This window comes from Neopsephotus bourkii, unplaced genomic scaffold, assembly GCF_033783945.1.
Source record: "Neopsephotus bourkii isolate Nb327-2 ecotype Australia unplaced genomic scaffold, CSIRO-AGI_Nbou_v1 NB_318, whole genome shotgun sequence".
In the NCBI taxonomy this organism is placed as follows: domain Eukaryota; kingdom Metazoa; phylum Chordata; class Aves; order Psittaciformes; family Psittacidae; genus Neopsephotus; species Neopsephotus bourkii.
The window spans coordinates 1,267,317-1,551,004 of record NW_026900826.1 but is presented as its reverse complement, the minus strand read 5'-3'; the positions used below and the strand labels follow the sequence as shown (position 1 = coordinate 1,551,004).

The following is a 283,688-nucleotide window of genomic DNA, read 5'->3' as shown; positions in this document are numbered from 1 at the left end:
GTTACCAGACAGAAGCTCCTTTGTTAAGAAAAACGGGATCCTGGCAGCAATTTCTCAAAATACAACACTGCTGCAGTACTTACAAAAGAACAGGGTGGCTTCAGTAACACCTTAAAGCTGATTTAAACTCAAGGTAATTGCACAGTTGATCCTTTACAGTTATTAACGTCTCCAAATCATTAATGCAGGTAGTAACTCCTTACTTCTTTGAAATGTCTCCCTGCAGGTTCACATTTACTCTCTCAAAGGCCAGAGAAGAAACACACATGCAGATTTCAGGTTATTCCAAATGTAGGGATAATGTTGATTTACAAATCTAAACATCTGTTTCCAAGTATTTGGTAGGCAAGAAATTTGCTTTGGCATCCACAGCACTAGCTAAAAGAACAGGGAACTGATTTTAAGCAACTTACCTGAAAGGGGCCTATAGGGATGCTGGGGAGGGACTCTTCATTAGGGACTTTAGTGATAGGACAAGGGGTAATGGGTTAAAACTTAAACAGGGCAAGTTTAGATTGGATATAAGGAGGAAATTCTTTCCTGTTAGGGTGGTGAGGCACTGGAATAGGTTGCCCAGGGAGGTTGTGAATGCTCCATCCCTGGCAGTGTTCAAGGCCAGGTTGGACAAGGCCTTGGTTGATATGGTTTAGAGCAAGGCGTCCCTGCCCATGGCAGGGGGGGGTGGAACTTGATCTTAAGGTCCTTTCCAACCCTAACTATTCTATGATTCTATGTACTAAGAACCTGGCAGAGTTGGTACTCTTCTAAAGAGTATTAGCCATTGCTAAATGATGCACTTAAGTATTTGGTTACATCTACTACTGATGCAATATCTACAAATTCAATAATAACTAAGAATATTACAGAAGATGTTACAATAATTATATGTAATACCACATTTTAAGTTTGAAACGTTTATTTTATGCTATAGATGCTGTTTTAAGGGAACAGTTTGAATCATCACCTTATTGCTTAAGGAAATAATAATGGAAATAAACAAGGTGCTTTGTTTACTGCATTCTGTATATAGTACTATATACTTAAAGCTGACAGAACTACAGCACTATGGACACAAATAAGAGAATGCCATTTTAAAGGAAAAGATACCATTTTATTCACAATACTATAATGATATTAATTCACTATGAAAGGAATGAAACCTAGGTTGAATCGAGGTTAGACTGGACTAGATTTGTCTGAGCCCATCCACTGCTACCTTTCAGCTTAAGGTTACAATAAAAGACACTTAAGTACTTGCCCCTACCTTAAAATCAAGTCAAGAGTAGGCTGCCCATGAAATCAAATGATTGCTATTAGACAGGGCTGGCCAAGTTTCTTGAAGGATATTATTAAGTAGCAAAAATTCCTTGTGTGGCTTTCAGAATATCTAAAAGTTCTGTCCCTCATATACTCATTCTAGGTGGCATGAACACCAACTTATAAATGACAGACTCCTGCATTCAGGAAAGAAAAATTGTTAGTGAGTAAAAAAGTGCATCTAAGCAATAAGCAGCTCTAGCCACAAGTGATGTCTAGCTAATCGCTGTATTTTGGAAAACAGACCAGTGCACCTAGACTTTTTATTTATAACTCTGTTTAAGCTGTGCTGTTACCCACAAGTACATGGCCAGCCCTCTCAGTTTTCACAGGAAAATTCTAACTAAGAAAATTGGGAATTTTATTCCTCCAGGTACTGCCAGCTCGCCACTTAATTACAGTTCTACCCTTTTTTCAAACCAATACTGATAGCAGACTGCTTCTAAGCAACCAAGCTTGTGTAAACTGACTTCTGCTAGATGTAATATTTCAAAAAATTCTGTTGTCAAACCCCTGAGGACTATAAAGAAAGAATCAGTACAGCAAACAATAGATGCTTTCATCAAAACAGAGTAACATTAAAGACAAATGTAGTACCCAGCCTGAGAAACCAACCATGACCAATTTCCATTAAGATACTGACAATTTAAGTCAACTTTTAGAAGTGCAGTATATAGGCACTACTTCACCTGGTTCACCTTTTTTCTGCAGAACTCTGTTTGAACACATAAAACAGTATTTTCTTAAGTCTCACCCAGAGAGACTATATAACTATTTGAACATGCTGCATCACGTCCCCAGAGTGGTACATTAAACAGTAGGAAAGTTATAAACCACGATTTTCAATTTTCAGTTTAACACATTTTGTAGATTGTACCCCAGCCAGAGATTCAGCCCCTTGGAGCCCAAACAACCAAAACCATAAAAAGTTTATAACTATTGAGAATATTGATTTATTTTTGAAAAGGAGGAATCCTATTAGACAAGACAACAATGTTGTGACTTCACAGGAGTATTCAGATCCTAACTTTAGACATCAAGATCTGATGCTGGATTTTTCCAAGTTATGTCTTGTTCTGGATCAACTCAAAACTACAGGCAGAATATCCTGATGTTTGGATTATTTAGTTTGGTATCTTACACTTGAAGCCATTTCTGGTATTTGGACAATAATGAATCTGTGCATCTCAGTGAATACCTGGGAATCACCACCATAATGAACCACTTCATACAAGCTCACAGTAGTTGTATTAAGTCAGATTTATTATTTTATTTATTATCTGCCATTATTCAAGCTTTAAAACATTTACAGCAAGTATATTATGATGGAGCAACAATAACACCCACGTGAAACACTAAGGAAACACAGCCAGCAGAGATTCCAACAACTTCAGTAAGAAAAGCAAACGGCAAAGATGAAAACTCTTGCGATTGAGCATCCAACTTGAAAGCAAAAAAGCAAATACTTCTCCTCAAGGAAATGTAAATATATCTTCTCCTACAGAGCTGGATGCAAGTACTAAAACCACAAATGAAGCAAAGACATTGAAGATGGAGCATCACGAGCAATAGTTTAGCCACCTCCCATTCAGGCCCAATCTACTCAACTAACACCCAGAAATCTGGAAATATGACTTATTTTTCTGTGAATCTCGTACCTCATCTTGGTTAAATAAAAAAAAAAAACAACCCACACCAAAAACAATAGATCTCCCAACTTCCATAGTCAGGCTTAGCAGAAGCCAAGCAAACAAGCAAAGTCAGCCATTGAAAATTCTTCCTATAGTCTTCTTTCATTACTTCCATTACAGAACTTGGACGACATTCAAGTGCTGGCAGTTAAGTCAGTGTGTTTTAAAAGAGTATCTAATTCTTTGAAATATTTTGCATTGTACTGATTTCTGAGCTATGGAACCCTTCTGACAATGCTGGAATCATTCCCAGTCCTCTCTAACTGCCTCAAATCAGTAAGCTCAGTAATCTAAGGTTGGAGTGGGAAGCAGAAAAGGTGACTCAACTCATTCCAGAGCATTAAAAAATTTGAAACAGCAGTAAATGGAAATAAAGGAGCTTAAAAAGTACAGACACAGAAGTGAAAATTCATACAAACCTAAGATAATTAACCTAATTTTAAAGGATGATGACAAGGAAAAAAATGTTGATATTTAGGCATGACTATGTTCTAAGATCTTTGTTTTAGCAAAGGGGAATGCTGAAGGCATAAGACTCTTCCTAAAGGCAAAGAGTAAAACTATTATACTACTCAAAGACAATTGCTCCTACCAGCAGCTGGATTGACTGTCTCTCCAAAGAGTTCCAACAATTTTTCTCCAGCTAAAGCACAAGAAATGTGCTTAAATGTAGATAAAACATACACAGTTTTTCTGATATATGCCAACCTGATAATATCTGTAAAATCATCCATGCTCCTGTAAATGCATCACTAAAGACAAATCTGCAGGTTTTTGTTCAAAGAACTCCTTTTTCCCCTCATTCTGTCTTTCCTTATTTATACTACTTATTCCAAGATTCCTGACCTTTCTTTGCTGTCTCGGTTGCTTTCTACTTTGAAAGTTATTTGTTCCTCTTAAGGAAGACAGATGACTTCTATTAATACTGTAGTGTATTCGATGCCTGAAAGACAACTGGTATAGCAAAAAAATAAAAATAAATACATTGTACTCTTCTCAGAACACAATAATTTAAGGGAATTCAAGATTTATCACTGCATGTGCCATATTTGTATCAAATTATTAGTACTAAGTTGAAGTCAGATTTTCCAACATGATCAACATTTCTCGGGCAATGCCAAGACCTCAGTTGCTGAAGGAAGTTGAAGATGTTCATATATCTCCCACATTGGCCTGCCAGGTTGGATTTGGGTTTTTTGTTGTTTTCTTTGGGTTTGGTTTTGGTTTTCCTTTTGGAAGGGTAGTTACTTTATTTCTAAGCAACATGCTTAATTCTCTTCCTGCAGTGAGCAACTGTGGCCTCATTTCCGTGATAAGTATACGGCAGCAATGCCATCTTGGTAAAGTCAAATTTTCAATTCTTTCTATAATAGGCTACCGCAAGCTGTGAATTATTTTTACTACCTTTAATCAGACATGCTTGTAACCAAGCATACTTAATACAAAAATAAACATGTATGAAACTAAATCACAGTATTACCACTTCTAGAAACCTTACCCTCCTTTTACAAGCAAAGTGGAAAGCATATGAAGAAAGTTCTGCTTAATCCTACTCAGTTTAGGACCATCCTAACTAGTGTTTTAATATGTTCCTGTATGAATCACCAAGACAAGAATGAAGGAAGTAATTTTAACTAAATTTCCCGGCAATGAGAGAATAAATATTTTTCCAGCAGTACATTTCTGTGATACAGTGATCATTAAACAATCCACATTAGCATTTTCAGCCAGAATATTGTTTTATAAAAGAAATCATCTTAACCATTTTTAATGCAAATATATATCAGCAGTAAGTTTAACTGCTTAACCATCAAGTAATTGAAAAAGGAGATACGGTATTTGATCTCTTTACGGAAATCACTCATGAGAAAGTACTTACCTAAAAAATTTCTTCTCTACAAGATGCTATTGCATCAAGTTAGTTTTCACAGAAGGAGACCCTGACAACCTGCAGAAGTAAAAAACAGACACTTTAGAAATTTACTGAGTAATGGAATATAGCACCATTCTATTTCAGAATTTCAGACAATGAAATATATTCGTAAAAACACTTCAGACACTAGAAACTATAAATGAAACTGACCTATGTTGTCGGGACATGTAATTATCACTTTAATATTATTAAATTGATGTTCTTATCTTGCTAAAATTTATCAGAAAGTGTAGCAGAAACAATTTTGTAGAACTTCACGTGCAGTCAGATTCAAAAGCTAAAAAACACTGTTACACACGAGCACAGAACTTGCCCCAGTACCAGAACTTGTACAGGCCAAAAGTATAATAAAGCATTTCAAATAAAGAATTTGTAAAGAATAGTTCTATTCAGGGATTATGCCCCTCACACAATAACACTCCCTTCCAAGAAAATAGTTTTTACATTAATGCTTTGTTTCTTGTACTTTTCCTAAACTTTTGTATAAAAGCATAAATAAAATACTGAAGAATTGCCATGACAATATTAAAATGCTTTGCAAGGACACTGTGCATTAGGGAAAGCACACAAGTTTCAGTGCATCTCCTAAAATAGTAATAACAACCTTTAATAACAAGCATTGTTTATAACGCATGTTTCCTTATTAAAAAAAAAATGAATAAAATATTCTGCATCCCATTCTCTAAGATAATTAAGTCAGTTACTTTCAAGCAGAAACTACCACCCCTTTTCTGTCCAAAGTTGTTTCTCTGACAAATACTACAAAAATAATACATACGTAGTATTGAAGAGGCTACCTTTCCCCAAGTATGCAGTCAAAATATTTTAAGAGCTCACTGCTACTAATACAGTTTAAACATATTCGCAGAATGGTTTGGGTTGGAAGGAACCTTAAAGCTCATCCAGTTCTAACCCCATCCCACAGGCAGGGACACCTTCCACTACACCAGGTTGCTCCAAGCCCTGTCCAATTTGGCCTTGCACACTACAAGGGATGAGGCCACCACAGCTTCCCTGGGCAACCTGTGCCAGGACCTCACCACCCTTGCAATAAGAATTTCTTCCTAACATCTAATCTAAATTTAGCCTCTTGCAGGTTAAAGCCATTCCCCCTTACCCTATTACTACATGCCCTTGTAAAAAGTCCCTCTGCTGTGTTGGAAGGAGACTCTACCAACCCCTCTACATACTTCAGGGCTGCTCTAAGGTCTCCCTGGAGCCTTCTCTTCTCCAGGCTAAACAAGCCCAGCTCTCTCTGCTTATCTTTATAGGAGAGGTACTCCAGCCCTCTGGCCATATTTGTGGCCCTCCTCTGGAAGACTTACCTTTTCTGAGATGGAATTTTGAATTTAATACTCTTCTGTAAGAAACTTAATTTTATTTTTTTTATTATAAACTTCACAGACCACCACAAAACAGAACTGTTATTCACCTATTCAACATGCTTCAGTCAGTTCTACTTGCTTTCCCTCACTCAGCGAGCTGAGCTATTAGAAAAGGGAATAAATAAAAATTAATAAAAAAAGGGGGGGGGAGGAACATACACATCGAGGCTTTCATGCACTGTCTATGAGTAACTAAAGCCAATCCAACAACTCACTGGTATTAAACAGATCAATTATACTTTCCTCATCAGTAGCCAAACTTGGTATTAAGGCTGGCAAGGCACAGCTCACAAGCCTAAGCCTAAAGAACCTGAACGACTTATCCCAGGAACAACAGCTAAGAGTCCACATCCACAGACAAGTCATAAAACCAGTCCCATACAAGATCTATAGCTATACCACAACTAGCTCTGAAGAGATACACACAGTGTAACAGAAACCATCACTGAGTAAATGCCCAGGCCTGATGTTAAATAGAGTGCCACTCTAATGGGCAGAAGTGTAGATGGAGGCCCCAGGTGAGCCTCCTCAGGGTGATTAAGGCCTGTCAGTGCATTCTGAGCCGTGACAGGTTTTAGGAACAAAAAAAAAAAGAAACAGAAATAAACAAAACCCACCAAAGTCTTTTTAACACCATTAACCACTGAGCTTCCCTTCCTAAAAGCAGATTGTTTCTCATGCCAACGCAACTGGATTCATTGCTAATGCATTTATCTAATCCTACTGTCCCCAAAGAAGAAGGACTTTCATAAACATACTTCAAATAGGACAAAACATTTTTTTCCTTACAGCATGGAACCCGATTATAAAAAACAATTACCAGGAGCCAAAGGTTTACTGACTAGTGGATTCATCAAAGCAAGTATCCTGAGTGCAGGTGATGCAAGCTAGGCTAACACAGGTGTTTCACATGCAACTAAATCTCAATTAAATTAATTGCCTTCTGATTCAGTACCTAGTCTTTGTGCTATCACTATATTACAAACATTTGTTTACAAATTAATGTCTTTTACTGATCTATTAATAAAAATTGTAAATTACATGGTCTTATCTGAAGTTTTCAAGTTAAGACTAAGTGACATATATACTGCTCTAAAATCAGTCTGACTGACATGAATACTCTGAGAATGTGTGAAGAAGTGCTAGAGCTTTTCTGAAGACAGCAATATGACCTATCAGAAAACCTGAAAAGGGAAAAAAGAAAATTTGTCTATCTGAACAAGGAGAAAGGAGAGAAAAAATAACACAGAGCTGCGGCATGGAAGAAGCAAAGTCTAAAAAAAAAAGTGTGAAACATTTTCCAACCTAAGCTGGGTGGGAAAAGAGAGGTACTGAACAACTGGCTTCGTATCCAAGTACTTTAGGTTTTGCTCCTGCTCAACCAGCTCTTTAAAGCAGGCATGGCAAGGGTTCCTAGATGGATTGAGGAGAATCCTTAGGTGATTCTGCATGGATTCCTGGAATGTAGGAATGTTCCTACAAAGCACAGAGAGAATTCCCAGAAATTATTATTCTAAAAAGACTTTCTAGAAAGCACAGAGGGAATGCACCTGAAAAATTCCTAGAAGGCATGGGGAACATGCCAGGTCACCAGGCAAATTCCTAGGATACACTCAGAAAATCCCTAGAAAGCAGAAGAGAAAATAGAACATTCCTAGAAAGCACTGGCAGAAAACCCTAAAAAGCAAGGAAGGAAAACTTGATGGGAAAATTCCTACCAAGCCTAAGGAGAATTCTTTAAAATTCTCTAAAAGGGCAAGGGAAATTCCTAGAAACCACAGTGGGAATTCCTTGAATGCATTTGGGAAAATTCCTAGAAAGCTGCAAGACCATTCTATGTAAACTCTAATCGTATAACTGCTATGCTGGATTTCCTAACAGGGAAATGTGAACACAAAGCAGGTACCTAACATTTTGTATGCCTGAAACCAATCATTTTTATAAAACTCTGTATCATTCAAAAAATGAGCAGTGATGTTTTAAGAATGTGCTTTTAAAATGACAAAACTGAGAACAGGGGTCACAGAGAGAATTAAGTGTGTGGGACACTTCCTCTCTCAGTCCTGGTATCCAACGATTTCAGCTTGCAGAAGTTCCTGACACCAATGGAAATTGCTCTTCAGCAATCCCTTCTGCGCTCTCTTCACACAGACATCCTCAATCCTGAGCACTCTCATGACCAGCATCCTTTTCTAAGTACCTGACCAGTCTTCCCTCACACACACATACACTGTCACATCCACAGCATCCTTCAGTGAAGTTCTACAGATGCAGTACTCATCATGTGACGGATTATCTCTTTGTTTTGAAGGGAGGTCTGACTAGCATCACTAGTTCTGGCATTGAAATAGACCCTTAGAACAGGCCTTTCTCATCCAAATTACCACTTCATAAATCCCTTCCATAGCCACCTCGAAGTTTTCTTTTTTGTTGAGGAGACAGAGTCTACTTTTAGTCATTTCTTGCTCTGAAGCAGTTTCAGACCTTTGATTATTCTTGCTGCTCTCTCTGAACCTCTCCCAGTTCTACTACAGATTTCTGTACCCAAAATATCTAATGTACATGTGAGTCCCAAGTTTACACAGTGGGACTGAGATGGTTTTTGTTCTGCTCTCTGCTCCTTTTTCAGTTAATGCTAACATTTTGGTTTTTGCACATCAAGCACTGAGCTGACGTTTTCAGGGAATCATTTATCTTGATGCTATAAAAGGGACCCTTCCCTCTGATTGCTCTTCTCTTTGTGCATCAGTCCACGTTTATGTATAATGAATTTCAGCTGCCATTTTATTGCTATGTCCCTCAGTCTTGCATGGTCCTTCTGTAATTTTCCAATCTCCTCTAATTCCTATATTGGATACCACACAAAGATCTTACTATTCCATATCCAAAATAAGATCTAGTGATCTACTGGATTATGTATTATGTTGAAACAGATAACCAAGCATCCCTAAAGCAGTAATGAAAAGGTGCTGCTAAACACAAATACTGACAAATTGATAAATGTGTCTTGTTAAACTACCTGATGCTGTTTATTTCTCCCCTCTTGGAAAGGCTACCACCCTGAAGAACTGTCAAGAGTGTGCAATGTGCAGTGGGACCTCAAGTCACTCCCAAGTAAATGTAGTGTCTTAGCATAAAATCATTTCCTTGACAACCTATGCAAACACAACTGACTTTCATTGGAAGACTTCAGGTGCAGGCACACGTTGCTTTTTCTGGTGCTTCTTGAGTGACAGCAGTAACTTCCTGCAGAGACGTAACAATAATGTTACCGAAGGTGCAGTAACTTCACAATAGCTTTCTGGCAGCAGACAGAGATTTTCCACACTCTTCTTTGACAAATGCAGAGCCTAACCTCACATGCCTCACACATCCAAATTTCCTGCTAACTACAATGGGAACTTTTTCCGTACAAAGATACAAGACTGGATATTCACTAGAAAATTAAGTAAACACATTGAGGGTGGCCCTCCCATAAAGACATGCAGACATACAAAAGTTCTTTCCACTCCTTTTCTAAGCATGTCTTTACAATTTATTTATGAAGTTCTGTTGTAACAGAGCCTGGTGTCTGAAATGTATAATATTTAGCATACATATAATCCAGCATTTAGACTTAGTCACACAAGTTCCACAAATACTAAGATTCTGCCTTAAAGTACATACATGGAATCTACTCACTTTAAGCTATCTTTATCTGATTCACAATCACAGCACATTTTCAAATATATTTACCATTAAAAAGAGTGTGCTAAAGACTGAGAATTTGTCAGTTTAAAACAGAAATTTCAGTTCTGATAGTCAAACTTATCTAAATATAATCAGCTTAATATCTTCTTCATTTTGTATAAGGGGAATTATTGTAACAAGACACTGTTGTTTTGATTTTGTAAACTGCAATAATTGGGAATTTTGCACATTATTTTATTCTACAAAAAAACCAGTATGTATATATAAAACAGAAATATTATTCTTTATTTTTAGATTATTATTATTGTACATCCTCCTTAAAAAGAAGTTAATCTGTCCCACTAAATATGAAAGCAACGAATAAAGGAACATTCTTCCCAGAAATAAACAGCAACAAACCCAACATGAAACAGTAATGAAGCAGAGAATTATCTGAACATTCACTGTGCAGGTTTTTCAGTTTCATATTAGAAAGGAAGACAATGCTGGACAATATTTTATTTCTCCAAAGCCTGATGACTACTCCCTTCAAATTATCAGATCTGAAAGGAGAAATATAACCATTCTTGAAGATCAGCTGCCATCTAGTGAATAGTAAGAAAACTGTTTAAAACATTCTTATTTTTTGACAGTTTAAACTAGATTGTTGGTGGAATACCTTTTTGCTATTTTGTTGCTGTTATTTTGGGATCTGTAAATTATTCAGGAGCATGATTATGAAAAGCTATGCATTCCAAAGCAGAGCAATGTCACTCAGCGAAGTTTTCTATTAAAATATACAAATAAGGTCTTCATTCCACAGTTTGCTCCAAAAAAGTCAATCCTGCACACTTTCAAAATGTCGCTTTAGTGGGATTTGGGCCCCACTTCATTATACAAAAAAAACTGAACTATCACTGTCTTAAAGTAAAATATTCAGTATTACAACAATATACTACAGTTACAAATCAAAGAAGTTTAAGTTAAAAAATTCACTGAGATGTGTTCAGCAAGGAACAATATAGTAATTTTTACGTTGGACACCAAGAGTGTTATTTTTAGATGTATATTTTAGACTCAGTAACTCACAGGTAACTAGAATAAAACCAAAAATATTAGCATTATACATCAACACTGTCAAATCAGCTGTTCTTATGTAAGACTACTGTGAATCATGAATTATTACTTCATTCCCATTTAATATTTTTAGGAAACAAGTATCCATTCATATTTCAAAAATTATTATTGGTATATACTTGACAAGCAGGCTGGTGGCTTTGTCAAGTTTTTCTCCTAACCCATCATCTGCATTTCCACAGTCAATGCAACAACACAAGCTGGAACCATGACCTCTTTAGGCTGTGACACTCCCCTCCCAACCACCCATTTCAAGCCATTCTTTGCACTAACGCAAACATTTGCATGGCAGTGCAATGCACAAAATCACAATTTAATGCCAGTTAACTAGCTCATCATCTTTGCCATAATGATGTTTTTCTCATTATAAAGAAGGGCAAGGATTACATAATGATGATAAGGCAGAAAGGAAAACTGGATAGGTTGCTGTACTTACCCAATTGCATTTATGCAAATCAGTATCAAAGTAAATTTTTAATTGGAAAAATAACTGAATTACTGCAAAGCACCTCTTCCACGCATTTGTCATTAAAAAAAAGATTAGGAAGATCTAAACTTGTCCTTACTAAAGTCAACAGAATCAATAATTTTAACAGCTATTATCTTGAATTCTTTGTCACTCAAGATTAGACTTGTTTTCCTTCTCATGAGAAATCAGATTTTCCAGATGTTACAGTAAGTCTGTTACAAAGAACAACTACACAGAGCATAAACCATGGAGCTCCTTTCACATATGCACTTTTCCATACTTTTCTTTCCTAAATACAACTTTTTAATACCAAGCAGGGGGTCTACCACTTCCAGTTTCAAACTCTGAAACACAGATCTACCATTTTAAACAGAGCATGTGTTTTGTTTAATCGAGTACATACTCGAGGGCACTCGTGTTTATGAGAACCTTTGACAGAAAGAAATAAAACAAGAGAATGTTTTTGTAAGACATTGGCTTGAAAATACATTCTCCTTCTTGGAAAGAAATCTCCTCATAATCTTTTATCTCTACTTTCTCTGGACAAACATTAGTCTGTCCCATACAAAATACTTAATAAGTTTGCATATTCCAAATGAGTATTTGCATATATGCACAGTATAAACATGTGCTATGAAAAGAAACAGTAAGTAGATATCCAGGAGAAAAGGAACAGAAAATGAACACTGAAAGGAGAAAATCTGGCCATGAACTGAAAGGAAATGTATCATAGACCCTTTTGTACATAATTAGGCATAAAGAGGCAGCTTTCTGGGTTTCACACTGCTCAGCCCTACTTTTCTTATGAGTTCCGACTCATAATTTCATTTTTTTTAGCCGAGCCAGCTATCTTACCACAGCCTGCTTTTGTTCCTATGGCATATTAAAATATTTTGTGTACAGCCCTTGATTCAGTCAGAAATGTGATTAAGGACACCGTCAGTAAGATTTTGTTATGCCTCCCCTCCAGGGGCCTTCAAAACACAAGCTGGAGAGTTGGTAGCCATTGCTTTAAACCGCCCTCTGTTTTCTGTGAACATACCTGCATCTGACCAGTATCATGTACCTGAGATCGCAACTCTTGTATGTACATGGTCTCAAATAAAGGACGTGTAACTTAACCTACAATGAAGCCACTTGCTAGGATAAAACCATTCACGTGCTAAATTTTATAGATCACAATTTTCTCTTGTATCCCACAATGCTGGCAGATCTCCAGGAAGGATTTTATTAGAAGTATTGCACAACTCATGGCACAGTTTAAGAAGGTGGTGGACCAAAAAGTTATACCATTAATTTTTCTTAAACTCTGACTAAGCATTTGTAAGAAGAGCACCATATTACAGTTTTACCAATTGCTGAATATGTATGTGTACTAATTAATTCTATTAGCAGCTTTTCAAGTCAGCTGCATGGCTCCACACTATTTTTCTTAACAGGTATCTACAACTGATGCAACCCCAAACGGTGGTGAAAATGGGACTGCCCAGCGCCAAGAGAAGCACTACCCTGGGACATGGGAAAGGCAAGGTCAACCCAACACGAGGAAGGCGAAATGAGGGAGACGAGTGATCCCCACCACGGGCAGCTGCGGAGAACAAGCGGAGTGGCAATGAGAAGGGGGTCAATCATTTCGTCTATGGCAAGAGGCTACAAGAAGCCGAGAGCAGACCTGCAGCTGGCAGCCCATCACCGGAAAACAGCATTTACCTCACGGGCAGCCTCTCCACAGACCATCAACCACGCCTACCCTCCACAGCGCCTGCGGGGGCAGCCTAACTGGAGGCACCGCCCCGCCGCGCGCACACCCTCGCAGTGCGCGTGCTCCGGTGCTGCGCATGCGCGGGCTGCGCCGTGGCTTCCTGTCAGCGCAGCACAGAGCGGTGTGGTTGTTGCGCGGGAGCGGTTTCGACTCGGGCGGCGAGTGGCGGGTGGCGGGTGGCGGGTGGCGGGTTGGGGTGAGAAGGAGGTCGCGGCTGTCTGGTGTTGGCGGAGCGTGAGGCCCGCGGCAACGCGAGGCAGGGTGAGAAAGGAGCCGGACGGGCTCGCGCAGAGCAGGGGTTGCCCTCTCGCCCCCGATGGAGAAGGCAGCCTTAAAGCTGCTCCTCCTGGACCCGAGAGACGAAGGCACCCAGAGATGTAGGGTAGGACCTTCCACACTGTCCTTCCTGGGAGCCAGGATCGGCGCCCCGCTGAGGATCTCCCTTCCTACGGGCTGCTGCTTGTGCACTTTGTGGCCTAGGCACGACTTGGCGGACGGGTACCTGCAGGTTGATCTGACTTGCAGCACCGCCGGTGTAACGGCAAGGGACGTGACGGGCCTTAAGCTGAGTGTGGGCCAGCTGCAGCTCCTGGCGTACCGCCGGCTAACAAAGGCAGCGGTGAGAGTGGTCCTTAAGAGTGCTGCGCTGAAAAAGTCGACTTCCAGAGCAGTGTTGCAGGAGACAATCAGAGAACTGCTAAGAAATATTTATGTTTCACTTCATTATGTTGTTACTGTTGCCCCAAATCTCGAAAATCCTGTCATGTATATTGAAATACTGTCTGTAGACCCTTTGGTGGATGAAGCTGGATTGATAACCCCCCAGACAAGTGTAAAGATTAAGGAGGTGATCACTTATGAATGGTACAGACATTTATCAGAAGACACTGCAAAAACTTCAGTTGCAGGACTAGATGATGTGGGAAAGTCTTTGAAAGAAATTATTGATCTGCCTTTCCGCTTTCCAAAGACATTTAAGAAGCTAGGGCTTTCTGTCCCTAATGGAGTGCTATTAATAGGGCCCCCCGGTGTAGGGAAGACTCTTATAGTAAAGGCAGTAGCCAAAGAACTGGGTGCATATCTGTTGTGCACCAGTGGCCTAGCCATCTATGGTTCAAGACCAGGAGAAAGCGAAGAGAATTTACGAAGAGTCTTTGAAAAGGCCAGAGAAATGGCATACGAAGGCCCAACCATCCTCTTTATTGATGAAATTGATTCTTTATGCCCAAAGCGAGGAAGGTCAAACAATGCTCCTGAAGATCGTATTGTTGCGCAGTTACTAACACTGCTGGATGGTGTTGGTAGTAAGGGTAAAATAGTCATTATGGCAGCAACAAACAGACCTGATGCCTTAGACCCTGCACTGAGAAGACCTGGGAGATTTGACAGAGAGGTGAGTAAGCCCTGTAATTCATATGCTCCTTCTTTCCTTTTTGAGGTTGTGCAGGGGCAAGTTAATAAGGTAATTTTTTTAAATTTTTTAGTGTCTGCTGGTCAGGTTTCATAGTGAGATTCTACAGGCTTGAGATAAGCCCTGTTTGTTTAGTTTGCTGCAGCTTGGGTAAGGTAGAAGGCACATTTTACTGAGGCTGGGAGTTCCAAATACTTGGAAATGGACAAGGGGAGCCTTTATGCTTCTTCCTGATGAAGTCATGAACCCCTTTTTGAGGGTTTCCTTTTGCTTACAGATGCTTAGCATTACAGACTTGGATTTTTCTCATTTAAATCCCAGATTAAAGATTTATACATCTCTCCTTAAAAGTTTATCATGACAGAAAACTAGTAACCCATTGTGTCAAAAAGTCTATTCAGATTTCAGTAACAGAGGCTAGGTCTACTCTGGAAAACTTCTAGCCTGTAAAGAACGCTTGCAGTTACACAGTGCACGATGCTTTTGCTTGTGTTATTTTGCTCGCACTCCTGTGTCATCCACTTTAGTGGAGTTCTTTAATACTTTCAAAGGTATAACTTTCATTCTTGAGTTCTTAAGACATATTTTATGGTGGTATTTTACCAGGGTTTTAATGTATGCATGTTTATCTAATTGGGTTTTTTTATTATTCTAATTCAGTTTTTGTGTTGCAAGGAAAATTATTTTGGTGTTATGTTTTACAATAAAATTGCCTTAAATTAGGACTTGATATACACTAGCTGACAGTGTCTTCTGAACAACTGCTTATGCAAACACTGTTCACCTGGAAAGTAAGTGTAAATGAAGAGTATTTTAAGTATTTGTCATTTGTATAGTGCTGGTAATGTTTCCTATAAAACTCTTCTAATTGCAGTGTAAGTATGTATAAATCTTAAGTAAGCAGTGTAGAACAGAGACCAAGCTGCTTGCCTATGTCTAGAAAATAAGAGGAATAGAGCAAAATACCTACTCAAAATTTGTGTTCACCATATTTGATTTAGGTTATTATTGGGACCTCAACACTTACACAAAGAAGATCCATCCTGCAGTTGCTTACATCTGATATGCCAATTTCTACAGATGTTGATTTGGTTAAACTGGCAGAAATGACAACTGGGTATGTTGGAGCTGACCTTACAGCACTCTGCAGAGAAGCTGCTATGCAGGCTGTGTTCCACAGCTCTTTGGTATGGTTGCATATTAGTCAAGAAGAATGTCATTAATATCTGTAGTAGCCTTTCGCCATTAATACTCTGCCTTACTTGGAAAGCTCAGCAAGTTGAAGAACTCACAAATTAAAATACTGAAAATACCAGCTGTCTTATAAACGTAAATATGTTGGTCCTTTCAGCTCTCACCTGAAAATACTGCTTTCTCCTTTCTGGTTGAAAAGCTTTGCTGGATTTTTTTATCCTTTTTAAGATTGTGCAGAGATTTTAGTCTTTGGCAAACTGAATTATAATGTCCACCAAAGCTCTCTTTTGAAACTGTCGGTGATTTAGAGTTCTATTTAATAGTAACTGCAAATTAATGTTAGGTTGACACATAAATATAACTGCTAGTGATAATATATGTTATCATTTGTGTTGTGGAGCCAGGTATAACCTTGTTGTAGACACAAGGTACAGCTGCCCAGCACGCAGAAATTTAATTTCTTAGCAATTCTCTAATTCCGTATCTATATAAAGTTCTTAATACTCTTTTTATTTAATCTGACTTTTACAAGAACTGAAATATATCACAGATATGTAGGTTTTAATCTGGAATGGCTTGGTGGAAATTTAACATGATATTTGCAAAACTACCAGAGTCAGAACATCTACAGAGAATCTGTACAGAGGATTTTCCTATCCCTGTCTTCACTCAGAGCATCATATCTCTAAAAGTTCCACCTCCTCCAAATACTGAAAATAATAAAACAATTTGAGCCTGCTATCCCAAAAAAAGATGTAGATGAACAAATGAAAATAATAAGTAGATGGCCTATTTGCCTTGAGAACTGCAAGCATTTTTGTAAAATGCTTCTTAGTTCTGTTACTGCATCTGTTGTTTCATAATGGTATTTTATAGCCTGCTCGAGATAATGCCTTACTTTCTGTGGTAAAAATGGATGTTAGAACATTTTTGTTTGTATTCAAGACAGTCTAGGATTTGGTGTATAGTAACTCTGAAACTAGCAACCACTTGACTTAGCAGATCACCGTCTAATGGAGCTATAATTCAGGGAACAGTATTTTTTTTCTAAAACATTAATTTCTGTTAATTTATTCTTTTTTCATGTGTAAAAACTTGCCACTAAAGAGACCATTTCATGTTACGGCTTTGTGTCTGCAGTGCTTAAGCTTGTTAGGGCGAGAATTTGTTGTTTTATTAGTTGCATTTGGCCTTTTGTGAAGTATTTTGCATATTAATGCAGCATTGTAAGTTACTGTGTAAAAATATTGTTAATATGCTTTATCTGTATTTTTTCAGGATTCAGCAAAAACAGTGATTAACATGGCAGATTTCCAAGAAGCTTTTAAAAAAACTCAGCCATCCTCTTTTCGAAGTGCAATTGGACTAACAGAGTGTAAACCTGTCACTTGGGAGCAAATTGGTGGTCTTGAAGATGTGAAATTAAAGTTAAAACAGGTAATGGATAAGACAAATCCAACTAGTTTCTAATAGCCATGTCCTCCAAGGTGCTATGTATGCTACATGATGGAAATTAATTGACTTTCAAATTACCTTATTACATATTGTATTTCATAGAACCACATAATTATTTAGGTTGGAAGGGACCTTAAATATCATCTAGTTTCAATCCCCTGCTATGGGCAGGGACACCATGCACTAGACGGTTGCTCAAAGCCCTGTCCAAACTGGCCTTGAACACATCTGGGGTTGAGGCAGCCACAACTTCCCTGGGCAACCTGTTCCAGTGCCTCACCACCCTCACAGTGAAGAATATCTTCCTAATATCTAAACTAAATCTTTTAGTTTAAAACCGTTACCCCTTGTCCTATCCCTGCATGCCTTTGTAAGAAGTCCCTCACCAGACTCCTTGCAGGCCCCCTTTAGGTATTGGAAGGCTGTTATAAGATCTCCCTGGAGCCTTCTCATCCTTAGGCTGAACAAGTCCAACTCTCTCAGCCTGTTTTCATAGGAGAGGTGCTTCATCTCTCAGAGCACCTCAAGGCCTCCTCTGGACTCTCTCAAGCAGATCCATGTCCCTCTTTGTGCTGGGGGCCCCAGAGCTGAACACAGTACTCCATGAGACTGAAGACCAGGAGAGGTCTCACAAGAGTGAAGTAGAGAGGGAGAATCCTCTCCCTTGACCTGTTGGTCACACTCCTTTTGATGCAACCCAGTTGGCTTCTGGGCTGCGAGCACGCACTCATGTTGAGCTTGTCAACCAACACCCCCAGCTCCTCCTCAAGACTGCTCTCAGTCCATTCTCCGCTTAGCCTGTGTTTGTGCTTCAGATTGCCCTGACCCATTTATTTTAAAACATTTTTTTATACTTTATTAAGGTATTGCAGTGTTTGTTAGAACTCTTCTAACAAGGTGTCACCCCCCAACTGTAGTATCATGGGGAAATAAGCATGGGTTTGAGTAGCTGAAAAACACTTGACTTGCCTCCAGAGAACTTGTCCATTCCTGAATGTGTACTCAGAGACAGCTTTTATCTGTCATCTCTCAAGAATTGCTGTTTGTTCTGTTTGAGAGGACACTTTAAGAAGGGAGCACTATATGAAGAAAGACCAAGCTAGTATTCTTTGATTTCAAATTAATGTTTCTACCAAGGAAAGGAAATAATATGCTCCGCAGTGTTATTGATTGCCTATGAATTCTAGTTCTGTTACTAAGAATGTCATCACTTTTTATGTATTGACAGAGCATTGAGTGGCCTATGAAATTTCCTCAGGCATTTGCTAGGATGGGCCTGTCTCATCCAAAGGGTATTCTTCTCTATGGGCCATCAGGGTGTGCCAAAACCACATTGGTGAAGGCTCTGGCCACAAGTTGTCACTGTTCCTTTCTCTCTGTAAGTGGTGCTGACCTCTTCTCACCTTACGTTGGAGATTCAGAGAAGATTTTGTCTCAGGTACAATTTTTTTATTTGTATAAGGCCTGTAGGTTATTTTTCGCTTGATTTTTTTTGTGATGGTCTGAATTTTGTTACTGAAAAGATGATAGTTAAAGCTCTCATCTGATTATTAAATAAAATAGCTTTCAGATTCAGATGTTTGTAAACTGAGAATCTAGCCCTAAAATTATGCAAGTTTTAAACTTCGAATGTATTTCTACCCTTTTGTTTTCAGTTCATTTAAGAATCTAAGTAAGACCCTCCCTATTGTAAATGTAACCCAGAACAGCCCCTGTGAATCTTTGAGTGTATCTTTAAAGTTAAGTGAAATATAGAGTATGTGTAAATAGGTGTTTTCTCCTTACCTGACAGAACGTATGCACTGGTGTTTATTAATATTTTTTAAAAAGGTTTTTCGCCAAGCAAGAGCAAATGCTCCAGCAGTAATATTCCTAGATGAGATTGACTCTATCTTGGGATCTCGGTCACACTGCAAAACTAGCCATGGTGTCTCAGAGCGGATTCTTTCTGTTCTTCTCAATGAGTTGGATGGTATTGGGCTGAAAGTCACAGAAAGAAGAGGAAGAAAACTGCAGCTTGAGGGTCAATGTCAAGAACAAAGTGAAGAGGAAAGAAAGGTATTTATGTTCCCTTTTCCATATAGGAAGGATGATAAATGCTGTCCAGTTGTTTCAAAAATTTTAGCTGTTGAATCATATTTTTTTCGCCTTAAACCTCAAGGTTAAAAATATTCAAGATGCTCTTTTATTCTGTCATAACTTCTAAAACATACTGTATATAGACTGCTGACTTTTTACATACACTGTTTTTCAATGAGACTTTGCATAAAATACACAGGCTAAAGGGCATTACTAGTTGGTCTTCATCTTCTATCAAAATCCTCTTGATTGACAGTAAGGTAATTTTTTAGATTGTGTTATTTTTACTATTACACAGGTTCCTTCCTGGACTTACTTTTTACCCCTACTTTATTTGCAGTGCTTTCTCATATAGTTTATACAACAGCAATACATAAATTTCCTTGTCACTTAATCTGTTATGCACCAAGGCAAATTTTTACCTGAAGAAAAATAAAATACTAATATTGAAAGGAAAGTAACTACATGTAAAGATACATCATCTTTTTGTGCTTCCCCTTTCCTCATTAGTAGCTAGATACTACCTAAAGATAACTAGTATCTTAACCATTTTGCACTAATGTGTTTATATAATCTCTTAGCTAGAGTTTCATGAAAGTTTGAACAAGGATTTCATGGTAGTTGCTGCAACAAATAGACCAGATATGTTGGATGATGCCTTACTGCGTCCTGGAAGGCTAGACAAGGTCATCTATATTCCACCTCCGGATCTGAAGGTGATGTATTGCAAAGCCATACTTGGATTTAAAAGGGGAAGTATTGATTGCCAGCACACTGTCAGAGCAAATGGGGACATATTCCTGTAATAAGTGTATTTAACAACTGATGGATGATTCACTAAACTTCAGGTACAATGAAGAATGTTAAAGAGGAATAATTGCATTTATGATTTAATCACCAGTAATATTTGACCTGGTGTATGTAGCTATACTATCACATATAGAAAACAGACAAAATCTGGTAGAATTCTATATTTACAAAATCAAGCTGCAGTTTATAAAGTACCATAACAAGTTGTCTGTCCTTGCTTCAAATCATTCTTTTGCCCTGTTCCCAAAAGTAGTGTAGCTACTTGTTGTGAGCTTCCAAAAAAAACAAATGTTGAGCCAAAGCAGACCAAATATGGACTCCTTCGTCTAGAATACTGTGTATTCATGAAGTACTGGATAATTGCGAATAACAGACTTTAATATGTGAGATAATATTCTTATGGTTATAGTTACCTCTATTAATAGCATTTTATTCACTCTTCCACCAAAACTGAAGTAGTTTTGGTACTCTTCTCAATTTTCATTAGCTCTAATTTCTAATTTGGTACTGCTTTGGAGAGCAATTAATTCTTGGTTTGGTTTTGTTGTATAAAATGCACCATCCTACAGGGAAGGCTTTCCATTTTGAAAATCTGCACAGAAAAAATTCCGTTAGATACTGATGTGTCGTTACAAGATGTGGCAGTTCTGACAGACCTCTTCTCTGGAGCTGATATTGAAAATCTGTGCAAGGAGGTAAGAAATATTCATGGTTGAATGAATCTATTGACATAAACTGTAAATTAAACACTTTAATGAAAAAAGAGCTAGCTCATAGATGTTACCAAGCCTTCTGTATATGGATTCTTTCACAGTTCGTAATGAAAATACAGAGAGAAGGGATAAAGCTGAAGTACCTAATAAGGGTTAATTCTTTAAATAAAAAGCCAAATAAGAATAAAGGCTTTCTGTCACAATTTACTCGAAGTTAAGGACCTGTACTACCCTTTGTGTCACATGGCCCATTGTAATCCAGACTCGCATCTAGATGAATTGTCATCTGTGTACTGCAAGTAACTTTAGCATTTTTAACTGAAATTAGTACATGCTGTCAAGGCTAGAGAGAAAAAAAAAAAGAGAAGGTAAATCTTACAAGTATTTGAGATGAGTTGCATAAAAAACAAAAGACTGGGAGGAAAATCCAGCAACTTAAGTTATCAAAGATATTGTTTAATCCAGACAAAAAAAGTGAATGAAAGAGTTTGCAGTATTTGATGTTGTATCTATTGTTCAGTAACCATAAACTATATGATACTGCTTTTAGATGCTTTACCTGAAATTTTGCTTGATGTAAAATATTTTAGACTACTTACAGTAATTTCTTTGACAGTTAAAACATGATAAGCATTTTAAATTGTTCCTTTTTTTTTCTTTTAAAGGCTGCTTTGTTGGCATTGCAAGAGAGTGGACTTGAAGTGACTGCTGTAAAACACAAGCATTTTGTAAAATCATTGAGGACTGTAAAACCATCCTTAAACAAGAAAGACTTGGAATTTTATGAAAATATCTATACTCGAGAATTAGCCTCCTGAAACAAAAAGGAGTGATTGTAGCATAGGTATTCTTAAATACATCACAAAAATTTTGCAATGGCTTACATCTTTTCTGCTTTTTAATACTGTGCGCTTTTTTTTATACTGTAGTTTTCAGTGTGTAAAATTTCACTTGAAAAAAATCTGTGATTTTGGTAATGGAGAATAAATGAAAATCTTGTTTCCTTTGGCTAGGTTTCCACCTAGAAACAAGTAATTGAGATTATTAGATAAAGCACTGTGGAACAGCTTACTGCTACTGTAGATTTCCTAATTCTCAGTACAAACACTGGTATAATATTTAATTTAAAATATGTTGTGAAGTTCCTAAGGGAGAATGAGAAAAGCTTTCTGACTGTTAAATAGGAAGAAGTAAGTCCCATACTGTGGAAATTGTCAGGTGTTTTATATGTGCATATCTACAGACTTGCTTTCTGACAAGCAGATTCCAAAACACAGTGATGGTGAAAAGGCTGTCAGTGCTTAATACCTTGTTGTAGGTTTAGAGTCTGGGTTTTAGCTGGTTTACAGGAGTTGTCTGCAGGCACCACGCACCTCCAGCCTGCCCCTGGCGGGAGTTCTCAGCCAGGGCTATTGGGAAGGTAGGAGCTGTGTAACACAATAGAGTGGTTGTGCCCTGGGTTTGGCTTAAGCTGCCCTTGCAGGAAGAGGGACATCAGTCTCCTGTTCCGGTCACTGAACACACCGTGCCATGGCCTTGCTTGTGCCTTTGCCTCGATGCGTTGTTCTTTAGGCAGCTACCTGGATCAAGGGACAAACAAGAAGATGAAGGGCGAATGGAGAAGCGAAGTTGAGTAATGCCACAGCAGGGAGCGGAAGAGCTGCGGAAGAAAACGGGGAGTCCACGCCGCAGCTCCCTGGGGAGGACTGGAACGCCGCGGGGCGGCGCTGCTCGCGAGCGGGAGGCTGCTCGCGCCGGCCGTTGGGAGGCGCCCTTCCTGCGCGGGCTGCGGGGCGCTGCGCGGCGGGCGTTGTCCCGCCTACGTGACCTGGGGTACGGCCCGCGCCCAGCGGCGGGGCTGCCCGTATATAATGCGGAGCGCAGGGCTCGGCAGTATTGAGCCTTTCGGCAGCGCTGTTGCGCTTTCTCTACCTGCCGGGTAACGGAGGCGTCGTGCCTTCTTCCTCGCGTACCGCAAGCGGGGGGTCCCGGCCCGGGGCGCCCTAACGGAGAACCGTTTGTTACAGGTCCGCGGCCGCCGCGATCATGAAAACGAGCTTCTTCCACATAATCAAAAACAAAACAGAAGTAAGTTTGTCATAGACGTTGGTTTTGAGATAACCCTCTTGGCTGGGGGGATGCAGCTGGATCCAGTAGGCACACAGGTGTTGGCATTTAATGGTTAGCGGTTTACAGAGGAGCTGGGGATAGCAGGGGAGGTACACGGGTTGAGAGAGTCATGCCCTGGAGTTGGGGTGTGCGAGCGGGAATGTGCAGCTCGCACACCTGAACAGCTAATCACATCTCACTGCTTGGAGCCCTCACTCCCCTTACTCACGGCTCTATAGCCAGGACACTAGTTCAACTTTTGTCTCTGTTTTTTGTGTCTTACAGCTCATTCCCCTGGTTGGAATAATATCCTTCGCAGCTATTGGAGCATTCTCTTTTTCCATCTATTCCTTATTCTGCAAATCTGATGTGATGTAAGCAAAAACTTTCTGCTTGGAGTTCACCCTAACCTCCTTTTGTTCAACAGAGGTGTTTGCACCAAAAAAGTGCCATATGGATGTTCCAGACTCCTAGTAACAATTAAGATACTGCAGATTGTAAATACTGAAGAAATTCATTAATTTGAAGTATATTCCGAATTATTTCATAACTTTCAATTTAATAATTTTATTCTTTGCTTTAGTTGTAATAGCTTTTAAATGTGTTTACAAAGAATTTCCACTAATCAGATAGGAGGATGGCATGCAGATATGTTGCAACCAGGTTGTTGGCTTGTATATGAAGAACATTTGACAATACAAACTTAGAATAACTTATATTTTAATGACTTGGCTAATAATTGGAGCTAACGCCTATACGCTAAGCTTTTGGGAACTTTTATATTCAAAGTGATAGGAATAGGTATTTTGCCTGCCAGGGTAAGGATCCCCTTTGTCTTTTGTGTCCTTGTTCAGTTTTGATTTTTCAGCTTGCTTCCCTTTTAGTATAATACCTACTTCAATAATGTTGGCTTGTTTGGTGATTTGGAAGCCGCAAATAAAGCAAGACATTCTTTATATTAAAATAAAAATGCCCAAACCTGTAAACTTGTGTTTCAGAGAACTACTTACTTAGAGTTCTACTGACAATAGACAGCTCTTATAAGAAACTTATATGCAAGATTGCACCCTAAAACATAATACCTGTTTTGCTTTATTTTCTCTTAAAGCATTAACAAGAGTAGCAATCCAGAACCATGGGAAACTGTTGATGCTACCAAGCCTCAGAAGGTAATTTCTACAAATAATATAGTCAATGCAAATAACATGCATTTTCAACATGATGAATATTTTTTAAATGTGGAAAATCTAGCAAAATATAATAATATATAAAATGTAAAAAGTATAAATTAAAAACCCTGAAGAACAATACAAATGCTAAGCTGATGTGTGTCTATTTAAAAGTAGCACTAACTGCTTAATTTGTTATTTCGCATAAATTATCTTCCCTGTGTTACTTAATAAAGGGGATTCAGCTGTTACATTGTAGGTCTGATCATGAATTTATGGTGTACTTCTGGTTCGTATCCTGCACCCACTCCCTGGAATATCCATCTACTCAATTCCATTGATAACAATGGAAATCCAGAATATAGAGGAAATGCTCAGTAATGCCTTGTTACTGAATTACACAATTGCCTAAGAATGTTGTGAGTACTGCAGCCTGAAGGAAAAAATCTTATTTTAGAAGAACATCTGGGAAAAAGAAAAATAGAACTGTTTAAATTATTAGTTATTTAATATCCAAGCGATTTTGTTCAACAGATTATTAAACAGGTCATTAGGTGCCATTTTTGTTTGCTTCTGAAGTGAAAATGTAAAGCTACTAGAAATCCTTCATGGATAAGTTGATGCATGATATGAAGGGATTTTGCTAATTTCTTTGATATTTTCCTGTTAATTTCTTGCAGCTATTAACAATTCGTCAGAAATGGAAACCTATAGAAGAGCTGGAAAATGTCAAAAAGCTTACGAAGTAACAAGTTTCTGTTGCCTCAAAAAGGTACCCTATGAATCTAGTGGAACCACTTCTGCACAAACTTGACTACTGAAATCAGTGTGCGGAAGTGCTTCTGCTACATTTTTAGGGTCTCCCTACATTTTTTTGGAATCTGGATGAGGAGTTCCATATTGCTTTAGAAGCTGGCATGCAACATACAGTCCAAAAATCGGTCTCAAATAATTGGTTTTCTGTGTGCATTTGATGTCAAATGTTGACTATTCAGATGTTAATTATAGATGGAAAAGCCTTCACACTTTGTGTGGAATATTGGTTTTCTCAAAAACATTAATGTTGTATATAGTTTTAATAAAATATATTTTAAAATTGCATCTTTACAACATTCCATGAAAATTTGATAAATGGAGATTACCCAAAAGCCCTTCTAAATTGGGATTCCTGATCTGCTCCCACTCTACGCTGTATTTCAATGCTCTATACTGACCAAATAGTCATCATAGCCTGAGGATGTCTTTGTATGGCAACATATGTGGTTATAAAGTATATTAGCATTTGTTTTTTGTGTTAGATGTGATGACTGTTTAAGTCAAAACTGATGATCGACTGCTAATATTAAAACTTATACATACACTCACTTTAATTCATGGAGGAGTCCACTAGGTTATTTTAGGGTGTATTTGAGATTAGAGGATTAGAACATCAGAATTAAGCATGGGTAAAAGGGAATTGGAAATGAGATCATTTCTGTTGTATTTAAATACTGTTCATGTTTCAATTTAGAAAAAGTTACTGAAGTTTGGAACAGTCCATTATCCAGAACTAATTACATAATGTTAATTCTTTTTGTGCAAGGTGGTTCATGTGGAAGCTTAAATGAACTGTGCCATTAACAATACTTTTAAGCATTTCTAGATATAGGCTACTGGGGACATCTGCTTTAACAAAGAGAAAATAACAGATTTAAGTTCGGAATGGCTCTATGAAGAGCCAGTTCTGCTTTAAGCCTCTCCGTGTTTTCTTAAGGGTTGGCCAGGGTAGGAACGTCATGGAGCAGACCCCCAGTACATTAATGAGGCAATACATATATCCAATGGCAACAGTCCTTTTGTGGATATTTTCTGTACGTGTCCCCTTCCAAGCAGTTTCATAATATATTAAGAGTTTCTTTAACAACAGGTGGTCAGAATGCATATTCCTTTCTGTAAGGAAGAAAGCAAAAGTGAAACAACTGCTAACTGGAAAAAGTCCCTGTAAGTGAGTAATAGGGAAGTGTTTTAGGTTACTCTGGTGCAGCATAGACAGCTTAGGTTAGCAAAGCTGTCTCCTGAATTTTAAGGTAGTTTGGCTTCAGGAGCTTTAAGTTTAGTTAAGATTTACTGATGCTGAGGAATAAAAAAAAAATGTTATCCCATACTTGTGTGCAGAAGCAGCGTAAGTATTTATCAAGTAAGGATGACTCAGCAGTGTCTATGTTTTAGAGTAAGAGGAACTACACGACTTCAGAATACATTCATAGCTTTCGTTTTAAGGAATGACGTTACAAGATAATTGGATAGCATATAACCACAGAAATCCAGTGCTCAGAAGAATACGAGTTCAAGTATTTTAATAGAAATATTTTTAAATATTTTCTGTAAGTTATTCTGTATTTCTGTTGGATTGTATAAAAAAAAAGTGCTGTGTTCTGAATTGATTCATGAATTAAAATAGTTTGTTCTTCAGTAAATTACTTGTATGGTCTGTAAGTACTGTGACCAAGTATCTGTCAGCATTAGGGAAGTAAGTGTGTTAGGTTTTGATTTTTTTTTTTTTTTACTTAAGTACTTTTCAGTGGTGTTCTCCATTAGAGCATTAAGCAGCGTGATTGCTATGGGTCATGGGTGTTGCTTTCCTCATCTGTCCTGTTAAGGTAGTAGAATGTTTTGTGTTGCTAGTTGCTTTCTTTGTTAGCATAGATTTGTGGGGAGGGTTTTCACATAATGTGAGAAATCAAAACATTTTCATGCTCTTTGAAAGGATCATAAAATGCTGAAAAAATGAATTGTTCTTGGGACAATTTTGTGTGTTCTCAAACTCCTACAAATAGTCTTGCTCCTGCATAGATGAGTGTTTTTTAAGTAGAACAAGCTAAGAACAATTACTGTATCTCCTCCCTCAACTACTCAACATAAATCTATAAAGCAATATACAAATTATTTCCTTGTTCTACTACCATCAGTTAAGACATTAAAGACTTAATTGGCTGAATTTTATGAGCTTTTATGAGAACAATAAGACTTCCATGGCATGAGTTACTCAAACCCATGGCTTTTTATTCCATGGACAATTTAGAGGCCACTGAAATTGACAACTTTTTTACTTCTCTCTATTCTGTCTCTTGCTCCATTTTGTTCTTCATTTTGTTTTGGTTTTTAAACAGTCACTATCTTTGCTCACCCTCTTTAGTACTTTTCCATGGAACTATACAACTTCCAACTTTATATTAATTACAAAGTTGAAGTGCTCACTGGCTTGTTACATTTTTCAAATACAGATTAGAAGCTATTAAAAGTGTTTGTTCAGTGATTCTAATCACCATTAGAAATGTATCATTAGAATCTGGGGTCATGCTTTTCAAAAGCCACCTGCATTAAAGCAGTATACTTGTAAATAGCTTTCTGGAAGAATAGACGGTTGCTTTCTGCAGTATACATGTAATTATTAATAAATTACTATTTTATTTTTTTTTATTACAATAGTACTTAAAGGCCTGAACCACAGAACTTGTGTTGTCACAGCCAAGAGCTGTGCTGTTTCCCATTTGGTTTTCTTTACATACACTAGCCCTGGTGTCAGCATTTCTCTGCCTGATGTCCCCTACCCACTGCATTTTGCTGCTGCAAGTTGCTATTAGTATAGTACTCAACTGGCTAGCTATTTCATTGGGGCATGTGGTTTCTGTTGAAAATAGTAACTTACAGAGGGGCCTGATGCAGTCATTGAAGGAAATTTTGCATCCTGTGGTTGTCATCTGTCTCAGTGCAGAGAGTTGTTGTCTTAGGACTAGCTGTAGAAAACAAACACAAGTAATGGGAATGATTCATTGCATCTGACCAATATTTGGTGTTGGACATCTCCCAAAAAAGCTTTCAGATTAAACAAACATGGCCATGCTATTCAACACAGTTTTAGTTCTCTGTCCATAGTCCTTGCTGTACAACACATCCCTGCCATACAGGGAGCACACAAGGTAATGAGATCACTTAAAGCTGTAACTAAAATGGAAATAGAAAGGTGTTAGCAATGAAGTGGACTCTGGGCACTGCAGTTGGACTGACCTTCAGGTCCTGATGTGAATAGAGAGGGGGCAAGGCATTTGCTGAAAGCTATTTCCAATAGTAAAACATCCACTACTGCTAACTGCACCATGCAAAGGACATCCACAGTGAGTGGACACCCAGTCCACACAGCTGGTCTCCTATGGGCCTCACCCTGATTGAAGATCACACACCTTTACCACACACTTTATGGAGGCTTTACTAAACCTATGTATGCTGTATGTTGACTTAATGACTGAAGTATTTGGGTGTAATTAGCTTTTACTTTTAGATAACCTTGTTACCTGGGTGTTCTGCCCAGAACTGCCCTGCAAGGGTCCCTAGGGCCCCTCATGCAACACGGGCCCACTTGGGCCTGTGGCTATTGAGCTATGATGAGTGAAACGTGAGTGACGAGTGGCCCGGTGCCCTCACCGCGGCTGTGAGGGAGCGCGAGGCGGCCGGGCCGCCGCGGGGCAGGAGAGGGCTTCCTTTGGCGCCAAGTTTCCATTTCCCCCCGGGCCGCCACAGAGGAGGGCGGTGAAGCGGTTCCTTCAAGTCCCGGCAGCCGAGAGGGGCGAGCCAGACCCGCAGGCATTGCTGTCGGGTCACCCGTGGGATCCACCTGAAGCCTGAGCCTGCAGCGGGGAGAAGGGCTCTCGCCAAAACATCAGGTACAAGCAAAGCACGCCTCCCACTCCGGGTTTTGTGTTAATGTCCTGTTTCCAGGTGTGTGGTTGAGGGAGTTGAGCTCCCTTTCTGTGGTGGTGTGCTGCCTAGATACTCAGCACTGTGCCAGGTGAGGATTTGTCTGTGTGGCAAATGAGGGCGTTGTAAGGAAACTGTAACTCAGGTGTTAGGGGATGGCACAGCTTTAGTTGTTGTGGAGCTGTATTGCAAAGGTGAGTCCTAGAAATACTTTGAATGTCAGGATATAGGCCATGTATTGGCTGATGTTGCTAGTCTAGAACATTAATTTTGAAAAACCCTCATCAGTTGGTAATGGGAGTGTGCACAGGAGGTTTGGTTTGGTTTTGGTTTTCTCTGCCTCTTAAGACTTGAAAGGCTTGTCCCAGTGCATTGTATGGGTGCTGTGGGCTGTGGTGCATCTTACATGTGTGGTGCTGTGCCTTGGAGGTGGGCTGGTGGGTGTGCAGCCCTCCTGGTGATAGCACCATTCAGCTGTTCTTGGCCAAGGTCTGACCATGGATAACACGGCATTGTGCACAAATATGAACTTCATGATGCAACGCTTCTCAGATGAAGCTAGTCATCTTTGTGACCTTGTTTTTGTAAGGTTTAAGAAGTGTTTATGCATGTCTGTTAAACTTCAGATAAATGTGCTTCCAGTTTTACCAGCTGTCAAGCAGCAGAAAAATCACACTCTTCAACTTGAAACATCTGATCTGGACTATACTACACTCTGGTATTACTTGTTTTCCACCTCTCTCACCCTTCTCCCTGTTTTCTACTGACACTCCTTCCTTCTTTCATTTGCTGACACATCTTTTTTTGCCAAGTATCTCTGTCTTGCCCACTTAAACTAATACATCAGCAAACCTTAAAATTTTCTTGACCTAATTTATTTCTACTCTTATTTATTAGCACACCTGCACTGTCTTCTAGAAAATTACATATGTAAAGTGAGTAGATCAGAATAAAGTTAGGCTGGTGGTTTAAATTCAGAGTTAAGCAAAGAAGGTCCTGCTTGTAATGTTTCCTTCCTTCTCTCTCTCCTGTTTTGCTTTGCTTTTTTGTATGCTGATAATATTGTAATAAATGCACCATAGTCCTGTCTTTTATTGAAAGAGGAGCCTTACTAATAACAGTATGGTTGTGTAGTAAGGCTGTGAACTCTTCAAGCAGAAGTCTGTAGTTTTTCAGTATATTCATAAATAACAGTAAATATTTAAGAATTGTCTTTCAATTTTGACAAAAATAGAAATTCAGGTCATCTAGATAAGCATGCATTGGCTTTCAGTAGACTCGCATAAAAACATTTGCAGTTTTTCTTAAGAATTGTTAACAGGGTCCATTCCACTGAAAGCTATTGCTTAATTTATACTACTGCAGAAAAATAAAGGTCATGTCAATGATAATAATATTAGGGGATACTGTTCTTTACCCACTTCTTTCAAAATACATCATGTTTTCCATAAGGGCTGTTCTGTTACTTAAAGTTGATTCATCTGGTTGTTTCCTTACAAGAAAATGGCAAAATAACTTGTTCGTGTTTTGTAACTTCAAGCTTGAAGTGGCCTGGCAGTTTTTAATCCTAAACACTGAAGATCTCTGGGATTCCTGTAGCCTTGCAGACCATGCTAGTGGCTGTGAAACAGTTTTTTCGTCTGTGTATTTTATTTTTCTTTTTGAGTGAATTGGAAAATGTAATTTCTTTAAGCTCAGACTCAGCCCTCACTTAGCTGGACTTGCTGACCTCACTGACCCCAAGTGTTGCTGACGCAGGGGCAGGAGATGATAGCTCTTAAGCTTTATCACAGCAATTGATTTTAAAAGCAGAATTCTTTGCTGCAGTGAGTGGGAATTCTGCACAGACACTGTTGTTACCAGATGGTGTCAAATTGAGGATCTAAGGACTCGGGTGGAAAAGTCCGTGAGATACAGTGTCGAAAACAGACTCTTGGGACCAGGCAGGGTTCTGTAGCAATCCAGTCAGCATTGCCTAAAGGAACATACATTAGATGATGTATTCGCAAAGCAGAGGTGCCTGCCATCCCCCTTCATGGTTACAGCTGTTCTCTAGAACACTGGTTCAAGACACCTATCTCATGCCAGTCTGTTCTGGTAGACCAGATGTGCACTGCTAGTGACTTGTGGGCTCATTGGCCTTTTGCACAGAGCTGTGTTTGATCTTCACAAAGGACTGATGCGCGTTGTGAGGTGTAAGAGGGATGCACACCTCAGCCCTGATAGATAGTTACATGGATTGTTAACAGCACAATGTCTGTGAAAAGCTAGGCTGCTTTGTGTTGCTGCTTCAGCCTTGTAGAATATGTGGATTTTTAATTGCCTAATTTATGTGGAGTGAACATGATGCATTAACTGATGCAGTTTATTTCAACAGTGTTACGTTGTATGATATATAGAGGGCAAATGGGAGTACCTATGGATGCAAACATATGAGTTGAGAGGTCAGAAAGCCACACAAGTTTAAAAAACTTCTTACGTGTAAATAAATGTGTTTAAGCTTTAAACTTCAGCAAAACTTTTTCACCCTTGATTTCCTGTTGTGTGTCATTTCTTTAATTGAAATGGAATTGCACTAGGCAGGTAACTAATTAGCACCATCCTTTATGAGATTTCATGCTGCTGAACAAACAAGGAAGTGAATGCAGAAAATCCAGATTAGTTGTAGTTCCTGGTAGTAACAGAAATATCAGTTTGCCAAAGAAAAGTGGAGTCATCTACTTGTAATAAGTCACTGATTTACTACATCAATACAAAGAGAAAGCTATTTTTTCCACTAAAGCTAATGTTTCATTTAATGAAGCATCTCTCTCTCTTGCCATATGAATTCTTTTATAATTCAGTAAAGCCAGAATATTTTTAATTGACTGTTAGCATTATGCTGCCAATGCTGTTAGCAGTATTAAATACATTAGCTTTATGCCATCTTTGCTGTGTTTTTTTGCTCTTGCAAAGTGCTTTGAATGAAACATGCTATGGTCAGAAGACAGAATCTGGCTTAAGGACTTGTTCCCAAAAGCAGAACTATACAGCAAGATCCTAGTCATAATGCCCCTGCAGTTCTGTTCATAGCCTCATTGCCAAACTTAGCTGTAATTTTAATGTTATATGTCATACAAAGTAGATGTAAAAGAAAATGAGTTTGAAGTTATGGGAATGTTTTTAGACTGATTTCATGGAGGCATGGAATTAATGTAATAAAACTTGCAGTGGTTGTGTACCACTACATACTAGTGGTATGTACTAGTACATGGTTTTTGAGAATTCTTTCTCTTGAGAGAAATACAAGCATTCAGGAATCAGGCACGTCTTTGCTCAAGTTCCTGTATGTATATTAGTTCAAAAAGGAAGCTTTTGTAGTATGCAAAGTAGGGTAATACATGGAAGTTTCTGTTTGAGGTACGTGCTGAGTATATCACTTCTTGATAGGTGTAAAGGACAAAGGTATCCATCCTCTGCGGATATGTGCTTTAGATAAACAAAATTGCCACCAAAGTTATGGTTGGATTCACTTGGTAGAGAACCAATTTGACCTTCCTATCTGTTTTTAGAAATCCTCACAGTTGTGTGTTTGGCTGTACCCCAGGTGTAGTGTACCTATTTTTACCTCCTGGACATTTTACTTCTTCACTAAATAGATAAAAGAAAATATGGCAACCCAACAAAGAAGGCAGATGGGGCAATGCTCCAATCTTTTTTTTTTTTTTTTTCTTTTTTTGTTTGTGGTGATGTTTTTTGTTAGTTGTTTGGTTGTGGTTTTTTTCCTGAACATCAGCAGGGAATGTATGTGGCATGGGCAAGGTGGGTAAAACATACCTTGCTTAAGAGTAAAATTATTGTGAAACCAGTCATCAGACATCCTAGCTGAACTGTACAACAGTCTTTAAATGAAACTGGTTTTGACTTCATTTGTGACCACCACAATCTGGCCCAGAAATATTAGTATGCTCTGTAGTTGGCTTCATGGTCACGTCTTGGAGTCTGATCTTTCTCAGTTGCTATCTGCAGTACCCATGTGATACGGTTTTATCTGCTTCCCTCCTTCTTTTTGTACACAAACACACCTTGTGTTGTCAAGAAAGTATGAACTCTTACATAAAAAAAAATAGTAATACTGCAGTATGAATTCCCTTATTTAGCCATAGCAGTTGGTGGGCATATTAGTAAGATTTAATTTTGTTATTACTCCTCATCTGTGAGCTGCTTCTTTCTAGCTTTGACAGATAAAAATAGAGACTACCTCTTTTGTCAATCCTTCCTCCAGTGCAACTTTAAATGTAGTAAGTCTGTGTGGAACAATATTCTGCTTTACAAGATCTAACACAATGTAATGCCCTGCACAGCTATCCACAGGTGAGTGTATCTAGAACATATCTTCATTTACAGCTTACTGCACATGGCCCTTTAACTTTTGATATGCAGAGAGTTACTTTCTTCTAAATTTTCTGTTATATGACTTGGCCTTTGTTCCATGGCAAGTCCAACCAGGTTGTTTGAAAACCATCGTAATTGTTCCATCTAGGTTATATTAAAGCAAATACCAAAGCAGAAAGAAACCAGTGTGTGAAACTGGTTGGGCAATTCCCATTTCCAGTTGAAGGTGTGTGTGTCAGCTGCAGAAGCTTAGAAAATACAAAATTGTGTAATAGCTTGAAGAAATGAAAGAAGTCTTTACTGGAAGGAAGTTGTGGTTCTGAGCTCTTCAGCCTATGTCATATGCATTTTGTCTCTGTGAAGCCTGTTAAACTAGATCCAAAGACAACATTATACTAGCAGTTGTAGCAATTGCTCCTGGGTCGGAGCAATCCCAAGCACAGCTACAGGCTGGGCAGAGAAGAGATTCAGAGCAGCTCTGTGGAGAAGGACTTGGGGGTGCTGGTCGATGAGAAAATGAACATGAGCCAGCTTCAGTGTGCGCTTGCAGCCCAGAAAGCCAACCGTATCCTGGGCTGCATCAAAAGGAGTGTGACCAGCAATTTGAAGGAGGTGATCTTGCCCCTTTACTCTGCTCTCGTGAGACCTCACTTGGAGTATTGTGTACAGTTCTGGTGTCCTCAACATAAAAAGGACATGGAACTGTTGGAACAAGTCCAGAGGAGGGCCACGAGGATGATCAGGGGACTGGAGCACCTCCCGTATGAAGACAGGTGGAGAAAGTTGGGACTGTTCAGCCTGGAGAAGAGAAGGCTGCGTGGAGACCTCATAGCAGCCTTCCAGTATCTGAAGGGGGCCTATAGGGATGCTGGGGATAGACTATATTCATTAGGGACTGTAGTGATAGGACAAGGGGTAATGGGTTAAAACTTAAACAGGGGAAGTTTAGACTGGATATAAGGAAGAAATTCTTTCCTGTTAGGGTGGTGAGGCACTGGAATGGGTTGCCCTAGGAGGTTGTGAGTGCTCCATCCCTGGCAGTGTTCAAGGCCAGGTTGGACGAGGCCTTGGATGATATGGTTTAGAGCGAGGTGTTCGTGCCCATGGCAGGGGGGTTGGAACTTGATAATCTTAAGGTCCTTTCCAACCCTAACTATTCTGTGATTCTATGATTCTGATTCTAATTGCGGGAGTGTAGACACAATTAGATTCTACATTTATAATTTTGCCTATTTTGAAACAAAATAGTTTCCCTCAGTTTATGTTTTTGATTGAAAGTGTCATCAGATCCTTTATAAAAAAGTAGACATCAAAGATGTTTCAGATGGAAGTATAAGTAAGTATGAATTTAGCACCTAAAAAAACAATTCTTACTTTCATAGAAACAAAGGGCTTACATGATGCTGTACATTGTTTACATGAGTGAATAGAATGTGTTTAAATTGCATTTCAGATACCCATAGTCACAGCTGATTTCCACTCGTTTTTTGTTACACACTTAGAACTGGAGTAGGCTTTTGAGCATATATTCCATAGTTACCTGTATATGCCTTTAAGAAGTATCTTAAGCCCTTCCCAGTAATTGATTAGCAACTCTTGTGCCGTTCCTTATTGTATTGATGATTAAGATAAATCACCTATGTTATGTTCAGGGAAAATTCAGAGGTTGGGACTTGAGGCTTGTTGGCTCAAGTTACACTCGAGGCAAAACTCCTTATTAAAGCTGGGGCTAGACCGCCATCTTCTGGTAAATGCGGGAATGGCCTCGGAGGTTGACGGGAGGGAGTATTTGTGCTGTTCTGTGTCAGATTTGTTCTTAACAGCGGGCTTGGAAAAAGGAACACGTGAAATCTATAAAAACTCAAGAATACTTGTGTGCTAGGCTCAAGTATGCAGCAGCATATGAACTCTGAAAATGTTTGTTTATGGTGGTGGTCTCAAAAATTCATTTGAATGTAAAAGGCACATGGTTACAAGATTTGACATGTAAATGTATAAAAATGGTTATTCATCAATTTCTTTAGGGATTTATTAGATAATTTGCCTGTGTGTGTTTTGGGAAAAAGAAATAGAATGAGTGCAGGGACTTGGGTGCTCTTAATGCACCTGAGACAAAAGCAGATGTTTTGCCTACCATCTGGCTGCTTTCATGTATTCATCAGCTGAGATAAAAATCATGTATATATCAGCACCAAGTTTAATGTGAAACACACTCGGGACAGATGGCATTAACTGGTTTCATGTACCCTTGTGTACTGGCTAGTCACATTCTTGGAAAAACAACTTATCCTTTCACCAGGTGTCACAGTAAGGAAATCATACAGCAGTCATCATATGTATAAAATTGTGCTTGTGTTTATGAAATGGTGCTTTTTTCCCGAGAGAATTGATTCCATAGATGGTTTAAATGCTTCATAACTGTGATAAAAGCAATTAAGTTATTTTGTTCTTTACGTTTGGCACTGGTAGTTTTCGAACTGTGTGATACTGAGAGAAAAAGCAAGCAGAACACAATGGAGAAAAGGAAAATAGAGATAAAAGAGCAAAACCAGTGGTTTGGATATTGTTATTTTGCAGCTATACATGTAGATGGCAGTTACACATGCACTGTAAGAGCAGTTGCTCTGGTGGCTGAGTAGCAGTAAATGGAAAGTATTTGTTCTAGTAGCTTCCAGAGTTACAGTGCGTATTTAACAAATCAAAGAACATTGCTGGTCCTTCCTAGAGCATTCAGCCATGGAAAACAGAATGAGAAAAGAACAGAAGAGGATTTGCCAGGTCCAGAGCACACAGGCTGTCAGGGCCCAGCACAGTTTTTACAAAGAGGAGAACAGGATGAAGCTGGAAAGGGGATTAAGAGTAGTGAAGGTGGAGGATGTTTGGTTGATTTTTTTATTTTTTTAAGGTAGAAAGAGAATCTAGAGGCTTTCAGATTAGGTCTTCCTTGTGAGTTAGCAACTTAACGGGTAGATTTCATTCAGCTAGTGATCAAAGAGGAAATGGACTGTGGACAAGCATGTATTTGACTAGAGCAGGACTTAAAAGTGGTTTGGGGGGCTGATGAAGCACGAGCTAAGTGTGTTAACTCCTGGAACTGAATGTCCTTGGAGCAACCAGCAAGACAGGAGATCTTGGCAATGCCAGTTTGGATGGATAGAGGAAAATGAGCCTGGTATTTACAGTGGATTGTCTACTCCCTTTGAGATCTCAAGCGAACTTTTCTGGTAATGGACTAGGAAGCTGTTGCAGTATGTATCATGTCTACTTACCCAAAACCCTGTCTTATATTCTTGTATTATCTGTAGAAAAATAATACTTAACAGCCCTGTTCTATGCAGCATCAGTGCAGTGTCCTCAGGAGATTCTGCCAATGTACCTGAACAAAAGACTTATCACTCATTAGTTGGTGTCTTTTAAGTTTTTTTATTTTATGTCAGAAAATTACTTTTAAATGCCAGCCTACTGCTTTCCTTAGTCATTCTGCCAATTGCAAGTAATTATGCAAGAAGTAGCATGTATGTATGGTAGTAAAATAATTGAAGACTTAGATTCAGGTATGACATTTTAAATGGTAATTCTGCTGGTGTAGGAAGAAATGCTGCTGCTATTGAAAAGACTAAGTGTCAACACATTAAAAGAAAAAAAAAATACCCCACAGAATTAAGCAAGGAAAACATTCAGAACAAAATAGGTTTCTGTGAATTTTCTTCTTAGGATAAGGACATTTCAGAATAGAAGAGTGGGATGCAAGGTTTTTTTCAAGTCTACTCAATATAAAAATGCTTTATTGACTCATGTGAGCAGGTTGTCATCAAGGCTGTATCCATGCTTCAGAAAAGGATGGGTGACAATCACAGAGTAAGAAAGCAAGGATCTGTTCCCAGTGTAGACTATTAGAGGTGGCAGAATTTTCATGGAATTTCAGCTGTTCAGTCAGTAAAAGTATTACAGCACAGCTCTGGAAAGCAGGGATACTAGTTGTGGAAACCTGCTGGAATCTTATGAGTCCCTTGGTTAGCAAAAGATCCAGTTAAGTAAATGATTTTTGATTTCAAGCAGAGGATTTTGTAAAAGGAAAATAGTGTAATAGCGTGTAAATTATCTTAGCCGCAGGATAATCTGGATGTGCTTGGATTGCTGCTTGGAAAGACATTAGACCTTATACTAAGACCCCTTTTCTAAGCTGATACTGAAAATGACCTTACAATGTTTATAAAATAACTTGTTACTTTTTTATAGGCACTTAAACTTCCAGAGTACTGTTATTGTGTATTAGATCGTAAATTCCTGGTAGTTCACTTGCAAATCAGTGCTATTTTCTGACTATTTCTCCATACTTTTAAGCAAGTATACTAATTATTTCTACTTTTATAGTCCTGCTGAGCTTATTTATTCCGTCAGTTGGAGTATTATAAGTGATAACATGCATATTCCTTTTGATGTTGATTAATAGCAGATCTGCTACTGGATTCTTATATTAAACACTGCAGTGCCAGACAACCTGTGCTCTGAATAATTCATGAAGAAGAGGATTAGAGGCAGGCCACACAGATACATATTTCCATGTGAGTTTAGTTAGACCTTAAAGCAGGGAATGTACACTTCAGAGTCTCCCTGAGCATTGATTCTTTTATTCTTTATTCTCATTTCATCTTCTTTTGCTTTTTCTCTGAACTCCTTTCAGTCTACCTTGATTACAAGGCCCCTCAAGGGTGAATGTAGGGTTTCAGGAATGTTTTGCCAGTTGCCTTATGGCTAATTCTTCACCATACTTGGTCAGCTTTTATTTTATAAAGTACAGTTACTGCATGGGAAATAAGAAGACGTAAATTGTTCTGACTAAAGAGGGAGACATAATTCATTCTATATATAGCATCTCCAAACTGAGTAAACCTTGAGCATTCCAGCATTTCAAAAGATGATGAGACAGTAATATAAATAAGACAACAATGTGAAGTTTAAGAATTGATTTAATAAAACCCACAATAAAGCAACACTTTTTTATATAATTAAACATGTAGTAAATTATTAAAAAAACTCCAAATACAATACATGTCTACTGTACTTCAACTTCTAATTACATCAACTGTAAACCCCAATTTAATTAAAACCTATTTGAGTATTAGTATGTGCAAAATACCTGTTGTTTGTCTGTGGTATTTTTTTTCCAGTAAGTTTGTAAGGATGGGATGCACATTCTTCATGAACTGTGATATGGCTTAATTAATGATTGTTTTTGTACTGAAGCATTAACTTCCCAAGTACAGTGTTACTTGGCCTCTGAGCTGCGTGTGCTCCCATGCTGTACTCAAATGTTCCCATTTCTTCCCAGAACAGATACAAACATAATCCAGTGTTACATGCACTTTGTCCACATTAATACTGTGCTGTCAGGTTTTTTTACTGTGCTGTCAGTTTTCACCAATGAAAGGTCATCATGTGACCCCTACCTCGCATAAGGAGAGACAAGAAGCCAAGACTGTGACCCCAAACTGCAGGTATAGATCAGCCTGACGAGTATGTGAAACCCTAGCAAGTTTCAGAACAGACAATAGCTTAAGTATTCACAGTTAAATGTCAGAATATCCATTACTGGGCAAAAATTTTCCTTTCTGATCCACACAGAGAACTACTTTTGATGTCAGTGGAAGTTCTGTATAAAGATCAAAGTACAGAATAAGCAAAAAATCTCTGAGCCAAGTTCTCCCATCTTCTGAACTTTGCAGGTCATACTCTTGTTGCCCTTAGCTTCTTCAACATAAATGACTTCAGAAGCAGGCGCGCATCTGCGTTTTAAGGTGTACAATAGCATGGTGTCAGGTTTGGTTATCCGGTGTACATTCGGAGTACAGGGTTTCCACCGCAAGGTGGAGAAACTCATTTTTGTGGATTTTGAGGTGTCCAGATGAATAAATAGTCTTCAAATTGCCTCATCCTTCTGTAAATAAGAAAAGGCCTTTCTACCTCTGTTGGGTGTTATATTTTTGCCCAACATGTTACATTACTAAACTTGCTTGGATTTTGCTTTATGAGTAAAGCCAGGTAGTGGGGACCGTTACTGCAGTGACATTCTTATCAGGATACTGAGAAAGTGTGATCAAAGCAAAGCTGAAAAGGTCAGAGATAGCTGTGACTGAGGGAATAGTACATACCTAAAACTTCCACTTTCCTGTTAGATGTATTTTGCGTGTCTGTTGGTTGTGTTTGAGAGTATCTCCATGTCAAGCATAGTTTCTGTCATTTGACTTTTCTTTCAAAACAATCTTGGAAAAATAATCAATTACAGGACATTTATTAATTATAATAGAAGGCATGCGAATCAACTGGCCTTTTAATGTCAATCAAATGTTGGTTTAGACATTCAAGATCATTAACAACAAACTCATCTTACAAGTCAAAACTTTTTAAATAAATAACCTGTTTCTAATGTATAAACCCTATTCTAAAATACATTAAAGATAACTGATCACCTAAAACACTTTGGGTCCAGTGCTGGGTCTCTAGTTAAATACCAGAAGTCTGGGCAAGGATCTTTCTGTCTGGATCTCTGAATGCCCAGATTAAAGCTAACTTTCTGGTCTGGGTACAGTAAATGCTGTATTTTGCAGTCTCTCCAAAGAGAGAGTTTCCAAAAGTATTCAACTAGCACTGTATGCATTATAGTCTTAAGATACTTTACAAAAATTACTATTGCAAAAATACTGTATAATGATTTCAGGGATCATGACATATTATGACATTCTGGCATGATCAGCATTAGAGACTTGAACTGAAATACTGAATACTTGATGCTCCATTTGGAGTGCAGGTACTTTGTGGTACATAGTTATTCAAGGACAATATGGGACTGTAATTTGTGAGGTATCTGCAGAGTCATGTTGCAGTTTGTAAACAATCTGAAAACAGCTTTGTCTCCAAATCATCATAACTTGAATAAACCAGTAAAAGGGAGAGAGTGAGATACATGTTCTGAAGGGCAACCACTGCACTTTTTGCAGCACCAGTTCTCCCTGCTGCATATTACATGGTACAAATCCACATATTAATGGTTTCTGTTTGACCATTTTCATTTTGCATTTATTGCTCTCAGTCTTTGACTACAAGATAAAGAATAAGGCAGCAGTTCCCAAAACATACGAAATCAGGCACTGGAATTCTGACAACTTGCGCAGGTTTTGCTCATTTCCTGTTTGTAACTCTGAAGCTGCACAGAGCACTTGTACATTCCAAATGTGTTCAGCAGCAGCTGTCGAGCCTTGGACTGAACTTCCTCCCATTTAGATGAACTACCAGGAACTGGAAAATCAAGACAATAATTAATAGAATTCCCTCCTCAAGAAACCTGGACAACCCAGTGTTACCAACTAGAATGTGTTCTCGTTCACTTATCCATACTGTTCTGTGGTCATTATGTGCTCTCTATGTATTTTACATTTAGGTCTAATTCCTTGAACTAGAATCACACTTGATAAAACTGTCTGTGTTAGGTGCCACCCCCCCCCCAAAAAAAAAAAAAAGAGCTTTCTGACTAAGAATTATTATTCATGATAGTTAGGTGTCTAAATCAGCACGTTTTGGCAAAACGTATTTATTTTTCCTGTCAGATTGTTCTACGTTAGAGCTTCACCCTGTCTTTCCCTGGACAAGTAAGGGAATTTCTGAAGAGAAATTCTACACGTACATACATACACCCAGGAATCTGTATTGGATATTTCAGTATGAATGTGTTTCTTCGCACAGTTTTCATTTACATTGACTTTCTGGGCAAATGGGTTTTATAACTTACTCTACAAAGCCACAGTTAGCAAACATCCTCCCTGCAATGATATTTCGGTTCAACTTAAATAACAATTAGAAAAGAAAGTGTTAGATTTTTTGGTTTGGGGTTGTTTTTTTTTCTACACTTACCTTTCATTTAGAATCATTGTGTTTGGAATTACAGTACACAGCAGCTTACCTAGTTGCAAGTGGACTATGGCAGTTGTTTTTCCGGCAGTAAGAGACCAAACATTTAAGTCTTCTATAGAATAAACATCTTCAATTTTCATCAAGTCTTCCTTAATGCGATCCACATTTAAATGCCTTGGAACCCCTGTGATACCAAACATGAGACAAAATTAATTCTGTCTTTTGCAGACTCTCAGTGGCCTTTAAAATGCCATGGCAGATCTCAAGAGTTCATAAATTGTGATCAGTAACTTCCAGGTTATCATTAGAAAATATGCAAATTGGCATATTAAGTCAAATATGGATACAGAAGTTGTACATTAACTACAGTGTTTTCTTAAACATAATTTGTCCTGTGCAGAATCTCTAGCAATAGCCAGTATTAGATCCTTTGGTGCAATGTAGACATTACTGCAGCTTCTAACCCCTTGTGACTGGTTAGACCAGACTCTAAGCTCAGAATCTAAAAAAACAACAATATGGGTAACCCCCATTTTCAAGAAGGGGAAAATGGATGATCCAGGGAATTACAGACCAGTCAGTCTCACCTCTGAGACTGTGAGCTGGGCTGATACCAGCCTTATGAAGTTTAACCATGAGAAGTGCAAGGTCCTACACCTGGGTCGGAGCACTCCCAGGCACAGCTACAGGTTGGGCAGGAAAGAGATTCAGAGCAGCCCTGCGGAGAAAGACCTGGGGGTGCTGGTCAGTGAGAAAATGAACATGAGCCGGCAGTGTGTGCTTGCAGCCCAGAAAGCGAACCGTATCCTGGGCTGCATCAAAAGGAGTGTGACCAGCAGGTCGAAGGAGGTGATCCTGCCCCTCTAATTTTAATCTGCTCTTGTGAGACCTCACCTGGAGTACTGTGTGCAGTTCTGGTGTCCTCAACATAAAAGGACATGGAACTGCTGGGACAAATCCAGAGGAGGGCCACGAGGATGATCAGGGGACTGGAGCACCTCCCACATGAAGATAGGCTGAGAAAGTTGGGGCTGTTCAGCCTGGAGAAGAGAAGGCTGCATGGAGATCTCACAGCAGCCTTCCAGTATCTGAAGGGGGCCTATAGGGATGCTGGGGATGGACTACATTCATTAGGGACTGTAGTGATAGGACAAGGGGTAATGGGTTAAAACTTAAACAGGGGAAGTTTAGATTGGCTAAGGAAGAAATTCTTTCCTGTTAGGCTGGTGAGGCACTGGAATGGGTTGCCCAGGGAAGTTGTGAATGCTCCATCCCTGGCAGTGTTTAAGGCCAGGCTGGACAGAGCCTTGGGTGACATGGTTTAGTGTGAGGTGTCCCTGCCCGTGGCAGGGGGGTTGGAACTAGGTGATCTTAAGGTCATTTCCAACCCTAACTATTCTATGACTCTAGGTAGGCCCTGTGTCCTGAAACTTCTCTCTTCAGGTACCTGGTACCATTTTCAAATGCTCCTAGCAATCCATCTGCAGTGGTTGACACATGACTTTCATCTTACAGATTAGCATCGTTGCACACCAATGACTGCACTGACCAAGACGTTCTAGACATAGTACTTTCAGCAGCTACAGCACTTCTATAGCTTCCCTACTCCACCCTTTAGCTCTACAAAGAGCAGAATCAAATATTTAAATGATCAACATGGGTCAAAAACTAGCATAAAATTACTGAATAAACTGTTTCCAAACAGTTTTGTTTCTATCGTAGCTTTTTACTGCTCATCTTTTGGTTTTATGGAGTTTGATTATTTATGCCATGAGGTGTTCAGCCACTTGCTTCTCAATTTTCTTCAGAATTTCTGAAGTGACTCCTCTCTGAACTTGTTATTTCACTGTCTTTTAAATCATGTTAGTTCCAGTACCATCTCTTTTGAAACTTCAGCATCTTCAGACTTCCATGCTGCCTTTAAATATATTTTAAAAGCTAGAATCTCATTGCTTTTATTAGATAATCATTTAAGTTTTTAATTCAGTATTCCTACTATAATGATGAAACTTAAGTTAAAATTAATACTGAATTCTGATAAAAATTCAAGGACCTTGATGTTGTGATAGTAGTTTCCAATATAAATTGCAAGTTCATTCTCTGGAGATCATGGATCTGAGTTGGAAAAATTCCCTAGCATACATACACCCCACCTACCATCACTTTTAATAACATCATTAATTTGAAGATTTTATAACAACTGGGATACCGATGCAAACAGCTACAACTCAAAACATCTGGAATTTGATGCACCATCTGTTTTCTTCAGCTAAATCTTAGCTATTGCCTTGGAGCTGACTGAGGTTTCTTAAGCAAATGTCACCATTTTTGCCTTCTCAGTGAACTTCCATTTTGTTAGATTGTTGTGTTGGGATTGGTTTTTTTTTTCCCCTAAATGACAGCAAAAGCACTTGACATTGAAGATTTTGAGGCTCCTGGTTAAGCCTTGCGTCAATAACAGCTCACATGAGACAGCTAGGAAGGTGCAACTGAAACTGAGGATTTTTCTCCCACCCCTAACACCTTCACTTTCTTAAGGTAAAAGTACAAGATCAAGCAGTAGTAGTTGGCATGTTAGCTGTGATAATGCAAATAATGCTGCCATCTTTCCTTCTAAGTCGCTACATGAGGTAACATGCTTTAGTTTTTGTTCAGCTTTTCTTTCCTTTTTTCCTTATTCCTATTTACACCGCTCTTTTACATGTAGCTTCACCTATGGTAACAGTAGAAGCATGCAAGTAATACAACAGTACCTGTGAAAAGGAGAAGACGAGACAGACATGAACCACCTGTCCAGCCATTTGTCTTATTCTTGCTTTCTCCTTTTACATGCTTTCATACTCACTTTAACTTTACAAGTGATTAAAGGGCAAGTGTAGAACTGAGACAGGGCAAATATTCACTTAGTTTAGCTGACAGCCACTCAGACACACCAGAAAGTTCCATACGTTTCACTTCACCATCTCCAAATGGGGAAGAGCTATGACTCGTGTGATTCTGACAGAGGTCAAAGGCACCTTAAGACTTCTGTGATCTAAATGAGCCATCAAGAACCAACAGACTAAAGAAGCAAGAGGATAAACAGGTTTCCAGACACAATCCACTTTGTTTGAGATGGTAATTACAATGTCAAAAAAAGTGCCACTGCTCATTGGTATTTGACATGTAAAGTGCTGCAGACTGTGCACAGACCTTACCTTCCAGAATAATAACTCCTGTGTCACACAGAATTCGAACTGTTGTCAAAACCACCAGTATGGAGAATACATATGTACATATAGGATCAGCAATCTTGTATTCTGGCTGCAAGGGAAGTTCCAAAGTGTTAAAGCATATATGAAAATAAGCTCACTTACTTAAAAAGCGTGACTCAGAAAACAGTTACTTCTAGCTCCATCTTTCATGTTTTTTTTTTGTTTGAAGAGTTACAAAATACATAATACAGTTTGCTTATTTTGCATGAATGTATGAAGCTTAAAACAGAATATCACAATATATTTGTTTAATAACTTATAAAACCAAGTCCCTTTTTAATCACCAGACTTGAACTGAAAACAATTCCCCCTGCCTCAAAGGCTGGCCATTCCTTACCTTAAAGCGTATTATGTATGCAGCCACGAGCACACCAATACTTTGTACCAGGTCCCCAAGGGCATGTACAAACGCTGCTCTGACGGCAAGGCTGCTGTGCCCGTGGCTGCTGCTGAGGGCTGTGTTAGGAGAGTTCGACTGAGGTACATGAGAGTGAGGGTGGGAATGGGAGTGGGAGTGAAGGTGGCCAGACTGATTCAGCAAAAAACCCATTCTGAAAGTGAAAGAAGAAAAACAGGCTTTAGGGTTGGGGTTTTTTTTCCCTTTTAAACTAACGAATTGAAAAAATAATACTTAGTATCATTTCTTGTCTTATGAAGATGTCCAGCAAAATTACATTCCACGAGAAAGATACAGGCCATGAATGAATTAGCAGCTTATTCAGAAATACATTTATGAGTGTTAATGAAAAGAAAGGGAGATCTTACATTAAGTTAACTGCAACACCAACGGCTGCTGTTATCAGCATGATATCACCATTTATTTCATAGTCCATATGGATAGTTCTTTGAACGGCTTCATACAAGAGGAATGCCATAAGGATATAGACCAGCAGTACACTAATGATGGCAGACAATACCTCTGCAAACAGAAAGGAAACAACATTACAAAAGTGAGTCTAAGCCTCTTGACATATGTTTACATACACATTATCTACTGCAGATTTCAGCTATGAAGGACTGTTTAATGTGTTTCTGTATAGCTGTAATATGCTGTTTTAACATTATCTTACATTTAGCAAATACTCGTATTTTACAAGAGTAAGAGTGTTATGACCAAGATTTTGATGTAGGAATTATATCCAATCAGCAGGGATTTGCAAAAGGGCACATATACCTAAGTAAAATTAGGGAAAAAACTTCCTATTCTTTCATTGTGCTGTGCCTTCCGCTGCTGTTTACATCTGTGGGAAGTGGTTACAGTTCTCCACAAAGCTCCTGCTGTTCTGATGTGAGGTGAATAGGCCTGAATATTTTATGGGTCAGGACCTTAGTGCTGTCTGCCTCACTACCCAAGTCATGAAAGTGGGCTGGTAATAGCGTACATAAACCTGAGGACAGTGAGTTCACACTACAGTTTTAAGGTCCTACCACAGAGAATATAGGTATTTCCAAATGGGTCATTAGGTTCCTTTTAATATGAACATACTTTTAACTTCTAGCTTCATATTCTGAAAATGACTGCCATGTTGTAGCTGAAATCTAAACAGAAACACACAAATAAAAAAGGAAAAATACCTGACAGAGAAAACATTGGCTCAGTTAAGACTCTTGGTTATAAGCAAGTTAATATAGGGTTTTACAAAAAACACAGGGGAAAACTTTAATGCCAGCTCCATTGTATTGCATGTGAATTCATGGGCATGCCTGAGTAATCTGTAATCATTATGCGTAGCACTCATTACTGTCATTTGCCAGATGGATCACCAGGATCTCAGCTTTCCTCTGTGAATTCAAAGATCAGGGTTGGAATTAATTTACTTGGAATTTTAATAGCTGTTCTTCCCCCTTGTTCACATAAGTTGCCCTGATTTATTCTCCAGTAAGGACAAAATTCTGCTCTTGGCTTTACCACAGTTCTAAGAATACTGATCTGTGAAGTTCCTCACTTCTGCCTCTGCTTTTGATCTGTAGTACAACTTTGGTTACTGCTGAAGGTGTCATTTGTAACACAGAACTGCCTTAACTGTATTTATTGAATATTACAGTAAAAAACATGCTGCTATATAAGCATTTTAATATCGCCCAAATCACTTGATCCACATACGGAATTTTTAACATCGTTATGGGAAAAGAAACTCACCCACACGTTCAGCTGTTCGGCAGTGTGTCAGTGCCTGGACCAGTACCAGCATTACCAGGCCATAACAAGGCTCTGGATGGCAACTGTCACAATCTCAAGATGATTTCAGAACGACATGAAAATCCTGGAAATATCTGTGCAAGTGGCAGTGTTCTGTACAAAGCAGGCAGATTATTCAGGGCAACAGCCTGAAGAAACCTCAGTACATTCCTTAACAGGTTTTCCAGAATGCTTTTAAAAAATTTTGTGAAGCACATTAGCATTTACCAGAGAAATTACATATTGTGGTTTTACAATGGAAAACCATGTTTTCTGAAATGGAAACCAGTGTTTCCCTTGCAGTTTCTTTCACAAGCCCACTGTAATGTCAGCCTTGTAGATTTGTGCAGACATCTTTCACTTCTTGTGAAACGAACTGTATACTGTCTCAGTGGACTGACTGATTCTGTCATTACTAACATTGTGTTTGCAGCAATGGAAAAATGCCAGGTCCCATATCTATGCTTAAATCTGCTCAGTGCCTCACTGAGAAGGAGTTATCTCCACTTCGTGGTGAAACAGAACTATTTTGGCTTCAAGAATATAATCCTTTTTAGACATGACTGCAATTTCCATTATTTTGTCTTCACTTTTCTAATCCATTTCTGAATCTGTCAGCTTCCTTTTCATCACTGAAAATGGAATAAAACTGAAGATGGAGTAAAACTGAACATAAGAGTATACGTATTATATACTCAAGGAGAATTCAAATAAATGAGAACTAGTGTGAATTCCCATCTGGAATTTGATGAGACACCTTAATATGCCTGCTGTCTTTACAATGCAATGTGTATGGGAATAAGTTCGAAAATTCATCGTTCTGCAAACAAAAGTCATAATGAGCACCAGAAACACTGCTCATTAGAATGTTTTCATGCTTACTGTATGTATGGATTATCTTGAAAATTAATGCAGAGCAGGTCAGCAATGAGAGTTCTTACACACATTCCCATGTTCAACAAATGCGCCCTATTTTTATTGTGACAGATGCTCAATCTGTACTGTTTTTCTAACATTGTCATGTTTTAGCATCTTTCATGAAATATAAGCTATTGTTGAGCCTGTATTATTTGTTGACAAGCTTCTTGCATATAGAGTATTTGGAAAGATGAGCTGCAGCGAGGATATACCCGCAAAGCAACTTCCTTCCATTGCCAGCATTTGCTGATGTGTGAAACTGGGCCCTCAGGCCATGGCATTCAGACTCCATGCCTGAAATGAGGCAAATCGATTTCACAGATGTGACTGCAAAAAGAAACCTGTGTATAGTAATTTTGAAACATCTCGTTATTCTGTACTTGTAGAATCTAGGTCAAGGTTTGGGGGTCTCTTGCAGGGCCTTTACTCACTTCCCCTTCCTCACTGCAGACACAGAAGCTCTTCTCCCCACTTCCAGTCTCCTTTACAGAGGGCTGCACTGTTACTATTTACACAGAATGGCTGAAGTAGAAGGGAACCCCTGGAAACTCTACAGTCCTGCTCAAAGCAGGGTCAGCTGCAGCAGGTTGCTCAGGGTTGTGTCCAGTTAGGTTCTGAGTATTTCCAACTGTGGAGACTCAACAACCTGTTCTAGTGTTTGACCACCTCCTGGCACCAGGCAGCACAAAAGGGGGAGTAACTGCTGCAGAACTGAGAAGCTGCTCCCAGGGAGATGGTGGGCAATACAGACTAAATCCTCCAGGCCCCGTCTAGCCCATGGGCCACGCTGGGTTAGTGTGGCCAGGATTTCTCTTGGCAATGGAACGGGGAGAAGGAAAAAAAACCCAAAAGGTGAGGTGACAGGAATCCTCAGGAATTTTTGTTTGCCAACTGCAGGGGAGCCCTCAAACTATTTTAAAACTCAGTGAAATTTTACAGAACTGAGTAAAATTTTAATGGTTAAGTAAGTTTATTTTTCTGAAGATTAACTCCTGTTTTTAAGCTAGGCCATGGCATGTTCAGTGTATGTACTATCTGGTTTTAGAGACGTTACAAAGATACATAAACTACTCATGATTTCTAAATAGGGTTAAAGTATGCATGAATGATAGCAAACATCATTCTGAAGAGTATGAACAATTGCCAGGGGGTACCTTCAAGGTCAGGTTTCAGTATTAAGGCAGCTCCTATCGCAAAATTAAAACTTAGTGAAAGAAAAGGTTGCAGTGGGAAATGCTGGCAGTGTTAATGCTTTCTTGCTAAAGCCCCAAAGATCTTTGCTAGTGTGTAGAGTTATGCATTCATGCACTAGTGACTAACTGATGACAAATGACTAGGAGTGATGGAGCTGTTGAATTCTGCTGCTGTTCTAGCAGCCAAAATATGAATTGCAAATGGTGACTACACAAGACTTTGAAATTCCTTGAAAAATATCCTGTAGAATGTATAGAGCAGAGGTAGCAAATTGTGACACTAGAAATCATCTATTTTATGAAAAATAAAGCTTTGAAGCTTTTGGTTAAATGTCTGCAAGACCTGCAGCTGTTATGAACTATTATATCCAGTTAGCAACCACATGAAGGCACCCTTTATCATCACTACATTTCCAAATGTGAAGTAATGAATCCTGAAAATACGCTTCCAAGGTTTAGCACATAATTCTGTTTATACTTCTTTGTTTATATACCTAAAAGGGGCAGAGGTTAAGTAACTTATTGTATTGCAAACCATGGGACATCTTGATCTCTTCTTTGTGTGGTTTGGGGAGTGCAAGAGGCATACTGATTTATGTGGCTTCTGGCAGAGCAGAGCCCTCTTAATAATATGCTCCACATAACTTTTTAGTTCTGGATTAAGATGTCATTTTTCATATTGAATAGGACCTTATTCCAGTGTCATAATTCTACTGAAGAATGGGAGTTCATAAATCCTGGGCACTGGCAATTATCTGTTGTGAACAACAAATGACATGTACAGCTCCTGAAGCAACAAGCTCCTCGGCGTCTCCCACACGCAGCAACAGGGGTACACCAGCGAGTGAGCAAAGAATGTGTCCTTCTCTTGCTCAACAGCTTCAATGCCAGAGCACAAAGGTGCACATAATGCAACAGCCCAGTAACTATGGATGGGCTATGAAACACAGCTGCATATCCACCCTTGTTCTTGCGGGGACAGCCTCCCTCCTCTGAACCCTTTGTAAAATTTCTAGGCCATGGTTCATTTGTAGGAAGTCATATTTACAATGACGTCCTGTGTCCAGTTCCCCAACCTTCCTCTTTAAATTGGAAGATGAACCAAGCATTCAGAACTTAGCTCTAAATCTGCTAAATCCTAGTTTCACAGAGATGGAGAGGTTCATCCAGATTCCCGTGACTGAAGCTGCCATCAAACTTCACTTCTGGCAGAGATTTACACTTTAAAAACGTATTTTTTTAATTACCTTTTCCCTTGTCACAATACAACCTATGTAGTGGTGCCACAGTGGCTGGTGAAAGGACATTAGTGTCAGGGTGTTAAACATAAAGCAACTTCTGGGTTTATTGCTGCTTTCTTTCTAGTTACTTACACTTCTAGAATTAGGTTATCTTTACAGTTGCTTAAAATGCTCTGTTAATAGCAAAAGTGATACCTACATACCTAAGCGATGAAATCCAAAAGTGAACCTCTTTGTGGGAGATTTTGCAGACAGCCAGAGAGCAAGCAAGGTCAAAATAATACCACTAAGGTCAGTTAACATATGAAGTGCATCAGTCATAATTGCTAGACTGTTAGCAACATATCCACCTGAAAAGAAAGTTGGAAAAGTCAGGCCATACAACATTAATGATTGTAGGTAATATCCTTTTGGCACAGCTTACAGTTATTTATTTTCAGAACAGTACATTAAGTGCATGAGAGCTCTTGTTATAATCACTAAATGGGGTATTTTGCCATTGCAATCAAAATGCCATCCTATAATTTAAAGCTACAATAGTTACAAGTGCAGTGAAGTGTGCTTTCTGTTAAGAGTAACATAGAACAGATTCCCTCCTGTCATTCTCACAGACTACTTTTATTGTAACATTTGCTAGATCAGAACCAAAACAGTTTTGTTTCTTGTCTCTGTGTGTTAATGTGCATGTGTTTAATCAGTTGATCCTTTTATTAAACTACATCTGTTAAATATTTTGACATTATGGAACAGGGACAGAAATCCAGTGACTCAGTGGCAAGTAAATTCACCCTGCTCCCTTATTATCACATTATCTTGTAACCTTCATTATTCCCTGTCCTGGCAGGGCTAAGTTCTGCCAGTACATACTGCAGGCAGTGACTTTCACTTGCACAGCATTTTTCTTTGTTATTTATTACCATAATTTTTCTCGTAATTATGAGCTATATTGAGACAAATAACCTCAGATCAAAGGTTAGTATCTTTGTTCCAATTCAGCTGCTAATGCTACTGTTGTATGGGCAAGAGATTTAAACAATGCACCTCTCTTGAGCACCCCTTATCCAAAGGGGAATCAAGGACAGGCTTCCTTGTCTTCCATATGCATGAAGTTAAGCCCATTTTCTCAGAAAGGATCTCATCTTTAGTGTCAGCTAAGTTATGATTTAGTTTCTCTTTTTACCTTGAGATTGACATTCAGCCTGTAAATTCTCCTGAGCAAAGCATGCAGCTGGCATGCCATTTGGCAGGCTTGAGGCTCCAACTAACATTTCGAGTAAAGGTATCTTCATCTACAATTAAAACTGTCTTAATGAAGAGGCTGACCGTGAGGAAATAGCAAAGGGACATTCATAACTGGCTGACTGCTTTCAAGGCTAAATCGTAAAACCTGTGTGTGTGTGGCTGTGTTAGTATGCACACACCTGCAGCCTGAACTACCCTCTCCAGCCAAACACAAGCAGCATCGCTGATACTGTAGTATTGCTTGTACTGTGGGTAACTACCAAATACACAGTTCAACTAGTTCTTTTCCTCCATCCCCCCCTTCTTCAGTTGTTCCTAAGTTTCTAAGTCAGATTCACCTGAGGCTGAAATTTTTCAAAGGCCATCACAGCTCAGAAGTTTTTAAGATTTAGCAATTCATCAACTTTTTGGGTTATGCCCTCCCATTCTGAGTTAATTTCTGTTCTCGTGTAATTTTAAATAATTACTTAGAAATATGCAACTTGGCCTCTTCTACAGTCAACACAGAAGAAACATGAATTTATATCTAAAGCATTCAAATCAGTAGCTTACATATATGATCATTTAAAGGACGTATGTTAATTCCCAAGTATTAATTTTGAGAACCACTTCGGTCTGAGACAGTTTCATTTCAGCTAGCCTTGCACTTTGACAGAAATAAAATGATAAGGAAGGAATTCAGATACTGAAGCAACTGTAACGCAGCATGTGGACTAAGAAAACGTAATTGAAATTTATGAAATTCTGAAATCAAAGGTTCTCTCTTTCCAAACGTACTGGTTCATCTCTTCGTTAAAGGTACTGACTCCTGAGGGTTGTTAAATACAATCAGCAACTTGGGAAAAAGAGACATCTACAACCTGTACAAATAGACAGCTTGATGGCTCAGCACTGTCTTCAGTGACATGTGAAGGACAGCAGTCCTCCTCATGGAAGATCAATTAGAAATCTCTACACATAGCTGAAAACATCAAAACCCTGCCAGAAAATCTAACTAGGACTTGCAATATGTTTTTCATTTTATGATGCAAAATGATTCCCACGAAGTGTAAGTTGTTATCTGACTTTTACAATGACTGTTCATCAAATTAGACAACACGCACTGAGGTGGCCTGGGGTAATGAGCTTGGCTGTACTCTGGAAAACAATATGCCAATCACGATTTCACAAGAAAGCTGTTGAAACAAGATTTCCTTCATCCTGACATTAGTAACAGACAGCAGGAAGATTTTTACTGAATAACTGAATCACCTGATAGGGTCTTCTGCCTTTTTTTCAAAAGCTAGTAAGAGAAAACTGTCAAAGATCACAAAAAGAAGTCAGTTAAAATGTCCTACAGGATTAAACAAAGTTTCCCAAATACCTGAGCTTCAGATCAATTAAAAAAGTTCCAGAAGTTGAAACCAACCAGACAGAACACAATACAGGGCCGGAATGAAACAGTTAAACAGGTAGCGAGGGCACTGACCCAGGACTCAAGGGCTCCATCTTTAATTACTTGTTCTGCTGCTGATTATTTGCCCTATGACAAGTCATTCAGGTCAAGATCCACCCAAGTACAGAGGTACCCAAGTCCTCTATTCATTGGTTGTGGAAGTTGGACACAAAGTGTTCCAGAGATCTAGCCCTTAGTGCTGTGTGCCTCAGTGCCCAAAACATGAAATAAGGCTGGTGGTACATACATACACCTCAGGGGTATGAGCTCTCATGACACTGGCAGCACTTTGTAAAAATCCACCACCCTGAGCTGAGAAGTCCTAGCTGTACAGGAGAAATGACAGATGATGTGACAGTGATGAGAGAGGATTTTTACTCTAAACATGTATTATTCCTAGATGTCCCCCTGCATTACCTATGGAGAGGTCTACAACAGTGTGCATCAGACCCGAAGTCCCTGACAGATACACCCTAGTGACTTCAGCATCAAGCTGCTGGCAGCTCAGAGATACTATTCAGTAAGGGGCTCTTAGGTTGAACTAAATTCAGTATCAGAACTGTTATGAATACAGTCAGATGAAATCATGGTTATGTTAAAACATACCTATGTCCGAGGTACAACACTATGTTCCTTATGAAATTTGCCTGAGTTTATGCTGAACCAAAATCTCAGCCAGAGAAAAAAAAGAGAGCATAAATGGATAGCACATTTCAGCATATGCCCACAAAAGGTTTAATGGAATTGCCTTACCTATGGATGGGAAAGCTTATCTGTGATAAACTGATGTACTGTGGCACTGTCCTTAATGACTAACCACACGCTGAGATTTTGAAGAACAAACCCACTTCTTTCCACTAACCCACATTCCTGGGCCCCCCAGTAAAACTTGTGCAGATATAGTCAGTATTCTGGTCTGTCTCTGAAAAACAGACTGGATTTTTTCCTACGTATGTGGGACAAACTGTATAATTTATACATTGATAATAATTTATCATTGAGCCATGATTTTTCTCTGTATCATCTTGTAGAAGTTTCTGTCTTAAAGATACAGTTCACAGATGTTGTACAAGAAGTGATCTGTGATCACAAGCTCACTTCACACAAGCAAATGTCAGACCTGTAGACATTACTGACCAAATCTGCATAGGTGTGGAGGAGGATGTAGGTACCAGGCTACTACACCTGAGGCATCTCTGTTCTTTATTTCCAGAAAGATTTTGTGACTTGACTTTTTTCCCCCTAGTGAATTATGGCCAATAATTCATCTGATTAGCTCTGATTTAGACTTGTATGTTAAAATGAAAGCAATTTAAAGGCAATTAATTGTTACAGTTGCTACAGAGACCTGGCTCAGCACACACATCAATGTCCTGGCACTTAGTAATGCTCTCCGTGGCTTCAAATCTGGGGATGAGAAAATTTAAGGAGGCCTCTTCAGGAGGCTGCACAGTACTGAGCAGACACGTGCACTGAAGGGCATGGACATACCCAAAAGGCAGATGGTGACAGCATGCCGATATTGATAAGTGAATGGAGATTGAAAGATAAATACGACCCTTTGTAAAAATGATTAGCTAATGGAAAAGGAGTAACATCTTCTAGCTCGTCTGTGCATCCAGGGCACCCTCAAATTTATTTCAAGCCTATGCTGCTGTAGCCTATGAAATGAAGCACAGTCGTCCTGTACAAGCTGCTGTAGAGTGCACAGGTTCTCTTTTACCTGCATAGCAAATGATAGTGTGACTTTATCAGGGAGCAATAAAAGCTGCATTTGATCACCATATTAATTCTTCTGACCAACAAGCCACCAGATACATACAGGAACAGATTTCCAGATAAAAACCCACCATGCTTCTGCCGAATACTAACCGACAAAACCCACAAATAATTTAATCAAACTACTTGGTATTCTTCCGTGTTGTAATGGGAAGTGTTAAAATACCTATTAGTTTAACTGACTTTGTGCATATGATTTACACCTAGATGGAGAACACACTGGTCCCAAGTGCGGCAGGACACCAGGCAGTTGTCAGGGGGGTGGATTCTCACCACATCCACTTTGATAGCTCAGGGTTTGGCTTTCTGGTTATAAGAAACATTGTTGTTGTTGAATGAGGGTAAACCATCCCCCCAGCATTAGTTTTGATACCAGGGTAAACGTCACGCTTATTTCCCTCATTTGTCCTGTTGCAAACACAGATTTTATGTCATTAGTTAATACTGAGGATGAAATTGTTCATCTTTTTTTTTTTTAACGTCTATGATAAAATGCTGCTTCTCCCTTGCTAGTAACATCTTACAAACTTACAAGAGAAACTTACACAAAGAACTAAAAAGCCATTATACATGCAAAAAAAATAATAATCCCATTTATGCCATCTGGGGGACTGACGATATTCATATAAGTGAAGCTGCAAATTCCTCCTTCTTTTCTTGCATGGAAAATACAGGTGGACTTTGTTCCTCCTCACTCTCTGAACTTGCAGCTAATCTCTGATCTCCCTACATGACAGACCGTTTCTCTTAATAACTACCGAAAGCCAGGACAGTGAAAGCGTGACAGGCTGCGCGGTCCATCCGGCCGACAGAGCCCCCGACTCACCTACGAGCTCCCCGGTCATAAAGAGGAGGTAGAGGAGGGCAGCGAGCGTCAACCGCTTCTTCACCGTCCTCTGCCTGGAGCGCTCCCGCCGGCTGCTGCAGCCGCCGCAGGGGGCCGGCCGGCCGGTGCGGGCTCCGGCCCGCTCCAGCAGGGACTCGTCGTCGGAGGGCAGGCCCAGGGGCGCCCCGGCCACCGGCGTGTCCGGTGCCGCCTCCGAGGCATCGTCCGACACCACCACCCGCAGCTTGTTAAACCGAGGGAAGTCCTCGTCCCCCGCCTCGTCCGAGAAGTCAAAGGCACTGGAGTCGTTCAGGAACAAGGGGTCCTCGCTCCTCCGCAGCAGGGACTTGATGCTCCTCCAGAGCCCGGGCCCAGCCATCGCGGCGGAGCCCGGGGACCTCTCCGGCTGCTGCCGAATCTCCCGCGGGCGGCTCCGCTGGCGCTGCTCCCCCTCGTAGGCGGCACCCGTCCGTTCGCCGTCCCGTCAGGGCATGTCCCCTACATCGCTGTGCTGTACCCTGCGCAGCGCGCACCGGCGCTACCGATCCGCCCCACCGCCTCCGCGCCGGCCACCGCTGACGCTGCCACCTCCGGAGCGCCGAGCCGCCCGCGGAGCCCGTGTCCCCGCCGCGCGGAGCCCGCGCAGCCCCGGTCAGGGCGCAGGGCCGCCTCCCCGCCGGCGCAGGGGGAGCGCCTCAGCCGCGCGCGTCACACCCATCAGCGTCGCGCTCCGGGCACCGCTGCGGGGAGGGACTGCACCCGAACCCCTGCGCGCTCCCGCGACCGGCGCTGCCCCGTGCTGTTCCCGCGGAGAGGCCGGGCCAACAGGCGGGACACGGCGACCCTTGCGCGCCCGCCGACCGCCGCGGCCCCGGCCAGCACTGCGCCTGCGCCGCCCGTGCGGTAGGATCACCGGTTCGAGTCCTGCAGCCACCGCCTCGCCGCGCCCTGCACCGAGCGCGGAGGTGGCGGAGGTGGGGAGAGTGGCAGGCGGTGGGGGGGGTCGCCAGGTGCTGTAGCGGTCAGCCCGAGATTAGCCCGAGAGGCTATTTTAGTCCCTACGTACGCTTGTGCTCGGTGGATATATGTCATGCGAGGTACAGACTTTCAGCCGGAAAAGCCATGAAATCCAAGTACTATCTGTTGGTAGACAAGGAGTTGCTTTCACGTACGCTGGAAGGTGAACTGCAGAGTTCCGTGCTCTGGCTTCAAATTTGAAGAGTCACAAGTTTGCATTGTGTAGCGTAGCTTCTTTCTCTTCCTGTCAAAGGCACAGAACTTCATGCCATTTGCAGCAACTCCCAGCAGTTAGGGCAGTGTGGTGTCACGGGGAGAAACAAACCTCAGAGGCCCTGCTGTCATATAATTCCTTTCATAACCGTGCTCTAACTTAAGAATAATTATATTTTTGCCTTTATTAATTCTGTTATGTGTTTATTCCCCCTCTTTGCTGGTCTCAATACCAGAAGTTTTCTTCTAATTTCCAGCCTACACATACTGAGTGCCAGTTTGTACTGATGGCCAAGTACTACTCCTCTGTCAGCCCCCTAAGTCATAAATACTTCTGGAAAATCATGCCTGCCTGAGGAAAACTACATATCCTGGGTTTTGACCTGGCTGGAGGAACTTACCAAGTGAAGACCAGAGAGTTGTATGGAGCTTCAAGATTTTGGAGAAAGACACCCCCTTTCTGGTCAAGGGCTGTGTCCTGGGTTCAGCAGTAGCAGTCATCTTTCTCCTTGGTAGCTGGTGCACTGCTGTGTTTTGACTTTCGGGCTGGGAACAAAGCTGATAAAAATAATGTTTTGGTTTGGCCAAGGACTTTGTGAGCCTCATGCTCTGCCAGGGAGGAGGGGAAGCCGGGAGGAAGCAGAGACAGGACACCTGACCCGAACACACCAAAGAGGTATTCCATACCACAGCACACGTCATGCCCAGGGTGTAACTGGAAGTTACCCGGAAGGGCTAGGTGGACTGCAGGGTTGGAGGAGATATCGGTCGGTGCTTGGTCGGGCTGGGGGGGCAAGTTATTGGTCGGCTGATGGTGAGATGTTATATTCTTTTCCCTTGTTATTTCTTTTATCATTATTATTGGTGGTAGCGGTGGTGATTTGTGTTATACCTTAGTTACTAAACTGTTCTTATCTCAACCTGTGGGAGTTGCATTCTTTTTGATTCTCCTCTCTGTCCCTCTGGGAGTAGGGGGAGGGCAAGATGGGGAGGGAGTGAGTGAAAAAGCTGTCTGGCTGGCTTTAAACCACAACAGGCTGATAGCAGATTCTGGCACACATCAGGACAGTGTTACAGGACATGGAGCGAGCCCTTTCTTGGAACAGGCCCTGCAGGAGGGGAGTCGAGTGTGGTAAACTTACTGATGTTCTCCATAAAGATGTCCAAAAATAAGCAGTATTGCATTTTATCTGAGCTCCCCTGCTGCTTTACAAGGTGGCAGCTTTCCTGAGCATGTAATCCCAAATTCTTCCTCAGGTTGGATAAAAGTGCCATGCCTGGCCTTTTTGCCCACCTCATAATTCCCCCAGCAGGGTTGCCAGCACAATTGTTTTGGGGCCAGATGATGAACTGTGTCCCTGAAATGGGACAGAACTTTAAAATGCACATTGGAGGGATTTGGGATATATTTGTATGTGTGACTGAGATGGCTTCTGTGATCACAAGTTGCATAGACACCCATATGGCAGCTGAGGGGGCAGCAAGCAGCATGGGAGTCAGCCTCAGCAGTGAGGCTGGGCCCTGTGCAGCCAGGCTTGCTGCCCAGGGAGAGAAACACTCCAACTGTGTTCCAGTTCAGCCATTCTTAATGGTTTTGTTTGCCTCACTGAGTGGTTTAACTCTGTGTTTCCCCACTTATACTGGAACAAGTGCACGAGGATGCACAGGCATGAGAGAACAGCCAGGCAGGAGCTTGCAAAACTACTGCTTGTAAAATTCATTAGGCGGTGGCACAATAGGCTCATGCTCCATCCTGCTGCTGCTTCTGCAGGATCAGAAACTTCTCATACTGAGAAAAGGCAGCATGTTGGGGGGCTTAACACCCTAAACCAGCAAACCAAGGTTTGCCAGCCTGCCTTTTACTGAATAATTAAGACCAGATTTTTCTGAAGCATTGTCAAGAACCAAATCATGCGTTGTCAAGATGAACCTATACTGAACAGTGCCTTTTGTAACAGCCTGTCCATCTCCTCACATTCTGCCCATGGATGGGTAGAATTGCTGTCAGCTGAAGAGTCTGGGTTCTTCAGTCTCCTTGGGATAGCTCTGTTGCTGTGTAGGAACAATAAATCCCTTCAGCTCATTTTTCAGAGCTGTCCTCAGCAAGGTTTTCTTTCTGATTAAAGCTTTTTCATTGTATGGCTCCAAGGGTTATGGAGTTTGTTGTTGTATGGTAACTTATTTTTAGATAGCAATGGTAATGTTAGTACTGATTTTTCACAACTCGTTGAAATTAAGTATTTAGACAAACAGGTAACTGCTTTTTGTTAGTTTGACCAGATAATTCTGTTCCTTATTATAGGGTTCACTTAACTTCTTTTTCAAACATCTTTTTGTCTTAGAATAAAACCTTACCTAATCCTTCACAGGATAATGAACTTGGGAATGCACTTGGGAAATAGTTACTGTGAAACAGAGAGCATTTTGAAGAGGAAAAGGAACGAGAGGCTTTCTATCAATCTCTTTTTTGGAGCATTTGAGTTGATAACTAGTTAAATTTTAACTTGCCTGGAAAAACAGATGCCAATTTTATATTCCAATCCTTAGTCTATTTCTGCAAGATGTGGGAGGGCCTGGAACAGGCACAGCAGGAGCACGAATCTGAAACTCCCACAGCTCAAATGAGACTATTTCAGAGTGATTATCTCACTGGTTCTTACTAGAAATTCCATCTGGAAGATGAGAAGTCTTTCCCAGTGAAACTTTACAAAACTTTTCTGGTTTTCCCCATTGCTAACCAGTTGTAATTGAAAATTTGATTCAAGTCTTAAGTTAGTTGGCAAGTACTTGTTGTTGCAGCCCAGCTTCAGACCAGGCCTTTGATGCTGCTTTTTTGAAGCAAAAGCCAAAAAAGAAAGAAAACCAGGTCAGGTTTTAATCTGATGACAAAACAGTGACATAACTGTGATCAATAATTAAGTAGAATATACATGTGAAGAAAAATATAAATGAAGTTGCAATGATCTTGTTAAAAGTGTCAACTTTAAGGATGATAGATCATCTCCAAGTCTTTTTTTTTTTTGCCTGTTTCTGAAAAGCACTAGTGGGACTACCTGAATTTCATTTAATCTTAAGATTTGGACATTTATGGAAATAATACATTCAAACACTTTGTGAGTGGTGCCTTCACTGGTTTCTTTACATAGATGTGCCTGACTTCCCTGAAAAGACCTCTATAAATGATAGCAAAAAATATATAAATCCTACCATACCAGAAAGTGGTTTCTATCAATAATAAAATACACAAAGTTATTAATTACTCTTACAGACTGATGGGCTAGATGCAGAGACAGGTACATACACGAAAACTAGTTCCAATTCCTTTTTGCTAAGGAACAAAAGCTGAAGTAGTGAACAATCTGCGTGATTACTGGAGAACAGAACGCAGATGTGTGCAGAGCAGGACACAGCATGTCCCCAGGAAGGGCTGCCCTGCAGCGGGGTTGGTTGGGGTTTATCCCTTGGCAGTAGCACTCGCCGACTTGCGCTGTGCGATCCGCCCGGGACCTGTTAGTCCCCAGCACTGGGACTCCACCGGCCGCTGCTGGCCGCCTCCGCTCCCCTCGGCTCGCTGCACCACCACCGCCGGGAGGGGTCTGCGCCGAGACCCCAACCTGTCCCTTTGGCTCTTCCCCTCGGCTGCCCCACCAGTCACGGGCCTGCCCCCTCTGCCCACACCCTTTGCCCCAGGGCAGCTCCGTGTGTGACACCGACGGCTCCGCCCGGCCCGAGACAGCACCGCCCCGCGACCGGGGCTTCGAGCGTCTGTCGAGCTTCATTTCCGCATCCGGCCCATCTAGTCAGCTGCGCCCTGAGGCACGTCTATGGTGAGGCGCCGGGTGGTGGGGAGGCCGGCGCGGGGTCCTCCTGCTCGGTGACTGCGGTTAGAGCCCCGCGGGTCCCTGCGCCACCGGCTCGACTCGGTCTCCTGCCCTGCGGCAGGAGGAGGCAGCGATGAGCCTCGCGGAGCGGTCTGAGGAGAAGGTGTTGGCGGCTGCGGGCACCCCCGTGCGCTCGTTGGGTACGTGAGGGGCGGCTGGGCTGCCCCGGGCGAAGACGGGTGCGGGGGGTCGGAGGAGGGGCTGGGGCCACAGGCGGCCGGCCCCGGGCAGAGCTGAGCGGCTGCTGGCAGTTGGGCACGCCGTGGAGCCCAGTCAGAAGGCTGGGGCCGGGTGCACGGGAGACCTAAAGCCTGCCGGAGCCACTGGCTCCTTTTGTGCTGTGCGGTGTGGCCTGTGGATCGAAGTCCTGTGTCTTCAGTAGGTCTGCACATAATAAATAACCATAGCTTGCCCATAGGAAACTTACAGGAACTATTACCTAATGCTTGCAGACTTTTAAAGTTCAGCGTATGTGGTGTTTTAATGAAGTCTGCGTATGTTTTGAGTGACAGGCTAAGACCTTTATTCAGTAGGCCTGGTTTATTCCCTAACTTCGAAAGCAAAGGGTAGCAGTGTGTTAACATTTAGGTATTCTTGATGCACAGCCAGAACAAGTGATACTGACCCTCTTTTTCCTCTGTAGACTGGATAAGTTTTTTATATATATAAGATGTCTTTGGAACACTCTTACTTCCCTCTTTCTGTTCTGCTCATGTTCAGAGAAAACTGTTCACTGGGATGTTCATGATATGGGACTGAGAACAAGGGTGGGATGAAGAGGGGCAGGGAAGAGGAGGCACAGTTGATAAAGCATCAGGAGGTATAACTTCAGTGTGGAAATGCTTTTAATTTTTAAACAGGAAAATACAGTTGTTTTAGATGAAACATTAGGTGCATGCTGACCTGTCACTATTCTTTGGTGTAGATCCTAGTGATGCATCTCCAGATGAAGGGGTAGTAGAAGATCTGCCTTTGATAGATGAGAAAGCTGTGGAGCAGCTGACTGAAGGACTGCTTTCTCATTATCTGCCTGATCTTCAGCGATCAAAATCAGCACTACAGGAACTTACGTAAGCAGATTTGTAAAACTGACTTGTTATATGTGCATACTTTGTTTGCCACGGGGTTTTTTTTGTATAATGTTCTAGCTACCCCTAAGTCAAATATAGCTTACTGAAGCATTTCTGTGTTCTGGATGTAGATCCTGAATATTTAAGTGATTTGCACAAGTATTGGAGTTGTAAAAGCTGCAGTGTATCCTCTCAGAACTTGTGTAATGTTAGAACACTAAAATCTCCTAAGCTAGGTATAGTAGAAGACACATATATTTCTTAAATACTTCTTCATTCCTGTTGAGGAAAGTCTGCTGAAAGCTGGATTTATTTTACTTTCAGAGATGGAGTTCATATTCAGAGCAGCTGGTAGTATGGTATATTGTTTGTTGTCCTGTTTCTAAACTGTGCTGCAAAAGATGTACTTAGAGAATATATTTTAGGAGCTAAACAGGGAAGAGTTCTCTGTGCGTTGTCATCTCACTGATAGCTGAGAACAGTTTATTTCAAATGCAGACTAGATCTGCTATGGATGCAGAGATGCTAGAAAGGGCTTTAAGCCTATCTCCTTGAGCTTTGCAGGGTACACTGATTTGGGTTTCACAATGCATGATGGGGTTATGCTGCTGCCAGAGATAGCCTGTGTCTGGACCAACTTTAGCTGATTTATTTGGGATGAAGGATCCTCAATAAGCACCGAGGATTAAATGACTTAGTCCTGCAACATGCTGCAGAAGTACTGAGTGCAAAGTCAAGAGCTAATTGTTCTTCCCTTCATTCAACCAAGGGTGTTTACTCACTTTGCAGCCTGCAGAGTGCCTAGTCAGGTTTTTGGGATATCTACCTCGAATATCCATGCTGTACAATGCCAGCTGAATTTGTGTGTACTCAGCTGGGATTTTTCTAGGATCCCTTACTCATGTCTATTGAAATTGCCTAGCAATGCATAAGAGGGATTTGATGTTGGGAAACATGTATTTATATTGTTATGATCAAAAGTTGTATTTATTTAAAGGGATGGTTGAAAAAGAGTATGTGCTGCTTTAGTTTGGTTTTATGCAACTTTTCTTTGTTTCAGACAGAACCAAGTGGTATTGCTAGAAACATTAGAACAGGAGATTTCAAAATTCAAGGAGTGTAACTCCATTCTTGAAATCGATGCTTTGGTAAGTGATATTAATGCTTTCTTAAATCTCTATTAGTGTAGATTTTATTGCTGAAGCTTTAATAGCAACTTGTGTATTTTCCTTCTTCTTAATGACTTGCAGGAAGAGAATCAACCAGTTCAGGTATTCAGGATAAATTGTTGCTGGAGAGGGTGCAGAATCAGCATGTTCCCCTTAAATAGGAAGGGTAATGGGAAGAAAAAGCGGGCTCAGCCAGTGGTAGTAAGTCCAGTTGTCCAAAATTAGTAGCCAAAGCAAAGGTATGCGGTTTTTCAATAGAACTGAGGCTCCCATAAGAGGTCTGTGCACCTTTCCAGACTAGGAGGAACGGGGCATGAAACACTGGTATATGGTGCATAAAATGGTAATTTTTTAATTCTGTTTAACAGGTCTTAGTCCAGCAGATTACTGGGTGTACCTGTTGTTATATGGCAGTTTTCTATAGTGTGTGTAATATGTAAACTATATATAAACGTGAGCATGTTTAATCCATTATCAAACTGTTCTGGTAATTGCTGGTTTTGATTGCGGTTTCGCTATGTAGCTTCACAGAACAACTGTTCCAACTTGACAGTCGCTGCTTTTAACGGTTATGGGTTTTTTTAAGTTTTCAGAAGCTAAACACTATCACAACAAGTTGGTGAATATTAGAAATGAAATGATGATGCTCCATGAGAAGACAACAAAGCTAAAAGTGAGTGGGATAAATATTTTTACTTTCCAACATAGATATCTACTTACTTATGTATTATTGACTCCCAACTTTGATTTTTGGATGCACACTGAAAGTTCTGATTAAAATAGAATCCTCAGTCAACTGAAGTGGAATTTTTCAGTGGTGCTAAACCATGTATGTTTTTAAGCTTTCATTTACTACTACCTGTGCTTGAGCAGTGAATCTGAACATGATCGTCATGTTCAGATAGTATCATGCTTTGTTCTCTTGCTTAATCCACTCTATTCCAACTAGTTCTCTTCATTGTTTCAGTTTTTGTGCCTCTTTAATGAAAACTAGATTGTCATAAATGTAAGATTTTTTCCTATTTAATGTAATGTTAGCAGTGACATAAATTCACTGACTTCATCCTATATAGGCAGTCTCTGGTTACATTATGACAAGATTACTCCTTTGGTACATTCAGCAAAAGGATTTTCTCTGGGAGGCAATAAATTGCACGATATGCCCCTTGTCTGCTGTATGCAAAGGATGACTTCTAGTGAGAGTGAAGGGAATCCAGTTTGTATTTTCCCTGTGTAGATCACAGATGTGCCATTCTTCAGGAGTAAGATAGAAGTGGGAGGGAGGAAGAAAAAATGAAGTTTACGCAGCATTCAAATCATAAGCAGGGTGGATTGGAAAAGATAATGTTAAGAGGCTTTTGTCTGTGGCTCCAACTTAAATACAGCTATAAATTATTATTACAGCTATATTATTTCTTGTCTTTTCTGTTTAGAAAAGAGCACTGAAGCTGCAACAAAAGAGGCAGAAGGAAGAACTAGAAAGAGAACAGCAACGTGAGAAGGAACTTGAAAGAGAGAAGCAGTTAACAGCAAAACCTGCTAGGAGGACTTGAAAGCACAGCATGCAACAATCTGTCTGAATTAATAGCTTCTGGATTTTCTGGAATTAAGGCAGATGCCCCTCAAATGGGGCTATAGCTGTTACTAGCAACAATCTACTCTCTAGTATTATAAAGTCTGGTAATAATAGGGTGGGTAACATTCAGATTTTTTTGTTTCAGCCATTCAAGTTGCCTTCTTTTATAATGCTATGCAGTTTGATATATAATGTAAGTTAAATTTTGTGTATCTATATGTATATAGGGGAACTTGGGCTTCACAGTTCTAAATACCTGTAAATTTTTTTCATCTGTTGTTCTTGTGTTTAGAATTCTGAGATACTCTTGGTGACTAGCACATACACACAACACAATACCAGTTAAAGTTCAGTTCTCATCACCAGACTTCAGTGGCCACCCATTTCACAGTTGAGATCTCTTTGGGTTCATAAGTACTGACTCTGTGCAGTCTCTGTTTGGTCTATGTCTAATGAACTGAAGAAAGTTCAAGTGTATTTGCCTTAAAGCTCACTTTATTGCAGCAGTCTTTCTCTTTTTTCTGCTTTATGTAACTTCTGATTAAATTCTCAGCTGAACTGGTACGGGGGGGAAGCAGACCACTAAAGGTCTCCAAACTGATTTGTGCACAATGCAAAGATGAATTAATTTGTGCTTCCACAAACACTGGAGTCAAACCAGGGGACTGTTACCTCTGTAGTGGTCCAACAGGATGACTGTGTGGCCCATGCAGATTTTTGGAAGATCAGAAGGTGTAGTGTTCTCATTCTGTGTGACAAAATAAAACAACCAAAATGCAACAATCTCCACTTCACATGAGTTTCAGTTACCCACAGAAAAAACTACTGCATTTATATTTTTCCTTAACCCATGGTTCACTTGCACTTCAGGGCTGCATAAGAGAATTTCTGTTACACTGTCCTTGCCCAAGTTGGCGATTAGTAGTGTGTACTGATGATACATGTGGAATAGAGGCTGATAAACTTTTCTCTGAATGTAGTTGCTCTCTTGCAGCGCTTGGTGTGAACTCCCATTCAAATGAAAATACATGTTGTTTAAACTGGTGAAAGAGCTTAAACTATTGGTTCCTACAGTCTAAGAAACTGCTTATTTTATTCTGTGGTGGTTTTTTAGTACTGTACAATTGGTGTGTTTTGAAGTAAGATGAAGGGTAATCTATGTAAACTTTTCCGTAAGATCTCTATGGTGAGGTACCAGAGGGGCTCAGTCAATTTTACTTTTTTACACAGTATGCACCTGCTTGCACTCTTCTGTATTGCAATTTTCTGAACTTATTTCCTGTTCTTGTTTTGTTTTTCTGTGAAAGACACTTTAATGAGTAATCATCCAACATACAAGGTAAACTGGGATAAAGTTTTGGAGCAAGGAGAACAAAGTACTTGAAGTAGTCTGAAGAGACTGAAATGCTGTTACAGGAGCAGTAATAGATTTAAATTTTTCACAGGTATTTTTCCTGTAAGTTGACTGGTGTCCATTGCCTGGGTTGTTGGTGTGTGCTGTGGTTTGTATTTCTAAGAGAAATGTAGAGAATTTCCACAGTCCTTTTTTGGAGTGGAACGTACATAACTAAATGTTATTTCAGTGTTTTATTTTGTAATGTAATTTCAAAACTAGATTCTGGGAATGTAAACAGTTCCTATTAACATATAACATGAAACTAGATGTCTCCGTAGCCAAATTGGGATTAAATTTCTGTGGTATTTGTTTTGTGTTCCCTCATCTAGAACCCAGTGTAGTGTTTCAAGTGGTGGTCTCTTTTTGTGAAGAACTGGGGGGGGTTTGTTTTGTTTCAAAAATTGTGTCTACATTTACTGAAAACAGAGAATTTTAAGCACAAAAATTGATACCTTTGCAACTGTATATTTCAGCTGTTTGAAATAATTTCTGATCAAAGGAATAAAAGTTGACAGTGCCTGCCTGAGGAATCCCATAAGTAAAAATGTAGTAATTTTTCACATTGTAGTCAAATCTGTTTTCTGTATGAATAAGTAACTAATTTTACTAAGGGGGAAATGATTATATGTGGGGGGCAGTGTTTGGTCAGTTCACATAACTTTTTTGTTTTATTAATCATTTCAGTCAAATCTGCAGTTTATTATCTTCATATGGTGTTGTTCTTCAGAATACTCGTGTCATGATGCATAAAATGCAGCATTGGATTAATTTAACAATAGTCATCTAAAATGATATGCCAGCATTAATATGCACAGCTAAGGTAAGTATACATTTAGTCTTTCTGTTACTGTGTATACGTTTAGTCTTGTGTAAAAGTAAGACACTTAACTGTGTGGTAACTCTGAATTTTTATTTTGTAAGATTCTACAAACTTAGGAATTACTGTTGCTAACTGAGGAATCTTCGTTTCCTGTGCTCTTACCTTTGTTATTCTTAAGCTGGATGCTTAAATTGGGTTACCACACCTATAGCTTTACAGCTTTACATGAGCCAATTTTTAATCCAGTGAAATCTGGGTTTTTCACTAATCATGGTACTTTTGCCACGTTCATAAGAGAAAGTTCGTTTCCTTTTGTGAAAAGGCTACTGAAGACTTTATTTGGTTTTATTTGTGTGACCTAAGTGATAATAGCATAAATAATAACATAGAGGTTGTTTTTGTAGCTGTTCAGTTGGGATTCCAGCAGTTGAGTTCTCTGGCCGATTTCTTCTGAATTACCCTTCAGTAGGTGCTTTCTGCCACCTGCTGCTTGCTTTGCAGCACTGCTGCCTCTTCTTAATTCTCACCTCGGTGCTTTAATGCCTCACCTTGCAGGTGTCATTTTTTTGTGTTTTAAACCTCATTAACTCTGTTAAGTTATTTGATCTTTCTTGGAGTAGTTGTACGACTATAACTAAATTACCGGTAAAAACTTCGCAGGTCTTGGAGGTAGTGATGTAAATCTGTATGAATACAATTTACAGGAGCAAAATTACTCAGTATAGCTATTCATGTGAGGCAAAACAGTGTGTAAGGTGCAAAGATTATTAATTTTTAAATCAAAGTGTAAGCTTAAACAGTTTATTTTGGTACAAATATCACTGCTTTCCAGTAATTTGAAGTACACTTCTCCTTACTGTTCGCAGTCTTTCACAGTGATTTGTAGAAAAACAGGCACCGAAACTAGACAGTCACATTACCATCACACCCCCCCCACAGTATGTCTTCAAAACAGACCTTTGTGATACCAGCAGAGCCAAGAACTCTTATGATCTGACAAATGTAGTTTTCTCAAATATTCTTCCTCTAGCTGATAGAACTAAAACTAGAGCTGGGAAGAACAGCTTTATTCTTTCTGCCTGACAGTGTCACAGTAGTGCTGGTGTGAAAATTTTAACTGCTGTCCACCAGGCAGGAGCTGTTGTCAACCATGGTCCCAGAGGGTTATGACTGAAGTCCATGATTCAAGTGGTATTCATGATGTGTAGCTTTAAAGTAGAGATGTTGGCACTGCCTGATAACTCAGTATTTCCTTCTCTTTTACACATATCTGTCTGTTTGTCTCTGTGGTGTCAAGTCATGGGGTTTAGGAGAGGAAACAGAACAACACCCTGTTTGGCAGTCAGAACAGTTGCAACAAATGTATTCAGCTTTTACAAACTTGCAACTTAATAAAGCAAATAATTTAAAGCTTGATAAAGAGTAATTTCAAAATGTGTACATATGCAAATGCAATATTCTCTAAAGAAGTCATTCACAGAAGTAATTAATTTTGCACTGTCATCCATGTTGAGATGCAAGACAAAAGATAAATCTGATCTATTTTGTTTGATATGTTGCAATGAAAATACATCCCAGCACTGCTGTGAAAACGGGACCATCAGTGCATGTACTGGTCAGCAAAACGCTATCTGGAAATCAGTGATAGGAGTTTATTGCTTTGATGAGCAAGTCTTCTGTCATCTGGGATTCAGATAAAAAGTAATATCCCTCTGTATTAAATACAACCTGTCAGAGTAAGAACAGAACAATGAATATGAACTCTTTTCTACCCTACTGCCTGATGTAGAAGCTTTTCAGTGTTCCTACCTCTTCAGTGCTCGGCTGAATTTGCTGTTTTTTCAGTCTTTAAACCAGTGAAAGTCATGTTGATACACCATGTATTTTTTGTTCTGGTTTGCTTCTGCTTCTACTGGGTTGATTTTATTTTACTTCTGCTTCTTTTTGTTGGCCTTACAGATGCTGTTATTTAGTGGTATGCCAGAGGAAGGATATCTCCCAAGAAAAAATACCAAAGATGATGTGAAGCAATTACTGCTTTCCTTCTGCATCACCCAGTGTTACTAGTATTTATTTGAGATTGTGATTACTATCAGGTAGGCACTTTCAGGGAAGAATAATCCCCATTCTGGAGAACTTGCAACCTAAGCCTAGACAGATATGTAGATGATGCCCTGTGGAAGGGTCAGTATTTAATGTGCCAGGAGGTGGATGCTCCAGGCTTCCCAGGAATGACTAATGTTTAGGATTGCTGCTTGCAGGTAAACTGGTAATGTTCATGTGTCGAGTATCAGCTGTCCAGATTTAGGATTGGCGTTAAAGCTCATTTCAAAACATACAGCAGCACATGTGTTAGGATTTTGGTTTCAGAGGCACTCAGAAATGAGACGGCATTAGACTGAGAGGGAGGGTTTATTTCTGTGGCAGTGCTTTCATGTAGAATAATGCTGTATGAATCTTCTGTGGAACTAGTATTGGATGTGCTAAGCCTTATGCAAGCAGTGGAGGGGGGGAAATTTGGCAGCCTTTTGACCTTTGGCTTTCTTACTTTTATGATGTTTACACGTTTTAGCCTGGTGTAGCTATTTCTAAGTAGCTGTGGGAAGCGTTACTGAAACCTCACATACGTGTATGGAGCTACTAAATACTGAGAAGTGCCTCAGAGGGTGATTTGTCTCCTGTCAAGATTAATGGTATCTTTTGGCTAAACCTGCTTCTTGGACTTCATGTATTTTTGTGAGAATAGCCACTGACAGGGAATGAGTGCAGGTTTTTACAAACAGGCAACGTGAATCATTGTAATTCGGTGCTGTGGGCTTATCTCCAGCAACCTCAGTACCTGGCAGGGAAGGGAATGTCTGTGATAAGAGTAAATTGTCAGGCTTGACTTTATGATTCTTGGCCTTCAGCTGTAAGCCGAGAAAAGCAACTGACACTTCTTTTCTACAAATAGAAGCTCAAAGTAACACAGAGCACAAGCAGGCCGAGAGTACTGGCCCGTGCATGACTGGCTGGCCATGAGGAGCAGCAACATGCTTCTGCTGAAGTTAGGAAATGCCAGGTGTGATGCAGCCTGACAGGGTGTGGCAGGGCCTGACAATTAAACTGCTCTTCCAGTGGGCACCCTGCAGAATGTGCAGTTCCCTTCTGCATATTACATTGTGTGCAGACAGGGGAACAGCCTTGTGGTATCTTCCCATTTGACTCAACGTATTTCCCCCATTCTGTATAGTTGTCCACATGGCTGTGTATCTGTTGAGCAGTTTTACGTGTGCAGGCACTTTGTGCCAGGAGGGGAAGATTAAGCCTGAGAAGGAAGTGGCCTGACATGTGATACGGATCTGTTTGCCATTTGGTGCAAACAAGTTGGCAAAAGTAATTTTGTCTGTAAGTTACTCTCAGCACTAATCTTGACATGACTTTTTTTGCCTTGATGAACATGATTTAGTGGATTAACAGCTGTTCTTACTTCACACTGTCACCGTGCCATATATCAAAAGCCCAGTAAAGTTTTCAGGGGAAACATTTTAAAGCTTGGCTCAGCAGTGGGCTGCAGTTGGGTGAACAGACGCAAGAGGTGGCAGCCCTGCTCTCTGCTTGTACTCAACTGAAAGGTTCCTTTCTCCATGCATCCAGGTGAGTTACATCCTAAGTTCAGCTTAGGACTCTAATGCTTTGACTTATTTTTCTTTCTTAGTAGTTCATGTATTTTAATGTGGTGGGAGTCCACACTTCAGACTGATGTTTGAGATAGCAAGCTGGAATGGCAGTTGGGTTAGAGATGCAGGGACATTTAGGGGGGAAAAAGAAAACTAACGTGAGCCCACAGGCAAGGTTGCTGCGGTGCTAAACGTGGCAGCCCTCGGTGCGGGGCGGTAACGGGGGGTCAGGTGCCTCAACGTGAGCGGCACTGCACAGAGTGGCCCGGCCGGGCCCTGCCCTTTGCCCGGCGGCCGGGCGGCACCTGCCGCCGCCGCGCTCCGCCCCGCCGCTCCCGCTGACAGGACCCGCCGCTTATACCGCGCACGGGGCGGCGGCGCGCTCCTTTCCCCCGCTCTGCTTCTCGGCGGCCGGCGCAACAGGCAGGCAAGTGCGGGTGCGGCCGCCGCAGGGCCGCAGCTCGGGGCCGGCTAGCGGGACGAAGAGGACGGCGGCCATCGGCCGCGGGACGGGAGGGCGCTGGGCCGTGCCCGCGGGCAGGCTGCCGGCCTCGGCTCTGCGCCGCCAGCAGCGGCCGGGGCAGCGCCCCTGCTGCGGGGCTCCTGCGGGCCCGGTGCGGCGGGTCGCGGGTGAACGGAGTCCTGTCGCTGTTCCCAACTCTTGCGTTCCCTGGAGCAGCGCGGGCTGCTCCATGCGGGACCTCACCGTGGGTGTAGAGCCTGATTCAGCGAAAGGCAGCGCCCACCGGGGCTGCGCTCGCCGCCCCTTGGGATGTCCGACGCCGGCGCAGCCGCAGCCGCAGGAAGCCCCGGGCGCGGTAGCCGCGGTGAGCTCGGAGGCTGCTGGCGGCTGCGAGTGCGGTGTGAAACGCGTGCGGGGCTTCGGAGCGGGCGGAAAGCTGCTGCGTGCCCCTAGCGCGCTGGGGCTGCCGAGTGTTTGCTCATGGTGGACTATTGAAACTTACCTGCGGCCGACTGCTCAGAGGGGAGTTGTAGTGATCTTTATTCTTGTTAGTAAGACTTCGGTAACTTTGTTCTAACTCCCTGCAATACATCGTTCATAAACTGGCTCAGTGAAGTAGTCAGTCCTGGGAGCTGAGCATACCATAGATACATGAAGTGTTGTGCTTCAATTAAATGTTTGTTCGGGCACTACAACTTGTGCCTCTCAAGGATAATTTGCTGGATATGAATCTACAGACCTGGCAAGAGAATGGCCTGTAATACTTGGGTGTCCTGCATGTGTCCCTTGGATCTGAGGATGTTCTGTGATACCTTGTCTGTAGGTAACACTGCAAAATGAAGTGTGACAAAGTTCCTTCCGTGTTAGGTCAGCTAGTGGACATATTGAGTGCATGCGAGAAGAGATGGAATTTTGGTTCTTGTAATGAGCCACTAGTGTGATTTGTCAGTATTGTATTTCTGACTTGTCTCTGTCTTTATTGTATAGATTTTGATTTTTATTTACTTGTGGCTGTTAATACACAGAGAGCTGTAGCCAAAGATAACCTTTACACTTTGAGCTTGTTTATGGGCTGGATGAGGAACACTTACCCTGTTCTGTTGAATCTGCTGTTTTCTTTGATTGGAATTGGATAAAGTACACAAAAATACGAAATTGTAATGCAGTATGTTTTCAGCAAGGTTCTTCTTGCTGAAAGAAGAAAAGCTTAAAAGGAGTTTCTAAATGATTAATTTCCTCTGTGATGATTGTAGAAATGTCATTAATTTATTTTTAAGAACAGCGTAATGAAGGTAGTTCCTATGGTCTGTTTTCTCAGTCTCGCCAAGGGATTTAAGCTGCTAACACTGGAAAACAGTGTTTTCTATTTTTTTTTAAGTGAAAAGTCACTGTTTTTGTTTGTGCCACCTTAACCCGCTCAATGGCATTCAAACACTAAATAATACTGAGCTCTCCTTGTCAGTCTTAACTGATTCTTTTTCAAGTGCACTTTCTTCAGTATTAAACAGACTTACTGTAAAAGCATGCAAACAAGTAGCCTTGGAGTAAAAGGGATTTATGAATAGAGATGTGACAGTCACTGACTACCTGCAAGCTAAGTCTGATTTTTAAAGAAACCAAAAAAAAAGTTGTTTTTAAAGACGGGAGAGGGGGAAAAGCTTTGACGGGCTGCCTGCCCTGGTAGAGATGACATTTTTTGTCCATTAACTGTGAGTCACATCACCCTGGGTTTTATGTGGTGTGAGGTGAGTTGTGCTGCAGTAGCATTACACAAGCTGCTGATGCTGTAATAAACCACTGTGACTTGAAAGCATTTGTAAACCAGACTTGACCTGATGACAGACCTAGTTTTAAATGGCAGAATTCAGGCGATGCAGAGCCCTCACTGAGGCAGAGGAGTGTATTGTAGGCTTTACCTTTCTAGGCAGTGCTCTAAGACTTGTGTACGGATCTCCATTGTGTGTGTGATTTCGTGTTATATGAGGCTAATATGAATTGTCACATTGTGCATAATTTAAAGGACAGTGAATGTGTGCTCTGTGTTGTCTTCTACAAGCTTAAAATTTCAGCTCAGTTCAGTAGGCTAACTACATATTTTCCCCTTTACCTTAATTTTCGTTCTGTTCCTTTATCTCTCGTGTTCAGAGTGGAGGGTTTATGTGTTGCTGACTGACTTGATATACAGCTGCTGTCTAGCTTAAGAGTTTAATATGAAGGATTTTGATTTTTTTTTTAAGATAGCTGTCTGCAAATGACACTTGGGTTTGTTTCTATATACTCTGAAACAATTTAGAAATGATGTAATACCGTATTCTGACCAATTTGACCGCTGTTAGTTAAGGTACATCTTGTTTGTGCTTACAGTCATGCTTACTTACTTACTTTGACCAAAATATATTTGGTCAGAGAGGATAATTATTCCTTAGTTTCCATTACAAAAATGGAGTCTTCTTCTCTTGGTCTGGATGTGCTGTGTGTTGGGAGCCAGCGGGCTCTGAGCCTGTTTAATTGAATCGGAAGCAAAATCCTGCATTCATGAGCCTCCAGAAACAGGATGTTCTTCTTAAAACTGTCTCACAAATGGAAGTTGCAAAACTTGCTCTTCACAGTTCATCTCTCTCTGACTTGGAGAAAGCAGGACGTGTATCTGTCAGGTAGCTCTTATTTCTAGGGTAGAACAACTTCCTCCCTTGCTTGAGCTGCCTGTCCACATCTTTAAATAACTGCCTGCTCTAGATAGCTGATAAAGAGGCTTCCAAAGGGAAACTAACTTATTCTAGAGCTGGAAGGTTTATTTTGAATGAGGAGGGGTTGAGAAGAATATGTTCATCTTCAGAAGTTCTTGTAAAACAAAATGATTAAAATCGGTTTTAAAATGTACACCTGAGATTTGCCCTTTCTTTCCCAAATTAATTGTACCATGGGGATTTATAATGGGACTTCATAAAGAATTTGGGGTATACAGAGACGAGAAATGTTTGGATAACACGTAACGGTGCAAAATGAATTGCATCAGCATGACTGCATTTAGCACACTGGAGAATCTTTGAAGCTGATTTTGGAAGATTTTCTTGAAAATATTTGAGGTTTCTAGCTTAGTTTTCAAACTCAGTTTGTGAGTAACAGAAGTGAGTTCTCACTTCAGGTAAAAGCTGGAATTCTTGCCTGATGACTCAAGGAATTAAACAAAGGGGAGCAGGTATAGAACACAGGAAAGTCTTGACATAAGTTGCTTTTCAGGTTACAGTGCTTACTCATTCTTTATTGACAATAAGGAACTGTATGAAAATGACTTTATACCTGTTTTATCATTGAAAAGCTAAAAACTGATACTGTGTGCGAACAATGGATTTAGATCAGAAAAAGTTCTTGTCCACTCCGTAGCAGAGGGAGGGAAATGTGGGTTAATCCTGACTGTCCAAGACAACACAAATGCATATCCAGTGTTACAATTGTCAAGATAAATTATGCTTTTAGGGTTCTGGCTCTTACTTTTCAGTATGGGTTTCTGACCTTTGTTTTCAGCTACTTTACTGCTGTAAAAGCTAAGAAGTCATCATGGATAGAGAACTAAGTATTTTGGGTGTATTCAAGGATCCCAGATTTAGGAAGACGTAAACTTTTGTTTCATTGAATTTGTTTTCTTATCAAGCTTAAGGTTCACTGTTTCTCTTGCAAGAATATGTGTGCCCTTGCTTAAAGGACCACAGAACTTGGCTCACACCCCTGAGAGGTCTGTCTGAGGTGTGCATATGCTGGTACACCCTAATATTAAAGTAGGAATGTAGTGGTGTGTTTGCCTGATGCCTTGCAGCTAGTGGAACAGCACTCAGTATGTCCACACAGCTACTTTGTTCACTGTTTTGATGATCTACAACACCTAGCAAAAATCTTGTTCCTTTTTGTGGCACTCGCGTCTTCAGGATTGTAATATTACAGCTGGAGTTATGGCACATGCGTTGCTTCTGATGCAGGATCAGATACGCCTTCCTGCCACAATAACAAGAAGATGTTCTTATGCTTTGTTAGAATTCATTTGCTTTTATGAAATTTCAGTTTCATTGCAGAGGCAATGATTGACCTTTTTTTTCTCTTTTTTTTTCTCCCCCAAATTGATTACAATCCATTTCCAAGTAAGCGGCTTGGCTGCAACAAAGGTTGAGCATTATAACTTTTGCCCTGAAGACTAATCCAAGCATATAAATAAATTCCATCTTCTGTAATTGTTACTGGTGTCTTTCCTTATCTTGTAGCTTCCTGCTTACTGGAAGATGTCAGCAGTTGGAATAGTGTCCTCCTGTTCCTGTCTGCGTCCTAGTGTATGGCTGCTGAAACCAGGAATCCAGAAGGCAAGCTCCTTTGGTTTACATATGGCAGCCAGGTGTGCTGCCAAGGATTACTATGAAGTACTTGTGTTGGGTGGAGGTGCTGGTGGAATCGCCATGAGTGCCCGGATGAAGAGGAAAGTAGGGGCAGAAAACGTGGCTGTTGTTGAGCCAAGTAAGGTGAGTCTTCCTCTGCTGTCTAGCATTAAAAAGATAAGCATGTTACGTATGTGACCAGATTGGTCTGATTCTCATCCTTCTCCAACCTCACATGTTTTTAACTGTGGAGAGGAAGCTAACTGGCCAGCTTTAAAAAGGCTTCATATTATGTTTGTTGTGCCACATTAGAAGTGCATGCATCCTTTCAGCTTTGCAATGCAAAACTTTTGGTCATTTCTTCAGCTTCCTTTGTTAAGTATAATACAATGTGAAGAGCACATTGTTTCCTATTTGGAGTAATGTGCCTTCACCTTGCAGTCCCTTTAAACAGTTCTTACATGTGCATTTGAATATTTCTTTCAGACTCATTACTATCAGCCACTGTGGACCCTGGTTGGTGGTGGTGCAAAGCAGCTGGCAACTTCTGCACGTCCAACAGAAAGTGTAATGCCGGCAGGTGTTGAGTGGATCCAGTCTCGAGTTACAGCATTAGATCCAGATAAGAACTGTGTCTATGTGGAGAATGGCAGCAAGGTAACATGTAAAAAAAATAAGTTAGTCTCTTATCCTATGTCATGAGTTGTCTGTCCACCTCCTGCAGATCCCCTTGGAACTGCCTATTGAATAAGGCCCTCCCCCAGCATCTAGGAGGCCAGGAAATTGTGCTTCGTGTCATGAGAAGTACTTAATCCTAAAATGTGTTTCTAAAAAAAAAGAAAAAATGTTGTAGATAACTGCGTTAGAATCAACATAAAATATTGTTATTGTCTGTCTACAGTGAGCTGAACACAAAAGAGAGAATATTTTGCTCCAAACACTTGGTTTTATGTATAACAGGATCTGTAACTCATAATGCAGTTAGCATTTTAACTATAAAAATAGTTATAGAGCTTAACATTTATGTTACTAATGCTCTTTGTATATCCTTCCCTTATGGCTGTTGCCATCATATAACTCCAACTTGCTTTGAGGTACTTTTGTTTCTTTGTCTAAGATGTGTTTTGGGTTTTTGTTGTTTGTTTTTTTCTTTCTTCTAGATATCTTATAAGTACCTGATAATTGCCCTTGGGATTAGTCTGCATTATGAAAAGGTATTTGTTTTACAGTCCTGTTTTCCCTAGTTCTGATGGCATCACATATCATTATGATTCACTAAAGTAAAGGGATTTTCAATGCACTTTTTTTTTACTGCAATATACTGAATGCTAACATGAATTAGAGAGCCAGGAGACAGCCTAATGACTTTGCTCCTCCCACAGATGTCTCTCTAATAACCTGAACTGCCCTTCCAAAGGTCTTTTAAGACATCTTTGTTGCATCTCTAGCAACATCAGCAGACAGAACAAGTTCAATCTAGAATTTAAAGGCAGCCTGTAATAATGAGTGTGCTGACTGTGGTCCAAAGCATCTATAATGTCAATGGAAGTGAGAAACCCATAGCAGTCAGTAAAATCTGTCCCACAGAATTAATTTGACTCACCCTCATCTTTCTTAAAAGATACACTTCAAAAGGAACTGGCTGAGCTATCATGCTTGTGATTAAATAGGCCTTTGGGCCCTTCCTGTCTATTAGGTTTCCTGTACACTTTATCCAGCGGCACTCAGGAAAATGTTAATACCATTGTATGGCACAAGAATGACCATGGACATAGATAGGAAGAGGAAAACACAAAGGCAAGATGTTTGAGTGATTTAACTCGCATGGTTTTAACCTGAGCTGAGTATGATGTAGTACTGATAATGTATTTGATTATCTCTTTGAAAAGCTCCCAAGGCATATGTAAAGCAAGAGCTAGCCTTAGTTAATCGGATGTGGTGACCTAGAATTTATCTGGTGATTAGGTTAGTGGAGTGAGGAGTTCCATTGTGTTCAGTGATCCTCTCAGTCTTCACAGGTATCTCTTGAGTACAACCTGATAAAACTACATCCAGTATTCAGTAGTAGAAGTAATCACCATTAGTTTGTTGTGAATAAAACTCACAGAAACAGGTTTATGTGGCTTTAAAACGAAAGTGGCCAGTGTAAGAAGAGAGATGGTTTCTCTTCCTTGTCTTCACCAACAGCACACTTCCTGGGGTAGACTGTAACTTCCCAAACACACTGCAGTGCATGTAACATGACTCTGTCTCAGAATTTCTGCAATCCATTATTTTGAAATGGGGATGACTCCCTTTCTAACAAACAGATGCTCCAGTGTAGTAGGAGTTATAGGGAAATAACTAATGGAGACAGTTAAAACAAAACCCTAGGAAATACAGGTATCTGCAACTGAATACTGAAGAGTTTTGTTCAGCTGATAAATTTTCATAATGCCTTTTTTTTTTACACATGATTTTTACTTACAGTGATTTGGCAGTGACTTTATATACTCTGAATTTCATGCAGTAGTCTACAAAAACATGGGTCTTGGTTTGCACTGAACTCTTACACCACAGATGCCGCAGATCAGTATCATTTCACTAAACATTGCATCTACTGAATCATCTACTAAATTCTAATGGAAATACCTGTTTGATTGATTCTTTTCAAAAATGCCAACTAGCAAGTATGTATGGGCTTTCTTTTTGCTAGAGGCTTCTTAAATAGCTATTTCTTAAGCCTGCGTTTAATACTTGATGACGATGACAAAATTCTGCAATCCATAATTTCATTTCCTTAGATCAAAGGCTTGCCTGAAGGTTTTCATCACCCTAAAATAGGTTCCAATTATTCAGTACGTACAGTAGAGAAAACGTGGAAAGCTGTACAAGATTTTAAGGAGGGAAATGCTATCTTCACTTTTCCAAACACTCCAGTGAAGTGTGCAGGGGCTCCTCAGAAGATCATGTATTTATCAGAGGCCTACTGGAGGAAAGTAAGTATTTTGCTCTTTCTGCCATTGCTTGTTCCCACAGTTGGAATCCAGGCTTGTTCTAAGGGGTTCATAGTGTCTTTAAAACAAAGGAAAAACACACAAGGGAAATGTGACACAGCATTATTAAAGTGACTGAGTCGCTTTTTCCATTACTAAGGTATAATAAATGCAGGAAACTGAACTATACATAAATATTAACATATATTTAATACTGGAGAAGCTTCTAGAATTCAGAATCCATAAGCAAAGAACTTCTCGCCCTACTTCCGGTGAGCTGCAGATACAACTGTTCTCAGCCTCATTTATAACTTCAGTTGGTGCTCTAAACGCTGGCTGGGATTAAGTAATTCTTAATACTTTAATACCTGTTGCAGTTTGTCTTTCTGCTAGTCTGAAAATGGCTTTGTTTGCTCCTCATGGTGCACTGTATCCACATCAGGAGGAGTCTTAGCCACGCTGTCAGAGCAAGCTTAGTGTGGATAGAAGACAGCTTCAAGTGCAAGTGTCAGGCTTCAGACGTGTTTAAGTTTCCTGAGCTGTCTACTGGGAGAGTACCTGAATAATGCATAGAAGTGGAGATTTCAGAAAGCTCTGTAGTGCTAAGCAGCGACACATGCTGACCCTGCATACATCAGCTCCTCAGTGAACTGCAGCTGCCTCCTCTCATAGCAATTTGGGAGGGGAGGGTGTCTTCAGTACTTCACTCAGAAAAGGCAAAGATTATCTTGTCTAGCTTCTAACGTGGCATGAAACAGCTGTGTCTGAGAGTTTTAATGTTAGTACTTAATTAATAATTGAACTGTATTAATAGTTCTATCAGCTCTTCAGTAGTGCAGCACAATTCTGTTGTCTCTGCTAGCTTATGTCAGTTTCTTAATCAAAAAGGCTAATTTGATCTCTCTGTGCAGACAGGAAAACGGTCCAAAGCCAACATAATGTTCAACACTTCACTTGGTGCCATTTTTGGTGTTAAGAAGTATGCTGATGCATTGCTTGAAATAATAAAGGAGAGGGATATCACTGTTAACTATAAGCGCAATCTCATAGAAGTTCGAGCAGACAAGCAGGAAGCTGTGTTTGAAAATCTGGACAAGCCTGGAGTGACTGAAGTTCATCAGGTCAGGAGCTTGCAGACCTTTAGTTTGGTCCTGTTTGTTTTCCTTGTATACTGTAAATAACTGCCACACTATGAACACGTGCTGTCTGCTTCCTTCTATACTGCCATTCCCTCCTGACAGTACCATCTATAACTTTAGCAGAGGATTAAACAGTTTGAAATTGAGAAGGAGAGAAGGAAAAAATACTGAATGAAACATGGCTGGAGTCCTGTCACCTTGTTAGTGTAACTCGGTAATGTCTTGGACGCATATAGAGAAAAGAAATTGCTGTTTTAAATGGAGTTGCCTGATAAGGTTCATGTTAAAAAAAAAAAAAAAAAGGTGCACTTCAAATTTGAGGACAAATTTTCATTCTATGTACTAAAAAAACCCCAACCAATAAGGACCCACAAACCAAACAAACCCCCCCAGAAAAGCCCTTTCCACACTGTGCTTATTGCTTCATATGAACCCAGGTACAATGTGCTCTGATAAACTAGCTGTTGAGTGCCTTTTCTTTCTCTCTAGTATGAAATGCTTCATGTCACACCCCCCATGGGGCCACCTGATGTCCTCGTCAACAGTTGTGTCTCGGATGAAATTGGCTGGGTGGATGTAGATAAGGAAACTCTACAACATAAAAAGTACCCTAATGTGTTTGGCATTGGAGACTGCACCAACCTTCCAACTTCCAAAACTGCTGCAGCCGTAGGTGAAGTTGCACATGTGTGTGTTTGTGTGTGTAATGAGAAGTATGGGAGTGACAGAGTTTTTTAGTTTCTTACTCCTGAGGACTTGACTTCAACTATGCCAAGCTTTGTAAAAGACCTGTGTCTCCTGGAATAATGAACTAATGGCATTTTCTGTGTCTGCAGAATGGCATGAAACGAGCACACTGCTCTTGCATTCCATCACCCCTCAGTAACAAAATTTTCTGCTCTATCTTCGCAGCTCATGCGTATGAGTCAGCGAACCGATAAGTCACTATTGAAGAATCACATGTTCTGTAGCCACAGGGTCCAATATAAACCACTTTTGGCATATAGTCTCACAACTAAAAAAACTGAAAGGAAGGTTATCAGTATGTTCCTGGTGTAACTTGAAGAATGGTATAGTCAACTGTTCCAGCAAATGGGTCTAGAGTACCTCCCTTCCAGTACTCAAAATGAAACAAAAGTCTGTGTACTGACCTTAGTGCTGGGGAATATTGACCAAGTATAATTTCATACAGGAGAATGGCCATAGACTAAAAACATACAGCTAAAGTGTTACTGAGCTTTGGCAGGTTGGAAACAGTGAGGCTAAAGCATTATTCCAGTTTTTTGTTTTTTTCTTACCTGGGACTGTGGACTTCCCAAACTGATTTGACACGCACATTCAACTCCAGCTGAACTGCCCAACAAAATGCCTGGCTGACAGTGTTTGCTCTAGTAATGGCAGTAATTGCTGCCTGAAACAAAGCTCTAACACACTTTCATATTCTTTTGTAGCTGCCCAGTCTGGAGTGCTTGAGAGAACTATTTCCCTGGTAATGAAGAACCAGTCACCAACTAAAAAGGTACCTACAGATCCTGTGTTAGAGAAGTTGTCTTAAATGTTTTCTATGTTCTCATGCAGGAAGTCTTGCAAGCAGCTAAGGGTGTGAACCAGAAGGCAGGAAGGGCAGGAAGAGGGTGCTAAATGCTGTGTTACAATAGCAATTGAGTTGCACAATTCATATTCTTGATACTGCCATTAAAAATACTATTAAATTTCCTGGCTTCTCGGTTGAAAGTTTAAACACTGATCAGTCCGGGTTCTTCACCAATGCGGGAGACTTAGAGTAAAACCTGACTGCTATAATGCCTGCTCCAGGAAAACCCTTGCAGATCTGCTGTTTCTGTACAAAGTTGAAACTGGCCTCCCCTGCACAGAACAGGATCTCTTAAGAACTTAAATTGAAGGTTTTGTACTACAGAAGGTGTTAAGCCTATAACTGTGCTCAAATTTCTCTGAGACTTGGGTTTCATTTTACCTATGGCTTCCTTGTGGTACTAACCTGAGGATCATTATCCATAGTCCTGCCATCCTCTGGAAATTCTTGTAGCTGGATTCAAGGTCCTGTTTTTATACACTGCCTGTTAAAACCAGCACCACCTCTCATCCTCATCTACTGCTCACCTGTTCTTCTGCTTACAAAAACCAATTAATACAAAAGCCCTGTTCTAGGTCAGTTCTGATTTTACCAATGCTAAACAAATCCACATTTGAAATAACATGGCTGTGTTATGGTTATTAAACCGCAACTGGCTTTGCAGCCTCCCCAAACTTGCTGATATTAATGCTACACATACAGAAACCTCCTAGCAACTTATTTTGAAACATGAATGTTAACCATCTGGATTGTAATACTTTGGCATTTAGACTTTGCTCAGGGTAATGAACAGAGGTGTTCTTCATTGCAGTATGATGGATATACTTCCTGCCCGCTAGTAACAGGCTACAACAAGGTGATTCTAGCAGAATTTGACTACAACGCTCAGCCACTGGAGACCTTTCCCCTTGACCAGAGTAAGGAGAGAGTAACCATGTACCATATGAAAGCTGATATGATGCCTTTTCTCTATTGGAATGCACTACTCAAGTAAGTATTTGAAAAACGAAAACCTCATTGAAACAAAGGTTCTCCAAAACAAACTCCCAGCACTCCCCTCTTAGCAAGTATAGGATCTTAGGGGAGTAAACCAGAAAACACTCCCCCCCATACCCTACTTTGATAGTACATACATGAACTTGATGAAAGAACTTTCTCCATTTCTAGGGGATACTGGGGAGGACCAGCTCCTATCAGGAAGCTTATGCACCTGGGCTTGAAGTAACTGCTGCCTGGTCAGTCCTTGTTGAAGGGCTGTTCTAACAGTGGATCAGTACACAGCTTCCCTCTTGGGCCACCTAGTAGTGGTTTGTTTTCTTAAATCAAGTGTTTGTCCTAAAGTCACTTCTTCCCTTACTAGGGGTTAAGCCTTCATATCCTTTCACTGCTTTTCTAAATAAACCAAGGCCTTAAACTACTTCTCTACACAGACAGGAGTATGAACTTGCCTCAAGCTACTGAACACTACTGGAATTGTCTGGGGACATCAGTAATTTTAAAGCTGTTGTATATCTTAGATCTTTTCCAACCTTAAAATGTATTGTCTGCATTCAAGATCACTGTGTGCACGGAATTTAACAGAATTCAATGCTAGTAAAATAGCCTGAAAACAGCCTATTGTGGTCTCATGTTTGAAAAGGAAGATCGACCCCAGTTTCTTCAGCAAGATGATCCCTAATCAGACAGATCAGAAATTAATGTAAATTCTTCCCTTCTATTAACCTGCATTAAGTGTATATGAGTAAATATGTGTGTACACACTATGATGTTTTGCTGTCACAAGCTAGTAACATGACTGGGAGAAAACCGAGTTCATTTGAGGCCCCATGAGACTGAAGCACAAATTAAGATGAGAGACAAGGGGGAAGTGCTTTTTAATTATGACCATGTATAACTCGGTTTCAAGGGAAGATTGAACAAAGTCGAATTTAAGAGTCGAGAGTCTTCACAGAAGCTGGAACTTTAGTGGCAGGCAGGTAGGCAGCGCGGAGCAAACAGGAGTCATCTTCACTCACAAGAATCAGAAGCAGCTTATTTCTAAACAGAAAGATACATGTGAACGTGTTACAGCTTTATGCTTTTTGACACAGACTTTAAAAGGATTGACTCTGAGTTGCAATTACAAGCATAAACATGTACCTGCATATTAAGTAATTCTTCAATCTTATTCTGGATCTGTCCATACACCTCATTAAACAGCTCCTCCTTGGATTTTGTTCCATTCAAATGCACTTAAAGTAAGAAAGTAAAAGAAGAGAGCTATAATTGAAACTTTCTGTAAGACCAACAGATCTGAAACAGCATGCATTTGACAGGTATCACAGAAATATCCTCCATCCACCTGCTTCAACTCTTCTTGTACATCTAACCAGCACATATATCCCAGTTTGAAAAGAAGTCTCCTATAGCAATCTTTCCAAAGTGCTTTTGTCATTAAAAGACTTACCCACATCAACTCCAAGATCTTCCATTATCTTCCTGTGCTTTACATACATAGGCCAAACGTGGCCATCAAACAATCCAGGTGGATCTGGTACAGTGTAATTCCTTGAACTATAAATTAAGACATTGTTACTCGAGCGTAGTAACTGCAGTTCAGGGAGATGACAGATAGTTGATTCAGTCTCTCTACACACTAGCTTGAGCCTATTGCCTCCCGTGTAGTTCCTGAGCTTATCAAAAGTTAAGTATTTAGCATAAGCCACAAAGATACCCACAAAAGTTGGAATTTGATGTGTGGGTCCAAAATGTTCCAAATGCAAAAAGGATTCTTAAGACAGACTAATCTTAACATTGATCAATAATCCTCTCTTAAAGTAGAACTTTGGGTAAACACCTGTCTGCTCAGTCCTCTGAAATATATGTTCAAGTTTAATGTTTCATTTGCATTAAGAGCAGTGTATGTGTGCCACAATACATCCTTGGGAGAGAAGGATGAGAGAAGGTTAGAGAACCCCAGGATAGTTTGAAATGTACGCAACAGCTCGGTAGGAAGCTTTTGGGTTGTTTGGGGAAGGAAGCTACAATCTAACACAGCAGCTACATTACTGTTTATCCTTTCTCATTTAAAAGCTTCAGAGAAACAGTCTTGAGGAGAGTAAAATGTTGTTGGGCTAGCAGGGGAACCTAGAAACAACAACTCACCTTCTTCTTCTTTTACACTCTTCATACGGAATGGAAAGGAAGTACCGGTGGTGGAACACATCAATCAGCGGCCTGAAAGACACACGTCTGGTTACAGCTAAGCTGTTTGATTAGTAGCAGGAAAAAGTAAAACTACATCAATTTCCTGCACCTAGAGCTATCTTCAGACTTGTGATACCCACACTCAGGAGTAATCAATACCAGCTGCTAAGTCTTGGTTTAGAAAAGGTCTTTTTTTTCTCTTGGAGGTTTGCCTATCACATAAAAGCAAAATACATGAAGGCACATCTGATTACCTGTAGGTGTAAAGTAGGAAGCCTTCAACAATAAGAATGTGGATTGTTTCATCTTCTCCCTGCTTATCTTCTAAGATCGGGGCATCCAAAGTGTTGTTGATACCATGAGAACGTTCAAACTTGACTGGGTTTTTTATCCAAGCATTTATGGTACTCATCATAGCTTCCATGTCTAATGCACTAATCACTAAGACAAAACAGACAACTATCACTAAGCAGTAATTAATATCATCTAGCAATAAGAGGGTACAAAAACAGTGCACATAAAGCATCAAAAAACCACAAACTTTTAAATTTCATAATGCTGTAGCAAAACCTTACCATCATACTGTTTAAACCCATCTTCAACTTCTATTTCATCTTGGGGCTGAAACAATAAGAAAAGAAACTCTTTGGTCAGAACAGCTACTGGAAAGCTTGTTACTCATTTCACAGTAAGATTCAATATCTGACCCTTGAAGCCACACGGAGAAATCTTAACCCTCCACCAGGTTTCTTTGCATGCAGATAAAAAGCAGTAGTAACGAGTCTAAGATAAAGTCGCCTGCTCCTCTATCTTCCCACCAACACAAGCACGCCGCATAGCAAGGAAAACGTGAAGTCACCGGACGCAGTACAGCACAGGCTTATCCCGCAGCCCAGCTGAACACGGCAGCGGGGGCCGGACAGCCGAGGGGAGGAGAGGGGAGCGGAGGGGAGCGGGGCAGGGCAGCGCGGCAGGCGGGCAGGGCGCCAGGATCCGAGGGCGGAAGCACGCGGGGGTCACCCCTCGGCTTCCCGCGGGCGGGCTGGCGCGGCTCACCTTGAAGAAGTCGTCCTGGTGCACCACGCTGCAGTTGGGCAGGGCCTGCATCAGCCGCCGCGTCAGGGTGGTCTTCCCGCCGTTCGTGACCCTGCGGCGACAGCGACCGCGCGTGGGAAGCGCGCCGGGCACGTGCGCGGGGCCGTTCCCCCTCACCCGCCGCGCTCGCGCCACTGCGGCACGAGGAGCACCGAAGGGGCGGGGGGAGGGAGGAGGGGGGGGGGGAAGGAGAGGGCCCAGCGCCACAGCAGAATCCCCCGCCCGCCCCGCGGCTCCTACCCGCCGATGCCGATGATGATGTTCATGGCGCGTCCGGCAGCCGCCCGGCCCGACTCCTGCAGCCCGGTCCTGAGGGGCGGGGTGGTGAGGGAGAGGGACTGGGGACCCGGTGTCTCCGGTACCGGCCGCCTACGTGCCTGAGCCGGGACCCGGGGAGAAAGGGGCTGAAAAAGGAGAGGAAGGTAGAGAGGGGAAAGGCCAAACGTCAACTGCCGGGCAAGGCCATGGTCGGAGGAGGAGGGAGCAGCAGCAGAGCTAGTCCGCGCCGCGCCGGAGCGCTCCGCAAAGGGAGGCGGGCTCCCGCTGCGTGCGGGTTCCCCTCGCGCTCTTGCGCGCCCATTGGGCGGCTGACACCGCCCTGCAGCCAATGGAAATAACAGAACGCTGACTCCTTATGGTTATTGGGCAGCGCGCCCTCACTCACACCCGACAAGGTTCCGGCGCGGCGGTTCGGCGGCGCTCATTGGCAGCCGCTTTGGGGGGGGTGTCAGCTGCACCAATGGCAGGAGCGTCGCGCCCTGAGGGGCGGCTCTGGCGGCTGCAGCGCGCTGTGGGTGCGTCGCGCTGGGGCGCGCGCGCTCTCCTCAGGCTGCGCCGCCAACTGTCCGGGGGCCGTTACAGCGGCTGCGGCACCGCTCGCGGTAGCGGGCGGACCCTGCGGGCAGCTCCGCCAGGGTGGGTGTTGGCCGTACCGAGCTCCTACCGCTCCTCTCCGCAGGCGGCTCTTGGCAGCCGCTGCAGCACGGGCCGAGTTTTAGACCCATCGCCTCGCCCGCAAAACGGCGCCGTAGTGCTGCGGCTGCCCGGAGCGCCACGGCAGAGAGGGGAAAGGCCCCGGGGTCGGGCCGTGCCGTGCGGTGCGGTGTGGCTGGGAGGGGGGAGGGCACGAGGGGATGGCGTGCGCTGCACCGGCTGCTCTGGGGCAGGGTGACCCCTGCAGCTCTGCGGAACAAAGCGCGGCGGATGCGCTGCATCCCGCGGCCAAGGTCATGGGCGGGCCTTGGGCCGTGAAATGCGGTAGTTGTAACAGGCGTGAGGGAACCGGCCTGAGGAGCTCAGTGCGGGGGGTCTGTCTCCTGCAACCCCCCGGTCTCAAGGGCAGTTGTAGAGCACACGCGTTTCCTTGGAGGGTGTGTTTGTCCCTCAGCTGCCCGTGCAAACCGTGGGACCGGCAGTTGCTGCGCTTGAGGGACGGCACCTCTTGTGAAAGCTTTTTCCCTTGTATGAAGAAGGAAATGTCATGGTCACAGCCTGTTTTTATTGTTACTTGAGTTTATTCTTAGTAACATTAAACTCCATAATTTACAAACTGGTAGCTCAGTTTGTTGACCCCACGGTGTTTACAGCAGCAGTGGGTGGTGTGTTGCCAACCATGCGGCTTCTCGGCTGTTGGTGATTTTTACCAGTTTTCTCCTGCTTAGGCTCCAGTTCATTTCTCTCGCAGTTATTTTTAATTTCCAAATGACACATCATTTGGGCTCTTGGCTTTTTTTTTTTTTTTTTTTTTTGGTGGGAATGGGCAGTTAGTGAAAAATGCAGTTTTTCTTTCATTTTGTGACTAATCTCATTTCCACTTCGCAACAGAGGAGCTGCCTTGGTGGAGTTGTGTGTTTTGTTTGCATGGGGTTTTTTTTATGTGTGTGTCTACTTGGCTTTTGAAAGAAGTTTCAAATCTCTTCAGAGAGTACCAACACTCCTAGACTAATGGAGGTCTCCCCAGGGTAAAACCCTATTCTCAGCTTTCCATGAAGCTTCACAAAGGCAGAAAGCCGATATCTAATCATACTAGATAGTAGTGCAGGTTTAAGGAATGCCTCTCACACTAAATCCAAATTCTGGTAAAATCAGGATGCTCTTTCCAAGCAGTTAAATTCACTCTACCACAGGATTTCTGCTGTTTGGCTCTAAGGTTCTTCCAAAATCTTGGTCACTTACTGTTTTTTACTCCTCACCTTTCACCAAGCAAAATGCATTCTTCAAGCTTGATGCTCAAAACTGATTTTTGATCTAAAAATACAAATTCCCCTGTTTTTACCACACCTTGCCATTGAGATAAATACACAACTGTTCCAGGATTTTAACATGAGATAAATATCAAATAAGCAAAGTAGAGATAATGAACAAACTAGAAGCACAGTGGTTTTTGGAAAGGCAATGAGGCTGAAAAATGCTGTTCGCATCAATTCAGCACTGACAGAGCTGGAATGAAAATGACAACAACCAGACTCAGAAATCCCTGTGATTAAACAGCTCCTCTGGGGAAGGGTGATGGCAGCCTGTGCCTGCCGATGTGATGATTGACATACGCTAACACACTCACTGACAGCCCGGAGTCCAGGATTTGTCATGATCAGACCTTGAGTCTAAAGGCCAGTTGTGAAGAACAGGTAAGTTTAGTGATGTTATTTATCAAGATTACCATGCACCTCTCATGGTCTATGGAAAGGGAGAATTCTGTTTTGATTCAGGCAAACATTTTTCACTCCTACAGAACTGGTATTTTATGGCTAAAATACAGTAAAATTTTGAATACTTTTTAATACACAGCTATGGTAGAACAAATGGAATGTTAGGCTCAGTAAAGTGTATCTGAACATAAAGCTCTCAGGCGCTTTAAGGCTGCAGACCCCAGAATGGCTGTGTATCCTGCCCATCTCATTCCACATCTGTGTCTGTGTGTGCTAGCCATTTCCCTGGCCCTTTGTCTCTCTCTCCTCAATGATACTGCTGCTATGGTGAAAAATAGAGGGAAAGAACAACAGGATATTGTCCAGTTCAACTCTGTGTGCCAACAGTGACCAAATGTTGTTTTCTCCTCGATTTGCAGATTCTGGTTGCCTTTTATTAGTCCTGAGGAAGCCCAAACACATTCAGATGTTTTTAAAACTCTTCCAATTTGTGTGGAAACCTTGAGCCTTGGAGGAGGAAGGTGGTGTCCTGTGCCCCTGCGCAGACATTCCCGTCCTGGAGTATGACACTGACTCATGCAGAGGAAAAGAACAGTTCTGTTGTAAAACACAACAGGAAGACATCCAGCGGTGTTGTGTGCCAGGAGGACACCTGCAGCGCTGCCGCAGGGGTGGAATCGAGCCACAGGCTGCATGGATAGTGCTGGGAAAACTGCACGGCTGCACAGATCTGACGCCAAACCAGGGTGCTATTTTTGGTTTCCGTTCTGCTTTTCTGACACCTATAGGTAAGCGTGAAGTGCACAGCAGGCTTCTGCAGCATCTTGCAGAGAGAAGGATCTGGGATCACAGTGAGGCATTCTTGCTTAGCACTCAGGATAATTATAACCCGGGGATATGAACTGTAGATGCGCTGGAGTTGCCAAGACTCTCCGGAGGTGGCTGCGTGCCAGTGCCTGAATGAGGAGGTACCACCCTGCCAGGACTCCTGGGAGCAGCAGGTAACACCCAGGTACACTCGGAGCCCCACGGAGGTGGATGGCCCGATGCTGGGGGTATGGTGGGAGGACAGCAGGCGTTGAACAGGGGTTTTTTGGGTGGGGATGTTTCTGTATCTCATTTGATGCTCGGCTCAGTCAGTCTGCTTTCAAAACAGGTTATTTGTGTATAGTGACATACTTCATGATTTTTAAGAAAATCTTAGCTTTGATACTGTTTCCTTAGCATGAAATAAACCCCCAAAATCTGCAAGTAATGTGAAGAGTGGGTGAAAGCTTTGGCTTCTCTATGTCCTCATGGTTCTGTGAGCCACTGTCCCTTCTTTCTGCACCCAAACAAGGCATCAATGGTAATAGAGGCCATTGTGAGAGGATGAAGTGAGGTGAAAAATCATAATTGAGCCAGATGAGTTATATTAAGACCATCGAGGATAAATATAGAGTAACTTATGACACATTCTGCAATAATATATCACATAGGCCATCTAAAGCTAAGAGCAAACATAACAAATGCTTTGAAAGATAAATTGCAGAACCTTAAATGATATGCTTGAACTGGGAGAAGTGATGAAGAGTAAGAAAACCACTAAGGTGAAAGAAATAGATCTGCTGATTACATAATTGTGGGCCTATATAAGAAATGTCTGTGATGGGGTAAGTTTACATTGTTTGCTTGTGGAGGCTTCAGTGGGGCGTCAGGAAGATTGAATTGATGAAGCTGTAACTTCTTTTATCAAAACACCCCACACCTTCTTTATAAATTAACACATTATAATATTGTTTGAACGATGCGGGGCATGAAGAAGTTGTTATGATAGGCTACTCTATAGCCCTATGTTTGATTTGAAGGGAGACAGTAGTAGTCTTTAACCACTATAAAGATTTTTATGATGGCTTCAGGGCACTTAAAGTCAGCTTCCTGGTTGTGTTGCCAGTTCAGGAGTGCTGTGTCAATAGTTTTATATGTTCTGGGAAGCTCTAGGCTCTGATGAACGGTTTCTGTTGCTGGTGTACAAAGCTTTTTTTTTTTTTCTCCCTCTTATGGGCATTTTGGAGTTGTAAAATATCCTTTATTTTGAGCTTTTGTGTATCTACGAAGAGTAACTGTATTAGATGTAAGAACAAAACTTTCTTTTGCACTGGTTTGTAAATGTTAAGCATTCGATCTGTTGTGCTTCAAAGCTCTGCTTAAAACCTGACCATAAATTGTTATACAAGACCTAACTTAATTCGAGCATTAGTTTTGCTACTCTTCTGTAAAGAAATCAGACCTCATACTCCTGTCTGCCTGGGAGTGTATGTGTGGAGTTCTTAGCCCTGACTTCTGACATGAACATGCTGATTTAAATTTATGCTACTCTTCTGTCCAGGTATGTTTAAGATTTTTAGAGCTTTGTTTTAGTCTTCTGAAACGTGTATTGCTCAATAACTGTAACAAGACTCTGATATATTTTAGTATAAATTTAACTAATACTTTCTTTGCAGGTATACTCATCAGATGCTTTGGGTGATTTTTACCAGTGAATCTGCACAAGGAACTTAGGAGCTGCGTCTTGGTCCTTTCTACTGCTTTAACTCCTAGAGAGATAATTGTGCTTAACAAGACCTTACTATCTGCTGAAAATACAATGACTGAATTCCTGGTTTGTTTTAACTGGTGCAATGGTGAACAGCCCCAGCCGGTAGGTAGATGCACATCCATTATCAGATTTGAAGTTATCTTTCAGTTATGTGGAAAACACTTTGATTGTCATGTTGTTTTAATTAGTTTGAGCTAAATAACATAAAAGAATAAACCAGACCGTGTTTGGCCATGGGAGTGTTTGCAGTTCTTAGGCCCTGACTTTCCAACATTAAAGAGAGTTTTTTGCTAAAATTCATTTAGCGGTAATAGAGAGCATTTAACCCTGTTTTATGGCAGGAAGGCTGAAACTTCAGCCCAGTTACCATGAGGAGTCATTAGGGGTCAGTATTGGCTGTCTTTTTTTAATCTCAGCTGCTTGTATCTGTCTGAAAGCTGCTCACGTTTGCAGAAGAGACACCTAAGGTACCTTCTTTCTTATAGAAGAGGCGCCGGAGACTGGACCGGAATATGATAGGAGAACCAATGAACTTTGTACACACTGCGCATGTTGGGGCAGGAGAGATGAGTAGTGACTATACATCAGTAAGTGTACACCTCTTGGATAAGCAGAGATCTCCCCTCAGTAGCCTGTAGAGCAGGTAGCTAATAAACCTCTAGATTATTGTGAGCGAGAAATTGACTTTTACTTTTCTTTTTTTTTCCTTAATAGAATAGCATCAGAACAGAACTGCCCTTTAGTTTGTAAACATAAGATACTGTGGAAAATACATACAGCAAGAAGTGCTCATTTCCCCAGTCTTTACGTATCAGAATCTTTTGGATAAGGATGCTCTGGATGCACTTGATAGTCGGTCCAAATAACACATCACCTTGGAGTCAAAGCTCTGCCAGAGTGATGTGAGAATAAGTGGATTTGGGATAACGGGACCCACCTTATGCACTGACTTAAACCAGTACTTAACAGTCCAGTGTTTAGCTGTTATTTTTCCTACCACCACTGGAACCACCACTGTAATCATACGGCTCATCTGCCTCTTCAAATCAATGCTTTTATTAGTTGCTCTGGCAACCATACTTTATAAGTTGTGTATTCTAATAAAGTTTTTTTTCTAGGCTGTATCAATTCAGGACCACATGAAGTCTAAAGGTGGCTACACAAATGGCACTGCTGCAACTGTTGAGATATAGGAAACCCTGAGAAGGCCACAATCTGCTCTGTCTTATGAGGACCCCCTGGACTGTGCTTTCAGATTCTCTAAAACCTCTTCACCATGGAGTAGGCAGAGTTCTCAAGTTTTAAATAGGCCAGTGCAAGCTTTGGTGTTCTTTGCGCCGTAGCTACTGAAGGAGTTACTGTAAGTTATCCTTAAAATGGTCTGTCTTGGTAGTGTTGTAGTCGCAACTGTAACTTGTCACTGTGCATGACTTCCTAGCTGTGTCCCAAAAAACTTGCAAGTTATAAGATGGGATTGGAAGTCAGTATGAATTGCCTGGGGATTTAGTCTGTGTCTTTTTCTCTCCTCAAGGAATGCCAAAGTTAGTTTAATTGGAAAGTACCACGTGCCTGCACTTCTTACATGGGCTAAACTGAATTGCTAAGTGGGATCCTGTAGCCTGTACTATAACTTTAGCGTGGTTTTTAGGTGGCTAACGACCTACTGCATAAATTTACTGAGCTGTACTTTGGTATTTTTTTAATGTTTTTTGATAGGGAGCAAACTCTAACATGTGCAGTTAGCCGAGTCTCCAAAACCTGGTGAAACTCCTGCTTTGCTGTGATAACACTTACGTAGCTAAAAACTGAGGTTTTGCAAACATGCCCACTCTCAGCTGAGGCTTAGAAACCCAGACATTTCTCTCAACTACTGGGCTGTCTCCCTTCCATACATGCACTAGTATGACTGACAGGGCTAATTAATAATAAATTGCCTGTTAATTTCAAGTGGTGCTACAACATGCTCACAACTGTTAGTTTTGCATGACTTCTATTGAATTTTAAACTAAATATATCTAAGATCACTCTCTGTTATCTATCTGTAATGGTAACTACTCAGGACTTTAAGGGATATCTCACTTTTTTTGTGGCTCCTTGATTTTGAGATTCTTATTTTTCAGATGAACTATTTTTTTTCTTGCATATAGTTAAAAAAAAGTATGGATTAAGTGATTCAGTCTTGTGAAGGACAAATTGCAGGAGAGCATTAAACGGAAACAGTGTCTTGCAGAGTTCCAGCACTTCGTAAATATTTAAATAAATAGCCATCAATATTTAGCTGTTCCCAACCTACAGTTTATTACCTGGCTCTTGTTCACCTTTCTATTAAGTGATGTGACCAAAAGCTGAAGAAGAGCTGGGTTTTTCTTTTACCCAATCACTGACAACTGTTCTCCAGCTCAAAATTGAGTGATTGCCAGGGCAGAAACTTACGACATCTGCTTGCTGTCATGGGATTAACTGAATACAAGTGTTTAAATTGCTGCCGTATCAGTTAATGCTGGAAGTCAGCAGAACTCTCTCCTTGCTCTAGGCACAAGATTAGTTATGAACTTTTTTCCATCTAAAACCCCATATAGCTGGCAAATCTTTTAACTTGCATGATTCTGTCTGTGTCTTCTGACACTTCCTAGATCTAGACTGCTGCCTTAGCTGAATTAGTAGGCTGCCTTTTCTGATTATACCAGGGAACCTAAAATAATGAAAGGTAGCTCTGTGTTTCTGTATGCATTCAAAAAACGCCAAAACCCTTCTCAGAGGGCCAAAGAGGGAGAGAGAATGTTGCTTTCTGTAAAAGTCAACAGTTAATCATAACATTCTGCAACAACATAAGAGGAATCTAACATCCATGTTTTCCTAGATCCTTACTCTTGAATTGGAATGCATGCCAAATTTTAATGTATTTTTAAATTAGCATGAGTTAGCTCTTTTAAGGTCTTTCATACTTCTGTCTTCTAACTTCAGATTTATTCCAAGAGCCTAGCTAAGATACAGAGTTTAAAACAGCTAAATCCTGTATACTGTTGAGGAAGCATAAAGTGGCCAAGTTGTTCGTAAAGAGTAGAGTCAAATTCAGCAGCTATTAAACTGAGTTGATGCATTCACTGGTCCATGCCTACCCAGCTGGCACAAAAATGGATGGGTTTTCTTAACACTCTAAGAAACCCCACTGAACAGGAATTAGTATTTCCTAAAGACCCTTTCAGTACGTTTATGATCAGTGGTGTCTGCATAACCAGAAAGAAAGGCATTGGTTATTGTATCAGTTCTTCTCTCTTAAAATAAATCAACAGAATTTTGTTATTAAATCCTTATTCACAAAAAAATCCTAGTTCCTGTTATATAAACCAAGTAACACTATCTGATGTAAAACTCACCTGTTTTCATCAGATTCTATAGTATTATATAGGACCATATTAAAGTGTCACATCATTAAGAGGAAAGGTTTTGCTACTGCACTAACAGTGGCATTACTTTTAAAATCTAACCAAATGTAAAAATATGTCTTAGGACTTGGGGGGTTCCTTTGTTGTGTATTTAGAAACCTTCTCTAGCCGTGACTTGTTACATAATTCAGTATAAACCCATCTTGGTTATAACAACTATGTTGAACTATGCACTCACACTCTTTTCATATTGTAGAAAGTCTTGGTGTTCTCTCTGCACTGCAAACCTGTTGGTTAGTGATGGATCAGCATGGCTTGAGCTTTTATTGCACGAAATAAAATTTCTCCACCAGGGAGCACAATTTTAAATCAAGTCTTTTCTGTCTGCTTTATGCAAGGTTACTCCACTGTGGGATGCATGTGTGAGTTTGGTGGATTTTGAGCTTGACTGGAATAAAATACAGTAAATAAGACCAAAGGATTGAACTTTTTAATCTATGTTTTAGGCTGTGAAGACCTTGTATCAAGACAGTGTCAATGATGCATGGCTGCTCTGGCTTGATGGCATTTTATTGTTCCTTTTGGAAGGAAAATCACTTGCAAGCAGAGCAAGAACAAGTCTTTTATATGCACAGTCTCAGCAATGCATCTGTTTTCTTCATTTAAAGAAAAGAAAAAAAAATCGGGGTTGGGGAGAGTAACTGGTTTTTGGTGTTATTTTAAATATTACCTGTCTTATCCTTGATGTCCCAGCCAGGCTTTACTGACTATCCCATAATGCTGCATAAACGTGCAGACAATATACGGAAAAGGTATTTGGCTCTTTCACAACCTAATACGTTTCTCTACCTCCTGCAGAGCAGCTCTGTAACAATTACATGGGGTCATGCTCTGTTGCAAGTTAGCTTGCAGCCCAAGCATGTAGTACTATTCCTTTGTATGGTCTTGCCATACTGGACTGTCAGGTGCTTCTGTAGTTTCCACTCTGTATAGACAAAAAAAAAAAAATGTGTAAGAGATTAATAAATCCCCTTTATCTTACAGTGCTAGCACGAATAAGCACAATTTTGACAGTGATAAATTCCATGGAGGTATGTTTATGAAATTCATTATATGTTCTAAATATAGTAATATTGAAAACAAAAAATTAAATGTCAGGGAAAGATGATTACGTGGCTGCTTTTCATTGTGCTTGGATTTATTTTGCTATCAGCATTGTGACATGGCCATAAAAACCCGACAGTGGAAGGTAAGAATGATCTTGTCTGCATTTTATAATCGCTGTGGAGATAGACAAGGTGAACTACAGGAGGAAAACAGTGGCTGTGTTACAAAGATACCCTTGGGTGAATGGGTTCTTGTAAGGCTTCCAGATACTTTGTGGTTCTGCAAACTTGGTCAGTCAAGAATCTCAGGCAGTCGTTTTAATTATACTGTACTATGAAATCATCCAGGTAAAGTTTGGCAGCCAGGGAATATGAGCTAGAAGCTAGCTCTTCCTTCCTACCATTTGTATGTTTTCTCAAGAGAACAAACTCTTCACTGGGACTGACTAAAAAGAGTATTTGCAGTACTCTGGTTTACTAGGTTATGCTTCTAGTTTATGGCTCCTGAAGGCAGACTTTGAATTCTAAAATCTGTAAGGTGGGTACATCACACACTAAGGGTTAATGTCAAAGGTGTGGAGTCCTGAAAAACAAAGGCTTTCTGGTCTGTAAGACTGCAGATTGGCTTCAGTGCAGAAAACAAAGATGAACCATAAATAAAATGTTTGTTTTGGTTTTTTTTTTAAACAAGGTTGCTTGGAATATATATTTTTTATTATTTTTCTTAAGTGGAAACTTGCATTTTTAACTCCTTGCTATTGTAGTACCACTCTTACTATGTACCTTTCTGTCTTAATACAGGGGTTGGATCAACAGTATTTAGACCCAAAGTAGTATTCAGTGCTTGAAATTCAGACTTTTAGATGTTCACCTCTACAGCTGAAGTCCCTGTGTGCCTAAAGAGATGCTCTAAGTGGTTGGTCTTTGGGCTTCTGCAGACACTCTGCCCTTTCTTCATCCACAGTAATTTCAGTGGCACACAAGGCCCTAGTTTCTTACATCAGTAGTTTTCCTGCTGATACCCATGTGTTTACAGTGTATACGTAACCCGTTTCCTAGTCCTGTACAGAAAAGGTCCTCTAGGAACTGGCCTGTTGCTTCCTCAATGGAACCTTAAACTGTGGAGTTAAACTTAACCACCATATGCAGCTCTGAGCAAGTTTTGTACTTTGTTATGTGAAAGCAAAGTCTCTGTTATTGTTTAATTCTTCATACTCCAGGAAAGGTGGTCTGAGAGGCTTCATGGATCTGCAGAACTACAGTTGGGAAACTACAGAAAGATCTACAAGTGAGGCAGGTTTAGAAGCTGTGGAGAGGCAATCTGGTATATGCTTAGGAAGAACTAGCAGAGAGCAGAACATGTGCGTGTTGGCGTCTGTTATCTGCAATGCCCAGGAGAGCTTTGTTCATATCAATTAGAAAATACTCATAATATGTGTGTAATTAGTATATTGAGGAAACTGGGCACTTAAACGCATGACTAAGCTGGGACTTTGAGACAAGAGATTGCCAATATAACTTTAATGAATGGTAGTATCCTTGTCCTGTAATGGCTTACAGAACTGTTTCCACTAAATCTGGAGCCACCCAGAAAGCTGGCTTGGGTTGCAGTGGCTGCAGACTGAAGCCGCATCTACATTTGGAAGATGAGATGGCTGCTTTATTTCTATGGAACACAAAACAAATAAAACTTGGAGTTAATACAAAATAGCAGTAGTAAAAGGATATTAGCATTCAGCCTGTTATGCTGCCCAAACTTCAGGGAAGTTAACTAGATCCATCTGACATTCAGCTTCCAGGTGTTGGAGCTGAAAGGCCATGAAGACATCCGTGCACCTGAGAAGGTTTGAGTGACACTCTCCTGGACTCTCTGCAGGCTGAGATGCCAAGAGGTCACCATGGCTACACATTGCCATTAAGACCTTTTCTCCCAATGCTATGTAGAGAAAGGAAATACAAAAGAAAATAGTGAAAGCACTCTGAGTGGGCAGGGACATTACTAGTATGTGTTCTTGTGTCAAAATAGCTCACAACCTGAGGTTCTTGATGCTGAAATAGGACTGCTGCTTTCACCTGGGAACTTACAGATGAGCAAACTCACGTTAAAATAAAATCTGTCCTTTCAGGGAGATTGGGGTGTACAATAACATGGTTTGCTTTGGCCTCTGCACCGCCCAAACCTAGCCCTCACTGGCTCATCAAGCATTTCAGTATGGCTACTGAACTCCTTGTGATTGTCACTTGTTCCATACATCCTGTTTCTGCACATCCTATTAGTATGGCCAAAATCCCAAAATGTTACCCAAAAGCATAGTTCCAGTGGGAGGAAGTTCTCTTAACATAGTTTTAATCCTGTTTAGGCTGTCCCGTTAGTAACAGATGGACAAGAACAACAACTTTGAGGTGTGTGTTGAGACCTGTACAGTAAATTACTCATGAAACCAAGGCCACAAAGGTGTACTGAAACTACTTTACTCAGTGAGTGGTTTTGGTTGTGGGGTTTTTTTTCCCCCCTTTTTGGTTATTAAAACAATGTAAATGGGAAGAATATTCTCTTTGTAACAAATTTTAAGTTTCCTTGGATATTTGCATATACATCCAAACTGAACAAAATCAAAGTCGTTATTACTAAGGGCCTACCCTAATTCAGGAGTGAAAAAAAGAGAGTTGAATTATGTCTTTTACTGGTTTAATATATATGTTTTAATATATATGTATATATTTGGACCTTCATCTTAAGTAACGTGGAAGGAAATAATCCATTCTTTTAAACTGAAATTAGTATGATTGTGCTGGCTTACTGGAAGTGTTTTACAAAAACTTGACTTAAAATCTACATTTAAACTACCAAGAGAGAATTTGGTGTTTTTTTAAGGCTGACATTGGCCTCTAAAGTGGATGACTAATTAATTTTAGATCCTTCATCAAAGAGCTAGAAAAAGTGTTTGGTTACAGGATTAATTTTTTATATATATATATATAAAATAGTGTATTTACATGCATCTGATCTTGCTGGTGCTTAAGACAAACACGTACACTGTACACAACTTACTTGAGCTGAGCCTAAAGGTGAATGAAGACTATACTGATAACCAGTAATTAATCTAATTAATCTCTTCACAGTGAGCTGCCCAAAATGAAGGATTCATAGATTAGGCAAAACAATGGCACTCATTCTAGACAGAAATCTGTTTTTAAAATATCAATCTAATATATGTAAGTTTGAAAGTCCAGTTTCAACATGAGCTGAAGCTGCACGTTAATGGTGAAAGTAACATCCTTTTAAATGCAATTATCCACATTTACCCTGGCAGTCTCTACCACGGGGAAATATTAAAACCTGACTCAATACCTTTGAGGGTGTGATACAAGCTTGAAAACATAATTGAGAAGTAAGGCTTACAGTCCTTCATTAATGCATGCTAATATGACTTTGCTGCTTAATGCCATACGAGGAAGGCTTTCACTAGTTTCTTTCAATTACTTTAAACATCACCTTTGAAAATGTGTTTGACTTGGTTATTCTCTCTGCTGCATAATGTCCAGTGAAGTAGGGTATCTCATGCATAGATTGGTATTTACTGGTTTTCATGTAAGGCTGTTAGTACATGGGGAAAAGTTGCTAGACATGTGCTTATATTAATAAATAATTCTTAAATACCAGTCTTTCTATGTTTTGGATTATTTTCTGGCCAGGAAAGACAGGTTCCATGAGGCTGTTGCACATGTCCTCATCTTTGCCATATGTCTCACAGAGACAGCAGGTTCCAGTAACAGTGTTCCCTGTGTCACTTCAATTAAGAGGTTTCACAGCATTATTTTGCCGTCTTGTTCCAAGCTTCAGCCAAAAAGCTGTGAAATGTGAAGCTCTGAAAGATATGGTTTACGGGATGGGATAAAATTTTCTTTGGTTAAACCACTTCCTTTGCCATCTGCTTTTTTCTTCAACTTATCCACCACCTCCTAAATTTCTTAGAAATAGATTTACATTTAACATTTGGGACAATGCTTTTTCTTAGAAATTAATTAAACATAGTAAGAATTGTTTCATCCTTTTGAAATCTGTGTATTGGTTAATGAACCCCAGATCTCCTCTTTACTGATTTCTGTATGACATTACTGTTCATGACCAGAGTAATCGTCCCTTTTACAATCTTAGTCCTTTAAAAATTATGCAGTATGTTTTCTCTTAAATACTAGTGCTGATAGCCACCCTTCCAAATCTGACTTCCTAACAAGGCAATTATTTTCTGTTATGGTATTTTATGCAAAATTAACAGAACTAGACAGTAATTCATAGTTAAGCTAATGGAAGCGCAAATTTAATTGCATAAGGAGATACAGGGAAAGGAACAGAAAAAGACAGATGGCCTGGGATGAGTTTATTCAAAAGCTAAGCGGCTGATAAATATGATTAGCACTTACTGCAGTGAGAGTCAGGAGAATGGCCTTGGAATGGAAGGCCTTTTGATGTCTTTCCTTCTGTGTCAAATTATTTGTGTTTAGGAGTGTGTTTATGTGGCGATAAACAGGAAGGGGGAAGGAAAGGATAATTTAATTAACCCTTTGAAAAGGATGTTTAGTATTATTCAAGCAGTTTATTTTCTGTGCTAATGGCTATTTAGCTTCAGTTTCCACTCACTAACTAATGTGCTCATTAAACACCTCTGTTTCTTTCTGCTTTAGGAATGCCCGAGTTGAGTTACAGACTTTATTACACTGATTATGGGTAGAAGCTATATTGCTCATTCCAAATTGAAAGTCTTTGGGCTTTGAGACATTCTTCAGGCTCGGAAGGTCTCAAATGAAGGTGCTGAAATTTGAGACTAAATCATCTGATTTTAGTTTTGGTTACACAGTAAAGCTAATGGTAAAAATTAGGGACTACTTAAGTTGGCAATAAAGGTGACCTAAGAAAATTTTACTGATTTCCTGAATATGAGTTGCCCATGTTCTAAACTAACACTAGGGCTCTTCCAATGCAGGTATTTCTAGTGAGCACAGTCCCGCTGGACTGTGGGGAATGTGTTTAATGTGAGAGATGTTTACACAATACCTTTAAACATTCAAAATTCCTTTAAATGAAAGGAAATTGTACCCAGTATTTCATAGAATCATAGAAACACAGAATAGTTAGGGTTGGAAAGGACCTTAAGATCATCAAGTTCTAACCCCCCTGCCATGGGCAGGGACACCTCTCTCTAAACCATATCACCCAAGGCCTCATCCAACCTGGCCTTGAACACTGCCAAAGATGGAGCACTCACAACCTTCCTGGGCAACCCATTCCAGTGCCTCACCACCCTAACAGGAAAGAATTTCCTCCTTATATCCAATCTAAACTTCCCCTGTTTAAGTTTTAACCCATTACCCCTTGTCTTATCACTACAGTCCCTAATGAAGAGTCCCTCCCCAGCATCCCTATAGGTCCCCTTCAGATACTGGAAGGCTGCTATGAGGTCTCCACGCAGCCTTTTCTTCTCCAGGCTTAACAGCCCCAACTTTCTCAGCCTTGAGAAATACCTCTCCTTGGTTTTTTGTTTTTTTTTTTTAATTTTTTTTTTTCTTTCAGTTGCAGACATAATAAACTTGCTGTGCTTTGCTGGGAAACACCACAAGCAGAAGGATTAGTATTTGGTAGGGCAGGACATGGCACTGTGGAATCTAATCCTGTGAGCAGCTCTTGCACTTGCAATTCAGGTTAAATACTTCTTCCATGCCCAAAATACATTGTCATGTACATACCCTCATCTCTTTACGCATCACAGAATTAATAGATTCATTGATGTAATCTGTATTAATCTGTCATCTAGATCTTTTTAGATTCAGAAGAGATAGCAGTTGGCATAAAGTGTCATGGTTACTCTAATAACTGCACCAAAATAGAAACACTCAGATGGACAATGTACTAGCCATTTTTTAAAACACCAGTTCTGCATGGAGTATGAATTACTAGCTGTGTCATGCTGTGCCACTACCTTTCACTATTTAAGTACATAGAATTGTTGGGCATACTTTGGCAACCTAGCAAATCTATAAGATGCATAATGCTGTTCTGTTGTGGACACAAAGATTGTCACTGGGGGAAAAACAACTTGCCTGTTATCAAAATATTGATCACAACACTACTTATTTACAGGTATGTAAATGCTACTCAGATTTTTACAGCAACAGCTTACTGAAAATCTGTCATGGTGCAGTGGGGAATGTTGCCTGTACAAGTTTTACATGGCTTTGTCCTCTAATTCACAAAGAGGGAAAACCATGCATGCAGGAACCTCCTTCCTCAGTAGGAAAAACTACTAACCACTTAGTTTGTGAGCAACTCCAGCAAGCGAGTTACCCACTGAAGGCTTTGATTTACTAAATTTACTTTGATACACTAACGCTGGACTGCAGCTCAGCTCCCACCCTCTTCCATCTCCCTTTTCCCTCGCACCTCCGCCATCTTGTTTGTGGGTACATCACCTCCTTTCTGCAACAACGTTTCTTCACCTCTGCCACTTCCGCTGCACGCTGTTGTTGAGGCAGGCCCAGGCCCTTCTGGAAGGAGCCGGAGGGACAGCATAACCAACGTTTGGGAACCTCCAGTGAAAGATGTTGCACAACTTCCTCAGCTCTGGTAAATCAAGGAGCTCTTTCAGTGCGTCTCCTTCCTGTAAATCATTGCTGACTCTTACATACGGTGCATCACAGCCCTTTCAATGTTCTCAAAGCCTGGAAGACATCTCTGAAATGCTCTTTTTTCAAAATACACAAAGCAATGCCCTCAGCCTTTTGTTTTAAGTCATGTTTTGCTGTTTCTTGTACTTTTTGCTCAGTAGAAGACATACCACTGCCATATCTCCCCTGGCTTTGCGTCTGTGCCTGATCACCCAGAAACACTCAGGTTTGTCTCAGGAGACGTGAGGAAAAACCCACTGTTTCCTATTATGTGTAATGGCTGTGAAAGGTTCCAGGCAGCATAAACCTGAAAACCCATACATCTTGGTGGAAAACCTGACAAGCTGACAAAAAAACCTCAGCGAAAGCACAAGGCAAAAGGAGACTCAGCGGCTGGGCGGGCGGGGCGGTCAGGACAAGGTCCCTACTGTCGGCAGAACTGCTCGTAACACCTTCCTCTCCTCACCCTGAATCGCTGCAACAGAAGAAGGTCGGACAGCTCTTCCCCCGGGCCGTCTCCCCGGGAGCGCCGCCCTGCGGCGGAGGTCAGGAGACCCCGCGCGGAGGCGAAGGGGGAGCCGCTCCGCCGACTGCAGCAGCAGCAACAGCAGGAGCAGCAGCATCGGCCGGCCCCCTGGTCGCGGCGGCCGGAAGAGGAAGTGGCTCCTCTGCGGGAGCCGGCGGCGGTGAAAGGCTCCGTGGCGGGCGCGGGGAGCCTGAGCCCAGCCGAGGCCCTTCCCCGAGCGGGTGGAGGCGGCTGAGGAAGATGAGGGCCGTCGGGCTGCTGTGGGCCATGCTCTGCGGCCTGCTGCTCCCGCCGGTAAGCGGCTGCGCTGCCCGCGCCGGGGCAGGGGCCCGGCTGCCGGCCCGGGCGATGCGGGGCGGCGGGGGGCCCGCGGGGAGCGGTGGAGCCGGAGCCGGCCGGGCCGCCCGTCTGTCACCTTCCTCCGCCGGCCTAGGGTTTCCCTCTCTCCGCCTTACTCCTCTGTAAACGCTCACTAGAGGACCCCCATGGCCGCAGGCATGGTCGGCGTCGCGCTTGTCTCCCCTGACTGGACTGGTGTGCGCTCCCGCCTCAGAGCGGTCGGAACCGTGTCCCTGGGTCGTTCCGGGACTCCCGACCCTGACAAGGGCAAGGCCTCTGTTCTCCCTCAGGTCCCCTAGGCCCCTGCCTTATTCTCTCAGCCCGGGAGTGCAAGCGGGGCTCAGCCTCGGTCGATTGGTGGGTTTGGGTAATGATTCATAGGGGTGCTTGCGTAGATACACGCTGATCTTTATGGAGGTATTCAAATTAGGGTGCTGGGGAAGGAGGAGCTTGTGGTGTGTGTATGTGTCTTGGCTTTTGGCCTGTTCATCTTAAGTGCCATCTTGGTTCCTTTATGGGTTATCTTTGCATCTTCTCCCAGCACACAGGTATATATTGCCATGGAAATCTGGGCCATTCTGCATCACAGAGTAGTGAAATGGGGAAGCCAGAAACCTCTGTAAGCTGCTTAAGCAGTATGAAAGGCATATCTCTATTAAATGCTGCTCCATCAGGTTGTTTTGTTGGTAGGATTTTTGTTCACTTACTTTTAACATAATTTTTACCTTGTTTTTGTAAGGCAGGATGGAGAGTACATTCCTGTGTAGGAAGTCACTCTTGGATATGTTCAGCAGTAGGTGCACAGCACAGTTTGTTGGTACCTTGAGAATCCCTCTGGATGAAGTAGTGTACATCTGTACAGTGACCGTCTCTGAGTCTTACATAGCTGTCATTAGTTGTGTTGGGGTTTTCTGAAGAGCAGCTTAGGTCTTTAACCTAATGCTTCACTGCTGCTGACAAGGGAAGGAGCTTCTCCTGTCCTCCTGGAAGACTGCAGGCCCCCTGAACTGCCTCCTCCTTTGCCCTAGAAATGCAGGTGTAGTGGTGGTGATGAGCATGAGACCAGGTCATTGAGCCTCAAGAACAGTATCCTGAGATGGACACTATGGGGAGTTATCGCTCAGGACAGTAGTAGGTGTGTAGGGAATGACCACTGCTGTTCTCTTGATCATGGATGATGGTTCCCCTGAGTGGCAATGCCCAGAAGGGAGGGAAGGAGGGACAGTGTGTGTGTGTTAAAGGGCTGCTGGCAGAGCTACGGAGTGATGCTTGTTCTGTTCATTGCTAGTTTTCTTCCTACCTTTTTATGTTTCTGTGAGGTTTATATTGTTACTTGCTACATACAAAATATTTTGTCCTTGTTCTGTACCTTTGATTTTCTTGTATGTCTTACCTAGATGCTAACTGTGATGGATATTGTAAATATAAGCTTGATTTGGTCTCGTGTCCACTGGTTCATAAAACTTCCAGTATTCTACATGGTGGAGTTATATATATATATATATATATATATATATAAATTTATATCCCTATGGTAACAGGGATGTGTTGGGAAAAATAAGGATGAAGAGAGAGTACGAGATGTCTTCTTCTCTATCAAATTTAAGGAAATATACAAGAAAAATGTGATGATGGTAAAGTAAGGAAATGTGATGAGGGAACCACCTGTCACAAATAGGAAGAAATCTGTTTGGGCATCATCTGAACCTGAAGTGAGAGATAATGATGCTCCGTTAGGGAAGGACAGCCTCTACTCCACAAGGGAATGTTTTTATGCTGGAGCAAGTCAGCCTATGGAAACAGGTTAACCTCTTTGAGGAGCAGTTTTGTGGACACTCTTGGTCTTCTACTTAAAAACGAAGACTGAAAATGTGCTCAGTAAGAAATGTTTACTTTGCATGTATGCTGAGAGGAGGGTTTGTTTTGTACTGTTCAGTGGCACAGCTGACTGCAAAGCTGTGTACCCAAACTAGTAGCTCTTGTCTGTTGTGAAAGAAGGATACAGAAGCAATTAGAAAATAATAGAAGTTCAGCTGGATACAACAGCTTTTTAGTGGGGATGTTCCAAGTGGGTGTAGCATGTAGCATTTCTCTTCAGTTTTAGCTTCTAAATGCTGTCTTTAAAGCCTAGCAGCAAACCATGAGTGTAAACGTCACACTCTGGTCCTCCATCCCCCACCTCATGAGGAAGAATTGTGTTCCCTGATTCATCCCAGAGCAGGGAAGTGTGCCAAACAAAACATGCATGTCAAATAAGTGAGTAGTCGCTCCTCCTAGGTAGACTTACGCTTGTGTAGCATTAACGCTTGATTTCCTGGAAAATCCAGAAAACCCTTATTCTACTTTGTGAAGCAGAAAGAGCTGTTAATGGATGGAAGCATCTTGGGTTTGCAGCTGCTGGAGTCTTTGTTGCTTTTAATTTACCATTAGTTTGCACTTCTTGGGTGAAAGCACTTAAGAGGGAAGCTTGATAATTTTTGTGCTGATCATAAATCCTGGAGCAACTTACTGGAATTGACAGCTGAAAGAGCTGTTACACGTTAAACAGTTAATGTGCTCAGGCCCTTTGACACAGTTCTCCCAGCAGATGTTCATGCACTGTGGCCAATATAATGGATTCCTCTGAAGAAGGTTTTTTGCTATTCAAGCCAGGCAGACGTAAACCTCTAAAACAATACCATTACATGTTTTTCTTTCGTTTCTGGTTCTCACTTTCTGCAGAATACTGATACACTAGCTGGAGGAGAAATGCCTCTATAGCACTGTTAATGATTAGCATTGTATATCTGACAAATATTTGGGCTTTCCCTCCTTGCCCCTGCTTACTTCAAGCTTTATATCTCAGTGCTCTTTCAGGCAACTTGGAATTTACAAAATCATTTTTAATTAAATATATTGGTACTTCCTGATATGGAGGTCAGTTTCTGTCTCATGAAGAACTGTCAAAATGAAATCATCTCCCAGTTTTCTTAAGGTGACACTGCTTTGAGATACAAATGATGCTTATTTGTTTTTACTACTTAGACGTTTAATCCTTAGTTTGTTAATTTATCCAGTGAGATACCTGACCTTTATTAGCATATTAATACTTGGATACAAGTCTATATCCCTAAAATTATCAGAAATTTTATAATTAATTTGTATTAGTAACAAAAATTATAGTAATGTGAGAGACTCAGAATAATCTTAATAGACACCAGTATTTCCCTAACTACACAAATTCTTCCTAAATTACAGTAGTTGATATCTTTGTGTTTACAGTTGTTTGCTAAAAAATAGTCTAGGAATTGCTAAACAATATCTTTATTGGTAGGGGAATTCTAGAGTCTCCAAGGAGGGAAGAACTTCAGTCCGCTTTTACTGTTTTAATTGCTTTCTGTGTAAAGCTTTGCACTTAGCAAGTAAAGGATACAGAATCTGAAATAATTTGCTTGGGTTTCTTGATGGTATTCTACTTGGTGACATAAGCTATGCATATAAAAAATACAGTGTATTTGAAATGAGGATAAGCAGCATTATACGGTGAATAGATTCTTACTAGTTTTCTATCCTACACCTCTCATGGAATCACTCATTGTGTAAACTTATTAACAGTATAAATTCCTTTTCTCCTAACAGCTTTTTAGAAGAATGCCTGTACACTGATACTCTGAAGTTTGTTTAATGCAAAACACTCTGGTTTATTGCAGGTAACTGCAGATGAGGGGATCCTGCATGCTTCTGGAAGCGGTGTACCTCCAATAACAAAGGATTACTGCGTAATTTACAATTCCAGTTGGGTATCTCTTCCAAACAGCCTGGACAACGCTGTAAGTAGTTTATAATCATACTCCCTGAGAAAATGAAAACACAATGAATTTGGGTCAGCTATAACTGGTCTTCAGAATTCTGAGTTATTTACCTTTTTGAGTTACGTATTCGTGTCCCTATCCTACCCCTAAATTTATAGGGAAATTTTCTATACTTTGAAAAGTCAGCTTCTGAAGTTTACAGAATTGATATTCTCTCTGTGCTTAGAGCAGGTTTTAAATATGTTTACATATTCATCTGATGCTGTTGGTTTGTTTTCAGGCATTATCAGTATGTCTGAGTTTTAGATTTGGGAGTAAAACTTGCGTTTATTTGTTTACAAAAAATAAACTTGTGAAACAGATTTCTTACATTGATTCATCAGTTTGATGTTTTGTTTAATTGTCTTGAAACCATATGGTGGAATGGGAGATTATCTGGAACGTATTATCAGGCCATATTTTCTGAGCATGTTTCTTTGAGCCAAACTAGGGTGTGAGGCAAAAACAAATGTTCTTCAGGCATTCTTCATATAACCAGGAAATATTTTGTGCTTGGAAGTGAATAAGGTGATCTTCTCTGCCTTCTTTCCTGTCATTCATTAGCAGGTTCACTCAATGTAAAACAGAGTAAAAATAACTCTTCTGCTGCCCCAAACATCTTTGCTGTGCTACTTTGGCTGCTGGGAAGTCTTGCCTAACTTAAGAAAACTGACAATAATTTTAAAATAATTGCCACTATGAAACTGAACTTTGAAATAAAAATAGAAATCCTTTTTAGTTATAATAAATAATATGTTACTAGGGTCCCCAGCTGTTTTTGAATAAGTATTACACTTCAGAACTCTGGTTATGTTGTATATGTTAGTGTTCATTTGGCTTGTGAGGCCTGGAAGTAACGGAGTGTACACTGGATTCCCTAAAACTACAAGCAGGGGTAAGAAACCAGTTTCTTATGTTTAAATTGCAGCAACAACTGCTGTGAAATTGTGTTTAGAAACATCCAGGTATTTCAGCTATATGCTGCTCTGAATGTCCCTCAGTATTGCAGGCTGCAGAAACTGTTGCTCTGATTTTATATTCTTGAATTAATGATTTCATTCTGCTGTCTCCTTCAGGCAGGCCTCAAATTAAGGAGCATAGTAACGTAAGTCTTCTACATACCCTGTTTTCATCATGTTCCTTTTCTCCCTTTTCTCTGCAGACTTTCAGGGCTCTAGAAAACCTGACTTCTACAGTACTCTGCAGTTCATCTGAAGTTCCTTCTGGCATAATGAAGGACAAAGCAGTTGTAGTGATGAGAGGAAACTGCACTTTTTTGGAGAAAGCAAGAATTGCACAAAATTTAGGTGCTAAAATGCTGTTGATTGCCAGTAAACCTAGGCTGGTAAGTTGCAACATACAGTTTTCTTCTCTAGTGAAATAGTGTCTTATCTAGTTGGTCCAGGGCAGGGCTAGTTGATAGAAACCCCAAAAGCAGAGGACCCTGGCAATGTATGAGATTCCAGCATGAGTGGTTAACCTTCCTCACAGAGTGCTGTGGTCATGCGGCTGTTGTTCCTGAAACTGAGAGGGTCATTCAAGTTAGCTCTGTGCAATATGAGCACATATTACCTCAAAGTATCTCCAGCTGAACTGTATTTTTAATCTGTTCCTTGGTCTTTAATCATGTTCCTGAATGCTTGTCTTTATCATTCCTTGATTTTAGTTTACTCTGAACTCCCTGTAATTTTGGGTGATGCTGTTTTAGACACGTGAGACAAAAATAAGCTAGGAAAATGTAATCCAAAATTGGAAATGCAAAAAAGCATTTTGAAAGATCTTTATGGATAATTCTGTTGCTTTTTTCTCTTTTACAGCTGCAGCGTGTTTGTACAAATATTTACAATTTATGAATTTGTGTGATTATAATGAAAAGTTAATCTTGTTTCAAAGGCGTAGAGAATAAAACCAGAGTTTTGGTTATCCTTTGTAACACTATAAAAGCACAAGATTTTTGAAGAACTCTTGAGTCCAGGTGTGTTGGTAGTATCACCAGTTTTGATTTAAATACATCAGTCTTATTAACCTTTTGCAAAAGGTGATGAATAAGCTCTTTTTTTTGTTTTGTTTTGTTTTCTTCCTACAAATACACTGAAATTTAAAGGATAATTTGCTTTTAGGGATCTAACCTGCTTTGCAAATAGGCTCAAGATACTTATTGCCGACACTTTCTCTTTTAGTCTCCTCTTTCAGATAACAAGACTGATTTTGAAGATGTGACTCTTCCAGTGGCTCTTATAAGATACAGTGACATAGTAGATATGCAGCTGGTAAGTAGTATACCTTCAGAATGTTATGGTTTGCATAAACTTGTTTATTCAAAAACCTAAAATAATGTCAGGTATGGATGTCTTCCTGATTCGAATGTGCATAGAATCTGCTTTCAGTTCACAGAAGAGAATGGCTATTAAGTCGTGGAAGTGCTAGTCTTCCTAATTCAGGTGAATCTGAGAGAATGGTTAATCAGAGCACTAAGAATGGGAAACATTATACTTAACTGGAGGGTGGGTAAGCTTGGAAGTCTTAGCACAGAAGCCAGAACAGTTGAGCTTGTATCTACTGGCATGGTATCTGTGAGGCAATCATTATCTTATCAAGTTGGATCTTGAGGAAGGTGTGAGGTTTTTTTTTTTCTTTGCCAGATGATGAGCTCGCTCTCTATATAGCATGACAGCATCTGTTATAGAACAGTTAGGCAGTAGAGTGTTTCTGCTGATGAGTTTATGGTGTGATGCCAAAGGTGTCATTAAAATCTGTCAATTGTGGTATCTTCTATGCTTTATAAGAAGGGGAATTTGATTTCATTGACATATAGTATTAGGATACAGAATATTGCAGAGGGTTCTTTTGAAACAAAGTATCCTTTCTTTAGTGTGGCTTTTTCTGTTGTTATTTTGTTGTTTTGTTTTTTATTTGGTGTTAAGTAGCTTTGCTAGGCAAGAGTTGCACTGCATGTGTTTTTCAGTGAATAGCAGAGGCTAGCACTAACCTGTGTAGTCTTAGCTTCTTGGATTGAATTTGCAAGCTTACTTCACCATTTCTGCTCTTAATCTTCAGAGCTGCCATGGAAGGTTGTCTTAGGTAAGTATGCAACCTGAAACCATGCCTAGACATAGAGGAGTTTGGTTGTTTACTGCCTGTTCCCATTGAAGATTTACTCTTGCTAAGCATTGACATGACTGAAGGTTTGTGATAGTTGTCCTCACTCTGACGAAGTCTTGATGCATACTGTGTTTTGGTTCAGGTTGTCTTCTGTCTTCAGATTTGTTCCTTCAAGTAAGACAAGTGTTGTTTGCTTAATTGAGTGGTTTTAAGATATGCCCTACTAACATGAAGGGACCTAGGGCAAGGTTAGATCCCTAATTTGTTCTGAATCTTCTCTACCGTGTTACTGCTTAGTGCTGCTTGGGGTAGTGTCATAGAGAATCACTTATGTATAGCTGGAGTAATTCACCAAAGCAACTTCGCTAGCAGATTAGTGTGCCACATGGTGTCTCATACTGCTGTTCAGTCATAGAATTTGGTTTTGTCTTATAATGAGACTGCCTTTGTAAAAGTAACGAGGAACATAACATAGACCACAAGTGATCCTTTCCTAGTTCTGATGGCGTTTCTTCCAAAGCCTTCTGTCGTGTCACTGGCAGCTGTTGTTTTGAATGATACATCCTGCTGAGAAGCTGGCAGCCATTGTACTCTTTCCACTACAGTTGTATGTCTTTCCAAGGCTTCAAGTTTTCTTTTATTTAGAATGGACAGCACCAGTCTGAGGGTAGCTACTTTGTGTAAGCATTCTTTCTACTTTTTCTTACAAGACTTCATCTCTGTTAGCTTTCAGCATTTGAATCAGGTATATTATGAGTCTTGATAGCAATAGTGTTACCAACCTTCTAGTAAGTGGATAGCTTTCTTTCTTAACTCACCTGATGTACTTGATTCTAGTGCTTCTTGTGGTGAAAGTTGAGACTTTGCAAGTTCTTAGTGAAGAGCAGAGTAATAGGAACAAAAGGAAACAATCACGCTAGATTCTAATGTGAATTATATTTTATAAGGCTTATGAAACTTAAAGGAAAAACCTGTATTAAGACATGTTGGAATCAAATATTAAGAAGGTATAAGCCTTCAGGTTTCTGGGGGAAGGGAGGTTGGTGCTTTTTTGTGTCTGGGCTTTGTTTTGTTTGGGGTTTTGGTTTGTTTCTTTTTTTTACATACAGGATGCTGTAATTTGAATAGGGTTTTTTTCCTTTAATGTTATTTTCCACTTGATACAACTGCAATGTTTCATTAGAATTTAATCTTCTTTCTTGTTTTCTGAACTTCCAGAACTTCAGGCAAAGGAATGATTGTGACTTCTTTAGCCTGCTATAAGGTTAATATATGTAATTAGACAATACGGATACTGAAATCTGCTTTCTTCATATTTGGCCAGTGTACTCCACTACACTACTTGGCTTCCCATTCAGTCTCTCCACTGCCAGTTTGATCTTCCTGTAGTCAAACCTGCCTGGCATGTTCATCTGCTCTCTGCATTTATCCCACATGCAGGCTGTTAACAAATCTGTTCTTCTGCTGCATCTCGAAAGACTATTTTCACTGCACGATTGCTGTAGATGCTTTGATGTACTTTGGCTACAACAGCAAGCCTTTCTTCTCTACCACTTTCCATTTCCTCTCAAATTATCATTCCTTCTTTGTTTTTTATATCTCACTTTTCAGTCAAATGAAAGCATCTTAGTTTTGCTTTCAAGATTTTGGTACAATTTGGTATCGGTTATGTCTCTGCATGCTTTCCCATCTCCAGAGTCCTTCAGCTGACTTTTTAATTAGGTCTTAAATTTTTGGAGCAGTGTGAAATTGCTCTCTTTTCTTTTGAATCCATTTCAAATCATGCTTGTGTAAAGCTGTTAATATGTAACTTTCTGCCACCTTGAGTTTTCACTGTGTCCTGTCTGAAGCATTGTGCCTATATCTGAACTGTGACTTTTGTGGTTTCAAGAGGTAAAGTAAACCTCTGCTGATATCTCAGCAGATCTGTGAGTTTGTGTTTCAAGTTGATTGACTTGGATATGCTTTCCTGCAGAGCAGACATCTTTGATAATATTTGGTATATTTGGGGGATGAGAAACATTAGAGCTAGAGGCACAACTACTCAGAAGTGTCAAAAGAATGAAAAGAAGTACCATTTTGTTGTGTGGTATCCATGTTTCCACAGCAGTAGTAATAAGGTTGTTTTCAAACCTGACCATCCTGAAAGGTAGCATGGAAAGCATTGCTTCTTTACAATGACCATGGCAAATACATGAGCTGTCTTCTGCAGTATGCTGAAAATTTGCTTTCAGCATTTTATAGATTAAGAGGAAGAACTCATGCTGTGCATCTTGTTGAAAATAAGCCATATCATTTCTTTGTTGTCCTTACAAACCAACTTGCATGTTGTTTTTCAGGCACTTGGAAATGAAGTTAATGTGACCCTGTATTCACCACCTTTGCCAGAGTTTGATTACAGTATGGTTGTCATCTTCCTAATTGCCGTGTTTACAGTGGCACTAGGAGGCTACTGGAGTGGAGTAGCAGAACTGTAAGTTTGTTAAATGAAGCTGCTTAAATTATGTGGACTACAAATTTTGTGGAAACTGTCACTATGTTCAGTGAGTAATTATGTTCTTTTAGGTTGGTAGTTAACAAATTAGAAAATCTAGGTCTGATGAGCTGCTTTGTCATGAAATGCTTGAGCACTGCAACATCTGAAAAATCACCAGAGGTCTTTAAGGCACCTTAGTAGTAGATTGTCAAAGTCCCTGAGGGATAATGCAGCTCTTGGGAGGAGGAATGAGTTGACATTTTGACAAATTACCAAATACCCTATAATTAACATCATAATATTGCAATATCCACGATAGAAAGTAGGTATTTTAATGATACCTTTAATTGCATGTAGTGTCTGAATTTTCAGGGATCCTTACAACTGCTTCATCCCAGCTGGCTGTGCAGCACCCTCTGGGATGTCTCGACACCTCACTCCTGTCACTAGGAGCATTGGAGAATGTGGTTTGGTTGTGTTTGAGTGGCTCCAGGTAGTTAAAGTCCAAATGGGCTTATCTGCTTCAGCTTCCTGTTATCTGGTGGAGCAACAGAGCCAGGGACGATAACAGTTCTAGGACTAGGCTGGGTCAGGGAGGCAGCAGCAGTTCCTGTGCAGGGAAGGAGAGGGAGTAGAAGCATGTAATGTGGCAAATGGAGAGAAATGAGGTGTTATGGGGGTTTCTGCACCATGCTTGAGAGGTGTGCAGCTTTGTTCTTTGAAGTGAAGCACACTCCATGCACACAGCTGTTTTTAGTCTGGGGTTTCACTAGTTACAGTTGGCCTTTAAGAGCATGGTGTTACTCTGCAGTATTTCTTGGGTGCCTGCATGCATGTAATGGGCCAGTGTGTGTTGCTACCATGGGCTTCCCATTCTCGGTGGTGTTCTAGTGCTTTGCTCCTCAGAACAACAGGGTGAGAATTGTATGTGATAACTGCATCTTCCTCTTTCCCACTAGTTATGCAAATTTAGTGATTTTAGAGATATTAAAGAAGTAGAAGGAGGGGTGGGTGTGTTTCTCTTTTTAAAGGTTGGATCTGATTATGCTGCTTTTCTTACCCTGCAGTGCTACAGGGTGTGCCTGCACTGAATGCTAAAATAACAAAATGTGATGCTGTCTCCCATACTGAAAAATACCTACATGTAATTATATGAAACTTGTTAGAATGCACTTTCATACATCTAGAGTGAGCTTTTTAAAAAACAAACAAAAAAAGCTTATTCAAAGTGTGTCCTCTGAGAAAATGATTCATCTAACAAAGTACCTTACTGCTGGGGGAGTTTTTCCTTTTGAAGGTAGCTGTTTCAGTGCTGAATTGGGCGTTTTGTAGGTAGGTTCTAGGATTTGTCAGGAACATGCTATCTGATGGGCAAGTTGCACTAGTGTCTGAACTGAAGAGTGGAAGGGCTATCGGCTCAAAGAATAAACACAATTTAAGTCTCCTTATTTTGCATGGTGAGGTATAATTATGGAGTATGTATGCACAAAAATCTTACTCCCAGTGCAAATCCCCAATTACACCCCCTCTCTTTTATGTACTCTGTAATTATTATAAGGTGTAAAGGTAAAAGAACTAGTACTTAACTAGCTTCATTCTGCTGACATAAATGGGTTTTGCAGACACTTAATGCCTATTGTGGAGGTTTTAAAACAGTGTCTAATACCCATGATTTCAATTTATCATAGACGTATTTATCAGATTGACTGTATTTAGCCCAAGAAATTTTGTAGTCAGAGATGATAACGCTGATAAGAGTTGAGTGTGTGCATCCTGAAAAGGAGCTGAAAAGTTTTGGTATCTAACTACTTCTCCTCACTTAGATTCAGGGTTTGGCTGGCTGTACTCCTTAGTTGGCAATCACCACATAAATGGAAAGGAAGGCAGTTAAGAATCTTTTCCTTGTAATCTATGCTAGGTTAGAAGTGCGTATCTCCATTTGAAAAATGGAGTGAAACTCAAACAATAAGCATACCAGTTTTTCGTTCCTTTAGTGAAGTCTAATAATGGTATGAAGGATTAGCCTGAAATGCTGTGTCAACCTAAATGCTTTGTAACAACAATTCTGGTTATAGTAAGACCTTTTCATAACCTGTCACCTAAGGTAAATTTTTGTCATTCTTGTAAAACAGTGAGAATTTGAAAGCAGTAGCAAGTCCTGGAGTGAGAGAAACAAGACAAAAGAAGGAAGAAAATGTTACTTTCACCCCTGTAACAGTTATCTTGTTTGTTGTCATCTGTTGTGTTATGCTGGTCTTGCTGTATTTCTTCTACAAATGGTTAGGTAAGAAACAATGGATGATCTCATTTGACTTGTGTTTCTGCATGATCTTATTAGGTGTCTGAGTCTAAAAAGCTCAATTTCTAAACTAAAATTAATATAATTTTGTAATTTTTCTCACCATGTATGAGTCGAGGGTTGAAAAGATGTAGCTGCTACTTAGAGAGGAGCTTTCTTCTATTCTCTTACAAAGTTTTCCTTGACAGTGCTTATTCTGAATAAAGTAATGTGGAGTAGAGGTGCCAGTGACTAGTAAAGAAAGTATACGATGTATGTTGATGTTCTTGGAAGGGTGGCAATGATAGCTTAGTGGTGTTTAGAGTGAAAACTTGTTTGGTATTGCTACATTGACATTGAGTTTGTGGTTGTGGTGCCCTAATTAAGTACAGGGGAAATGGCATTGCCAAAATAGAATAAACTCAATCATGCTAGTAATAAGCTAAGTTCTTGAATGATGCAATTCTACTAAAATGTAATTTCCAAACTGTTGGTTGATTTTTATTATTTTTTTTCAGTAATCTCTTTATAGGTATCAGAATTGCTTTTAGTCAGACCTTCACTAGCAATAAACCCCCCCAAACCAACAGCAACAAAACCCCAAAGCAACCAGCAGACAACTATCTTGTTTATGAATGTTTCAGGGTGCTTACCATAAGCTAGAATACACAATATACTGTAAGTTAGAACATGAAATACACAGGGTTTTCTCCTAGCCAGATGGTTCCTAACTACATACAAGTTTTTGTAAGGAATGGGGTGTTCAGTATCTTCAAATACCACCTAAATGATCAGTCAGATCTTGGGGATATTGAAATCTTTAGGCATAAACAGACAAAGTACTTAAAGGGAACATCTGAAGTGGAAAGTATTACCAGAAATTGGGAAAGCAGGTAGTTGTAAGATAGCACTTTGGTTTTATTTGGCTAAAACCAATTAAAAGTATGTGAAAGCGGTAACAGGTGACTTTTTCTTAAATAAAAGGGAAGAAAAATAATAAAAAAAAAGGGGGACTGTTAATTAAAAACTTTCAGACCTCAGGTATTTGCTTAATGAGAACTCTTGACATGGCAGAGACAATCAGAATTCAGCATTGTCTGTAATCAGCTGATGTAGTCTCCAGTGACTGTATTGAGCAGTGCTGTAACTGTTAACATAAGTTGCTGTTTATATCAAATGTACATTGTTGTGTTTGATTCTTGTTTGATTTCTTTCCTATTGTATTTTGTCACTGATTTCCATCTTCCATTCTTTTTATTTAGTGTATGTTATAATATCAGTCTTCTGCTTGGCATCTGCAATGAGTCTATACAACTGTCTTGCAGCATTAATAGGAGAAATACCATTTGGGCAGTGCAGGTATTGTACACCTTTCACTTATTATAAATGGAAGATTTCTTTGGGGTATATTGTGATTACTACACAAGAGCAGTTTGACAAATTGTTTCCTAAATGGTTTAGTATGTAGGATTGTTAAAAAAACAAAATTACAAGCTCCTTTAATAGATATTAAAGGTATTTGTATCATAATTAACAGTTAAAATAGTATTGTGGGGCATTCGCTGCATTACTTTTATTTGCAAGCATTGCTGTAAGCAAACTTAAAAGGCTCTGCTTGGCCATCTGAGCTCAGCTTGTGCTCACTTTGGTATGCTTACTCAGGTATGCTCACTTTGTTCATGAGGGAACTCGGTAAGGGAGAATCCTGCACACTTGGCCCTGTTTCAGGCAAGTACTGTGCTATAGGCAATAGAGGTTTTGTTTTCCTTTATGTTGGTCTGTCACAGGTACAGTACAGATTAAGTTTAACTTTCTTGTGAATTGCTCATGTCCTCTGTGTTAGTGGTTGCAGTTGTAACTCAGGTTGTGTGTTATCACTGTGCAGATAGCCTTGCCTTACTACTCCGAGTAGGTATCCTGCAGGTATTAGCAAGTATGGGAATATTTTCCTCCTCTGTATTTTCACATTTAAAAAAAACCCCAAATAGTTCTTTCCCCCAAAAGAGCAATTCTTATAAGCTTGGAAGCCTAAGATTGTGTTTGCATGTTACTTAGTACAGGATATTAGTGCCAGGTGATCCAGTAGCTCATCAAAGACAGAGATAGGTAGAAAAGACATCAGGTTTTGTGTAAGCTGTAGGACAGGCATTTCTCCTGTCAGTTAGTATCAGTTCAAGAGCTACCCCAGAAAATTGAGTAGGTGGTGGAAACAGATACTGGCTCACAATTTTGCAATACATAGTTACTCCATTTTTAATCTTGGATTGTGTGTCCTAAAATTGATTTTCACCACTCCCCCCACCCGCCTTTCTGGAATTATGACGTCTGTCCCTCACTGACATAGTTCTGTTGGCATAGTCGTTAAATGACATAAATTAAATAAATTCATCTGCTTGCCACCTTCCCTGGATGTGTTTGCTAAAATGAGGACTGGCTGTCAAAGCCAAATTTGATTTATCTTTGAGCATGTTTTAAATGCAGCCCAGAGAAGGACTGGTAGTGCAATTGCCAGTATAACGCCACCTGAGTCTGGATAGAACAAATGGGCAAAAGAGAAGCTCTCAAGGTGAGAACACCTTGTCAGCTTAAGGACCCATGATAGCACAGGCATATGTTTTGGCTGTTGCAGGCTTTATTTTTTAATCTGATTATTTTCTTTTAGGATTGCATGTTGCAACAAAAGCATTGAAGTGAGGCTTATTTTTCTTGCTGCATTCTGCATAGCAGCAGCTGTCATCTGGGCAGTGTTTCGAAATGAAGATAGGTAAGTGATGCATTCTGACTTAAAAGAGTAATTTGAATAATTGTCATTAATGAACTTCCCATCATATAACTAATCCTGGAGCATAGCATCTGTCTATACTCAGTCCTGATTTCAAAAAAGTCATAAATGTATATATGAAGCTTAACGAGCATGGGAGTAATAGAGAACAAAGCTATACAAATGAACTGTGTGGTACTTTGGAGTTACAAAAAATTATAAAGATGAGGAAGAACTAACTTGATTCTTAATGAAGAAAAAAAAGTGCAGAAATAGCCTAGGGACTGTAAGACCTGTGCTTCCTGTGGAAGAAGAGGACCATAAATACACAAATATTGTAGTACAATCCTAAGTAGCATCTTGAGTCAGATATTAAGTAGGGCTTCCAATCAAGTGAGCCATCATACAAGTGAACACCAAAGCCCTGTTGTGGCCTCTGTTCAACTCATTTTCTTTGTAGTATGTTGATGAAGTGTCCTGGTTTAATCCCAGCTAGCAACTAAGCGCCAGCCACTCACACAGTCCCCCCTGGGGATGGGGAAGAGAACTGGAATGGTAAAAGTGAGAAAACTCAAGAGTTGAGGTTAAGACAGTTTAATAGGTAAAGCAAAAGCTGCACATGCAGCAAAGCAAAACAAGGAGTTTATTCACCACAACAGGCAAATGTTCAGCTGTCTCTAGGACAGCAGGGTTCCATCACATGTAATGGTTACTTTGGAAGACAAATGCCATTACTCCAAATATCCTTCCTCCTTTAATCAGCTTTATATGCTGAGCACAACATTATATGGTGCAGAATATACAATATAGCAAAACCTGAAACCATTATTGCACTTAGAGTCCAGCAGTAGTTTGAAGAATATGTAAAAATATGTTCTTGGTTTTTAGGTGGGCTTGGATTTTGCAAGACATTTTGGGAGTTGCTTTCTGCCTAAACTTTATTAAAACACTGAAGATGCCGAACTTCAAGGTACTGCAAATTGCTTACCTTAAGGAAGTATTCTAATGCCATGAATCTAAGTCTAGTACCAGGAAGTAGGTTTTCGACACTGAAGAAAGCCTATAAGTTAAGAAAATCTTTAACATTTTTAATAGACATTAATCCTGTTCTATATGTAATGCCAGGATAAAAACAAGGAGAGGTAGGGGTTGGTTCTTCCTTTTTTTTTTTTCTTTTTTTTTTTTAACATAGCAACATAGCACAGTGGTACCAGAATCTAGCTGTGCAGTCCTTGTAAACCTATGGGAATATTTTCTACTTTATTTTTTTTCCAGTCCTGTGTGATCCTTCTGGGCCTTCTCCTTCTGTATGATGTGTTTTTTGTCTTCATAACACCATTTATCACAAAGGTATGTCTGTGAATTTATCTTTAAAATAAAACAAAAACTGTTGTCACTGGGGCAGTATTTTTGTCGAACAGGTTAGTATTTTCAGCATTCTCAGTACGGGAATGCTGGCTTCCTTTTCTTCATTTGAGGCAGCAGTGGCCTAAACTTTCATCTTGTATGGGCTGTTGAGCATAATGCTTGCGTAGGTGCCATAAATTCTGTTAAATTACTTAGTTTTCAGCAATTACATGGCCAAAAATAAGCTGACTCCATTTGTGCGACAGCACAATGATGAGAAATTACTGTCCTACAGTTTTCTTCCTGCTTTTGCTTTCAATACCCATATATTGAAACATGCTCTAGTACTCTGCAGTGCTCCTTTGCAGTGTAGTGTGAACTGTAGCAAGTGTACCTTTTATTTTGGAGCAGAAAGCTCATGGCAGAAAAAACTTACACTTTTTTTTATCTTAACTTCCAGCTACGTCTTGTGGATTTGTTTGTGGGTTTTTTTAGAACAGCTATTTTAGGCTGGAATATGTGTTTTCTGTGCAAAACTGTACTGCATGATACTGTTCAATACTAGTACATTCCTTTGGATGTTCAGGATTTTTCCAGTCCTGGATTCTAAAATGAGGTACACGCAGGGTTTTTTTTAATGTAGTATGAATATTTTGGTATATTAAGCCACTAACTTTTGAAAAATAACCTTAATTTCAGAATGGGGCAAGTATAATGGTTGAAGTTGCAGCGGGGCCTTTTGGAAACAGTGAAAAGGTATGAACAGTTGTTTTAGTATGTGCAGCAAAAATACTGACACTGCATAGCTAATTCTTAGTGTGCTTTTCAGCATAACTTTCTCACAAAATATAGCCAGCTTCTGCTATTTTCTTTTAAGTATTAAATACCTGTTGACTTGGGTTTGATCCTAGAATGATGGAAACTTGGTGGAAGTCCCTACTGAACGCTCAGCTCCCCATGAGAAAGTAAGGATTGTATTTCAGATACTGGATTTTTAAATTATTCCCTCTGAAAAGATTATTCTTTTGGGGAAAATCTGACTGTCCAAATTTCTCTTCAGGGCCTGGATATCATTGATTTTTTAGCTAGGGTAATAATCCAGATTTGTAATTCCCATTATATGGTTTGATACTTTAATTTTATTTGTGTGTGTGCATATTATTTGTAAATCTGAATTTCCAGCTTACCTGCTGCCTTAAGATTTATCTACTCTCTATGTTGGTTTCTGGTTTTACTTCAGGTTCTACCTATTTTGAAGTTCTGCATTAACAATAAATTAATGATGTTTAAACTGTTTATTAAATGAAGCAAACAATCAAAAAAAGCTCCAAAACACCAGGGTGCTTTAGATTAGATTTATGTGGGCTTCTGAAATACTGTTTTACAGTTACCTGTGGTTATTAGAGTGCCTAGACTTGGATACTCTGCATCGACACTGTGTGACATGCCGTTTTCATTGTTGGGTTTTGGAGACATTATTGTACCAGGTGAGCAAATGTTTTTGGCAATTGTAAATTACAATTAAATATTTTGGGTTTGCTTGTCGACTGACTTACATTTCAGTTTACTCAACAGCTAAATCAGATGCAGCAGTTTGGCTTGATCTGTTATGCAGAATACAACAAAAGCTACAATATAAGACAGCTTAGTATGTTACAGAACACTTACATGGTGAAGGGGGCTTGCTTTTCTTTCACACTGTGTTGTGTAAATACAAGTCCCACAGATAAATGCAGTTGTCAGTATTAATTAAATCTCACTGAAATCTCACAGAAAGCAACTCTTCTGTGACTTCATAGTATTTTTGTATCCTAGACTACCTAATTGGAGCTGAGGTAACGGAAAATATATTATCACATTTTTCCATCTTTCTCAGCAGAGCTGAGTTTTGCCATAGTTGGAGTCTTGAGCAAATGAAGTCAGGCACAAAGCATCACCGGGTGAACAGTGTGCAGCCAAAATTGCTGATTGTAAAAAGCGAGCATTAAAATCCTGTTGAAGGTTAGAACTAAGTTGTTACCCTTCTGTATTAACAAAGTGAAAATAGCAGAATGTATTTAGCTTGCTAAAAAAAAAAAAAAACAAAACCTTTTAATACCAGGCTCACTTGGCTCATTGTGGTTTTGATTTTCAAGACTTGCTGTAGAATTTCTTAAACTGGTTCTTGGCTTTCCAGAAATAAACAGGAAGATGATAACATACAGTAATGTGGTGTCTTAACATAAATTCTTCTTGTGCTGCTTTGATCTGGAGGAAGACTAGGGAGGAAAAAAATACCATGGCTAAATATGTCATTAATCTTTTGTTTTTCCCTTCAAGGGCTTCTGGTTGCCTACTGTCGCAGATTTGATGTTCAGACAAGTTCATCTTCTGTATACTACGTTTCCTGTACAATAGGTAACGTGATATTTCAGCAATCTTGAATCTTCATACTAGCTTTTTTTTTTTTTCCATAAATGGCATAACCAGATAGGTTTCTTCAGGTAAAAGGTTCAGTGCTGTCAAGAATCTTTTTATGATGTCTTTAATGTGCCTGCCTGTATTTAAGGTGAGCATTCTTTATGGTAGTCAGTTGCTTAGAGAAAGCTTGCAAAGACAGAGCAACCTGTTGTCCACCTTTTTTTTCAATTATATTAATAAAGAGGTTACTTAAATAATAAATCTGGCTTACTAAATTAATTATTTAATTTTAAAAATCACCTGTTCTTGATAGTGTGCGTATAAATATCTTTTTATAGCTTATGCCATTGGTATGGTGCTGACCTTCATTGTTTTGGCATTAATGAAGATGGGACAACCGGCCCTTCTCTACCTTGTCCCATGTACACTCCTCACTAGCTCATTTGTTGCTTGGAGACGCAAAGAGATGAAGAAGTTCTGGAAAGGAAGCAGTTACCAGGTAGGCTGAATATGTTGTAGTTAATTCTTTTGAGTGTATGCTTCTAGAAGTACTTCATAATGTATTGCAAGTAATCCATTTTTTGCTAGTCTTCATGTTATCTTCTGGAACTAATAAGGAAAAATAGTCTTTATGCTTAGAAAATCTTAGTCTACTGGTTGACAAGGCAGAACAAAGCTTGAGGGAGATAAATAGCTTGTTCAGTACTCACAGAAAAAGTAATTTGTCCTATTTTATTTTCTTTGGAATATTTTTGGGTGGTTTTTTTCATGTTTTAACATTCCTCAACTGTCATCTTGATGTGGTATAACATGAGTCACTGAACGAAGCATGCAGATTCCAATCTGCACTAGTCCTCTATTAAGAGACAGTTAAGTTGGTGATCAGCTACAATTTTAGAAACTTTCTGGCATAATCAGGATTATATGAAGCATTCAGCAACAAAATAGCTGGGTGGTTATAGAACTGTTTTCTGTCACAGTGGTGTGCACATTGCCATGGGTATTCTGCATTACCCCTTTGGTTGTCTCTAACATTACCCAGGAATTGCAGTCCTTGAATCCCACCAGCTGTCTGTCTCTCCATGTTGACATGTGCACATTCCCTCTGATTTGACTTGCTGTGGTAACAGAGTGTGCCAGTAACTCTTGTGAGCTGGCATGCATCACAAGACAGACCAGTCTTGAGGTTACTCTAGATCTTGATTGAGACCTGAAGTCCATTATTGTTTGAATTCAGAAACAATCACCTGTATCTAGGCTGTGTGGAAGTCAGCTCAGAGAATGGATAGTCTGTTGCCAGCGGAGGTGGGTTGGCTCCTGCCTTTTCAAATTCAGTATTGCAAGGTTTAAGTCAAGGTGGTGATAATTCTTGTAAATGTAGAACTGCAGAAATGCAGCTTCTATAGTATTACAATATTATCAAAACTACCTTTTGTCGATCTGACTAGTACTCTAGACCTGCTTCAGCCGGAGGTTGGCTAGGTATAGAATCACTAAGGAGGCCTTCAGCTTTAACTACGTGGCTTCTCTTTTTATCTACAGAGCAAACTCTTCCTTTTTTAGATCCAGCACACAGGAATGTTTCTCTGTAGGTCAGAATGAATTTGACTTACCATGGCTTTGCTGACTGCTATTCTAGAACAGTGTCACATATAGGAAGCCCAGTAACTCTGGGTCTGTTGGGGGATGGAAGAAAGCTTTGCAATTTATTTTTCTCAGTTGAGTTCCAAGTAAGATTGGCCTGAGCAGATTTGGCAGCACCCTTTAGGGAGAAAAATTTCTTGCACTTCTCATAGCAGAACTCATACTTGGAAGAATTATGTTGCCATAGTAGTTATTTCCATGTCCTTTCAACTGGTTTCTTTAAGGATTAAAACTAATCTGAACTTCAGCTTGTTTTGAGGTCAGATGGCTTCATTTCTGGCACAACTAAAATGTGCCAGAGAGAACTCCCACTCTACAACCCCTGAGTTAGACTTGTCTGTGGTTGAACACCTCTGTGTAACTTTACTGACTCCTATTTTTCTGTAACCTTCTGAAGAGCATTTTCTACATTATTTTTTTCCAGAGGGTGTTACTCAAGTTGCACTCTCAAAATGCTGCAGTGTTGATCTTTCTCCTCACATGAAGCTGAATTTTGAACTGTCCTTACCGAACTTACACAAAAACGTGCAAAAAAAACTATCCCCAAACCAACCATGCACACAGCCCTAGGGTTGAAATCTTCAGCTTTCATTACTCATTCTGAGGAGAAAGATATAGAAAGGGGACTGTATTTTTTTTCCTACAAGAGTCATTTGGACTGGAGCAGAGCTGCCCCATTGATAAGGGTGGCCAGACTTCAACAGAGGTTTGCTTTGTCCTCATGGAAACAGAGCAACCTTGCAGACTTCTTAGAGCAAAGCACCCTAAGAATAGGGGTACAAGAGCATAAACAGTGTATCAAGTGACTAAACTTCATGAATACTGCTGTTTGTTTATAGACCATTAGTTAGCTTTTTTGAGTTTTGGGGTTTTCTGATTTTTGTTGTGTACGATTTTAATAATGGAATGAATTTTATTTAGGTATCGGACTCCTCCAGGACGCCTTTGCTACAAGGTGTGCTTATAGCCTTCTTTTAATGAAACTTTATTAATCATCTTATGGTTTCTTTTTTTTTCCCCTCTGCTTCATCTTTTCCTTTGAGTCTGTCTTATCTTTTAAATATAATTTTTTTCTGAGTAATTAAATGGAAAAGGGTAGCAATGAAGACGAGCTATAAATCAGGTTTTGTGCTTAGGTGTTTGGGTGGGGTTTTTTTTCTTGCTTTCTTGAAAGGAATATAGGACAACTAAAGTACCAATGGAACCATGATTCCTAACCCTGAAGGCAGGCTTTGTATTCCTCTCTACTGTATAATTTCCCAAATCCCTAGGAGTGTCTGCGAATACATAGAATTGGATTTAGTTCCTCTGCCTATATGGAAGTCCTTCACCTAATTTTTCTGTGCCGCTGCATTGACATGAAAACCTGCTTTGTGCTCATCACAACTTTCTTGTCCTCTGTTATAATGTTCAGCATTATGAATTGTCTTTAGTGTCATGTCTGCAGTCCCTCTGTCACCTTACTACTCAACAATACACTTGTCCCGTGCTGTCTGTAGTGCTTGCAGTGGGATAGAGAGCAAGGATTCAGACCAGCTTTTGTGGTCCTTCTGCACAGCTTCTACACTGCAAGTGAGAGGTTTAACCTTAGGCTATCGATCATGACTGCTAACACTGATGGTATTCAACGGTCCACTGTCCCAGGTACAGTATGGAGAGAGCAATGCAAGCTTTCAAATGTCATATTCTTGCAGAATTTTGGTGTTTAAATCTAATCTCGAATTATAGTTGGCAGTCTAGTTATCCATCTGCTTATAAAGCATAGCTTGTCTGCCCATTACACTGAAGACAGTTTGAGATGGTGAACTCTGACTGTCTTAAATTCTGAACTAAAAAGTACTTTTCTCATTACCTTATTTCTTCTAATAAAGAGTATTTTAACAATTTAAGTCTCATTAAAAAGCCTTAATAATAAATGAATTAGATACAAACCCAAGAAGAGATTAGGAAGTGGAAGAGGTTGAGTGCAAATTAAAACCATATGGCCAGACCATATTTTTATAGCATCAGATTCTTCTGTCCTGCTCCGTGCACTCAAGTTCTCGGATAGGATTGTTAAAAGCAGTTTTTCAGTTTCAGCTTTATACACATGGGAAATACTTGACTCCCTAAGATAGCTCTGAGGTCCCATAATTCTTAGCTGGGAGCATTTCTGTTCCTGCGTAATGATGCAGTCTTGAATTGTAGTTATGCCACATGTGGCTTTATTATGGAGTAGACTTGAGCTGTAATGAGTTGTTGCACAGAAAAACATTTTAACTATTTACTGAAGCACAGGGATTTCTGGGGAGAGTAATGTACTTACTTTCTTATCACAAATGTAGGAAATGTTACTGCCAAAAAGTGTACAATAAAGGGTTTTTAATGTTTGGGTTTTTTTTTGATTGCTTATACTTCTCATTTAGGCCTGCATGATAAACTAATTTGATACTTACTTCCCAGTTATTTATTTTAGAAATACTGTTTGGTTTTTGTATCAGTACAGTTTATGAAATCGTTTTAGTAATACCATGAAAAACCTAGTGGACTAATGCAACTTTGAAGTCTTGTAGGTAGAATAGTCTAGCAACTTTTCAGAGTCTGTCAATTTGAAGTGTTCAGCAAGCTTTCTTATCTCTTTGAAGTAATAAATCAACAGATTTGTCATTGGCATGTTACACAGCATGCACTTGCTGTTAGTACTGTCATTTAAAATCAAGTTTTTAGATACTTGCAAATTAATCATAGCTATAGGTTGTTAAGAATTAGGTGAATTCAACAACATCAGAGTGCATCTTGCAGGCAAGTATGTGCAGAAGCAGTGTACTCTTCTACAGGTAGGAGTATATATTGCCATTTCTAGTTTAACTCTGTGTGTGGTTTGGCAGGGGTTTGTTTGTGGGTTGTTTGTTTGCTTTTGGTAGTTCACCATGTTAGGAGATAGGGAGATAGCTTTGTAACTAAAAGACATTTATATTTAACCCATCTTGACACACCACATCCCTCCTCCCCTTAAAAATTGTCAGGAATTCGGATGTGAAAGAAAAAGCTTCTAAATCTTCATAAGCTCTCCACAATGTATGGTCTGATTGCTCTGGCTCTTTTGAGGCTTGGAATAACTTTGTCCATCATTTTAGCATGGTGCATTCATCTTGCTGCTTGTCATAAAGAGTCCTGCAGCTTCTGGGCCTTTGAGGATGGGGTCCTCCCAGAAACCTACAACAGAGATACACTTTCAGAAAGGCATCTGTTTATCCCTGCCTTCAAGTTGTTGGTTGTCCTTCTTCTATATGGTGGGGAGATTAGAAATGAGATGGGATGGCCTTTTTTTTTTTTTTTTTAGCGTTGTAATGTTTATGTGTATAAAAAAAACCCCAAACAAACACCCTTTGGTGTTTTTGGTTTTCAATTTAACTTAAAAATCTGCTATATTAAGCAGAGACTTAAAGATTTAACTAGAGGTGGTACCTCCAGTGTAAGTACATTTTCTGCTACTTATTGTAGGATTAAGAGAAGACTCTTTGACTTTGGGATATGCTGAATTGTTGCAAACAGTGGTAGCTCTTCTTCTGGAAGCATCTTGTCAGTTTAATAGGGAAACATTCTGCAAATATGCTTACCAGAACTACCTCCTCTATGCCAGTTGTTAGATGATCCTCCCTAGAAGGAAGCAAGATAACATGACAGTACTTGATGTAATGTGGTGCCATGCAATGGTTTGTTGTGTTTTCCTGGAAACAAATACTTCAATCCTCATTCAAAATGAGGGTTTGACTTCTGTAATTGTAGGGAGTGGTTTGCTTTGGGTGATTTTTGATGTGGGTTTTTGGTCACAGTGCAGGGTTAAAGTTCTAGATACACTGAAGTGAATACAAGGTTGTCATTGGCACAAGAGCTTGGTATTTGCAGCTGGACTGAGTGTGTGCTATTGCTGTATCGTGGTGGTTAGGTGTATTGGCAATACTAGTGCTTGCCTTAATTCTTAATTCTCTTAGTTTTGACATGTGAAAAGAGGGATATGAAAAACCTTTTCTGGGTTTAGCTAGATTGATATTGTGGCCAGTAGGCTCTTCTAAGCCTTACCCAAGTGCCAGTGACTTGCTTCTGCTTTGGAACTGTCATCTCAACTTACTGCATGGCATGTTGGCATGTCTGGACCAGGAAACAGCTTGTTTAAACAAACCTGCTTTTAATAAGGTATGTTTGTACATCTTGCAATGAAACATTTCTGTTGGCATAGAAGTAGGTATGGCACAGAGATGGGTCGCAACTAGAGGAAAAAGAAGTTAAAGAAATTACTCTTTTTGATCTCTATATATGGAATTATATACACACTAAAGTGCGTATAATGTGACAGTGTCAGGAGCCGGGCAAGCAGTGGGTTCTCGTAAGACAAAAAAGCAAGCATGGAAATCTGTCCAGCTTAGAACCCATGCAGTGAACAGTTCTTTTACAGAAAGACGTTTTACTCCTTTTATAGGGAGCCTGTTTACTACTAGGCAGAATGTGCAACTATGGAAGAATATCCATGGGGTTTTCTACTTTTTGATGCTGAAATTATTATGCCCTTGTCCTAATAATCCTGCCATGCTGCATGAGTTTTACTACTGTATCTTCTGTCTCTGGTTGTCAGCTATCAAAACTGTCCAGTCCTTGGCCTCTTGTTGCTTCTGCTTAGTTCTGAAGCCCTCACACTGATGTGTCTCAGTTTGTCACACTAACTAATATGTATATTACTGATAAAATTTATTCAGTGCCTTGTCCCAGGGAGGAAACTAGAGTCTTTGTTGTGCTGTAGCAATACAGCAGTTGGTAGGGAAACAGGCTGCTTTTTAGTCAGGAAAAGTACAATATTGTCGTGTGTTATTCAGGTGACCTAATCAGCTACAGGAATTGGAAAGTATAATGATCTGGTTCAGATTCTCCCGTTGCAGGACTTTTCAGTTCCGTTTCTTTTATCCTTTTTAAAATAAAGGAAAATGTACAAAGAAATGTTGCAAATCAAGTAGGTTTCTACTAACTGTAACATGGCTAGCTTTTATAGTCATGAAAAGAGAAAGCTCATCTTTTCTATGCAAGCTATTGCTTGCTACCTGTACACGTTAGGTAGGATCCTGGGTCTCGTTCCAGATCTGCAAATTATGTCTTTGAAAAATCTGCTTTACCCTAATCATTTTTTAATTTCTTCTCTGTACTTAGTAAGTGAGACAGTTCTGACTTACAAGGTTAATTTCTTGTAGAGAACTTGGATCCTTGGTTGGAGAATGCTTTTGCAATGGAAAGCACTAGCTAAAAGAGCTTTGATTATTTGGCTTGAATACTATCTGATCTACAGAGGACTTCTTATCTGTATGCTGCTAAAAAGCACTCTAACACATGTTTAATTATATTTCTCTTAGCTAACAAATACTTGGGACTGATGGGAAAGCCAGTAGTTCTTTATAAAGGTACCTATCTTCTTTTTTCTTTTTACACTTAGATGATGGAACACCTGGATTATACAGGAAATGAAGAAAACACAGCATCAGCCAGTGAACAGCCTGGAGGACAATAACATGTAGGATCCCGATTTAAAATAGTATTCAAATTTTGTACAAATTAATGACAGCAAATTTGGTGAAGTTTTACAATAGAGTGTTTCCCACTCTGTATAAAAGGGTTTTTATTCCCATACCTATATTTTTATGGAAAATATTGTTAATAACATAAAAGTAATCAAAATAGACTTGCATTTTTACCGCCAGACCATAGCTAGTAAAACCGTGCCTTATTTTGATTTAAATAAAAGGCTATTTTCTATGCAATTTTCCAAATGTGTTTCTATACAGTATATTTTTGTAAAAGTTGCTTACCCATATCAGTTTGAATGAAATTTTTTTCTTAATTTTGATTAAGACTAGTCAAGTTTCATTTAAAAATAAATAAATCACAGTACCCTTAATAGGCTTTCTTTCCAGATTTTGAATACAAAGATCAATAGTAAACTGTAGCAACTATAGAATGAGATGGTAGTTCCATTACTACAAGTAATTGAATAAACAGTGTGAATGTTAATCTGTGTACTTCATAAGCCGTAAAACAGATAACAGGGCAAATTTAGCCTGGGGTTGAGCTCTTCCCCACCTCTGTGCCCCCTGGTATCACTGGCTTATGCCTTATGTGTGAAAATTGTTAAACTCTGATGCAAGTCTTCAGATTATGAACATTACCAGCCATTTAAAAAAAAAAAATTAAAGGGGGAGTTACTTGGTCCTGGAAACTTAGGTGCAGCTTCTGGAATAGTTGACACACAAAATGGTGTGAAAGGCAACAGGGGTTTTGCTCAAGAAGTGCTATTTGGGTGGGTGGGGTGTAATGTTAACTCTGGCCTGGTTCTTCTCCTACCCATTGAAACTAGGTCTATATTTGTGGTCTTCATTTGGCTGTGGATCAGTTCCAAGGGATGGGGGAAGACATGACAGGGTTTTTTAGCTTTTGATTCTACACTGGGTTTTTTTTAACTATTTTTGAAAAGTCTTTGCAATTGATAGACAAAACAACAGGTTTGAATAGTGCTAGTAGTGCCTGTGTTAGTTAAGGCCAATGCATGTGTTTAACTTCTTTAATCTTCATTTGGTTTAGCTTTTAAAGACTTGGAAAAGGAGAAATAGTTCAAATTGTTAGTTTGCATTTAGAAGAATTTTGAATTTGTTTGACACTTTTTCTTTTTTCAGGAAACTGCAAATTGAGGGGGTTTAGGTGTAGAAAAATTGTATAGCTGTAATGCTAACACTTTACACCAAAGAAAATTGGAGAATGCAACAACAGGAGACAGCTGAGTTCACTTAGCGCTCATGTCAGGTCGTCCTTAAAATGTTCTTTCTATTCTTTAATGAATGTCATTCCCATAGTCAGTACAAGTTCAAGAACCTGGAGAAAACAACTGAATAAGCACATGCTGGGCAGTGTCAGTGCAGAATTTCCTGCTTGTCTGAAGGTCACCTCCAAACATTTATAGTTCGTTTGGGGCATGTCAGCTCAGGAAAACTTACCCAGGTTAAATCTAGTGTAGCTAGATTTACTTTGGAAGTATGCTAATGAAGACAATTGTAAATCTGTATTGGCAGTTAACAAAGGCTTACTGCAAATTCCCTGCTTTACATAATTTATATCAAACTTCTGTTCCTGAGAGTCAGGAGCAGACAGTCTTCCAGCCTGAGTGTGAGTTGTTGCCATTCACACAGATTGACCATGGTACCAGTTGATACGGGTAAGATAACCACCTTGTTTGCAGCTTCCGTAAGAAAACAGAAATTATGTACAGTTTTCCTGTGTTAATTGCCTCCCTTGACTTTCTAAGCTTGAGCTGACAGCCTCAGAATCCAATGATCTTGTGCACCATCTTCAGTTTTTTTGACTGGCACTTAATAAATTACAGCATACCTCAGTGTTCCAATAGCAGACTGAAAACTTGTCTCCTGATGTGTTGTCATGCTCTTTGTCAGGCCCAGTATCTGCCAAAGTTAAATAGTTATGAAGAAGTTTCTGAGAATTCCTGAAAGAGAGAAAGAAGTCATAACTCATTCAAAGTCATGCAATACTCGGAGCTCTCAGAAGCTTCACGATCTATGTAATATGACTCCTTTTTCTCTTTGAAATAACCTGAATTGAGGATTTGCTACAATTTCAGCCATAAATGATAATGGAATTAATACAAATAAAGATGTTATAAGGCAGCATCAGCAGCTGGCTGTGGAAACTGTCTTGTTCTGTGCCTAATTGTGCTCTATGCCTGATCATGCCTGAGGTTTCACACACATGTGCTGCAGTTTAATGGGATGTAAACTAACTTTTTTCTTTCAAATGCTTAGGTGCTTTGTTTACAAAAATTAAGAAATTTTATATAAATAATAGGTTAGTATTGACTACTGAAATGAGGGGTTTATAAGTTCAATAGAACTGATTGCAACACTTTGAGCAATTTTGAATGTTTTTAATATTAAATTTGGTTGGGCTAAACACTATGTTAAAGGCTGTTTTAGTCATACACATAAAAATCTTACTACCTTTTCATTGTATGTTTACTGACAACAGCCCCCTCCCTTATGACTCTTTAAGTTATCACTTTAAGAATGTTATTAATAAATGTTTCTTGGAAAAAAACCAGTTGAGTAATTTGTTCTGACTCATCTTTTTCTTACTGTGAATATTCATGACAAAAGTTAATACTTCATAATACCAAGTAAATTAAAAATATTCATGGTACACACTCATAGATACGTAGGTTTTTATCCATCTTCCCTGAACTGATGGTTTTGGTGGCTTTTTTTATTTTGTCTTTTTATTTTTGCAGAGGCAGGGGAAGAACTGAAGTCTGAATTGAGCTACATCAATATTACTGGTTTAACGTAGCACATCCTTGTTGCACAGTTCTAGTCGTGGGGCTCTGTGAAAGTCTGACAAACAGTGAGTTAGAAATTTAGTGTGGGCAAACTTCTTCATCGTAACAGGCCTACTTGCATTCAGCCTAGGAAACAGCGCTGTAGAAGCATTGTTCAACTGAATTTACTTAGCCCTAGATACGAGGGGCAAGAAAAAGCCAAGCTTTTTCCAAGTCTTGAAACCCAGGCTGGGTTAGAAATGTTGGCAGGGGAAACAAAACACTTGTTAGTGATCCTTGAGACATCCCTAGAACCTTGGGATAGTGTGTATTTAACATGTTTTCAAGTACTTTATGCCTCTTCTGTTTATATACTGGAGGTTTCAGTAGCATTGAGTCACAATATCTGAGGACTTAAGAGGGAGAAAACTCTCCAAAATGCTTTCTGAATTTATTAATTTTTATTTTCTTAAAAAATCATAGAAGCTACAAAGAACAGACACAACTGCAATCAGTGAACTGCACCATCTGTTCCCCCTGCATTGCCTTGTTAAGGCTGGTACATTTGATGGTAGCAAAACTGCAAATCTCAGAAGCTTGAAAATTGCAAGCAGAAGAGAGGCAGTTTCTTTTAAGGAAGGGGTTTACCATTATTAGTTAACAAATGCTTGCCTGTTTATATCGGTCCCATCTTTACCATACAATTCCATTTAGACGTAAGAAAATGCTTTTCGCTGCGAGTGTGGTCAAACACTGGAGCAGGTTGCCCAGAGAGGTTGTGGAGTCTCCATCCTTGGAGATACTTAAAATACAGGTGGACCCAGGCCTGGCAGGGAGGGTGGACTAAACAACCTACAGAGGAGCATTGCAGCTCTACTGCGCTGATTATTAAGGTATTTTCTGCTCATTTTCCAGCTTGAATAATGTGCAATTTATTTTTTCTTGTTTTCATAGAAAATCTCATTTTATCATGACAGTATGGGTTTGGTTCACACACACCCAATATGGAATTATTTACTTTTATTAAATTATTAGATTTAAGCATACTTAAAAGTTGTCTTTGGATTTGTAATGCTTTCAGAAGTTAAAGCACTATTTTATTTTCACGTAACCCATATGCACATTTTACTGGGTGTTTTATCTTTCTGATTTCCAAGGAAAGGAGGAGAGCAACTCAGATTGTCACCCCTTTTTTCAGAACTGAGTGATCAAGGTTCTGTGTTCTTCAGAGAGGCTGATGATGGAGGCTCAGGTATCTCTGGAATTCCTCTTATTTATAAAGAATGTGCAAGATCCTGTTTCCCTGAACACAGAAGGCATTAAATAGCTGAGAATAGGGATTTTGCTTGCAGCTCAAAGGCCTTTTAACCTAGAAAGTGTTTAGATCAAAGAGCTCCCTTTCAGCTTTTTCTTAAGAGTGTGCTCAGGTATTCTGATGTCTGTTTTTTTCACTGAACTCCTTTCTTTCCTCCTGTTTTCCATTTTGGGTAATACCAGCACATTTTTAAGTGTCTTTGCACATTACTCTGTTTTGGACAATAACAGTCTGTTCCAGCATGAATATGGGTGTTCATGAGGTGGTTTAATCATTTGGACTCTTTCTTAAAAATGCAGCAGGCATACCCACCAGCTCAATCCACCAGTAACTAAAACCAATAGCTTATCTTCTGCACATCCTTATCTGTGTTACAGTCTCAGTGACTTTCTGGGTTGCATTAGTGTTGGTGTAATAACCTTTCTTGGATTTGGAAAACAAAAGAAAAGAAGATTTTTACAGTTTTACCATTGCACCTGTGCTGGCTCTCCTTGTATTTTGCAGAAGGACCATGAGAATATATCAACTTCTGTATTGTATATGCTTGGGAATACCAGGAAATAAAACAGGTATTGGTACCTTTAAAAGTGCAACAATGACTTGGTTACTTTAATGTCAAGCTTTGTTGTGATGTGTCTCTATCAAAGCTACAAGAAAATTTAGGTCCTTTTAATTAATGCTTCTTTCAAAAGGTAAACAAGCTATGGTGGGAAATTGATCCATCTTTGAGGATTTAAGGCAGACTGCAGGAAACTAGCAAAGAGCTATTCCTCTGGTAGGTAAATATCTCTCTAGTATCTGGTTTCAGGAATATTTAAAAAGTAAATTTACATTACAGTAACAATAGAAAAAGAGCAAATGCATGCCCACTGGTGCCTTTTTCTCTAAGAAATGGAACAGCATGCTTCTGCAGGACCAAGTGATACATTTGCCAGGGTCACTGTCAAATAAGAATTCAGTTAGACAATTAAGACTAGTCCTGTATATGCTCACCTGGAGTTTTACCGTTTGATTATGAGATACCTATCCCTGGATTTAAAAGAAATTTCAAGGAACAGAGCTGTGTAAGAATACCTGTGAACTTGTCTCCAGTTTATGGAAGCAGTTCATTCGACCTTCGGCCCTGTTCTTGAAAAGCAGTTTGTTTAGACTGTCAAGCTATGCTGGCATTGCTGCCTGCTGCTGCCTGGCTGCATGGAGAAGCAGCACCTCTGGCTGCCACTGTTTGGGGCAGTGCCTTCATGGAAGGAGATGCTGCACCTCTGCTGCTTGTGCATGCAGCATCTCTACACAAGGGCGGCCTCGCTGCCTGCACCAGCTGGCTGCTAGCAGATGAAAACTCAAAGCAAGAATTTGTAAGCCCAAAGACTGCAGGGGGGAACAATTTTCCCAGGAAAGCTTGTTTTTAGGTGTTTGTGTTTCTTGGTGTGTTTTAGGGTTTTGTTGGTTGGTTGGTTGGTTGGTTTTTTGGGAGGGTGGAGTGTGTTTTTGGTGGGTTTTTTGTTGTTTTGTTTTGTTTTGTTTTTTAAGGTAGGCAGACACTGCTAAAAACTTGCAAAGGGTCACCATTCTGGTGTAAATGTCCCCAGACTGTCCTGGTTTAACACATGTAAATAGAGACATGGGGAGGCACACCCTTGGCGATTTTGTGCACGATTTCAGCTTGTGTTGGTTAAGCTCTGAAACATAGTTTTCTGAGCAGTAAGTAATGTATCATATTCCCAAATGCAGGATATGCTTACATTATACTTTGATGGGTTGGGTAGTGTCTTTTTTTGCACACTATGGAGCACATCAAAGGAAAAATTGCACATTCAGATCTACTGTGTGCTCTCTATCAGCTCATGAACTTGGGTATCCCTTCCTATTGATATGGAATATCTTTAATGCAGATTTTAGAAGTGGAAAACCCACACTTTCATTTACCTGATTTACATGTGACAAGCCATACCCCAAAACAGCACTTGAGTTCCTGGGTTTGCACTTTGAACTTGGCGTGTCATAGGGCCCTTTGTGTTGCCATCCAAAAGCTGCAGTACAGCCTTTTCCTAGTGCTGGTCATAAGTTGCCAGTCCCAGAAAAATGGGACAGCACCAAAAAGATGAGAAGCCTCATGGAGCTTCCTGGTATGTGAGTTGCAAAGTAAATGGCTGACTTTGTAAGATGCTGTAGCCCCTATAAATGCAGTGAAAACGCCGCCTGTGCTGTCATGATAGGGTCTCGGGATTAGAGGGGGGCTGAACTCTCAACTGCACTAGTGGCCTTTGGGTGATACCAGATCAGCTCCTTTATCTCTAAAGGCATGCTGCCTCTATGCTCCCTTCTTATAATTACTTTGTACAGTAAGATGTCAATGCATTTTGTCAATTTTAATACATGAGCAATTAAAATACATACATTGTATGCTGTGAGTGTCAGTCAGTTACAGGGGATAATTTGGTAAATATGCAAAATTTTTGCACATTATTTTTACTTTAGCTTTTATGACCTGGTTTTTTGAATGTACAGCTAAGGCACTTGTTTCTTCTCAGCTGTTAAAGGTAACACATTGTTTAGACTAACTACTTTTTGTTTTCGAGGAACCTTGGTATAATGCAAAAAGATGATTAAACCTTTGGGACCTCATCAGAAGATGATGTCTAACTCTGGAGTGTAGCATGTACTGACAGTGACCAGAATTTCTAAACAGTTTAAAAACTGTGAAATTACACTCTTTTTTTGAATTTTATTTTTCCTGGCTTCAACAGAAACAAGTCTCCTCCTTTTAGGTTATATTTCTTAAGTGGTGTGATTCACAGTAATAAGTTGTTTCTACTTCATCCCATTTTGAAATAACATATTTGGAATTGCTGAAAAGTTGTGTGTTTGTGATGTTGTTTTGTGTATTATCTGAGGCATATCAGGCAAAATACTTACACAGAAATGTGGCAACTCCAACACTAGAAAAACCCTTCACAAATAACAGAGGAGACTCACAGACCCTGTTAACCCGTGTCATTGTATGCTTCTTTGCCTTACTTGACCAATTTTAAACTTTCAGGTTGAAAAAATAAGTATCTTCAGTGTTCAGGAGCAGCAGTTGGAACGTAAAGTGGTGAGTTGGGACTGTAGCTGTAGCTGCACGCCCGATTTACCCCAATTTACCCAGGCCTGTCAAAAATGGACAAACCTGTGGCAAAAAAAAAATCATGTGGGAGAACTCAACCCATCTTAAGAGTAAGAAAAGTGAAGAAGTGAATGAGTAGTATCTCTTTTCTGCCACAGATTACTTTAGTAAGGGACAAAAATGTTTTCTATGCAGAATCTGTCTGACCTTGAGTAGGATATTAACTAGATCTCCTTATCAGTTGGCATTTGCATCTGATTTAACTACATGAACTCCAGCACGTACATTGAACAGCTTTAAAAGAACAGCTGAATAATAGCAGAGTTTCTGGTAAAATTTTTTTAGGGAATCAAACAAACAAAAAGTCAAACCCAGATTACTTTAACGGTAACTCATTTAATTTCTCATAAAGAGAGTGATCTATTTTACTCTTTTCTTTCTGTGCCTGAGTCAGTATTTCATCAGCATGAGGGTGAGTGAGCCTTATCCTGGCTGCTGGATATTGCCAGCAGAAAAGCCTGAGATAAGGGCTTCCTTAGAGAGGTTTCCTACAGTCCTTTAGCACTTACTGCACTGAGATCAAGTTACAGCTGGTTTAATGCGATGTAAAACTTACTAAGGTTGACATCACAAATTTTACTAGTTCTGGTGATGATTACATAACAAACTCAACATAAAGTGCCAGTGACAGACTGATAGTTTGGTTTGAGATATAAAAATGAGATAGGAACCACACAGCATGTTTAAACCAGTTATATTCCATTTTAGATAACAGAAGCTTGCTTCAGGGTAAAGGTCCTTAAATGCAATAAGGTATAAAATAATGCACTATTATTGCCTTATTCAGAGCTGACAGTTGTTGATTTGGAAGGAGATACTGGAAGAATTTTGAGTTGACTATTGGTGTGGTTGGAAGGTAACACATCCCTCTGAGGCTGAGGTGCAGTGATTTACAGGATTTAACATCTGAATGTACGAGAAGTCACTCTTTGGATGACTAACTGCTAGCCACGTCATGTTCCGTATGGCTAATGGAAGTAATAAAGGGATATAAGGTGACTTCCTTATGCCATGTGCCATCACTCCCAGGTCATGAGGATGTACTTCACTGTGGTGCTGTGTCCTGCCCCCCTTCACAGCACTCTGAAGGCTGACGTTCTCCCTGCCAGAGTGAGGCAGAGAGGATGTCGATGACTCATTTTCCTTTCATTTTCCTTACAAGCTGTTCCAGTGAAACAGTGTGCTGTCTCTCCATCTAAGCTTATCACAAACAGTTTAACTCTTGAACAATTTGATGTCAATCTCCTTACAGTTTTTCAGTATCAACAGGGAGGAAAAAAAAAAAAAAAAAGCATGGAAAATCCCTCACCTCAAGCATGTTCTCCTAAAACAATAGCTTGTACCAGAGAAATCTCATGCCCGGGCTGGCCTCCAGCTACTTTTTCCTAATACCCTTGCTCCTTCTAGCTCTCAGATTTATCATTCTCAAACTTAGAGGCCAATATGATGATAACCATGCGAATCAAGTCAGTATAGCCCATAGATGAAGTCAGCGTAGCTTCATATAGAATGACTTAGTTATAGAAGAACTTGCTTATCTTCATGTGGGATGTGAGGAGGTTTGGATTGATTAATTAGGGGAAAACATGAAGTGAGGAAGCAGACCTGGTAGTTTGTCAGAAATGCTTTATGGTATTAGCTGAAGAATTTAGAATTCCCCCATTCTCTCTGCTTTCCTTTGGAAAGTTCTTGAGCCCTCTCCAGAGAAAAATTTACTGGGTTTCCACTGCTCCTTCTGTTACTGCTCCGTAAGCCAAGAACTAGCACTAGCACGTGGGAATCTGGGTGGGACCAAGTAGCTGTGAATCAGCAGGCTTTGGATTTCTTCTGCAGTAAGAGAGTGAATTTAGCATGTTAGTTGTGAGATCTTGTCCTCAGAACTAAATCAAGTTTTCCCTGGAAACGCCCAATTTTCCTATTCTATGGAAATTGTGAGTCCTAGGAGCCTAATTTTCATAGCTATGTAAGATAGCACAAATTCTTGTAATGTTAACCAAGCATTAGGAGCTCCCTGCAGCTGAGGGACATCCTGAAGCAACACCTTAATTGTGGAGCTGAACTCCTACCCTTGTGTTGGGTCTTCTGAAATTTGTACCTATTGTTTGAGCAAATGGGTTCTGCTACCAGAATTTACTACTGGATTTGCCCTGCTAAGTAGCTGCTAATGAGAGGGTGTTTTGTCTCTTGTTATCTACACTTTGGTTAAAGTAACAGCTGCCAATTCTGTTGCTTTCAAGTGTTTGGTTTGATTTTTTGACCATGCATTTCTAACAATGAAGTGGATCTAGTTAAGTTTGGTGGTTTACCGAGCCTCAGGGGCTGAAGAGTGGTATTACTGGCATGGTTCACCATTCTGTCACAACAGTGCCAACAAATGATGAAGCCTGACAATTAAAATCGAAGTTGTAAAATGAATTTGAACGTTCTGATTAAGTTTACACAAAATTATCACTCTCATGTGGCTGTGGTATGTTAGAAATGGCACCAGGAACTCTGAGCTAGATTTAACGTACTTTTGAACTATGTTTTAATTGCAAAGGAAGCACTGAGCTATCTAGTTGCATATGTCCTACATAAAAATTGTGTGACTGATTTGTCTAGATTTTTTTTTCATACTTAAGGAATACAAGTAACTTGAACCAAACTTAATTGCTCTCTTTTTCTTCCCTTACAAATGCTGTTTATTCCATCATACAGTTTGTTGCAAAAGCTGTAATGGAACAAGTAGTGGAAATGACTGCACGAGGCTTTTTATTCATGATACTGTTTTTGCTGACTGCAGAAGGTAAGTTACTGGTCTAGGCAGTGCCAGATCTAAGCTGGGAACGGAGCTGACTGAAGTGGAAGAAATGCATCCACCTTTACCCCCCCAAAACCAACTTTTCTCAGGCTTAGGTGTGGGTGACAGGCTGCTAATGGTGGCACTGCACGATGGGCAAGAAATCTCCATTGAATCCTAACTAACTCTGCTCCCTGTTGCGTGGTTTAGAGAAGGAATAACGCGGGCTCACTTTATCGAGGCCGGTGATTCGAGATCTGCTCTGACACAACGTTTCCCGGGGCCGCGACAGCTGGCGTTCGGGGTGATGCTTTTGTGCAGAAACGGGGCTGTCGGGAGCAGCTTCCCGCTTTGAACCACGCGTTGCCAGGCAGGCGGGTTCCTGTCGCTGGAAGCTCTGTGTTCAGCGTCACTTTGGCCTCTACCTCACGAACAGCATAAGGGGGGACACGGCCGCCTGGCACCCACTTGCGCTTGCTCGGGGCTGCCCCTCCGTGCGGGAGGGTGGAAGCCGTCCGCCGTGTCCCTATCTCCGGTCCTCCCTGGACCGCACGGCGCGGCCCGCAGCTCCACATGCCACCGAGGGGCGGTGAGCACCGCCCTGGCGTCCCCCTCCTCCCGGGGGCGGGTCGCGCTGACGCGGCAGCGCCGCGGTTCTCAGCCGGCGGAGTCGCACAATTATGAGAAAGAGGCGCCGGGCCGAGGCTGCTGCCAGCGCTGTGTCCCGTTGCGGAGTCGAGCGAGCGCCGTCCTCCTTGTCCCGCTCTTCCCGTCGCCCCCGGAGCGTTGTCCTCGCCCGGCTTCTCACCCAGCCCTCAGCTGCAGCCGAGCTCAGCCCCGATAGATGGAGACAGGCCCCGCCACCTCCGACGCCGAACCACGAGCAGGAGCTACCCGGCGCGAGGAGAACCAGAATCGGCGCCGAGACCCAGCCCGGCCCTGAGGAGAATGGTGAGGGCGGCGGGGGCTGGGGGAAAGGGACGGGTCGGGCTGAGGGGGCGCTGCATCAGACCTGCCCCAGCTGCCTGCGCTGGGTCCCGGCTGTCGCAGCCGCCCTCATCCGCCGCGGCCCTTCTCATGCCTTGGTGCGGCGGCTGTTCCTCTGGCTGCCCCGGCTGTGAGAAGGAGGGACCCCGCGGGACTGTCACCACTGGGCCGGAAGAGGTGGCGCGGGCTCGGGCGCCTCGGGCCCGTCCTCTCGCGGTCTCCGGCGTCGTTCCCTCAGTGCCCGCCCGACGCCCGCGACCCCCAGGTCCCGGCGGGCCCTGCCCCGCGGAGCCGTCTGCGTGGTGCCCTCGGGGCCGGCCAGCGCTTCCCGGCTGCCCCGCAGCCCTCCGCTCCTCTGGGCAGCGCTGTGGGAGCTGGTCCTGCTCCGGGGGGTTCACCGCCTCGAACCGTAACCTTTGATGAGTACTGCTGTGGCCCTCCTTCAGGGCTTTATCTGCTACCGGCGTCCATACGGTGGACCATGTGGTTCTCGGGGATGCAGCTGTTCTGATCTTCTACCTATTTCATCTTTACGATTTCTACACCTTGTCATAAGACAAGGGAGTGTGTGAGCTTCTGCAAAGAAAGCATAGTTTTAATTCCAGCTCTTTCTTCTTCTGACTGCTGATCAGTTCTTTATCCTTGGAAGTGTCTTCCTTAACTGATATTTACAGGATTTAAAGTGAATCATCACATCAAGTGCTTTCAGATAATTTTGAAAATCTAAGTGGGGTGTACGTTTGCATTGCTACAGCCTGCTTGAACTTCTAGTCAGGTGCTTTATTTGTTTTAGAGGTGCTTTATTTCACAGTATGCTGTTCACAGCCACAGGGATTCCTACCCATGAGCCTTCTGTTCCTGACAGTATCTGGGAGCTGTGTAGAAATGTGGGCTTTTTCTAGAATCTGCCAATCCAGCACTCTTCTAGGAAGAAGCTGAAAGTGCAACCTTTGGTCTGGCTTGAAAGAACACTCAGCATCTTCTACATGTGTGGTGCTTGCTCTAATCAACTGAAATGTTGGGGGTTCTTTGGTTTTGGTTTGTTGGGGATTTTTAAGTTTTTGAGGGTTTTGCTTGTTACTTTAGTGCTGGTGTTGGTGCTGACATAGTGTAGAAACCTACAGATTTCTTTTAACCATTATAGATTTGTAAGGTGATCATGGCTCAGCAGTTTTTTCTGGCAATGTAACAGTTTGCAATGTTTTATACTTGCTATGTGTGTATCAACTACTTTGAAGCCACTGTTTAACAGGTGCTTTCCCGGAGTTGAATTTAGGACGCATGCAGGTTCGTTTTGCTAGGAATTTGCCTGCTGCTCCTTGTCTATTTAGCAGTTTTGAAGAATTGCTGGACAGTGTCCAACATTAAATCAGGAATTATTCTAAAGAGTGAGATGTTCAGTGTGGCAATTCCCGGAGCTCAGTCTTTCTTTTTTTTTTTTTAATGTGTCTGTGTGGGTGAGATAAGTGTCTGCTAGATCATCCTTCATACCTTCTGGTATGAGGCCATTCTTGACTTTGCTATTTAAAGTGGGGGGAAAAAAAAACCCTTTGTGCATGTGGAACTGTTTAGGCTGGTTATGGACTGTTTGTACCTTAGTTTCCTGATTTTTTACTTTGATTTTATTTAATTATTTTTTTTTTCTTGCTTGAGCTCAGGAGCAGAAGGGTAATTTTTACTTGTCCTACAAAGGCACCTTGAAACATCACCTTGCATTTAACAGTTATCTCGCTTGTCTCGCTCTATCTGATGATCTACCTACCTGCTTGGATTATCTTGGAGAGTGGTACTCTTTTGTGTTCTAAAGTTTCATTTATTCTCTTGTCCCTCAGGGCTCAGCCTAGCTAGTCTGCTACCTTACCTTTTTGTCTTGTCACATCAGCCCTGCTTGTTCTGCTTTGCTGGTGATAGGCTGCAGCATCCAAACTCCTCCTCTCTTTCTCTCCTAGTTATCTTTACCACTTGCTGTGCTTCCCTTTCCAGGAAGCTGTGCACCAACACCCAAACTTTTCCTGCGTCTCTTTCATGTCCCTTCATGAAGTGCATTTCTATTAACTGTTCACTCCTTGTGGACAGTCATGACAGATAAGTGTTTTCTAAACAAACCACTATTGTTTTGAACTTAAATAATTGATGCTGACACAGTAGGGTTTGGCCATATTGCTTTGTCGATTTTACACTGCTAATGCTGCAAAATAAATCTCTTAAGGGCACTTGACCGAAAGTGTGTGAAGGGAGGTGGTTTTATAGTCTACAGTTCGTGTGCTTGACAGGATTTTGCAGATCAAATTCAGTTTTCTTTCTCAGAAAGAGTCTGATTTGCCTAAGCAGGAGTTTAATACAAAGCTGCACACACAGCGACACTTTTACTGAACTTGGATGCTCTCGGCGTGTTGTCTGAAAGAAATCACATTCAAAGTTCCAGTCTTTAAAGACTTGAGGCTGGATTTTGAAACTGTGGCTTATGTTTTCACAACCCACAACTTCAAAATTATCTTGAAGAATCGAGACAATGAAATGATACTTCTCATGCCAATATGCTGAACCTGAAAAATGTATCTTTCTTTTTTTTTATTATTTTTATTTAAACATATACTTATTTCTTTTGGAATCCCTGATTTCCTTTAACTGTGTCTGTTCTGGCTGCAGTATATGTGTGCCACGTTAATTTGCTGAAACAAGTAACGTAAATTCTGCTTTTTTTTTGTCCCACTTTTTAAAAGGCAAACTGACAGGAAAATCGATGTGTGTGTTTTCCCAGAATTGAAGTTTTGTCTTTGAGGTCACATTTCTTGTTTCTAACATGAACAGCTTTGTCGTGGTGCATTTTAGCTTCACTGGTTGAAATTCCAGTAACTGGCTTTTCAGCAGGTAAACTAATGAATAATCTCACCCCTTATGTGTATCTGGATAAGATACTTATTAAAAATAATGTTACATCTTACCTCTGATACTGACAAGCAGTATTGGGCTCTGGCAAGTGAGTCTATGTGCTTCCTTATTTCTACAAGAAATAATCCATGATACTGACCTGACCCATGGTGAAACTTCATTTTCTTCATGTTCCATGGCCTGAAGCCTTTCTTCTCTACGGTATTCTCTGCAAAGTTGTTATTGTCCTTTATTTGATTCAGTCCCATCTGTTTTGCTCACATAATGAGAATGTACAGATCGTGGTGTCATGTTAGTATATTGTGATACAATTTATACTGAAAATTATCTACCTAATCCTTGGTTGCTGTTATTTTTATTACTTTAAGCCTAGCTTTTCTTTTACTTGAATTGTAGATGGTTTTGTATTTCAAGCAATAAAGAAGCTAATCTAACAAAAGAAAAGAAAATGTAAACCCCAAAAACCTTTTTCTTGGCAAGCTTTTCTTCCTGACCTGGCTCAGCACAGGATTAGCTGGGCATCGGTGCCACTGCACAAGAGAGGAGGTAGGATGTACAGGAGACTTTTTGGTAGCAGCCAGTCATTAAAACAGTATTTCCTGGCACCCTGAACCATTGCATCTGGCTGGATGGGGCCACAGACCCAAGCAGAAGTGTTCCAGAGACCATTCTCTGTCACAGCTGTTGTGCTGACAGAGGGAATGCTGGTTTTTTTTTGAGGAGTGGTGAGGTTTTTTTCAGCCTTCTTTACACCTATATTTTGCCTAGCATGTAAAGTAGATGGGAGCTGTTTTAAAGCAAGGGCATGAGCCACTTTCTATAACTACCAGGTTTGCAGGAACCACAGTACAGCTTGAGTTTGTTTTTCTCCCCAGCACTATAATTCTTGCAGGGAAGTAGGGACAGCACAGGTTGTCTAATTACTGTTAGGTGAGCTGAGGAAATTTGTTACCCTTCTGTTTTTAATAAGCAGGAAAGGTCAGCGAACTTCTGATGGGATAATAAAATACAAAAAAACATGAGAGAAACTGGGGTGAATAACATTATTATACTTAACTGTATCTTTTTTATTTTTCCTTCCTGAGTATTGGGCGCTAAGTGTTCTAAACCTATGGGAAATAGAGGAAGAAAAATAACCATGTTGCTGATTGTGGTGCTGATAGTTCTGAAAAGCTGCTGCCTTATGAAAAGACTTGAATATTTGTGGAAACATGTGGAAAATGTTTTGACAACACATGGTGTGAAGATGTTGCAGGAATAGTCTGCAAGATAAATGTAGTGGTTGATTGCCAAGGAGAGTTTGAAGTATGGTAACAAACTGCCAGCACATTAGATCGGATTGAGCTTGGTTTATAAGTTAGACATTTTTTTTCCCCTTAACTAAAGCAAAATTAAGATTTTGCTGAGGTTTTAGGCTTGGACTAAACTTTATTATGGGAATGTCTGGGTTTTTTGTTTCATTTGGTTTTGGTTTGTTTTTTAATACTAAAAATTGTACCAAAGTTACAGATTATTTAATGCTTATGTTATTAAGAGCAATATAGTTTTTCCTAAAGACTCTTACAAACTCAGTCTAACTCAAGCTGTTTCACGCATTTTCTACTGTCAGATTTCCTGAACTGTCTAAATTCTGTGTGCATGGGAAATGAGCATTTGCTGAGTTACTGTATCCCAAAGCACCTTAATTTCATTTGATTTCAGTCGAAGGAGAGTGGCATGTAATGTGTGTGCTGGCATATCTGTTGATTTTCTGCAGCTGCAAAAAATGGAATTTTACAGGCTAGTTGAGTTCTGAAGTTGGGACTCTGGTGTGTGTAGTTGGACAACTAATGTTTTCAGACTATCATCCAACTTAAGAAACAGCTATTATAAACCCCTTGTGAAGCCTTATTGCTGCTTCATCTTCAACCTGTCCATGGAGATCACCAGTTTACATTCAGATACAGTCCAACTTGAAGTGCTTGTTTTGTTTAAATGCCTGTCATGTAGTTTGCAAAGCTGGCAGTTGGCTAACACAGAGTTTCGGAGTGTAGGTAGATGTGTGCATACAGGTTGTCTACATCTGATAATTATGCACGTGTGAATCTTATCAATGTCTAGACTTACAGCTAGTAAGTGTAACAGCAACAATTTGGAAAGGCACTTTCTGAGTTGGAGAGCTTTGGAGCTGTTTCAAGGTCTGTGGCAGGCTGGTCAGGCTTTTTGCTTTGTAGTCGTGGATCCCAAAGCCTGGTGTGGATGCCTCCCAGTGCTAGTGGATTCTGCAATTGTTTACTACTAATCGAATGAGATTAAAAAAACCCCAAACTGCAGGCTCTGAGAATTGGCATATTTCTATTAAGCTCTGGTTTGCTAATTTTAATTTGTTTTTTTATTTTCACCTTTTGGTTCTATTTTTCACTGACAACCTTTTAGGCAATTACTGTGGTGAATTCTTGCTGTTGGACACTAATTCTTTCCTGCTTGAATATTTTCTCAGTTACAGCTCTAAATTGATTTAATCAGGTGTTCAGTCTTTCACCATAATATAACTGTAATCTTCAAAGCCTGGGAAAGTGTCTCCTACTTCTCAGTCAGTTCTAACACAATGGTTATTGCAACTGAATACCTGCCTTTGTTCCCTGCATTCTTCCCACTTAGCTCTACCCAAAGAGGTACTTGTTTTCTTTATCTTATCTACTTGATTCTTGTCACCTTTGCTAAGAGGTGAACAGAAAATGTTTTCACTTTGTAGTCCCCCTATGTATGCTGGGTGGAATTTTGCAAGGTATCCCTGTCTGATGATTCTTACCCTAAGACGTGTGAAAGTTTTTCTCCTCCCCATACTGTAAAGTGATAATCAGTTTTTGTGAAATGTGGACTTGACAAACCTGACTTCTAAAATGTAAATTTTAAATTTAATAGATAAATTTACATTGTTGCCTTCTGTAAATGAATTTCTAGTTGCTATGTTGAGAATATTCTATTTCACAAGCACCTATTGCTTAAAAATTTCTAGACTTGGAGCACTTCTAGAACTAGTATTACTTAGCAGTCCAGGTCCTCCCTCTTGTCCTGGTTTCAGCTGGGATAGAGTTAATTGCTTCCTTCTTTGCCAGTGTAATTCCAAAGACTGACCTGAAGTGCTTGAGGTGTAACTGTATGTGTTGCAGGGTCATAATCTAAGATAGGGGTCAGGGGTTGATGTTCCAAGTCCATAATATCTTTACTAGCTGCTCCCACGTCTGTCAAAACTCTTCTTAAAGGTGTGGTTGTAATCCAGTCTGAACTCTGCTAAGCCCTGGCTGTCACTGTTCCACCCGTCTTTGTGTCTTCCTCTGCACTCAGTCACTGTTTGGGGCTATAGATTGAATAAATATCTAATCATCTCTTTTTTCCTTTTTTTTTTTTTTTTAATTTCTTCCCCTTTTTTCCTTTTTTTGAGGATTAATTATTTTGTTGGTCGTTTCCCTGAATCAGCTCTCCATGTGACTCTGTAAATACCTGTGGTGGTATGACATAAGCCTCTGCACATGATCCCACCCTAGGAAAGCGGGATTGTGGTACCTCAAACTTGACATGACCTGTGAAGCTGGTTTAGAAGCTTGCTCTGGGTTGTACTTGAGAGTTGACTTGTGACATTGTATTAGTAGTGTTTGGTTACTCTGTTTATCTCCCACTCTACATGAGTGTTTTCTAAGTCTTACAGAGGTCTGTGCGGGTGTGGATAGAGCTGAGCCATCACAGGTTGGGTTCTATAACCTCTTCAAGGTATAAACCAAATTGCCTTGCAAACCTTGTCTAATTGTATTGCAGACAGGCAGTAACTATGCTTGAATAGTTTTGTAACTATTCATATTTATACAGGATGTTTTTCTTGACCTTCTTTTTTGAATGTGTGCTACCACATGTAAGATAGCTTTTTTTTTTATACCACATACTCTGCTGTATTCTGTCTTTGTGAACTGAGCTGCGTCAAGATGAGTTGTGACTCCTCCCATCAAGTTATTGCTGTTGGCACATGATCCACTTCTGGTAACTTGCCTCGCATAACAAAATAGCACTAGTTTTGGGTTTTTTTTCCTTCATGTTCTTAACATGCTGCTTATTTGCTTTTTAGTGCTGTTCCCTTTCATGTTTATCAAGAAACTGAACCTGTTCCTTTGCAACAGGAGAGGGCAAAGCTGTGCTCTAGTAATGTACCTGACAGAGCTCAGCACAGCAGCCGTGTGGCGAGGTTCAAAGACGGTCACATTGATGTACAACATGGTTAAAATTGCATGTATATTGGCTTTGTGTAGTAAGCTTTAATGCTGTGTAATAGTTTGTGGGTACAGCGTGTCTGCAAAGGCTCATATTCCTTTCAGAGCCTGTCCCTGTGGCTGCTGCGGTCATGTAAGTATTCAGGCATAACTTCGGTCACCTGAATAGGTTAAATTATGCATGAACTTAAGTGACACATGATTGGAGCCTAAAAATGTCAGTTGTGTAATTAACAGAACTGTTAATCAACTTTCTCTTCAATTGCAAAAAAAAAGAAAAAAAAGAAAATCAGTTGATCTACAAGAGTAGGTGCAGTTAATGTTTTAAATACCCAAGTTTTACCAGTTTCTCTTGTGTTCCTTGGCTGCAGTATAGTCAAAGCTGTGGTTTGCAGACTTTTGTTAAACAGCAAGTTTAATACAACTTTAACTGAAGGCATTAGAAAAGTGCATGTCTGAGGGTGATCTTTTGGCCAAAACGTTTGGGAGTGATCTTGAAGGAATTCCCACTGATGAAAGTAATCTCACACTAAGGAAAGAGTAATGAATCACTGATACCATAGCTGACAAATACCCTAGAGAGCCTTTTAGGAACTTAGCATTGCCTGGTGTTGCAATGCCTCTGAATGCAGAACTGGTTGAAAGAGGTTCACTCAGCCTGATTTCACAAGCTATAGTTTACTGAGTCCTTAATGGTGCTGCTCAAAATGTTCATGAGTTATGCTGCTGACTGCCCTGTGAGCACTTACCTTGGCCCGTGTGAGGGACCCTAAGCAAAGACCTGGAGGTTGGGATGGACATTAACCTCTCAAACTGGCATTAACTGGCTTTGCAGCCAGAGGCATTGAAAAGCAGAAATATCCCCTTAACTAACCTTTGTCCTTTTAAATTGTGCCAAGTTAGAAATGCTCTTGATGAGGATTTATGCCTTTGCCTCATTAAGCAATTGGTCCGTCTTATTATTGGGTTTCTTTTATATAAATCTTACGCAGAAAAATCCTCTTTAAGTTTTCAGCTGTTGGAAAAAATCCCTGGTTTGTATGCATGCAGTTTCCTGTGTAAACCTTACCTCTGTACTGTCGAGCTTGGGTTCTTGTCACTGTTAAATTCTCTGTAATTGTTTCAAAGGTGTTAGTGAAACAATGTGGTCTTATGTTGCTCATGTAGGTAAAAAGGGCAGAAAACACTCATCATCCTTGTCCCTGTTTTGAACTGCCAGCTAGTGTTACAGGTGAACGTTCTGCAGTGATGAAGGCTGCTAACAAACGTGTCATTGTTTGAATGCATCATCTGGTTGTACTTAATGTTTTGTAGCCCACCAGAGAAATAGTTCTTGCTAGTATAATCATAGTACTTTGTTGGACAATATGATACAGTAAATTCCGGGCTGTGTTTTCTACCTGGTATAGAAAATGTGCAAGACTGAAGCTTTTCTGTGTCCAGAAAAATCCTGGTTTCAGGCTGGACCGGCTGTTTTCCGGTCACTTGCATGTAGATGATGTGCAGAATAATACAGGTAGACTTTGCAGAGGGAAGATTATTTTCAAGAGCTAATTAGGCAGTGAGTCCCTAGGCTTGCTCAGTGGAGACTGAGGGGTATTTAGAGCAGCTTTTCTCTTTCCTCTGCAGAGAGAATGTAGAAAAATTAGCACTGCTAAGATAAGGTTAGTCTTTTGATTATCCTCTTGGGTGTCATTACTAGATGTTTCAGGGGTTTTCTGACCAAGGTAAAGACCTTGCAAGTAGAACAAAAATGTCTTTTGTAATTAATTTATTAGGAGTTAGTTGGGGTTTAATTATACCGTGAATGAGGAAAAAACATCATCAGTGCCAGATGAGAATGGATGCTATTCTCAAACTCAGGGTATCTGCCCACCTAACATGTGACCTCAGGCAACATGTTCTTGCAGCATTGGCAGCTCTCCAAGAAATAAAGAAATACCATCTTAGCTTCCTTTCCTTCCTGAGCATCAGGATACAGGTGCTTAAAAAGAATGCCTTTTTGTGTGATAGATCTTCATCCAGTTTTCCTGGATGGATGCCTGGAGTAAGTGTGCTTTGGGGGATTATTTTGATGTACCTTGACAGTATGCTTAGATCAGCTCAGCTGCTTTGCTAACCCAGTATCTTAATAGCTACCAAAGGGGATGTCCTACTTCCCTTGTTCCCATCCTGATCGTGGCCACGTGGTCCTTCCCTCTGCCTTAGTTTTCTGCCCAGCGTGCATCTGAATGGATTCATTCTGACATCAAAGCTACCTGCCTTTTTCTTTTCTTTCTTTTTTTTTTTCTTTTTTTTTTTTTTTTCCTGGAAATAATGTTGTGCTGCTTTAGGGAGCTCAGTCAACTCCTTAAAGGGCTGGTGCACAACTGCTAGTGGAAGGGAAATAGCAGGAGAATGGGTGCAAGGGCGTAGTGGTAACTTGCTCAGCTTGTCTTCTCTGCCTCCACTCACTGTAAAATCTGAAGAATTGAGTCTGTTAAAGCAAATAATTTCCCCCATGTATTTTGATTTTACTTTTGCCAGGACTTCCACCTCTGTACTGTTGTCTTTAATTTCTCTAAAATGGTAGCCTGTCTTCACTTCTTTGCCCCAGTAGGCCAGAGAGGAGGCCAGGGTCTAAGTCCAGCATAGCTTGGGCAGGCCTTTTTGCCATGTACCTCTTGGCATTGATCAATTTTACTGGAAGTGAATATGCTGGAGGAAATGATAATAAACAGAAAACATTTACAAAGTGTTGTGATCTCTCAATGTCATTTCAATCAAAGCAACTAATTGTTGCTTCTTGTGTCCCACAAAAAAAAAAAAAAAGGTTATTTTAACTCTGTGATTTTTAGAAATAATTTGAGTTATTTTGAAGCTTGTGGTGTTTAACATGGATGCGTTGCAGGTAGTTCAGTTATGTGGGTAACCTGTAATTCTACATCAACATTTGTAAGAGAGCTGAAAAACTGTAACTGATCCTCTTAAGTAGAGGATACTTATATCACTGTGCAATAAAGACAAATTAAGAGAGAAGATTGAGACATCCTAGGGGGCTACCTGTGTTACTGCACTGTGGTATCACTTGTGAATAGGCATTTGGAATGTATCTTTTTTTTAACGCTTCAAATGTAAAAAAAAAATAAAAAATTTTTGATTGTTTGTTTTCTCTTGTTGATCGTCCTTTTACCATATATATATGTGTATATATATATATATATATATTTCTGCTAAAGCAAAGAAGGAGGCTTTGCCCCACAGATTATTCTGCTTTTTAGTTGGTATTGTCCATCTTGACGTATTGGAGTATTTCACATCCACATGAGTGTTGGTAAGAATTTTTTACTTTTGATTTGAGATCCAAATACTCAGCCTGGGCACTCAAGCTTGCTGAAGTGACCCTGTAAGACTAGGATAAGAGAAACCAAAAGGCATTCTTCTATTTTCCTCTGCATTAGAGCAAGCCAGTCCTTGATTTAAATCAGTAGTTAGGATAGTTACTTTAGGACATCTGTGCTTATGTCTTAATTAGCAATGCTGTGTGCATGTGAAGGAAGGGTATGTTGGAGGCTTTGTAGTGCTTTTGGTAAATGGTGTGGCAAGATGGTACATTTTAGCAGCCTGAATACTGATTGACTGTGAGTTAAAATGGATGACTTCAAGCTCTCTCCCAGTACACTGCATTGTGTAGGGTTTACAGCTCTGGATGTAATATTTAAAAGAAACATGCATGAAAAGGGATGCAGGAGTGTAGCTGAGACTTCCAAAACTTGCTAATAATAAAATGGTTGAATGCTAATGGGAAAATCAGTGTGAAAGAATATTTCAGCAGTTGGTATGAGGTTGTGACAGAAACCTCAGTTTTTACCTAAGACTAGCCCTAGGAGAAATCAGTAAAATAAGACAGCTCAAACAATTAGTTATTTTCCTCAAAAACAGAGGGTGGAAATTTTTAAGAAATGCCTAATTAAGCATTATATATTATTTCAGACAGTAATTAGCTTATTTCACATGTGCCTAAATAAGTCCAGTTAAGTTTCTTCTTTGCACTTTTCTAGAGTAAACAGAAACTACTTAAATAGTTTTAGCAAGGAACTGTATCTCCTGATAAGAGTTTAGGTACATGTATGTCTTCAGAATGCTGTCAAGCTACTTAACGCCCCTAGGTGAGGGCTGTAGTCAGTGTGCACCCTAGCCAGCTCTGTCAGGAGAGCTAGTTCTCTGTCATGACAGGCAATGGAAGTATAACTGTCTCCAGTACATCTTTGTTAGTGAGCTGAATTTAAAAATGCTTAAGTCTCTGTAATTCTACAGTAGGAAATTTTGCTATAGCAAAATTCTTGGTAGCAACGGAAAAATTGTTATAGCAAATTCTTGGTTTGGTTTGTTTTTCTCCCAGCTCATCCTGCTTTCTCCATACTATTCTTATTTCCAAAGAACTCTAGTCACTGAGTTGACCAAAATGTTCGCTTCCCCCACTGCAGCTAGCAAATACTGGTACATTGGTGTGCGTATGTGTACAGGCAGGAAGAACACAGAGAATAGGAGTTCAGAGAACGTACCCCATCACATCCTCTGATCCCCTTACCAAGGAAGTGAAGGCAGCTCAGGCATTGTATGACTGATTTTTGTCTCCCTCAGGCTTCAGGTCCAGCGTGATATTTTAATGCTAGATTGGAACCAACCTAATGTTAATTTTCTGCTCTGAGATGACTTGCTTAATGTACAGAATGATTGGGTTTTTTTGATAATAAAGTGAACAGCGTGCCAAATCTGTTTCAGGTGGTTCTTTGATTGTGCGTTTCCTAATGTCAGTAGTTTTGACTGTAAAAATGAATTGGGTTTCCCGGATACTGTGTCTGAAGGTGTTATGTGAAATTTCATCATCCTCAGCGGTGGTCTGGTGCTGTCACCTATTTCGCATGCCCACTAGTATGTTCTCTTGCTCTTCTCTCACCCATGCTATTCAGAGAAATATAATTGATCTGTAATAATTTAAATATGTGCATAAGGCTTCTGGTTGTGGGTGTGTTTTTTTAAGATATTCAGAGGGTTGTCTGAGGATAGGTATGTCAAGAATCCCTCAGTGATAGCAACTTTCCATTGCTGTAGTGAGTTAATAATAGCCTCCTTAAGTCAGCAGGCACCAAAATCTTTGCTATGATGATAGAGAAGTACCTTTCTTTGTACAACATTAAAAATAAGTCAGATCTGTAAATGGAACAGGCTAAGAAAGTGGTAGAGCAAGATGAACAACATCTATTCTTCCAACTTGCTCTTGCAGTTGTAATATGCTTCATCACATAATGCATTAATCAGATGTTCATGCGCCTCATGAACCAGAAAGGGAGGACCTTCTTCAAATTTGCAGCTCAAATAAAGCTGAAACATATCCTTTGCACTAGGTGAAGTGAACTTGCAGCCTGTATGCTGTCTATGAATAGCGGCTGCCAGAGCTGAGCTCTTTTTCATCTGGAAACAAATCAGAGTCAAATCAAGGGAAGAATTAATTATTCAGCTTGTTGCAGGAGCCCTTTCCTACTGCTTTATTTCCAGAGGTGGCCACCACTAGCTATATTCCCTACCTGATGGGGAGGTGACGGGAAGTTGCTTGGGGAAGACAGCCAACAGATCCAGGGTATGTGAATTGTTTTACATAAACAATGTAAATATAATAAAGAATGTAAATGAATAATGTAAATGAAAATGTGCCCCGACCCTTATTCCTTCCAAAAATAAACTCAGATTTGCAGGATTGGTTATTCATACATCCTGTGTGGCACATGCAAGGTAAGTGCAGCACTTGCCAGAAATGTGGGCTATGAACTGAGCTAATTCTTGCATGTAGAGTAAATCTGGTGAGCCAGGAAGTGCAGAGGTTTTAGCAGCCATGCATAGTGTGTCCCATTAGTCCTCGCAGAAAAGACCGGGAAGAGTGGCCATCCTTGATACCCACAGAAATTATTTGACCTACTTAAAAAGACTTTGCATAATTTCAGTTGTGTGTTGATGGGTAGGTATGCTGAGTCTACCTTCCTCCTGATCTTATTTAAGCAAGTGTGTAGGCTTGCAATCTGCACCAACAGTAAGGTTAGAACGATTGCAGACTGCAGCTAAATCATTGGTGCTGAGGGAGGTGATGAGGATGCAGACTGTACAATCATATCACTGTAGATAAGGAAGGAAAAGTAGACTGTGTTTAAAAATGTAGGAGATTTGGGATTGGTCGTGTATGGGTGACTTGACATAGTTAAAAATGGGTTTTGAATGAAGGACCCTGTCACAAAGAAGCAGGCAGTGTATGACCGGTTTGAAAATGCTCCAGTGTGCTTCTGTCATGTGTTTTTTTTGGATCTCTCTTTTGAACAAAGTGGGCATTAGAGTTAAAAATGCTGGTTGAAAAGCTGTAGCTATATTTTCCTTGCAGTTATTCTCACATGCTCTCTTTCTATCCTTTTTCTTTCATCCAGGGTTATAAGGGGTAAAGAATTTTTTATTTCCTTTGAAAACTCAGTGGTTTGTTGCTTCTAGATTGTAGCTTTGGTATATGTTTTGAAATACTTGAATGCATTGAAGTGTGAATGGTTTGGAGCTCACAGAAAATCATTTATAGATTCCTTAGAAGGGCTAAGATTTTTTTTAGCTTGGTATTTCATTAGTCAAGAGGATTGCATATGTAAACTATTTTGAAATCAATTTACTTCAGTTTGCAGCAGGTAAATGGATATACCTTTTGCTGTTTTCATTTTCCGACCAAAATTCCAAATTCTGTTGATGAAAATTGGGAAATAAAAATTAAAATAGATATTTTGCTCCCCTTCCTTTCCTGAAGGCATGTTCAGCAACAGCATGCCATCTGCTGTGTGCTCTTACAGAGTCTCTGGTTTTGGCAGGTTTATTTAATTACTGTATTTGTTACAATTGGACATTTAACTCTAAAGGTGTTTGTTACCTCAGCTGAGAGAGTGCCATCTTGGAATGACACCAGTGTGTGTGGGTCTTCTGAAATCAACTGATGCTTTATTCCATTGTGACTTGAGATAATCTTGAACTGTAGGATCAGTTGTGAGCTATTTTCTAGGTGTATTTTGTTTTGTTTCTAAGGCTTGCATGGATGGTTATGCATTTAAAGACTTAATACTTTCTGAAAAGGAAGAGTAATTTTATGACTAGTCTAGCTGCAGAACAGCATGCACCTTCACATGGGTGTTAAACCAGCCATTTTTAAACATTTATTTAAAAATATGCTGGATCTGCTCTGAATTTCCCACTGAAAAACCTGCATTGCAGTTAGAAGATAGCTTTCCCAGAAATGTGGGTAAAGTGGATTGAGTTTGAATGCAAGAAAAATGTCCAAACAATATTAGTTCTGTGGGTTTTATTCTGGGGCCTCAGGATTAAAAATAATGACTTCACCATGTGAAGTTCTGTATATGAATTTATGTTTTTCCCAATTAAATGAATTCACATACACAAAATAATCCCAAACCAACTTAAATCTTATACTTCATGATTTTACGGTGAAAAAATTCTCACAGAAGCAGCCTATTCTCAAAGCAGCACACTGAAGTCGTTTTAGTCAAGTTTGGGAGAGCTATAAAAATCTCTTTTGACAAATCCCAAGTGCTCTTTGCATCCAGAACTGCACGTGGATGTGGTAAGTTCTGTGGTGCCTGCTTTACGTCAGAGAAGAACTTGATGAAACAATAGCTACTCTGTTAGAGACCTGGATTGCTGTGAAAACTGTTTGGAGCAAATCTCCTGAACTGTTTAATAAAGAATAGGATTGTTGAAGGTTTGTTTTCAGCACTAAGGGAGCCATTGATACGAAGAGTCGTATCTTTGCTCGCTGGCTCCTTTGAGGTCTGATCCTGTGTACACGAGAATGGACAGAAGGCTTTCTCTGACTGCCTTTTTAAATTCCCTGCTTCCTCTTGAGCAATGTATTTTCAAGACTGTAGCAGTAGTTTCATGAGAGAAGTCTTTCAACCCAGAAAACTAGAGCTGTTCAGTTTCTTGTGAGCCAAGCGAAGCCAGGTGAACCATTCTGCTCAGAACAGGATCTTCAACATAGCAGAGACACCTTTCGTTGCACGATGTATCTTGTCTGCCTCAGCCAGTCAGGTTCTGTTACAATAAGTGCCTCAAGGGGTTTGGGAAGCAGTAAATGAATTAATTTTTTCTTGTAGATGATGCTGGTAGTTGTTTCCAAATAATAATGAAATAATCCTGATGTGTACAGCAGGTAAAATACCCTTGCAAAAAATTTCATTTGTAGTGAATTAAACACCAATTGAAGGTGAACGCATAATCCTTTTAATTTAGAGTGACATACTTCACAGGGATACATGAAAGCACTCTGCATAAATATCATTTAGCATTGTGATAAGTTGGGCCTTTTTGTCTTTCTGGTATTGCACATATTCATACTTTCTATAGAAGTTACTTTAAAACAAAATGGTAAGATTGACTGGTGTTCGAGTTACTGATTTAAGAACAAATCTTGAAAGCTTTTTGTGTGTTGTGTATTCTCTGGACAGACAGCACTGTTACTCTTCAGCAAAGAGTTTTAAATATAGTTCGTATTACTAGCTGGCTAAATGCTTTGTTTTCTTGCCCCCCCCCCCCCCCAAAAAATAAGACAAAAACCCCCAACAACCCCAAACAGTAATTATAGAGGTATGTAATTTTAAACTGCAAGGAAAGCAAGTAAATTAAGTGTCTGGGGTTTGCTGGAACCAAGAGTTTAAAACAAATATTAGCAAATACATGGCATTGAACTGCCTACCCTTTTTTTTTCCCTCCTGTCTGCTTATTTACTTAAAGTTAGCTGAAGTTCTGATAAATGTTTCCTTGAGGAACTGAGCTGTGCTTTTCTAGCATTTTTAATACAAAATTTGAGTCGTTTTCTTTGGGAAATGTAGGCATAACTGTCTACATAATTCACCACCCCATACACAGTGGTTTAGTTACTTAACTCATCCGGGGATGTACATTTTCAGTATCAGTCAGTTATTTTGTACTAAGAACAAGTCCAGGTACTTTGCCTAGAGCATGGTTCTTAATGCCTGTGATTCAGAGCCTCTGCTGGAAATCTTTGCAGTGAGAAATAACATGTATTTTATTTGTGGCACCTCTTCCCACAAGAGGTTTATGAATCCTAAACTGCTTGATATGTATTCATTGAATCATTGAATAGTTAGGGTTGGAAAGGACCTAAAGATCATCTAGTTCCAACCCCCCTGCCATGGGCAGGGACACCTCACACTAAACCATATCACCCAAAGCCTCGTCCAACCTGGCCTTGAACACTGCCAGGGATGGAGCATTCACAGTTTCCCTGGGCAACCCATTCCAGTGCCTCACCACCCTTACAATAAAGAACTACAGCAAAGAATTAACTTAATTTGGTATCGCATTGATCAAGGCCTTTGGGCTTTATTTGGTTTCATTTGGCACATTGAGTATAAAAGTGGTAGCGGTTTGTCTGCCTTTCAGCTCTAGCTGGGGGCACCCAGTGCTCAGTTGGGGGTTAGCTGGCTGAACAGGGATCACAGTTCAGCCCCACAGTATAGCACGCATTTGGCTAATGGAGTGGGCTTCTTAGATAAAGAGATCCTCTTGCAAATCCTGAAAAGAGTGTGTGCAGTATAGTTACATAAGAAGCCGTAACTTGTCAGTGGACATTTCCTTGACTAGACAAGCTAGAGGACGTTCTTAGTACAGAATGTCTCTTGGAAGTGTTTTGAAATTTATCTTGTTGGCTGTAAGTGACCTAGACATATAGGGCTGCTCCACAGCAGAGCTAGCCTGGCTATTCCTGCTGCAGACAGTTTCCACTGTATCTTCTTGTTTTCAGGCTTGCTGCAACTTTCCATATATTTTCTTTTGCCCTGGAAACTTAAGCTTTCTGGAAAATAGGAGGTGGTGGGGAAAGAATATAGAGTCTATTTTTAAATAAAGGACAAATAAAACTGGAAGATTTTTTTCCTCTTGCATGTGTTGAACTGCCATATGGTGTAAGCAAAGGTTTGATAGATGAAATATGAGATGCTGTAGAAAGTGATATGACTTCTAAATTTGAAACTGAGGTCTATGTAATCAGTAATTGAAATCTCTACTACCAGCCTTCCATGAAAGTCACAGTTTGGAATATTATTCTTTTTAAATCCAGGTCAGTTTCCTGATTCAGCAGACCAGCTTTATAAAAAAATTGTCAGTGGAACAGTGTGGTTGGTACGCAGTGTTGCAGGTTTGAGAGTGGTGTATTTGGAATGAGTTAAATTTTAGTTTTGTAACAAATATTCTCTAACTTAATAGCCTCAACAGTATACAGTATCGCAAATGAGTAATAAAAATAAAGTGGGATCCTTTTGTACATGAATGAATTCATGATTGTCAGCTATACACTATATTTATGCTTATTGAAGGTCATGCAAGTTATTTTGAGATCCTGCCAGTAAGGAAGGCTTCCTTTCTATACAGAAAATAATTCAGACCAAACTTGCTGGAGGAACTGGGAGAATTTCATAATAGTTTGATAAGGCTTTGCTATGCCATTGTGCATCAGTTGCTAGAACTTAGGCATCTTATTTTAATATGTTGAATGTGAACCTCTTATAAATGCTTTTCACGTGAGTTGAAGGGGGAAGAGTGGTAGGTGGTTGGTTGGGTTTTTGTTCTGAGACCTGATTTCATACTGTGCTTTGCTTCTTTTCACTTGTAACCCGCTATCTACAAAGCCTTAAATTATAGTTATTAGTGTTAAAAGTTTCATTCTACAAGAAAACTTGTTAGAAATGTTCATCATGAATTTCAGTAAAGGTAATGTAAGAAATTCCTTGCATCTTGAGCAGGTACACTTGAAAGGCTGTGGGATTATTTTGGTATTTACCTACTTGTAAAAATCGGAAATGCTGTGGTTGGGCACATTGTCTGGAGTTTCCAGTTCAGCAAATACTTGCCTAAGTTTTGTTTCAAACAGAGATTATAATTATTTCAGCACTTATGAAACTGTTATGAAAGGACTTATTTATTGGAAATAGTTCAAAGTATTTCCTTTAATCATGATCCCAGAGTAAGTATATGTCTTCTAGCTTTAGTGAATCAGATCTGTGTGCTTTTTGTTTCTTGAAGCAGTTTCAGAAGTTCTGAAAGACGCACTTTTGTCTGCTCAGGAATCAGTACAACCAGAATGAAGTATCTTGCATAACCCTCCACAGCTTAAAGACTGAGCAAAAGCCATGTTGACCTATTCGGGGCTAGGAGTTAGAACTACTGTAGCACAGCTTCTAGGAAATTAAAAGTTAACAGGTTTTTTTGGTGTGCAAATAAGACCTGCCAAGATGTCTTAATGTGGTGACAATTTCTTAGATAACTCACCTGTAGGAAAGAGATAGTGAAAGTAGTTCAGAGTAATATTAATTGCTTTAACATTTTGCTTCTAAGTCTTAAGTTATATTTAGCTTGTGAGATTTGAAATGCACAGAAGGGAATCTGGAAAGTTAAGGGTTTTTTCCTTAAGGTACAAGTTTGAAAACAAATAAAGGAAATGGTTGATCCTACTTGTGCGTTTTGCTAAACTCTGAGTGTATGTTTTGGGGGGGAGGGTTCATAGTTTCTTCCTCCTTCCCCCACCTCTCTCCTTTTTTTCTTGATGAGCAGCACTACAGTGCTCACTGTATTGAGAGCTCCTGACCGGTATTGCCTGTAACCATCACGTAAGGTACACCTCCTAAAATGCACTAGCAAACCAAATTGCTCCACTTAGCAGAAGTGGCCCGATTATTGGAAGCAGAGTTGAAGAGGTGTAGTTGTATATGCTTTAGAGATGATTAAAAAACTTTCATGAGAGTAGGCAAGTTTTCGAACAGTTTGGTAAGCTGCATATTGTTTTTTTGACCACTGCCTTGATCTCTTATTTGAAGTTAATGTTTAGCTAATAAGGAAATATTTTTTAAAGGTAATTGCTGCAACTAAGTTATTTTCGGTGTTCTCATGTTGTCTTCCTTTTTCTGGTCATCACAGGAACATTATGTAATAATAGTTCTTACTTGCAGGGAAGGCAATACTGTGTGTCAGTTCTTCCTTTGAAATGTGACCTTTACCTGTTTGTGGGAAATGTTGGAAACTTCTCTCACTTACTCCGTTCTCCTCTTGGATTGCTTTTTTTTCTTTTTTTTTTTTTTTTTCTCCTCTCCTCAACTGAAAACAAGACTCCAATTTGCAAGTTCTGTATATAATCTCTTGCAACAAAGATTAATCAGTGTGCAGCAGTGCTTCTGGACAGAGTCTAATTTTACCAAGTGAAAAGACCCAAGTATGTTTTAATAACATAGAGCCTCCTCCATGTAAATAGTAAATCTCTACCCATATTTTACTGAAAATACGTTGACTATTGAAGAATAGAGAGGAATCTTTGAGGGGTTAGAACTGAACATTCTTTAAGATAAAAATTAATCAGTTTGGGTTTTTTATTTTAATTTTCAGATCAAGTTTGGGCTTTTTTGTTGTAATTTTCAGATCTTTTTATTATGAAAAGGGGTTGTGCCCATTTTGAGCTAGTGACACTTGTCCTCAGCATCCTCAGCTTTGATCACCACAAAACAACATTGCATGGAGCAACTGATGCAATTATTTATGGTTTATATACTTAGGATTTCAATATCTAGGATGTTATGCCTGCGATAGCTTGCTTCAAGGTGTGATTTTAGCCAGCTGGCGAAAACATTTAAATATTAACTTACTCTTCTTCATCTTTTTATATTCTGGAGAATCTGTGAAGTTCATATGTAAGTTTAAACGATTTCAATGTGAAAAGTAATGATCTATGCTGGACCTCAGTCTTAGAAAATGAAGTATAAAAATACATACCCAGGTAAACAGTGAGGACACTCAGTTAAGCAGAAAGCAGCTTCCAGAACTGAGATTTGTGTCACTAAGTCTAAGGCTTAGTAGTGTTAAAAAAATACTAGGAGAGGAAGAAGTTAAAAATTTGGACTACTGAGTACATGTGTATTTTTTAGTGTAGTATGTTATACATATATAAATGTATACATACACATATATCAAGGTTATTTTTATAACACTGCTGATCTTCAATTAAAGTGATGTGCTGCTTTATTCTTACCTGAGGACTGCAAGATTAGAGAAGAATTTTGACGACAGCAGAAGAGATATTCTCTTTCACAAGTCTCTTTAGAGTCACTCACTTCAATCTTCTGCTCCAAAGGACAAGGAAGAAAAAAACCCCAAACCAACCCCAAAATCCCACCAAAAAAAGAAAAGAGGGAAAGAATGTATAATACTGTGTTTGCATATAACATCCAATATCCTACTTTTCCCTTGCTCAGCCTTCTTTTTGTCTCCTTTGCAATGGTAATCTGTCCTATGTATAGGGGAAGGAGGTAGGGAAGCAGCAAGCAATGGCTTTGGCTATTTATTTCAGGTGTTTAAAATACTAATTTAAATGTAGAATATATGGTGTGAGTGCTCATTCTGTTGTTTATAGCTCCTCTTCCCCACCATTCTTCCCTGTGGGTTGTGCACCTACCTTTCTCCTACCCTTCTTTCACTCTTGGGAAGTCCTCTGCAACTTTCCATCCTCTTTAGAATAGACTGGTGGCCGTCTTAATATGAAGAGGCAAACTGAAGCATCAGTTTGTTGGTGTCTTGACAGATTCATAGTCAAAGTTCACTAAAAATACTGGAGGGAGATCATGATGAATAATGTGGGAAAGATCTGCTGAGTCTGGGAAGGCTTTTGGAAGAGGGTGGGCAGTTAAGGAGCAGTTTTCCAGGAACCTGAATTAAAAGTAGCTGTTACATTCTTGTAAAAATGTCTCTGTATTATCTTAAACTGATTTTGAAATTGCAATGAGTGAAAACACATCCATTGTTACTGAATCTTTTGTTAGAGTAGATCTGAAAAAATAAATGATCTTGATTTCTTCATAGCTTCCACAGACCTTTGTTCAGTTAGCTTTTTTTTTCCCCCCAACTTGTAAAATATAACAGGTATGAAATTTCTCAGACTTTTCTAAAGGTAAAATGTAAACGTAGAACAGGATGTGCTGTTAGCAACGAATAAATTTTCCTGTAACATTAATAAGGATTTAAAGCAATATTGCACAAGGTGCAAATTGGCATTCCAAGTTTTTTTTTTTGTAATTTTAATTATTAAAAATCATATCCAAGTTGATTTACCAATGTATTGCTGAAATGTGACATAGGCATTGTGCATTATGATATTGTTTAGCATGTAATCCTGAAATTATTGTATCAGATGTTAGTGGTTGTTTAAAGCAACTGAAATGAAAGTATATCCAGCTATTCGTATAAGTAAGCATTTGAAGAAGTAAACATCCTTAATTTCATGTTTTGGAATGTCTTTCAAGTTTCAGCTTAAAACACAGTGTAGAGATTCTAATTAGATTTGTTTATGGAAATTAGAAATTTCCTGAGGGAGAGCAGAGGTTATGACCTATTTATTGCTACTAGAAAAGATTGCCTGTGTTGTTAAGAAAACTTCTCTAGCAGCAATTTCAAGTGAAGATTTTACTTATTAAACAGGTAAATAGATGAAATTGCTGTGATCTCAGTGTAGTTCAGTCAATTTTTAAAAATTTTAACTGATTTTACACCTTTATTTGTATATTGCAGATTTTTGTCATTTAAACGTTAACTTTGAAAAACACTGTTTTGGATTTTAAGGGGTTTATGTATAACTAAAATAATGATGTTTCGACTTTTAAGCAGTGAGATACTTTTAAAGCGTCATATGGTTTTGCTGGTTTTTGAGAGACAGCAAAATATTAAATAGCAATTTAACTTATGTTAGACACTAATTACCTTCATATTTAAATAATAAAAAACCTCTTATACTCTAAAAAGCATTTTTCATTGCAGAGTTCTGTGATTTGTATTTTATAGCTCTTTTACACTTTGTGTTTTTCAGTCCCAGAAATCCTGGATAGAAAATACTTTCACGAAGAGGGAGTGTGTGTATATTATACCAAGTTCAAAAGACCCTCACAGGTAAATGAGAAAGGATTCAAGAAACCATTCCATTCCTGCTTTTGAAAATGTAAAAAAGTATTGTAAAGAAAGTGTATAATAGATTTTTGGACTAGTTACTTTATCTGTATAAAGTATTGTGTTTAGTAAGTGATAGTAGTGGTGATACTGGTAGAGCTTACCATCAGTAAGTGTTACAGGTATAATTTAGGAGTTCCTGTGCAATGTTTGAATTTGGTGTCACAGATTCAATAAAATGTAATTGAAAATAGATTCAAATAGATATAAATAGATTCAGGATTTGTCTTTTAAACCAGTTTTGTCTTCCCAAACTGTTTGCTATTGGCAGTAGGGATTTCAGATCAGCCTTTTTTTTATTTTAGCTTCATGTATTCAAAACTTTTTTTTTCCTGAACTGTAGGGTTCAGGAAAAGCTTTTTTTTCACTCTTTAAAAAAAAAAAAAGTACCAAAAAAAAAAAAAGTACTAAGTACCAAATATCTTTTGTTCTGTTGGGGCAGGATATTTTTTTATCAAGTTTGGGTTTAGGCAGAAAAAGAACAAAGTAAATGCTGTAGAATTTTACTTATTGTAAATAATTCACCACATTGCTTGAAACCATGTGACATCAGAAGCTGTTAGAATTTATAGCCACGACTGTAGGACATGGAAAATTTGTAAATGCAAACAAAGTAATTAGGAAGCTGTTAGAATTTCCACAAGCACCAAAATGATCTTCAACACTTGCCATTTTAGTTTAACCCATTTGTAGCATACAGTGGACTTTACGACTTTCCCATCAGATTTGGTCCTTTGGTTTCTAAGAATTGCTTACCAAATGAATCAGCCGTAGACAGGAATATTTGGTATGTTTTGTTGATCGGTACCTTTGTTAGAGTTAAAACTACAGTCCAATATTAAAAGTGTAGATGATAAATAACAGCGTTATTTCTATAGGGAAGAAAGTTTAAAAACTGATTATGCTTAAAGTCTGGAAACACTTTAAGACTACTGTGTGATATCTATATTTGTATGCTTTCGCATACTCTTAACCATAATTAGTTTTCTCCTGCTTATGACAATTACAGAAAATGGTGGTATAAATTTCTCTGCTATGCTAATTTTAAATGTTAGGAAAACTGATAGCAGGAAAACATGAAAATGTTTAAGATGGAAGAGGGTAGAAATTTTATGTAGACTTCATATGAAGACACTACTTTATAAGGTTTGTTCAAATATATCTCTTTCTGTCCATGAAACTGAAAAATGATCAAATAGCCTTCCCACACAAGCAGTTCAACTTAGATGTGTATTGGAAGGATCAATTTGTAGAACAGATTCAAGAATGTATAGTTTGAGTACAAGAAAATGCTGGTTTGTAACTAACTTCTCAGCATCTAGCAAAGTGTTTCAGTTGGAGTACTGCAGATAATCCAGTCAGAAATATTCCTCGGCTTCTGATGTTTATGGTTCAAAGCCAGAAAGCCCTGAAGTCTCAGGATTGAAGTTTTTGCATGTTCATGCGTTTTTACTTACCAGGTATACTGTACTTATGTACCATAAAAAATAGACAAGTTACCAGGTTAAAAATTGGTGAACTTGGACAGGATGTTTTCCATTTACTGCAGGTCGCTTTTGCTCAGTAATCTTTGTGTAAGTGCCTGAAGTGGTGTGAGTGGTTGTGTATTGTGTCCCCTCTTAATACTGAACCTGCCGTTTATTCGTATCTTTAAATATTTCTTACAGATGCCTTCCAGGATGTCAGATCTGTCAGCAGCTTGTCAGGTAAGAGTGCTTTGTAATTACAATATTTATGGATATTTTTTTCCCATTAAATAAGCACTTTAATAGGGTTTTAAAAAGTTTTGGTCAATATTGTGGATGACAAGTCAGTGAAAGGTTAGATATAAAACAAATACAATTAATTAATAAAGAACTGTCTGCAATACATAGATCACAGATTTATAAATGTTATATAAATTATTTAGCTTAAAAAGAATGATTCACCTGGCCTTCAACTTGCTATCTCAGTGAACTTCAATACATAATAATTACTGTAATGAATTCTTGCTATAAATATGACAACAAGGCTTGCTCTGGAAAAGAGTTTTATATAATATTTAGAATCTTTGCGTTCTAAATCTGATGTATCTGTTATAGATGAAAGAAATTATTCTCTCTTTTTTTTCTAATAATAGTAATTACTCAGGTATTCTAAATGATATGGTTGGGTGCAGGTGCTGTTGCGGTCGCTTGGTCAGACAACATGCTTGTTTTACTGCAAGTCTTGCTATGAAATACTCCGATGTGAAGCTGGCTGAAAACTATAATCAGGAAGTAGAAGAATGGTCAGTGGAAAAACATACAGAACAGACCTCTACTGATGCTTATGGAGTCATCAACTTTCAAGGTGGCTCTCATTCTTACAGGGCTAAGGCATGTATGACATTTGCTTTTTTCTTACTCTAAACATGTTGATAAGGGTGGTGTATGCTTCATTCATCTTTATTGAAATTGAAGGCTGAAAACGTCACCCATATTGTGACAAGCAAGTAGCCTCTTCTAGTATTTTTTATTGTGATCTGAATTCTTTTCAATTTCCATTTTGAAATATTCATTTTTCATAACAAGTTGCTGAGATCTATCAGGATTTGTTGTATTCACATACAGACTTACCCTCAAGTTGCAAATGGTGATAACAATTTATAATCCTTTCAGCAAAACATTACATTAAGAATTTAGTGTCACTGTTTCAAACTTCATGAAAACAGAGCTTACTCATCTGTGCTGCTCGCTTCCTACTATTAAATTTTTGTAGCACGTGTTAAGTGACATCTGCTATCTTAACCTTCTCTTCATCATTTTCAAACTCTGAAAAATAATTTAAAATTATGGGCAGATGTGGAATATGCTTCTTTAATAGACATGGTCAAGATGATTAAAGCATGATTGTGTTGATCAGAGTAATTAAGATTTTTGGGAGAAGACTTAGTTAAAAACAAGCATACCAATAAATCAGAGCTTTGGAAACCTACTCTCAATTCACAGACAAGTGGAAATTCTGACTCATTCTCCACAGCCATTTTGTAAAAGATTTCTAGTTGTAGAAATAATTTAATGCTTATACAGTTATAAGCTGCAATGGGTTTTGATACAGTGTGGCTCCTATAGCAGAACCGAAGTGCTTGGGTGAGGGAGCTGTGTCCTTTATGAAGCCAGCAGAGTCCCAAAGGATGGTCCAGCACTCTAGGTCAGATCATCTCTGCAAAGAGAAGGGCTCTTCACAGAGTTATTTCATGTTCGTAATAGCAGTGTATGAGTTCTTTGTATGCTTAATATAGCTTAAAATTGCTGCAAATCCTTTTCTACCAGTACAGAAATAGCAAGCTGCCTATACTCATTTCTGTGCTTCTGCAGGGTGCTGCACTATTGGAATAGTGACTTTTTTTAGTAAGAACTAGATTCAAGTAGGGCTCAATTTCTGTGTGATGTCCCCTCCTCTATTGAACAGCTTGTATTAAAGATGCGGCAGTATTTTTAACTGATCATCCATCTACTTAATCTTCCACTGTTAAACACAGTGAGTTAAAAAGCTGCTAGTTTTGAAGTTTCCTGTTAAAGAATGTAGTTTTCCTTCCCACAGGAACAGGGAAGAAAAAGCAAGCAACTGTCTTTCTGTAAAACTTTTTGCAGGGGACATGCAAGCTTCTCCCCAGCATATGGCTTAACTTTTAGAAATATTCCTGGATTTCATCTAAAATAGAGACCATCCAGTGCTTTCATGAAGCCTTATTTTTCTAGGTCACTGTGCCAGTAGGATGGAGTAACATAATCTTTCCTGTTCAAAAAACTTGCTTTCAGAGCTGTTAACTGTCTTGTCCTTAATTCTGCGCTTGTTCATTTATTGCTGATGTGTTTTGAGTAGGTGAATTACACTTCCATTATCAGGAACAGGATAATATATCCTGAAATCCTGGTTCTTTTTTTTTACACCATGATTTTGTGATGATTTAAGAACCTTTTAACTCTCTTTTTGTGCCTTCAGTATGTGCGATTGTCGTATGACACGAAGCCTGAAGCTATTCTGCAACTTATGCTTAAAGAATGGCAGATGGAGTTGCCGAAGCTTGTTATATCTGTACATGGGGGCATGCAGAAATTTGAACTTCACCCACGCATCAAACAGTTGCTTGGCAAAGGTCTCATTAAAGCTGCAGTAACAACAGGAGCCTGGATTATAACTGGAGGAGTGAACACAGGTAAACAAGTACCAGTGAATGTGTGCAGTTCACTGGACTACAGTTTATATGTGAGCCAAAGTTTTAATGGCTGCATAGCTTCATCTTAAAGCAGAGTGCGTTTGGTCAAGTGAAATTAAAATAATATGTTTTGAACACCTGTAGTTGGAAGAGGGCTGCTGTTTTGTCTTGCAAAGAGAAACAACACAAAGGTGAAAGGGTGGGCATTTGGGGCATTTTTTGTTTGGTTTGGGGGGGGATGTTTGGTTTTGAAACTGCAAGAGAAGAAACTTAACACAGTTAAACCAACTACAGTAATGTACTGGAAACTGTTTAGTTCTCAATTGGCTCATGTTTGTTTCATTGAATTACTGATACATAGTAGCAGGACTTTGTTTCCTTCTAGTAGATGTAGTATGGTGCTTTTTCCTTGATGTTGGGTCAAGTAAGTTTCCAGATCCTTAAAGGCCCAGTTAACTAGTAAAAAGTTGTATTTCTTAATAAGATGCAGCATTCAATACATTGAAATCTGTTTGTGCACAAACAGGTGTTGCAAAACATGTTGGTGATGCTTTAAGAGAACATGCTTCCAGATCATCTCGAAAGATTTGCACTATTGGGATTGCTCCATGGGGAGTGATTGAAAACAGAAATGACCTTGTTGGAAGAGATGTAAGGATAAATTACCTAATTTAAATTGAAATAATGATTTACCTGACTTACTTTTTGACAAATCTGCTCAAGCATATGTTTTCACTTGCTCTGCATCATTGGAATAATTGCCATGAGGATACATTGACATCTGAGAGTTATGCAAGATGAGTGCAAACAAGTTGCAAAATGCAAATGCACTAGAGGAGGAGCTTGTTCTCACGTACTTAATCCTTCTTCCCTCCCCCTCTAATATTACTGAATCAAGTAACAAAAATGCTAATGTATTACAGAGAATTCACATTTGCATAGGATGATAACTTAAAAAGAAAATTGATGCAGAGTCTTCAATGCTACTTCAATGCAGACATAGGTTTTCACTAAAGGCATCTTTTCAAAGGATATTTCCTGTTATTTTTCAGAACAGAATCCTTTTGTGATTGTTACCTGCTTTCCAGCACAAAGTTAAGATCTGCAGCTCTTGGTGTGTCCTGATCCAAGGCATGCTTACATATGTTTCCTGTTAAGCCACCAAAAAGGTGAAGTTTCACAGAAACAAACTTAAATCTTTACAAATAAAGAACTTTGTTGTACGCTTATACTCTAGGTGGTTGCTCCATATCAAACCTTGTTAAACCCATTAAGTAAACTGAATGTCCTAAATAACCTCCATTCCCATTTCATTCTGGTGGATGATGGAACAGTTGGAAAGTACGGAGCAGAAGTTAAATTGCGGAGAGAACTGGAAAAAACTATTAATTTGCAGCGGATCCATGCAAGTAAGTAATTCTGATGCCTGAGGGCTGAGTTTTACTATGTTTTAATGAAGAGGATATTTCCACCAAACACCTGAATGAGAAAATAGAAAAATCAGTCTTTTTTTGAAGTCTGAATGATTATTTGCAAATTTCAACTGCTGCTTTGGACCCTGGATATTGCTGGTAGGTTTAAGGTTTCTCTGGGACCAGTGAGGAGGGTTCTTTTGAATGAAGTTGTCTATTTATGCTTTATAAAGCAAATATACATCACTTGAGTTGTTAGTATGTTGTCGGGATTGACTGGTCTGATTGATTTATGGTTTTGACACTGATGACTTGAAGTTTCACAATAGGGCAATTTAGTTTGTAAAACATCTGTGTTTGTGCAAAGAAACTGTGACTTTTTGTGTTCCCAATTATGGAGCAATTATGTTTTTTCTCTTCTAGGAATGCTTTTGCGATATTCCCTGTCATTAGAGGGTTTCCATGTGACTGTGCAAATTGCATACATGTTGTCATCTTTGGAAACTGTTTGGGGGGAAGGTATAAGGGGAGTTCCCTAAAGAAAAATGTTAACTTTTCTGCATTACTTCATGAATATGAATATCTATGAATAACCTCTCCTGTTTTGTAGACTCTATTCCCTTGTATTTATCAGCTGCTTTGCAGTGCTTTCCTCTCAGCCCAAAGTTGTTTCAAGCAGTGCTTGAAACTCTGCATTAGCACCAGTTAAAATGTCTGGCAGGCAGCATTCTAAGTTTTATTCAATAAAAGGGGATACTTGATTTATTAAATATGTAAAATCAATCTTAGCATTCCCAATATACTTATAACATTGTCTGTTTCTTATTATTTATTTGCAACTTTATAGGAATTGGCCAAGGTGTGCCTGTGGTGGCACTTGTATTTGAAGGTGGCCCCAATGTCATACTCACGGTTTTAGACTTCCTTCAAGAAAGTCCTCCAGTGCCAGTGGTAGTATGTGAAGGAACTGGTAGAGCTGCAGATATATTGGCATATGTTCACAAGCAGACCGAGGAGGGAGGGTAAGTCCTATCTAAATATGAAGTATTAGTCATATGCAGATGGGTTTTGAGACCATTCCTGAATGAATTCATACAAGTGCTTTTTCTGTGGAAGGACAATGGCTAAAAGCAGAGAGTGTAACCTTGCCTGTGATGTAGCTTTCTAGGTTGGCTGCAATAATAGCTCTGGCTAAAGACCAAGACTTAAAAGTTCTAGTTTCCTCCCACATACTTTGTGCCAGTTGTGCCAAATTCTGCAGCATATGCTTGCTTGATCTATACCTACAAAAAGGGTAGGAAAAGTCTGCACATCTGTATCCTAAATTACGGGAAACATCTGTTGTGTATCTTCAGTTATGTGCAGTGGTTTTGTTACACCATTGTAACTAGAGGTCCCAACTGTCAGTTTAAATGTCCTGCTTCAAATTTTAACTAAGACGCAGTAACTTAAATGATACATGTAACTCTTAAGTGCACACAACAGAGTTACTCAAGGTAAGTGAGAGCTGACTGGACCTTCCAGAGATGTGAGAATAACTAACACAGAGTGGTATGTTACCAACCTGCTTGAAGGTACCGCTTGACTACACTGAATGGAAATATTTTCACGCAGGTGTCTGTTGCTTAGTAGTAACTTTCCTGAAAAGGGATCTGTCCTGGTTTAACCCCAGCTATTTGCTCACTTCCCCACCAGTGGAATGGGGAAGAGAATCAGAAGGGGAAAAGTGAGACAACTCATGGGTCGAGATAGAGACAGTTTAATAGGTAAAACCACACATGCAAGCAAAGCAAGACAAGCAATTCATTCACCACTTCTCCTCATCAGGCAGGTGTTCAGCCATTTCCAGGAAAGCAGGGCTCCAAACACCATCATTCTGAAAATCCTGCCCCTTCCTCCTCCTTCCTCCGGCTTTACATGCTGAACACAACATCAGATAGTATAGAATATCTCTTTCATCAGTTGGGGTCAGCTGTCCTGGCTGTGTCCTCTCCTAATTTCTTGTGCACCCCCAGCCTACTTGCTGGCAGGGTGGTGTGAGGAGCAGAAAAGGTGTTCTCTGTGTAAGCACTGCTCAGCAGTAGAGAATATCCCTGTGTTATCAACACTGTTTCCAGCACAGACCCAGAACACAGCCCCACACCAGTTACTATGAAGGGAATTAACTCCACCCCAGCCAAAACCAGTGCAGGATCAGAAAGAGTTTCAATATTGTTTGTTTCTATATTGTTTCTTTGAGTAGTCTTAAAGCTGCATTTTTTTGCATGCTTCTGTTTAGTGTAGAAAACAGTTGTCTGTTTTAAGTGCAGTTTCAAATAATAAAAGTGATTTGATTCGGCTCCACAATACTGACTGATTTATACTTAGTTGTGAGACTTGCATATATCGTTAAACATATTGGGTCCTTGTTGCAGGGGTTGCCTTGGAGCCAGGAGTCAGGGATCTAACGTAGCAGTAAACCAAACAGCTTTGTCCATAGTAAGATCAGAAGCAGGTCATATTCATCAGAGGAGTGAGTACATAATATTTTGTGTCAATATCTTTTAGTTGAGACTGTCTCAGAACTGGGTATGGGAAGGAAAGGCAGAGAAGCTGAGTTACTTCTCTGAGGTAGTAGTAGAAAGTTGTAGATTGAGCAACTTGTATTTGTGTCTAAAGGTTACCCAAGATTTTTGCCACAGTAATAAGCTTATAGATACCAAGGACTTTGAATGGACATGTTGCAACTAGTTACATGTGGTGGTGTTCTTACTGTTCATGTATAACAATGTGTTTTCCTGTTTGTTTGTTCCAATCTCAGGAATGTTCCTGAGGGTGCTGAGCCTGAAATCATTTCAACCATCAAAAAGACATTTAACTTTGGTCAGAGTGAAGCAGTTCACTTGTTTCAGACACTGCTGGAATGCATGAAAAAAAAAGAACTTGTAAGTAGATCTTGCCATAATTTTTTTTTATGCAAGGTGCATGCATTTGTGGGTGTATTACTAAATTGTGTTTCAGTGTTGTGTATGAGCAAGAGTCATTAAAAAAATCCTTCCTGGATATAGTAGATCTTGCAGGTGTAAAAGATAGACAAATACAGTTTTCATGTATATTTTATCTCATGGCTGAGAGACTTAATTCTTGCCATTATTTCTGGTAATCTGAATTTGTTGTTTCCAAGCCTGTTTGTTTTCACATGACAGGATTCTAGTTTGTTTATAATGTGTATGTATTTTGTATTTGGGTTGCTGTCCTTTTTTTTTTCTTGCTTTGATTTTTGAAAAGGCTAGGAATTTTATTCCCCTTTTTTTCCTCTTTTTTTTTCCTTCCCCCCCCCCCTTTTTTTTAATATATCTTTTAAAGCAAAAACACCTTATAGAGCTCTATATGTAGCCTGAGTTCAGGTACTGGTGTTTCATTTGAACATCATGCTGCGCTGCTTTGAGGTTTAAAATTGGCATATTTGGCTAAACATGTTTGCTGTCAGGTTAATCTCATAATCTAGAATGAGCTGGAGGTGTGAAGAGTACTGTGTGGTGTTTATAGACAACAGAAAATTGTAATTTAGTGGAAAAAGAAGTTCAGAATGGTTGAAGAGTATCAAGGGTTTCTGTTACGCTTTTTCTCGCAAAGGATTGTCTTATGTGGCGTGCAGTCAGGAAAACAAAATGAGTGCATTCTAAAGCTAAGTTTAAATCAGGCATAGAGTCATAGAATAGTTAGGGTTGGAAAGGACCTTAAGATCATGAAGTTCCAACCCCCCTGCCATGGGCAGGAACACCTTGCTCTAAACCATATGACCCAAGGCCTCGTCCAACCTGGCCTTGAACACTGCCAGGGATGAAGCATTCACAACCTCCCTGGGCAACCCATTCCAGTGCCTCACCGCTCTAACAGGAAAGAATTTCCTCCTTATATCCAGTCTAAACTTCCCCTGTTTAAGTTTTAACCCATTACTCCTTGTCCTGTCACTACAGTCCCTAATGAAGAGTCCTTCCCCAGCATCCCTATAGGCCCCCTTCAGATACTGGAAGGCTGCTATGAGGTCTCCACGCAGCCTTCTCTTCTCCAGGCTGAACAGCCCCAACTTCCTCAGCCGATCTTCATATGGGAGGTGCTTCAGTCCCCTGATCATTCTTGTGGCCCTCCTCTGGACTTGTTCCAACAGTTCTGTGTCCTTTTTATGTTGAGGACACCAGAACTGTACACAATACTCCAAGTGAGGTCTCACGAGAGCAGAATAAAGGGGCAGGATCACCTCCTTCGACCTGCTGGTCACATTCCTTTTGATGCAGCCCAGGATACGGTTGGATTTCTGGGCTGCAGGTGCACACTGCCAGCTCCTGTTCATTTTCTCATCGACCAGCACCCCCGAGTCCTTCTCCACAGGGCTGCTCTGAATCTCTTCTCTGCCCAGCCTGTAGCTGTGCCTGGGATTGCTCCGACCCAGGTGTAGGACCTTGCACTTGTCATGGTTAAACTTCATGAGGCTGGCATCAGCCCACCTCACAGATGTGTCAAGGTCCCTCTGGATGGCATTCCTTCCCTCCAGCGTATCAACCCAACCACACAGCTTGGTGTCATCAGCAAACTTGCTGAGGGCGCACTCAATCCCACTGTCCATGTCAGCGACAAAGATGTTAAACAAGACCGGTCCCAACACCGATCCCTGAGGGACACCACTCGTTACTGGTTTCCAGCTGGACATTGAGCCATTGACCACAACTCTTTGTGTGTGGCCATCCAGCCAGTTCTTTATCCACCGAGTGGTCCATCTATTAAATTGATGTCTCTCCAATTTAGAGACAAGGATGTTGTGTGGGACAGTGTCGAACGCTTTACACAAATCCAGATAGATGACATCAACTGCTCTACTGCTATCCATCAGTTCTGTAGCCCCATCATAGAAGGCCACCAAATTGGTCAGGCAGGATTTCCCCTTAGTGAAGCCATCCTGGCTGTCACCAAGCAGATAAGGTGACTTATTAATGTATTTTAGTTCCTGACATAAAAGACTAGAGCCAGTCACCTTTGCTTGAAAATAACTTTAAAAATATGTTTTCCCCATTTTACTCTTTTGGACAGATCACAGTTTTTCATATTGGGTCAGATGAACATCAGGACATTGATGTTGCAATACTTACAGCATTGTTAAAAGGTGAGACTTCTAATTTTAAGAGCTATTGTTTAGTGTTTATATAATGGAGTATTTATAAAATACTGTATTCTGTAGAAATGTTTAATTTTTAATAAAATAATTATCTACTATGTTTTCACGTTGCATAATACCCTACTGTGTCATAAATGATAAAATATACTGTATAGCTTTGTGGTGGATTGCTTGTTTCGGCCATTTTAGGGAAAAAGAATGTTTGTTATCTTGCACTTTAATTATTTCTTTTTCTTTCCTTGTTTTTGCTTCCTAAGGCACGAATGCATCTGCATTTGACCAGCTTGTTCTTACACTTGCGTGGGATAGAGTTGACATAGCCAAAAATCATGTTTTTGTTTATGGGCAGCAATGGCTGGTATGTAATAGTTTGGTTTAAGCACAATGGTATTTTCTAAAAGAGAGGAATTCAGTTTACTGTAAAGAATGAATCTTTTTTTACGTTTGTAGAGAGAGGCTGCAGAATAGTGACACGTTTATTTTGAGGACAGTAGTTCTTGCATACTGCACAGTCCTGCAGCTCTTTCATTATTGTGTGCTGAAAATGGTCCAAAATTCTTGAAATGTGCTAAGTGTTCTGAATAACTAGGGGAGAAAAGACATTGCAAAAGGTGGAAGCTGGATACATGTTGGTCAGATGCTCTTTTCTTCCTTACAGTTGCATGGTCATAGGAAGTTCTTAACATCTAGCAAAACACACTGTTGGCAGCACTGCAGTGTCTTTTGAAGGGGAGGACAAAATGTCTGTTTCTTGTAGTCTGCAAATTAGTTTGAAAACTACATTGTGCATTTTGCCTTTTTCCCATACTACTGTAAAAATAAAACAATCTTGCATGAGTGTGGAGTCAAAAGTACATGCTATAAGGTTTGTTGATAGCAATGATGGTTCTGAGCATTTGTCTCTGAAGCAAATTGGGCTTTACATATTTTATGTATTTGTGTTTTATCCAGTATCAGTCTATGAGAAAATCTTAACTATGTTAAACCAAATGTCTGCTTAGTCCCGTGTCCTGTATCAGTAGGAGATGCCAATGGGAAGAATATAAAACTTGCTGATTAAATCTTCAGAAGACTCTCTCATTCTTTAATTTAAGTTCAGGGTTTTTCTGAACCAAGGATGGCATCTTTATAGTTCTTGGCATACAAGGTTTCCCCATCCCTGTAACTTAATGAGGTTGATCTCATTAGTGTAATCTAAGTACACTTACTTTTGTGATGCCCTGTTTCACTTGGTTCTCTCCAGGCTCTACCTTGTTACTTATTTGTTATAGGTTGGCTCTCTGGAACAGGCTATGTTAGATGCCCTTGTGATGGATAGAGTTGCATTTGTGAAACTTCTGATTGAAAATGGAGTAAGCATGCACAAATTTCTTACAATCCCTAGGCTGGAAGAACTTTATAACACAGTAAGTGAATAACTGCTTTTTAAGGCTACTTTTAGAAGAGCTTTTTAGTTGCTCGGTGAGCACCAGTCCGAAAGCCATGGAGTGTTAGTAGGGAAGGCTACTTCATATGAGGTTAGAGATGAGAAGTGTGTGTTGTCTGTCTGCTTTGTAATGCCACAGCTGCTTTGTAATGCCACAGCTGCTTTCTGGCTCTCCAGAAATGGTACCACAAATGTAGTTTGTCAGCAGGATGTTCATCTGTCTTTGATGTAAAGCAAAATTGCAGCCTTGTTGTGGAGCATATGAAATATGTAAATCACAGTGGGGAAGAGAATAAGAGAAAGTCAGATGGGTGAAACCTGCGCACAAAATATGAGGTTTATAGATAGTATTGTTATGGCGTCATAAGATGAATTCTGTCTATAGCAGAATGATATAATCATATGATCATAATAGTTGTAAAAATAGTGTATGTTGTGAACCTGCAGAGTTATAAATATTACATAGAATAAATTTGTTGCTGTAGGTCTTGATTTAAGAATTTTAAGGTAGTTTTGTATTAACATTAGCAAATTTTGGTGGAAGGTTGCTTGTTTTCTCCTGTTAGATGCTTAATATGAGCAGTACACAGATGGGACTCAGGCTAACATTAACATTCTCATTATCTGCTTTTGAAGGAAAAAAAAAGGAGAAAAGTATTTTTTAGCTAACAAAGGTCTGTAAAGGAGTCCATGTGATCAGCTTTTGCTTTTTATTTTTAATTAACCTTTTATAGTGTTGCTTTTGCACACTTGATGTGCTTTTGATTGTGTGGGAGCTAGAGTAACCATATGTCAAAAAGTGTAACAGTTCATGAACTCACAGGAAATCAGAGAAGGAAGAAAAATCCATTTTGGTAAAAAGAGGGAATATTCAGACTAAAAATCAAGGGAGATTTTGCTGTGAATACTGGAACACTGTAAACGTGAATATCAGTCTCTTTGTGTTCCTGTAAATTAAAGTGTTTGTTTGTTAAAACTTGTCTCTATAATATTACATTTTTTAATAATATTAAAGCCCTATAATGTTGCTGTTTGCATGCTGGTGGGGTTTTTTTCCCCTTTGTGGACAAACTATGGGTGTATTAATTATGTCTCAAATTAAAACGGAAATAAAATGCAACAGAAAAGGAAATAGTCTATAGCTAATACAGTTGTATGAAATATTTGCATTTATTTGATGGCTGCTGTTTGAAAACTGGGAGTTTTTTGGGTTGGGAGTTTTTTTAGGTTTTTTTTTTGAGCCAACATGCAAAAATATTTGGCTTCTGCTGTAATCTCATGTTGTAATTGCACTCTTATTTCTCATTTCAAATTTCTCCCTGCTTTCTTTTATCATAAAGAAACAAGGCCCGACTAACCCAACACTCTTTCATCTTGTTCGGGATGTCAAACAGGTAATGCTGCAATGTAAAAATTAGTAAAAAAAATTTGTACAAAAAGTTAAAATCTGTCAAGCTACTGAAGCTGTGGGTTATTTTGTTCTTTTGGGGTTTTTTTATTTTTTTTTAAATAATTTATCGTTTCACTCTTAATTTAATCTTGGGTTTATCAGTTAGGTTTTATTGTAAGTAATAAGATACCTAAGCAGGCATTCTGTTCTTTACAACATTTGCTGTTGCATCCTTAGTGCTCTAATGCCAGAAAAGTGTTAAATCCGATAAGTGTTGTTTTTTTCGGCTTACTTATGATTATTTTCCTTCTTGAGGGGATTGAAAGGTGGTACTCCCAGATAGGAGTAATTTTGGCTGTTAAAACAGTAGACATTGTGTCCTATCCCCCAGTCCCCCATCTCTCCCTGTTGTGACCCCCTCCTCAGATGAACATCTACTCTACTAGGGGAGATCATGCAAAAAAGAAGCTATGAACTTGTCTTTTTTGAAATACATGAATATGGAGCCATATAGATTATTTTTTTTAAGTCATGAAGGGTTTAATTTGTTTTTTATTTAGAGCCATGATGTAACATGTAGAAACACTCTAAGCAAGTTTAAGATTATAATTAGGAAAACTAAAAATGCCTTTTGTCTTGCCAGGGAAATCTTCCCCCAGGATATAAAATCAACCTGATTGATGTGGGGCTGGTTATTGAATATCTGATGGGAGGAACCTATAGATGCACGTATACAAGAAAACGTTTCAGAGCGATATACAATAGTCTCAGTGGGAATAATCGGGTATGTGGCACTTGGATAATAGGACATGCTGATTCATGTATTCTCAATTTAAAAAAAAACATTTATTTTGTAGAAAAATTGAATCCATATTGTTTTGCTGTTGTCAATGGACTGGTAATAGGGAGCTGGTGGCTGTTTTGGTGTTGAGGATAAACAAAAAGTTTTGTTCTTCTGCTTCTTATTCTAACAAATCTAAATTCCTTCTTTGTTATTTTCACTGTCCCTACTTATAGGGGAAGGATGGGCACCAGATTCACCAGGCTTGGGTTGCAGATATCTTGGCTTCTTGTAAAACAACAAATGGAACTGTTTACTTTGGGACTTCTTAAAAAACAAAACATAACAAACACTTGTTAAATATCCAGTAGAAATTTTGATGGTTGTTATTCAGGCTCCTCACTGTTTCAGTTGCACAGTAACTGTTAATTGCTCAACTAAGTGTCTAGATATGAACAGATTATTCTGTAATTCTTAACAGTTAAGAGTAAAGAAACCAAAGCAAACCCTGACTCCCTTTTCTTCTTGCAGCGATCTGGGCGAAATCCTTCAAATACTACTCCTCAGATGTGTAAAAGCCATGAGCCTTTTGGTAACAGGGCAGACAAGAAAGAAAAAATGCGCCATAATCACTTCATCAAAACAGCACAGCCATACAAACCAAAGGTGTGGATGTGTGAAGGGAACATGGTGGGGTCTACTTTAAGTAGTTAGAAGTGGAGAACCTGGTTTAAATCAAGGTGCTGCTGACGTATGAGTAGCTGCAGTTCTACTGACTTAAAAAGCTGGAATTTCAGCCTTGCTTTTGTACTTGTTTATAAACTGTCTAGCATGCTTATGGGATTCTGTAGTGTGTTTATTGTTCTGTAGTAGTCTTCTGGATAAGCTTTGATAGGGAGGAAAAAGCTTATCTTTGGCATTGTTCTAACAATGAGGGGAGACACGCACATGGAGCAAGATTTGACCATATGTTACTGTAAGCAGTCTCCATGAGTTCCCTCATTTGTATGTAGTTATATTAGTTAACTGCTTTGCTTTTGATCTATAAATCAAAGTAATTCAGTCTCCCAGTTACTAAAGTGAGTTGGACTCAACTGAAATTTTTGAAGAAAAGTTCCAGCTGCTTTTGAAGTCTTCGGAAATTCTTTTTTCTTTCTATAATTATATGGAATTTGGTAGTGGATCACTAAGCATTTTATTTCAAGTTATGTAATGACCAAGTCCTGAAATTTAAAATCTGATTTTCTGATTTTATTTTAAAGATTGACACTGGTGCAGAAGAGGGAAAAAAGAAAAGAACCAAAGATGAAATCGTAGACATAGATGATCCTGAAACAAGACGTTTTGCATATCCACTCAATGAGCTTTTACTTTGGGCAGTGCTAATGAAGAGGCAGAAGATGGCCCTTTTCTTCTGGCAGCACGGGGAGGAATCCATGGCAAAAGCCTTAGTTGCTTGCAAAGTGTACCGTTCAATGGCATATGAAGCAAAACAAAGTGACCTTGTTGATGACACTTCAGAAGAACTGAAACAGTATTCTAAGTAATTTACATTTATATTGTTAAAGATCTTGCCTTGAGATTTACAATAAAAGTACTGGGCTGTATAAGAATAAATCCCAAAATTATATTGGCACACTTGAAGATAATTCTTTTTCACCCTGTAGAATTTTTATTAGATGTTGCTCTCCCTCAAGAGCTGTTACAAGTCAGCATTTATAGTTAAATTAAAATGATACTGATTGTGCCATTTACTTACTTCCATATAATTTCCTTGCATGTTTTAACAGCTGTTTGTAGCCTGCATATGCTTTTCATAGCAGTCACAGATTTATATGTTATAGTTCAAAAATCACTTTTCAGTGAACCTGTGCAGAAGGGAAAGGTAATAGTCCTTTCAAGTTATGCTACTGGGAATTTGATTGTACCAGAAAATTCAAGCTAAGCTCAAGGTCATTTCTATAGATACTATATTTTGTTTTGTTGATTTGTTTTCATTCTAGCGAGTTTGGTCAACTGGCAGTTGAACTGTTAGAACAGTCCTTCCGTCAAGATGAAACTATGGCAATGAAATTACTAACCTATGAGCTTAAAAATTGGAGCAACTCGACCTGTCTGAAGCTAGCAGTGTCATCAAGGCTTCGTCCGTTTGTAGCACATACTTGTACACAGATGTTGTTATCAGATATGTGGATGGGAAGATTGAACATGAGGAAGAATTCATGGTACAAAGTAAGCATTGTCGTAGTTTATTGGTGTGAAAAGGATAAATGGAATTCATGCTTAAATGGAAAGAAAGCATGTGTTTAACTGCTATTAGTGTAAAGCTGTCAAAACTATAACTTACATTAATAAATCCTGTAAAACAGTCTTCTATAACATAATCAATACTGGAAGTGTTTATTGAAAACTCTTAATTTGACACTCTATTATCTTTTCAAATAAGGTACAGAAATGTAGAAGTCAAAACCCAGGCAAGTAGCCTTTAATCATAGGCGTAAAGAGATCATGTCAATACTAATCCACTAATGAAAGCATAGTGGCAAAAAAAAATTAACAGACAGAATGCCCTTTTTAAGAATATAGTTTCATGCATTTTGGCTTTTTACAAGCAGCACATAAGGCCTGATGTAGAAAAGCTTTGTGTATATCCTATTTTGGAGGAAGATACTGAACAAAAGCAGGGCACAGAATTAAATAAGGGTAGGCAAATCAGGAGTAGGCTTTCCAATGGTGGCCTTTGTGATACCAATCAACTGAAATATGGGAGCTGGTTATTTCTTAGAGATGGTGTACCAAAACCTAATTGTTGCCAGGAAAATAATGAAATAAAACTTTCCTACAAAATATCTACAAGCATTGTTTAACTTGTGACCTACTAAAATCTTGTTTGATAACTGATTAACCATTTTCTTGCTTGCTTTGCAACTGGCTAATCACAATAAATAGCTTTCACTTACTCTCCTCATCCATACCTTAGCTCATTTTTCTACCATAAGTTAATAAAAATAAAAGAAACAGGAAAGAACTCCCCCCCCCCCCCATCATCCAACACCAACAAAACCTGTTATATGCTTTTTAAATACACCTTGACAGTACAAAGTTTCATGGGTTATGGGAGCAGATTAATGAACAGAGTGCAATCAGAATATGTCTGGATCTTCAGGCTTGGAATACATTCTTTCTAGTCGCTTTTAATTTTGGGATTTGTTGATTCTTCCCTTTGCTATATCTTCAAGTTAAGGAATATTGTATATGTATCATACATAGCCTCTTAATATAAGTAGTAACAACTAATAATTGTGTACTATTTTTTTCTAAGTGAAATTTGGATAATTTATTTTCAGAGGATATTCTTTGTCTTATTTCATTGTGATACTTTAATATGGCTGTGAACTATTTGCACTTAGTTTTCATCTTTTCTAGGTGATACTGAGTATTTTACTCCCTCCTGCTATATTGCTGTTGGAATATAAGACCAAGGCTGAAATGTCACATATTCCTCAGTCTCAAGATGCACATCAAATGGCAATGGATGACAGTGAAAACAACTTCCAGAACGCAGCAGATGAAATACCTATGGTAATGTGAGGCAGGGGGAGATATTAAAACCAATGTTTATAACTTAATTATATTTTAAAATCAAAGCAAGAGTTAATGTCCAAAAGCATGTATTTCTGTATGTGACATTAACTGTCCTTTCATTTTAGGAGGTATTTAAGGAAATAAGGATCTTGGACAATACTTTAGAAAAGCATGATATGGAGACTCCATCAAAACCGAAAAAACTTCCAATTACACAGAAATTTTATGCATTTTATCATGCACCGATTGTGAAGTTTTGGTTTAATACGGTGAGTTTTCTTTTGTGTAATGTGTACTTTATCTGGAAATCTAAAGCAGATTTTTGGGTTCTTTTCCCAGCATATGCCTCTGTGAATGGAATCAAAGTTTAAACCCTATTTTTAGAAAAACAAACAAAAATCTCTTACCTTGCTAGGCTGGAAATGAGAAGTACTTGGTTTTGAAGAAATGCATATGCACATGCAGTGCTCCGTGGCTCAGGGTTTTTTTTTTTCCTAGTTCATAATGTTGGCTTTGAGAAATACTTTTTTGTTGTTGAGAGTAATTAGCATGAACATTTTTCATCTATCCTGGGTAATTAATTTCATCAGTTGCTAGCAGGAATTCTATAGTCATTTATTAGACTAAAGTGTTTGTGCACAGCTTTGTTTAAATTACTGTAATAGAAACTCTGAAATCTGTACCAAAGGAAAACTAGCTGTAATAAGAACAAAGCTTTGCTAACACTAAATAGCTTATTACAGCTATTTTTCCTCTTCTAAGAAGAAAATGGTTTTATCCCCTTATAAATAATTACTTGTCTGCTTAAAAGGGTAAATATAGTACTATAATCCTACTTGAAGCTTTTATTGTATACCACATCAAAAGAGTCTATGAACATCTATAAAGAGCCCTTGAGTAATAACATGTATAATTTTCATTGCTTGTTTTAGTTGGCATACTTAGGATTCCTCATGCTCTACACATTTGTGGTTCTTGTAAAAATGGAAGAATTGCCATCCGTTCAAGAGTGGATTGTTATTGCTTACATTTTCACATCAGCAATTGAGAAAATTCGTGAGGTATGTCTGTAGCAACCTGGGATTTTAGTTTTCTTTGTCAATTAAAACAGTATGCTTTAAATTGTGTTTAGAAACAAGAGAACCTAAGAAACTTTTGAGAAGTTTTATATGAGCTTTGAAATGACAGAAATTTTGGGTTCCTCAGGCCCAACTAAAGAAGTGGAAAGAAGGGCTCATTTTTGTAATAGCAACTGCCTCAAAAGTAAAAACAAACACACAAAACCCAACCAACCAAAAAAATGCCCCCTAAAACCAAAATTCCTTTTTAAATTGTTCAGCAGGAGGAAACATACATCCTTCTTGTCTTTGTTGTGAAGCTGACACAGTGAAAACACTGGTTTGTATTTCTCAGTGTAAAACAGCTATACATGTAAATAGCTATTTCATTTTTGCAAGTATAAAAATGATAGTAATTCATATATTTCAGTGCGGGTCCCTGTGCAGTGAGTGTGACCATGACTTTTACTTCTATTGCAGATATTTATGTCAGAGGCTGGGAAGATTAATCAGAAGATTAAAGTGTGGTTCAGTGATTACTTCAATATCAGTGACACAGTTGCCATTGTCACTTTCTTCATCGGGTTTGCATTAAGATTTGGAGCAAAGGGGAATTTTGGTGAAAACACTTACAGAGAAAATTATGTCTTTGTTGCTGGACGAATAACATACTGTCTGAATATAATATTTTGGTATGTGAGATTACTGGATTTTCTAGCTGTAAATCAACAGGCTGGCCCTTATGTTATGATGATTGGGAAAATGGTAAGTACTACTTTTGTTAGTGATTTTTGTTTTTTCCCAAATTGAAATATATTTTTCTTGCTGTGTCTATTTACAACTTTTTTCAGAGTTCTATTGAGAAAGAGGTTGCTTATGCTGGTTTGCTGTGTCAGCAACTCAGTGTGCAGAATTAGGTAGTTGGAATGTAACTTGACGTGTTTCAAAACAACCATTGATAGAAGGCTTCCTTTATTAAGGAGCTTCCTCTGTCACATATGTGTGAAAAAACTGTCAAATCTTCCTCCTCTAGTCTGTTTTGTTCTTATATGCCAGAGACCTGAATGAATGTGATGATGCCTTTTTTGTCTTGATTCATTTAGTATTGCTTCCCTTTTGGGTCTGAGATGCATTTGTAATCTTGGTTTTCTTGCCCTTACATTCTCTGCTGCAAGAGTTTAACTTCTTTTGTGTCCTAAAGCACCTTGTATTTCGTACTGGAAAAAACTGGGGATAGATTGTGGCTCTGTTGTGGTCTTCTCTCACACAAATAATATTCAAACTGTATAAAAATAAAAAAGTTTTACTGTCAGTGAGCTATTTTAAATCTTTAAAAGATGTTAATGCTTGAAAACTTCATATGGGAAGGTGGAAGAGTTTTTGTTTTTCTTGCTCTATAAAGTGGTTTCTACAAAGTTGAATCCTGTAATTCCTTAAAAATGAGGGCATCAAGTTGCTTATTTCTCACTTTGATTTCTTGCAAGAGGTCTAGTTTCTGTGTTTCAGCCCTTGGAAAGCTATCTATTTTGTGCAGCTATTGAGTGCACTTAGGAAGGAATGTTTCTCTTGATAAGATTCCACTCATCCACAATAGATATTTGACTTACAAATGTAATAGTCTCAGTTGCCTTTGGCCAAGGATATAAGCATGCTCTAAGAAAGGACAGGAAAAAGGCAGAATTTTTTTTACAGGGTTTATTATTTAACAGAATTTTCTGACTAAAATATAAGTGTCTCAGACTCTTTTCCTTCTATACATAGAATTCTGTCAGGCTTCCACAGTCACTGTAAAAGTGTTTAACATTGTGAAATCATAATTACGACCTTGTGGGTTAACTGACTTTTTTTTTTTGTGTTAATAGGTGGCCAACATGTTTTACATTGTGGTAATTATGGCACTTGTACTACTTAGTTTTGGTGTTCCCAGGAAGGCAATACTGTATCCTGATGAGTCACCATCTTGGACTCTTGCTAGAGATATTGTGTTTCATCCATACTGGATGATTTTTGGTGAAGTGTATGCCTATGAAATTGATGGTAAGACACTGCAGTTTTGAAGCAAGTAAGGAGGAAACTACTTTGATAAGGTCTTCTCAAGGTCTATGAAATCTTGATTTTATGAAACAAAATACCCAGTATTGTTGACCTTGATTCCATTCTTTGGATTGTCTCTTTGTGGGTTGTAGCTGTGTAACTTCTTGATTTGATCTTTTCATTATCCTTTATAAAGCTTAATGGCTTAGCATGAACACTGTTAATGAACAAACACTTAATTGCAATTTCTCACCAGGCTATTCCTAGAAAGATTTCTGTCATGCCAAAATGTTGGCTGTGGTAGTATATTACCCTTTTTTAAATCCAGTAATGTGATTACACTGTAGTATTAACCAGAAACGTTGTCTCCTGAATTTTTCTACCATATTCCTAAATGCATGGAGACATTTTAAATTGCAGAACCAGTGCATCATAGCTGATTGTTGCAATCTTTACAAGTGACCTTTTTTATTTTTTCCCTATCTATACTTGCTGGGAGTTCTAAAAGTTGTTTGTATTTTTCTCTGTATCTTTTTCCCAACGCAGTGTGTGCAAATAATTCTGATGAAAAAGTTGCTCATCTTTGTGGCCCAGGAACATGGTTGACTCCGTTTCTTCAAGCTGTCTACCTCTTTGTACAGTACATAATTATGGTTAATCTTCTTATTGCATTTTTCAAGTAAGTATATGGATAATTGTTAATTTTTGCTTTGATAAGTTTCTATTTCACTGCAATAAGGTGATAAGATAAAAGGAACTGATACCAATTCAGAGCAGTCCCATTTGCTGTAAGTATTTTCAGGTTCTAAGGCTGGTCCTCATCTCCTCATCACTGCAAGAGTGAGAAAATGTGTAATGTGACGGGTACATGTCATATCTACGAGGCTTGGGGAATCAGAAGTTTAAGTGAATTTGAAAGTATTTTGTAATTTCTCAAAAATGAAACAGAATCATGTCTTGATCTGTATTTTTACTGTTGTTCCTAAATTCATTTAATTTTCTTTAGTTGGTTGAGTTGAATAGAAAATTGTCTTACAGTTCTGGGTTTGATTTATAGGAATAAACAGCTCACTGAGACTTAACTAAGCTCGCTATAAGCATTAACATTGAAGAGTGACAGGCTGCAGAATTTATGTGCTCTGATGCAAAACCCAGGTTTAGTTAGAAATGTTTGTTTGACAAGCTTGAAATGTTATCTCAGGTTAACTTATCTCTGAGGAAAGGTACTGAGATGTTACCGGATGAGAATTTTTTAACCCTGTCCTTGCTTTGGATCCTAGTATTTTCTTGAATGTGTTTTCCACTTTCATTAAAATAATCTGTAGTAAAAAACCAAAGCATTTGCTTTTGTCTCTTACTCAACTAGCTTCAGAATTCAGGATTGTTTAAAGAAAAAAACCCAAAACGAAACACCAACACCCACCTCCCCTCCCACCACCCCAAAAGCCACCTTGATGTGTTAATATTTCCTCTGTTCTTACATTCCCTTTCAGCAACGTGTATTTACAAGTCAAGGCAATTTCAAACATTGTGTGGAAGTATCAACGCTATCATTTCATTATGGCCTACCATGAGAAACCTGTTCTGCCTCCGCCACTTATTATTCTTAGCCACATGGCTTCCCTATTCTGTTGTGTATGTAAAAGAAGAAAGACAGACAAGACTTCGGATGGACCAAGTATGAACAGTTATTATCCAAAAAAGGCAGTATTTTTTTTTATATGATTAAAGCAAACTGTCAGGAAAGTGCTATGTTCTTAATTATGTGTATTCTCAAGAAAGTCAAAGAAGTTCTTAATTTTCCATGGTTTTAATATTGGTTAAGACTATTTCTATTCAAAGTTTCAGTGTTTCTGAGTGGTATAATTCACAGCCCCTAGAAATCTCCAAAGTAATTTCTGAGAAAACCAAACAAAACCAGATTAGATTTCCTGTTAGTGTTAATGGGCAAAGATATTTTTTTCCCTCCTGAAAAAATCTGTTCTTATTAAACTCTTTGAAAATTTAAAAAGGGGATAAAAACTTCAATACATACACATCTTCTTAACTGTTAAATCTCTTTCTAGAGCTCTTCCTGACAGAAGAAGATCAAAAGAAACTTCATGATTTTGAAGAGCTTTGTGTTGAGATGTATTTCAATGAGAAGGATGATCAATTTCATTCTGGCAGTGAGGAGAGGATTCGAGTCACATTTGAAAGGTAGAATATTTACAAATAAAATTGCTGAATATAGGAGCTTAGAATTTCTTCAGTCTTTTAACGTGTGCTTTAAGGGGGCAAAATGCAGCTCAAGAACTGGAATATTTAGGCAAACTTTAGATCATGTCTTTCTGTTGCTATGCAGAAACTAATATGGGATTGATGCTTCCTGAGCAGCACTCAGTAAGCTGAGGCAATCATATTATTTAGTTTCTCATGATTCTTTAATAAACTGAATAAATTTGGAAAAGTGCTGTAGGCCCTCTGTTGATAGTTTTTGTTGTTTATTTTGTGATTCAAGTATGTACAAATGTACATACTGTAGTGAATGCTATCTTGACATTTCAGCAGTTTTTTCCTCATTAAATGGGCAGAAAGTGTTACAAAGATGTTTCTTTTGCATATTGAGAAAAATACCTTTCACAGCTATTTCATAATTTGATCTTTCTTAGGGTGGAACAAATGTGCATTCAGATAAAGGAAGTCGGTGATCGTGTCAACTACATAAAACGGTCATTGCAGTCTTTAGATTCACAGATTGGCCACCTACAGGATCTCTCTGCTCTAACTGTGGATACTCTGAAAACACTTACTGCACAGAAAGCTTCAGAAGCTAGCAAGGTTCATAATGAAATCACCCGGGAATTGAGCATTTCAAAGCATTTGGCACAAAACCTTATTGAGGATGGCTCTCTAAGATCTTCGGTGTGGAAAAAGCACAGCATTGGAAATGTCTTTGGTTCTTTTCCACAAGGAGGCCTTGAAAGTAATAATGCTTTACTCTGTAATATTCCTTTACGTGATGAAAAAGATCCCCAGCATAAGACAATTGGTCAGGAGTTAGCTCCAGCTCCCCGAAGAGAAGAAAAAAACTTCCAAGAGGCAGGTTCCTCAGGCAGTGCCTTATTTTCAAATGCTGTTTCCCCTACAGAGCTTCGCCAGCGAATACAGGCTTCAGAGATCTCAAAATCCACTAGTAAAAGTAAAAAATTAGGCAATTCATCCAACAGCATGCCACATGTAACATCCCCAACAGCTAAGTTTTTTGTTAGTACTCCATCTCGGCCCAGTTGCAAAAGTCAGCTGGATTCTTCAGCAAAGCGTGAAGAGACTGTTTTCTCTAAGGCTACAGAAGGAGATAATAATGTAGAATTTGGTGCATTCGTGGGTAAGTATAACAAAGTAGATTCTGAATGTCCTGCAGTCGTTATTAGCTGCTCTTATCCTCTTGCTTCTGGCTCTGCTTGCCTTGCTTTCACCCAACCTTGTGTTGAAAATGGAGGATACGTTAATTGTGGTTTCATTCATGATGAGAGTGACACTAATGGTAACTACAGCTGCAGAGTTGACAAATGTGATCACCAGTCCACTGTCAGCTTATCGAAGAGCAACCCCCAAAGGAAGTTCTCTTTGTCTACTGGCGACTTGACATCAGCAGTCAACTGTAGCGGCTCACATGGAAAATTGAATATTAAAGATGAACTTTCCAAAAGTCAGCATGTCCATGCAATGGAACTACAAAACCAAGATTTATGTTCTAACATCCTTATGGGACTGCTTCATAAACTGTGGACCAAATCTAAGCCACAAGGTTTGACTTATCAAGAATTGTATGGTATTTTGGGTGTATTCTGGTTGCAGGTGACTTTATTCTACCATTTTGCTCTGCTTCTTTTTGCTTTTAACATCTCTAATTTCCCTGTGTTGCTTGAATTTATTTGTTTTAACTTTAATTATAATTTCTTTATAATTCTGTCATATAGACAATATTTTTCTGAAAAACATTAGCCAGTTGTTGAGTGTAGCAGTTCTGTGCAATTAGCAGCTCTACAACTTGGTACGGGCACTGTAGACAAACCTTTGGTGACTCATAAAGCTCCTACCTTCTCATTGCATAAATCAAAAATATTGTCTATTTCTTGACGTAATTACAGAAGACTTCTTAGGCTGATGGAATCCTGAACAAGTATCTTCATGGTATCTGTGTCAAGCTGAGGGATCCTCCTATACTATATTTCTAAACACTGTTGTAACTGGGATCTTCCACTGTTGCCTAAGCTAATGTATCTTTTGGTAGTTGTTCTGGAAGCTTCCAAAGTCCTTTTATTAAATACAGCATTATGCCTCTGCTCAAGTTTTGCTTAACAGCAAAAACATGCACATTTCTGGTTAGAGTTACTTGCATATTTGAACAGTAAAACAGTGGCAGATTCATTGCAAAACACAGGTGTGGGTTTACTAACTGATTTCTGTGAAGTAGATAAAGCTTTAAGTACGCCTAATGTATGGCAGAAGATCACAATCTGGAGTTGTCAGGTTGCCTGCAGAGGTTTGTCTTGCCCAGAAAGGTTTGTTGAGGACATAAACATTTAAATCTTTAGACAAGAGTTTGTTCTACTCTGTGAAACTTGGAATTCGAAGTAGTTACCTACATGCAGTATCATTTTATATTTGTGTATGTGTAGGAAGAGTATCTACACATTTGTACACTCACGAGCTTATTTGTTTATCATGTCCTTATGGTTTAAAAAAAGAAGACTTTTTAATTCAGAAAGCAAGACTAAACAGAATTAAGGGACAGTGTTTGTCTAACTCTTACCTAATCCTTAAATGTACTTCACCACTAATAACTTTGAATACTAACTATACTTATTTTGCTGAAGCCGACCTTTTAGTGTGTGGTCCTCTGACCTCTCTAGCATTTAGAACATACTCTTCATTCTCACTGGCCATGTTTTATAAAGCTTGTGGTACAGTGCAGCTTTCCATTGTGAAGCCAAGTAGATTTTTTTTTCTTTTTTCATTAGAAAGCCATATGCTTGCTAAAATTCTGACAAGTATTTCCTGCAACTGGGAGGATGAAGGGTATATTGTAAAAGCTACCTCAAGAACATTGCCTGCGTTTTTCCTTCATTAGTCATGCATACATAAAAATCCTGTAATTCAGACTGCCCTGTTCCTTCCATGTGAGGAACATCCCCTCAAGTAAAACTTTAAAATGCTAGTTTTTCTTTTTGAATTGTGGTAATCCACACCTTAATGCAGGAAAATCGATATTCTTGTTAATATTTTATTACACTGATTTTTACTTTAGTGTGTTTAGAAAGTCTTCTCTAGTGCAAACAGGGACACAGAACTCTAGACTGTTTGTAACCCTGTGCTATGGTGATGAAACTATTGGCATGGTCAGAAAATCGGAGGTTGCCTTTGATTTTGAATACTCTTTTTGAATTCACTGTGTCAAAGGTCACAGAGACAGCATGGAGTTACAGCGGTTTAAAGAGGTGGCAAGCAAAATGAAAGAAAGAAGTGCTGATATTGAGGTAAGCACGGAAGACATTCTGTTAGATGCGTTAATGGGGATAATTCTCCTTTAACCACAACTTCGCAATGTATTTTGAGAAAGTCTAAGAACTTGCACAATGCACCCTAGAAGGATCGTGTCTCTGGTTTGTGATTTAAAAAAAATGTAGTGAAAACTCATGCGACCTTAACTACGCATCAAGTACTGATTGTTTCATAATGTGATACTAATGAAATATTAAACAAGAACTCAGGTTGTGAAAGCTGAGATGACTACAACTGTGAATTGAGATAAAATTATCCTGTAATTAGTGTTTAATGAAATATGTGGCACTCATAAATTTCAAGATCAGCATTAAGGAAGATTTCAGTTACTTATATTTTATAGAGCAAGATGGTAATGTATATGATTTTTTAAAGTGGCAAAAGTTGTTCATTACGCTTCCAAGAAGAAAAGGCCTTTTTAATAAACTTGTCATAAACTCAGATGTACGTATAATTTCCATGTTCTGAAAGAATAAAAATAGCTAAACAGGGAGTGACTAATCATAACCGACTTGTCCTCGGAGTGCTATAATATGTGTAAAAAAGCAAGTTTTCTCACTGTAGCTGTTAAGTTAGTAAATATGAGTTACCATTTGCAGTTACCCCTCAGCTGGGGGGAGAATCTGACTTGAGAATTGCATGATGACCATTTGCAGTGTCAGTGTTCTGTTGATCTGGATTGATAAGTATAATGTGTGACCTTAAAGCTTTTAGTGTGTATTTTTGGCATAGGTTTTCTGGTAATAATGTTTACGGTTTGCTTTGTTCTTTCTTTAACAGGAGCAACAGGAAGACTTCAAAAAAGCTATACTGGAGGGCATAGAGACAACCAGACTTCAAGTAAGTGGTGAAGGTTTCCATTTATTGAGGCATTATTTTCACCAGATACTGAATGTATTCTTTACAGTGAAATCAGGGAAAAAAAGTTGTACAGTTGAACCTTTGTACAAGTACAGCTGGATGTCTCCTTGATGTAGGTCTAAATCATTCTGGTGTTTGACATTACTGGGATGAAAAATCCAGTAGCATTTCCAGACAGTATTGCTGTTCTTAGATGCTTAGTAACAGAGTTATCCCATCTTTACTGGTGGGACTGGTTTGATTCTAACCTTTCCTGTAGGCGCTACAGTCATTGGTTGTAAGATGCTGAAGATGTATGCTGAACGCTGAAATGCATATAGGCCTAAAAATGGGTCTTCAGAAGATACTTCCAACAGGTGCATTCTCTGTGTTGCATTGCAATAGAGTGTTCAGGGATGTAAAGAAATAGTCTTTCTCTTACATACATATATATGTATGTATGTATATACACACACCTATATGTATATGTATGTATATATAAACACACACAGTTACCCATGTTTTTGACACACATTCACATACACACAGGCATGTGTGTATGTGTTCAGGTGTGTGGGTGTGTGTATAAGGGTGAAAAAGGGTGGTAACGATTTCCTAATTGTTATAAATCTTGCAATCAAAAGCAGGGCATATTTCATAGAAAACTCCAAGTTCTAGCTTTTATTGATCAAAATCTTGATTTTGTTTTACATTTTATTTAGGTAATTGTTGGAATTAATAAGCTGGTTGTGAAGAATGTTCCAGCCCTGTGTCACTACACTACATGTGTAGTTCTGTTTGTGATGAAACTCCCTTTCTCCTTTTTTACAAAAGAAGTATTTTGTTGTCAAAAGCAGACCACGTCAGTAGATACTCATAAAGTATGTGATTATTATTAAGGAGTATATCCATGAGGAAATTCCATTCCTAAACTGTAAATTTTTATGTGCCAAGACTTCTAGATTTTGTTTCTATTTTCAGTGGGCTCAAACTGAACTTAAGTTTCTTTCTCTCAGAACTACATTCTTAAATAAGAACTGGTAGCTAACAAAGGCATGTGACAGAATAGCTGAAGTTTGTGCTGGTAATGTACATTTCTGTAGTTGTATTCATGTGTAATGTTCTCTTTAAAAGAACTCTTTCAGTATGGCTCAGTAGTCAATGTGCACCTGAAAATGTCAGAGCTGATGGTGTGCTGTGAAGAGCATTTTAACTGAATTATGCACTTAGCTTGTACATTTTTGTGCAAGGTATTTGAGGTACATCCAGAAGGTTAAAATAAATAATAATAAAAAGAAAAGAAACCTGATAGTCCTAGAAAAGAGAACTGGGCAGATTTTAATGGTGGATAATGATGCTTGTTTTGTCTTTTTAGGGCCTTCAAACTGATGGTGGTCTAAGACAATCTAGTTCTTGTGCTGGGTCTACTGACCCTCTGGCAGCCCATGCAGAACAATGTAAGTATGTTGTCTCTTCAGGTGACCTAATTTTATCTGTAAATTGTGTTGATAATGTGTATTCTAAGAACATGCAAAGGGAACACAAGAAGTTAAAGTGTCTTAAGATACTTTTATGGTTGGTGCTACTTTAATCTGCTCCTGTGTCTCCTTGTGGTTCTTCTAGTCATGCCAGCTTAATTCAGTTACCTTGTATTTGGCACAGATAGCTAGAGTCATAAAAAGCTAAGTGATGTAATCAGGGCTGTGCTGGAAACTTGTGAAGATCAAATACTTGTGGATCAGGGTAATGAACCACATTAAGCTGTCTAGTTGCTCACTTTGTTAGGAAATAGGTAACTAACAATGACACATGCTATTCTTTGTCCAGTTACAAATCTCTTTCATTCATAGTATACAGCAAGAGTAGAAGGGCATCGACTGAAGACACTCAGCAGGTAGACTCCAAAGCAGCCCTACTGACGGTTTGTATCAACCTTTTTTGTTGTTGTTAAGCAGAACTAGAAACTGAGCAAATAAAGGAGAAGAAACAGATTTTGTAAAGAGTAATACTGATTTGTGAATTCATTTGTTCAGAAGCAACAGAAGGAGGCCTGTTTTGGCTGAGGGAAGAAGTGTGTGTTCTTGACAACATTTTGTGTATATTCTCACTATGAAAACCTATGCTTCTTCCTGTTTATGGAAAAAAACTCCCACTTATTGTTTGAGAAAAGAATTATTTATATAATCCATAAAACACTAGTGAAGGTGATCAGGAGTAGTCAGCATGGATTCACCAAAGGGAAATCATGCTTAAGCAATCTGACTGCCTTCTGCAATGGGACAACTGGATGGATGGATGAGGGGAGAGCAGTGGATGTTGTCTACCTGGACTTCAGTGGGGCTTTTGACACTGTCTCCTCTGACACCCTCATAGGCAAGCTCAGGAAGTGTGGGCTGTATAGGTGGATGGTGAGGTGGATTGAGAACTGGAAGAGTGGCGGAGCTCAGAGGGTTGTCAGTAGCACAATGTGTAGTTAAGAGACCTGTAACTAGCAGTGTCCCCCAAGGGTCAATACAAGGTCCAGGACTGTTAAAACTTATTCATCAATGACTTGGATGGAGGCATAGAGTGCCTCCTCAGCAAGTTTGCTGATGGTACAACACTGGGGAGGAGTGACTGATAAACCAGAAGGCTGTGCTGTCATTCAGCAAGACCTGGACAGGCTGGAGAGATGGGCAGAGATGAACCTCACGGAATTCAGCAAAGGCAAGTGCAGGGTCCTGCACCTGGGGAGGAATAACCCCATGCACCAGTACAGGTTGGGGGCTGACCTGCTGGAAAACAGCTCTGTGGAGAGGGACCTGGGGGTCCTGGTGGATAAGTTAACCATGAGCCAGCAGTGTGGCCTTCTGGCCAAGAAGGCCAGTGGTATTCTTGGGTGCATTAGTAAGAGCATTTCCAACAGGTTGAGGGAGGTAGTCCTCCCCCTCTGTGTGGCTCTCGTGAGGCCTCACTGGAGTACTGTGTCCTGTTCTGGGCTCCCCAGTACAAGAAAGACAAGGAACTGTTGGAAAGGGTCCATCAGAGGGCTGGTAGAATGGTGAACAGTCTGGAGCATGTCTCTGAGGAGGAAAGGCTGAGGGAGCTGGGCCTGTTTAGCCTAGAGAAGAAGAGGCTCAGGAGGAATCTGATGAGTATATAAGTATATGAAGGGAGGGTGTCAAGAGGAGGGTGCCAGATTTTTCTCAGTGGTACCAGGCAATAGGTCAGATGCAATGGGCATTAACTAAAACATGAAGTTCCACCTGAACATGAGGAGGAACTTCACTGTGAGGGTGACTGAGCATTGGAATAGGTTGCCCTGAGAGGTTGTGGAGTCTCCTTCCTGGAGCTATTCAAGAGTCATCTGGAAGCAATCCTGAGTAATGTGCTGTAGGTGACCCTGCTTGTGCTCGAGCAAGGACGTTGGACTAGGTGACCTCCAATGGTCCCTTCCAGCTCCAGCCATTCTGTGATTCTGTGAATATATAGCCTTACCTTTTAATTGTAGTTACCATTTCTAACTTTGATTAGAGTCTTTCCATTCAACTGCAGTTCAGTACAGTCTGATGAAGTATTTCCAATAAATAGGCTGTATGGAAAGTCTTAAAATACATTTCTGCCCCAGCCCTAATTAAATGTGCTCTTCTTTCCTTACAAAACTGAAAACTTCTTTGTTTTTCCTTTCTTTTATTCCAAAGGATTGGTTACAAGGTAGACCTTCAAATAGCGGTCAAATGTAAGTAAGCTTTCTACTAATGGAGCAGTTTTATTACTCTGTATTTCCATTTGTGTTTTTTTTGGGTTGTCTTTGACTGTGGTGGTGTTCAGTTGCATTTAATGAAAAAACAAGGCTTTAGGGCTTTTTTTCCCCCTAATAAATAACTGAATGTGTTCACTGGAATGCTTTGACAGGTTCTATTTAGATTAATGGGGTCACATGTCAGAGGGCAAAACATGCCCTTAAATGAAAATGACTGTGTTGACACTTATTAAGGAGCTAGCTTCCTGGTAAAGGACTTTAGCCAGCCTTCCAAACAGTAAACCTTCTCTGGAATTGTGCAGACGTTGCTCTTGTTGCCAATTATCCCCTCAGTTAACTGTTAAAGCCATTACCTGATTAACCTGATAACAGAAGGGTAAGCTCTTGTGAACAAGTTAATTAAAAGCACCTCTGTGGGAAAGAGCGCTTGTGATGCAAACTTTGCAAAATGTTGTGCGTGACTTGGTGGTATTTAAAGTAGAGCTCTGAAAACAGGAGATTACTTAACAGCTTCCATTACTGCTTTGTAATTAAGAAACCTGTACTGCCCTTGAAAAATAGGATAAAAGTAGTGTTGTGAGGTTAACAAGGTGACCTAGGATGATGCGTCAGAATTGGGGAATACACAGTTAAGTTTTTAAGTAGTAATGACTGTTGGTTTTGTGGCATTTCACAGGCCTTCTGAAGAAGATGCATTGAATGGTAAGTTTGTTTCTGCTGTAAACAAGCGACTGTTTGGGTCTCCATGAGAATGTATTTAACTACTGAGCATTTGGAACTAGCATAATAGTGTGGTTATCATTATTACTATTATTTAAAAAAATCTCTTTCAGGCATTGCTTCTCCTTTCAAGCCTATCATGGATATCAATTACTATTATTCAGGTTAGTCCCTCTTATGAACTCATGTTTATGCTTTTATTGATGCTTATTAGATCTTTAACAAATACTGTAATTTTCCTCTAGCTGTAGAAAGAAATAACTTGATGAGATTATCACAGAGCATTCCATTTACTCCTGTGCCTCCGAGAGGTAAGGACTGTACTTCTTGTTGCTGCTTCACTGTGGTCTTTTGAGGGAAGAAAACAAAAGCAAACTCGTTACAGATACATTCTAATGCAGAATGGTTAAGCCAGATTCCACGCTTGCATCCAGCAAGTGTGAAACTGAAGTGCTAACAAGCACAAGGAAGTCTAGTGTTGGTCTCGCAACACTCAGAAATTTAAATGAGTATGACACCTTTTCTAGGGCAGCTCACTTCATTAGGAAATCTGTATTTAATTGTAGTTGTCCTCAGAAGAGGTGATACAGTGAGGATGGTATTGTAGTTTTTGTAGCAAACTATTCTGGATGGATTCCTTTAACTTGTCTTGGTTTGTATAAACTGTAAGCAAACATTTATTCAGTGTTCTTAAAGCTGTTTGAGCAGTGTCGTTAGTAGTTCTAATTAGGAGGAAAGAACTGCTGTACTACTTTGCTGCTGAATGAAAGAAGTTGGAGAGCAGTCTTCCCCTGGTTAGTTTAATTTTTTTGTTAATTTAGGATGTTAGTAACAACATAATATTGCAGCATGTTCAAGTCTAAGAAACTGTAGGTTTTATGTGCTTTTCAACTTGGAAAATTGAGTGCAGTACTTGCTTTTTGTGTTCTAACGCAGGTGAACCAGTCACTGTGTATCGCCTTGAAGAAAGCTCTCCCAGCATCTTGAACAATAGCATGTCTTCCTGGTCACAGCTAGGGCTCTGTGCTAAAATTGAATTTTTAAGTAAAGAGGAGATGGGAGGAGGTTTACGTCGAGCTCTTAAAGTAGTATGCACATGGTCAGAGTATGACATCCTGAAATCTGGGCATCTTTATATCATCAAGTCTTTTCTTCCTGAAGTTGTGAATACTTGGTCAAGCATTTATAAGGAGGATACTGTATTACACTTGTGCTTGAGAGTAAGTTTTATCCTTGTCGGTTATTAAACATAAACATGGAATGTTGAATCAGAATTCTACCTCTCTCACCCCCTCCCCTCAAACTAATATATACTTATCTAAACAAAGGTTAGTGTGGGATTCTGTGTGAGCTGAAGGGTTAAAAACTTCAAATGTAGCCATAATTTAAAGAAGAATTCAGAAATCGTGTAATTTGTTACATTGCCTCGTGGGAATAGATGCTGACCCTGCTGCCTTTTGCCTCCTTAACGTTCGCTGTCATACAGTGCAGCTGATGACGTACGGGCTTTGCATTGCAGGAAATCCAACAGCAGAGGGCAGCACAGAAGCTCACTTTTGCTTTCAATCAAATGAAGCCCAAATCGATTCCCTACTCTCCGAGGTGAGTGTATTTAAACTTCTGTCGTGCGGCATGGTTTTGACACAGAAGCTGCTTGCAGGGTTGTTGACAGACAGATCAAATATATTAAGGTATTGAGGTGTCTCAGGACATAACTATGAATGTGTCAAGCAGAGTTATCCTTGTCAGCATTTTGTGTTGTCACTTTTTTGCACCAGTTCTGAATGAAGATAGGTGGAGAAAGTTGAGGCTGTTCAGCCTGGAGAAGAGAAGGCTGCGTGGAGACCTCATAGCAGCCTCCAGTATCTGAAGGGGGGCTATAGGCGTGCTAGGGATGGACTACTTCATTAGGGACTGTAGTGACAAGACTAGAGGTAATGGGTTAAAACTTAAACAGGGGAAGTTTAGATTGGATATAAGGAAGAAGTTCTTTACTGTAAGAGTGGTGAGGCACTGGAATGGGTTGCCCAGGGAAGTTGTGAATGCTCCATCCCTTGCAGTGTTCAAGGCCAGGTTGGACGAGGCCTTGGGTGATATAGTTTAGTGTGAGGTGTCCCTGCCCATGGCAGGGGGGTTGGAACTGGGTGATCTTAAGGTCCTTTCCAACCCTAACTATTCTGTGGTTCTAATTGAGGAACATAAATGACTTCTGAATAATTTGAAACTATTACACAATTATTAGTAAAACAAATACAAATCTAGTAGCAATGATATATTTGCCATTTATTTTGGAAATCTATTCATTATATATGCTTTTTACTAGGTTCCTGGAAGTTTTCCTGTTATATTGCCACTCTGCTGGCCAGTGGTTTGCAGTTGAAGAATGCATGACTGGAGAGTTCAGAAAATATAACAACAATAATGGTGATGAAATAATTCCAACTAACATGCTGGAGGAGGTTATGCTAGCTTTCAGCCACTGGACATATGAGTATACAAGAGGAGAATTGTTGGTACTGGATCTGCAAGGTAATGTCCTTATTTTGAAACTGGGACTGGGGCCACAGTATGTGGTAATTTCTTTTGTGATAGCGTTTTATTAAGAATGTGTATGTCTATAATAAATAGCAAACATTTTTAGTGCATTTTAGTGTAGTTAATCTGAACCTATGGTTGTTGATGTTGGAAGAGACATCTGAGAGTATCAAGTCCAACTGCTAACCCAGCACTGCCAAGTTCATCCCTAAACTGTGTGTGTCCCTAAGCACAGCATCTACACATCATATCCAGTCCAAATCTCCTGTGGCCATGTACTTGGGAGACTGACCCCCACCTTGCTACAGCCTCCTTTCAGGTAGTTGTAGAGAGCAACAAGGTCTCCCCTGAGCCACCTTTTCTGTAGGCTGAACAAACTCAGTTCCCTTGGCTGCAACTTACAAGACTTGTGCTCTAGGCCCTTCACCGGTTTCGTTGTTCTGATAGGCATTAAATCTTGCAGCAGCACTGAGGATATAAATACCATGTATATTTCCCTAACAATATGCACCATAAGAAAATTTCTGGGGTTTGGCACATTCGTGTAGTGCCAGTGTGGTAACTGTGTTTGTCCGGAGCTGGGTGTCAGATATTTCGGCTATGAGAACTAGGTAGGAAACTTCTTTGTTGCAGGTGAAAACTGAAGTTAGGAATTGCAGGCAGATGTAAAAATAGGTGGAAGAAATCAGAAAAGTACAAAATGCTTGTTTAGGGGCAATTTTTATAAGGGTAGAATATCACATAGCATTTGTGATTGGGTTGGGCTTGGCGTGTTGGGTTTTCTCTGCTTGTATTCTTGGGGAAGCTGACAAGTCATAGCTAAGGATGCTGAGGCTTTTCAGTATTAATGCATTTATGTAATGTATCAGATTTAACTTCTTCTTCATGTGCTGTCTGAAGGTGTTGGTGAAAATTTGACAGATCCCTCTGTGATAAAGGCTGGAGAAAAAAGGTAAGGTTAAAGGAGGATGTAAAGAAAAGTAGTGTAAAGCTTTCACCAGAGAACACATGTAACCCATGCTGATGTGCACTTTGTTTCCAAGGTCATATGATATGGTGTTTGGGCCTGCCAATTTGGGAGAGGATGCAATAAAAAACTTCAGAGCGAAGCATCACTGTAATTCCTGCTGCAGGAAACTTAAACTTCCTGGTAAGAGTTGCTGTATTTCTTTGGCTGAGACACTCATCAGATCTTGTATGATGTAAATTAATGAAATAGTTACGTGGTGGTGTGCAAGTGGAGTAAGTTGTAAACAGCAGGTTTAGAACTTTGTCTAAAGCGATGTGCCATTTTAAGATGAAATCCCAGATGAAGTAACTGAGATGAGCTGTGGTGTTTGGGGTTGCTTGTTTTGTGGTTGGTTTTTAAAATCACATCTAGGTCTGCAGGAATCCATTCTGTTAAAGTAATTTCAGATATTTTTGCTGCATGGACAACACTATGCTCATCTCAAACCTTGAAACTGTTTCTCTGATTCAGGCTTTTAGAACCAGCAGAACAGTGTAAGGAACTTTCACAGTTCCTGCCTATTTCACACTTTGAGATTCTTCCTCACGTGAAGACATGTCATTTATTATAAGTTTGAGTTGTAAATCCTGGTAACATCAAAACAGATCGTGGAAGGATCTGATTTCCATGGGAAGCTGACACAATACTTGCTGTAATATCTATAAGTAAAATAATTCTGAGGTTTCCATCACTTTTAAAAGCAGAGCTGTAGGCTTCTGTTGAAATGCATGATAAAAACATCCTCTTCTGAGACAGTGGAATTATCCTTTACAAGTACACGTGCATACCCCATTCCTTGAAAGGCACTTATGCCCCATTGATTCTACTAGCTCAAGAAATGGTAATTCAATAAGACTTTGTTTCGTTTGTACAGATCTGAAGAGGAATGATTACACACCTGACAAGATCATATTTCCTCAGGATGAATCCCCTGAATTGACAATTCAGCCTGGAAGCTGCACCAAAGAATCCGATTCAGCTAATTCTATTCGATTGATGCTCTAATGATGTGACCAAATCAGCGGCTTCATCCAAACTTCATGGAATGTCACAGAGTTGTCACTTAGCTTTCCTTCACTGTAATTAAAAGAAAGATATGTCAAAACGATGATTGCTTGACTTATAAGTGGGATTTTGGCCGGTTCATTATCTAAGGACCTAAGAACTTGTGATAATCGTCTGCAGAGAACAGCGTGGCGGCTGCTCATTTTAAAGGTGGAATAATGACAAGTATCTCAGAATTGGTTTTAAAGGGGCTTTTTAGCAGAAAGTTTATTTTTTGTTGTGTTCTGGTTTCATGGAGGATTTTCTCTCTGTAGTCCTGTGGTGCGCAGTATGCCTTCCACCAGAAGGATTTTGGTAGTTGGTGTTTTAAGGTAATGCTTTTGTCTATTTGGCAGCTGTCTTACTGTCAATCAGCAGAAGATGGGAGAAAGCACCTACCTCTGTAATGCCAGGGTATTCTTTGAGTAGGCTTGGAAGTATTCCACTAACATTTTCTCACCAGATGTCTTTTCATCTGGCCTTTTGAAGAGGACAGAGCCAAATGAGGTGTGTATGTGATGCCAGTAGGCTGAGGTTGAAGGCAGGAACTTGACCTGTTCCAATAGTGAGAGTTCTCCCAGATCTCCTCAGTCTTGATTCAGCTTCACAGCTGTAACGCTGTTTGGTTTGGGTTTTGTTTTTTGCATTTTGTTTTATGTGTGTGTGAGGAATAGAGCCCTAATCGTGCATAATGAAATTTCTTGTTTTACACATTTCAATTTTACCAGGTCACTGTCAAATAGTAACAAAGCCATGATAGACTGGTATAAACATATTGAATAGAAGAAATAGTACGTGTTGGTCCAAATAAGTTGCCTTGTGAGAACACAAGTTGGAAGTGCTTTTCCTCGTATATAGTGACTGCTTCTGAAGTTATGCCTTCCAAAGAGCTTGTAAAACCAGTATATCAAACCCGAATGTACACAGAACTTGTAAATGTATTTAAAAAATTGTGTAGAATACATCTTTAATGTTATGTTATCTGTGGTACTTATTTAAGAGAGACTAGGGTTGGATTAGCATCGTGTAAAGTACGGGAGATTGCAATGCACCTTCATGCCAATAAAATGTAATTTAACTGTCCCAAATATTGTTGAGCATTCAGCAAGGAAGAACTGTTGTCCAACTGAAGTTTCATGCTGCGATTTTCTTTTGTTACATAGGTACTAATTTGTAATTTTTAATTAAAAGGGCAGTATATAGCTCTATAAATTTTTTATTCAGTAGTGTATCTTATAGATACAGACCTAAGGCACGAACACAATAGCTGTTTAAATGGTGTTTTATGTTTGATGGGGAAAGGTGAAATGTTATAAGGATATAATACTGTATACATTTTGTATATCATTAAATCTTTAAAGAATCTAAAATAAATTTATTCTTGTTTACAGACTTCTGCTGTCCACATGAGTCTGAAAGGTGGCTTGGGTGGATTTATGTAACTCTGTGTGTGGAAAAGTAGAATTTGCCATGCTGGGTCAGAGCACTTGCCCACCTATGAGGTATCTCAACTAGGACTAACACCAGAAACTGGGAGGAAGGGGAGGAGTGAAAACTCTCATAGAAGACAAACGTGATGAAATTAATGAGTAAATGAGATAAAAGTATCTTAAAGCTCTTGACAATGTTCATCTTAAATTAGGAGCTGCTGCTTGGATGCCTGACTGCATCCCCTTGTGTTGCTGTGAGGTAGTAGGCAGGTATTCGAGAGGTACTTAGACCTTTGTGATGCTACATTCTTGGCCAAATAACAGCAACAGTTAATCTGTAAGAGAAGCTGGCAGTGAGGCTGGCTTTCCAAATTGAGAGTGGTTTGGGTGTTATGAAAATGTTCTTCCTATTTCATACACTGAATTTGGTCGCATTTTGGTTAAATCATAAATAGAAGGTAAGTAACCTTTTGTTTCCTGACAAATACTTAACAGTGCACAGTTGATTTTTAGAGCATGATACCCATTTGCAGGAGTTTGGCCTGTTTCTTATTCCTTAGCAAATACAGGTGTAACTTGTGTGTGATGGTGGGGGTGTGATTGTGGGGGTGTGATTGTGGGGAGTGCTGCAGTGACTGTGGCCTGAAGCCTTTCCAAGACCAAAAGGGACAAATACGGTTGGGGAGTGTATGTACAATGTGGAGCGGTTAACGCTGTGAGGATCTCTGCACATCTGCCTGGCAGGAGTGCTAGCTTACTCTGGGAGAGTTACAGCTGGAGTTACATGAGAAGCCCAGATCTGAACTGGAGTGGAAGGGATTAAGACTTCACAAATTATCTTCATACTAGCAGAAAAACCCCCATCAGTGTAGGTATCCTTCAGGGAAGGCATTGGGAAAGCGTGGTGGCAAAGAAAATGAAAGACTGAAGTAGCCTGTGTTAGGGTAATACCGTGTCCTATTGAGGTCAGGAAGATTATGGCATGTAATTTAGTAAAAGTGTCACTCCTCTGCTGAAACCTCATCACTCTTGAAGTGTTCTGTGCATAGAGTTGTGATCCTTGGATTTTACATTTTCTTTAGATGCTACAGGCAAGTAGAAGCAGCTCTGAGACTTCTGTTCAAAACCAAAGCATCGGCATCTTGTTAGAGCCTAATTCTTACGAATATAATTCAAACCTTCTCTAATTGTGAAAATGGGAAATGCTTCGGTGACTGCTGCTGAGAGGGTACTTAAAGAATCCCTTTCCTTTTTACGTAGGTAAGTGTCCTGGGTTCAGCAGTAGCAGTCATTTTTCTCCTTCTTGGTAGCTGGTGCAGTGCTGTGTTTTGACTTTTGGGCTGGGAACAAAGCTGATAAAAATGATGTTTTGGTTTGGCCAAGGACTTTGTGAGCCTCATGCTCTGCCAGGGAGGAACTTCCGTTTCAAAAAGCACTTTAATGTCTTCCAGAATCAACACTTATGCAAAAACCTCAAACCATGCATGTGCTAATTGAATCTCTTCATCACTGCAGCACATCCCGCATTGTTGCAGCTTTCTTGCAGTACTAGATGCTAGAACACTTCAGGGAAAACCAATCCCAAATACATTGTGCCAGAATAGGCAAAGGTGAAGCTCCAGGGAAGCTGTCTTCCCAGCTGTTGCTCAGCAGCCACCTGATTGTGAACAGCAGGGGTTTGGGTCTGAAGCCTGTGACAGTGATTTACAAGATTTTAATACGTGGCTGCATTTCACTTGATGCCACAACATTTCAGTGCAGGAATTTGAAGGGGAGAAAGGCTACAACTGAAAACTTGGCAGTAACAGTTCATGTTGGATATTCCTAAAAGATCAGTTAGGAAAAAAACCCACCTTTTTAAAAACTGTAACAATGCATTGGAAAATTCTTCTGATGGTTTCATCTTTTTGACAATTAATACTTTTCCTTGCAAGTAATCCATGGTGTAGTGGGAGTGAGGCATACGCTGTCTCAGCTCTGAGCCTGCAGTAGGTAGCACTGATGAGGATTTGCATATTGTGTTAACACAGTAAATCAAAGTCTTGACTTGCATTCCACAGAAGTAGGAATAAGCACGTACTTTTGCTTTCTTGAATGATGAGTATGGCTGATCTTAGTGCGATCAGCGATACTGATCTATAGTCTCTTGCAAACACTGATGTGCCCAAGATGCAACGACGATAGTTTCTAAACTTATCAGTTCTACACAAAATTGTATTTTTTCACCTAGGAACCTTTAAAACTGTGTGACTACAGTTCAGACAGTCATGTAGAATCCTGACCATTGCACAACTAGCTGAGAATGAAAACACCAAACCCAAACATAGGTTGAACAGGATATATTTTTTTAAATCAGTTCTTCATTAAGGTTTTGAATGCATGTGTACATGAAAATTTATATTAAAAAATTAAAAAGGAAAATCTTGTTTGTTTAGAATAACTCTGAAGTGCACAAATATTGACAAAAGCTAACAGAAACAAAAATACAGCTCTCTGCTTTTTTATTTAGTGTTGCAGTTACTTAGAGCTGGCAAATAAACGCAATCCTCTGAGTTGGAGAGTCTCACAAAAAGGACAACATTTTATTATATACATAGTTCTGATGTGCAAGTATGCAATCAATATGTACACTTACATTCCTAACTGTTTACATCGTTCTAGAGTATTCACAGTAGAATCAAGCTTAAGGTTAGAAATGTGAAAAGGCCATAACAGTGAGAGAAACAAAATATCAAGATATGCCTTGGGATTTTAAGACATTTTAAACTACTTGTTAATAGATTTCAGATGACTAAGCTAGAATTTAATTTTGGAGCAGACTAAAAATAGACTTGTTTCTTAAATTAACAGTAATGCAATATGCTTTTTAAATGGTTTCACAGATGGCAGTAATACCACAAGCATTATTAATCAGTCTTCTGGCTTGTAAGCACTAATACTGACCAGAAAGAGCTTGCCTGCAGAAAAGCTGCTGCAACCATCCCTGTATCGGTGACTATGTCTGTCCTAGTTCTGCATGTTTATATGCATTCCCATGCCTACTCTGCTCTTATAAAATGACAACCAGTTTTCTTAACCCCCACTACTTTACGTGGCCATATCCACTGCTCGCTGTTCGTAAGAGGTGTAAAAGAGAATGTACGCAGCTGAGGATTTCACAGATGATGATGAGATCTCAGATACTTCATGGTCATCAAACTTAAACCAGCGTTGTTTCGCAGCGTTTTTGCAGTAGGCTGTATAGTGCCCTCCATCCAACCCACCGTAATGATTCTGTAAATAGAAGAAAAGAATGAATGGCTTCAAAAGCTGCAGTTTCATCCCTTTTTAGGGAAACTACCTAGAATGTGAGATTTTTACTGAATACCAACCATTCTTTTTAGAATATAACTCAACCTGCACCAGGTAGGCAGCCTGGCTGCCTAAGACAGGCTAACCCAAGTCTTGGCATAAAAAGGAGCTGAACTTTGAAATGTGATGTTGTTACTTACTGAAACTGAAAACAGATTGTATCGCTTCAAGTTATTCTTTGGACCAATAACATACTGTGAAAGGTCAAGAGTTTCCAATGGGAAATCTACAGAAGTTTGAAGCTTTTGCTTCCATCTTCCATCATAGGAAAATCTAGAGAATTAAAAAGCATCATTTAAGGTTACAGGTTGTTCACAAGCTATTGTAGAATACTAAACATGTTTGTTTTCTCAGTTTTTCCCAGGATATGATCTCAACTCAAGCATTCTGCCCCAATTTTGTTAATGCTTGCACCTGTGTTTCTTAGCACAAATGAAAAGCGATTACTTGTGAAGGTGCTTTGTGAACTAAAGCCTCAGGAAAGATGCAGCAGATGAAAACAATTCTTGCAGCTGGAAATACATCCAGAACTTTCTATAATTGAAAATGGTTTGCTACTGCACTGGCACTATCAATCCCCATCAAGGCTCGGTCACTTCATCCTAATCAATTTTCACCAGGCCCTGTTTCTTACCGTTTCAAGTGCACAAGCAGAACTGGTGGCAATTTCCAAATCTCTATTTTTTTCAGAGAATCCCTTCGTGTTTTGCAATGGCTACAGTAAAACCTATTGTTATCGGTGAGCTTCTCCTCTTTGGAGAACAGTCTAAGGCATTCCTAAAACAAAATACAGACACAGATTGTGAAGGGCAGGTATATGTGAAAGCAGCATAAATGTGTATTTCCTATTCAGTTATTAACCATCAATTATTCAAGTGCTACGTTTCATAAAACCGAGGAAAAGTGAATGAAATCCATGTGTGGAAGTAAATTTCACTGTGGACATTAAGTAGCCTCAAGTACTTAGAAATTTACACACAACATTTTGTTTGAAATCACAGAATATTAATACTATGACCTACAAAAGCAAATATCATGCATGTTTTTGCTGCTATTGCGCTTTCAATATTCCCATCCTGCTTGTATATTTAGAACTTTTAAACTTTTTAATTCTCATGAAGTTATAAGGACTCAGATGTTTGTGTTTCAGATTAGTGTAAATTAAGCTGCAATAATAACCAACTCTTTCAAGAACCACAGCAGAAGCAACGTCATAGTTATGTCACAGTGAAATGTTTTCACTTCAAGAGCCATTTCTCTAGTTCCCCCGTACCTGCAGTGTACATTTACTAGTAGAGGCAAGCGGTAACGACAAGTACATGAAAGCCTCAAAGGTTCGGGACTTCTTGTGACATGTGAGACACTGCACTGTAGACTTGAACTGGCCTTGAAAGAGTGCCACAATAATGGATTCATTGAGCTGCTTGTGTTTGTGCCAGGCTAGTTCTGCTGCTCTGAAGTCGTCAAGATTATCGTTGTTTTCTTCTTTGTGCCTTTTCCTGTTGTCAGCCTGTGTAACACAAGTTTGAACATCATAACCATACGTTAACATATATAAAAATAGGAAATCTCTATAGACAAACATGCTATTGAGTATTTGCAAGAATATTTAAACATATCAGAGTAGCCATCCATTTCTTATCTAGTTAGGCTTCTTCCATTAATCCCGTCAGTATCCTATACTGTTTCAAGCTAAATTCTTTCATTAATTCTGAATACTCTCATTTCCTTCTCTATAAGGTTCCAGTAACAATCTTCTAAAATAAGAGGCTGTTTTTTAAATTTCTATATTTTTTATCACCTGTCAGATGTATCATTTATTACAAGTGTATTGCTTACTTTATTTAGGTCTTCATGCAAGCCATCCATTAGGAAGAGAAGCAACTCTTGGGAGTCCTGTTGGCTATATCCTGCAAACTGGTCATTAATCTTCCCAATTGTAATTTTAAAGTCTTTTGGACTGATGTACTTATACTGTCCTGTCCATAAAGCTTTCATTATTACACCAAACTCTTCAGCCACTTCACCTTTATGCCCCAGGAAATTTGACCTATACAATTAAAGAGACAAAAAAAAAAAAAGGTAAACCCTTCACATAACTTACTTTTATTATTAACTTAAGATGTTATCCCAGTTTCAAAGTTGTTTCTTAAGACCAAAAAAACCTGGCTGTTAGAGTGAGTTAAAATGTTTGAGTTATTTGGTTCCATATTCAAGACTGGGCTGACAGAAGGTACGGCTGTTTCCAGCTTGCTTTGTAAACTGCTATTTAAATATCTAAGGACAATCTAGGACACTTGTATCTCTCAGTGTGGTGAGCACAATGTTATTAACAGTGCCCAGTAAAACCTATTTTGTCACTCACACACATTTTGAAAACGTCAAGACTCTTCCAAGTTATCTTTTGTCTCATACTTAAAAAACAACCAAGCCCCAACCCCACTGAGTGATTTTCTTGAACTATCAAAAAGGCAGATTTTCTTCCTTCAGTTATAAAGGATGAGATTACCTGTTAATATCATCTTGATACAAGTTTCTGTTAAAATAATCGGCCAGGTGAGGTGCATTGCACAGACACTGTAATATGGAATTCATATAGCAAGTGTTCCCTAGGTTACGAAGTCCTGTGAGAGCTGGTCCCGATCCCCCAAACACTGGATTGAGATTCCGAATTTGTGATGCCGAAAGTCTTGAAATTTCTGCTTTAGTGTAACGCACTGGTCTGGAAGGAAGGAATTGCTTTTTAGGAATCTCAGATTTGACAAGGCTGTGTACATAAGCCAACAGAACCACCCTCCCTCACAGGGAATGAAATATCCTGGCACAAGATGTCACCAAACGCTGTTGTTTAAGGTATTTAAAACCAGTTAATGCCATAGTGAGAAAGCCATATGCACTGGCCTATAATAAGGCTGAGTTATAGGCTCCAGCAGTTGTCAATGGATTTTTGGTGTTTTTTTTTTTTAATTCACAGATAAAGAATTAGCTGTTGATTCAACCCAGTTTAAAAACTGAAAACTGCATTTTGTAAGACTGGTATTTAATATATTAACATCAACACCACAGCTTAAAAAGCAACTATTGTCCAATTACACTATGACCTCTGAAATGTATGTTAATAACTTACATTAATTTTCAAAAGGTAACTCTCTATACATTCAATATTTACCAATGAAATTTAAGTCTATCAGTCCTGCATCCTTTCAAACCTACTCAGAAAATATTAATGATTTTCAGTTGGTTAAACACAAAGGATGTCCTATAGGACTGTCATATGCATGAGCTGTGGTGTAACTTATTGAACATACTTATTGTCACGATTGACTGCAGGAGTTACTGGAATTCTTTTCTTCTCTTCCTCCTGAATGGCTTGGGTTATATCTGGGGAAGAGTAGGAGCGCTTCAGTTTGGAGTGCTCTCTTTCTCGTTCAACAGTCACCTGTGGCTTGGGTTTATGAGTTGGAGGGGTTGATGGAGGAGTGGATGAAGGAGCCATTTCTGGTGGATACATATGAACACTATTTGTTGGCGAGTGATAGTAACGAAAGGTTCCAGTGATTGGATCCAGAAACTTGGGGAAGAAAACACAAATTGTTTCAAAACCAAGTAAAATCCATCATTAACTTACTTACCTATTTTTAAGAACAGTGCATGAGTTTTTCAAACATTGAGATGTTAACAGTGGTGACTGGCCTCAACCCTTAAAGGATTAAATTTACTGGAAGGCACCACTTCCACCAAAATGCATGTTAAACAGCAACTGTTTAGTACTAGAAACACCAGATGAGGTCTCCTAGTTCCATTATAAATAATGTTACAATTCAGAAAATAATCACATGGAAGTTAAAGGGGAAATAATAATTTAAAAAAAGAATCAAACAAGATTTAACTGAGAAATAAGACATAACTGAAATGCACCACAAAACTGCACAAGGCAATGTGATTGTACTATCAGAAGAGACAGTTACCTTTGCCCAACCTGCAGGCAGTCCTGGTATTATCCTTCCCATTTCTTCACTTCGTGCTCTCATTAATGGCTCCCGCAGAGACTAATAAACAAACAGAAGGGTCAGGTACATGCAGTTACTGATGCAGAGCAGCAAGCTGCCTCTGCTTCCCCTGTAGAGTTACATGATTCAATGAAAAACAGTTCAATAAGAAATCCTCAATTACATCTGGAAATACAATTTATTGTAGTGGTAATATAGCACTACTGGTTTGTATCACTCAATCTAAACAAAACCCCTTTGTTGACAGGCTTATGAAAAACAAGTACAATTCAGCCTCACAAAAGTCTGAATACTCAATTTCTTCCCTAAAGAAGCTACTTAATTAGCAATATGTGCTTCTGTTAAACACATACAGATGATCTTTTCTCCCTTTCAAAGCGGCAGACAAAGGAGTACGCATGAACTGATGAACAAGTGTGGAATGCTTGTTAATGCTACCAAAAACATATGAAGACTTAGTGAAAACTTCAAATAATTTTTTCAGATAAATGACATGAAAAAAGCAAATAAACAGCTGCAAACACAGCACAGTTTTAAGATGATGACTTAAAAAATTGAAATGAGGTGGAATTTAACATAATAACCATAAATTAACTGTGCTTGATTGTTTTGGCTACATACAACACACTGTATTTACTTTAAGTCTTTCAGTATCTTGTTCAGAATCCTCTATAAGGGGTCCTGGCTTTTGATCTCCACTCTCTGGTTGTTCTTTAACCCCAGTTTGCTGTAAAAGATTTTGAGAGAAAGCCTTCAATTTCCATCTGGAATGCCAGAGAAGAATGCTGATAAACCAAAATAAGGAAAAAGCAGAATTATATTTTCTTTTTTGATTGTTAAATGCATGTGCCACAAGTAGTGGTTGGAGCAAGTAGCTACTCATCATTTTTATTCTTCCTAGTCTATACTATAGGAGATTTGCTGGAATAACCTGTGTAGTTGAATGTTGTGTTACATAAGATAGTCTGTTATGTAGCTTTGAGAGCTCAGAAATGAAGTGCAAAAGTTCCACCTACGCTGCTTCACCTCCTAAAATCCATGGGGTTTACAACTTGTTTTTAAATGAAAGACCTCTTTCCCTTTTTCCCCTCGCTGTGAAAAAGCTTCTCCACAAAAAAGGCAAACTGTGAAGCCAACATTATGAATTTATTTTATCATAGGCTGTCATTTGGGGATTATGTGAAGTTGCTGTCAGTCAAAAGATCATGGATGACTGTGATAAGGTTGCTCAGGAAGATTTATTTTGGCTTCCTTGTGCATTTGCATTACACAAGCATCAAAATTTGGTCAAATAACAAGTGCAATTGCAAAGAGAAAGAAAAATATCCTAATACATGTTCCTGAGAAATGGTTTTAAGATATCTGTTCTGTTATTAACTCAGCTTCACAAATAGTTCCTGATGATTTTTACTCTCAGAAATTTTGTGAGGATTTATTTCCCCCCAGGAACTTGAGGGAAAAAGAGGAACTGTGACCTCCCCCCCAAGAAAGTCTGAATGGGACTGTTTTCAGCAAAATTAGTAGGTGAGGGTATTGCTTTGCTTCCTACAACAGGCAAAAACCCCTGTTTTATCAACATTTATGCAGCTGGGGGCACTAAACAGTTTGTGATGATAATGTAATTCTGTCCTAGCATGTGTTAAAACACTGTAATATACAGTACAGGTTGGTACAAGAGATGAAATGCCACTATGGCTCAATTTTTTGAAACTGAGGATTGCAGCCCTGCAGCCTACAAACAACCCCTCCTAGCTCTGTGTCAAATGGGAAGTTTTATTATCCTGTCCATGCTGCCCATCTACCAGCAAGAACCAAGGCTGCCTGGCAAAAAAAAGCAAACAAAACAAACCCTAACTGCTTGGTTTTAACTTTCACTGTTATTTTTGTGTAAGAATGGCCTAAATAAAAATCCAATTGTGTATTAGAATTTCTACACTGATCCTAAAGTATGCACTCAAAAATCATCCTGAATAATTACTCCGTTTGGTGACGATTTTCTCTTTTTCACCAACCTTGCCTGAAATAGACACATCACCCAGTGCCCGTCTCTGCATTTCTGGTGTTCGAGTTCCCTTTTCTCTTTCTTCCACAGATATTTTGTCAGTCTCAACCCTTTTTGCACCAATGCTCTCTGGTTCATTTTTGTTTTGCCTTTTTGCTTCTATTGCTTCTTTGTGTGCTCTTTCTTTTTCCTTTTCCTCCTGTTCTCTTTTTATTTGTTCATCCCTCTCCTTCTGTTCTCTGTCCTCTTTGGATTGCTGTTGCTTTTCTTTGTGTTCCTTTTCTTTCTGCTCCTCTTTTGCTCTTTGTTCTTGTTCTTCTATTTCTCGTTTCAGTCTCTCTCTCTGTTCTTCCTGCCTTCTCTCCCGCATTTCTTTTTCCCGTCTGTTTTTCTCTAGCAGAGCAGCAGTTTCTGCATGTACACGACTTTTTTCTTCTTCTGTCAGAACGATCTTTGTGTCCCGTAATGGCTTTGTGGACCGATCTGGAACTATTCGTCCATTCTCAACAGGCTGACTGTCACTGACTGTACTGTGAGCCTTTGGTCTGTTATCATCAGGGATTTTTAGTGAAGGCTTTTTAGTACGATCAACCTGTAACACAAAGTGTAGAACAACAATTCACTATGGCTATTACTGCTCTGTTAGGTAAGATTTATTTCAGTGAGATTTATGAGAGACTAAAGATGATATAAAGTTGACTTCTGCCAGAGAAATAGTAAACCTTCCATTTCATCAAATCTGGTAACTGAAAATGCTTGTTAGTAAAATCAGGTATCACTTCACTTGTAGATGTGAGGTAAGACTCAACAAGCCCTACAGAACCATAAGAACAGCATTAAGCACTGATTACTGCAACTGTTTATTTTCAAGCTTTCAAAGGTGCGTATTTTAGGGCAATCAGGCTGCCTAATTTGGGTTTGAACCTCAATCATGTGACAGAGCATGTGATTAAAGCAGATCTGCTTGGTGCAAAGAGGTATTTAAGAGTGGCTTACGCTCAGAAGTAGGACAGCAAGTTGGTTTTGATGCTAAACTGGAAGCTGTAGAGAAATAAAAGCTTGTCTAGTTCCAGGAAGACAGAAGTAAGGTCTTGGAATTGGCTGACATTAAAGGAAGTATCTAGAAGGGTGAAGAGTTTGACTTTAGCCTTGTGGTCAAAGGAAAGGATTCCACACAGGCATATTTAGAAAGTTTAATCCCCATGAAAGGAAGAAACAAATTCCTATACTCTCACCACTAGGCTAAGAGTCACAAGGCACCTAAATGTTTTATTATTTGAAGGAAGATACAGTCACTGCAAGTGGACCTTTGGAATAGGCAAGGTAAGCTGTGGCCTAACTGCTCTCCCTGTCTTTCATTATGTTTTGAGTAGAAAAGTTTGCTTACAGACTTTCTGAATTAATAATCAATTGCTGACCTTCAATTTTTCTGGTGCTCATATAAAAATATCTTGAAAAGCTCTGCAATTATGTTAAGAATATTCAATTTCATGAAGTTCTGTAGATTGGTTACCATGGCTTCATAGACCACCAATAGTCTCTGTACCAATATACTTGTGTAGAAGGCTTAAATACTGAGTATGTTTCCTTGTGGGTTTAGGCTTCTGTGGTGGGTTTTACAGATTCACCTGATAACTAACTCTGAAAAAAAAGGAACACTGCTTACCTCAGGGATACTTCTTGTAATTGATACTGGATTAACTACAAATGAACTGTCAGACTTGGGAACAGGAACATTCTGTATGTTTGGTCTGTTAAGTGATTTTAGTCTCTCTTCCAAATTATCTCCCGTTTCCTCATTTTCAATCACTTCTGTTGGAGGTGGCTTTATAGCAACAACAGGTGGAACAGGAGCTGGCTCTTCCAGAGATGGATATGTAAAATCCACTATAGAAGGGGGGAGAGGATGGAAGCATGAAATAGCTCTTATAAACACAAAAGCAAAATAACCCCCATATTCCACCCCAAAATTTAGACTTAGCCAGAACAAGGCTATCCCAAGCATATTTTAATGAATTAGATACACCCATTAATTACAAACACCTGGGGGCAGGGAGGTCATCCTTTATACTTACAAGAAACAGTCACTGCTTCACTCCTGCTATGCTGAGGTGGAGTTACTTTAGCATTTGTTGTGTACTGGGGAAAACAAAGGAGCCAATTTTCATAACCTCCTTCTAGAATTAAAGGTTCATTCCGCAGTATAGTTTTGCTTTCCCACTGTAAGAAAAGAAAAAGTTTCAAATTAAACAATTTAAAAATAGAAGAAGAACTTTTGCATCTTAACAGTGTTGTTGAAAAGTCTGTGTCTCACCATTACATTGAGACATGCTGTTTTTGAGATTTTTAATAAGAATTAAACAGGCTGCAAAAACCCTTTGACCAACAGGGATCTTCTTTGTGTCTGGAGAATGCCTAACACAGGTTCCTGGCTCTGCCTACTACACTTGGAACCACTTTACTACTACTTCAGTACCAATCCTCCATGCAGAAAAAAAGGTACTTTTATTACATGATTTGCTTCAGTTTCTTATCTGGTAAGTTTGCTAAGTGACTGGAGCACTGGCTTTAGAAAGCATAATAACTTTCTGAAATACCCTTGAGAGTTCTGGCTCCACATTGCTCTCCTCCTGAGGCCCTCAGTATTAGAACATGAGCAAAGCAAAGAGGCTCAGAGAATATTCTGTAAAGCACTAAGCAAGGAGAACTGCCTGAACTATCTCTGAATCCCAGTCTTGAACAGAAACGCGTAACAGAAAGATGCACAGTCTTTCACAGGAGCCATTTATATAACTAGTACAACAACAGCCAAAGTTCTGTCTTGAACATTTTCTTAATACTGAGTCTATAAAGTCCCTGTACTGGTGAATCTCAAATTTAAATTTCTGTTTCTCTAAAAGTTACATTCAATAATGCAGAAAAGTGACCCATACTCCAAATATATCTGGGGTCTCCTTCACCGAAATGCCTGACTGACAGGACTGCAAAGCAGCCAGCCTTCTTGGCCTGCCTGTGCGGGTGGTGAGCCAGCTTCCACAAGGAAGGAATAACAGTTGCTAATACAGGAAAGAAAGTGAGACCGTTTCTGGCAAACTGTACTATGTACTTTCCCAAATAACTCCGTCAGTTAGAACTCATGAACTAGTGACTGAGGAGGGGAGTTGAATCATTCTGCTGTTAACCTGTTTAAGAAACGACACTGTCCTCTACTAGAGCCCAAGCATGGGAATGTGAAACTTCAGACTACACTTCTGCTATCAAAATAAGCAGTCTTTGAAAACTGAATCAAGATGATTGCCTAAACGGTCCTTAAGACTTCCATATACTCTGTAATTAAAGGTGCTTTTAAGACCTTAGTTACTGAAGTGAATTAATACAAAGTGTGAAACTTGCCAACCTTAAAAAGTGCATCTTTCAAGCTCTGCAGAGTTGTTCCTAGCTTTAAGTCTTCAGCAGAACTAAACCAGTCTAGGAGTACAATATAATCGAAGTGTCCTCTTCTCTTCCATGGATCTCTAGAATCCTCTGGGAGTCTAGTTTCAATCCAATTAGCAGTAACTCTGAAATGTATTAATATGCATTTAAAAGGCATGTATTAGTAACATTTTTTGTCCAACAATATACAATGCATATAGGTTTGTAAGCTTGGATAAAATAAATATGGTTTGACTTGAAGTCAGCCCATGCAAGAACAGAGCTGTTCAGATATATACCAGTGGGTGAGATGTATCAGGCATTTTAAAACCAAGTGTACAAGCTTTAAAAGCATATAATTTTTTTTCAGTCAGTCAATTTATAAAATTAAATATTTCACTATCATTTAACATTATTTCATACCCAGGACGGATAGCTTCTTCTGGGACACTGACAGATCTTGGAATACAGGATTCCTGATAATCTTTCAATCTTCGAGCATCCATTATAAGCAATTCAATATTTTCATCCGACATCATTGCAAACAGTCTCTCAGCTGTGACTGCTCCTTGAAATAGAGAAGTTATTAGATGTAAAAAGCTACATTATAAATGGAGATAGCTATGATCACATCTGACTGCTGCAATCAAGGCTGCATGCATGAAAGAGAGAAGTCCCACTGTTATGGAGGTGAGACACTATAGAATTAACACACTGGACCTTTTGTTCCCACTATTGTGGTGATCAGTGCCTGATCTGCTGAATTAGACAATACTGAACACTTCAGTGATAAACTAGTTTAACTTTTTGTGGTCTCATTTAAATCAAGCTATATAGGCAAGCATTTGTAAACTACATGCTTCACATGTTCCTCTTTGGTAAAGAACAACTTTTTCACATATTTATTAAGGGAATAGAAAGCAGAAGGGCAGGAAGGGAACAGAAGAATTTCTTCTTTAACTACTAATAATGTATCAGAGAAAGTTGATATATTTCATCCTTGCCTAGATTTTTCTCTTATCAGTTGAGGAGACATTTTTCTTCCTAATTTGACCAGTTAGGCTAGTTCACCTTTAGTTATTCAACTGCTGAGAAATTAAGTACAGCCTTTTAAGCTCAGAAGTGATGAAGCCTGCTATACAGAGCTTAATTAATTACTAAGTCACTCTTAGTAAAATGTAGGATGCTAGAATTTCATCAAAATCCTCTGAAATAACTCTGAAAAGAATTGCAACTGCTCGGGTGATAGGTGCATAGTCATATGAAGACTTTTTTCACATCTATGTGAACACTGCATCTCTTACCACTTGGACTGTCAGACTGATCCTTTCTCTCCAGTGAATGCTTACTCTCACCATTAATCTGTTGGGGAAAAAAAAAAGAAGTTAGTTTAATACCTAATACTCAGAACCAAGGTGGCCAACTGACTCTCACAGAGCTCAAAGAAAACTGATCAGACTGTAAGACACAGGAAGAAACCTAGAAAAAGAAAGCTTCTTGTACAGAATAGATGTTATTGATAAATGTACTAAAAAGACACCAAGGTTGTTGCTCTACCTAGACAGAAGCCAGTTAAAAAGGCAATACAACCTCGGACAGCATCACCTGGTATGCTGCTGAAAAGTCAGCTCTCTCCTAAACAGAAAATGTTATCCGTAACATCAGCTTATTAGCGTTACCCTGGGTTTCTTAACACTAGCCATGTCTAACATAAAATAGAATTTAACTTTACAAAAACACCCTACTCTATCTTCTGCAACACTTGGAGGTTGGTAGGACTCATCATCTTCCAAAGACATGTCAATGAAGGTTTATGGGAAGTGTAAGATAATTCAAGAAAGCCTCACGTGACTCAGAACTACTAGTAGAAATCAAACGCTAGATTAAAGGTATGCATTTAGACCATATTAGAGAGTTTGTAAACATCTTTAGTTACCCTTTGGTTTTTTCCTTTGGAATCCACAGCACTTTCTGAGGTGGTTTTGGCTGAACTCTTTCCATCATCTTTTGGTTCTTGCTTTTTCTGCAGCTCTTGTCTGTCCTTCTCTTCAAGTTTTTTCCGAACTTCAGCTTCCTCATATCTACGGGGGGAGGAAAACAAAAGTCTTTTCTTTCCACATTACACTACTGGCTCAGCTGCACAATTAACACGAGAATCATCAAGTCTTCAGGAGAAAAAGAAAAGTATTTAAAGTTTAAAAAAGAAAAAAAAGGAAAAATTAAGGTATTGTCTATTTTGTATTTCAACAAACCCCATCTTCCTCCATGACTGCATGATATTATTTCTCCCACTCTTGGGTTGCTTTTCTTATTCTTAGATCCTGTTCTGGCTCCTATTTCACAGACATTGCTCTTAAGGGTTGTTTGTTTGTTTGTTTGTTTTTAATCTAAACCTATGGCCATGCTTAGCTATGGTGTCACTAAATATATCAGGTTTTTCATTTTGTAGAGGAAAAAGTAAGTACTGGTGATTTAAAGGTAAACATCAGTGTATTATAACAATCATGCCAGGTATTTTCTTCGGATTTGCAACAGAGCTAACAATTACAATTAGGAGTAAGTTAGCCTGGTTAGCTGAATTTCCTTTTTGTAAGAAGATGGATCAGAACTATTTATATATCTGGTAGTAGTCACCTTCAGAATGTAAGCTGGCTATAGTATAGTTACGTCCTTACCTGTGTCCTTGCTGTTTGTTTCAAATGTTGGAGCTACAGTGAAGTCTATGCAAACATCCCATATACTTGAGAGTTTTGTTGGACCTAGGTCTTGCATACAGCTGTCCTTTTCATAAAGCCTTAGACTTTAAAATTAACCTCCCAGCCCTTTGCCATTGTAAGGACAATCACGATACTCTAAATCAAACTTGACCTCCAAACTACAGCTTTTACATCACCAACTACAGGTTTGCACAGTCCCATCACTGTTATGTTCTATTATATTTAATATAACTGAGAAGCTTAAGGGTTACTAATGATCCATAAAACAAAACCCCAATGTTTTGAACCAACTATTTTAATGACTGAACCAAGCAGTGAATCATGAACACTGAACTGCACTAGTAATTGCTTGTTTTAATCAGATGCTGCCTAATCAGGATTAAAATGACAACAGTAGAGCTGTAATTCATATCAGAAATACTCTGTTAATAAACCAGATCATTAAATCAAATTCTGCCTCCAAGTCTATTCTATTGATTGGCCACTGATAGGAGGCTGCCAGTCTGCAATTTTATTTTTTAAACAGATTTTTTGATTTGGCAAAGGCATCATAAGTTAGAACAGAGCATTTTGTTCTCATCTGGAATTACTGGCACTAAAGCATATTTCAGATTTTACTTCAGTCAATATGGAATATTTACCTATTGATTTCCCATATATGCCTTTGAAGCACAGAGTAAGAATGGGTCATTCACACAGCTGTTCCTGCTCCTATACGAATGACGTTTCAGCAGCTCCACTTTAGTTAACAATTAACATTCAAACTATTTGCAGAAGAAATTGCACAAATAATTTCCCTGGAACCACTTCTGTAGTTATGCAGGAGTCATGTTTCGTTTCTATTCCCTTTATATACATTTTGCCCAGAGTAGTTGAAAGTTATTAAATCTGTCAACTTTTGGAACTCTGTTCCTTTCATAAAAAGCCACAAGTTACTAAACAGTAGTCTCTATTTTGGGTTTCTATAATTCTATCAGTATTTACAGTGAATTCATAGCTCTGTAGACTACGAATTAAAAATAAAAACCTAAAGACTGTTTCACACATAATATCATGAGACATCTTTGGAAAGTCTCTTTCCATACAGGTGTAACTACTCTTACTTTCTTGTTCATGTAAACTAACTTTACGAATTAAGCACTTTGAAGTGCATGTGGCAGAGTTAGACAAAAGGTGTAGCAGCTAGCTACAGAATCAAAAAATGTGTTTTGTTAGTGTAAATTAAATCCATGCTAGGAGGACTTTTTAATGTATGTAAATATTAGGAATATCCATTAGTGTGCTTGGTTTCAGATGACCTTATGATGAAAAGGGTAAGTAGAAAATGGCTCGATTATCTTGTGTGTGTACGCATGTGTATATATATATATATACACATACACACACTGTGGTTTCTTTTTATTAATCATTAAACAAAAATGGGAGACAATATCAACAAATCATAGTTACAAGAATTAAGAGACAGTGTATACACTGGCAAGTAACTGGAGTATGTGATGATGAAAATTATCTCTAATACCAGATCTTTGTGAATAACAATTAAAGAACTCAAGTTTTGGGTATCTAAGGTCTACTCAAGTGCAATCCCTTCCTACTAAAGGGATTGCATAAAACATGCAACTGCATAAAACATGCAACTGCACAGGTACAGGCTTCAGGTACAATGAACAACATCATATCTGTTAACTGTATTCACATACCTGAGTTTAAGGCTGTCTGACAGTCTTTCAGCTTCTTCAACAGCTTTTACTAAATTTGTAGGTCCAAGAATTGAATGAAAATAATCCTAAAATTACAAGCATCACCCCACTTATTATTAGTACAACTTTATAACACTTACTTACATGCATATTAAGAGCCACTAATGTGCAGAGAATTGGTATTATAATGCTATTAATGCCAACAAAAGGAACTGTTTTGAATCAAAATAATTTTTCTCTCAAACATAATTTTGTTAAGTAAAATTATTCTATAGCACTAATAAGTAAAGGCAATTCCTCCAAAAAAAGGTTGCATGAGAAAGATGAAATACCTTTCCCTGAAAATAACAATCACAGATTTTACAATTTATATACCTTATGTATATTAAAAGCAAACTGTAAAAGCAATTAACAACAGACTTGTCAAAAACAGGAAGGAAAAGATGTCATCATAAGTTTACTTAATACCAATGTAATCCTTTTAACATGCATTAGTGCAATTCTCTGTACTTCTACTACTTCTACCAATGCAGGAGAGGCCAGTCAAAAAGCTTTTATACCTGTTGCTGCTTAAAATCAGGTCTCTTTTTAATAAAGTTATAAACAGACATATATTTCATATACAGGATGTAGGCTTTTTCTTCATCTCGGTCCAATCTGCTTTCCTCCGCTGCCTTGAAAATCTTAAGGGCGCTCTGCACATAACTGAAATAAGAGTAAAGCAGGTGATTGCTGACTTGTTCCCAAACACCTTTTCATTAAAAGATGCCATTTTAAGTGTCCACAGCTTCTGTCTCCATATATTAAGTGTTTGATTTTACCATCTTAATACAAGGCTTTTATTAAATATCAATTACAATCATGCTCTTCCAAATAATGTTTCTCTTTGCTAGCTTGTTTACTAGCCTTATTTAAAATCTCCCATAATTAAATAGCATACTGAGATATAGGAAAAAAAACAAACACCTTTTTAAAAACACCTTTTTTTTTTTTTGAGGAAAAACTACTTTATAGTAAGACAAAATGAAATAATTGTCTAAGAATGCTGGAGGTAAAATATTCATATATTTGCTAAACTTCTTAACATTAAGAATTTGCATTTATGTAGCCTTTTCTCAAGGGGAACAAATTTTCATGGGCATTACGCTCTGACCAGGTCATGTTTGGGCAGTATGTCAAGTTGCCTTCTGTAGGCAATAAGCATATCCCATGTAATAGCTGAGAGATCTATACATAAGGCTATCAACAATTTTATATCTAATAAAACTAACTGAAAATTTAGATCCACAACATAGTTGTTCTGGAACCTGCTCAGAAGGGTAGCACTAATACTTCCAATATTAATACAAATAAATTATATATACCTCTTTGTACTTGTCTTTTCAGGTTTTATTTCTATCTTCGTGTTGAGGTCTTCCAATGAAGTAGAGAGATACAGCTCCTTAGGTACAGAGGCCACAGCAGGCATGTTAATATTGTTACTTATGTCCCTTCTAGGATGGTACAACTTCTTAGAAGTCTCTATCAGTATTTTTCTGGAGATAAAAAAAGAAGTTAAGCAGAGCCCAATTACATTCCAATGACTTTTAATACAGTTATAGTTACCATCTGGGCTTATTACCCTATCTATCTCTCCTTACATGAGCCAGCATGAGATGTAGAGTGGCTCAACAGTTAGAAGTATAAATTAATCCTCCCAAAGTGACAGACTTATTTAAAACCACTCCAGGTTTATCAAGAACGCTAGTGATATGCTGCTAACATAAGAAAATAAGAAATTCTGACTTAAGAATGTTCAAAATAACCATATTCAGCAAATATATTCAAATCTAATGCCAGTAGGTATATTATAATTAGCTGGCTTCTCTGTACTCTGGAATTTGTGATGGCTAATTATATCACTAGGTTAGCACAAACCTTTGTGAGCACATGCCACACCCCTGCAAAGGTGACTTCTAATGGTAAGAGACAAGCTAAGGAAATAAAGGTTGCTACAGTTAAAGTCAATTTGAAACTTCCTGAACATGCTGTAGGTGTTAAAACTCATAGGTACCATTGTCATTCTGCTTTTATTTGGAAGTGCTCTCCAGGTAGCCATGAAATAGTTCAACAGAATACGGCCAGAAAAGACTATTATATCATCTCATCTGACATTCTGCATAGAGCAATCCAGTAAGTCTCGTACAGATAGATAACTAAAAATCTTTGAATCTAATACACGATAAGCTATTTTAGCCCTTGGGGCTGGCAGGGGAGTAACTGAACTCCTTCTCAAGCGGTAACACATTAAAGTGTTGGCAAGACCGAGGAATTAAGGGGAACTAATTAGAAGAAAGATGCTCCTCAACATGATCCCAACAAATACCTTATTTCCCAGTAGTGAAAAACTCGCATTGCCTTTGACAAAATGAAGGTAGGGCATTTTCCTTCCACCCTCAAGGTGATGATTAGAGGGTTAAGTGTGACCAAAAAACCACCAGCCAGTGACCTCAGTGAAGTTTCACCCAACTGAATCAGTCTATAGCTGATTGCCACCAAATGAGGTGGTCTCGGTTTCCCTTCCTCTTTCTCATGCTGGTCTGGTACTTGCCTAACCTCTTATTGAGCTACTTCAGTTTGCTGAAGAGGTGGAAAGACTACACAGCTTGTGCAAGGTGCACAGTTGGTGTGAACAGCTGAGAACAAGAAGCTGAGATAGGAATGGGATCCCCATGGCACATAGCTGTTACAGTCTGAAGTATCGTGGCATGTAGTACTAGTAGGTTGTCTGTTGTTGGTCTAGAAACAGGTTATGAAATAAAGATACTAACCCAAACCTTTGATATTTCCATGTTGGAAATAAATACAAAAATAAGGTAAGATACATGTCTAATGTTTTTTTTTGTTTAAGGTCTGGCATGCCAAGGTCAGACTAAGCAGTACGTAACTGGATAGCTTACTACTTGAACACAGATGCTGTACTTGCTAATTTGCAACTACATAGCAACTTTTCAAAGCTGATAAACTTGTCAGAAATCCTTCTTTAGGAGACCAATTTACAAATAATTCTAGAAAGTAAATAATGAAGTCCTCACACACCAATTTCAATGCATAAAATTAAAAACATATCCCATACCCCGTGCACCTTAAAACATTCTCTTTCCTATATAAGGTGTCTTATGTTCAACTTTTATCAGGGAGATACACAGGTGCTGAAAACAAGGCAGAAAATTTATTAGAATTTAGTAGAAACAAAAGCATTTAGTAGAAACAAAACACAGATACACTCCCTGCCCCAAAGTAAAGGACCTTTCCAATCTAAAAGCCTTTTCGCCTAAAGCTAAAGAAAAAAAGGACATACTTTTTACAATCTCATAGAATTGCAAAGAAAGGCTTCGCTCTTACTGAGTGCTTGTCTATTTCTACCTTCAGAGCATGTCTTTACCTGGCTTTTTTTCTTTTTTTTTTTTCTCCTTAGAACTGTAAATAGACTTAGTCTTTGAAGCTTTAAGTCCTTTCCAAATATATCTTGAATGTTTGCTCTGTTATGTAACCAGTATTTTCTTAATATTAAGTGGCAGCATTTGGTTTTGTTCTGACAGAATATTGTAACCAAATATATAGTCCAAAAAAGATACAAATATAACATTACTGTGTCTGTGAGCCTATGAGGAGAAAAAAAACCCAACAAGATTATGTGGAAGATGAAACATTTAATGGAAGGCAAAAGATGCCAGTAGATTTTTCAAGTGTTGCTGGCATACCTTGATATGGGCAGCTTTTCTGGAACCCCTTCTATACAAATGAAGAGTAGCTGGATAAAAGCCAAACCTGAGTTTTGGTTCAGAACAAAAAAAACTGCTCTCCATGTTTTCCTGCTATGGTTACTAAGGTCTAACTGCAGGTCTTTAAATTGTCAGACAAGTTTAATGCTGAAGTTTTATTTTCTGATCTGAAGAAATTTCTGTATCTTTTTTTTCAAAACATGAGCTACTAACCACAGTATCCAATAATGAAGTATTACTCTGATCTCCCACAACACTGCAATTCACACAATATGCTGCAGTAAAATGAGTAAGAATGGATTAAGAATAACATTTTCCAGCTTTTTTTTTTTTTTTTAAATTTCTCAACAGCCTACTAAATTGAATTACATACAGGATGTGTCACAAGTTAATAGGAGATTTCAGTTGCAGTTTCTAATTTACTCTTCTATTGAGAACCTTAACTACGGAACTATAACCAGTAATTTCAGTTTTATGCATCATAAATCCCCTAACTGGATTTTAGTCAGTAGTGGCCTCAGACTGACCACTAGTTAGTTGCCAGGTGACTGACTGCTCAGTCTTGCTCATAAGGACCCTTAAAACTCCGTAAGATTCTACTAGATTTTAAGATAGGCTTGAACCTTGACTTTCTCTTACACTCAAATGAACAAGGTTTGGGGTTTTTCTTCTTTGAGCAGACTTTGGGAAGATGATGAGCTTGGAATCCAAATCAGCTCCTTCATATATAAATATAACCATCTGATGCTGAACACGAGTTTTTGCAGATTCCTAACTGCCCTGGTCTCAGTGAAGGAATCCAGCAAAGTTGCACAAATAAAAGACATTCAGGAGTAGCTAACATACAGCAGTGAAATGCATGGAGACAGACTAATCTACTTCAAGCTCTGTACAAGGTCTGTATTGTTTCCACTAGAAGAGCTGCCCTGAACTGTATTTTCTTATCAGAATCGTGTCCATTTTATCAGGATAAACTCTTGCTGCTCCAGGTGGTATTGACTAGATTACATTCACTTTTGCCAAACATTCCATTTCTCTGCACACTTATAATCACCATACCAATACAATGGCAATACTGAGGCATCAATGAACCCTTTTAACTACATATGTGGCTCTTTCATACCTCTACAAGGATGAGAGGCATCTTCTTTCCCAGCAAGAAAAGAGAACTGGGTCATAAAACCACAAATACAAGGGATTGAAGAAGCCATAATAGCTATATATACTATTGGTCAACCCTGTAAGGAGGAGGAAACAACTTATTTCAGGTTTGTTTTTTTTCTTTTAGTAAGATCAAACTCAAACCTGGGGATCATTTCTGCCCCCAGCTGAAGTGCTATCTCAAGCTCTTGTTTCATACTTCAGAGTGCTGTAAAGCATATGAGAAGACATGCTTGCATGTTCATAGGCATTTAAAATATTTAGAATGGATAGTTCTACACTGACAGGGAAACACACCTGTTGGTAACAGGCTTTACAACATCTAATTATCATGCTGTTTCACTAAGGATATGAGTAAGCTTTAAGTGGAATGACCATAGCAAGAACAACACACAGAAGCAGTTATACTGCAAGCAGTGTACACCAACACAGTCTGACATAAATTGACATGCTAAGTACCATGCATCACCAATTCAGGTATGTAATATTGTTCACTTCTTTTTGCCTCCAAGACTTGAGCAGATGAGAAACAGGTTTCTCACAAGCACTAAGTTTCCCAGTTTTCTTGGAATTAAGTTTTACTGTCTGTACTCTGCACACAAGAGTTGGTTTTGTTAAGATCATCAGTATTAATCTAGAGACATTTTAATACAACTGAATATACAATCAATCAGCGTATTTATCTCTGTAAGCCCTCTAGCTTGCTTCCAGGCCCTGGTCTTCTAACTCCATGTGCATAGGCTGATTATAACCACTGGGGCCTCCTACTGCAAGGCCATCATGCTCATGCAGACTGCCCAAACTTTCATCATTTTGCTGGATATCACCAGTGATCATGGCAGTAACATGTCACGGGTTTGTCTTTGGCCTTGTACCACACTGAAACTACCTGTACCACCATGCTCAGGAACTGCTCTTTTCACACAGTGAGAAAGTAACTTCTGACAATTTGCTTATCCAGCAGTGTAACTGATACTGATGAAAGACACTACAAAATTAAGTTGCTTAAAGCAAAATAAATTGGATTTTATACATAAAGTTTAAAAGTTACTCAAGCTAAGAAAAACTACAAATAGCTTCACTTCTTACTAACATAAAGAAAAATCTCAAAAGTGTGTGCAAACAGCGTAGGTGACGTGAAGCCGGGGAGGTAACAGACAGGCTGAAGACTTCTCCAAGTCTGTAACCGGGCGGTTAAAACCCTCCGGCCCGGGTGCAGGCCCAGGGCACGGCCGGTGCTATGGAGTCCCCATGACACCGCAGCTCGCTGCCTCTCCCTCTCCAGTCAGAGGAGAGCACCCTGGGCAGCGCTGCTCCCTTGCCACCGGCCTCCAGCCACTCTCGGGCTCCGGAGCGGCTGCTCCCTACCCCGCTCACGCGTCACCTCGGCTGGGATGCGGCTCAGGGGGGCACTGCGGCTGCCCAAGGTCACGTCGCCAGCACCGGGCCGGAGGACTACGGGCTCCCAGCCGGACCAGGCCCGATCGTCCCCCACGCAGCCCAGCCCGGCTCCCCCCACTCCCCGCAGCCCCTTGAGGGCCACCTGCCTCCCCCCGGCGGCGGGGCCGGGCCCAGGGCTCCCCGCCAAGGGCGCCCGCCCCCTTCCGCGGCGGCCGGAGGGGGGCGTGAGGTGAGCCCGCCCGCTCTGCAGGCCTCGCTCCATGGGGGCCTGGGCGCCACCACGGGCCAGCGCGGTGGGCCAGTCTGTGTACTCACCGCCGCAGAGGACTCGCTGCCTCAGCCCGCCGGCCCCGGGCAAGCCCATGTCCGACCGCGGCTGCTGGGGGAACGCTACGCGGCCATAGCTGTTGAGGCGGAACTCGGCGGCGTTCCTCCCTACTTCCCTCCCGAGCCGCCGCACCCCCGGCAGGGCGGGGACTCTTCGCGGCCCTATCCGTGCCGCGGGGCCGGGCTCGAGCTGAGGTAGGAGGCTGGCTTCCAGCCGCTGTCCCGCGGGTCGTGTGAGGTGCGGGAGGGCCGGGCGAGGACCGTTGCCCTCGCGCAGCTCCCTCGGAGGTGCGAGTGTCTCTGGGGTGGTGCGAAGAGAAGGGAGACGCAGGGTGGCTCAGATAAGTACCACCCGCGCTGGCTCCTTGGGGCCAACCCTGGAGGAGGCTCCCGGGGAGCGTGGGGTCGCCCCCAGCCTTACCGCCGCCGCCGCCGCTGCTGCTACACGGGCGCTCCGCAAGGCCGAGGCCGCCCCGGCCTGGCAGCACCACCTGGCCAGGTTCTTCGTTTCGTTTTGGGGCGTTTTGTTATCGAGGCCAAGCTACAGAAAGCGGGCTCTGAGGTCTGTCGCATTTCACGGGACACCAGCGTTTGTATGCGGTGTTAAACTGGCCCTTCTACTGCAGTGCGAGATTTGGTGTGGGAAGGAGAGACACCTCCCCTTACGAAAATATCCTTTTTGTTTGCAGAGAAGATTGCATTGACTGGGGGACATTGTAAGTTCAGATCTCGTTTTGTTTTATTGACACCTATGTTTTCTGTGCAGCTTGTGGTGTTACTACAAGCATTGTATCTCAGGGATGGCAGCAGTATAGTCATGCTGGCAGTTGGAACACGGGGAAAAGGGAGAAAAGAGGGTGGTGAGCCTGTTTCCAGTCAGTGAGGCAGACTGTGCAATTGAGATCTCATGCAAACAGAAAGGTAATCTATCCTGCCACAGTCCCTCTGTCCCCTGTCAATGTTTGGGATTCATTTAAGAAACTTTAACTGGGCAGTGTTAGGTTTATGGTTGGATTTGATTACCTTAAAGGTCTTTTTTCAACCTAAATGATTCTGATACTTTAACCTCCTGCTCCATTTTGACAATGGAAACTTGTGAACAGGAGCAGTTTCCCTTGATGACACTTTGGGAAACAAGGAGGTCATAAAGCCATGTCTTCATGTAGCCTTCCAAAACACTAGTGATGCGTTTGCCCAGAAGTCCTAATTGTATTGCAGTACTTAATGGTACAGTAACGCTGTATTGTGTATGTGAAAGACTCAAACAATATCCTTCATCTCTAATTGCAGTGATTAGAAGTGCTCAGACACGTAAAAGGTTCTGGGAGAAATTATGATAGCTCTACGTCTTCTATATTGTGCAATCAGGGAGGTTAATACCAAAGGAAGTTGATAGACTCTTAACATTAAACTGAACTGAGTAATACCACTAACACAATATTCTTTTAAGGGCCTTTTTCAGAACTGTTCCATTTGTTTTAGCCAAGATGATGCACAGAAAGTTGTGAGAAGATGAAAAAAGTCCATTGATGTCAAAGCTTGGACTCCAAGTGTGCAAATTAATGTGGAGTATCATACTAACTGCTTTCCAAACTGGACTCAGGGTGTCCCTTTTATTGTTTCCCTTCTATAAAGAAATTGTGTTATAAAATCTTTTGGTCTTACTCATATAGGCAAACTCCAACCATATATAGGAAGGTGTTGGGGAGCACCTGCCTGTACAATGAGCTTTATCATATTAAATAACTTGTTAAAACATGTTAATGTTGACTGCATTATGACATGCTGTGTTGTTGCCTTAGGTCAAACCACATTTTCTTATCAGCATGTTTGTTACTGTGTCGCAGTACTGAATAAAGAACTTTAAACAGCAGAAATCAGTGTGCTTCAAAATAGAATGTATTAGGTTATTTAATTAAAAAATATAAATGACTATAAAGTGGTACAAAATAAAGGAGAAGAAACCAGGTACTTTACAGATGTGAAATGTGTTTTGACTTGCCTGCATAAGACATGAATGTCTCTCTCTTAAATGTACTTTTGACATATTCTATCCAAAAAAAACCCATTAAACATAATTATTTTGAAGATGGAAGTTGTGAATGTAATAATTAAAACTCATAAACAGTGTGAATGGACTAAATGCAGACTGCTTTCTTCACCTCTACAAAAGATTTTTAATAATACAGAACATTTTGCTTTTCCATAGCACTGCAGCTAACATAAGGCATTCCTTCTTGTTGGTGCATGCCTGTTGAGGACATCATAACGTTTTCTATATCTACTGCTACGTGTAAGTGAAAACCCATAACATAGCAAGCTAAATGCTTGTTGAGAGGCATAGCCAGTTGCCAGCAATGGAAAAGAGATGTGATTAAGGCTGGATTTAAGGTTTCTACACTCTGGTAGTAAGTGACAGCCCCGAGAGTTGTCTGGATTTGTTCTCTAGTGCCGCCTTCTGGCTGATCGCTTCTGGAAAAATAAAGTCACCCTCAGACAGGTGACAACATGTAAAAGATTAACTGGCTTTCCAAAAAACGCATGGAGAATTCCTGCTTGCAGCCTAACTCACACCAAGTATATGGCAAGAATGGGAGAGAGCCCTGTCACGGTCGTGTAGGCCTCACTGCCACACTGAGGCAGGAGGACTCTTCTGTTGCTGCCTGTGGGAGACATGGTTTTCTATGCTGGACTGAACAGGTCTGTTTCAGCAGTGACACAAGGACTCAGCTCTGTGGTATTTATGAGGTGATGTTCACTCTGTGGAATATGGTTGTCTTTTGTCCAAGCTGTGTCAAGGGCAAAAAGTAATGAACTGTAAAAAACACTGTTAGAAGTATGCTCTGAATAAAGAGTATCTAGTAGATATTGTCATCTCCAAAATAACTGGAGTTTTGTCATTGATACCTTTTTTTGAAGAATACAGATTATGGGATCTACACTTTATGGTGGCATCAGATTTGCTACTCAGAATAGTGCTGGGGAGAGCATAAACGTGACCGCTTTACACTGCTGGAACGAAACTAGGAGGAACATTTTAGGGGCTGAGATTCTGGGTCCAAGGCCAGAGTCCTCTGACAGAGCAGCAAGCGCTTAGGATTAGTCTGGAGCTATTATCCTTATGAAATGCACCCTCCTTGATCCCCAAAAGTCGCTAAAGCCTGCCGAAAGAAGGCAAGGGAGCAAAGCCCTTGCTCCCAGGGCACCCCCTCCTGGGCCCACAACCGGAGCCCCTGCAGCCAGGAGGCGGGAAGAGCAGCCAACACCGCCCTGCGGCAGTGAGGACCCCCAAGAGGGCCGGCGGGCAGCATGGCGACCCTTTTTCCTCTAATTTCTTGAGCTGCTCGTGGAAAGGCTGCCCCAGCTCGCCGGCTGCTCGCCTCCCCCGCCGAGACCGGCTGAGGTCAGCGGGCGGCCGGCGCCCTGCCCCCTCCGGCAGGGAAACGCGACAGAACATGGCGGGTCCCTCCAACTCCCGCTTCCCCGCCTTTCCCCGCGCCACCGCGCATGCGCGGCAGTCGGCACGGGGGCCGTATCCCTCCGCCGAGCCCCTCTGCCGGGGTATTTGTTAATAAGGTAATACCCGCACCCCGCGGTAAGTGCCGCGCGACCCTCCGACGCTGCCCACGGGCGGCTCGACCCGCGTCGCGCCCGGGAGCGCGCCTGCCGGCGGGTCAGCACCTCACAGCGCGGCACAGCGCCCCACCCCTCTGCCCGCCGTGTCCCTCCGCCAGGCGCAGCGGGGACTTTTGTGTGGGGCTTTTGGGCGCCGATGAGCGGCGGCCTCCAGCGCCCCGGGTTGTTGCGGCGGCGGCGACCGGGCCGGCAGCACGGTAAGGCCCCATCTCCGCTCCCTGCCTCTCCCTCACCCCCCGGGCCGGCCAAGCTTTTCCAGGTCAGTCTGCGCCTTTGTATAGGGCCCTGTTACCGGATGTGGAAGTTGATCTCTTCGCTGGTAAAAAATAATTCCACTTCCCCCGGAACCCGGCGCCGCGGCTCCCTCCGCAGCGCCCAGCCCAGCCAGGATTTCCTGTTGGGGAGAGCGGGCGCGCTGGCCGGCCTTCCGGGGACCCCGCCGCGCGGGGGGCGCGGGCAGCGCCGGCGGCGGCCTGGGCCGTGGCGGCGGCCTGGGCGGCCTCCGGGGCGCGGCCTGCAGGGCAGGGGCTGCGCTGGGGTCGGGGGCCGCCGCGCGGCCGGTGGGGTGGTGATGTTGCGGGGACAGGTCACCTCGGGGCCCAGGTGCCCGCGGCGGTCCCACGCCCGCGGCTGCCGCACTGGCCCGGGCGAGCGCGACGCGCCGGGCGAGGGACTCAAGCACTGAGGGGCAGAGCGAGGCCTGGCTCGTCCCGCCGATATCCCTGCCAGGCAGCCCGGCTTGGGTGGCGTGGGGACTGTCCCGACCAACCCCGCCGGCTTGGGTCGCGTAGGGCCGGTTCTTATGGCGGCCCGAGGCGGCTGAGCTGCGTGACGATGTTTGGCGCCAAAGGTGCCTTGAGAGTGGCTGCGGTGGGAGCGCAGCGCTTCCCTTCTCTGCAGTGTCCCTGCCCGGAGCCTGTAACTCGTGCTTTGGGCTCTTAATAAAGCGTGTGATCGGACCCCAACCGTGGGATAAAATGTGTTAGTTTGGACTGCGGTTTTTCTCTCCTAGTAGTCCCAGAGTTGGTAGGACACTGGCTGACAGCACGTCAGTGAAACCTCCTGTAGGAAGTCTTCTGTGTTTAGCGTTTCTGACTTAAAGCAGTTGCATGTTGTTCTTGCATGTTGCTAAGGTAGCTTTTATTTAATGGTGAAAGCTGCAATTTAGAGTAAAATGTTCTGAAATTTGTGAATGTAGCGTGTACAGCACTTCAGATTATTTTTTATTTTTTTATATTTTTAATTATTCAGGACTTCTGAAGTACCAGACTAAGCAGTTTGGTTGAAGTGTGTATGCATGCTAATACTTGTAATGGTACATAAATCTGCTGTGTAAACAAGGTTAAGAGCATACATGGCAGATCAGCATGTACACTAGATGTAGGCTCTTGTTCGTGACCCACTTTCTTTGCTGAAATCAGTTTGTTTTCTTGGGTTTTTTTAGGCCTATGTGCCAGACAGAAACTCTCGAGGAAGGTTCCTCAACAAAACGGATGCTTTAATTAGACTGGTGCTTTTTGAGGTTATTTTCAAGTTTCAGTTAATCTGAGACATACTCTGTATGGCTGTAGTACAGTTCAAAGGCTATATCGTTACCCCTTAGATTCTTCACGTCAGTCATAGCTGTTGTAACATAACCTTTTTTGTATCTAGTGCCAAGCTTATCTCTGAAAGCTTTGTAGTTCGTTGGCAGTGCCAACCCAAACTTTGGCGGGTGCCAGTGGTTCACCCTTGTTGCATAATAATATTCTTTATATGTTGCATTCTGTTGCAGGTAATGGCCATGTTTGAGCCCTCCTGTTTTAAGGATAAGACCTTTTACCCGTCTGCATTATTTAATGGAGTTATGTTGCTGACGGGTACTAATTTAAATTAATGTATGAGCCTAATTGGAAGACAGACCTGCCTAAATACAAGCTTGACTATCTTAACCACTAAGCTATTCAACACTACGTTCGCTTTCCTGATCTCTCTTTTCAGATCAGGTATTCTTCATCTGATGCATATGTAGCCCAACATGAAGGTCGTGTTGCTGTTTAAACACACTAGAGAGAATTTAATTACAAGCACAACACAGTCATAGAGGAAAGCTGAAAGCTATTAAAATATTAATGTAGTTTTTATTATCATAATAGAAGTGTGGGTACTCTAAGCCTATGATATTGAGATTTAAAGTATGACGTGCAAAATTATTGTCGAAATACATTTGGAAGGGTGTGATTCCCTTAGGAAACAATACAGGAACTTTCTGAGTTTTCCACGTGTAAGTCACCATAATCAGTATTAAATGATACATACAGTGAAATCATACCAAAGTTTTTAAGAGCTGCTAGGACGTAGGAGTACACCTAGGTTTAATGCAGACCTTCTGGTGCCTTTAAAAGTTACAAAACTTTTAAATAAAAACATTTTTTATTCCAATTAAAAGTTTTTAATTGAAATAAAAACCTTTTTGAAGAGTTTTTCTGAGTTCAGGGATTATGCTGTTGTGTCAGGATGTAAAAACAAAACCATAAGTTGATCCTATTACTTAAATTCTAGTAATTATCAAAACTGAGTGGGTGATTAAGGATTTAAATAGTTATTGCTAACTATTTATACACTGTACTTCCAAAATAGTTGTGACCTTGGTGTGGATAGGCGTATTAGTTAGAAATGGCTATTCTGAATTTCTGCTTGTACTATGCAATGCTGGGATCAGATGGCAGTGTTTCTGAAGGTAGGGTCTTGAGAAGCAGGTTAATCATGTTGAAATAGGGGAAAGAAGAAGGCATTGGGAAAAGGGCATTCTTTTTTTTCAGATGTAATGGGTGTCTTACAAGCTGTCTTCCAAGTACACTTCTGCATGCCACTTCAGTAGGGAAACCTGTTTAATTAGCATTTTATGAAAGTTTATCTTGTGTTTTTTAGGAATGATTGAAAATCTGATCACAGGTATAGGGTATATTATTGAGTTTATCTTATGGTAAATTGCAGTGCTGCAGTCCATGCTTTTCTAACTTAAGTGTATCTCTTAGGAGTGTGCCTTGGTAGGGATACACTGGGGTCTGTGAGATTTCTGTGTTGGCACATGTTCTGCAACAACTGGCTTGTCTCTGTTGATTTTGAGCAGCTGTTCACCACTGCAGTGGTAGAAGGGGAATAGGGCTGAGTCCAGGATCCTTGAGGCAGGACACCGGACTGAAAGGTGCTGCAGTATTTTAAGCCAAACTTAATCTTCTCTCTTTGGACTGCAGATTCTGCTGCTCTGTTGCCTTCAGGGTGTGGTGTGGTGTAGGCCAGGCTTCCGAAGCTGCATGTTTTCCAGCTCCTCTCCCTCCTTACAGAGCCCATTTTGCACACAGTTCCGCCTAAACTCCATTCGAATGCTTTTCTATACCCCTGTGGTAACAGCATGTTTTTCAGAGTTTTAGAGAATGTATAAAACCTTAAATCTGAGGTGATCATGAAAAAGCAGAATGATTTCCTAGGCATAAAATAGAAATAATAATTTAAGTTTTATTTACCAGTTAATTGTATCACCTAGCTAATGATAGTGAGTAGAATGCATTGCAGTAACAAAATGTGGAAGTTCAGGAGGTGATTAATGCAAAGAACTCCAAACCCAGCAGAAGCTCTTCCCTATTTTACTCATTTGCAGACAAACCCCATTGCCCACGCAACTGTGTAGGAGCTGCTAGAAGTCTGAAAACATAATCCAGTTGCCATACAAGTAACTATAACAGCCTCAGACTTTATTTCAGAGCCAGGAGTGTTTTTATTGTCTGAAAGAATCCTCTTACTTGTAAGCATTATCCAGCTGTCATGCTAGCCAAGCTTGATGGAAGTGTCAGTTACTGACAGGTACTGAAGGTACTAACCTTCTAGCACAGTTCAGTGGAGTTGATTTGTAACACTACATAGAGTAGCAGCAGTATATAACTAAGGGTGCTGCTTTGAAATAGAAATCTCATTTTAATTTTAAATGTATGCTATTGTACTATATATAGTACTTTGGTTTTGATAGTATCACTGTGCTATTGTAGTGTTACTGAGTGATCTCAAGACAGCAGCTGAAGAACTCCTCTGGAAAGGGAAGAAAGGGAAATTCTGACAATGGAGACCATGGTATGCCCCAGTACTAGCAGTGGAAGAGTGGGGGGGGAGGGAGCATGTTGTTACTCAAGGGTTTGTTGACCTTATAATGCTGGTCCTTGGAATGCTCAGCCAGGTAGAAATCAGCTTGGGGTTGAGTCCTCTTGAGAAATTTTGTGAATGCCAGTGCTCATTGATTAACAGTGACAAAATGTACATGTGTTCTGTTGGAAAGGCCTCTTCAGTTGCTGCTGTTAGTGCATTAGTGACACATAATGTGATTTTTGAGTTCAGCAGTGTAATTTTGCTAAGTTTTAACTTTCTTCCACTAGATGGCCCAGGCACGCTTTCAAGTACCTGATGAGAACTTCATTTCTAAACCAAAGTTAAAATCAGCATTGCCAGACACACGTAAACTTCTGTGATGCTTTGTGCTTGTTTAAAATACAAGCACTTTATATGAACCAAGAGAGTGTTGGTTAATGTAAATAATACATGGTAATGAAGGTTATGTCTGGTATGATCTTCTGTGTCCCTCCTTTTCCTTGATTAGAACTTTCCTTATTGCATGTGGTGCAAAGCAGTTTAGTTTTGCATTGAAATGGAAACTGATGCACTGTGTTAGTCTGACAGTGTGTTCAACCACAGCGGTTCAGAGAGACTCTGATAAAGTGATTTTAAGCTGAAGTTTGTCCCTAACATCTCCTAGGAGTGAGGCTTGCATTTGCTTTAATTTGGCTGCATAGAGGTTTGGTAACAATTATGCGCTTTATTTCTCCAGTAGAGATGTGGTCAGTGGGTTCTGAAAAGGCACAGTCATTAAATATATGGACTGTTATTTAATTCACCTATTTGTTGTCTGTCAGACATCATGTATAAGCTTGTGGTCAAGGCTGTTTTGTTGGTCAGTGGAGAAAGATAGGTGTATATATCGAGGACAGCTCTTACCATGAGTGTGGTCGGACACCGGGATGAGGCTGAAGAAGCAGTGGGATGTGCATCCACAGGGGCATCCAAAACTCAACAGGACTGAGCCCAATGCAGTATGAATCTGCTAGGCCAGCTCTGGCTGGAAGATTGAATTAGGTGACCTTAAGAGGCCACTTCCAGTCTCAGGAGTTCTGTAAGTCCAAAAGAAGGCTTTATTCCTTTTCTCCACTGCTGTTTAAAACAAAATGAAACACAAGGAAAATAAATTGTCTTCCTGAATTAATTCCTAACTTAAGTATTTTGCATTAATTTCCAACTTTCCTTTTGCTTCTGAAGACCTTTATGCGGTGGTATTAGGCCACCAGAAGTGTGTGTGTTGTGTGCTCTTTCACTTCTTAAATTGCACCCTGTCTCCCCACCAAGAAAAAAAGCCAGCCTTATAAAGGTAGTGCTATATTCCTTCTTTCATTGCTGCACTTGCCAAATGCTCTCTCTGTCCTATCGTTGTTTTACATCATTACTCCTAGTGTTTCCCTAGGTTAGTAGGGATAGTAGTTTTTCTTGTTTTCCTGTTTCTCTTTTGCTCTTTCTCTTTATGGAAGAGTCATCTGTTCCTTCCTCTGCATCTGAATCTGTGCTCCCTTTTTCCTTCCTTTCCCCATTGTCAGTATTTGTCCTGGCCTGCCACCTTCCTGCTCCTCTTCCCTTTTCTTGCTGAAGACAAACAAACATGTCTGTGTGTACTAAAAGGATGAATATAAATGGAGCGTTATTTTGGTGAGGGGATATTGCTGCCTGAAGTCAGTTCTGTAGAGAGAGAGAGGTGATCTGCTCGTGTTCTTGGCTCTACTGATGTGTGTTGGAGTTCTGCATTTGCAGTATTTCCATCTTTCTAATTTCTTACAAAGCCAATAGCTTTCAGCTTATGGAGCAGTATACCACACAGGCTTTGTCAGTTGAGCCAGGTGCAGAGAACTTGATTTTGTGATAGAAGTGTGTTTTTAACGGGATTTCTTTCTGAACTGATATACTGCATACTGTAGGAAATTGTAGTCGCATGTAGCCGCAAGGCCTTGCAACTGCTATTATTAGTAATACAGGCTTAACTTCACTTGTGACTGGAAACTAAACTGATGAAAGTAATTCCATTTTTAGCATCTTGGTAGTGGAAAACCTAGCTATAGGACTAAGTGTTCATGATGTGTTTTGTTAGGAAGCATGAGAAGATTATCTAAAGAATATATGAGAATTTTTCAGCCCATTTCAGTCATGTGTCAGTCAAAATTTTGCACTTACAGTTTTTTGTAACTGTAGAGAGTTGAAGCGGGTAGTAATGTTTGTTTTCAGGCAGACATTTTAGTTCATATATCTGATATGTGTGGTACAATAATATAGGCTTATTGCATCAGTTTTGTAGCTAAGAGTACAGAAACTGTTGTTTAGTGTGAACAAAATGAAGTGATAGTGATGGGCGAGATGTCAGAAAAGTGTTGTGTTTCGTAACTATATAAATGCATTTATGTAGAGGTACCTCTTAAACATGTGTAGGCATTTTGGATAAGTGATTGTAGTGCCTTTGGGTATGTGGCATATCAGCCATGCTGTAATACGATTTGAAAGCTGGGCAGAGCTGCAGAAGGTTGCAGTATCAGGTGAGAACCTCTAAACCACTTTCTGCTATGAACAGTATGTGTCTGATTCAGATAATTTAGTTTTACACAGCATTGCAGCTGCTGTGGTTATATCATTGTGATATGGACGTCTTCACCCCTGTGTCTGTCTGACAAAAGTAATTCTAAAGTCAAGCTGCTTACTGCAATCAGTAAAGCTCGTTCTCGTGGCTGTAATACCAACCCCAGGTTTTGAACTTTTCATAGTAGTTCAGAAATAATTAAAAAAAATAGCAGTGGAATTTGTGTACTTAAAATGGTATTAATCTTTTTATTTTTTTCTATATATTCCTTTATGTCCTAGATGTCACTAGTAGATTTGGGAAAGAAACTTTTAGAAGCTGCGCGAGCAGGTCAAGATGATGAAGTTCGCATTTTAATGGCAAATGGAGCACCTTTTACCACAGATTGGGTAATGAAAACTTTTTCAGTGTTTGGTAAATCTCACTTTTCCTCACCTGCAAAGGAAAATAGGATTATTACAGTTAAGCATTTACACTGCAAGCCTTTGGACTTTCTTCTTGGAATTATGCAGCTACCTCATGTAATGTCTAATCCAAAATTAAAGTTGTCTGTTTCTTCATATGACCTCCTATTGATCTTGGTAACAGACTGTGAATGAGCTCATTCTGGTGGCTTTTAAGATGAACTTTGGAATGTTTATGGGAGAAAGCAGCAATCATCCTAGTTACTGTGTTTATGCATTTAGTATAGTAAGAGGTCTGAATTAAGAAAGGAGTCCCAACTACCTAAATATGTGCATCTGAGAGTTCCCTGATACAGGGGCTTTGAGTTGTCTTTTGGAGGTGCCTTTTCTTGAATAGGATATATAGGGAGGTCAGGTACCTAAAATTCTAGGGTGTTTGCAAGCCCTTAGGAGCTTTAAGCAACCCAACTTTCAAGTTCACTCTGTTTTATGTTGGAGATTGGACTTAAGTGTCTTCCAGAGGTCCCTTCCAATGTTGCTATGGCCTGTTGACCAACACTGAAAATGCGGTTAGGCCCCTTGAAATACCACACCTCAGAAAGACACAAAACCAGCACAGACCTCGAAAAGTTGCTTCCAATTAGCAGCTTTTTTGTGTTGTGATTACTGGGGAGGGAGGGGGAGGGAAAGCCCACAGATATTTAAGCTTTTCATACTTTGTAAAAGCTGTGACAGCTTTTTTTTGCAAGGGAAAATGGTTTTGAAGTGGTGCCCTAACACCCAAGTTTAATAGCTTCAGAACAGGAAGAAATCCTTCATACTGACATCTGTTAAAGCTCCACGTTTTCCATTGCATTACAGTTGGGAACCTCTCCACTTCATTTAGCAGCACAGTATGGACATTACTCAACAACAGAAGTGCTGCTGCGAGCAGGTGTAAGTCGGGATGCCAGAACCAAAGTGGACAGAACTCCATTACATATGGCAGCATCAGAAGGCCATGCCAGCATAGTAGAAGTCTTACTTAAGGTAAAAAATGCTGAAACATGGTGTGACTTATGGATATTGCAACGGTTTATGATCAAATATTTGCAATTTTCTTTTGATGAAAACAACATTGAAATGGTATGAATATTTATACTGTGTGCATTAGAGCTTTGTTTTTCCTGTTAAACTAATTTATTTTAGCATTAAAATAATGATTTCAGGTGGATTATTTATTGCTGTGTCAAAGTAAGACTACCTCCTAATTTGGCATAGTGTGAATAACCAATTTTAGAGCCAAGACATGTTTTGTTTTAGGAAGTCTTTAATCCTTTCAGGCAAATAATTTATTTGGTGATTAGACTGAAGTTCTTTTAAGAATTCTGTAAATGTAAGCTAACAAACAGAACATTACTGATGGAGAAAGGTAGTTTTGGGCTTCATTATGTCACCAGCATTATTTAACTCAGATACTTCTAATGACAGTTTATACAATGATCTTGTTTGTAGCATGGTGCTGATGTCAATGCGAAGGACATGCTCAAAATGACTGCACTTCACTGGGCTACTGAACATAATCACCAAGAAGTTGTAGAACTCTTAATAAAGTATGGAGCAGATGTTCATGCTCAGAGTAAATTTTGCAAAACGGCGTTAGATATTGCGGTAGACAATGGAAATGAAGACCTCGCAGAAATATTACAGGTAACTTTTGATTCGTGATGGTAAGGGAACTTAAAGTACTTGTTGTGATGTGATAAACTAAGCTTTTAATACAGCAGCTGTGAAACCCTATATTGATTGGCAATGCTAAACTCAGTCTAGTTTGTGACATGTGAGATTAGTGTTAGTAAACATTAGTGACCAAAGAACATTTTCACCACCTACAAGTGAGGGATAAGTATCCTTTATTTTTGTAAATTTAAGTGTTGTAGTATGCAGAACTAGGTGGTGTTTTCACAAACGAATTGTAAAACTTAACTCCCTGCTATGCTGATCAGTTTTGACTGTACCCTAGTGTTCAGTTAGCTTTGTATAGGGGTATTGATTTCCTAACGATTGGAGATCAGGAGAGGAGAGAAGAGATGGCGATTTTTCCTGAATTAGAAAGACAAGGATTGAATTGTTGAAGCAATTTGGATTGGTATAATGACAGATACTTCCTTGGGGATGTGTGCTCCACATTAAAGGGTAATGAAGAGCTAAATATTACTGATAATAGAAAGCAAATGAAAAATACCATTACACCACTGTATGAATTTGTGTTCCCCTACATCTTAAACTGTAAGAACTTCTACTCTTGTTCCTTTAGCCTTCTTTTCATGGCAGAAAAGATACAATAAATTAAAGTCAATAATAAGTCAAAAAAAACCCACAACAAAACACCAAAAAGATGACTGCAATCTACAATCCATAGCAATTACTTAGCTTTCAGAGCTGATTTTCATGGCATGTAGCTGCCACAGTGGCCTCAGTTCTTCAGGCCTCTATTTTATACATGTGAGCTTTTGCATGTCTACAAAAAGGCCTTTACTTTATATGATCCGCTTTGTTCACAATAAATAAATGGTAAGGAGGAGAAGCAGTGTGTCATTATTCTCTTCCACTTCATCAGACTTTTTGTATTTAAATTTCAGCCAGGAAAATGGTTTCTCATGTACTTCCACAAGCACAGGATGTGACATGATGTGCATGTATTGCATGAGTATAACGAGGGAGATCATCACTCTTTGAGTGGAATGTGCAATAATTCTAGTTCTTACAAGGTAAATAATTTCTTTGTACCTACTGTTGGAATGATATTATTATGCTTATTTCCTAGATTGCAATGCAGAACCAAATCAATACAAATCCAGAGAGTCCAGACACTGTGACAATACATGCAGCAACACCGCAGTTCATCATTGGACCTGGAGGGGTGGTGAACCTAACAGGTCTGGTATCTTCTGCAAATACATCAGATGGAACAGGTATTTAGGTGTCTATAGGATAGCTACTGGGATTTTATACTTTAATTGGTTTTCACCATTTAGTGATAAGGCCTGAGGAAAAGTGGTGGTAAGAATAATTACCATGTTCCTCTTCGGTGTTTATGTGCTGTAAATAATCTAGCTGCTTAAAACAACAATCTTCACAGAGATAAATCATCAGAAGTTGTATTTGCTCAAGAAACTTTCTGTGGAATAGCAGAATGTTGCTGAGAACTGTGTGTTAGCACTGGTTTTAAATTTGTTAGCTAACTTTTTTTTTTCCATCACACCAGATGAAACAGGAGTGTCTGCTGTACAGTTTGGAAATTCATCAACGTCAGTATTAGCCACATTGGCAGCTTTAGCAGAAGCATCAGCTCCACTGTCTAATTCTTCAGAAACACCAGGTTAGAAAGCTTAAGTCGTTTAGCATCATTTAATAACTTAAAAGTACAGAACTGGCACTTTCGTTGATAGAGTTCATACAGAAATGAGTTTACAGCCTTCCTTTTTTCAGCATGAACAAAATTTTTCATTTATTTTCACCTGGAAGGTGGCCAAATTTATACATACAATTAGTTCTCAATAAGATTTCTGACCACAACTAATATTTCTAGGTCTAATATGAGTAGCATTCATCTTGCTGAAAGCATTCATCTTGCTGAAAGCAAGTAATTCAGGAGATTGAATTTAAGTCTTTGTCTACATACAGTTTGGTTGCGTTCAGTGCGAGAATGGGTTGAGTGCTTTGTGTTAGTTATTGGGAAATGTCCCTTAACATTGTTTGTGAATACTTTGTCGTCAGTTTTCTTAACCTTTCATCCAAAAGGCTCAAGAATATTTGGTGATCTTAATGTGCAGTTGGCCCATTAGAGTATCTATGGGTCAACTTTTCATCATTAAGACATTCTACTTGCATTTATAATAATACGCAGTGATGAGTATGTCCCACTTCAGGCTGGTACACTTCAGTTAAACATAAACCTAGCATTATTGTTCTCCTAGGAAGAAGCAGCCTGCATCCTTCATTGCAGATGTATGCACACTACCTTATTCCATAAGGCCATGACAAGAAGCCAGAAAGGCACAAGGAATTCCATTGTCCTAGTTGCCAAGTTTTGCATTCTTCTTTCTGATGAGTTTCTCACTTCAGCTCTGCCCCACAGATCTTTGCCAGTTACTGCTTTGTCTGAAAAAATTATATATCTGTACTCAGATTTCTGGCCTGACAGCTACATCCTAACATAAACCTGAGTTTTCATCTCAGAGTATTTTGAAGTCCTGCAGGATTTCTTCTAAATACAACTCTTTTGCTGCTTCTCAAAAGCAGTACTATTCTCAAAGCAAAGAAGTACAGCTGTACTACTTTGTGACATTTAAATATTGCAAGTGAAGTGGATGATCCAAAACCAGAGTGCAGTGTCTTTTATTACGGAAGAAGCTGTTGATGTTTTCAGTTGATATATTTTGGTGAACCTTGGATCTAACTGTAGGAGAGAAACTCGAGAAAGGATTGCATGCGATTATAGAGCATTAAATGTGTATCCAGGACTCAGTAGTAGGCTTTGGTAATGAACTGAGTGTAATGTTACAGTAAACCACTGAAGATAACTATTAGAGAGGAGGCAGCAGGCAATGGACAGAAGGAATAAGCTTGAAGTCTTGATGCAGTAATTTCACACCTTCAATAACACATATCCATCTTACCTAACCGTCCTGTTTATTTTGGAGGTTCTGCTTTGATTTTTATGCAGATGCGGGTAATCTTGCAGCATCTTACTGTGTAAATTATCTTCTGGGTTCTTACTCCTTTTATAGTTCATAAAGTGTAAAGAATACAAAACCAGCATATAGTGACATCAGTAGTAAATGTCTTCAAGTTAAAAATAAAAGAAAAACAACACCATACACCTCCCTTCTCTTTGTGGTCATCTTGTAAAAGATTCATATGTAAATACTCTCAAAAACTGTAGCACTGAGAATTCTGGTTTTGGCTGTTACCTTGTATTTAGCCTTCTTTACTTAAGACTCTATAAACTTGGACAAAGCAGTTAGGTTCTGCCTTTTATGCTGTTTTTGTGTAGGTTTCCCTCCTCTTTCACAGGTAACTTTACCCTGATCTCTTCCCTAGTTCCTTATGTCTTACAGTTAAAAGCACATCAGTTTTGTCAAACCAAAGAAAGGAAGGTGCTTCTCACTGGAGCTGAATAGACTCGTGTGGTTTTTTTTCCATTGTTACTCAGGTATATATGAGGCACGGATGTTATGCACAAATGTGTTGCATAATGGAATTCAGAGTTGGATTAGAAAAAAACCTGATTTAAGATGTGTATTGGAAAGCAGTAACTGGTGTGCTTATGTATGGAATTGGGCATATGCCTTGCTGCTTGTGAAGGTGTTCTCCCCATGCGCACACTGCAGCAGAAAATAATGCATATTAATGCAGAGATTCCTGAAAATAGTTGTGCTGCATTCCTGAATAACTTCAGCTTTCCTTTGGCATGTGAAACAGTATGGTAACTAGTGATTATATGGATATGAAGGAGAACAAGGAAGTTATAAGGACTGTATTTAAAGGCATGTTTTTTCTTTACATAGAATAACTTCTTTTTACACAGAATGTTTATTTTTCTGTTAAGGTCTGAAGAAGTCCTGATAATGTTTCCTTCCATAACTAAAAGGCCAGTGCTGAGTTTGAAACTGGAAGATCAGGGCTGTTTGCCACAGCAGCTAGTATTAGCACTTGCAGCTTGGAAAGGCAGTGGTCTTTCTTACTGCTGAGCCTGTACATGGAAGGCAGATCAAGTTCAATACAACACCACTTATTTATGTAGGACTTACTGTTTTGGTTTACTGAGTAAACACTCTGTAAATATTTAGGCAGCACTATAGAACAGTAATCTCCAAGCATAAAGAGCTTCAGAAGACAATGACTGCAGTCATTATTTGAACTACAGAGTGATATTTTTTTTGTGTGTGTGTTACATTGTAATTAACTTAAAAGATGAAAGCTTCAAGGTTTTATCTACCTTCTCTCATCTTGAGCATCACAACACAGTCTATAGGATTTTAATTTCATCTCTGTAGATAGAAAGCACTCTAAAGTCTGTCATTTAAATCAAAGGCTTTGCTTGTACCCTGACAAATTGAAAATAAAATGCGGAGTTAAGTGTGCTTGAGATTCTTTGATTGTGCTACTAGTGATCTTGCTCTTTTGTCTTGGTATCTCATTGCTTTAAAAAAATAAGAGTGGTAGTGTGAGACCTCAGTTAGTGTATAGTGTGAGTGTGGTGTGTGTTGTAGCTCTGAATGCAGTCTTACCCTTACCTTACCACGATGTATAGATGAGATGTAAAACTTCACTGCTATTTTTGACAGTCGATATCAAATAATGAATTAGAAATGCTTACTTGAGCTGGGATTTTTTATTTTTACTTTTACATATAACAATACATACATACAATGTTTGTTTTTATACTTAAGCTCTACATTTATCCTTCAAAGGTGTAAAAATGTCAACTCTGCAGAACTTTTCCTTTAGTCCTGTTTCATATTTTGTATAACAAATAAAGTTGTGTTTGTGGTTGAAGTACCGAGGTAGTACAGACAAAACTTTAGGATTCTCTAAAAGTCCTTCAGTCTGTTGTAGTCTTGAAGACTATTAAGGTAAGCAAAGAAGTCAGGGCTGGGTCCTGAGGTACACCTGGCAAGTCACTGGTTGAGGAGTAGTTTCAAGCTAATATTTAAAGTTTGTTTGGTTTTTTCTGCTGTTAGTGTAAATTAGTCCAGCTTGTATACAATGCAGAAGTTAATTGTGTTCTTAAAAACAACTCTTGTTCTTGCTGTAGTGTTAACACTGAGCCCAAAGCATCAGTTTTGAGTGGGCTGTATCTTATCAGGAAACGTACTAAATAAAAGAACTACTATATTATTGAGCAGCATAAACCAGGACAGAGTTACATGTATATTTCAAATATTAGTGCCTTATGTTGCCTGGTGAAAGATATTTATTCATTTATTTATTTTTATTAACATTATAATGTCTTTTAAAATTTTCTGCCACTCAGTGCATTATTACACTTTTTTTTTTTTTTATGCTGTACTTGAATGCATTTGAAATCCTTTAGTTTAATTAAATTGACTTAATTCCTTTACTGATCTGTTGGTAGTTGTGGCCACAGAAGAAGTTGTGACTGCAGAGTCTGTGGATGGTGCTATTCAGCAAGTTGTCAGTTCTGGAGGTCAGCAAGTTATTACTATAGTGACAGATGGCATTCAGCTTGGTAATCTGCATTCAATTCCAACCAGTGGAATAGGGCAACCAATCATTGTGACCATGCCAGATGGACAGCAAGGTGGGTGGAAACATGTACAATTTCAGCTTGAGGAACTGTTTTAGTTATAGTAATTGTAATGAATTGTTAGGTGCAAATAGTTTGGACAATTTTGCGTAAGTATAAATTTAAAAACATTTGAGTTCTTATACTGCAAAATGCTCAGACATGAGCTACTGCAGTTCAGTGAGTTACATGTTAGCAGAGTGCATTAGGAGAAAGAATAAAAGAATTATTAACTGTGTGGAAGGGAAACGGTACGTTGAAGGGAAAAGTGATAACTACTTACTTTGCTTTCAGTAAGCTTGATTCTTGCAGACTTGTTTTGAAGGCTAGAAGGTGGAGTTAAACAGTAGTCTTCTTCCAGTACTCATGTAGTTGCTTTGCCAGAAAGACAGGGAAGTGAGGCTTGGATGTAGAAATCTGGTGCTTCCAGCAAGCTGTGCAAGTCCTATGGAGTGTGTTCTTAACAAACAAAAGCCAAGTCTGACACGCTTGAGGTTTTAGAGGAGCAGTGGCAGAACCAGTGGAACCAGAGTGACACAAATGGTCCTGTTGGGCCATACGTTTGTGGAAGCTGCTCGTGTCGTAAGTGCTGTTTTGTGACGTGTATGTTTTGGGTGGTTTCTTTTAAAGATGTTCTGCCACTACTGTTTAGACAAAAGTTATTCCTTCTCCAGTTTCTTCATGAGGACTCCCAGTGTGGAGTTTGAAGAGCTGTACCCAGGGGACAAGTTATTTGGTTCACAGTCTTGTCTGAACCAAGTACAGCTAGTTACCAGAAAGCATGAATGTGTGTAGGTAGTAACTGAAGTGACAGTTACATTTATTTGCCAGATGGTTGCATGTCTATATTAAGAATATGAATGTCTTTAGATCCCTTTTCCTTTAAGGTTAATAACTACTGGATTTTCAGATTACCTATGGTGTTCTAATCAGTCAAAATCAAAAGCCAGTTTTGTATTTAGTATTTGCTTAAGTAACATTATAAAGATTGTCTGTTTTAGACATTAGAGAATTGGCAGGCTGGTAACTGCTGCAGTTCACTCCCATGTTTGTTTGCTCTGTGAAAAACAGCAGTAACACTCCAGAGTGACAACTAACTATTGTAGACCTCAGTAGCATACAAGCAGCTAAAGTTTTTAGTAAATTCTTCCCATATAGACTTCACAGTTGTGTGTTCATAGGGAAAAGTCTCTTCATTTTATTGCTGTTAATAAAATTTTATGTAGTGCAAATACTGTTTGAAGCAAATGTATTTATATGGACAAATGTTTTCAGTATTAACAGTTCCAGCAACAGACATTGCTGAAGAAACTGTGATAAGCGAAGAGCCGCCAGTGAAAAGACAGTGCATTGAGATTGTTGAAAATCGTGTGGAGTCTACAGAAATAGAAGTAAGGAGTGTATTTCGTGATATGTGTTAACCAGAGTATTCAGCACTCAGTATCTGGTTGTGGGGTTTTCTGTTGTTCTAGAGTTTAATTTTGTGTTACCAGAGACTGAAGTGTGTGAAACAATAACTTGTTCTGTCTTCCCTGTTACTGGAATTCATCTTTTACGAAGTTGTTGTTAAAAGAATGTAGGAGGGCTGTTTGCTTCATCCTCTGGTTGTGCACATAAAAGAGGCACTTCTTTAAATATATGATAACTTAATTTTTTGTTTTTCCTTTAAGATCACCAGCTCCTTTTTAAAACGAGGTGCCAATATATCGAGTAACTTGACATTTTCTATTAGTGAATGAGAGTACTGTACCCACATCTTCCTGTTATGACTGCATGCTTGTCCTGGTTGTGAGATCTTATTTTTCACAAGGTTTCCTTTCCATTCACCATATCTAAATAACTGTTAATGGAAATGTGAAACAGTAAGATTCTGCATTTGTCAGTTTGTATCTGCTCCTCCCTTCCCCCCCCCCCCTTTTTTTTTAATAGTCTGGAGCTGTTTACGCATCTTTGCCCCATCCTGTTGTGGGTTTGTTTGTTTGTTTGTTTTTAATTATAGTGTGAGACACCTAACACCACTGAGAGCTCTTTTTATATCTGACAAATAGATGTAGCTGTTTGATTTTAAATTGTAGCCTTTTTGTATTAGCCACAATAGGTCAACCATCTCATTCCTTCTTCTGTTACTTGTTGCTGTGCTGACCAACTTTGGTCAAAAGTTTATGAAAATTGCTGTTTGCCTTGTCTAGGCTGTAAGTTCTCATTTTGTCAACTCCATGATACTTCATTTATCAAAGATTGTATTCTCCAGCTTCTGTTCATATCACTGAATTGTGCCTAATTGAATATTTTTTTATTGTACAGTGTGTGCTATGTTATCCATGTCTAATAACAATAATTACCACCTTTCATCACTTGCTTTCCCTGTCCCTAAGTTGTTGCATACTTCTGGGGTTTGCAGCTTTGTGGTCATTACAGATTTATCATGACAGTTGAAATTTTCTTTCTGCATTCTTTAAAATGTATGACTGTTACAATAAAAGTGTTTCTTAAACATCTGCCTGAATTATTCATAAAGGAAATTACATTTCCTTAAGTATTTTAATCTGTTAGGTGAAAGGAAAAAATCTAGATTGGTTAAGGAATAAATTGATCTGTTCATAACTGCACATAGTTGGTGTAACAGTACAAATAATTCTTTTAAGGAGATTCCCAGATTTAGTTGTAGGTTTTAAACTCATTTCTCAAATACTGAAAGAAGTTGGTTTAAATTAGTTACTTTCTTTGTTACTTTTAAGTGCAAGTTTTGATGACAGACTTTGTCCCTGCCTATGCTCCATCCCTGACAGTGTTCAAGGTCAGGTTGGATGGAGTCTTGGGTAACATGATTTAGTGTGCAGTGTCCCTGCCCATGGCAGGAGGGTTGAACCAGGTGATCTTAAAGTCCTTTCCAACCCTAAGCATTCTGTGATTCTATACAATTGGAAATGCAGATGCAGACCTTTGCCTCTGTTTGGAGGCAAGTTGTGATTCCCGGGGGTATGATGCTCCCTCAGTTTGGTAACAGAGGCTTTAAGGAAGTGCACATAAAGTCAGTTCACTTCAAACTTCATCATCATAGAAGGTGTTAGATGGTTGAATTTGGTGGGAGTAGGACCCCTCTGCTCATTAAAATATTTTTTAAATGCAGAAAACCTTTATTGTTTGGTTTCCAGTGATTTATTCCTTTATTTCATTAAAAAGAGTTGATTCAAGGCTCAGAGCACTTTCCTCAGCTATTTTAAATTCATGGCGTGTGAACAGTTAACTGTAGTTAAGTTGAACATCATCCCATTCATGTCAGGTGACAAAATTCCCTGTGAAAGTATTGTGAATGACTAAAGCTGTCCTTGTGATCTTTTAGTTTTCTCTTCTGCATCTGTTAAGTTCAAACATTCCAGCCTATTTTGAAGGGTGGTAGCAATTTTCCTGAACAGTTTGATATTTTAAATACAGGGTGGCAACAAAAAAAAAACCTGTGGCACAGATACTATTTTTCATTTTCATGCATAATTCATTAACATGCATTGATTTTTATTTTCACTCTTGTATTTGACTTTTGTTGCATGCTGTGTTGCATTCTGTGTTGCATGCTTGAAAGGTCACACATTAGAACCAATCATTTCATTAAACTAAAAAAACATAATTTAGACTAATTATATTAGTGAATTCATATTCCTGTTTGTTCTGTTGTTAAAAAGAATGCTTGGTTTGGTTAAGTTAGTTATGGGTGTCCTTGTTGTCACTATATAGACTGTTAAGCAAAGTTACATGTAATGAAGAAAATTCTCTGATAAATTGGAAGATTTCTTAAGAGCACTCAGGGTCCTCTAATTTGTTTTTTGCCCAAGTAGGTTTTTATGCTGATACAAAAGAACTTCAGATAATTAGAACGCTTCCAGATTTGATTATATTAACAGATCGGATACAGTCCTCCCTATTCTGGTTATCAAAGGAACGAATTTTCCCTGTTAAGTCTGCCGTAGATCTGCATTGCTCCTCCAGAAGCACTGGTTTCTTTTCACTGCCTAGTTAGACAGTATGCTTGGCATCAGTTCCTTAACTTGTTCTATTGATGTTGGAGCAATGACTGTCTAAAAACTACACCTATTGGTAGTAGGACTAATGTACATGCTTTGAATTGCTAGTATGTTTGGTAGATACTTGGTTTACCTTCTCGTCTCTGCCACTGAGCCTTGTTTTTTTTAGGTATGGTGTGTCCCCCCCTCTATTTTTCTCTTCTGTGGGAAATACTTCTAGGTATGGTCTACGAACCCCTTCACTCCCAAGTGTTTGCAGTCTGCACACACTCCAGATTTTCAGATGTGGAACTTCCTTTTCATATAAGTAAGATTAGAGGAGCTCTCATTTTATTAGCATATGCTCCGGATGAAACAAACCCCTCCTAGCTTCCTCTAGTTCTTAAAGCCCTGTGTAAAATCAAGTTGCACTTAATGTGTTCTGTATTATAGCTAGTCTTTATGACCTGTTAATAACATCTCTCCTTCACATGTTGTTTTTGCTATACAGATGCTGCTGTTAGCAGTGATCTGACCACCTATGTCATTATATTCCAGCACATTCAGCACAGCATGTGACTGCTAAATGTGACTGTGACAAGTACTGAGAACAGCAGCAAGTAGAAGGGAGGCAGAGTATTTTGTATTTTCAGGCTCTGATCATGAAAATATGTGAGTGCAGCAAAGAAGTGAAGAATAGGGATGCTGTTATGTGGGAGTGGGGGGGGGGGGGAGAAAATTCTAACAACTGTTTGAGGTATTAAATGGGAATGTGGTACCGAACTGCTGGGAATAAAGTAAAAAGGCACCTTACTTTGACTGGGCCTCAATTTCTGATATGAGTTTTGTTTTTCTGGGAAATAGCTTGCTTCCCTAACAAGTTCCCTCCTGTGCATACTCAACAGCTACAGTGAAAAGAATGATTTGAAATCAAATACTACCTTACTCATAAAAGTATGATGCACTTTAATGAAATGGTATTTGGTTGAAGATCAAACCAAAACTATTTTCCAAGCAAATTGCTTTTTCAATTGGGCTCGGTGCAGCATCAAACAAAATGACAGAACCTACGTCACTGCAGATAGAAGTACATTTGCCTTAGTTCCTAAGGCAGCTTCATAGGAAACGGCATTTCCCATGTTATTTTGCTTGGAAACCATTTTATAGCAATCCCCAACAAACTTGTATGCAGGATGGAGCCTTAAGTTTCTCCTTTTGAATTGAAAAAGCTCATCTAGCTAAGTGTCTGTTAATTCATAAAGATGGGGTATGCTTGTGGATGTAATTATACATCATGTTTGCATAGTATTAATCACTTCAGATCACTTTGTTTAGGAAACCTAGTTATGTGTGTATTTTGGTTAGTGGGCAGCTGTCACTTTCCAGCGCAAGTTGCTGTTATGTAGCAGTTTTTCTTTCTACTGTCTGACTGAAAGTACAACAGAATGGGACAATCCTGTTTGATTGGATTCCAATTTACAAGAATAACAAAGGGAATCGAGTAACTGGAGAAATGCTAATATATGATTTTGTATTTGATCACTGCGCTTCCTCTTTTCCCATGAAGACTTGCTTGGTATCATTGCATCTAAAGAAACTTGGGTTTACTATGGTTCCACCTAAAGCCTTATTGTGGGGAGGTGTCTGGTGCGATAGCTCCTGTCTAATTTACACAGCAGTGCTCAGTTTGCCTGAGTAAGAGCCGAACAGTTTCTACATGATATCCTAACACCTGAGCTGAATGTAAAGGCAAAGAATTTGCCATTTTAATGTGTATTCGATACATATTTGACAAAATATCGCTGGTTATGTTTCTAATAGGAAAGAGAAACTCTTCAGAAACAGCTGGATGAGGCAAACAGAGAAGCACAAAAATATCGTCAGCAGCTTCTAAAGAAAGAACAAGAAGCAGAGGCCTATCGGCAGAAGTTAGAGGCAATGACCCGCCTCCAGACTAATAAAGAAGCTGTTTAATAAAAGTGAACATACTGCAAAGCCTGTTACTTTCCCAAACCTGCAGTACAATCTTGAACTGTACTCTATATAGGTACAGATGCAGGATTACATGATAGAGAAGATGCTACAAGTTGATAACTGGACTTAAGCCGTGAGCTCTCATTAATTTCTTGTAACATAAAAACTCTGACTTTAGAAATTGTGAAAAGTATTTAAAATGAAATACTGTAAATAGTTGGTTTTTTTACAGTTTCAAAATGAGTTGATAAATCTTTTTGAAGGGATCCAGAAACACGAGAAGCCAATGTTTTTGTGAAATTTTTGATTTTAGTATGAATCTAACTTCTGAAAAACAGAACAGTTTTAAGGGTGATGTTGTTGATTTAAGCTGACAACTTGAAAATTATGTAACAAAATGATTTAACAGTTATTTCTACATGGTAACAACTTAAACTTCTCTGAATAAGACATTTCCAAGTGGAAATCTTTGTACAGCTTTAAGTAGTTGTCTCAGATTCTCTGAAAACCATTTTTGGTTGGTTTTTTTTTTTTTATTTTAGGTGGTGAAATTTTTATATTTAATTTCAGATATATCCAAGTAGATTTACATGTATATGAAGCTAATATTTTTTAAACTTTTCAGTTTGTACATATGCTGCATGTTTTTATAATTTCTACACATACATCTTGCATAGGTATTTTTCAGCAAAGATGAGGAAAATTATGAGGAAAATGTTTAGCTTATATGTCATTGGAAGTAAGCAGCCAGTTTAATTGTGGATGGTATATTTGTTGGAAGAATGTAATTTGTAATTAAAAACAAAAAGAAAATCTTAATTTACATACGAGATGTGATTTAAAATTTGGTCGTGGAGGCAAGCGAAACTTCACTTTGTGTCTTACGATTTTCATGCACAAGCATTTAAAAGTTCAGTAATGCATAGGAAAGAATGTCTCCACTGGAACACAAATAGTAGTTCTTTTAGGATATTCCTATTGATCTCTTTTTCCCAATAGCCTTGAAATCATTTCAGTGATACCTTTTTTTCTAAACCGACTTTTGCATTTTAATTATGCAATTGGACAAGTAATTTTTTTATGTTGTGATGCTCCTCTTACCCAGCATCATTGTTCTTCACTGTGATACTGTGTTTGTGTGTGTCTGTGCAGTGATCTATTATGGTTAGGATTTATATAGCACATTACATCTTCAGAGCATTGTAAAATCTTTTAAAGAACCCTTACTGTACTGCCTGAGGCAGATAAGTGAGTGTTACTGTCTCAATTTTATAACTGATACAAATGCAACACAGGGAGTGTTAAATGACTGGCCCAAGACCACGTGGATCTGTGGCAAACCTGGGAATAGATCTCAGGGGTTGCTGGCTTCTAGTCCTGTGCTTAGACTGAGCTGCCTTAAGTTTGTTCAGTGCTGTTGTACATTAAATTTTGAACTACTGTGCAGATTCCTTTTTTGTAAGATAAAACTCTTCGTGCTTTGCTTTGTTGTTCCATGTTTCACTGCTTTTATGGAATTGTTTATATAAACTTAAGCAAAAAGTCTAGTTTACCTATACTGTACACAGAAAAATTACCCTTAAAACTGTACTCTGGCCTACTTTTTCTATTTTACAATTAAATATCTTTTCCACATACATCTATTGTAGAATCAGTTCCATTTCAATTTTTTTGTATGTACATCAAGGTCAAAGCTGTGTTGTGTCAGCATTCAGAAAAATAAGAAAAACTGGTTTTAGTATTAGAATGGGCTTCAGAGGTAGGAGGGGGATGTGGGGAAAGAATTGCATTACACAGTACTGAAGTAAAACCTTCCTTCTCCAAACTTTGATTTGGGTTTATAGAATTGGCAGTTAGGAAAAAAAATCCTAAATATTCTAGTACTGGTAAAAATTTGGCAAGTTTGATCCCATTTAGGAAATTGGGATCAAATTATTGGCAAAGAACCAAAATACATAAAAAAGGGGAAAAGCTGTGGTGGTGGTTTTTAGAATTATTATTTTTCCAGTATATAATCCTGCTCAGCTGGTACTTGAAGCAAGCGTTATGCAGTGACTAACTGGAAATAGCTACTTTTTTTTTAGAAACTCCATTATGTCACTAGCAAGTGAGGAACCAGTTAGTCAAGATAAACGCTGGTTAGGCATTGCTCTGATTGAATTATTCTATGATCAAAATAATGTTTGTGTCCTCACATCCCACAGACTTAACTGCAGTTTAATCTCTGTGAACTCTTCATAACGATAAGAGTTCAGCATTGGTCTGCGCAGTGATAGTGGTAATGTTCACCTCCAAATGGAGCTTTCCCACGGTTTCGATGGCACAGACCTTTGTAGCAAACAATGAAAAGAACCTTGTGTATTAATCCTGCCTCCTGTGAGCAAATATTCTATTCTTCATTGTCTGTAACAAAATCTTTCCAAGTGCAGGGTAGCTATAACAGAAACTTATCAACAGCAATATTTACTGTACCTGTAATTCATTATCACTTATTTTATTCTAGTTCCGAACAGGACCTGCTGTTTGTTCTCTTCTACGCAAAACAAGAAACCAGCCTGATGAAGCTATCACCTTTGAGCAGAGGCATAGGGTATATGTCACATGGAGTATTTACTGTGTAGTTTAGCTCTGGAAACATTGTTAAAAGTATTGTTCCTTATTTGCTGTTCCAAATTGAAGTCATAAATGTAATTAGCTACCAGCTTTCCTTGAGCAGTCATCCATATATTGAAGTAATGCATTAGTTACTTGTAATGAGGTACAATCACAGTTTCTGAGAACTCTGAGCTTTTTTTGCATCAGTCCTGTGCTTGATGCTGGCCCCTTATCACCTTTGTTACCATTTTAGGGAGCATTTACAGCAAAGCCAAGAGAGGCTCATAAATTGATATGTGGCATGGGGGCAGTTTGTTATTTTTTTTCCCCTAATGTTTCCAGAGAAGTGTGAGATAAAGCAGATGAATACGCATACAGTATTTTTTTCCTGCACTACTTGCACTTCCTCTTTCAATGCTTTTTATCTTCTTTTAATTTCAGTATATTAATCTGATGAGCATGTATCAGCATCTTTGTCATATCTATGAAACAGTTCTGTCGTAGATATCTAATCACAGCAGAATCTAGGAAAGGTTTTCACACTGTTCTGTAGAAAGTATACTGTGGAGAAAGATGTTACAACTTCCTAGAATAATGAAAGCATTTGGGCTACACTATAGTACATGAAGCAGAGAACCAAAGCTGCTCTGATTGCCAGTTCTCTTCCATATGATGAGAACAGAGAAACTGCTGCCACGTATCAAAGGGTCTGCCAAAGCAAAGGGTCTGCAAAGGCAGCTATCCTGTCTCAAAACAGGGCCAGCCCTAAGCAGGAGCACAGGGTATATAACAAAAATAGGATGAGCATGTACTGTACTACAATATAATTTCTCTTTCTGGTGCTTAATCCTTAAGTCCTACTTCTCTCTTTTCCCAGGGCTGTCTGATATCAGTGTAGAGCAAATGAGGTCCTTCTGTTGAAGATAAGTGCTCAGTCAAACCAGTGTCAAAGGTAGTGCTGCCGAAGAGGTCAGGATGTATTTTTGTGTCCTGAAACTGAAACAAGGAAGAATCTACATGGCTGTTCTTCCAAACTGAGGACAGTCTAGTTGGAGGACTTGGAGGAATTTTGGAGATACAAGGCCAAATCCCAGTACATATATGAGAAAAGCAGCACAGTAGTGGAGGAGAAAGAGGCATTTTCCCAATTCAGCAATCTAGGGTGATACGAGTGAAGGAACATCACCTTGCAGTGTAACCTGGTCTGATCTGGAAGGACAGGAAATCCACAGAGGGGATCATTGCTGCTTTGTATTGCAGTTCTGCAACTGGCAATAATTGCAATGCCTTTTCTTCTGGCAGCAAGAGACTTGACAGCATAGGTGTCAAATGTGTTAGGTGCTGGTGCCTTGTTTTAATGACTACTGTTAGCACGGGAGTTTGGTGCTCTAAAGTAACATGGGTACTTATTTGCTTTTGGAAGCTCTTGAGCTTTTTCTCTCCCTCAAGTCTGATGTTACTATGTCATATATTCATGACATACATTACTGCGAGACTTCTGAAAGATTGTTTAAAAATGGGAATGAGTTAGCACAGAGGCAGCTCCTCTTAGAGATACAATATCGTGCACATCAAAAGAGCACAGATGAGAACATAGGAGAGACTGTAAAAGCCCTCAGTTGGGAGGAGTTAGATAATAATCTGCCTACGTTAAACCTTTTCCAGAATGCATGAGTCTGAGAGATAAAGGGAGCTATAAAGGGTGAAGCGGTGAGCAGGGCACCAGACCAACTGCCCGCAATACCTGAAGGGTCGTAGCCCAGGCTTGAAGAGGTGCTTTTAGAAGGAATCGGTATGGACCCTGAAGAGTACAGACGGAGAGGTGAGTGATCCTCTGCTCTGGGAAATGAGTATCATTTGCTCACAGAGATCAACCGTTGTAGGGCTGGGAGTGGTACCCAAAACTTGCATGGGGTATACATATTCTTTATTTGTACACATGTCCTTGAGACTTAGGTCTGCTGAGACTGAGACAAAAATGTCCCCACAGTTGAGTAAATTGTGTCCCAGAGCTGAGTTTAAATTAATGGATTTAGAGTCAGTGGATAACTTAGGTTTTATGGCCTTATATTTAAAATATTGTAGTAAAGCTGTGATTCTGAATAAACTTCTGACAAGGTGTTACAGTGGCTCTTCCCTGGCTGACATCATGAAACCTCAGTGATACTGGCATAGTTCTGGAGAAGGGAAGCAAGCGTTGGTCCTAGAGCGGGAGGAGATTGCTTAAGAAGTGGAGAAAAGGCGTGGAGTGGTGTAGCTCTTTTCAGGGGATGCAAAGTGGGTATGTTGTAATGATAGGGAAGTATGGGGCATTATGAAACATTAATTCCTGTGAAATGCAGTTTCAGTTACTTTGTAGGCAAGAAAATCTATTCTTTCAGTAATCAAACAAACCATACTTGTACCCTGATTGTATTTTAAAGGTACTTTTGAACTATTCAATGAGGACACTGAAATAACCCTGTGAATCTGTTCTGTGCCCATGAAGCCTTTTCTAGAAGCTGTGTCCCTGCGTTATTAGGTGGGACAAGCAGGATGTAGGAGGAAGGTTAATTCCTGTGGCTATTTTGGAGGCAGGATTCCAAGCCATGTCTAATGCTAAGATTGCATGAACTACTAGTACTGCTAGTTAGTTTTCCCACAATCGAAACTCAGAACACTGGTTTGCCTCTTCCAGGGAAAGAGATGGTGGATTACATTTGCCAGTACCTGAGCAATGTGAGAGAGAGACGGGTGACTCCTGATGTGCAGCCAGGTTACATGAGAGCCCACTTGCCGGATTCTGCCCCAATGGACCCAGACAGCTGGGACAACATCTTTGGAGATATAGAGAAGATTATTATGCCTGGGGTAAGAAATAGATTATTCCTGTCACGACTGTACTTTATTACTACTTGGGGTGAACATCAAATCCTGGGAGCACACAGGTTCTGCACAACACTTAGCTAAACAAGTGAAACACCCAAAATATAGAATGTCTTGTAGATACGTCCACAGAAGGATTCTGGCTATTACTGTTGTGTTCCCATCTACAATTTTAGGTCATAGGCTGAATATATTTTTTAAGTATTTTATATATTAAGAATAGCTCGTGCTTGTTTAGAGGGAAACAGTGATTTTCTGACACTGGTGAATTTAACTTCACAAGGCCTGAACTGCATCATCTCAATTGCAGAGATGTGGAAGCTCAGGCACAGCAACGTGAAACACCTCTTGCCCAAGGTCATTACACAAGACGTGACTCCTGCTCTTTGAGTGTTAATGTCTCCTTCCTTTTGTACATAAATACTGCAGATTCTGCTAAGGGAGTTCATATACCTAATTAAATGGCTTATGTAAGAAGTATGTTTTAAATTTTTCTTTATATATGCTTGCAGAAACTTGGTCTGATGTGGGAGAGGGATTCACATTAAACACACTTATGCCAGCGTCCCACATACAGGCTCCTTCAGGTGTATAGAGAGGGCTATAAAACTGTAAATTCCTGTGTGTAGCTAAAGGCAAGCTGTTGTTTGATAAAGTGAGCAAGAGCAACTTTGTTGCAAGGATTTCCCTTAAAGATAAATATTTTGATAAATATTTCAGCTGTTGTACCATGTTCAAAAGACCATTCTTTCCTGTTCAGAATCTTTGTCTGCCTGTTCAATTCAGATAAATGCTTTTGCTATAATTTGGAATTTATCTAATAATGATACAGTGTTATCATTTGCTAATGCTGCACTCCTGTCAATATTATCTCTGTAGCTTTCTGCTAGCGGATGTATAATTGCACATATATTGAACATGTTGCTGTGATCCTTTTCCATCACTTTAAACAGGTGCTAATCCCTGTATCTTGTGCACAGTTTTGTGACATTTTCATACTTTGAATTATTTTGTTCTAGGTAGTCCACTGGCAAAGTCCACATATGCATGCCTACTTTCCAGCTCTTACTTCCTGGCCTTCACTCCTTGGAGATATGTTAGCTGATGCAATTAACTGCTTGGGATTCACATGGGTAATTTTGTTGTTGTTATTATTTTAAATATTCATCTCCTGTGTGTATTGTGTGGGAGCAGGTCACGGTCATTCTTTCTTGTTCTGTGAGTCAGTAGAATTATTTACTTCAACCAACTGTGTGTTGTTTGCATAAATAAAAAATGTCACTTAAAAAAGTTAAAATAGAATATATAAGAGCAAATGTCACCTACTAGTAAGAGGTGAATGAAGAAAATATATCACTAGAAATGTCTAGTTTCTAATTCTTTGTATATCCCACTGTAAGCAGTGTTTCTTGCCATCTAGTCTTGGTGCAGATTGTTACATAAGCACTGCAGGCAATGGAGCAGCCACCATCCATGACTGCAGGTTAGGCTGGGCTTCATTCCAGTTCTGTTCCCTTGAGAGAACACATTTCTTATTTTTCCTGTTCTGAAAATAGTTGTTTGGTGGCATGTTCCAGAATATCTGAGCACTTTATATCCTCCTGCAGCACCTACATGGTGCTATTTGGTTATGACTTTACATACCTCAGTAGCATTCTAAAGCTGTGGTGAAATTGTCCAGATTTTTAGATGTATGTCTCCATGCAAGAAAGCAATAGAAACTCCTAAACTTATAATAAATTGATTGTCATGTTCTCCATGTAGTTTTGATAGGTTTCTGTTAAGTTTGCAATGTAAACCAATTCTTTCATATGTGGAAAGCTGGACACTGCAGGACAGCTTTCACCTTTCTTTTTCTGCTCTTCAAAAAGTCTCCCTAAAACATATCAGTGCCCTTTCTCTTAGGGACCTAGGGCATGTACTTGGGTGGTGAACTGCAGTTCCAGGGTTTTATCTCAAGTGGCTCATTGTGATTCTAATTTTTTTTTTAATGACTCTAAAAATTATTGGTAATTCAGAAGCTCAGCACTGAGGTGATGCAGGTAACCTAAAGACAGCCTTTTAAGGAGGTTGCTGAGATTCTCTGGTATTCCAAGAGAGAAACTGGTAATGAGCAAGGTAGCTGGAGCTCACCCTCAACTGCAACCTTAGCATAGAGGTCTGCATTACAGAACTCACCAAACATCGTAACTTTTATCACAATAGTGTTGTGTTCTGCTAGGTATGGGCCATAATATTACACAGCTGCTTATATATCCAGCGCTACAAAGCTCATCATCTGCCTTTGTTGCATCTAGGTGAGATTTCTCCCAAGGCAATTAAAATGTGTTAACAGAGTAAAGCACATATCACATTTTAATTGCTAGCTAAGGGCTGTGCTCCTGCTATGCTTGCAGGGGGAATTACAGCCTGATTTTCTTTTTTATTCTATTTTTCTAGGCCTCCAGTCCAGCCTGTACAGAACTGGAAATGAATGTGATGGATTGGTTGGCTAAAATGTTGGGCCTTCCGGATAAATTCCTGCACCACCATCCTGACAGTGTGGGTGGAGGAGTGTTACAGGTAGGAGGAAACATAGACGGCCTCACCATGTTTTGTTGTTTTCACTCAAGTGAATTTCCCTCTGGGTGATAGTTTTCCTGGAGGAAAAACCAAGGACATTTGCTCTATAGGTCTGATTAGAGAAATATACCTAGTTGACACTGCTTTCCCAAATTTTAGTATTAAATATAGAAGATGATAGGAGTTGCTCTTGCTTTTAGTCCTTATTGTGTTACAGGGAAGGAGCAGATGCTCTTGTGGCCTTAGTAAGGCCAAATGAGAATCAGACTTGTATCCTTCATACTGTTTCCATCAAATTAATTACTGAAGTGATCCCTCCATGATTAGAGAAGGAGTCTTTGTCATGGTCCTCTGCCGGCAGTCCTTAGCCACACAAGATATTCTTTTTCTCATGTCTACTTTGTGTCTGAAAGTTGCAAGATCAAAGCCTGAACATTTATCTCCTTTCATAAGGCCTTAGCAAGTATCCCCTGGAATAAGTGTTGAGGCTTTGTGTTGTTATAAGGAGCTTTGCTCAGGTTTGTGATTTTTATGGAAGATAGTACATTGTAGGTGTAGAAGAGCAAAACGAAAATGTGATTTAGTTACTCCCCCCTGCTCAGTCCTGCATGATAAAAATGTACAGTAGTTAAAAGGCTTTGTTCTGTGTCATTGGCCCAGAGAGCTTCTCATCACTAGTGACTTCCCATCACATCCCAGAAAAGTGGTAGTAGAAATAGAAGAGAGTGTGGGCAGCTGAGCACTTCAGTGACTTCAGTAAGTCTTTGATAAAATAGCAATGAAGTGGCAATATGTTGCAATAAATGAGCAATGTCTTTGCAGAGCACTGTGAGTGAATCAACCTTGGTTGCACTGCTAGCAGCAAGGAAAAACAGAATTCTGGAGATGAAGGTTTCTGAGCCAGACACTGATGAGTCCTCACTCAATTCTCGCCTCATCGCTTATGCGTCTGATCAAGTAGGTTCTTAGGGTTGCAAAGAAAAATTTGCTTCTGCTGCCTCACCCAGGTCATACAATATGAACTTGCTTTTCTGTTCCAAGGGGAGAACACATACAGGAATGCTGTACAAGCCTGAATGAATCCCTCTAATGTTATTTTCTGCATATGGGGAAACGAAATCTGTGGGATGAGGTTTTGTAGGGTCCTGGCCATTCTCAAGGCACTGTCTTATGTGACTCAGTTTTTCATTTCCTTCCTGTTTTTCACCAAGCCTTACTCCAGTAATGAGGTGCTGATGTTATGCTGCTTCAACTCATTTTGCTTCACATCTGCCTTCCACTCAGGGACAGGCAGACTCAGGGCATTACCTCAGTGCTGCTCCTGGTTGTGGCCTCCACTCTAGGCCTCTGTGCTTGTTCATGGAGGAAGTATCTACACAGTACTGTACCTCTGCCTGCAAACCTGTTCTTCCTTGGCCTCTTGAATAGTTTGTTCCCCTGTGAAAACTGAAACAGGAGAGATGCTCATGCTGGTTCTTTATTGGTATAACTAAAAGGGCTTTTTCTTGTGAGGGAGTAGTGCCAGAAGTAGGCGCGCTTCAGGGTGTTTTAATCTTCGTATGGCAGGGAGAAAGGAATAAATTGAGGTTGATCCATTTTTAGAGGCTCTTTTAAGATCTGAGTTTTGATAAGTGGCCCTCCAAAAGCAAGATGAGGATGCCTGTGATTACATTTTAAAGATAAGTACCCAAATAAATGGAGCATATGCATTCCTTGGAATTACAGTGTATTATTTCTTTTAGTTACATGCAAGGAAGAAACTTTCAGACTTGTATTAATATGGATTATTATTATTGTAATATCATTATTAGGACCTTATCTCTGCTTTTCTTCCAACCACTGTCTTTTATAAGGCCATAATTTATCACAACTATTCAGCTTTACAGCTTGCTTTCTTATTTTTTTTAAGGCACATTCTTCTGTAGAAAAGGCTGGCTTGATTTCTCTTGTGAAGATGAAATTTCTGCCTGTGGATGAGAACTTTTCCCTCAGAGGTGAAACTTTGAAGAAAGCCATTGCAGAAGACAGAAAGAAGGGCCTGGTGCCAGTCTTTGTATGTAAACTTTCTGCCTGGGGTATTGACATAGTGTTGTATTTTTAATGTCAAGATAAAATTACATCTGAAACATTTCTTATTGTGTTAAAATACATTAGTGAAGGTTAAAATGTATACAAGAATTTCTATTTTATTGAGCAAAAAAAATCAATACAATTGCAACTGTGACAGCCTCTCTGCATTGAAAGCGTTCCATCCATTTACTAAAAAAATGCCAACTCAACAGGTTTGTTTTCTTCTAGGTTTGCGCAACGTTGGGTACAACTGGTGTCTGTGCTTTTGACAATCTCTCAGAACTGGGTCCAATTTGTAAGTGGCTTTTTTTTTTCCCCCTATTTTAAATTATATTAGCACAGAAGAGCATGAGAATTTTTCATGCCAAAGCCAATGAGAGCAGAAATACTCATCAGCTGAATTTTTCTGATATGTCTCAAAGATCAGTGGAGGCAATGCAAGACGTTGTAGTGATTTCTGGAAGATTTAGATTAAGATGTAAGAATACTTTCTGTTCAAGATGGATGACATTTTCCAGCTAATACATCTTTAATGTGGTTATTCATGGAATACAGAATGTACAGTACAGAGTGCAGTACTGCTGCAGGATGGATACATAAATATTTAACATAGAAAGGAGTTTCAAAGGTAGTGCTTGGTAGGGTGTTCTTTGTAGCCACCAGGTCAATAGGTAGTTTGTGGTTGCAGATTCTATTCCAGCATAAATCCTGACAAGACCCTGTGGCATTTCTTTCTATGGGTCAGAGTATGGCTTCTGTCTCTGGGACCTTTTTGCTTGCCACTGTGTCTTTTTTCTGGCTTTGTGGATCTGAGTTGTGCTGGGGAATTTCACTTACGAAAGAGGCAGGTAAGAGAAATCAAACATTAAAAAGCCTCACACATGTGTAATGGTGAATTTTGTTACAGAGTCCATCTGATTTCAGCATTATCCTGTATTTTGCAGTTCTGGATGCACAATTTTAGAGTAAAAACAGGTTGTTAATTGTTTGTCTTGCTCATTGTCAGGCCATCCACCCCCTGCAAGAAATTGCACCTAGTTTTCAGAGAGGAGAGATTAAGCATGCACTTTGATTCCTTATGTCCCTGATATACCAATTCCAATTCCATTAGGTGATGCTGAGGGACTCTGGCTTCATATTGATGCTGCGTATGCAGGAACAGCATTTGTATGTCCTGAATTCCGATTGTTCTTGAATGGAATCGAATATGCAGATTCCTTTACTTTCAACCCGTCTAAATGGATGATGGTTCATTTTGACTGCACTGGATTTTGGTGAGTAAAGGCAAAACACAAACACTCCCAAAAGGATAGCATGCAAATTGCTAAGTCTTTCTCTACACGATTTTTTTTTTGCTAAATACAGTTCATTCTGCAATTGATAGGGTCAAGGATAAATGCAAGTTACATCAGACCTTCAGTGTTAACCCTCTCTACCTCAGACATCCAAACTCAGGAGCTGCCGTTGATTTCATGGTAAGTTATTTGAGTTGATATTTTAAGTTGTATATAAAATGTTCAAACAGACTGATAAATCCTTCACACTCTGGAGCATGCTTATCTTATAGCTGGTCTCATTACATAAAAGCATAAACCAAATTATACTGAGATCCTAATGCAGATTAAATAACAAAAGTGAGCTCTGGTATGAAAATTAATTATAAACCTGCTTTTAGATCTAGAGATCGAAGTACTTGATTTTTACAGATGGGAATACAGCCTTGCCTTTTGGAATAGAAGGGTCATTTCTGTGGATTGTGTTGCTGAAGTAATTCCTACTGATGGCATTTTAGCTGGTTTTCTTGTGTGTCTGATGGGTAGTAATAGAGAAAGGAGTAAGCGAACGCGAAGGCTCTGGAACAGCAGTAGAATGAATTACATTTTTTTTTAGATTGAGGTATTCACAGGAGAGCTAAGAGGCATTTCTCCATCTTATAGGAGATTGCAGTAAGTAAACCAAAGGAATATTCACTGCCAATTGTTTCTGCTGTGATCTCACCCTAGTCCTGAAAAGATGATTGTTGTCTTTAAATCAATAGTGCTTTTTCACTGGGGACTGTGAGTGTACAGAGGGGCGAAAAAATACATCAGTGGGTCCCTCTTGTGGTTAAATAGGGCCCTGCAGGTAGTTGTGTAGCTGCCTGGGAGTATTCGTTTACATGCTATGTTACTTTTCCATGCGGCAGCCGTTACTTCCTCTGGAAGAGTCTAACCCTGTATCAGTTCTCACTGTTTATAGTTGATTTGGGAGAACGTCCAGGGTAGAACTTAAATACTCAAGTTACAGGAACTGAAGGGAGCACTCAGTCCTACAGTGTAAACGGACACACCATAACTTGATAATGCCCTTTAAATAAGCAAAGATGGTGTTATTAGTTAGTAATTAACTAAAACCTTGAAGCATATGTAGGCCTTAGTTTAAGGGGAATACCCAAAATCTTACTTGGCAAATAATTGAGAAATCTGTATATGTAGGGTTTCTTTGATGGCTGTTTTCTAGGCTTGGCAGATTTTCAGTAATATGAAATTACTTGTGTCAAGACCCAAGTCTTAAAGAACAATGGTAGCAGTGTAAGGGCAATGCTCCTTTCTGCTGTTTTTGCACTGATACCTTTTGTGTTTTCACAGCACTGGCAAATTCCACTGAGTCGTCGATTTCGTTCTTTGAAGCTGTGGTTTGTGATCCGTTCATTTGGAGTGAAAAAGCTTCAAGATCATGTCCGACATGTATGTGAATTCACAATGGAAGCATAACTGTATTATGTAACTATTATGTAGCTAAGTTAAATAAATTCAGTGATGCAAAGATGAGTAACAGAAATTCTCTCACACACAAAGCTTGCGTGTGAACACTAAATGCATGCTGATTTTACTCTTAAGTAATCTGTAAAGATTGACTGTGTAGACAAAACATTTCCTGTACCCTTCTGGAAAGCAATAGGCAATGAAAAGTGACTCGATAAGTCAGTGCCTTCTGCATGTTACCGCGTACTGATCTGTAGCTTTCTTTGAGGCAAAGTGGCAGCTGTCTGGGAGGCAGGCTGAGATGAATGGCTGAATCCACAGCTATGAAAATTTACAGGCTGAAGTCCTTGATGGAGTGTAAATACAAGGGGTCATATTGTGGATCAGCAGTTGCTGCAAAACTAATCTGAGAACATACTCTGTTTTCAAACCTTCTTCTAGAAAATTCCTATGTGTAGTCCAGTTACTCTTGTTCATTGTCAAGGGTTTGGGTAAATAGACTTTCAAATATTGTTGTCATTCTTCTGTTTGCTGCTACTCATACACTGGAATGATATGTTCCAATAAGGAAAGGAATTCTTTTTAACTACTTAATTCATTGTCTACAGTGGGTTTGTGACAAACCAATACATGACTGCATTTTTTCCTCAATTATAGGGTACTGAAACAGCCAAGTTCTTTGAATCCTTGGTTAAAAGTGATCCACTCTTTGAAATTCCTGCCAAAAGACATCTTGGACTGGTTGTATTTCGAATAAAGGTAAAGATAGGTCCTTTTGCATGTCTCTGAAATGAATTGACCATAGCTGATCTCTCCCCAGACATTAAGAACTATGAATAAATTTTCATATAAGAATTTGTAATGCTGGAATTCTTATGGAGATGTGTGGATGTCACTGGAAATTCTAACTATGGTTTGGTTTTTTTTCTTATTATTCATGTTTAAAACAGGGTCCCAACTGGCTCACAGAAAAACTCCTGAAAGAACTAAGCAGTTCTGGCAGGGTGTTCCTTATTCCAGCAACCATTCATGACAAGTTCATCATTCGGTTTACTGTAACGTCTCAGTTCACAACCAGGGAAGATATCCTGCAAGACTGGAACATCATTCAACAGACTGCAGCCCGGATTGTTAGCCAGCATTGTGGGTTGCATTGCATCAGTTCTGGTGATGGGCCAGGAATCCCTAATATGATAGTTGAGCCTAGTTCAGATGCCATTAGTAATGCTTCTCAGCTTTCCCCAGATGGAGGAAAATACAAAACACCTTCCAGAAAAATAGTAGTTCAGCCTAAGAAGCTAGCAGCAAGTCCCAGTACATGTGTGATTAGTCAAGGGGATCCTCTAGATGACTGTTTTCCAGAAGATGCCCAGGATGTTACCAAACATAAGTTAACCTCTTTTTTATTCAGTTATTTATCCGTTCAAGGCAAGAAAAAGACGGCACGTTCCCTTAGCTGCAACAGTGTGCCAGTGACTGGTGGTCTTGAGCCAGGTAACCCCAAAGCAGCAGCCACTGACAAGGAGTCTCATGCAAATACCAGAAGTCTTTCCAGGCTGCCTGAAGAGGTGATGATGTTCAAAAAAAGTGCCTTCAGAAAACTAATTAAGTTCTACAGTGTCCCAAGCTTTCCAGAGTGTAGCATTCAGTGTGGCCTTCAGCTGCCTTGTTGTCCTTTGCAAGCCATTGTTTAACAAGTGAAAGAGATTGGTCCTTAAGATTACTCCAGGTAGAAAAGGAACCAAAGTTTGCTTATTCATATGCAATACTACATGTTATTTTGTTCATTATGTAAGCATTAGCAGTGACCACTGAGAAAATTCCTGTGCTTTTACTGGTGGAAACCTCGTGTATTTATAGACTAAAATGTCAAATAAATCTTGTAGGCATATAATAATAAAACTCTCTGGTTTGTAGACTGTGGTAAAGAAAATGCCAGTTTCTGCCTTACCAGTCCTGGTAATGGACACTTTCTAGCTGGCAGGCTAGAACCATTCTAACCAAATATGCTGGCTTCAGTAGGGGGTAAACTATGCAGTCCTATATTTGCACTTTATTTTTAAATACCTTGACTTAAACCATTGGGAGGCTCTGTGTGTACAGACAATGCCAGCATCAGTTCTGAACTGTGCAAAATGAACGGTGCAACCTCTCAATGAGATTTTGCTGTATTAGGGCAATTTTAAAACATGCCAAGTTTAAAAACAGAGCAGCCATGCCATCCCCAATGTGCTGATCAGTGACAGTGCACTGGTGTGCAAGAGCAGGGGCCTTTGCTAAGCACTTGTGGCTTTTCTCAGCATTACCTAAAGGCTGTAAAACACAAGTGCACGAGGAAAGAGAATAGGAATGGTATTTCACCCTTTATCATAACAGAAGAATTAAGGGGCATTACAGAACAAAGGGTCTCTATGCATCAAACAAACATTGCTACAACAGGCCAATGATTTACATGTGTTTCAAGAGTAATTAAAAATGGGGGCAGAAAAATCTATGGAGGGCAATTTTATACTGTTAAATCAGGAAGCGTCATGATCACTAGGTTATTCTGGGAAAGCACTGCTGAATGCTTGCTGCTTTCATAGTTGTTACCAGACACCTACAATCACCCCATCTTGAAGGCAGCATACTCAGCCAGACAGATAGTTTCAGTCTGACCCAGTACAACTATGCTCAAGTTATATAAGCAATACATCTGGTTAATCAATCAGAGCAATTTCCGTACCCTTGAACATCACCTGAACTCACAGTAGGGTATATACATATATAGGTAGCACATGCTACAAGTAGCAGTAAAAGTTAGTTTGATAAATTTTTCTAGTAAGAACAGATTTATTTCATTCCATTCTGTAATCCTGCCTTTTTTTAAATCCTAGGGAAATCTAAGCCTCACATTTTTATGAAGTGTCTGGCCTGACATTACTTTCTTTGCGCCCAAAGGAAAACACATCTTAGTTCTTATAAATCGTTTTCATTCTGTGTATGTATTATTTGGTGCATGAAAAACAAGAGAACATCTCTGCTGCAATGGAGAAAAGTTAAAGTAAACATCTAGTGCAGACTTTTTTCAGTTAAGTTAATTTAGACAACTGTAAGTTTAATGGTCTTTTATAATGAGTTTTGTGGTTTTGACTGAGGGATATAATTCTTACTAGTGCAGTGGATCACCCTTTAATATAAATTATTTGTATAAAGATGTGTGACATTGTACCCACTTTCACATGCTTAGGTGCACAGTATTAACATTCACAGCATTAATACTTGTATACACAGTAGGAAGTTAGACAAGATTCAAAGCATGAATGAGAGAAGAAGCCAGGCTAAGATACAAATAGAATTGAAGTTCTGCTTTATTAAAACAATCTCACATTCACACTTTATTTCAGATATTGATAGTTGCTAATATTAATAAACAGGATTTCCTGGCAAAGTTACAATAACAGATACTTTAAAAACTGAGTATCATAAAACACAGGTTGGTTTTGGTTGGTTTTTTTTCTTACTTGCTCACAATTTGAGGTCATGGTTTTTTACTGAATTATAAATGTCCTGGGTCATTTGCACGTACAGGTTTTCTCTGTCATCTAGGAAATACAGGCGATCTTTGATGACTGCTGGATTGAAACTCTCCTCCATTAGTTGTACTTTACGGTACTTAAAAGTTCCTGTAAGTTCAATGGTGCTCTAAAACACAAAATTACATCTCTACTTATCAATGTCAGCATATAATTATGGGAATTAGATTAGATCTCCTAAATGTAAAGAGAATCATATTTAAAGAAAATCCATACAGCACAGAAGTTGAAGCCTCAGTAATAAGAGGTCTAAACTATCTGCATTCATCAGATAATAACCGGACTTTGGAATATGTAGGCTGGTAATTACTCTGAATGGTGTGGTAATTACTCTGAGAGTGCTGGGCCACAGATACATTAATGAAAGGCTTACCTTACTATTTGATTTGAAAGAGGCAGGAAAACACTAGTTTTTAACTTTTAGTCAGACAGAATCACGGGGTTTATCCAGAAATACTCAATTATGTTCTCTGATCAAAAAACAAGAGGTTTTTTTTTCTCAGCAAAGTAAAGAAAATGTCAGTTGGAGACTGACAAAGACTGTACTTTACATGGAACAGCAAGACAGACCACTGCCGTGATTGGTCAACTGTTTTGTTTGTAGAGCTCAAGTTTAAAGGCTGATTAAACAGGTAGACATGCTAGTATCTCTGTGTTAGTCCTCTTGAATCACCCCAGTGAATACGCAACATTTCTCAAAGGAGCCATGTTTATTTTAAATAACTTGAGAAGTACGGTGGGGGTGATGTTCTTGCAATATTTTCCTAATGTAAGTTCAACTTCCGTTCAGAATTTGGCTACTTATTCACTGGTAGAATAAAAATCTAAGGCCTCTCTTACAAAAAACAACTTTCTTGTATTTGCTTGTGTGTGGATATTTTGCACAGAACAATCTGTAGAGGGAGCTACACTGAAGAGAGAACACACCCATATTACTGTGCTGAAGGAATACAACAGGAAATCTATTTTCCAAGAGAATTTCCTGATTTCAAATGTTAAAATGTGATGGGTATCCTGTAACTGCTCATGCAACTGTGTTTTTTTCAGGCTGAACTGAAACATCTGGGTGTAGTTGTACTTTCATACTGGTAAATGATAAGAGCAAGTGAGAGGTTAAAAGACGCCTTTTTGAGAATTGCTGGTGTAAGTAGGAAGTCCATAGTCCTCATAGAAAATAGAGGAAACACAATGCGGATGGACATACAAAAGCTACTTAGGAACACTGGTTTACCTTAATCCTTATAAAACGAGGTCTTGCGTATTTTGGAAGGTGAGTTTTAACGTGTCTGTAAGTACTTTCTGCATTAAATTCAGAGTTTTCCTTTAGACGAATACATGCCATTCCTGTTCTGCCTTCATAACCTGAAGGAATAATGACAGCACAAACTAGAGTTCATACATGAATCTGAACTTCAGACTACGCTCTTCTGCTTTGTTTTTGTTTTTTTGCCTTCTAAGCCACTTTAGAAAACATTCTAACATATTTTCCCTTAGACATCTAAGTGATTAGATTTTCGTAAGGCTTCACCAGGCTAGATGCCATACTGTTTTTAAAGCCTAGCATCAGAACTACAGATGGCAGATATTTTGAAAATCATCCATCTTTTTAAAGTCTTTGGAAAGACTGGAAAATCAGCTCTTGGTACTCTGAGGCAGAAGTTTGCCTGCAGCAGCATTTAACTGTGTGAGTTAATTTGCTTTACAATACATCACCGTAAACATGCTTGTACTGACAAGCTCATCCATGCAGAAAGAGGACAAAAAGTAATAACACCAAGTTTACCATTGTTTATTACCATATGAATGCTGCAATAATCCAAGGACTTCAGATTTTTTTTTACTTGCCCAACTACATACTGAGAGGGCTTCTTCTCTCCTGCTTTGGTGGTTGAGGGATGGGATGCCACTTAAACCACAAAACTCTTGGTATTCCCTTTTCTGGGATTACAGGTAATGCAAGAAGAAATAGTTAATATTCTTATACAAAGTTTTACATTACAACCATATGCATGCTTTCACAGAAGTGAAAACAGAAAGTAGAATCTAATCCTTACAGAAAAGCACAAACATAAGCTAATTTAAGATCAGTTTTTCTTCAGTTTCTTTTGAATTTTGTTTCTGTTTGCCTTTAATGCCTGCTGAAACCTGGCATTCCAATTTGTTTAGTCAAAATCTAGAGTGTTGAATCAGTGAGTTCTCTGGTGATAAATACTGTCACCCCCAGCTACCTTAATAAAGTACAAATATTTCTGTGCCATGTAAAACAAGAAAACCCCCAAACACAGTCCACCCAGTTCTTACACAAATATAAGAAGAAAACCTTTTTTCTTTAACTGTAAAGTTTTCATAACTGGTTATTAACAGCTCTTCTATGCGGTGTTACAAGAGCGTTGAGAGTAACAGCATGTTTTCCTCATGTCCTAGAGTGTAATCTGAGAAATACATAAAGAACTCTAAACCATTTATCGTGTTAGCTTTCTTTTGAAATGTCTCTTAGGACAGATGTATGTTTATTCCTATCACAAAACAGCTGAAAATAAGGGTGATTTAAAGAGAGAGGCTTTTTAGATCAACAGGTGTAGCAGAGACATACATGATTTAAAAAAAAAAGTATTTACTTGAATTAAATTCATTATTCTAATAGATCATCTTGTTTTATGAACAGTCTTTTTAAACCTCAGAAACACAGGGCATTTCTGTTCTCATGTCTTCCACTTTTAGTAGAAGAAATAGCAAGTGGATCATAACATTAACAGAATCACATGAGGAGTAAATGGTGGATGCAGGAAGAGTGGGGTCTCTTACATGCCTTTCAATTCCAAAATACTAAATTGTCACTGATGTGAGCCATGTTATGATGTACCATAGCCTGGAAATCTTTCTGGCAAGTATGATACCTGTTAATTAATACTGTTAATGAATTAATTAAGCTGTTACACCTGTTAACATCTGCTGCCTTAGTTAATGGGGGCTCCAAAATTCGTCCTCTTCCTCCTCCTTAGGCTACTCTAAGTGCATGCAACATATAATTTACCTAGTCCAAACCGTTTGCTCAACAAGATCTCAGGATTTCAATCTAATCTAACTTTGATTCATTTCAGATCCCTACATTACACTGTAAGAATTGGCTCCATTTTAACCATCCATCACAGTCCAGATGCAGTGAGGAGCTATACGGGAGTCCTGTCAATCTAGGTAAGTGAGAAACATGGACAGGAAGGTACCTCCAAAATACAGGAGACAGGAAAGTAAAGTTCTCTGTTCCCTCTTTTGGCTTCCAGTATCTCTGGGAGTCTGCCTTTAGCAGCAGTGCCTCTCAAATTAAAACAAACAAACAAACAAAACCTGCCATAAGCGCTTAAAAAGTTAATAAAAGATTTCACATATTTCTGAATAGAAAATAGGCAGCAAATGTCTCAGAACCTGCATTCCTTAAGATTGTTAAAGAAAGGCGAAAGAAGGAGAAAGGAATTTCTTACATGCCATTTCACATGTTCTTCCATTCTCCTGGTAGCATTTGTCATATACTTTAATATAAGCTTTGGCTATGTTTGTTTGTTTGTGGGTTTTTTTTTTGCTGATTAATATTCCATTTATTTAAATGATGTAATATATCAATTGTAGTTTATGAAACGTAAGTTGAAGTAAGGCTACCTATACCCTGCAGTTCAGTATATTTGTACTTTGTTAATGTATTTAAAAATTCTTTTGTTGAAACATCAAGTACTTCACTCATACCTGGAACAGTTACTCCATATACAGTAACTTCCTGAACACAGTCAATGAGTCCTAAAACATCTTCAACTTCAGTTGTAGAAACATTTTCCCCTTTCCACCTAGAAAATAAGCAGTTGATAGTCAGGATTTTTATGTGTATCACATACAGAGACCTCCAGTGTTTTAATGTTGAAAGGCTGACCACTGAGCTTGAGATCAGAAAGCACTTTTGTGCTAAAACAAGGAACTTCTTATCAGAAGTAGAGAAAAACATGCCAAAAATTCAACAATGCATTCCAGATTATTCAAATCTCAGAAAAATTTAACACACTTAAGTTTGATCATGCTTAAAATGACTCTAACCAAATAACTCCCCAAAATATTACTTAGCTCCGATTCCATCCTAGGCGCTATGTTTTCTGAGTTTTAAAAGCACAGTGAACGTGAAACCACAGTGGTGGTGTTCTGTGAATGCAACTGGTTTCTGACTGTTGAAAACCAGCATTCATTCATCAACCTAAGCTGAACCTCCTGTAGGCTTTGTAGGTAACTGAATGCAACTGATAAAACACAACACTGGAGGTGACTTGCAGTTCTCTCTTTTTCTGACTGAAATAAGAGAAATTTCTCTCTATCAGTCAGTAGGAAATACTGGGTATGGGAGCGAATGTAAAAAAATTCTCTTATGACCAACACTGAAATAAATAAACTAACCGGAATGTGTCTCCAATTCGATCATGGAAATAAATGAAGTTATCTTTATCGATCACTAAAAGGTCGCCGCTGTTAAAATATAAATCCCCTTTTTGAAAGACATCTCTTAATTGCTTCTTCTCTGTTTGCTGTTTTGCTCCTGCATAGCCACTAAATGGTGCATATTGGGTGATTTTGCAGATCAGTAGTCCAGGTTTACCTATGAAGAGGTTAAGGTTTTTAAACACCTGTTTAAATGCACAGTGTCAATCATCAAAAAATAACAAATCTTCATTACATCAGTGAAGTCTGCAGATGTTATAGAGTTATTTGAGAACTTTGTCATAATCATCATCTTTTATAAAATCAGTTATGGAGGTACAGATTGAGTTTCACCTTGTCCTCTCAATTCACTATCCCTCAAAGTGCCCGTAGATAATGCGGTTTGTCACATGCTTGTATTAATGCAGCAGAACAGAATCTCTGAGGTCTAGTCTGGTAAGTGGAAAAGTTGTCCAGTTTCTCAATCTCAGTTTCATAAGCCTCAGTTTAAAGCACCTGAATCAGTAGCAGCTGTGTTTACAAAGGAAACTTACACACAGCATCAGGCATGTCTTTAGAAGGTACAGGCTACTTACATGTAACTCAGTTGGCACAAGGCAGCCTTATCCCTCAACCAAAAGATTCAGCAGCATTTAGGAGCCAAATACTGCAGTTCAGCTTGCTTACTTTTAATACAAAATAGACCAAAAGGCTGCTTAGTATATTCTTTAGCATTTCATGTGCTAGAGGTGGAGTAATTTATGAAGGGAGCAGGAATAGCTGTGTATTTATGTAAACTGAAAATCAACTCCATGTTATCTAAAGCTTTGCATGGATGTTATACACTGAATTTTATCTACACAAAATAAATTACAGTCTGTCCCCAACAAGCCTGGGATTTTGCATTTTTTCATGGGTTTCTCTCTTACACTGCAGGTAATCTCCATGTCCCTGCAGTTCAGCAACTTAAACATTGGTTGCATTTATATAAAAATGGAAGGTATGTGTATGCATCCCCCCTCTTCCCAGCTCAGGAGACTGCATAGGGAGAGATTATACCTATGGGGCGGATGCTTTTACCATAGCTGGTATATTCCTGATCAGTGAGAATTCAACACCATTGGTAACCTGTCCACCTTTTCCCTTACGCACAGAGGTGGTGAGCATTTCTGTCCTCACTCACAGTAATGAGGACACATGTATAAGAATGCAACAAAATCAAAAGTATCACAAGTACCTGGTTTAAACACAGGCTTGCCTGTGCCAATATATAGCCCCCTCCTATGAAAACTGATACTAAAATACATTATAACAACGGTATTTTCATGTTTGCTTTCTCTATTGCCAATGGCAAAAAGTTTCAACCACTGCTGGAAAAGAGAACTGCTTTCTATTTTGCAAATGTTTCTTTAGTGGCATTCTAAGTACAAAGTCTTGAGAAGATTTAAATAGCTCCTGCTGAAAGTAAAGATCTGTACTCAAAAATGTTAGTGTGTCCATTATTAATTGGACAAGTTATTAAAATCTATGTATACAGATGCTGAATTGCCCACTGTACCATTTTGTTAAGGTGTATTACAGCAGTATGTGATTTGTTACATATTTTCTAACTCGTATTTAAGAACTTGGCATCTTCCCAGACAGAAGTGATGCGAAGACATGTAATTTAAAAAGTATGAACTTTTCTGAAATTTTTAAGGAATTAACTTTTTACCTTTGGGCACTTTTATGCAGTATCCATTTTCATCTCGGACTGGTTCACCTTTCTCTACGTCATATTTAATCAGTTCATAGCGTAAGATTTTCTAGTGAAAATATGCAAAATGTATACAAACATGAATATTCAATCTTTGAAAAGTAATTTCAGAATTATACTACACAGTCATATTTCTATTTAACAGGAGCCAAATTCATCACATTTCAAATGAATGTGTTGAGTCTAAACCTACCTGAACCAGCAAGCGGTATCTGTGTTACCTAGCATGGGCAGCTATAAACTGTAATTGAAGAGAATCTTCCTAAACAAACTTGTAACAGCCTTGTGTTCTTCCCAACTTGCCATGCAAGTAGCCTGGTATATGATTATGGCAATATACCAAACTTTGCCAAGAAGGACAAAATGCCATGTTTTGTTGTTATTCTTACCTTCTGCAGGCAGTTTACTCTTCCCACTGCACCTATTTTTCCAGTGTAATTAACAAAAGAAATATTTCCTTCAGTTGATGCATAAAATTCCAAAATATTAATATTTCCAAATCTTCGTACAAATTTCCTCCAAACATCAGCCCTTATTCCATTTCCTATGGCAAGTCTGACTTTGTGATCCTGATCATTGTTTCTCTAGAAACAAGAAACAGTCATGAATTCACATTTCTTCTGAGTGAAGGCACAATTTCTACTTCTGGAAAACTGAAGGAAACTTTATAAGTATTGAGCATATTCTGAAGCAAAATTTATGCAAAAATCATTACAGTTAATGTTTTTTATGTGGAAATGAAAAAGAAGTTACTGAGCAAATTAGGCTATACATCTAACTGTAGTTAATGTGATTTGGATGAAGACAGAAACAAAAAATTCTATGCAAAAATCCAAAATGAAACTCAGGCACTATTAAACTATTTTGTAAGCCTTGTGGTGACCACCTGCAGAAGAGTATAACCCTGAATTCAGCAAAGTGTTTACAGGATTTAAATCCTGTAAAATGGTGTTTGGGTGGAAAAATGAAATCTCTTCTACCATTGTAAGTGCAGGATTGAGCCTGCTTAAAATTCTATTGCCACATTTCACAGCACTTTGAATAGCATGTTTCTGTTTACACAGTGAAGTGATAAACAGTGAGGTTGGCAGTCCATTTATACCTTCTTTTATGTTTGCATTTATCCTCAGCAATAGCAAGTACTGAACTCTTAATTTATAAACATATCTAACGTGATAATGAGAAACAATAGTCAGAATTTTAGTAAAAATACATAAAGACTCTTTTGTTTCACTTCCTGCCTTTTGCTTCAACTGTTTCTTTTATTACGTAATTTAACAGTATTTTAAGGCATGAAGAGTCTTTTAAAATATATACTGACTTCTTGAAAAAAGTTAATACTAGTATGCAATGAAATTTACAGACCTTGTTAGGGAAGGTTTTTATTGGGCTTTTTCTTCCTCTTCCCCTTATTACACTTAGATTTCTTAGATTTTAAGCATAATATAACAAATATTCACAGTAGTTTAATTAACAAAGGAAGAAAAAAGACAGTTAATGTTACCTGTGGCACATTGCATAGGTACCGAAGCACTTCCCCAATATACTGTATTACTGTCACATTATATTTTCTGCAATCATCCCAAAACTGGCTTGCTGAAAATCTGGCACGCAAAACAATAGTTGCACCTGTGTATAAAAAAAAAAAAAAAAGTAAAACAAGTAAGAAATTGAACTATTCTTATTATATTGTAAGACCATATTGAACTTCTTAGCACATTAGAAAACCTGTAGAATTAGGGTTAGATAGCTTTTGAAAGTTCTTTCCTAAAATATACTGAAATACAATCCATGCTGAATGACTGGTTTAAGCTCTATTTCTATTCATCAGAAATTAAAGGCTATTACTGGGGATGTAAACCCAGTCCTAATTTACCTTAAACTGTAAAAAAGCTGTCATGTAAGATACCGTTTGTCCAGGAGATAAAATCTGTACAGGGATAAGATCTGTGTGAGTCATGTGACTGCAACCGAGTAACAAATGTCTCTTTACTTACGGAGTAGTCAACAAAGGTAACAGAGACATGTATAACCAAGTATTTAATCTCAAAAGTTTGGTAACTAGGGAAAGGCTTACTGTATCTATGATCATGAATTCTGCACAGTAACATGTTCATTCATATTAGTCAAGTGCATGGTACCTTTCATGATACATCCATGGACTCCAATGAGGAGAGCAGAGCTATGATAGAGTGGTAAAGTAGTATACACAATGTCTTCAGAGGTAACATTGCCAGCATCAAACAAACCACAAGCTCGCATTATGCGTTCATGGTTAATCACTGCAGCTTTGGGAAGACCTGTTTAAAGTCAAGCAAAAAGATGTGTAACTTGAATGAACAAAATCCACAGGAAGACCAGCCACGTTCACAAAAGCTTAAGAAAAGATTTTTCTCTCATTCACTGATGCAAGTATTAATTCTAGAGGTATGCGGCTTGCATTTATGCAATACACTGGTGTTTAGCCTTAATACTAATACTACGGTACCTAGGAATAACAAGTAACTAGAGAGTGAGGAAATGAGATTTGGAGAATCATGCATGCTGAGCAAAGGGAACAGAAATGCTAAAATAGAGGTTAATCTCAAATCTTGCATCTCTTCTTGAATTAGGTATCTCCTTGCACCCTAGCTGAAACTGAAATTCATACTACAAAATCTCTTCTTGGTTTCCTATCAGATACAGTTGAACTAATTACTTGTTGGAACAGGTGCTAGAAGACAAAATGATAGTAGTGCTTGCCTATTCTGTAAGAACAGGTATGTCAGAGCCATTAACAAAGATGCATCTCATTTGCCTTGTGCAGCCAAAATAGGACTTAGATTTCTACTTCCTCCCTTCCAGTGGAGTTCCAGCTTTAAGAGGCTCAAAGACTAGTATAGAGGCATACACCACTCTTCCTAATGAAGCTATAGGTTTGAGTGCCTTTGGGTTTTGCCTTCATCTTCATCCTTGTCACCCAGTTTCTGCTGTGGCTCAGTGCTCTTAACATTAGATGCCTTTATGTAGAACAAGTTGCAGCTTCTATACCAGCTGCAGTTTTGTACAGGGGCCATGACTAGCTGTATTTCGTGCTGCCCTTGCTATTTTTGGTGCTCTTGACACCCAAAAACTTAATGGCTAGCATTTATAGGTCATGATCCAAGTTGGTTGGTGCCAAGACACTGGGCCAGTAGTGTCTCCAAGGATAAGATGTATCTGCTATCTCGTGACCTGACTTACATAAAACTTTCATGTTTGATTGGCTTTCACTTAAGTCCCTCCCCCCATATTTAGTGCTTAAAGTCAGCCTATATTCTATGTGATTTTGGTTTTAGTACAGGTATCAAATTTTCAGTTTCCTGTGAAGAATGAATGAGAGAAGGAATTAACGTAAAGTTAATTCTCTTTCCTTACTAAAAAACCACAATGTGAGGAATGTATGGCCTGGTTTTGTGAATTTGCGTTACCTGTAGTACCAGAAGTATAAATGTACATGGCAGGAGTTTTAAGGGTTACATCTAATCTCCAGGACAATGGAGTAGGTTCATCTGAGGCAGCATCTACTTTATCAAGAAAGCTCTCAACTCCCTCTGTAGCAGATGTCTTGCTTAAATAATAAACTTTAACATTTTCTTTCTTCAAGAATGGTAGTATTTCTTCAACAGATTCCTTCAGTTCTTAAGGAGAAGAGAAAAAACTACTATAAGAAAATTCTGTATTATTCTGTGAACTATACATCACTGCATGAACCTCAAAATATTGGCACAGCCTGTCTTCTTCCATTCCACCCATGCTCTCCAGCACTGCACAGTAAAGCTGGATGGGAGGAGTTGGGCTCCTTTGACATCATCAGGCAATAAGGAGATAAAATAAGGCCTTTTATGCAAGTATCTGAGCTAGCACCTTTACAATAAATAACCCCAATAAACTTCACTGTGATAAATCACCCCCCAATAAACTTTTAAATTCGTATTTTATTATAGATATAAGTAACTTTAATAACATATAAACTGTTTTAATGACTTACGAATATTTCTTTTCAGAAACTTTCAAGCATGTGATGGTGAAGTTCTGATGACACAGTATTTATCTTCTGTGTGCAGTAGCAAAATAAAGGATAAAAATAAGGGCAGAATCAAGGTCCAACAGAAAAGTGCTAGACTTCTTTCCTCTCATGACGTCTAGCAATCATTAGTGCAGTCAAGCATGTAGTAAATTTTTATTACTAAAGCTCAATTTTTTTTTTTACTTTTTTTCCTATCACAGCTGAAAGCTTTTCTGGAAAATCTGAGGCAAGGATGTTACAGAAGGAGGAGAAATACATTTCCTATTCTGCACAACAGCTTTTCCCAGAAATGCTATCTCAAATACTGGTTGATTTTGAAACTTCAGAGATTTCACAGAATTTATTCTTGGACAGAAATTTATCATAAAAGGACAAGATTTCATCTGAACTCTTTTGGGGCATATAAAATACTTCAAATAGATGAAGTAGAATAAAGAGTTCAACTATCTAAGCTGTAATGGAGTATATATTATTGTAGAAATTGTTAACTCTAGGCAGATAAAGCACATCTCTGACTTCCCCTATGGTCAGTCGTTCATACTGTAAGTATTCATATGCTATATAAAGAACTGGGCATGAAATAAGGTCTCTGCTACAGAACAGAATGCAGCACTTAAAACACACTAGTATGTCAAAAATTTCTTCTGTGGAAAAGGAACAGAATTTGTCTACATGGGTTCATGTCTTTGTTTTCGAACTGAGACCTCCCAAAAGCTTTTATATAGACTGCAATGCCCTTTATGTGTTTTAAGTCACTGTGCAGCTGCAGTCAAGCAGCTTATTCTGCACTACCTTGGTTATTTCTACTTTGGGCATTTGTGTGAACGTAACTGTGATTAACCCTGTTGATTCAGGGCTGGTTTATTTCTAGGTCTTTGTTACCCTCATCGAGCAGCTAACAAGGTACCAGCGCTCAACGCCTGCACCTTGTAACCCAAAACACGGCGCACTGCGGGAACCTTGTCCTTTACCTGGTCTGCAGCAACATCTCAAAACCCCAAATGCACGTTCAGAGGACGGGACGCCATCAGAACAACGTGTCCCGCCGCTCCGGCACCCCCTGGCGCCGCGGGGAGCAACCGAAAACCCCGCGCGGCGCGCTCCGCTCCGCTCCGCTCCGCTCCGGCCAGCGCTGTCCTCACCTGGTGCCGCCAGCAGCACGTTGGCCGCGCAGCTCTGGAAGCAGCGCAGCAAGGACGCAGCCCTGACGCTGGAGTTGAGGCACGCCATGGCGCAGCCCAACTTGGCGCAGCCCAGCCAGACCCAGACGTAAGCGGGCTGGTTGCCCATGAGGAGCGCCAGGCAGCCCCCCGCCCGCAGCCCTGCCGCATCGCGCAGCGCTCGCGCCGCCTGGCTGCTGCGCCGCTCCACCTGCTCGTACGTGGACACCTCGTCGCCGAAGAGCAGCAGCGGCTTGTGCGGTGTGAGCCGCGCCCGCCGCACGAACACGTCCAGCAGTGTCTCGGCGGGCCGGCGGGCACCGGCCCTGCGCGCCCTCCTCGCTAACCGCGCCATCGTGAGGGCGAAGCGCAGGTCCTGGAAGAGGTAGGGCCAGGAGCAGCGCAGCAGCAGCGGCAGGAGCAGCAGCCCGGCCAGCGCCGTGCACAACGCGGGCAGCGCCACCGTGACCATCGCGGTCATGGCGATGGTGATGGTGATGGCGATGAGGCCGCCAGCGCCTCGCGCCGCCAGGGCGGAACGACCGACAGCCGCGCCTCGCGCCCAAGGCGGGACGGGGAGAGCCAACGGCCGCGCCTGGCGCCCAGGGCAGGAAGGAGCAACAGCGGCGCCCGCCCCTCAGAGCCCGCCTCACCAAGCGCCGCACGCACCGCATCCTCACTGACCCCGCGGCGGATCCTTCCCTGCCTGTTGCTCCCCGTGTGATGAGTGAATTCCTGTTTGTTAATCAAATCTTGTTTGCTTAAAAGTTAACTGTTTATTTAGGAGTTACTTTCTTGTTTAAAGGTTACTGGAAGATTTCAACACTTTGACATTTGGCTTATAGACTGCAAGCATCTGTTAGAGTAAACTAGGTATGAAAAAGAAAATAGCGAGCCTTCCTCCCCACACCCACCGGACCCACCGGGAGGCCAAATGAGACTCCGAAGGAGATAAGGAGGCTTTCCACACCCACCGGGAGGCAGAATGAGACCCCTTATCAACGGGCCACACAGACGCAGAGTACGCCAAGAGTAGCATGTACATTGAATAAAGAAGAGTGTAAAATCAGTGACTTTGGGGAAATCGGGTGCGTGCTGTTGGCGGAGCAGAGACTCCCCAGCTGCCCAGCACTGTTTTGCTTGCTGTTGCTTGCTCAATAAACCGATTTGATTCATTGGCCTGGCTCTAGTCAATTTATTTGAGCCACTATTTATAACACCCACTGTATTTGGGGTGAGTGCTCGTTGACTGTGGGGAATGGAAGTGCTGCAGCTGGTGCATGCTGAGGTGCATTCGCAGCCTTCTGAGCTTTCTCCCTACCTGCATGCCATGCCAGCGCCCAGCAGTGTAGCAGAGACGCAAGTTCAGGGTGTAAGGTAGACGTTTTGCATTACCTCAGGATAGAGAGGCTGAATGTGTGGAATACGGGCCACATGCACGTTCACTTTCGGAGCTACAGTGACCGATAGCAAAGGCAGCCAAGCCTGGTCAAGGTTCACGTCGGGAGAAATGTGGGATGAGGTTTTCTGGCAGATTCAGTGGTGAGCTGCCCTGGGAACATGTCCCTCTTCTGGTACCATGTCCCTCTTGTGGTACCAGCCCTGGTGCTGTTCTTCACTAGGTGGTAAATAGTGCCTGAGCCAGTTGAAAACTTCGGGTGTGACTTAGGTTTGTCTTAGTTAAAACTTTTCAAATTTATTAGTATTCTAGATGCACAAAAGGAATTTACAGTCTCAGCCTTTGTCTTGCTCTTGTCTAAAGGTAAGAGACACAGTTACTCAGACAACCTTGAAGCAAACTCCAGGAATTTCACCCTTCTGACTAGACCTCATGACTAGAACTCAGTGATTTCCTTGGTGAAGTTTAGGCAGCCATTACTGTGAACAAGGACTGCTTTGTCTTTGTTTGGGTTTTTTTGTTTATGTTTTGCTAAGTGCCACCAAGGGGACAGTTTTCTGGCCTCTTGTTCATGGTTTTCTGCTCCCCTTTTATATCAGATCTGATACTTTTCACCACAACGTGAGTTGATTCAGGTCACTGATATGCCAGGAAACTCTTCCTCGCTGCAGGCTTTGTTTCCCCTGCCAGGGGCGTTCGCTTCGCTAAGAGGTGAGCTGTGGTTACCTCTAACGCAACGCAAGTGCTGGTGTCTGAATGGGGTGGGAGGGAGCAGAGCCGCCTCGTTAGTTAAACTGTGGTCAGACTTCCCAGGCAGCTCCTGCTTCTGAAACTGGAGCTGGTGGATTGCAAGTGGCCAATAGCCAGTGTTGCTTTTCCTGCCCACATCCTCCTGCCCATGTGCCAGAAATAATGGGACTGAGTGATGAGCTGCTTCAGGGAGCTGCTTCAGGTGGAAATTAACTGATTATGTCTACTGTAAATTCTTACTATCATTAGACTTTAGCTTTGGGATAAATCAGAGGGCTTTCTCAGTTGTTTTGTAACAGGGCTGCTCTTTTTAACTGGTGGCTCAGGTTGGTTTGTTTTGAACAGCTTTTTCACAGTTGTAAAAGCTGCAGAATTATTTTTAAAAACTTGTTTATCTGCTGGTAACTGCCCGGGAGAAGTATGAGATTAGTCACCCTACTGGCTACGTTCAGAACCAGTCTTTCCAAAGCATTGTGGAGCTGCGGTAACTAATTCCAGCCTCTTGCTCATCAGAGCCTGTAGCAATATTGTGCTGGGGTCCTGCAACGGGTGTTCTGAGGAGGAGTTTTCTTATGTAACCTTTTCCTCTTCAGTTACATCTCAGACTAGCCTGGAGAGCTCAAAGTTCCAGGTTAACTGATCATAAACGTGCCCCAGTGACCTTTGGCTGCCCCTTTTTCAGGACTCATTAAAAACAAACAGCAAAACGCCAACCAAACATGTAAAATTTCACACATGTACTTGCTTCGCTGACCAGCTTTTTCACAATACATTGTTCTTCTAAGCTACAACTTGAGATAACATTTTCCATTGTCCTCCTAATGCAGGGTCCTCATACAGGTTTAAGTTGTAGGAAGATTTCAGCCATGAGCTAGCTAGCTTGCTGATCACCTAGCAATGGGGACTAGAATTCAACAGCTTAAACAGTAATTATTTCAGCATTGCTAAGCATTTGGATGGCCTCCAAATTGGAAACAAACTACACTTCTTCAGTTCCTGTTATTTTCCCTGCCATTTGCCAAGCCCCAGCTACCTATGTCTATAGTGTTCCTTCTGGCACTTTAGATTTAGTAATAAATTTTGTTTTATTTTTTTAAAGCCCTGTTATGAATTAGTCAGCACTGCACACTGGGACAATGTGTTTTCCTCCAGTAATCTCAGGGGGTAAAGGTGTGTTAGTCTGCTGCTAGATATCGTTTTGTTTGTTCAAGTATTTCTCATTCCTATAGCAGTTTTAATATGTATTTAACTGCTAATTTGTAAGTTATTTGAGGTTAATACATCATTAAATGTGTCACATATGATGTGGCTGGTGCCCTTTTTAAGTTATTTTTGTGAGGGAATAACCAATGTAGGCAGGTTATTTTGTGCTCGACTAATGTTATGGACTGCCATATATTTTTTCTCAAACAGCTGTCACTTTGGCTGTAAATTGCAGTATGTAAGCTTCAGTGTTTTCGTTGAACCAAGTGTCAGTTTAAATATTTTTAGCCTAGGGACAAGGAGTGCTTTTTTAATTGACTAGTTGTTTGCTGGGTTTTATAGTTCAGTAAACCCTGTTTAATACCTTATCATCCTCCCCGCCCCCCAGTTAGCTACTCTAAATGCAGAATTTTTGGAGAGAGCAGGTGGAGCTTCCAAGGATGGGTAGATACTTCTTTAGCATTACAGGAGATGTGTGCTTGAACCTGTGCTGCTAACAGGTTGAGGGCTAGGCCTGCCATGGGCAGTTGTCATTGCTACCCTATGTTGGGTGCTGTCTGTGGGACCTGGCTCTGCAGAAGGCCTCTTGCCAGTGCTTGGCTCTGCCCAAGCACCCTTCAGAGCCTGCGCAGTCATGGGCTGTGTGGAGAAAAAATGCTGCTTGCAGCAGCTTGCTGCGGTTCAGTGGGTGCTCAGTTAATGAGTTTATGACTTCCCATGTATGCTCATTGCTGTGGTGTCCTCATTTCCAGCTTTCAGTCTCCTAATGCTTTGTGGAAGCACTTGAAAAAAGCAGATGCCTTTCTATAATAGCTCCATGATAGCTGACATTCATAGAACTCTTTGTTTTCTCAGCATCAATATCCTCCATGGGGATGGATCAAATGTCAAGGTGCCTGTAGAGGTCACAAGGGACTGTATTTCTTCTTATGTAGAAGTGATTTCTTTTCCTTCATTATGGGGCTATAATTTAAACTTATATAATTAAGTTATATAATAAACTTATATAAATGTAACTTGTATAATGAATGCCTAAGTATTTTGAAATAGAGGCCCCAAAATTAACAATCCAAAAATCAGTATTTTTAGCGAAGTGTTACTAGCTTTTCCACTTCTTACTGTCACAACTGGAATCTGAGCCTAGTCTTCTGTTCCAGCCCCTGTGAATGATGCCCAGGCTTACTAGGTTTGTTAGTTGCTTAATAAATATTTGCAGGGTACAGTGAGCTGCGATGTGGTGCTGATTATTTGTAGGTGCTCCTGCCACTGTGGCAAGCAGTGAATAGCTTCTTCTTGATTTCACCTATGAAACCCTAACTGCTCAACACTTGCTTATACTCAGCTTTAGATGCTAGAATATGTTAGTATTAGAAAATATAGTTAATGAAATTTACTCACTACTACCTTCTTTTCTCGGTTTCTTGCTCTGCTCTCTCATTTGCTTCTGTTTTCAGTTCTTTGTAGGGAGCTTGTTGCTACAGTGCTTGTGTACACTATCCACAAAGCAGGAGAGGAAGAAAAAATTAAAGAAAAGCTAAACCTTGCCAGATGCTGTAGAGTTCCTTAGACTTGGGAAAGAGACTTCTACTCTGCAGGTTCAGACAGTCAAGGCTTTGCAGGGTTTGCCAGCAGGCAGGGATATCTTGCTTTGGTCCACGAGATGTCACCAGAGGGTAACAAGTAACTGGAAGTTTGTATTAAAGTGGGATTCAAGCTTGCTGTACTATGAGCTAAGGGGAAGCTACATGGACAGGGAGCACGGGAAAGCCCAGAACTCCTTCTGCTGGCTAGACATAGAATGCTCCAGGCTACAGCACTTTCTGAGAACACACCCTCCTGTCTTTTCTGTTCCATTTTCTGTTTTTTTTTAATGGTTTGATGGGAGACCTTACTGTAGTGGTCTAAGGCAGCATGCTGCATTCTAGCTGGCTGAAGTGACAACAGTTATACCACAACGCAACACTCACCTAATTACTGATGGATGGCAGACAGGTGGGATTCAGAGTGGGTGATTTGTGACTTCAGTGAACCTGTGTAACAGGTCACCAGGATTTGTTATTATCTTACCTGTTTCACCTGACCCTTCCCATTAAAACCCCCAACTGTGTATTTTTCAGGATTGCTAAATTAGTCTTCATTTTCCAGTTTTAAATGCCTTTCTGTCCCATCTTCAAATCCACAGCTGCTACAGTTGCTATTAAAGGATTATTTGCTGTATTACATAGAATGGTTAAGGTTGGAAAAGACCTTAAGATCATCCAGTTCCAACCCTCGCAAGGTTGAAATCAGATGAAACAGGTTGCCCTGATCTGATTAATTGGTACTGCCAAAAGTGGTGATTCTGTTACTCTCACCTCTTTACATGGCCTCCTAGCTCCACTGTCTCCCTTGCTGTAGCTCTGGTGCTCTTCTGACATTTCAGTGATGAATTCAGCTTACTAAGCCAGCAGAAAGCTCTGTTTTGCTGTGTGAGTTCTCATCTGACTCATTGAGTAGAACTGGCTCCTCAAGGAGTCGTATTAATACCAGTGTTAGAATTAATGCAAAGGAAGGAATGAGGAGATAATAATCCCCCGCTTGATCTCCCTTCCGTACATGCTACATTCTTTTGTGGTTTTTTTTCCCACTTAGGAAGGGGTACAAGGCAAAATAATTTTTATAAACATAAGAACCAAGTTCATAGTCTATGGAGAGATAAATTGCTAAACCTACTCATGGCAGAGTTCAAGCCATTCCATTTTTGTACTCCCTGTCTGGCAGAGGTTCAGGAGATGAAGGTCAGTGAAATACATGCTCTGGCACCACTTAAACTGTGCTAACATCAGCAGTTTATTGGTATTTTTCCAGACCTTTCCCTGCTTTCTGAGGGATGATGCTCACAAATTTGTAATGCATCAGTATTTCCAGTAGGTCAGCTAGGTGAGCTGACTTGCTGGGCCAGTCTGCCCCTGATTTGACAGCTTTGGTCACTGACATACTTTGCAATTACTAACCTCCAAAAACGTCTCCTTCACACTGAGTGAACTGCTCCTGTGACCCTGGAATTTCCAAGAAATCAAGGGTAAGGGTACCTTGCTGTACTCTGACACAAGCTCTTTTATGTTCCTTTATGATAATGACATGGTTTTTAAAAGACAAAAAAGGTACAACCTGGCTGGGAATAAACGTGCCATGACTTGTTAGACAAAACAATATAGATAGATAGTCTGGGTTTGTGTGCTATGAATAGAGGTACTACTAGTGTAGACATACACGAGATCTATTACACTCCACGGAAGATGAGCAGTGTGTTAGTAGGGAAGCATGAAATGAAAATACCATTACTATGTCTGCAATTAATAACTATGGACCTTAGCTACTCCTCCTTGCATATCATTACTTAGTACCTTAGCCTACTGGCTAGAAGTGTAAGTGGTATTTTGAGAGGGGACCTGGTCTTCAAAAGCCTAGTTGGAGATCTAATCATTTTATTGCAAAGCCAGAAGGCTTGTTAACATACATATAGCACTTACAGCAGACTGTAAGTGCTGTCTTACCAGCAGCTTGTGTGGAAAACTGGACTAGAAAGTGAAGGAAGGAAAGGGAACCTTTCCTCTGTTCTGCCTAAATTTATTAATTTGATCTAAAACCTCTTAATGAAATCTTTCCCTTTTAAGAAATGGACATTTTATAACCAAGAGCTTGTTTTGCTAGAAAATTGCCTACCAAATCTCTGTGCAATACTGTGTGTGTTTCTAGGCTATTCAAGTTAAAAATCTTAAACTACTTTGTATTGAATGGTGAGCTTAGTCTTAGCTCTGCTCATTTATGATTAGCTGAAGAAATTCTAAGTGAAGCTGTGTGATTTGTAGTGAGACTCATCTTTATGTTGAAGAGGTGTTAGAAGCAACTGGTGTGAAATTCTAGGAACAAAATTGTAATGTTCCACAGCAACATGTGAGAGATTCGTGGTGTTGGATGGTAACTAGATTCTTGGCACTGAGCCCATCCTCATCTTCCTTGGGTGGACATGGTTGGGATTCATCAGAACAGGTGTACACTTCAAGATCAGGGAAGGGAGATGTTAAAGCTCAGGAATTACCTCATCTCCTAATACAGGAATTCCAAAGGGAGCCTTGCTCAGTTCTCTTTCATGGAGTTGATAAATTGTTTCCATCCCATAAATAGATTTTGAATTCTGTTAGTTCATTACAGACACACAGCCAAACTCATTCCAGAGCTATGCCAGCAGAAGTTAGTTCAGAGTTCAGATAGTTAGGTTAGTACAGGTACCCCAGTCACTGCAAGTAAGCTACTTGCTCTCTTCTCTTTGTTGTGGACTTGTTATCTATCAAGAGCTAAAGTGGCCAAGGGAAGGTGAAAGCATAAGGATTAAGCAGAAAACTTAGCTGAATCTTGACCTCAGGAGAATTTAAGATTGCTTCTTTCCACCAAATTTTGACTGTGCCATTTTTTAATATTTTTTTTTATTTGTGATAGAAGAGTGACATCCATGTGTCCAAATCCAGTGTTGTTTTTTAACCAGTAGCTTGAATCAGTTTCAGCATAAAACTCATAATGAATTTATGAAATCCTCTGAAGGAGACACTTGAATAAAGCCCTACTTGTGTAATTTGTATAAGCTAACCAAGTTATACTTTGCAAACTTTTTAGAGGCTTTACAGTATGAGCAACATTCATAGATGCTTCCAGCAAGAGCATCAAGTGATGGAATATGCTTATCAAAATATGCTTATCAAAGAACTGTGTTTTCTAAGAAAAAGGGCATCAGGAGAGGCTTTATTCTTACAGCCTTATTTACTGAGCAGTAGCAAACTGAACAGACAAGATCTGCCATCTAGTTTACTCTAAGGGTACTTCAACCTCTTTCACATGAATAAACTGCATGCATATGCTAGAAAATAGTAACTAACTGCTTGTCTGTCAAAGGAAATATTCAAAAGCTCAGGAAACTGCACACGACTGAGGTTCTATGGCTTATTCCTCTTGTCAGAAGTCTCTTCAAGGCATTCTGTGTTCCGTGTAGAAAGGAGAAGCAGGGGAAAGCTGGCTTTTGTAGCATTCTCTCTAAAGTAAATAGAGCTCTAATAACCTTGGTGCATTGGGCTGTCCTCTCCTGGAAGCTTGGGATGGATAAGAGATTATTGGAGAGTCAAGGCTTCCTGTCTCTTCCAAGAAAGGAAACAAGTGGAGCAAATGCTATGTATTGCCACAAAAATCATGCAAAACCCCTTCACATTAGGAGGCCAGCAGCTTACTTGCAGTTGCTACTCATGCAATGATTAAAAGAACCAGAGTTTTTGAATCTGTTGTTCAGATGCATGTGATATAGCTGCAATTTTAACTCCAGTGGGAGTGAGAAGAAAACTGGATGCAGTTGTTATTTCAGGGGCACAGCAAAGTTCTATTAATTATTTCTAGAAATATTTTTCAAGAATGATATGATGAGGTTTTCAAATTTTAAATGGGAATGTATAACAGGCTATGTTGCAAGAGCATGTATTTGAGATTCAAGAGATTTCAAATGTCCTGGAGCCATGAACTTCACTTGGCAACCCTGAGAGAAAGTATTGTCACAAGACTGACCCTAGAAAATGTTGGCAGATCATGTTGCTGTATACATGGAAATACTTGTCTGAATGAAATCTATCCCACCAAGCGATGTGCCTTCTGCTGCATGAACGTCCTGCATTTTTTCAGTTGTCAGCACTGCACTGCCTCTGGAAATGACAGAGTATAAATGTCATGGATTATGATCATCAAATCCTTTGCCTTCATAGAACTTTCTTCAGCTCTGTCACCTTTCTATAATAGAAATGTAACATCTAAAAATAAACTAGATATTTATATGTACGTTGGTACTCATGTTTATGTACATATACAGTGTAGCTAGTCTG

General features: G+C 39.6%; 13 protein-coding genes and 2 long non-coding RNA genes across 28 annotated transcripts; 11 read left to right on the top strand and 4 right to left on the bottom strand.

The window, feature by feature from the left end:
• The first annotated feature begins 13,678 nt into the window (after positions 1 to 13,678).
• Positions 13,679 to 22,033, top strand: AFG2B (AFG2 AAA ATPase homolog B). The gene is made up of 8 exons (XM_061347341.1): positions 13,679 to 14,756; positions 15,776 to 15,961; positions 17,247 to 17,405; positions 18,652 to 18,861; positions 19,254 to 19,481; positions 20,084 to 20,218; positions 20,882 to 21,007; positions 21,691 to 22,033. Exons 1-8 carry the CDS (start codon positions 13,680 to 13,682, stop codon positions 21,841 to 21,843), a joined length of 2,274 nt encoding a protein of 757 aa, XP_061203325.1. The 5' UTR covers position 13,679; the 3' UTR covers positions 21,844 to 22,033.
• An 871-nt stretch (positions 22,034 to 22,904) lies between these two features.
• CUNH15orf48 (chromosome unknown C15orf48 homolog) lies at positions 22,905 to 26,759 on the top strand. The gene is made up of 4 exons (XM_061347340.1): positions 22,905 to 23,113; positions 23,420 to 23,508; positions 24,243 to 24,303; positions 24,984 to 26,759. Exons 1-4 carry the CDS (start codon positions 23,072 to 23,074, stop codon positions 25,050 to 25,052), a joined length of 261 nt encoding a protein of 86 aa, XP_061203324.1. The 5' UTR covers positions 22,905 to 23,071; the 3' UTR covers positions 25,053 to 26,759.
• Positions 26,760 to 40,472: 13,713 nt separating this feature from the next.
• On the bottom strand, positions 40,473 to 56,261 carry SLC30A4 (solute carrier family 30 member 4). The gene is made up of 7 exons (XM_061347366.1): positions 55,387 to 56,261; positions 50,308 to 50,454; positions 45,339 to 45,492; positions 44,911 to 45,124; positions 44,517 to 44,622; positions 41,369 to 41,503; positions 40,473 to 40,707 (listed from the first exon to the last, which is right to left on the bottom strand). The coding sequence occupies exons 1-7, from the start codon at positions 55,763 to 55,765 to the stop codon at positions 40,553 to 40,555; spliced, it is 1,290 nt and encodes a 429-aa protein (XP_061203350.1). The 5' UTR covers positions 55,766 to 56,261; the 3' UTR covers positions 40,473 to 40,552.
• Positions 56,262 to 60,555: 4,294 nt separating this feature from the next.
• BLOC1S6 (biogenesis of lysosomal organelles complex 1 subunit 6) lies at positions 60,556 to 65,291 on the top strand. Of its 2 annotated transcripts, none has more exons than XM_061347337.1 (5): positions 60,556 to 60,637; positions 61,423 to 61,567; positions 62,628 to 62,715; positions 63,323 to 63,409; positions 64,170 to 65,291. In XM_061347337.1, the coding sequence occupies exons 1-5, from the start codon at positions 60,571 to 60,573 to the stop codon at positions 64,287 to 64,289; spliced, it is 507 nt and encodes a 168-aa protein (XP_061203321.1). In that variant the 5' UTR covers positions 60,556 to 60,570; the 3' UTR covers positions 64,290 to 65,291. The 2 variants fall into 2 exon arrangements, with proteins under 2 accessions (XP_061203321.1, XP_061203322.1); XM_061347338.1 differs by lacking the exon at positions 60,556 to 60,637 and adding an exon at positions 60,966 to 61,026.
• Positions 65,292 to 65,638: 347 nt separating this feature from the next.
• SQOR (sulfide quinone oxidoreductase) lies at positions 65,639 to 82,286 on the top strand. Of its 3 annotated transcripts, none has more exons than XM_061347335.1 (10): positions 65,639 to 65,757; positions 74,904 to 75,155; positions 75,498 to 75,668; positions 76,172 to 76,225; positions 77,795 to 77,989; positions 78,898 to 79,107; positions 79,615 to 79,798; positions 80,577 to 80,644; positions 81,531 to 81,709; positions 81,887 to 82,286. In XM_061347335.1, exons 2-10 carry the CDS (start codon positions 74,922 to 74,924, stop codon positions 81,942 to 81,944), a joined length of 1,353 nt encoding a protein of 450 aa, XP_061203319.1. In that variant the 5' UTR covers positions 65,639 to 65,757; positions 74,904 to 74,921; the 3' UTR covers positions 81,945 to 82,286. The 3 variants fall into 3 exon arrangements, with proteins under 3 accessions (XP_061203319.1, XP_061203320.1, XP_061203318.1); XM_061347334.1 differs by lacking the exon at positions 65,639 to 65,757 and adding an exon at positions 69,896 to 70,164; XM_061347336.1 differs by lacking the exons at positions 65,639 to 65,757; positions 81,887 to 82,286 and adding an exon at positions 68,602 to 68,624 and having other exon boundaries at positions 79,615 to 79,794; positions 81,531 to 81,668.
• A 277-nt stretch (positions 82,287 to 82,563) lies between these two features.
• LOC133209023 (nicotinamide riboside kinase 2-like) lies at positions 82,564 to 85,554 on the bottom strand. Its single transcript, XM_061347333.1, has 8 exons — positions 85,241 to 85,554; positions 84,962 to 85,052; positions 84,481 to 84,526; positions 84,160 to 84,346; positions 83,864 to 83,935; positions 83,166 to 83,272; positions 82,859 to 82,950; positions 82,564 to 82,756 (listed from the first exon to the last, which is right to left on the bottom strand). The coding sequence occupies exons 1-8, from the start codon at positions 85,264 to 85,266 to the stop codon at positions 82,751 to 82,753; spliced, it is 627 nt and encodes a 208-aa protein (XP_061203317.1). The 5' UTR covers positions 85,267 to 85,554; the 3' UTR covers positions 82,564 to 82,750.
• A 1,501-nt stretch (positions 85,555 to 87,055) lies between these two features.
• On the top strand, positions 87,056 to 90,184 carry LOC133209022 (uncharacterized). The gene is made up of 3 exons (XR_009724564.1): positions 87,056 to 87,306; positions 87,373 to 88,660; positions 90,132 to 90,184. It is a non-coding gene; the product is annotated as an uncharacterized LOC133209022 (long non-coding RNA).
• Positions 90,185 to 90,203: 19 nt separating this feature from the next.
• On the top strand, positions 90,204 to 93,349 carry LOC133209021 (CDC42 small effector protein 2-B-like). The gene is made up of 3 exons (XM_061347332.1): positions 90,204 to 90,328; positions 90,712 to 90,813; positions 91,345 to 93,349. Exons 1-3 carry the CDS (start codon positions 90,275 to 90,277, stop codon positions 91,417 to 91,419), a joined length of 231 nt encoding a protein of 76 aa, XP_061203316.1. The 5' UTR covers positions 90,204 to 90,274; the 3' UTR covers positions 91,420 to 93,349.
• Positions 93,350 to 102,018: 8,669 nt separating this feature from the next.
• SPPL2A (signal peptide peptidase like 2A) lies at positions 102,019 to 130,208 on the top strand. Of its 4 annotated transcripts, XM_061347329.1 has the most exons (17): positions 102,019 to 102,201; positions 105,936 to 106,055; positions 107,239 to 107,421; positions 108,257 to 108,346; positions 111,518 to 111,651; positions 113,787 to 113,938; positions 115,195 to 115,291; positions 116,595 to 116,696; positions 117,582 to 117,663; positions 117,969 to 118,043; positions 118,740 to 118,796; positions 118,952 to 119,005; positions 119,428 to 119,527; positions 120,360 to 120,437; positions 120,779 to 120,939; positions 123,006 to 123,039; positions 127,543 to 130,208. In XM_061347329.1, exons 1-17 carry the CDS (start codon positions 102,148 to 102,150, stop codon positions 127,572 to 127,574), a joined length of 1,605 nt encoding a protein of 534 aa, XP_061203313.1. In that variant the 5' UTR covers positions 102,019 to 102,147; the 3' UTR covers positions 127,575 to 130,208. The 4 variants fall into 4 exon arrangements, with proteins under 4 accessions (XP_061203313.1, XP_061203315.1, XP_061203312.1 ...); XM_061347331.1 differs by lacking the exon at positions 118,952 to 119,005; XM_061347328.1 differs by lacking the exon at positions 123,006 to 123,039.
• Positions 130,209 to 138,499: 8,291 nt separating this feature from the next.
• Positions 138,500 to 198,724, top strand: TRPM7 (transient receptor potential cation channel subfamily M member 7). Its single transcript, XM_061347324.1, has 40 exons — positions 138,500 to 138,633; positions 160,741 to 160,820; positions 162,545 to 162,583; positions 163,036 to 163,234; positions 164,844 to 165,057; positions 165,584 to 165,708; positions 166,295 to 166,466; positions 167,317 to 167,491; positions 169,270 to 169,393; positions 171,537 to 171,609; positions 171,879 to 171,979; positions 172,893 to 173,027; positions 174,388 to 174,441; positions 175,081 to 175,221; positions 175,750 to 175,884; positions 176,481 to 176,761; positions 177,222 to 177,450; positions 178,645 to 178,800; positions 178,929 to 179,072; positions 179,736 to 179,864; positions 180,342 to 180,626; positions 181,724 to 181,898; positions 182,442 to 182,574; positions 183,389 to 183,573; positions 183,962 to 184,094; positions 184,547 to 185,262; positions 187,341 to 187,417; positions 188,223 to 188,282; positions 189,658 to 189,739; positions 190,133 to 190,203; positions 191,963 to 192,000; positions 192,701 to 192,726; positions 192,858 to 192,908; positions 192,990 to 193,055; positions 193,681 to 193,964; positions 194,264 to 194,346; positions 195,068 to 195,273; positions 196,180 to 196,231; positions 196,323 to 196,429; positions 197,163 to 198,724. Exons 1-40 carry the CDS (start codon positions 138,631 to 138,633, stop codon positions 197,291 to 197,293), a joined length of 5,670 nt encoding a protein of 1,889 aa, XP_061203308.1. The 5' UTR covers positions 138,500 to 138,630; the 3' UTR covers positions 197,294 to 198,724.
• A 2,363-nt stretch (positions 198,725 to 201,087) lies between these two features.
• USP8 (ubiquitin specific peptidase 8) lies at positions 201,088 to 222,768 on the bottom strand. Of its 2 annotated transcripts, XM_061347325.1 has the most exons (20): positions 222,598 to 222,768; positions 217,321 to 217,491; positions 216,517 to 216,661; positions 215,957 to 216,042; positions 213,476 to 213,620; positions 212,844 to 212,901; positions 211,963 to 212,107; positions 211,523 to 211,685; positions 210,201 to 210,345; positions 209,792 to 210,012; positions 208,136 to 208,717; positions 206,761 to 206,850; positions 206,082 to 206,162; positions 205,422 to 205,684; positions 204,623 to 204,835; positions 203,953 to 204,163; positions 203,387 to 203,623; positions 202,748 to 202,890; positions 202,254 to 202,386; positions 201,088 to 202,035 (listed from the first exon to the last, which is right to left on the bottom strand). In XM_061347325.1, the coding sequence occupies exons 2-20, from the start codon at positions 217,422 to 217,424 to the stop codon at positions 201,850 to 201,852; spliced, it is 3,351 nt and encodes a 1,116-aa protein (XP_061203309.1). In that variant the 5' UTR covers positions 217,425 to 217,491; positions 222,598 to 222,768; the 3' UTR covers positions 201,088 to 201,849. The 2 variants fall into 2 exon arrangements, with proteins under 2 accessions (XP_061203309.1, XP_061203311.1); XM_061347327.1 differs by lacking the exon at positions 206,761 to 206,850 and having other exon boundaries at positions 222,598 to 222,765.
• A 3,294-nt stretch (positions 222,769 to 226,062) lies between these two features.
• Positions 226,063 to 248,249, top strand: GABPB1 (GA binding protein transcription factor subunit beta 1). Of its 5 annotated transcripts, XM_061347323.1 has the most exons (10): positions 227,360 to 227,378; positions 232,798 to 232,901; positions 233,224 to 233,331; positions 234,208 to 234,375; positions 234,841 to 235,035; positions 236,153 to 236,300; positions 236,594 to 236,707; positions 240,470 to 240,655; positions 241,916 to 242,031; positions 246,460 to 248,249. In XM_061347323.1, the coding sequence occupies exons 3-10, from the start codon at positions 233,224 to 233,226 to the stop codon at positions 246,610 to 246,612; spliced, it is 1,188 nt and encodes a 395-aa protein (XP_061203307.1). In that variant the 5' UTR covers positions 227,360 to 227,378; positions 232,798 to 232,901; the 3' UTR covers positions 246,613 to 248,249. The 5 variants fall into 5 exon arrangements, with proteins under 5 accessions (XP_061203303.1, XP_061203304.1, XP_061203306.1 ...); XM_061347319.1 differs by lacking the exons at positions 227,360 to 227,378; positions 232,798 to 232,901 and adding an exon at positions 226,063 to 226,185; XM_061347320.1 differs by lacking the exons at positions 227,360 to 227,378; positions 232,798 to 232,901 and adding an exon at positions 226,067 to 226,185 and having other exon boundaries at positions 236,153 to 236,264.
• Positions 248,250 to 248,860: 611 nt separating this feature from the next.
• Positions 248,861 to 262,148, top strand: HDC (histidine decarboxylase). Of its 3 annotated transcripts, XM_061347317.1 has the most exons (12): positions 248,861 to 251,029; positions 251,885 to 252,057; positions 253,092 to 253,205; positions 254,512 to 254,634; positions 255,457 to 255,591; positions 256,544 to 256,687; positions 256,933 to 256,999; positions 257,816 to 257,978; positions 258,089 to 258,179; positions 259,332 to 259,430; positions 260,106 to 260,207; positions 260,399 to 262,148. In XM_061347317.1, exons 1-12 carry the CDS (start codon positions 251,002 to 251,004, stop codon positions 261,140 to 261,142), a joined length of 1,983 nt encoding a protein of 660 aa, XP_061203301.1. In that variant the 5' UTR covers positions 248,861 to 251,001; the 3' UTR covers positions 261,143 to 262,148. The 3 variants fall into 3 exon arrangements, with proteins under 3 accessions (XP_061203301.1, XP_061203300.1, XP_061203302.1); XM_061347316.1 differs by lacking the exon at positions 248,861 to 251,029 and having other exon boundaries at positions 251,041 to 252,057; XM_061347318.1 differs by lacking the exons at positions 248,861 to 251,029; positions 255,457 to 255,591 and having other exon boundaries at positions 251,042 to 252,057.
• Positions 262,149 to 262,934: 786 nt separating this feature from the next.
• On the bottom strand, positions 262,935 to 274,911 carry SLC27A2 (solute carrier family 27 member 2). The gene is made up of 10 exons (XM_061347709.1): positions 274,422 to 274,911; positions 272,681 to 272,890; positions 271,373 to 271,531; positions 270,736 to 270,860; positions 269,621 to 269,815; positions 269,190 to 269,280; positions 267,455 to 267,653; positions 266,762 to 266,859; positions 264,255 to 264,385; positions 262,935 to 263,132 (listed from the first exon to the last, which is right to left on the bottom strand). The coding sequence occupies exons 1-10, from the start codon at positions 274,909 to 274,911 to the stop codon at positions 262,956 to 262,958; spliced, it is 1,875 nt and encodes a 624-aa protein (XP_061203693.1). The 3' UTR covers positions 262,935 to 262,955.
• An 876-nt stretch (positions 274,912 to 275,787) lies between these two features.
• LOC133208979 (uncharacterized) lies at positions 275,788 to 280,403 on the top strand. The gene is made up of 3 exons (XR_009724540.1): positions 275,788 to 275,816; positions 278,544 to 278,683; positions 279,256 to 280,403. It is a non-coding gene; the product is annotated as an uncharacterized LOC133208979 (long non-coding RNA).
• Positions 280,404 to 283,688: the final 3,285 nt, after the last annotated feature.

Excerpts from the sequence above, each read along its gene's own strand:
- AFG2B (XM_061347341.1), top strand. The coding sequence starts at position 13,680 with ATGGAGAAGGCAGCCTTAAAGCTGCTCCTCCTGGACCCGAGAGACGAA. Across the intron at positions 14,757-15,775 it reads CTGGGAGATTTGACAGAGAG|GTTATTATTGGGACCTCAAC; the intron begins GTGAGTAAGCCC and ends TATTTGATTTAG. Across the intron at positions 19,482-20,083 it reads AAAGTGAAGAGGAAAGAAAG|CTAGAGTTTCATGAAAGTTT; the intron begins GTATTTATGTTC and ends ATAATCTCTTAG.
- CUNH15orf48 (XM_061347340.1), top strand. The coding sequence starts at position 23,072 with ATGAAAACGAGCTTCTTCCACATAATCAAAAACAAAACAGAA. Across the intron at positions 23,114-23,419 it reads TAATCAAAAACAAAACAGAA|CTCATTCCCCTGGTTGGAAT; the intron begins GTAAGTTTGTCA and ends TGTGTCTTACAG. Across the intron at positions 24,304-24,983 it reads ATGCTACCAAGCCTCAGAAG|CTATTAACAATTCGTCAGAA; the intron begins GTAATTTCTACA and ends AATTTCTTGCAG.
- SLC30A4 (XM_061347366.1), bottom strand. The coding sequence starts at position 55,765 with ATGGCTGGGCCCGGGCTCTGGAGGAGCATCAAGTCCCTGCTGCGGAGG. Across the intron at positions 45,493-50,307 it reads TTTTGGATTTCATCGCTTAG|AGGTATTGTCTGCCATCATT; the intron begins GTATGTAGGTAT and ends TTCTGTTTGCAG. Across the intron at positions 44,623-44,910 it reads CATACATAATACGCTTTAAG|CCAGAATACAAGATTGCTGA; the intron begins GTAAGGAATGGC and ends CTTCCCTTGCAG.
- BLOC1S6 (XM_061347337.1), top strand. The coding sequence starts at position 60,571 with ATGAGCCTCGCGGAGCGGTCTGAGGAGAAGGTGTTGGCGGCTGCGGGC. Across the intron at positions 61,568-62,627 it reads TCAGCACTACAGGAACTTAC|ACAGAACCAAGTGGTATTGC; the intron begins GTAAGCAGATTT and ends TCTTTGTTTCAG. Across the intron at positions 63,410-64,169 it reads AGAAGACAACAAAGCTAAAA|AAAAGAGCACTGAAGCTGCA; the intron begins GTGAGTGGGATA and ends TTTTCTGTTTAG.
- SQOR (XM_061347335.1), top strand. The coding sequence starts at position 74,922 with ATGTCAGCAGTTGGAATAGTGTCCTCCTGTTCCTGTCTGCGTCCTAGT. Across the intron at positions 79,799-80,576 it reads CAAAACTGCTGCAGCCGTAG|CTGCCCAGTCTGGAGTGCTT; the intron begins GTGAAGTTGCAC and ends ATTCTTTTGTAG. Across the intron at positions 80,645-81,530 it reads ACCAGTCACCAACTAAAAAG|TATGATGGATATACTTCCTG; the intron begins GTACCTACAGAT and ends TCTTCATTGCAG.
- LOC133209023 (XM_061347333.1), bottom strand. The coding sequence starts at position 85,266 with ATGAACATCATCATCGGCATCGGCGG. Across the intron at positions 84,527-84,961 it reads ACCAGGACGACTTCTTCAAG|CCCCAAGATGAAATAGAAGT; the intron begins GTGAGCCGCGCC and ends TTATTGTTTCAG. Across the intron at positions 83,273-83,863 it reads GAGTGTAAAAGAAGAAGAAG|TTCAAGGAATTACACTGTAC; the intron begins GTGAGTTGTTGT and ends CTTAATTTATAG.
- LOC133209021 (XM_061347332.1), top strand. The coding sequence starts at position 90,275 with ATGACTGAATTCCTGGTTTGTTTTAACTGGTGCAATGGTGAACAGCCC. Across the intron at positions 90,329-90,711 it reads ATGGTGAACAGCCCCAGCCG|AAGAGGCGCCGGAGACTGGA; the intron begins GTAGGTAGATGC and ends TCTTTCTTATAG. Across the intron at positions 90,814-91,344 it reads TGAGTAGTGACTATACATCA|GCTGTATCAATTCAGGACCA; the intron begins GTAAGTGTACAC and ends TTTTTTTTCTAG.
- SPPL2A (XM_061347328.1), top strand. The coding sequence starts at position 102,148 with ATGAGGGCCGTCGGGCTGCTGTGGGCCATGCTCTGCGGCCTGCTGCTC. Across the intron at positions 120,438-120,778 it reads CTACGTTTCCTGTACAATAG|CTTATGCCATTGGTATGGTG; the intron begins GTAACGTGATAT and ends ATCTTTTTATAG. Across the intron at positions 120,940-127,542 it reads GGAAAGGAAGCAGTTACCAG|ATGATGGAACACCTGGATTA; the intron begins GTAGGCTGAATA and ends TTTTACACTTAG.
- TRPM7 (XM_061347324.1), top strand. Across the intron at positions 176,762-177,221 it reads GAACTGAAACAGTATTCTAA|CGAGTTTGGTCAACTGGCAG; the intron begins GTAATTTACATT and ends TTTTCATTCTAG. Across the intron at positions 189,740-190,132 it reads GGCAGCCCATGCAGAACAAT|TATACAGCAAGAGTAGAAGG; the intron begins GTAAGTATGTTG and ends TTTCATTCATAG.
- USP8 (XM_061347325.1), bottom strand. The coding sequence starts at position 217,424 with ATGCCTGCTGTGGCCTCTGTACCTAAGGAGCTGTATCTCTCTACTTCA. Across the intron at positions 203,624-203,952 it reads TGCATGAAGACCTAAATAAA|GCTGACAACAGGAAAAGGCA; the intron begins GTAAGCAATACA and ends TGTGTTACACAG. Across the intron at positions 202,387-202,747 it reads CTGCTTGTGCACTTGAAACG|ATTTTCCTATGATGGAAGAT; the intron begins GTAAGAAACAGG and ends TTAATTCTCTAG.
- GABPB1 (XM_061347319.1), top strand. The coding sequence starts at position 226,117 with ATGCGCGGCAGTCGGCACGGGGGCCGTATCCCTCCGCCGAGCCCCTCT. Across the intron at positions 234,376-234,840 it reads TAGTAGAAGTCTTACTTAAG|CATGGTGCTGATGTCAATGC; the intron begins GTAAAAAATGCT and ends TCTTGTTTGTAG. Across the intron at positions 242,032-246,459 it reads TGGAGTCTACAGAAATAGAA|GAAAGAGAAACTCTTCAGAA; the intron begins GTAAGGAGTGTA and ends TGTTTCTAATAG.
- HDC (XM_061347316.1), top strand. The coding sequence starts at position 251,803 with ATGCTAAGATTGCATGAACTACTAGTACTGCTAGTTAGTTTTCCCACA. Across the intron at positions 253,206-254,511 it reads ACTGCTTGGGATTCACATGG|GCCTCCAGTCCAGCCTGTAC; the intron begins GTAATTTTGTTG and ends CTATTTTTCTAG. Across the intron at positions 257,979-258,088 it reads TTTGACTGCACTGGATTTTG|GGTCAAGGATAAATGCAAGT; the intron begins GTGAGTAAAGGC and ends TGCAATTGATAG.
- SLC27A2 (XM_061347709.1), bottom strand. The coding sequence starts at position 274,911 with ATGGTCACGGTGGCGCTGCCCGCGTTGTGCACGGCGCTGGCCGGGCTG. Across the intron at positions 270,861-271,372 it reads CCATGGATGTATCATGAAAG|GTGCAACTATTGTTTTGCGT; the intron begins GTACCATGCACT and ends TTTTATACACAG. Across the intron at positions 266,860-267,454 it reads CGAATTGGAGACACATTCCG|GTGGAAAGGGGAAAATGTTT; the intron begins GTTAGTTTATTT and ends CTTATTTTCTAG.